Source organism: Hippocampus bargibanti, linkage group LG14 (genome assembly GCF_051943395.1).
Source record: "Hippocampus bargibanti isolate YZ-2025 linkage group LG14, ASM5194339v1, whole genome shotgun sequence".
Classification (NCBI taxonomy): domain Eukaryota; kingdom Metazoa; phylum Chordata; class Actinopteri; order Syngnathiformes; family Syngnathidae; genus Hippocampus; species Hippocampus bargibanti.
Genome location: NC_142747.1, coordinates 1369209 through 1630697, shown reverse-complemented (window position 1 = coordinate 1630697; position 261489 = coordinate 1369209). Strand labels below are relative to the sequence as shown.

Genomic DNA, 261489 nt, shown 5'->3' with positions numbered 1-261489 from the left:
ACTACACAAAGAGCACACCAAGTGAACTCAGCACATTTATGAAACAAAAATTTGCCGGCAGCACCAATGGGATGTAATTCACAGATAAATATTAAAGTATAGCACAGTCCAATACTGGATGCAGTCAAATTTTGGTTGTGACAGAACCTGGCAGACCTACATCTGGTGCTTGATTATTCTGTCAGATAATGGGAGGGGGCTTCGAGCCAGTTGTGCATGTGAGCAAAATATTTCACAATTTATGTGTTCAAAATTTAGAATTGTAAAAAAATATACGATCATGGCTCCTGCAAAACATAATTTCTGACCTTACAGGCTCTAAATATTGTCTCTTGAAAAAAAATAAGTGCCACCTGCTAGTAGTTTTGGTTTGACATGATTCGTTAAGTCCCCACGGAGTTGCGAAAAACCTGGAAAAATTAAATCAAGAATTATGCCATTTTAAAGTCATTTCTGAGTGAGCACGGACTAAAAAATGTGGGTCCTAAAATCAATTTTTGATGAGTTTCATAAATGTTTTTTTAATGTTTGCAATTGGGTTCCCACTGGCCAAAACCTTTGCACACCATGTCCCCACCATGTTGCAAAAACGTGTATGCCTGTGTGTGTGTGTGTGTGTGTGTGTGTGTGTGTGTGTGTGTTTGTGTGTGCGTGTGCGTGTGCGTGTGCGTGTGCGTGTGTGTGTGTGTGTGTGTGTGTGTGTGTGTGTGTGTGTGTGTGTGTGTGTGTGTGTGTGGCTCTCACTGAATAACGTTTCTAAATGTTTTACTTTTATGGCTCTCTTAGTCAAAAAGGTTCCCGACCCCTGATTTAGAATATGATTACACATGTTAACAACACGGCATTTTTATTAAAAATTGTGAGACAATCAGAAAAAAATGGACAACCAGGATGAGCAAAAACATTGACAGTTTAAATAGATCAATTAACAGACAAGGAATTGTTTTGATCAAAAATCGCCTGACTGGTGTTATGTAACCTGAGGTGTTTTAAATCACATGAACCCTTCTGTCATTCCCTCAAAAAATATTGCTGGGTATCGTGTTGACCAAATATGGCACAAGTGTCCCATAATCAGCAAGTCCTTAAACACACATTTTAAATTGCTCAACAGGCGTCAAGGGACTGTGATTGAATAGCAAGGTCTTATGTTCAAAATATATACACTCTAATACACAGACTTGAATAAATTAATATCATTGCATATCAATGGTTCTTAGTTATTTACAGATGTATTTGATTTGATTACATAAATAGAATAGAAACACCCTTTCTCTTGAATACAAATCACACTTGAAAACATTTAAAGGCCCGTGGCCTCGAGGTGGACCTTCTTGTTTTTGTTTTTGTTTTTGTTTTTCCGTGTTTCGTAAAGGACAACCGACACCTTTTTTGTTTCCTAATTGACATCAGAAAAACGTTTTATAGCATCTAAAATACCCAAAACACGCAGGCTGATATTTTTAGTCAAATGCAAAACACTGTTTTCCGTTGGAAATGAGCTTATTTGTCCGCTGGGAATTTGTGTCAACTTGCACCTTCTTTGCACCTCTTCTAGCTGCGACACACAACAATTCACCATTGCATTATTTATGTAGTTTTCCTTCTAATTTCACCATCAACACGATGTTTTCAGATGAAAAAAAGTACCCAAAATGCATTGTGTGTCGCTTTCTCGGTCAGGGGCGTTCCAGACGTGACGTCACGTGGGGCATCGTCATCAACTCGAAAACAAGACTTGATGAATATTCAGCGCGAGTCTTAAAAGGTAAAATATAGCTATATGCAGTGGAATCTTTGTAAAATGCGCTCTGTAGAAGTCATTTAAAGTGATTTTACAAATTATGGACGCAACTTGTAAGGACGTGTCTGTTGTCCTTTAAAATACAACCAACACCATTTTTTGTTTCCTAACTGACATCAGAAAAACGTTTCATAGCATCTAAAATACCCAAAACACGCAGGCTGATATTTTTAGTCAAATGCAAAACACCAATAAAAAATGACTTAAAGTGGCCCAAATCTACATAACTTCAATATGACCTTGGAAATGGTGAGTTTCAGAAGGTCCCACCCCCTTATCCGTGACGTCACGCCAGGACGTCTTGCCTTGCTCTAGAATCAAAACAATGGCTTCAGATTCGGAGAAGACGCTTTCGTGTTATTCATCCAGTTATGAATATGATTCAAATAGTTCTGAATAGTTCAGACGCTTTCTCGGTCAGGGGCGTTCCTGACGTGACGTCACGAATAGTAGTATTCCTGAATATTCAGCGCGAGTCTTAAAATGTAAAATATAACTATATGCCATGTAATCTTTGTAAAATACGCTCAGTAGAAGTCATTTCAAGTGATTTTACAAATTATGGACGCAACTTGTCCGAGGGTGTCGGTTGTCCTTTAAGTTGTTTAGTTTTAAATGTGGCTCCTTAACAAAATCAAATGACACAAATACTCTGTAATGTTCAAGTATAGTCAGGGAGATTCAGTTTGGGGATGGAAATTGGGAGAAAATGGTTTGGTATAAGCTTTCCATTTCAAAATTAGAGGTTGACAGGTCGAATTGTTAAAAAGTGATTATCAGTCAAATCCTCACTTGTGGGGTTTTTGGGGTTGTTTGGTTGTTGTTTTTTTTGTTCTGAAAGTAACAAAATAATCATCAGTCTGCAAAACATCCCAAACAGAGTCTGGTATCAGTTTGAAGAATTTTCTGGTGGAGATGACTCCCTCTGACCTTCCAGGCCACTCACAAGTCTCTGAATATTCTGTAGTTCATTCAGAGAGTCTTTCATTTTGGGGGATGTGCCCCTCCCGCAAGATCCCCTTTTCTTGTTGTGGCTCTGGTTTTCTAGGGCTGGGCTTGTCTCCCGACTACACAGTTTGGATGATTCCGAGCTTGTGTTGAGGTTACATTGCAAGGTGGTTGTGAGCAGGCTGGAGCTCTGAGACAAAGACAACGGCGGCTGGTACGGATTGAAGCGTAGCCGTGGTCGAGATGTGGTGAGAAAAGGGTTTCTGGAGAGTGGGTTGGAGGTGCTTGTTGCTGGGAGGGCAGAAGCTGCAGCTGCAGCAGCTGCCATGTAGGTGTAGGGGTAGGGAAAGAGACCCCCAAACTGAGGCATGGGGATGCCCTGAAATACAATAGGGTAAAATTGGATATTTGTTTTTCAACTGCACATTCAAGTCAATAGCGCAACAGGAATGTTTGTATGTTGTGTTTTTCCAAACACTTATTGAAGGAAATTAATATCATTGTAATACATCTGTGTAGGCTCTCAGTCATACAGGAGTGGTCCATCGATGAAAAGGTTTCTTCAGCCATTGTCTGTACTTAAAGTGTCGGACGTTTCGCTCCTCATCCGAAAAGCTTCGTCAGCAAACTCACTGACAAAGCTCGCCGACGAAGCTCTATTATACTACTACTACTACTACTACTAATAATAATAATAATTATTATTATTATTATTATTATTATTATTATTATTATACATTTCATTTGTAAGCGCCTTTCAAATCTCTCAAGGTCATTTTACAGGCACAGGATAAGTTTTTCTCTGAGTGAGCAGCTAGCTAGCTAGCTATTAATTTTATTCTGTTGAATATTCCCCCGATTATGACAAAATAGCAGATTGGACCACCATCAGATTAGATTGCAGTCGAAAAACTCATCGTGTGACTGTAAAGTGACATTGAACGTTTTGAAAGGCGCTTATAAATGAAATGTATTATTATTATTATTATTTTAGCATTATTATTTTAGCATTATTATTTTAGCATAATTATTTTAGCATCATTATTTTAGTATTATTAGTATTATAGCATTTCCTGTGTAGCTCTTTCTCTCGGTTATATTTATTACTGTATTTTATTTATTGTATTCTATTTTTGATTGTACTTTATTTATTATAGTACCTATGCTTGTCTGTGACTGGAAATTGTCCTTGAGAGCTTTAAGAGGCGCTTAAAATGAAATGTATTATTATTATTACTATTATTATTGGCTATCATTAGCTCTGGCTGGCTATTTGTCTGGCTGACTAGCTAAATAGCTGTCTATCCATCTATCGATCTATTCACTATCTAGCTGCCTGGCTATCTAGGTAGGTATCTGATGGCTAACGATTGCTTAGCTAGTAAGCCTTCTATCTATTTGAGTTACTTCCGGGTTGAAGAAACCTTTTCATCTATCATTGTGACAATAATTTAAATAATAATTATAATAAGAATGAATATGTTCATCCTCATCATAATATCTTTATTGAACTGCAGTCCATTCAGACTAGCATTCACATTTGTTTGATGACTGCACTCATTCACAAATTAGATTTGTGTGACATAAGCATTTACCATGCATTAATATGTCATGCTACTTTATTTTTAAAAGTACATTCTTGAGAAGTACTAAACATATTCCCTACCATATAGCAAGTCAGTGTGTTGTTATGACTAGGGATAAAGTAAAGCATCTCACAGTTAAAGGACAACCGACACAATTTTTTTGTTTCCTAACTGACATCAGAAAAAACGTTTTATAGCATCTAAAATACCCAAAACACGCAGGCTGATATTTTTAGTCAAATCCAAAACACCAATAAAAATGACTTAAAGTCTCCCAAAACTGCTACAAAATGAGCTCGGAACTGGGCAGATTCAGAAAGACCCGCCTCCTTGTTCGTGACATCACTATTGGTCACACACTGCCTTGCTCCAGAATCAAAACAATGGCTTCAGATAGTTTAGATTCAGAGAAGATGCTTTCTTGTTACTCATCCAGTTATCAATATGATTCAAATAGTTCTGAAGAGGAAAGCATATTTTTGCAATCGATTAAAGAAGTCCTTCCGTATCAATTCGAGCTGTCAGGACTCCAATGTAGTGCCCAGAAAAGGCACAAAATGGCGCACAAGCTCCATTGGAAATGGCTGATTTGTCCGCTGAGAATTTGTGTCAATTACACATTCTTTATGCATTACCACAATTAGCTGCGACACACAACGATTCACCATTAGTTATTATTTATGTAGTTTTCCTTAGAATTTCGCCATCAACACGGTGTTTTCAGACGAAAAAAAGTACCCAAAATGCATTGTGTGTCGCTTTCTCGGTCAGGGGCGTTCCCGCCGTGATGTCACTTAGGGCATCGTCATCAACTCGAAAACAAGACTTCATGAATATTCAGCGGCAGTCTTCAAAAATAGCTATATGCGGTGGCATCTTTGTCAATTGCGCTCAGTAGAAGTCATTTGAAGTGATTTTACAAAATATGGACACAACTTGTGTGGAGGTGTCGGTTGTCCTTTAAAGCCTTGAAGCAGATATAAAAACCTATTGGTGCAGGTGCTTAGGTGTGCAATATTATCTGGTCTACCTTACCTGAGAAGTAAGCATATGCTGAGATAAATGGAAAGGGAAGGTGTTGGCGGTTCCTCCTGTCCCTTGAGAAGAGAGGTTACTATTTTCCAAACCACTTGCTCCAGATACAGAGGCCAGTAAATGCCCCATACCCATTGCAGATATAGCTCCATGCGTCATGGCAAACTGCCCAGGGTGAAACAAAAGTGGCGATCCGGTGTTTAGAGGGTTAAAGAATGGTTGGCTGTGTAGGCCAGACAGTGCCAGGCTTTGTAAATGACCTGGGTTGAAATGTGGAGGGCTTTCGGCCTGGAGCATGAGTGGGGAGAAGGTGTCCTTAATAGCACTGATGTTCCCAGACTCAGCGTCTTTTATCAACATATCTGTGATGTCCTTCCGATGCCTGCTTTCAGCTTTGTTGGCTGCAATAACCAGGTTTCTTACATTTAAAATGCGGTCATCTTTCTTGTCCGTATCAGGCCTTTCCCTGACCTGCTCCTCACATTGAGAGCTACAGTGGGAAACAGGTTGAGTCTCCAGGGTGTTGGAGATTGTGTAGCGCTCGCCATGATTTTCAAGTTCCTGCTCACTGTCACTGCATGCTTTCTCATCTGAAACAAAAAAACGGCAAAAACAACTGATTAAGTGAATGGGATATGCACAATAAAGTTCCAAACGCAGTCAGCATCGGTGTTTCTGCAATATGTTTGTAGAAATCGTCTGTTAATCAATTTTCATTTGTTCATTGAAACTTTCTTTTATATAAGGGGTGTCTGTGTAAGCTCTCAGTCGTACATGAGTGGTCCATCAATGAGAAGGTTTCGTCAGCCGTCATCTGTACTTTTTTGAAGGTGTCGGACGTTTCGCTTCTTATGCGAGAGGCTTCGTCAGTGAACTAAAATATTTTGCTGGTAGTTGTTGGCCCTATATATCTATCCCGACTGTCCAGACGTGGCGGTGCCTGACTCTGCTATGATTGGTCCCTTCTCTCAGGTTGGGGGGAGCAAAGGACTACTCCCAGCTGCTACACTGATTACTTCTATTGTCCTGACTGATTACTTCTATCCTAAGTTATAAAACAGCAATACCCTTCACTAAATCACCATGGCAGGGTGAGGTTCAATTTGGATCGACTTCTTAGGCAACATAGGCTTAGTTATGCTGATGGGGTAATACCAGATCAAAGGGGGTAATCAGGGCAGTCGTAGACCCCATACTCTGTCAGGACAATAGAAGTAATCAATCAGGACAATAGAAGTAATCAGTGTGGCCGCAGGGAGTAGTCCTCTGCTCCCCCGAACCTGAGAGCAGGGACCAATCATAGCAGAGTCCGGCACCGTCACGTCCGGACAGTAGGGATATATACAGGGCCAACAACTACCAGCAAACGATTTGAGTTCGTTGACAAAGCCTCTTGGATAAGAAGCGAAACGTCTGACACCTTCAAAGAAATACAGAAGACGGCTGAATAAACATTCTCATCGATAGCAGGGGTGCTCATACTTTTTCTGCACGGGAGATACTTTTGAAATGACTACGTCAAAATTATCTACCCATTATATTTATTGAGAAATATATTAAGGATTCTTGCAATATATGTTGATGTATAACTGCATTGTTTTGCACAACACAATTATGTACATTTTTCGCCATTACCTGAGTTCACTCTGATGACTGGCAGATGAGACAAACACACTTTGAAAATGTCATCGTGAATAAAAGTCCCACTCCCATTCTGTATGAAAGTGCTACTTTTTTTTCCTTCTTACTTGGTCTCGCTCCCCCACTCTTTTTATACCCTATCCTACATTTAAGACGGGGGTAAAAACGAGGATGTATAGAAACTAGCTTGTTAAGTTTGCAACGCTCAGGTGCATTCTTTGAGCATGCCGAATAACAAGATGTCATTTGATTGGCTGTCCAGTTTATCAATCAAGTGAAGGGGTGGCTGATAGGTTGACCTCAAGTGTTTTTCAAAACAACTCAACTTTATTTGTACCTGTCAAGCATCAGTTCATTCAATGTCACATCACCCTGTCATGCGATCAACCAATAGTACACGTACCTTGGAGATCGACATATTGAGCACCCCGGTCTGAAATTTATGAAATTAGTGGTGAAGCCACGTAAGTGTAAATAGCCTCCTAGTTGACGAATGCCGTATTTTTAAAAAATGCAAAAGTGGGTCTAATTTATAAAGTGATCATCTCTAGAGGTTAACTATACAGAAACATTTTGGTAATTGACACGAAAACTGAGAAACGTGTCTCAACATTTTTAGAGTGCTTATACAGTAAAGTCTCGTTATATCAATATCGGATATATCGATAGTCCCGGTTATATCGATACTATTTCTATGCACGCACAGAGAAAATTACATGCACCAGGGTCGGATATATCGATAGTCCCGGTTATATCGATATTTTTTCGGACTCCCTTGAATATCGATATAACGAGACTTTACTGTAGTTGATTTTGACTCATTGATTTTTTTTTCAAACAGAGGGCCTCCCAAATGGATACCGTACACAAGTCCAAGGTAAATATTTAATTCCGTTCATAATATTTACAATTTAAAATTAACTGTTAATGTTACTATTAGCTTGTAATATTTTAACCTAACACTAGCTAGCTATTTGAGTCAGGAAACATATTAGCTATCTAGCTAACTAGCTATGAGCTATCTCGCTTTATATTAGCTAGATAGCTAGCTTTTTATCTTTTTGAGTTATTCCGGGTTGAGTAAACGCTGGCGCGTGTGGCTGCCACTGCTCACCCACAGAAAAACGTATCCTGTGACTGTAAAGTGACCTTTAGAGTTTTGAAAGGCAATTCTAAATGAAACGTATTTTTAATATACGTTCAAAAAGTGAATTAATTATTTTGTTTTCATTTCAGATCATTCTAAATATGTTACAGTAAAGTCTCATTATATCGATATCGGATATATCGATAGTCCCGGTTATAGCGATATTTTTTCGGACTCCCTTGAATATCGATATAACGAGACTTTACTGTACTTGAACAGGTTATTTAATTATTTAGGTAATATAGGCAACAATCCCTGAGTGGATAACCACAGTGATTTTGTTGAATGTGGGACTTCACATTCAATTATGTGGATGCATTTACAATGTTGGCAGCAATAACACATGCAGCCTTAAAATGTTTCGGTGCTCAACTTTCAAAAGAGTCACGCAACATCTTCATCAGCAAAATATTGCAACAGCAAAAGCTAAAATAAATTCGATAATAAAACAAGCAATTAATTACCTTGGACAGGCCTGTTGAACCGTTGCGGACTTGTGCCTGCTCCAATTGGGGAATGAACGGCGTCAGAAGGAGTTGGAGTTTCGCTTGAAGCGTCAGAGTCCACACCGTCCTTGCCCTGATCCTCAAACATTCGCAGCGATGGCATCGTTAGTTGTTTCCTGTCAAGTATACAAAACAATAAGAATAAAAATATCACCACCATCACCGCCACCACCACCACCAACAACAAAAACAACAACAACAACAACAACAATAATAATGATACTACTACTACTACTAATAATAATAATAATAATAATAATAATAATAATAATAATCACTATAATCATCAGCATCATCATAACAATAATGATAATGACAATGATAATCATCATATATATATATAATAATAATAAATCACCGTTTCTCCCGGCGTCCGTTCCCAGTGTCTCGAAATCCTTTGGCAAATGGATTGTTGTCTATCTTAAGTTGTGTTATCTGTCAATGACAAGAGCAACGAGAATTTTAAAATAATGTATTCTTTACTTTTGGATTTACCATGTAGTCCATATATTATGATTGTTCCGCAATGTGTTAAATGTCTTTTTTTTTAATACAATTTAGACCCGAACGTTTTTAACTGGCCAGGATTTACAATTGCATTTTTCATGAAAGCCGTTAATCTCATCGGGCCTTTGATATGTTCGCTAGAAAAAATATATATATAGATAAATACATACATAAATACATGGAAAACTCGGTTGATCTGAGGGCAATGAAAACACCCCCCATACAGAAGCTGAAATGCTTGAACAGATAACTGTGACATAAATTATTACTTTTGATGCTTCGATTCCACATAACGCATATTCGGATCAATAAAATGTCGTTGTTGGTGCTAATTACTCTAAAATGTTTCTTGAACAAATCACTTTTTGGCGTTTGCTACTTCAGCATGGTGATTTGTTTTTGCTTATCTTCCTGAGCTGCATTGTGACAATCCCTCGAAAATAGGCTTGTATATACGTAGTTCATTTCGACTCATTGAAACAATTTTAAAAAAGAGGGCCTCCCAAACGGCTATCGTGCGGCTATCGTACAGAAGAAGAAAAAAATGAAAAGTCTGCAATAAAATCATAAAACTAGTTTTGACCGACGACTGAATTTTAAGTCTTAATCTTAATGGGTGATGACGGTGAAGGTCTGACACTTCATGTGTTCGAATCCGTATTCTTGCGGAGCTTGCATGTTCTCCCGTGCCTGCGTGGATTGTCTCCGTGTTCTCCGGTTTTCCCTCACATTACGACAACATACACAACAGTGGCAGGAAAACCAGTTCTGGGTGTACCCCACGTGCTCCCAGACACCAAGGACGTGCTCGAGCGAGGAAAAGCAGTTTAAGAACGGATTGTCATGTCTGATCTGCCCAACAAATATCAAGCCACCAAAATTGATTAATATTAAACAAGATGATGAACAACAGTGTGTGTTGTAATGGAAAATGGGAGAGCTACGAAACCGTGTGTGACATAAACATAATCTAGAACAGGTATAAAAAACATGCACAGGAGTTAGCACACGAACTCACCTTGTCGTTTTGATATGCTGTCACTGCCACAAACTCGGTCTCCGGAAAAACGTACGTCCTAAATGTGCTGTAAGGGAGCTTCAGTATGTCGTTCGCCCGCACGATGTGGAATCTGGGCTGGTACTTGTGCATTGAATTTAGGATAGTCTGTGCAATAACAGTAACAATACAGAAAAACAATAAAAGACACAAACACGTTTTTTTAAGTTAATTTCCGTTTTCGCTCTCTCTCTCTCTCTCTGTGTGTGTGCGTGTGAGTGTGTGTGTGTGTGTGTGTGTGTGTGTGTGTGTGTGTGTGTGTGTGTGTGTGTGTGTGTGTGTGTGTGTGTGTGTGTGTGTGTGTGTGTGTGTGTGTGTGTGTGTGCGTGCGTGCGTGTGTGTCTGTGTGGATGTGTGTATGGGAGCACGTTGGGGCACGTTTGTAGTTATGGTAATCTCGTATAAATAATAATAATAATAATAATAATAATAATAATAATAATAATAATAATAATAATGAAGATCCATCCATCCATTTTTATCCTCATTAGGGTGCACGAGCCTATCCTAGCCGTCTTCGGGCAGGAGGCGGGGGACACCCTGAATTTCTTGCCAGCCAACATTTAAGGGTACAGATAGACAAACAACTATTTGCACACACACTCACACATAGGGACAATTTGGAGTGTTCAATCACCCTGCCATGCATGTTATTGGAATGTGGGAGGAAAACCATCCTAAACCCGGGGAGAATATGCAAACTCCTCATATGGAGGCTGGAATAAACCCTCGACCTCAGTACTGTAAAGTCTGCGTTCCAATCAATAGACTATTGAGCCGGCATAATAATAATAATAATAATAATAATAATAATAATAATAATAATAATAATAATAATAATAATAATGTATTATTATTATTATTATTATTATTATTATTATTATTAGTAGTAGTAGTAGTAGTAGTAGTAGTAGTAGTAGTAGTAGCGGTAGAAGTAGCAATAGAAATAGTAGTATAGTCGTATAATTTATTATTATTACTTCAATCGCAACATGTTGAAGGAAAAAGCAGTGTGAAAAAAAATGTGATTTGCGTCTAATTTTGAATGATGAAAACCCAAATCGTTACCAGAAGACTTTATTGGAGCATGTGTCGTGAAAAAAAAACTGCAATATGTTTTGATGGGTCTGAAGAAAACCCAAAATCCGATTCTGCTTCAAGACGTGCATTTATTGTGTGGCTCTCACTGAATAACGTTTCTAAATGTTTTACTTTTATGGCTCTCTTAGTCAAAAAGGTTCCCGACCCCTGATTTAGAATATGATTACACATGTTAACAACACGGCATTTTTATTAAAAATTGTGAGACAATCAGAAAAAAATGGACAACCAGGATGAGCAAAAACATTGACAGTTTAAATAGATCAATTAAGAGACAAGGAATTGTTTTGATCAAAAATCGCCTGACTGGTGTTATGTAACCTGAGGTGTTTTAAATCACATGAACCCTTCTGTCATTCCCTCAAAAAATATTGCTGGGTATCGTGTTGACCAAATATGGCACAAGTGTCCCATAATCAGCAAGTCCTTAAACACACATTTTAAATTGCTCAACAGGCGTCAAGGGACTGTGATTGAATAGCAAGGTCTTATGTTCAAAATATATACACTCTAATACACAGACTTGAATAAATTAATATCATTGCATATCAATGGTTCTTAGTTATTTACAGATGTATTTGATTTGATTACATAAATAGAATAGAAACACCCTTTCTCTTGAATACAAATCACACTTGAAAACATTTAAAGGCCCGTGGCCTCGAGGTGGACCTTCTTGTTTTTGTTTTTGTTTTTCCGTGTTTCGTAAAGGACAACCGACACCTTTTTTTGTTTGCTAACTGACATCAGAAAAACGTTTTAGAGCATCTAAAATACCCAAAACACGCAGGCTGATATTTTTAGTCAAATGCAAAACACTGTTTTCCGTTGGAAATGAGCTTATTTGTCCGCTGGGAATTTGTGTCAACTTGCACCTTCTTTGCACCTCTTCTAGCTGCGACACACAACAATTCACCATTGCATTATTTATGTAGTTTTCCTTCTAATTTCACCATCAACACGATGTTTTCAGATGAAAAAAAGTACCCAAAATGCATTGTGTGTCGCTTTCTCGGTCAGGGGCGTTCCAGACGTGACGTCACGTGGGGCATCGTCATCAACTCGAAAACAAGACTTGATGAATATTCAGCGCGAGTCTTAAAAGGTAAAATATAGCTATATGCAGTGGAATCTTTGTAAAATGCGCTCTGTAGAAGTCATTTCAAGTGATTTTACAAATTATGGACGCAACTTGTAAAGACGTGTCTGTTGTCCTTTAAAGTACAACCAACATCATTTTTTTGTTTCCTAACTGACATCAGAAAAACGTTTTATAGCATCTAAAATACCCAAGACACACAGGCTGATATTTTTAGTCAAATGCAAAACACCAATAAAAAATGACTTAAAGTGGCCCAAATCTACATAACTTCAATATGACCTCGGAAATGGTGAGTTTCAGAAGGTCCCGCCCCCTTATCCGTGACGTCACGCCAGGACGTCTTGCCTTGCTCTAGAATCAAAACAATGGCTTCAGATTCGGAGAAGACGCTTTCGTGTTATTCATCCAGTTATGAATATGATTCAAATAGTTCTGAATAGTTCAGACGCTTTCACGGTCAGGGGCGTTCCTGACGTGACGTCACGAATAGTAGTATTCCTGAATATTCAGCGCGAGTCCTAAAACGTAAAATATAGCTATATGCCATGTAATCTTTGTAAAATACGCTCAGTAGAAGTCATTTCAAGTGATTTTACAAATTATGGACGCAACTTGTAAAGACGTGTCTGTTGTCCTTTAAAGTACAACCAACACCATTTTTTGTTTCCTAACTGACATCAGAAAAACGTTTTATAGCATCTAAAATACCCAAGACACACAGGCTGATATTTTTAGTCAAATGCAAAACACCAATAAAAATGACTAAGTGTCCCAAAACTACTTCAAAATGACCTCAGAAAGTTTCAGTTTCAGAAGGTCCCGTCCCCTTATTCGTGACGTCACGCCAGGACGTCTTGCCTTGCTCTAGAATCAAAACAATGGCTTCAGATTCAGAGAAGACGCTTTCGTGTTATTCATCCAGTTATGAATATGATTCAAATAGTTCTGAATAGTTCAGACGCTTTCTCGGTCAGGGGCATTCCTGACGTGACGTCACGAATAGTAGTATTCCTGGATATTCAGCGCGAGTCTTAAAACGTAAAATATAGCTATATGCCATGTAATCTTTGTAAAATACGCTCAGTAGAAGTCATTTCAAGTGATTTTACAAATTATGGACGCAACTTGTCCGAGGGTGTCGGTTGTCCTTTAAGTTGTTTAGTTTTAAATGTGGCTCCTTAACAAAATCAAATGACACAAATACTGTGTAATGTTCAAGTATAGTCAGGGAGATTCAGTTTGGGGATGAAAATTGGGAGAAAATGGTTTGGTATAAGCTTTCCATTTCAAAATTAGAGGTTGACAGGTCGAATTGTTAAAAAGTGATTATCAGTCAAATCCTCACTTGTGGGGTTTTTGGGGTTGTTTGGTTGTTGTTTTTTTTGTTCTGAAAGTAACAAAATAATCATCAGTCTGCAAAACATCCCAAACAGAGTCTGGTATCAGTTTGAAGAATTTTCTGGTGGAGATGACTCCCTCTGACCTTCCAGGCCACTCACAAGTCTCTGAATATTCTGTAGTTCATTCAGAGAGTCTTTCATTTTGGGGGATGTGCCCCTCCCGCAAGATCCCCTTTTCTTGTTGTGGCTCTGGTTTTCTAGGGCTGGGCTTGTCTCCCGACTACACAGTTTGGATGATTCCGAGCTTGTGTTGAGGTTACATTGCAAGGTGGTTGTGAGCAGGCTGGAGCTCTGAGACAAAGACAACGGCGGCTGGTACGGATTGAAGCGTAGCCGTGGTCGAGATGTGGTGAGAAAAGGGTTTCTGGAGAGTGGGTTGGAGGTGCTTGTTGCTGGGAGGGCAGAAGCTGCAGCTGCAGCAGCTGCCATGTAGGTGTAGGGGTAGGGAAAGAGACCCCCAAACTGAGGCATGGGGATGCCCTGAAATACAATAGGGTAAAATTGGATATTTGTTTTTCAACTGCACATTCAAGTCAATAGTGCAACAGGAATGTTTGTATGTTGTGTTTTTCCAAACACTTATTGAAGGAAATTAATATCATTGTAAAACATCTGTGTAGGCTCCCAGTCATACAGGAGTGGTCCATCGATGAAAAGGTTTCTTCAGCCATTGTCTGTACTTAAAGTGTCGGACGTTTCGCTTCTCATCCGAAGAGCTTCGTCAGCAAACTCACTGACAAAGCTCACCGGCGAAGCTCTATTATACTACTACTACTACTACTACTGCTAATAATAATAATAATAATAATTATTATTATTATTATTATTATTAGTATTATTATTATTATTATTATTATTATTATTATTATTATTATTATTATTATTATACATTTCGTTTGTAAGCGCCTTTCAAATCTCTCAAGGTCATTTTACAGGCACAGGATAAGTTTTTCTCTGAGTGAGCAGCTAGCTAGCTAGCTATTAATTTTATTCTGTTGAATTTTCTCCCGATTATGACAAAATAGCAGATTGGACCACCATCAGATTAGATTGCAGTCGAAAAACTCATCGTGTGACTGTAAAGTGACATTGAACGTTTTGAAAGGCGCTTATAAATGAAATGTATTATTATTATTATTATTATTATTATTATTATTATTATTATTATTATTATTATTATTATTATTATTATTTTAGCATTATTATTTTAGCATTATTATTTTAGCATTATTATTTTAGCATCATTATTTTAGTATTATTAGTATTATAGCATTTCCTGTGTAGCTCTTTCTCTCGGTTATATTTATTACTGTATTTTATTTATTGTATTCTATTTGTGATTGTATTTTATTTATTATAGTACCTATGCTTGTCTGTGACTGTAAATTGTCCTTGAGAGCTTTAAGAGGCGCTTAAAATGAAATGTATTATTATTATTACTATTATTATTGGCTATCATTAGCTCTGGCTGGCTATTTGTCTGGCTGACTAGCTAAATAGCTGTCTATCCATCTATCGATCTATTCACTATCTAGCTGCCTGGCTATCTAGGTAGGTATCTGATGGCTAACGATTGCTTAGCTAGTAAGCCTTCTATCTATTTGAGTTACTTCCGGGTTGAAGAAACCTTTTCATCTATCATTGTGACAATAATTTAAATAATAATTATAATAAGAATGAATATGTTCATCCTCATCATAATATCTTTATTGAACTGCAGTCCATTCAGACTAGCATTCACATTTGTTTGATGACTGCACTCATTCACAAATTAGATTTGTGTGACATAAGCATTTACCATGCATTAATATGTCATGCTACTTTATTTTTAAAAGTACATTCTTGAGAAGTACGAAACATATTCCCTACCATATAGCAAGTCAGTGTGTTGTTATGACTAGGGATAAAGTAAAGCATCTCACAGTTAAAGGACAACCGACACAATTTTTTTGTTTCCTAACTGACATCAGAAAAAACGTTTTATAGCATCTAAAATACCCAAAACATGCAGGCTGATATTTTTAGTCCAAATCCAAAACACCAATAAAAATGACTTAAAGTCTCCCAAAACTATTACAAAATGAGCTCGGAACTGGGCAGATTCAGAAAGACCCGCCTCCTTGTTCGTGACATCACTATTGGTCACACACTGCCTTGCTCCAGAATCAAAACAATGGCTTCAGATAGTTTAGATTCAGAGAAGATGCTTTCTTGTGACTCATCCAGTTATCAATATGATTCAAATAGTTCTGAAGAGGAAAGCATATTTTTTGCAATCGATTAAAGAAGTCCTTCCGTATCAATTCGAGCTGTCAGGACTCCAATGTAGTGCCCAGAAAAGGCACAAAATGGCGCACAAGCTCCATTGGAAATGGCTGATTTGTCCGCTGAGAATTTGTGTCAATTACACATTCTTTATGCATTACCACAATTAGCTGCGACACACAACGATTCACCATTAGTTATTATTTATGTAGTTTTCCTTAGAATTTCGCCATCAACACGGTGTTTTCAGACGAAAAAAAGTACCCAAAATGCATTGTGTGTCGCTTTCTCGGTCAGGGGCGTTCCCACCGTGATGTCACTTAGGGCATCGTCATCAACTCGAAAACAAGACTTCATGAATATTCAGCGCCAGTCTTCAAAAATAGCTATATGCGGTGGCATCTTTGTCAATTGCGCTCAGTAGAAGTCATTTGAAGTGATTTTACAAAATATGGACACAACTTGTGTGGAGGTGTCGGTTGTCCTTTAAAGCCTTGAAGCAGATATAAAAACCTATTGGTGCAGGTGCTTAGGTGTGCAATATTATCTGGTCTACCTTACCTGAGAAGTAAGCATATGCTGAGATAAATGGAAAGGGAAGGTGTTGGCGGTTCCTCCTGTCCCTTGAGAAGAGAGGTTACTATTTTCCAAACCACTTGCTCCAGATACAGAGGCCAGTAAATGCCCCATACCCATTGCAGATATGGCTCCATGCGTCATGGCAAACTGCCCAGGGTGAAACAAAAGTGGCGATCCGGTGTTTAGAGGGTTAAAGAATGGTTGGCTGTGTAGGCCAGACAGTGCCAGGCTTTGTAAATGACCTGGGTTGAAATGTGGAGGGCTTTCGGCCTGGAGCATGAGTGGGGAGAAGGTGTCCTTAATAGCACTGATGTTCCCAGACTCAGCGTCTTTTATCAACATATCTGTGATGTCCTTCCGATGCCTGCTTTCAGCTTTGTTGGCTGCAATAACCAGGTTTCTTACATTTAAAATGCGGTCATCTTTCTTGTCCGTATCAGGCCTTTCCTTGACCTGCTCCTCACATTGAGAGCTACAGTGGGAAACAGGTTGAGTCTCCAGGGTGTTGGAGATTGTGTAGCGCTCGCCATGATTTTCAAGTTCCTGCTCACTGTCACTGCATGCTTTCTCATCTGAAACAAAAAAACGGCAAAAACAACTGATTAAGTGAATGGGATATGCACAATAAAGTTCCAAACGCAGTCAGCATAGGTGTTTCTGCAATATGTTTGTAGAAATCGTCTGTTAATCAATTTTCATTTGTTCATTGAAACTTTCTTTTACATAAGGGGTGTCTGTGTAAGCTCTCAGTCGTACATGAGTGGTCCATCAATGAGAAGGTTTCTTCAGCCGTCATCTGTACTTCTTTGAAGGTGTCGGACGCTTCGCTTCTTATGCGAGAGGCTTCGTCAGTGAACTAAAATATTTTGCTGGTAGTTGTTGGCCCTATATATATATATCCCGACTGTCCAGACGTGGCGGTGCCTGACTGCTATGATTGGTCCCTACTCCCAGCTGCTACACTGATTACTTCTATTGTCCTGACTGATTACTTCTATCCTAAGTTATAAAACAGCAATACCCTTCACTAAATCACCATGGCAGGGTGAGGTTCAATTTGGATCGACTTCTTAGGCAACATAGGCTTAGTTATGCTGATGGGGTAATACCAGATCAAAGGGGGCAATCAGGGCAGTCGTAGACCCCATACTCTGTCAGGACAATAGAAGTAATCAATCAGGACAATAGAAGTAATCAGTGTGGCCGCAGGGAGTAGTCCTCTGCTCCCCCCAACCTGAGAGCAGAGACCAATCATAGCAGAGTCCGGCACCGTCACGCCCGGACAGTAGGGATATATACAGGGCCAACAACTACCAGCAAACGATTTGAGTTCGTTGACAAAGCCTCTTGGATAAGAAGCGAAACGTCTGACACCTTCAAAGAAATACAGAAGACGGCTGAATAAACATTCTCATCGATAGCAGGGGCGCTCATACTTTTTCTGCACGGGAGCTACTTTTGAAATGACTACGTCAAAATTATCTACCCATTATATTTATTGAGAAATATATTAAGGATTCTTGCAATATATGTTGATGTATAACTGCATTGTTTTGCACAACACAATTATGTACATTTTTCGCCATTACCTGAGTTCACTCTGATGATTGGCAGATGAGACAAACACACTTTGAAAATGTCATCGTGAATAAAAGTCCCACTCCCATTCTGTATGAAAGTGCTACTTTTTTTTCCTTCTTACTTGGACTCGCTCCCCCACTCTTTTTATACCCTATCCTACATTTAAGAGGGGGGTAAAAACGAGGATGTATAGAAACTAGCTTGTTAAGTTTGCAACGCTCAGGTGCATTCTTTGAGCATGCACAGTGTGCCGAATAACGAGATGTCATTTGATTGGCTGTCCAGTTTATCAATCAAGTGAAGGGGTGGCTGATAGGTTGACGTCAATTGTTTTTCAAAACAACTCAACTTTATTTGTACCTGTCAAGCATCAGTTCATTCAATGTCACATCACCCTGTCATCCGATCAACCAATAGTACACGTACCTTGGAGATCGACATATTGAGCACCCCGGTATTTTTAAAAAATGCAAAAGTGGGTCTAATTTATAAAGTGATCATCTCTAGAGGTTAACTATACAGAAACATTTTGGTAATTGACACGAAAACTGAGAAACGTGTCTCAACATTTTTAGAGTGCTTATACAGTAAAGTCTCGTTATATCGATATCGGATATATCGATAGTCCCGGTTATATCGATACTATTTCTATGCACGCACAGAGAAAATTACATGCACCAGGGTCGGATATATCGATAGTCCCGGTTATATCGATATTTTTTCGGACTCCCTTGAATATCGATATAACGAAACTTTACTGTAGTTGATTTTGATTCATTGATTTTTTTTTCAAACAGAGGGCCTCCCAAATGGATACCGTACACAAGTCCAAGGTAAATATTTAATTCCGTTCATAATATTTACAATTTAAAATTAACTGTTAATGTTACTATTAGCTTGTAATATTTTAACCTAACACTAGCTAGCTATTTGAGTCAGGAAACATATTAGCTATCTAGCTAGCTAGCTATGAGCTATATCTTTATATTAGCTAGATAGCTAGCTTTTTATCTTTTTGAGTTGTTCCGGGTTGAGTAAACGCTGGCGCGTGTGGCTGCCACTGCTCACCCACAGAAAAACGTATCCTGTGACTGTAAAGTGACCTTTAGAGTTTTGAAAGGCAATTCTAAATGAAACGTATTTTTAATATACGTTCAAAAAGTGAATTAATTATTTTGTTTTCATTTCAGATCATTCTAAATATGTTACAGTAAAGTCTCATTATATCGATATCGGATATATCGATAGTCCCGGTTATATCGATACTATTTCTATGCACGCACGGAGAAAATTACATGCAAACATGGTCGGATATATCGATAGTCCCGGTTATAGCGATATTTTTTCGGACTCCCTTGAATATCGATATAACGAGACTTTACTGTACTTGAACAGGTTATTTAATTATTTAGGTAATATAGGCAACAATCCCTGAGTGGATAACCACAGTGATTTTGTTGAATGTGGGACTTCACATTCAATTATGTGGATGTATTTACAATGTTGGCAGCAATAACACATGCAGCCTTAAAATGTTTCGGTGCTCAACTTTCAAAAGAGTCACGCAACATCTTCATTAGCAAAATATTGCAACAGCAAAAGCTAAAATAAATTCGATAATAAAACAAGCAATTAATTACCTTGAACAGGCCTGTTGAACCGCTGCGGACTTGTGCCTGCTCCAATTGGGGAATGGATGGCGTCAGGAGGAGTTGGAGTTTCGCTTGAAGCGTCAGAGTCCACACCGTCCTTGCCCTGATCCTCAAACATTCGCAGCGATGGCATCGTTAGTTGTTTCCTGTCAAGTATACAAAACAATAAGAATAAAAATATCACCACCATCACCGCCACCACCACCACCAACAACAAAAACAACAACAACAACAATAATAATGATACTACTACTACTACTACTAATAATAATAATAATAATCACTATAATCATCAGCATCATCATAACAATAATGATAATGATAATGATAATCATCATATATATATATAATAATAATAAATCACCGTTTCTCCCGGCGTCCGTTCCCAGTGTCTCGAAATCCTTTGGCAAATGGATTGTTGTCTATCTTAAGTTGTGTTATCTGTCAATGACAAGAGCAACGAGAATTTTAAAATAATGTATTCTTTACTTTTGGATTTACCATGTAGTCCATATATTATGATTGTTCCGCAATGTATTAAATGTCTTTGTTTTGAATACAATTTAAACTCGAACGTTTTTAACTGGCCAGGATTTAGAATTGCATTTTTCATGAAAGCCGTTAATCTCATCGGGCCTTTGATATGTTCGCTAGAAAAAATATATATATAAATAAATACATACATAAATACATGGAAAACTCGGTTGCTCTGAGGGCAACGAAAACACCCCCCATACAGAAGCTGAAATGCTTGAACAGATAACTGTGACATAAATTATTACTTCTGATGTTTCGATTCCACATAACGCATATTCGGATCAATAAAATGTCGTTGTTGGTGCTAATTACTCTAAAATGTGTCTTGAACAAATCACTTTTTGGCGTTTGCTACTTCAGCATGGTGATTTGTTTTTGCTTGTCTTCCTGAGCTGCATTGTGACAATCCCTCGAAAATAGGCTTGTATATAGTTCATTTCGACTCATTGAAACAATTTTAAAAAAGAGGACCTCCCAAACGGCTATCGTACAGAAGAAGAAAAAATTGAAAAGTCTGCAATAAAATCATAAAACTAGTTTTGACCGACGACTGAATTTTAAGTCTTAATCTTAATGGGTGATGACGGTGAAGGTCTGACACTTCATGTGTTCGAATTCGTATTCTTGCGGAGCTTGCATGTTCTCCCGTGCCTGCGTGGATTGTCTCCGTGTTCTCCGGTTTTCCCTCACATGACGACAACATACACGACAGTGGCAGGAAAACCAGTTCTGGGTGTACCCACGTGCTCCCAGACACCAAGGACGTGCTCGAGCGAGGAAAAGCAGTTTAAGAACGGATTGTCATGTCTGATCTGCCCAACAAATATCAAGCCACCAAAATTGATTAATATTAAACAAGATGATGAACAACAGTGTGTGTTGTAATGGAAAATGGGAGAGCTACGAAACCGTGTGTGACATAAACATAATCTAGAACAGGTATAAAAAACATGCACAGGAGTTAGCACCCGAACTCACCTTGTCGTTTTGATATGCTGTCACTGCCACAAACTCGGTCTCCGGAAAAACGTACGTCCTAAATGTGCTGTAAGGGAGCTTCAGTATGTCGTTCGCCCGCACGATGTGGAATCTGGGCTGGTACTTGTGCATTGAATTTAGGATAGTCTGTGCAATAACAGTAACAATACAGAAAAACAATAAAAGACACAAACACGTTTTTTAAGTTAATTTCCGTTTTCGCTCTCTCTCTCTCTCTCTCTCTCTCTCTCTCTCTCTCTCTCTCTCTCTCTCTCTGTGTGTGTGTGTGTGTGTGTGTGTGTGTGTGTGTGTGTGTGTGTGTGTGTGTGTGTGTGTGTGTGTGTGTGTGTGTGTGTGCGTGTGTGTGTGTGTGTGTGCGTGCGTGTCTGTGTTTGTGGATGTGTGTATGGGAGCACGTTGGGGCACGTTTGTAGTTATGGTAATCTCGTATAAATAATAATAATAATAATAATAATAATAATAATGAAGATCCATCCATCCATTTTTATCCTCATTAGGGTGCACGAGCCTATCCTAGCCGTCTTCGGGCAGGAGGCGGGGGACACCCTGAATTTCTTGCCAGCCAACGTTTAAGGGTACAGATAGACAAACAACTATTTGCACACACACTCACACATAGGGACAATTTGGAGTGTTCAATCACCCTGCCATGCATGTTATTGGAATGTGGGAGGAAAACCATCCTAAACCCGGGGAGAATATGCAAACTCCTCATATGGAGGCTGGAATAAACCCTCGACCTCAGTACTGTAAAGTCTGCGTTCCAATCAATAGACTATTGAGCCGGCATAATAATAATAATAATAATAATAATAATAATAATAATAATAATAATAATAATAATAATAATAATAATAATAATAATAATAATAATAATTATTATTATTATTATTATTATTATTAGTAGTAGTAGTAGTAGTAGTAGCGGTAGAAGTAGCAATAGAAATAGTAGTATAGTCGTATAATTTATTATTATTACTTCAATCGCAACATGTTGAATGAAAAAGCAGTGTGAAAAAAAATGTGATTTGCGTCTAATTTTGAATGATGAAAACCCAAATCGTTACCAGAAGACTTTATTGGAGCATGTGTCGTGAAAAAAAAACTGCAATATGTTTCGATGGGTCTGAATAAAACCCAAAATCCGATTCTGCTTCAAGACGTGCATTTATTGGAAGTATTTTCATTCAAATTATAGTTCTCTTTGATCTAACAATCGACATTTTTGAAGCATAAAAACGACTTATCGTGAAAATCAAACGAGCAACTAACGGAAACACGATTTGCACGAGCGACGTTGGCTTCCCCAAGACAGAAATAGAACAATAAAAAAATCATTGTACTTACAAATCCGTGCTTATCCGATATGTTATTCGTCAGTTTGAGTTTATGAAAAGCAACAGGCTTGGCCATCCACTGCTCGCCAGTGGCTGGGCTGTCCGGGTGGATGTACATTCTCTTGGGCATCTCTGGGTCGGCCTTGCCTGCGACCATCCAGCGGGAGTTGTGGAACTTGTAGCGGCAGTCATCCGCAGCCACAATGTCCATGAGCAAAATGCATTTTGCTTTTTTATCAAGCCCACTTATTCGTACTTTGAACGGTGGAAACATCCTCCTAGGAAGAAAGATATTTATGTAAAATATCACACTCAAAGACAAAACGTGTCGATAAAAATATGTTTTTGATGCAATTTGTGAAAGTTAATGTTTTCTTTCTGACTCCGCTTGTACCTGCTATCTGTTTTTCTTGATTTTACAGTGAAATTGCATCTGCATCATCGCGTGTCTTTCAAGCATATTTAATGCCGCAATTCCAAAAAAAGAATATATTGCATGCTGCTGTTTAATTTAGTACAATGACATTTTCTATGCTAGTATTACATTTAACTACATTTTGTTTGAATGAATACTTTTATCAGTCATGCATAATTTTAAAGTGATGCCATTTATTGTCATTTATCTTATAATTTTACGATTGATTAACGGCTACCACTCTTCTCCCTCTTGCTGTCTTGCACACACACACACACACAAAAACACACACATGTATATATATATATATATATATATATATATATATATCATTCATTCATTAACAGAAATTATTAATACATAATACCGGTGAAAATATGTGGATAATAGTTAAATCATCGTCTTTTCAAATATAGACATCACTCCAAATCGTTTGATCTGAGACACTATTTTTTGTATTTTCCTTTTTGTATAGTAAATATATCAGAAGTGTCAGATCACGAGTCCGTTTTATTCGTACCGTCCGGATTTCGTAATAACCATTTCAGTGCCGAGTTTGTGAAACTGGTCCCAAAGATCCTTCGCTTCCAAGGTAACTTTGGGATCATCGTCCACTTCTTCTTCGGGCTCCAAGGTTTTTATGCTGCGTAATTGAGCAGCCTGATTGTGGCCCAGTGCCGGGTGGAGTCCTGTTTCAGTCCCAGCCAAACCGTGTTCCGAGAGAGACTTTGACAGTGCCGCTGGTGGAAGGCTCAGCGCTGGAAAGAAAGAGGGCTGTGCGGTCGCTAAGAAAGCGGACACTGGGAAGTCGCTCGGCCGGTGTACGTGGAAAGGGTGATACGCCATTTCAGTCCCCGTAAAAGTTGGACCTCTCATCGGGGCATCAAAACAGGTTCTTCTTGAAAAATCTTCTTTCAGAGCGGTCGATTATACCTCGATCCGTTTCAGTACAGTAGGCTCGTCATCTACACTGTATAATGCGCAAACATCCCGGAGTTCCTTCCTCTCCTTGGTTCCTTTTAGTCTTTCTCCTGTCCTTTAGTCTGATCCACGGAGCGGAACCAGATCCCGGTTGCGCACGCTCCCTTTGGAAGAAGTGAGCCGTTCGTTGCTCGTTGCGGGGATTTGACTCTCTCACATATCGTTCCTGCATAAGCCCTCATTCTAATGAACTAAGCCCAATTGATTGCTAATTTTACGCTTTCCGGATCAATTGTGGGCCTCTTCAGGCGTGGCTCTGGCAGTTCTGATCAGGCTATATAAGAAGAGTGAGGACAAGGAGGTGTCAGAGGCATTAGCAGTGACAAAACATGTCAACAGAATAAAATATTAACCAATGACAGGAAAGATCGGGGAAATCCCACCCCCATCTTCGAGTGTAATCGGGTCAGTACTCAGCTGTTGGCCGATCTAGGCGTCACCTCACGTCTCGTTCTTTGTCACCAGCGGAGAAAGAAGTGTTCGGTGTTTCATAATTGCTTTTACAAAACCTGCCAACTACTGTGCATGGATACACTGGTGATTAGTTCAAGGTGTACCCGGCGTTTCGCCTAAATTCAGTTTATAGTCTCCTGTCAGTGCATGGTTTCATTTAATGGTGAGGAAAAGCAATATTAGAAAATGTGTGAATTGTTTTTTTACGTCTGATTTTCTTTTAGTTCCTCGATGTCTGTTCGGAATACACGGGGTATTTCTTTACCCTGTCACGTTTTAAGAAAAATTCCCCCGCTCTTCTAGGTTGGCTTCATCTTTCAGATTTACCCATGAAGGTAACATTGAGTGACCCTGATCGAAAGATGAAAAGGTAGCAGCCGTGGCAGCGGAAGCCGCAGCAGCGGCTGCAACCAGTCGCTACATTTTACGATAGAGAATGTAAACGACAACCCCAGATGCAGCGTTCATTGAGATAAAAAAACGAAACAGGCGAATAAGTAATAATTGGCTGACGTTTAGTCTGGATTGTGTGCAGTAAAAATCTTGGTCTCTAAAAACCTGCCTGCAAACACTGATCGTATTATTGAATGTAAATTATTTGAATGTAAAGGGGCATGGAATCGTCGTACAAGTAACAACCTTGTTACAAAAAGGCTCTTCAAAGTAGGTCGCACGCAGTGCTTTTGAGGCGCCAGTCAACTCGCAGTTCGAACAATTGCTTGTCTCTTCATATTTATCCTGGGGTTCTGTGTGTTTGCAACGTCACACAAAAAATCAACAGCTACAGCCGTGGCTCCATATCTCATCCATCGGCCATTGCTTAATTTAAATTATTATTTAAATTATTATTTTAAATGGTCCTCCACATCAACGTCGTTACTGTTCTCATCATCGGATATCACGATAAACCCGATCAACCATGAGCATTGTAATGCTGTCATGATAGTCTTACAACTGTTGTTTTGTTTGTAATGAAGATACAAGCCAGGCTCAGCGGCGTGTAATGATTAAAAATTGCGCTTGGCATGACCTCAGTGGAGGTCATGCCATATATATATATATATATATATATATATATATATATATATATATATATATATATATATATATATATAATATATATATATATATATATATATATATATATATATATATATATATATATATACAGTAAAGTCTCGTTATATCGATAAATAAGCAGTACTATCGATATAACCGATATCGATATAACCGATATCAATATAACGAGACTTTACTGTATATATAGGGTGTCCCCCGCCTCGTATATACTATATATATATATATATATATATATATATATATATATATATATATATATATATATATATATATATACTAAGATTATTAAATTATGACGGAAGTGACGCAACGGCGCACAGTGTGGCACCAAGTCCCGCCCATAATTTTCAGATTAATTTGGACGAGATTTATGGTGAGTCGCATTTCTCTGATGGTCTGGATTAACGCGCATTTTCATGACAATATCTTATTTTGTTTCCCCTGTACTGTCTTGTGTTATCTAATTAGTTCCCTGATTCCTTTCGCGTCCAGATTACTTTTTGTGTCAAATTTTAATTCAAGTTTTGTCCAGTGGAACTATGAAGCACATTTGCTTCATAGTGCTTTTCTGTTGCGCAGTTAATCACAAAATGAAACCCATGCGACTTCACCCATCCCTTCTGCCATACTGCGTTGCAGAAATAAAATAAATAAAAAGAGACATCCATGCGTCTGGTATCATTAAGACGGCAGCGTCGTGAAGCTCAAGACAGTCACTGTTGTGACACTCGTCACATTGGTCCCGTGACCTGTCGATCACAAGTGACTCTCCACTTCGGACCGGGACCGCGATGCTGCACAGTGTCTTCATCCCATCACTCGGTGGACGGTGTGTCGATCCCGTTCTTTAAATTGTGTGTTAATTGTCTGAGCCGCCGTTTTGCAATTGGTGTCTTTTTTGTTCCCTGTAAGTTCGAGAATGAGTTCCTTACAAGGGACATTTAGCACACCTTTGAATAAGTGTGTTGGTAGAGGTAGAGGCATCCCGACCATGTTACAGTTATGGACCTCCTATCCAGGGTGATGTAGTTTGTACAGAGGGGAATGGGCAGGTTCGAGCTGAGGCCACTTATGTTAGTGGGGACAGAGTTCCTTCACAGACCCAGTGCAGTGCATCTATGACGAGCGCACAGACCACTGATACACCGACGACAGATCCCTTTCTCCAGTCACCTGACGTAGTTGGTCAGATGAGTGACGTCATAAGACATTGGCCAGCAGCTGGCAGACAGCATTGTTGCACATCTCAGCCCAACACATAACGTCCCCATGCATAACACCTCATTCCTACATGACACGCCCATTGACACACCAATACAAAGTCTTGACTCATCACAAGTTCTGATACTGCCGCACAGGAAAGTTCGCAAAACCCCAACTTTCAAGGGTGACCACACTGATCAAGTGAATGTGGATGAGTGGGAAGACCTAATGAGGAACTACATGAGGAGAGCCAAAGTAGCACCTGAGCATCAGGCAGAGGAAATAAATCCTCACGAACATCAGCGGCAGAGCTAAAGATGTTGTGAAAGTTAGCACAAGAAACAGTGGAGTTGATGTAACCCAGAACCCAAATGCCATCTATAGCCTTCTTCGCAAGCCTTTTTCTACTGCCCCTTGTTCACCTCTCCCTCCAGCAGACTTTTACACCACGCTGCCCAGGGATAAGGAGGCCCCATATGACTATTGGTTGAGGCTTAACAATGCAGCTGAAGTTGCCACTAATCATCTCAAAGAACAGGGCAGAGATTTTGACTGTTCTTCCCTGGATGTAATACGGATGTTTATTAAAAGATGCCCATCCAAGGACCTTTCCATGACATTCAGGTCAAAAACAATAGATAAGTGGTCAGCAGGTGAGGTCCAAGCCATCTTGGATGAGTACCAGACAGAAATGAATCCCAGGACTGCCACACCCATTCATGTCAATAAGGGTGAAATGCTGCAGAATACAGCGGGCCAGGACAACGGTCGAATATCCCACTCAGCCAGGCCGCCCGACTCCGCAAATCTTGAGCGTGTCATTTCCATGCTGGCAAGACTTTTGCTGCAGGGAGCTAACCAGCCCTCTGCCTCTGTTAGACGCAAGTCAAGGCTTCCTATGGTGGACAGTTTGAATAAGCTACCATGTGCTGTCTGTGCTAGCGCTGACCATTCTGCGCTTATTCACTGCCGCGAAAAGAGATTTTACTTTCTGTGCTTTTCACCCGATCACTCCAGACGCAACTGCCCCACACCACATTCTTGTGGTCGGAATATACAGTACAGTGCAGTGAAGGGGTGTTTGGCCCCCTCAAGTCAGTGTCTCCACTCCTGTAGCGCCAGGATGACCGCCAACAGTTCCCGGTTCCCTACATCATAGTTGGCTTCTGCGGGGCTGAGCCGGCGGGAGATAAAGGCGCATGGGTGAAGTTTCTGGTCGACCGGGGAGCGCTGAGACAGGACTGCCCCCACTCCGGACTCGGATGCGTCAACTTCGACCGCGAACGCGAGGTCCAGGTCAGGATGACGTAGGACTGGGGGGTTGGAAAAGGCTTGCTGGAGGCGGTGGAACGCCCCCTCGGAGTCGGGTGACCACCTGAAGGGGACTTTGGTGGAAATGAGGTTAGTGAGAAGGAGTGCCGTCTGACTATAACCGCGAATAAAGCAGCGGTAGAAATTGGCAAACCCCAGAAACCGTTGGAGCTGCTTGCGCGTCTTCGGGGTTGGCCATTCGACCACCGCTTTGGTTTTGGCGGGATCTGCCCGGATCTGCCCCTGCTCCACGACGAACCCCAGAATAGACAGAGAGCGCACATGGAACTCACACTTCTCTGCCTTCACGTAGAGCCGGTTTTGCAGGAGCCGTGCCAGGACCCGTCGGACGTGCTGCTGGTGTTGTTCTGGAGATTTAGAGAAAATGAGGATGTCATATAAATAAACAAATACAAAAACGTTGATAAAGTCCCAGAGCACATCATTAATGAGGTTCTGGAATACGGCGGGAGCGTTGGTGAGTCCGAACGGCATCACCAAGTATTCAAAATGCCCCAAGGGCGTTTTGAATGCGGTTTTCCACTCGTCCCCCTCTCTGATGCGAACCAGGTGGCAAGCACTTCACAGATCTAGTTTAGAAAAGATGGTCGCCGATTGGAGCGGCGCGAAGGCTAAATCCATGAAGGGGAGAGGGTATTTATTGCGAATGGTGATGTCGTGCAGACCCCGATAGTCGACGCACGGACGCAAGGATCTGTCTTTCTTTTCAATAACGAAGAACCCCGCGCCGAGCGAGGAACGCGAGGGTCGGATGAGTCCCGCCGCGAGGGAAGAGTCTATGTATGTGCTCAGGGCTTCTTGTTCCGGTTGTGAACTATGGTATAGTCTGGAGTCCTGTAGCGGAGCCCCTGGCTGCAGTTCAATGGCGCAGTCATACGGTCGGTGGAGTGGCAGGGATTGCGCATTGTCCTTGCCTCCCGCAGGTCATAATAGCAACGTGGCACGCCCTCGAGACAGATCGCTTCGGGCGGGCCACCGCGGGAGGGGTCTCGCCCTGCCGTCGCCGACCGTAGGCAATTGGCGTAGCAGTAGGGCCAGCCCTGTATGGTGGGACCCTCCCAAGAAATGGAAGGGTCATGGGTACTGAGCCGAGGAAGGCCCAGTACTAACGGCACGTTGAGGGAAGGCATGACTTGGCGATGTTCGGTACGGTTACCCACTAACCTGAGTTTTAGCGGTGCCGTGATGCGGGTAACCTTGGCCAGTAGTCGGCCATCCAGGTCGAGAATCTCCTTGGGGGTTAGGAGATCTATAAGTTCGCAGCCCAATGAATCGGCCAGCTGGGGATCGATGAAGCATCCATCAACCCCCGAATCCACTAGCGCCCGTATAGTTTGGGAGCTGGAAGGGCAAATTAATTCGCCGTCCAGCTCCAATCGCGTAACGGGTGCCGTGTTAGTCGCCTCCAGAGGTCGCCGCGGTCGGCGCTTAGACGGGGACCTACAGGAGCTGGAGGTCTTCGGCTGGGGGCCTTGGGTGCGACGAGTCCCGGGGTTGGTGCGATCGCTTCCCCCTCCTATCTGCATGAGTTCGGGGGACCCCTCTAGGGGCCGCGAATGCCCACTGCCGCCGGGTGTGGTCGTCCACAGCCTGCTTCCGGGTTCGTTGGACCGCTGGTTGCTCTGCTCCCGCTGCCTCTCCCGAAGGCGATGATCCAGGCTGATGACAATGTTGATAATTTCGCTGAGGGTGGTGCCAGCGTCGCGGGTGGCTAACTCGTCCTTGAGAGCGATGCTCAATCCGCGACGAAAAACTCTCCTCAGCGCTCGCTCGTTGTAGCCACTGCCAGCGGCCTGGATGCGGAAGGTGACCGAGTATTCAGCGGCCGAACGGGAACCCTGGATGGCATGCGTAGGGGCGATGGGGAACTTCCTGGAATACGCCGACAACGACGGTACAGTATGTGTGGCTTTTATAGCCAGAAGAATTAAGGGAATGGGGAACAGGTGCGTGAGCCGGGAGAGCCAGGAAGGGAGGGGCGCGCTCTAAGGAGCAGCGGAGGAGGAGACAGGAGGGGAGGGGCGCGCTCCTGACGACAACGAGGATGTGACAATGTGAAGTTTACACCAACGGACTGGACCACTGAAAGTCAAATTGCCTTTGAGACTCTGAAGCGCGATCTGTCAAACTGTGTAACGTTGGCCCATCCGGACTTTAAGAAACCTTTCATCCTTGCTGTCGATGCATCGTTTGACGGCATTGGAGCCGTCCTCTCCCAGCTACAGCCTGATGACAAGTTTGCGAGACCAGTGGCATTTGATAGTAAAACGCTGTCACGAGCCCAATTGAACTATCCTGCACCTCGGCTCAAAATTCTTGCTTTAAAGTGGGCCGTATGTGACAAGTTTTCCCACTGGCTAAAAGGCAGACATTTTACTGCCTGCTCTGACAACAATCCCCTGACATATATCCTGACGAAGCCCAAACTGGATGCCTGCGAGCGGAGGTGGGTGTTGAAGCTGGCATCCTATGACTTTGACTTGAAGTACGTCCCAGGGCCCAAGAACATAGTGGCTGATGCACTGAGTCGAGAACCCTTCGTCCAGTCTTGTGTGAGTCATCACCTGGTGAAAGAACCAATACTTGTCGTGAATGAGACTGTACAGGATGCTTTCTGTTTCACCACCAACTGTCAGGCTGTCCACATGGCTGGTAATCATGAAGGAAAAGTTGCCCAGGGGGAAAGTCCTGATCAGTCGTGTGAAAGTGCAATTGATGCGCAGGAGGTGTCTGCAGTTTTAGACATCCATCAGACTGGTGGTACCTCTCGACTCCCTGGAGCAACCCAGTTGTCACTACAGCTACCTGAAGAAGATCCTTCCATTGTCATTCCCCATAGTCAGTTACGTGACCTACAACACCAAGATTCTACAGTCAGCCAGCAGCGATCAGTTTCTGATGCAGTGCTCGCTTGTGTTCGATCAACAACCCCACGCCTACGTTAGCGATGAGGCTAAGGTAGCCTTCGTCACCAGCCTGCTCACGGGTCAGGCAAAGACCTGGGTGCTGGTCGTCCGGGAGTCCCGGCCAGAACTGTGTGCCTCGTACCCAGACTTCGTGGCCGAGCTGCGCCAGGTCTTCCACCACCCGGTGACGGAAGTCGAGGTGCAGCGACATATGAGACCCACCAAACATGAAAGAGCAGCTGAGACGAGCTGTGTGCTTTTGTTGCTGAGGCACTGGAAGAAGCTGAAAGTTTGTGACGGGACTCTTTACAGAGTAAGGAAAGATCGCCGCATGAACAGAAGAGTCTTTCAGTTCGTCATACCTGGGTCTCTGAAACACCAAGTCTCACATGGTGTTCATGACGCGGCTGGTCATCAGGGCTGTTCGAGGACACTCTCTTTGGCTAGTGAACAGTTCTTTTGGACGGGGATGGAGAAAGACATTACGAAGCATGGAAGGCAGTGCCAGAGGTAATCTTGGGTAAGACCCCCGAGCTAGACGAGCCGAACTTCCTCTCCAATGGAGCTAGTATGCATTGATTTTTGGACAGCGGAGTACGGTGACAAGAAAACCACCGATGTCCTCGTTGTCACCGACTACTTCTCAAAGTTGGCTCTCGTCTTCCCCTGCAGGAACCAATCAGCAAAGCAAGTTGCCCGCTGCCTGTGGGACAAGTTCTTCTGCATTTATGGGTTCCCCAAAAGGATCCATTCGGATCAGGGAGCCAATTTTGAGAGTAGGCTCATCAAGGATCTTCTTGAGATGGCAGCGATGCACAAGTCCCACACAACACCGTATCATCCCATGGGTAATGGCATCGCAGAAAGATTCAACCGGACCCTTGGAGGCATTATCAGAACACTTCCCCCAAAGTCTAGGTCCAAATGGCCACAGATGTTGAACATGTTGACTTTCTGCTATAACTGCACAGTACATGAGACGACGGGCTTTGCACCATTCTATTTGATGTTTGTACGTGTCCCTCGCTTGCCCATTGACATTATGTTCCATCATGTCTTGGAGAATGCCAATGTTGTCAGTCACAATCAGTTTGTGAGCACCTTGAAGAGAGACCTTTCTGAAGCCGCGCAAATTGCTCAACAGCATGCAGTCTAGGAACAGACCCGTCACACCCAGATATACAACCGCAAAGTCAAGGGGTCACCATTGGCTGTTGGTGACAAGGTGCTACTAGCCAATCGAGGCGAGAAGGGCAAGCGGAAGGTTGCAGATTGTTGGGAGTCAACCCTTTATGACGTGGTGTCTGTGAAGCCGTTGATCAATGTGTACAGGATCCGGGATGATGCCACAGGCAGAGAGAAGGTTGTACACAGGAATTTACTGCTACCTGTTTACTTCTTGACATTCCCGGGGCAGGTGCAGCCTGGATCGTGTTCAGATGGGTCAGAGATGGACGCACATTGTGCGAGTGGCAAGAGCTCAGTTGCTGAGGCATCAGCTGAGCCTCACCATGGATTGCGCAATGTCTATGCTAACTGTGCTGGCTTGCTCTGCAGTGAGACTGCATTGCTGTCCCTCTGCATATCGCTATTAAAGTGTTCAAACACTAAATTTCGACAGTTTAGCTGGTGTATATATTGTAGAGTCACTTTACATAATAAACACTTGCGCCTCCTTGGCTGCAGAGTAATATAATTAGAGAGAGCAAGCTACAGTAAACAGTGACAAGTTAAGTGCAACCATCCAGTCATTTTTTCGTGTTGCTTGGCCTTATTTTCAGAATGTAGGATTACATATCTAAATTGAAAGAAATAGAGAGACTTTTAAAACTGTTGCATCAATAACTGAAAGTTGTTGATGCCTTTCTTCAGAAGGAGCGGCGCATGGATTTCATTTATAAGTAAAAGTAACCCGAAAATCAGTTTTTTTTAATTCTTTTTTTTCTATGGTACAGTTTATACAAAAGTGCTGACATGACATTTTAAACAAAACACATTAACTGTTGCCAATCAAATGGTGAATAAGCTACTCTGTCTAGTTCATCAGTTCATATGTTTGTAAATCTGACTGTGATGACATCAGTGCCTCACCAGCCAGGAACCTCACCGCACGCCACTAATATATATATATATATATATATATATATATATAGGGCGGCCCGGTGGTTCAGTGGTTAGCACAACGGCTTCACAGTGCAGAGGTCACCGGTTCGTGTCCCGGTCCAGCCTCCCTGTGTGGAGTTTGCATGTTCACCCCGGACCCGTGGGTTTTCTCCGGGTCCTCCGGTTTCCTCCCACACTCCAAAAACATGCACGGCAGGCAGATTGACCACTCCAAATTGTCCCTAGGTGTGAGTGTGTTGGTCGTCTTTGTGTGCCCTGCGATTGGCTGGCAACCAATTCAGGGTGTCCGCCGCCTCGTGCCCGAAGACAGCTGAGATAGGCTCCAGCACCCCCCGCGACCCTAATGAGGAATGAGCGGTACGGAAAATGGATGGATGGATGGATATATATATATATATATATATATACAGTAAAGTCTCGTTATATCGATATCGGTTATATTGATAATACTGCTTATTACGATACTATATTCATTTCCCAGCCGAATTTCTAGTCTTCTTATGTATGTATTAGTTCCGTTTAGTACGATTCATGGTTATTACGATAATCCGGTTACTACGGTGCTCTTTTTCATCTCCCGTCGGCCATTTTGCTATGTTTATATCGATACACGCCATCGGTCGCGCCATTGGTCGCGCCAATGGTCGCGCCAATGGTCGACTTGGTCACGTGACTTGGTCAAATAAAGGTCAGCATGAACAAAATGTAAAACATCAAAATCATCTGAACGGAAAAAAATATGTTTTGCATGCACAACCAGTAAACAATCTGCATTGATGTTGACATCTTGTATTAGTTATCCATGTCCTTGTATGCCACATATTACCCAATTGATGCTATATTGAATGCACTGATTTGTTCGTTGGGAATTTGTGTCAACTTACACCTTCTTTATGCGTGTTACCACAATTGGCTGTGACACACAACGATTCACCATCGCGTTATTTAAGTAGTTTTCCTTATAATTTCGCGATTAACACAGTGTTTTCAGGTGAAAAAAAGTACCCAAAATGCATTGTGTGTCGCTTTCTCGGTCAGGGGCGTTCCCTCCCTGACGTCACTTTGGGCATCCTCATCAATTCGAAAACGAGACTTCCTGAATATTAGGTGCGAGTCTTAAAAAGTAAAATATGGTTATATGTGGTGGAATCTTTGTCAAATGCGCTCAGTAGAAGTCATCTGAAGTGATTTTACAAATTATGGACGCAACTTGTCCTCAGGTGTTGGTTGTCCTTTAAGCATCACCCAAATTCACATGCACATTCCTGCTAGTACGAATGTGCATGAAAATTGTGTTCGTTATCCGTCATAGTTTGGCAATGCAAAACTTTTGTAAGATCTCTATTGACAAACCTGCAGGCAGCCTGTTTGCATATATCAAGGCAGAATTTACTTTTTCATTGTGAAAGAAGTGAGGTTAGCAAAATGAAATTGTTTCTTTACCACCCAAACATGGTGCAGTGTGCCTCAAACAAGTGCTGCTACTCATGCTGACCCTGGACAGCATTGTAATAAGACTGGGCATCTTCTGCTTCTTTCTTTCCTTTTATATCTTTGCTGCTGTGAAATGTAAATTTCTCCACTGCGAGACTAATAATGGTAAATCCAATCCTATCAATTTTGGGTGAATAGGTCCTTGACAATCAGGCCTGGAGGTCACCTTGATGAACTTGTCGTGTCGCGGTGTGGCTTGTCTATAGGAATCCATTAGGTATAGAGTAGGGCAGCGGGCTGTCCACAAAAGGGTTGGAGGAACAATTTACTTCGGGTGTTGGGCCAATTGTGGTTGTTTGGAGTACGACATTTTCAGATTGGCAGTGTGAGATATAACTCAATGAAATAGAGTTCTCTGAATGAATAAACCATTCTCACCTGGATAGATTTGCAGTGATGCCTCGGTTTACGAACCTCTTGGCTTAGGAACTTTTCGTCACAGGATCAGTTTTTCTGTGGGTGAGCAGTGGCAGCCACACGTGCCAGCGTTCACTCAACCCGGAAGTAATAATAATAAAATACTGAAGATATAAATCTAGCTAGCTGGCTAATAGATAATAGCTAGCTAGGTAATAGATAGCTAAGATTGGTGACATTGATGGTGCCCAATCACTTTTTTTAGAACAGGCTACTAATGGTGTAGATGGAGGTGCTGGCTACCTGGTGCCCACAGTCCCTATCTTTGGCTCAACTAGCTAGCAAGCTAGTTAGCGAATAGACAGCTAGCCAGCTAATAGATAGCAAATAGATCGCTAGCGAGGTAGCCAGCTAGGTAACTAGCTAGATAGATAGCTGTATAGCTAAAGAAATAAAAAGAAGTGAAGAGAGGAAATAAGAATAAAGTCAAGAGAAAAGACAAATAAAGCTAAATTATTCCATCCGTTCTGCAAATATGAACTGTCGGTTACCTGGCCAGGGCGACGTAGCCTTCCTTCACCTCCTTCACTAATAACCTCAAAGCCACGTCATTCAGCAATTTCCAGTATCTCTCCGTTTGGCGCCCTTCCTTCGCACTTTTCGCATGCATATACAGTACAATGATATGAAATGGGAAGAAGGTGTTGATTGTGTCATGGCCTGAACCATTCATAAATTTAGAATGTCAAGAATAACAACACATATTTAATTCTAGCTTTTATTTTAGAATTTGGGGGAAAGACTAGTAGTGGAAATAAGTTTTACAGGTGGAAGGTTTTGAATTGGTTCAAAACATGTGGAAACGAGAGAAAACCAAACAAGACAAGAGCTCCGAGCAGCTATGAGTGCGGCCGAGACCTGGTCCCATACGGCCGTATGGGGTGCCATTCTGCGCCTGGCAGTTCGACGTCCACGCAGAGCCATGCGCCGTCACGTGAACGTGCGAGAGGGATCGCACTCACGCCCACGACGATCCGTCCCGCGTCTTCGTCCACCCCAGGCCGAGTCCCGTTCCCATCAGGCCGCCGCCCGTCGTATGCTGGAGAGGCAGCGGTTGCCCTCTCCACCGAACGTTCCCTGGCGAGTGGACCTTTTGGGAGACTGTTGGGACTTCTGGAAGCAGCCCCTTGAATGGGGGGGTACTGTCATGATCTGGTTGGCGACCAACGGGGGGCGCTGTCGGCCCCGCCTACACCTGCATAGGTGCTGGTCGTCCCGATCAGATTGGCGACCAGCGGGTAGCGATGTCAGCCCTGCCTGCAGCCTCGCAGGTGCTGGTCGTTTAATCATTGACACTTAAAAGGACACCTGGCACGACCATCCGGTGCCGGTTCATTGTTTGTTTGCTGCTTGTGTGCTGCATGCATTGTGTATGTGTTTGTTTAACCTTGGCGGACTTTTACTTTTGGTCTTCTTTTGCTACTTTGTATTTTTTCCATTCAGATGATTTTGATGTTTTACATTTTGTTCCTGCTGACTTTATTGTAATACAATTTGTCAAACAACCTCCTGCTCCCTCCTGCCTGCTTTTTGGGATCCGCACCCGCCATCACCACCTTGCAAACCGTGACATAGATAGCTAGATAGCTTATAAATGACTCTGTGTCTTTGTTTTGTCATGTTATTTGTGATTTTTTTTATTTTTTATTTTCTTGCTTCAAGATGGCGTCGCGAGAGTGGCTGCCTTTCCAGCAGCTCCTGTATTTTGTTTTTCTACTTCTTTGTTTCCTTTCCTCTTCATTTTATAACTTTGCTGCTGTGAAATGTAAATTTCTCCACTGCGAGAGGAATAAAGGTAATAAAGGGTTATAGTGTTTCATGAAAATTCATAAAGTTTGTGTTCCGGTTCGCGACCAACAGGTGGCACTCTTGTACCTTGACTCTTGTATTGTAAATAGCACAGCCACCTTATGTTGACTCAATCCAGTCACATATATCAAATAGCGGTGACATCCGACTTACGACCAGCTCGTACTTACCACCCGTACTTACGACCACGACCGCCAGACCCTATTTTTTACATTTTAATTCAACGCCTTGCAATGCAACGCATACGACAATTTTGGCCAGCCAGCCAGCATCTCACTCTTGCACAGCAATCGACCGCGTGATGGCACCAGAAGGGGGAGTGTCCACCAACGCTGGCCGAGGCAGGTCGAGCGGCAGCGCTCGGGCGTGTCGGGCTGAGGGGGCAATGAGTCAGACTCAGAGCAAATTTGTTTAACTGTGCTAATGCAAAGAGACACATTTTACACATGGGCACACATAAACATTAAACCCGCACGCACACGCACACACGCACTTATGCACAAACGCACACATGCACACACACAAATTGAGTTCAACCAAGTCCAAAAACAAAAAACTAATTTTCTCTTGCCATGCATGTTGATTAGCTTCATGGTGCAGGGACATCCAGCATTCCTTCCTGTGAACAATTCTCTTCAAATCTAGGTTGTGTCCTATTGTTGCCACTCAAAGCACGCACTGTCTGCATGAGAGCTGCATCAATTACTACTTTGGTCCGCTTGCCACTTATGGCAGACTTTTTTGACCAAAGATTGACTTTTGAAGCGACCAACCTGCTGCGATCAACCCAATCACACACGCATCTACACAGGCGTGCACACCAGCACTGAGGAAAAGCCATGCCCATATGCATGCATGCCATGATGAGCAACAGCCAGAATGGCCCCTTACATCAACGAAATTGAAACACACAGGCACCCCTCCCGAGCGCTTAGTGCCATTGTTTGTGCGTGAGCGGTGACGTAAAGGTCGTAAAGGTTAATGGGGACCGAGACCATGCTGCGAAGTGAAAAACCGTGGAGTTTGGTGCTCCTCCTGACCCCCTAAGGAATTTTTGTGTCAGGTTTTGTGGGTAACTGGATGTTGAAAATGTGTAAACCGGATGTATAATTTACATATTTCAGACAAAGACTATAGCATTACACATATTCACTGAACTCTGTAATTGTAATTGTAATTGAGAAAACATTCTAGATCATTGTTACACAGCCCTCAAAGGCGCATACCGGTCTGTTGCGCATGCAGCATTGGGTCTTTCTGACCACTATTTAATCCACTTAATTCCCACATACAAACAGAAACTCAAATGTGTAAAACCGGTAGTCAAGACAGTTAAAACATGGACAGATGAAGCAAAGCTTTCGCTACAAGAATGCTTAGACTGCACTGATTGGAGCGTCTTTGAAACTTCAACGGGCACATTGGATGAATACACAGACACTGTAACATCATACATCAGTTTCTGTGAGGACATGTGTCAATGTGTCAACAAAGTCCTTCCGCTCATTCAACAACAACAAGCCATGGTTCACTCCCAAACTCAGGCAGCTTAGGAAAGAGAAAGAATCCGCATTTAAAAGCAGCGATCGAGCAGTTTACAAACTCGCCCGAAACAGGCTGACGAAGGAAATTAACATCGCAAAGAAAAGTTATGCGGAGAGGCTTAACAAACAGTTCTTCGCTAACGACTCTGCATCGGTGTGGAATGGCCTGAAAGCAATAACAAATTATCGTTTACCTTCCCCCCAAGCAGTGTACAACAATGGTATGGCTGATGAGTTAAATACATACTTTTGCCGATTTGAAAAGGACACCCCCATTTCCCCGGTCTGCCCACCATTACCAGAAACTACCGTATCTCCGCCCTCTGCCCTACAGATCCACGAACTGGACGATGTCGTAACAGGAACCAATCATGTGCCTTGAATGAGTGCCCCCTGCATATACAGTACAAGCATGTAGCTCATGCTCATGCTTGAGTCATTCAGCCATTTTTTTGTCAATACTTTACTTTGGAAAAAAAACACAATAACTGAATCACAAAGTTGCAAGGGATCAATTGTTTTACACACGTAAACCCACACACACGCACACACGAACACAGTGACGCTCTCTCTCTCTCTCTCTCTCTCTCTCTCTCTCTCTCTCTCTCTCTCTCTCTCTCTCTCTCTCTCTCTCTCTCTCTCTCTCCTACCAACTGCTGTCAGTCATCTTAATAATGACGTGAAAAAAAACTGGACTCTTGTAAATAGCACAGCCACCTTATATTGGCTCAATATAGTTACAGTGGGACCTTGGCTTAATTGGTTCCCAGACCGAGTGCTGCGTTCTTGACCAATCACGTGGCTTTAACCGAAGACTGTGGGCGGGGAATAGAGGACAAAAACAGTGGCTACCATTTTAGGAGACCACCATTTGTTAGGAGAACGGGCTCGTTCGCGAACGACACATCACTCATTGTGGCGCTCCGTTTGTATCCCGAAAAATAGTTTGTATGCCAAGGTAAAATTTTCATAACTGTAACGTTGGTAAACCGAAAAGTTCGTAAGCCAAGGGATTCGTAAACCGAGGTTTCACTGTACATATATCAAATACAGGTAGCATCTAACTTACGACAGGCTCAACTTACGACCACCCGTACTTATGACCCTATTTTTTTAAATTTTAATTTAACGCCTGGCACCGCAACGCACTAGCAGCCCGGCAACGCGTAAGACAATTTTGGCCAGCCAGCCAACATCTCACTCTCGCACAGCAATCGACCGCGTGATGGCACCAGAGGGGGGAGTGTCCACAACGCTGTCCGTTGCGCGGCCAGACCGTTAGTCGAGGCGGGTTGGGTGTCAGCGCTCGTGCGCCCGGGATCGCCGAGACAAGAACGCCGTGTCGGGCCCACGGCCGGCGCCGCCGCCTCTTTGAGACAGTTCGTTCTGCTTCGGGGCGAGGCAGCAGGTCGGGCGCGTCCGCGCTGCTTACGGCCGTGCGTCATTGCGGAGAGCAGGGTAAGGCCAGGGAGAGGGCAACCGGTAGAACACCGCTGACCCAGACCCACGCCCGCCTGCCACCATGGCGTCCGAATCAGGTTTTTTGCAAGTCATTTAGAACAGAGTCTCTATTCAACATTTTGAATGGATTTCGACATACGACCATTTTGACTTACGACTTGTTGGTCGGAATTGAAACCCGGTCGGAAGTCGGATGTTACCTGTATGCTTTCTTTATACTTTCACAATGTACAGTTCTTTATGAAACACTTTTGGACAGTTACAGTATACATTTCAGTCCTCTGACATTTCTATTATACTGAGAATAATTAGTTTTTTATCTTTTCAACCCCACACAACTCTCTTTAAAATTGCTGCTGTGGACTGCAAATTTCCCCATTTTGGCACTATTAAAGGCTTTCTGATTCTGATTCCGATGTCAGGGGTATCCAATCCTTTCGCATAAACCATGCGGAGTCGAATGCCAAAGAGTGCAAGTGAGTTTTGAGAGGGGTTTTAAAGATGGGCAGCGAGGGGGCTTTCCGAATATTCAGTGGCAGGTCATTCCAGAGAGTGGTACCAGCAAAAGAAAAGGCTTGAATTACTTATTAAGGTGTGTAGAGGTGAATGAGCTCGGAGAGGGAAAGAGGACCGAGGCAATTTAAGGAGTTGAAGACAAATAGTAAGATCTTGAAACTCCAGCCAGTAAACAAATCGCAGAGTATGTTCTCCCTCTTACGAGTACCAGGCAGAGGTGAGCAGCAGCATTTTGGACTAGCTGGAGACGCTTCATGGAGGATTGGCTGACACCAAAGTAAAGCGTATTCCAGTAATCGAGCCGAGATGTGACAAAAGCATGAATTACTGCTTCAAGATGCTCATGAGAAACTAGAAGTTTTACTTTAGCCAGTTGCCTAAAATGAAAGAAGCACAACAACAACAGCACCAATTTGTCGGTCAAGTTTAAAGTCACTGTCCATTTTAAGACCCACGTTTGAGACTGTTGACTTCACACAAGGAGCTAGGGGAACCAAGTCAACATTATGAGATGTACATGGGCCACTGGGACCAAACAGTATCACTTTTACCTTCTTTTCATTGAAGTTCAAGAAGGTTTGTGCCATCAAGGTTTTGATTTCCTCCGGGCAGGATATAAGGGGCCGAAACGATGTTTTTTTTTTTTTTGCTCAATGGGACATAGATCTGACAGTCATCTGCATACCATTGGAAGGAAATACAGTAAAGTCTCGTTATTTCGATATCGGATATATCGATAGTCCCGGTTATATCGATACTATTTCTATGCACGCATGGAGAAAATTACATGCAAACAGGGTCGGATATATCGATAGTCCCGGTTATATCGATATTTTTTCGGACTCCCTTGAATATCGATATAACGAGACTTTACTGTACCATGTTTCCTTCGGATGGAATCTAGAGGGAGCAGGTATAATGAGAACAACATTAGTCTCAAAATTGTGCCCTACGGAACACCACATGACAGAGGGGTACTACGTGACTCAGATCAGCCAAGGCGACTACAAAAGGTTCTGTCAGAATGGTAGTATCTAAACCAGTCAACATCACTACCAGAAACGCCCACTAAGTGCTGCAAACGAGACAGTAGAATACTGTGAACCATTGGACCAAATGCTGCAGTCAGATCTAATAAAACCAGAGACATGTAATCTCCAGTGTCATTAGCCAGGACGTCATTCGAAACCCGTAACAGTGCTGACTCTGTGCTATGCATCATCTCTGAACCTGACTGGAAGACCTCCAAGATGTTATATTCATCCAAGAAAGATTTCAACTGCATGTGCACCACTTTTTGGAGCAATTTTGAAAAAAGGCAATTTGGAAATGTGTCTAAATTTTTACAGTAGATCCTGATCAAGACCAGGATTCTTGATCAATATTTGGACAACAGCATGTTTAAACTGTTGGGGCACACTGCCAGAAGACAAAGTCCTGTTGATAATGGCTAAGACCGATGTGCCAATAATCGGGAGAACTTCTTAAAGAAATGTGGACGAAGATAGTCACAGCGGAAGCCAGATGGCTTAGACTGCTCGCCACATCTTTTCAAAGGGTCACGGACACAGCTTCAAAGGAATTTAGCACAGCTGAACACGGAAAATTGACAGAAGGGTTGAATGTGGTATTTGAAGCAAGAGTCCTAGCGGTAGAAACCTTATCAATGAAAAACTGGAGGAATATATTGCACAAGTATGCAAATTGCCAGGCGAACGTTTGTTTGGCAATTTGCATACTCGGCACGGCAGCCAATCAGAAGCCTGTTTCGTGCTTTGGACTATACCGTGACTGAAAAGTGTACTTGAAAGTTTTGAAAGCGTAGAAAGAGGAGTCCACGTGGCTTGTAGCAGTTTGCTTGTAGCTTTTGCGTTATTGAATGAAGCAAACGTTTGATTTGAAAATAATTGATTTATTTTTTCTTGAAAAAGTCGTCGGCCACCCGGGCCGAGGTGTTTTGAAAGTTGTACGCCTGATGTAAAAGTTGTACGCCCGGGCCTCCGGGCAGATGTTATTTCCAAACACTGGTTATATGCGGTGGAATCTTTGTAAAATGCGCTCAGTAGAAGTCATTTGAAGTGATTTTACAAATTATGGACACAATTTTAACTTTAAACAATTTTTACTTTAAACAAATGATGTTCGTATCGGTGTGACATACTTCATCCATCTTTGCCATCTTTTCAAGAAAGTTTCTTGTTGTCATCTCAAAGCAAATGTAATCCTCTACATTTTACACATGTCATAGATAATAATAATAATAATAATAATAATAATACATTTCATTCATAAGCGGCTTTCAAAACTCTCAAGATCACTTTACAGTTACCGGATAAGCCTCGTGCCCGAAGACAGCTGAGATAGGCTCCAGCAACCCCCGCGACCCTAATGAGGAATAAGCGGTACGGAAAATGAGATGAGATGAGATATTTTTTAACATTGTCATCATACAGTATGATAAAATCACCCTCTGTGAAAGGTTTGCAATGCTTTCCGATCAGGGAAGATAACTCGTAACTAGCCTTTGTAGCATTCTTATTTGAGTCTATGTCAGAGATGTTCGGTCTGACTGTGGACAAAGGCTCTGTGGACAAAGGCTCGAACACAGGAAGATTGTCTTTTACTGCCGGCAGGGGATGTATTCTGTTTCTGCAGCCCGGTTTCGAACGACCCATGGACTGGTACCAGTCCACGGCCTGCAGGTTGGGGATCGCTGATTGAATTTGTCTGGTAGAATAAGTTGCTCTAGTATCATCATTAAAAAGGACATGTCAAATAAGTATGGACGGGTATTCCTACGGGTATAAGTAGTACCGTCCAGGAACAACTGTGAGACAATGTGCAAAGTACCAAGAAGAGCTAAAGTGGTTAGTGGGAGAATAAAATCTGGTGAAGAAAATCATTGAATCGTTTTAAAATGATTAGGCGCTGTATTTGTACAATTGTGCAATTATGGAGATGTCCTTGAGCGCCTGTCAGAGATGTTCGGTCGGACTCTGTGGACAAAGGTTCGAACACAGAAAGATTGTCTTTTACTGCCGGCAGGAGACGCAGCCATTCATGACAGACATCCACATTCTGCAGCCACCTGCCAAGCTATTTATTGAAAGTATATGCAAATTAAAGTGATAGATTAGTAAAACATAGTTTTCTTGATTAAAATACCACGCCCCTGGACGTTCTAAGCACCAACAGCTGTAAGCAATGAAACATCGATATTTTACTTGGTTGTCTTTTCCATGAACTGATAAATTTGTAACCTTGCTAATGAGCTCTTCCTGTGAGGGAGTTTCAAGTCCTAAATTACTCCTGTGGCGAATGAGTTTTCCAAGTCCTAAATTCTGTCCAAGGACAGATCTCCTAGATGGAGATGACAGTTCAAAGGGCTGAGTCTGTTTCATTCAGATTGACTGTGGCCATCTGCGCCGAGACTGTGGGGCCTATTGTTCGGTGGCCAGCTGAGCATGGGACTTTTAAATATGATAACTTCTTATTCTCCATCAGTCTATACAAAAATTGCTGCTGTGAGATCAAACTATCTTCAATATGCTCCTCTTCGGCAGCATGAATATGCCAGCACTGTTTTTGATTTGAGAGGAATGTCAGTGCCATTTCACTGTCATCGTTGGACAGCAACATCACAGCCCTGCTTTGTTCAGCGGAAAGGTCGGTGCTGGAGGACAGTCTGCGGTTGGATGGATGCATGGCTTGAGGAGCCCGCAAGAAGGAGAAAGGAGCGTCAGCGCAGAACTCTGATGCGTTGGAGGCACTGTCATGGCTTGGAGTCAAAGCAGATTTACGTGGGACAAGAGATGTGAGACAATAAAAATCTATTTTCGTCAATGGGTGCAGACACTTTGTGTTTGCTTTTAACATTTAGGTTGTAGCAGACCTGTACATTTCCCCATGATCATTGTTAAAAAGGACACTTTGATCTTCTCCTCTTTCATCTCGAACTGATTCATACAATAAAGAGGGTGCAGAAAGTGCTCAAGATTGATGACTGTCTGTGTCCTTTGTATTGTGTCACATTAATAATAATAATACATTTCATTTTCAAGCGCCTTTCAAAACTCTCAATGACACTTTACAGTCACAGGATATTTTTTTTCTGCGGGTGAGTTATTTGTTGTTTAGTTATTTCTTGTTGTTTTGACTTCGAGATGAGGCCGTGAGAGTGGCTGCCTTTACAGCAAGTCCTGTATTTTGTTTTTCTACTTCTTCCTTTACTTTCATCTTACTTTAATCACTTGGCTGCTGTGAAATGTAAATTTCTCCACTGCGAGACGAATAAAGGTTATTCCAATCCAATGCTTCATCTCGCTGTATTGATTACCCATGATCTTGTCATATACATCAGAATGTCTTGTTAGGTAATGTCGCTTCACATTGAACTTTAAAATAGCCATTTCATCATCATCCGGCGGCCTTCAAAGTCAACTTTCCTCCTCTTGTTGATTGTCACCATTTTAGAAAATTGGGGGGGGCTCATACAGTCAATTATTCATATACTAATTTGCTGTTCCTGATTGAGCCTCTAGATCAGGGGTGTCAAACTCATTTCGCATCGTGGGCCACATACGGCCTCGGGAGATGACCATTAATATTATAGCATACTCTGCCAAAAATAACAAAAATATCATGTCTTTCCTTTGTTTTGGTGTAAAGAAGCACAAGAACATTAGGAAAATATTGAAATTCAATGAACTATCCTTTTACAAAACATTTCATGAAACACCTCATATTTCCTTAGACAAATGTGCAATTTACTTTTACCACTGATTGTACAAAGGCACAAAACTTTAATTGGTACTGAAAAATATAGTAATGCACTTTAAGATGTAAATAAATGACTTTTAAAGAAAGGAATTTTTAAACCACTTACACATACGCATATGAAATCTAAATGTAATCCCTGCGTACACTTTACAAACTAAGGAGAGTGATTTTAAATGTGTAATGAAGAAAGTGTTCGCCTGTCCTGTAAATCTGTAAACTTCATACACGAAACATACATACAATACATACTGAAAATGTATGGAGTTGTATGAACAGTAGAATTCCACCACATAACTTTTGTTTTGAAGCTGCTGACTAACATTAAAGTGCACATTTTTTAAATCGCCACAGTAAGGATTCATCTTCACAGAGCTGTATTCTTTCAATGGTTCTTTCAATTCTCTTCAATTTCAAAGAGTGTCTAAGGCAGCATTTATAAGGTGTTAGTCTAGTCTGGACTTGTATTTGTTCCTGAAACTTGGCATCTTTTGGCCTGTACAAGTGCATCAACACCAGGTGTCATGTCCTGACTAGCTGTCACTTTCAGAATGTCATTTAAGTGCTTGTTTGTGAGCCTTCAACGCATTTTTGTTTTATTAATATTCATCACTGAGAAAATTTGTTCACAAAGGTAGGTTGTACCAAACATGCACAAAATTTTAGCAGCCAGGGCTGTTAGTTTGGGGTACCCTAGTAGTAGATACTGATAAAATCTGTCCAGACCTACACAGGCAAATTTTCCCTACAAATATGCATCACACTGCAAATCAATTATCTCTAGCTGAATTTCGACCGGCAGATCAGAAGCTTTAACTGTGAAAGGTGAGCGAAAAACTGAAAATTCTATCTCAAGTTCACCAAGTACCTGAAAACGTTTCTCAAACTCTGTGATGATCTGGTTGGTGACCAACGGGGGGCGCTGTCGGACCCGCCTGCACCTGCACAGGTGCTGGTCGTCCCGATCAGATTGGCGACCAGCGGGTAGCGACGTCAGCCCTGCCGGCAGCCTCGCAGGTGCTGGTCGTTAAAATCAATGACACTTAAAAGGACACCTGGCACGATCATCCGGTGCCGATTCATTGTTTGTTTGCTGCTTGGTTGCAGCATGCATTGTGTACGTGTTTGTTTAACCTTGGCGGGCTTTTACTTTTGGTCTTCTTTTGCTACTTTGTATTTTTTCCATTCAGATCATTTTGATGTTTTACATTTTGTTCCTGCTGACTTTATTTTAATACAATTTGTCAAGCAACATCCTGCTCCGTCCTGCCTGCTTTTTGGGATCCGAACCCGCCATCACCACCTTGCAAACCGTGACAAACTCCCGCAGTAGTCCTGCAATTTTGTCTTTGTACCGTTTCATGTCCGCATCAGGTCTGGTCACACACACATCTCTCCGACAGGGAAAATGAGCAGGGTTGCCATTTGCCAGTTGCATCTCCCACAAAGTCAGCTTCAACTTAAATGCATGTATGTTGTCAGAAAACTGTGTGACAACTTTCTTGTAGACTTGCAACATTTTGTTCAGATTGTTCAAGTGTTCAGTAATATCAACCAAGAATGCAAGGTCCCATAGCCATTCCTGAGATTGTAATTCCAACACTGGTTTTCCTTTTTTCTCCATGAACTGTCCGATTTCCTCTCGTAGATCAATGAAAAGCCTCAGCACAGCGCCTCGGCTTAACCATATCACTTCAGCGTGGTGCTGTGCGTAATGTTGCTGTCGCTGAGAAGTTAGTCAAACTGACGATGGTTCAGTCTTTGAACTTTGTCGCGACACCTGCTTTCTTTGCGACCATGTATGGCGCGCCGTCTGTAGCCAGGCAGACAGCGCGGGACCAGTCCACTCCAACTCTGTCCAATGCAGCAACGACACAGCTGAAAATGTCATCGGCTGTTGTGGTGTCCATCATTGGCACCAACTCAAGAAACTCTTCAGTAACAGTCAATGTCTCGTCCACTCCTCGAATAAATATGTCCAGTTGGGCCATGTCTGTGATGTGAGTGCTCTTGTCAATTGCCACGGAAAATGCAATAAATGACTTGACTCTCTGTTTCAATTGACTGTCTAAATCTGCCGATAGTTCTGAAATCCTCTCTGCTATAGTATTCCTCGTCGGGCTAATATTGGCAAAAGCTTGTCGCTTCTCGGGACATACAAGGTCAGCCGCCTTCATCATGCATCGTTTAACAAAGTCACCGTCGGAATACAGCTTTGATGCTAATGCTATTTCGCTAGCAATTAGGTAGCTGGCTTTTACAGCTGCTTCACTGACTTCTCGGCTCCGGATGAAAGTTGACTGCTGTTTCCTCAGACCCGCCAGCAATTCGTTAATCTTTTCTCTTCTCAGTTGTCCTTGCAACCCGTCATATTTTTCGCTGTGATGTGTCTCGTAGTGGCGTCGAATATTATATTCCTTCAATACCGAAACTTGTTGCAAACACACCAAACACAAAGGTTTTCCGTGCATCTCTGTAAATAAATAGCACTTGGTCCATTTTTTCTTTGAAAATTCTACACTCCTTATCTACTTTTCTCCGTTTGGATAACGCCATTTTGGCTAATGAGGGTGTGGCGGAGATGTGGAGTATTAAAAACGTCGTAACAAGCAGCAGATGGCGCATTAATACCATGTGCTGTTTTCAGTCTGCCTCAGTGATGCGGCTTGTCTTCTACTCTGATGGAAAGAGTGCGGCCCTTAGCGGATAATCCACGAATTGCAGCGAATTAAAAATATTAATTCCATGTCTTTTATGCATTTTTTTCCACTTTCAAATTATCCAGCGGGCCTGATCGAACCTCCGTGGGGTCCGGTTCCGGCCCGCGGGCCATATGTTTGACACCCCTTTTCTAGATGGAAGCATTAGCAGACACAGGTAACAGTGATTCTGCCCAATATGTATATTAATTCTGCACAAGGGCCAAACGTTATTGATTTTCTGACAGAGGCTCCGGGCCAGATAGACATTGACCACGGGCTGCATTTGGCCCCTGGCTGCATATTGGACATGCTGCTCTATGTGGTACAGATATAGCTAGATTCCGTGTTCTGCCCCCAGTAATTACGTTGCAATACAGTACAGTGCCCCCTGGTGGTGGAAATAGTTAAACCCACTCAAAAACGTTGTGGAGTAGCCATTTTGAAATCTAACTGTGAAGAAGTGTGATTACATCCATGTCCATCCTCTTTCTTTTGACGTGTTCAGGCACAATCTGTAAGTACATTTACACCATCATACATTTTTTACTGTTTGTTGTGCAAGTTATTTATAAGCCTACACCAATATTTCATCAGTTAAGCATTTCACATGCTTCCCATAGAATCGTTGAATGAGCGAGAGAATAGGCCTGTTTCATTAATGTAATTTCATATGTATAATTGGATGCTGTACAACATTCGTACTCTTTTTCTGTTTGTATGCAGTTTTGCAAGAAACACTTCCAGAAAAATACTGAACGGTGGATTCTCATCTTCATGTTTTTATTGGAAGATTGTTAAGCTCGCTGCCTACACACCAACCATTTGGTCAGGGCAGAAGATTCCGGCTGATTGAATTTTCTCCCCGTGCCTGTGTGGGTTTTCTCCTAGTACTCCCGTTTCCTCATACATTCCAAAATTATGTGTGGCAGGTAAATTGAACACTCTAATTTCTTGAACAGATCGTACACAATATTGCTCCTAATATTGAATGTGTTTAAACATTTCGAGGCTTTCCCCAAATTTCTAACGGCCCTTCAAGGGAAACTGTAACAACAATGTGGCCTGCGACAAAAAAGAGTTTGACACCCACACTCTAGGGGAAGTTACTGGAGAAGAGGCTCAGTGGTTGGTTCTCGTTGGTCGGCAGAGTGGAACGATAACCCTCAAAGTTTTGCGGGATGCTGCCACTGGTTGAGCCTGAGCTGTTGCTGAGTGTTTCGATGCTGCCTTCTCTCTGCAGTTCTGTAGAAAATGAAAGATTGATTAGTTACTTGGGGCCATGTCTCTTTCACACTGTCAAACAAAGCCTGCCCTTAAACAACTTTTTCAAATATCGCAGTAGGTTTGATTTCAGGGACACATTAATTATGTAATTTGCAGCTATTCAAGAATTTATTTGGGAATAGAAAAAATGCTGTAGAACACCATTCCCAAATTTATTTGAGTTTCGCTTTTTGACGGGAGTGTGAATATCAATTCCCGGTCTATCTTATGTGTGAATTTCAGAACTTGAGGGAATGTATTTCCCTCCCACTACAGGGCAACTATTGTGCTTTGCTCCCAAAAAAAAGCAGCCTCCGATCGCCCCATGAAGAACATGGAGCAGGTGGAGTGTTTCAGTGTTTTAATGAAATCCTGGTTTACCCATAACCTCCTCAAATTTAGCGAAAAAAACCCTGAAAATAACCTGATCTGCGTACTTCCACCTATGCAATATCAATCGTCTTCGCACGTCTCTCACCCCTCACACCACTGCTATCCTTGTATCCTCGTTCATAGTCTTGTCACCTCCCGGATTGACTATTGCAATTCACTTCTCCTTGGTTTGCCTCAGAAACCTCTCCACAAGCTTCAACTCATCCAGAATTCTTCAGCCCGGATCATCACCAGAACCTCATCCTTTCACCACATCACTCCCATCCTCCAAGAGCTCCACTGGCTCGCGGTCAAATATAGAATCAACTTTAATAAAATTCTTCTATACACATTTAAAGCTATCCATAACCTCGCCCCCCCATTCCGATCTGACCTTCTTCAAATTTCTATTCCCACTCCATCCCTCAGATCCTCTTCCTCCCTCCACCTCTGTGTGCCCCCCCTGCCCGTTTCAGCAGGATGGGGGCCAAAGCTTTCAGCTGTTCTGCCCCCAAACTCTGGAACACACTTCCTCCCAACATTCGTAACATCGATTGTCTTCCCACCTTCAAGTCACATCTCAAAACCCACCTCTTTAAAATTGGATTTTCTGTGTAGCGCTATCTCTTGTTTCTATTTATAATTGTATTTTATTTATTGTATTGTATTTGTAATTATATGTTATTTATTAGAATATCAATGCTTGTCTGTGACTGTAAAGTGTCCTTGAAAACTTTGAAAGGCGCTTAAAATAAAATGTATTATTATTATTATTATTATAATGGAAGAGAGAGCGGCGATTATGGCAAAGTTTGTTCGTTACATTTTGAAGCAGTCTAAGCTGACACAGTAATGGACTGGCACCGTAGCTGCAATACGAACTGAGGGTGACTCTAAGCCGGATTTGTCCAATGAGTGACTGCCGTCAGGCTCGACAAATCGGAAGAAACCAGACCACCCACCACGAAGTCCAGGTGCGCATTCACGTGTGTTTTTATTTTGTTTGCTCGGTGAATTCCTCCTGCAATAATCTGTTAGAGTTCAAATTCGTTATGTTCGAAAACCCCAGTTCGTTGAGTTATCTATCTATCTATCTATCTATCTATCTATCTATCTATCTATCTATCTATCTATCTATCTATCTATCTATCTATCTATCTATCTATCTATCTATCTCACTCCCTGAAGGAACAATAGCAGACATTGAATATATTTACAAGTACCTCTACCACAAGCCAATGGCAACCTTGAACCAGCAACAAGGAAAGCGGCTACGACCAAATACCTCCAGCGGGTGAGGCAAGTCCTCAATGGCAAAAACAAGACCCCAAGACAATAAACAGCTATGCCCCGCAGCGATCAGATGACCTGCAGGAATAATAAGGTGGCCAAAGTAAGATATTCAGACCATGGATGATAAGACCCAAAAGCTCTTCACCATGCATGGAGTGTTCCATCCCAAATCCAGCACCCTGAGACTGTACACAATCCGTAAGGACGGAGTGGCGTAGTGTGAGTGCCACTGTACAGGATGAAACATCCAAGCTCAATGAATAAATCAAAGAGAAGGCTCCAACGGATGATGTACTACGTACAAGATGGCGTCCCCCTGTGTGGCTGCCTCTACAGCAGCTCTTTCCCTTTTTCAGTCCCTTTCTGTTCTACTTTTTCATTTATTTACTTTTCCGTTCGTGTTTTTTTAATTTTCGATCCTGAAACCTACGGGAAGGAGATGGGAATCCTCACTTTTGCTCATCGCCGTTATTTTTTTTTTTCCACCGCTCATGTAAACAGGGAAACCACTCGCACTTGGGATCTCATTGTTTACAGTCGAGACCAGCTGCTAGCATGGCGAGCTAATAGCGGGCTAGCGGCTGCCACAACGGACATCCACGTGAGCTGAGCAGGAGAAAACGGCGATGTCGGGCCGAGAAAGATCGCCGCAAAAGGAAGAGAAAGTACCGACACATTCTCCCGTCCGTTATCGTGGGGAATGTGAGATCATTCCCGAATAAAGCTTGCGGTCCTAACGCAACACCAGAGGGAGTACCGCGAAGCCAGTTTGCTACTCGTCACGGAAACATGGCTATCGTCAATCACTCCGGACACTCACGCTGCGTAGTAGGGCTTCCAACTCGTACGAGCGGACAGAAATGCAGGGAGCGGTAAGCAGAAAGGAGGGGGGATTGCTGTGCTTGTGAATGACAAATGGTACAACCCCGAGCACATCACGGTCAAAGAAAAACTCTGCACTCGTGATACTGAGCTGCTAGCCGTTAGCCTCCGGCTGCATAACCTGCCGCGGGAATTCTCACACGTCATAGCCGTGACGGCGTACATTCCTCCAACAGCAAATGGCGGCGCTGCCTCAGATGCCCTCATGACTGTTTTAAACAAGCTGCAAACCCAGTCGCCCAACGCCCTGTTTCCCTGCACTCCTCCCTCCCAACATTCATACAATATGTAACCTATGTCACCAGAGACAATAACATCTCGGACTTATTCTCTTCAAATGCCAAGGATGCGTACAAACCTTCCCCCCTTCCCCCTCTCGGAAGAGTAGACCGCAATATGGTGTATCTCCATCCTGTGTACAAACCCCTGGTGCAGAGGCAACCAGCTGTGACCTGCACAGTCAGAAGATGTTTCACAGAAGCTGAAGAAGTTCTGCGGGACTGCTTTGACTCAACCAGGTGGGAGCTCTTCACTGAGATTCACGGCGAGGACATTGATTGACTCACCGACACCATCACAGACTACATAAACTTTTTGTGAACAAAACACCGTACCCACCAGGACCGTGCGGTGTTTTTCCAACAACAAACCGTGGATTAATCCCGACATAGAAGCCCTCCTGAAGGAAAAGAAAAGGGCTTTTGTTTCGGGCAACAGAGAGGACCAGAAGGCCGTGCAGATGCAACTGAGGAGGAAGATCAGAGAGGGAAAGAAGGCCTACAGGATGAAAATGGAGGAGCAGCTGCAAGCCAGCAATGTCGCTGGTGTCTGGAAGGGCTTGAAAAACATCTCAGGCCACAAAAGCCCAGTGACATTAAACGAAAAAGACAATGACTGGGCAGATGAACTCAACCGCTTCTTCAATCGGTTCGACAAGACGTTTGTCGCCCCCGGCCCACCGTCGCCCTCAGCCCACCGTCAACTCCACCTGTATTTGCATCTGCACCAAGTCTCTCCGTCTCTGCCCCCTCTCACGACCAGCTTCCCTCAACGAACAACTGCCCTCCCAACCGTTGCCACAACCTTAGCCGCCACTCTGCCTCCTGGCTCCTGCCTATCTATCACAACCGCACAGGTGAGGAACCAACTGAGGAGGATGAAAGTGAGGGAGGCAGCAGGTCCGGACAACATCCGCTCCCGACTCCTCAAGACCTGCTCCGACCAGCTGTGTGTCATTGTCCAACACATATTCAACCTCAGCCTGAAGCTGGGCAGAGTTCCACTGCCGTGGAAAACGTCATGCCTGATCCAAGTGCCCAAGATTGCCTACCCAAAGGAGCTCAACAGCTACAGACCGGTGGCGCTGACGTCTCACCTGATGAAGACGCTGGAGAGACTTGTCCTCAGACACCTGCGACTGCTGGCGAGCTCATCACTGGACCCACTACAGTTTGCCTACCAGCCTAACATCGGTGTGGAGGATGCCATCATCTACCTCCTCCACTTGGTGCTGCTGCACCTCGAGAATGCTGGTAGCACGGTGAGGATAACGTGATGTTCTTCTAATACTTCTACTCGGGGACAAGCTGTGGCGTGCTGGAGTGGACTACAACCTCACATTTTGGATTACAGATTACCTCACAAACAGTCCACAGTACGTGAGGGTAAAGAACTGTGAGTCGAACAGGCTTTTCTGCAGCACAGGAGCGCCACAGGGGACAGTCCTGGCTCCATTCCTGTTCACCCTCTACACCTCGGACTTCAATTACAACACCCCAACCTGCCACCTCAGAAGTTCTCTGACGACTTAGCTATTGTCGGCCTCATTACAGAGGGAGACGATTGGGAGTACAGGGGACTGACAAAGGACTTTGTGGACTGATGCCAGCAGAATCACCTCCAGATCAACACCGGGAAAACCAAGGAGTTGTTTGTGGATTTCTGCAGGAAACAATTCTCACCTGCACCGTTGAACATCCAGGGTTTGGACATCGAGAGGGTGACCTCCTACAAGTACCTGGGTGTTACTCTCAACAATAAACTGGACTGCAAACACGGATGCCCTAATCAAATAGGGACAGGCGCCTTTTCCTACTCAGGAAACTGAGGTCTTTTGGGGTTCAGGGGTCACTCCTAAAGACTTTCTATGACTCTGTGGTCACTTCAGCCATCCACTATGGAATTATCTGCTGGTCAGGCAGCATCACCACCCGGGACAGGAAAAGACTGGAGCCCCTGGTCAAGAGGGCCAGTTTTGTCCTGGGCTGCTCGCTGGACTCTCAAATTTGGAAACTAAAATCTATGATGGACAGCCCCTCCCCCCTGCCCACCCTGGAGGGGTGGAGAGGTACGTTCCTTCCGACTGCTGACAGGCTTCTCAATTCTCAATAATCACATGTGAAAAAATAAATAAATAAATAAATAAAATAAAAATAAACTGGACTCTTGTACTGTAAATATGGGTTGATGCAATACTGCTACATATATCAATTTACCTTTCTTGATACTTGCACTCAGTCCAGTTTTTTATTAAACAGTTTTGCACATTTACAGTCTACATCTCAGTCTGCTGACATTTTTATTTTACTATACTTAGAATATCTTTATATAGAATTAAATTTACATCAGGGTGTCTAACCTTATGACTGGCAATTTCACAGTCAATTTCAACAGTTGTGACTGCACCTTGAAACCACAACAAATTGTTTCATTCGGTACGATATTTGTATTTGTAAATGTGAATGTGATCTACTGACCTGTAGCAGACCCTTGTACATCTTGAGAAGGAAACTCAGACATAGCATCTGCCAATTGCTCTCTGAGGCTTTCTTCGCTTGCATCTGTGATGTTGATATTGTGCCGCGGCACACCAAAGCTTTCAGGCCAACTTCCATATACCTCTAGAAGGGTGACTTCACGGCCATCCAAAGTATCTGAAAATAAATACGGACATTAATTCCAAATTATATCAGTTACGCTTAATTTGTATATCTGCTGCATCTAGTCATGATATATACAGGTAACATCCGACTTACGACCGAGTTCCGTTCCGACCACATGGTCGGAAGTCAAAATGGTCGTAAGTCGAAATCCATCAAAATGTTGAATAGAGACTTTAGACACGCTAAATTGGATTGGATTGGATTGCATTGGATGTACCTTTTTTCGTCTCGCCATCAATGACTCGAAATCCCCCCCCACCCTCTGGTGGAATCACACGGTCAATTGCTGTGCGAGAGTGAGATGCTGGCTGGCTGGCCAAAATTGTTCTACACGTTGCCGGCCCACTCATGCGTTGTGGTGCCAGGCGTAGAATTAAAATTTTAAAAATTGGGTCTGGAGGTCATGGGCGTAAGTATGGCTGGTCGTAAGTCAAGCTGGCCGTAAGTCGATGTTGTCGGAAGTCGAATGTTACCTGTATATATATTTTGATCAAAGAACATCCATGCATTCATTTTGGAATGGATCTATGGATTTTTTTAGCCTTGTCGGCGTCTGAGTGCTGTTTCTGGGTATGATACACCCTGAACTGGTTGCCAGACAATTGCAGGGCACAAAAAAGAAGCAACCATCCATGCGTACACTCACACTTCGGGATAATTTAGAACAGAGGCAGCAAACTCCTGTTTGCTTTAGATCCTGACACCCAATATAATTTTTTTCTGATCTTTTCAGGACTCTGTAGAGCTTGATAAGTACCCAAATCATTTAAATTGAGTGTGTCGAAATCAAAGATCTAAAACAGACAAGATGTGGCTGGTACCAGCAATCTTACAATTGATGATGATTTTCTGACTATAAATGCTTGGTTTCACATTTACTCAGCGATCAATGAGGATCTTTGTTGTGCATTAACACATGCCTCAACCCTGCAGCTTTACTGACATTCCATAAGTGCAATCTGCCTTGACACTTGGGAAACAGAGTATGACACTACTCTGCTCATGTGATACAACTCATCACTCAACTTTATTTGTAGGGGACCTTACTGCACATGTACACAATTGTTTAAAAAAATGGCATTTTAAAATCACTCAATAATTCATTGCTAATCCACCACCATATTCAAAAAGCAAATACGTGCTTTAGAAACAATCTTGTAAATCAGGTTGCTCAAGTTAAATATACATACATACATCTCACCCCTCACACCACTGCTATCCTTGTTCATAGTCTTGTCACCTCCCGGAATAACTATTGCAATTCACTTCTCCGTGGTGTCCCTAAGAAACTTCTCCACAAACTTCAACTCATCCAGAATTCTTCAGCCCGGATCATCACCAGAATCTCTTCCTGTCACCACATCACCCCCGTCCTCCAAGAGCTCCACTGGCTCCTGGTCAAATATAGAATCAACTTTAAATTATCCTTTATACATTTAAAGCTATCCATAACCTTGCCCCCCATACTTATCTGACCTTCTTCAAATTTCTATTCCCTCTCGTTTCCTCAGATCCTCTTCCTCCCTCTAATCTGTGTGCCCCCCCTGCCCGTCTCAGCACGATGGGGGACATAGCTTTGAGATGCTCTGCCCCCAAACTCTGGAACTCACTTCCTCCCAACATTCGTAACATCGATTCTCTTCCCACCTTCAAATCTCATCTCAAAACCCACATAATTAAAATTGCATTTTCTGTGTAGCTCTATCTCTTGTTTCTATTTATAATTGTATTTTATTTATTATACTATCTATGCTTGTCTGTGACTGTAAAATGTCATTGACAGATTTGAAAGGTTCTTAAAATAAAATTTATTATTATTATTATTATTATTATTATTATTATTATTATTATTATTATCATTATTATTATTATTATAATAATAATAATAATATAGCCACAAGGGGGCACAAGCCAGTGTCTTATTGTGCCGGTCCCAAGCCCGGATAAATACAGAGGGTTGTGTCAGGAAGGGCATCCAACGTAAAAAAAATTGCCAAAACAAATATGCGAATCAAACCTCTGAATCCCATACCGGATCGGTTGAGACCCGGGTTAACAACGGCCGCCATTGGTACTGTTGACCTTCAGGGTGCCAGTGGAAAATGGACTACTGTTGGTCGAAGAAAGAGAGGAGCGAGGTGTGCCCGGAGGAAAAGAGAGAAATGGAACGCCAAGAGTATAGAACTAAGAGTAGGAACTTTGAATGTAGGAACAATGACAGGTAAAGGTCGAGAGCTGGTTGATATGATGCAGAGAAGGAAGGTAGACATACTGTGTGTCCAGGAGACCAGGTGGAAAGGGAGCAAGGCTAGAAGCTTAGGGTCAGGGTTTAAGTTGTTCTATCATGGTGAAGACAGAAAGAGAAATGGAGTTGGGGTTATCTTAAAAGAGGAGTTTGTTCGGAATGTCTTACAAGTAAAAAGAGTATTCAAAGTTGTTTGTGGGTATGCCCCACAAGTAGGATGTGAGCTGGCAGAGAAGGAGAAATTTTGGTTGGACTTTGATGACTTTGATGGGCAGGTTTGGACTCCAGATAAGGAACGCTGAAGGACAGATGGTGGTTGACTTTGCTAAGAGAATGGAAATGGCTATTGTGAATACTTTCTTTCAGAAGAGACAGGAACATAGGGTGACATATAAGAGTGGAGGCAGAAGTACACAGGTAGACTACAATTTGTGTCAACGGTGCCATCTAAAGGAAATCAGTGACTGCAAAGTAGTGGTTGGTGAGAGTGTAGCCAGACAGCATAGGTTGGTGGTGTGTAGGATGACGCTGGCAGTGAGGAAGATGAAGAAACCAAAGGCTGAAGTGAGGACAAAATGGTGGAAGTTGAAAAAAGAAGAGTGTTGCATGACATTTAGGAGGGAGGTAAGACAAGCACTGGGTGGGCAAGAGGTCCTTCCAGATGACTGGCAAACTACAGCGAACATAATCAGAGACAGAGGTCGGAAAGTACTTGGTGTATCGAGTGGAAGAAAGGTAGATAAGGAGACTTGGTGGTGGAATGGGGAGGTGCAGGAGTGTATACAGAGAAAGAGGTTAGCAAAGAAGAAGTGGGACACTAAGAGAACGGACGAGAGTAGACAGCAGTACAAGGAGATGCAGCGCACGGTTAAAGCAAAGGTGGCAAAGGCCAAACAAGAGGCCTATGATGACTTGTATGCTCGGCTGGGCAGCAAGGAAGGTGAGACTGATCTTTACAGGCTGGCGGGACAAAGAGACAAAGATGGTAAGGACCTGCAGCAGGTTCGGGTGATTAAGGATAGAGATTGCAATGTATTAACAGGTGCCAATAGTGTGATGGCAAGACTGAATGAGTAATTGATGAATGAGGAAAATGAGAAGGAACAAAGAGTAGAAGACGTGACTGTTGTGGACCAAGTCGTAGCAAAGATTAGCAAGCATGAAGTGAGGGGGGCGCTGAAGATGATGAAGGGGGGAAAGGCACTCGGGCCTGATGATTTACCAATCGAGGTATGGAAGTGTCTTGGAGAGGTGGCGGTGGTGTTATTCAACAAGATCTTAGATGGTGAACAGATGCCTGAAGAATGGAGATGAAGTGTACTCGTGCCCATTTTTAAGAACAAAGGAGATGTGCAGAGTTGTATTAACTTCAGAGGAATAAACTTCAGAGGAATAAAGTTGATGAGCCATACAATGAAACTCTGGGAAAGAGTAGTTGAGAGCAGAAGTGAACATTTGTGAGCAGCAGTATGGCTTCATGCCAAAAAAGAGTACAACAGATGCAGTGTTTGCTTTAAGAATGCTGATAGAGAAGTTCAGAGTAGGTCAGATGGAATTGCATTGTCTTTGTCGATCTGGAGAAAGCGTATGACAGGGAGCCCAGAGAAGAGCTGTGGCATTGCATGAGGAAGTCTGGAGTGACGGAAAAGTATGTCAGAGCGGTGCAAGACATGTATCATGACTGTAAGACAGTTGTAAGGTGTGCTGTCGGTGTGACTGAGGAGTTCAAGGTGGAGGTGGGACTCCAGCTTCCAAATTTCCTTTAGTGGTGGTGAGGTTGACACATGGTTTGTCATGTGTCAAAGGGGGAGCATGATTGTGCATGTACCCTTACAGCTCTTTGCGATGCTATGGAAGGACAGGCTGACAGACGATGTTAGACAAGAATCTCCTTGTACCATGATGTTTGCAGATGACATTGTGATCTGTAGCGAGAACAGGGAACAGGGGGCGGAGAAACTAGAGATGTGGAGATATGCCCTGGAAAGGAGAGGAATGAAGATCAGTCGCAGCAAGACGGAATATATGTGTGTGAATAAGAGGGATCCAAGTGCAAGAGTGATGCTACAGGGAGAAGAGATAAAGAAGGTGGAGGATTTTAAGTACAGTCAACTGTCCAGAGCAATGGAGAGTGTGGAAAAGAGGTGAAGAAGCGTGTCCAGGCAGGCTCGAGCGGCTGGAGAAAAATGTCAGGTGTGATGTGTGATTGAAGGGTTTCAGCTAGGATGACCAGCCATGATGTTTGGACTGGAGACAGTGCCACTGAAGAAAAGACAGGAAGCAGATCTGGAGGTAGCAGAGCTGAAGATGTTGAGGTTTTCTTTGGGAGTGACCAGGTTGGATAGGATCAGGAATGAATACATTAGAGGGACAACTCATATTAGAGGCTTTGCAGAGAAAGTCAGAGAGGCCAGACTGAGATAGTTTGGACATGTCCAGAGGAGAGAGAGTGACGATATCGGGAGAAGGATGCTGAGCCTTGAACTGCCAGGCAAGAGACCGAGAGGAAGGTTTATGGATGTGGTCAAAGAGGACATGAAGGTAGCTGGTGTTAGAAAAGGGGACGCAAATACATTACCCTAAGATGGCTTCACCCAGAGAGAGTTTTGGCACCATCTGTTGGAAGGCAGCAATTCAAACCCCACACCTGTGGCTGATCACGGCTTGATTGGCAAGCAAGGCTTTTAAGGCAGAGAGCCTCTGAATGTGGAGGCCGGGGAGACAAGCGCCATTGCTGTGCGCTGTGGAGAAACTGATTGCTGCATGGAACTCATCGCCAGTTGGGACCATACGACAGAACACTGGATTTGGACCCTTGCTAAAGGTGGCTAGGCTACCTAGGAAGGACATCAAGAGGGGTGAGACCTAGAAACACATGGAAAAGAACTACGTCTTCAGTTTCACCTCAGAAGAGACTTTATTATAACTTAAGTATTGAAAGCGACGCTATTTGCCTTTGTTGCTTGTGAATTCCCCCTGAAACCCTTTATTAAAACGTTTGTTTGCATTCAAACCTGTAACTCTCGTCACCCATTGCGCTCCTAGTCCTGTGCCGCTGAGAGCTAGCCTCTCATGACATATATATATATATATATATATATATATATATATATATATAAACTCATTTCGGGGTATGTCGTGTTATTGATTATCCTTGTTTAACAAACATTCCCTTTGCCTCTTAAATTATTCCCTAATATGACTTCCAGTGGGGATGAGCAAAACTCACCCTAATTATGACGCATAATACAATTGGAATTTAAAAATGCTGCATGGACACATTTCATTAAAATTTTAAAGCCTGAATATACAGACAATTTAGTCGTGTGGAGATTAAAATCGAGCCACATAATCACAAATATTTAATACGGGGGACCCGCATTGCATTTTAATCAGACAGAAGAGACTTGTGATAAAATGAGGTTAAATAAGAGGAAATGACTGAAATGCCTGATTGCTTTCAAACTGGCAAGATAAAGCATCTTAAAGGACTGAAGTTCTGTTTGTGATTGTAATGTAAGGAAAGAGATGCCCAGTTCACGGTAAGATCAGAGCATTGTCATCAAATGGTGAGTATAGTTTTTGCTTTTTTGAATGTTGCTGTGCCGATGACCATTTTGTGTTTCGGAGCCTTTTACTGAGCGAGTTGCTTGTTCTGTAGCCACAAAGGGACATAAGTCTTCTTGTGCTGGTCCCAAGCCCGGATAAATACAGAGGGTTGTTTCAGGAAGGGCATCCAACGTAAAAGCTTGGCCAAAACCAACATGCGGATCAAACCTTTAAAGATGGAGGACACTGATTTGTTGTGGTGACCCCTCGAAGGAAAAAGCCGAAAGGAAAAGAAGAGAAGTATCAGTCAACGATGTCATGCCAGTGTTTCTGGGTTACGTATGGTGTTAAGACAACAATGTCTGGTAGCAAGGAAGACAATTAGGCGTAAATGCACGGTAGCTAATTGAACATGTAATTTTTTTATGGGTTCTGTGTAATCGACTGTACGTGCAACTTTGTGTAATTGAGAAAAAAGATAATGCCATGAAGAAAACAAAAAGTTTTTAAATGATTGTACTGTACTAGACAATTGTGAGATCAGTTTCTCAAACTCTTTTGCACAATTGGTATATTGTTTTCATTGAAAGATGGTGAAAGTGCCCTTTGCTTTCTTAAAAAAACATGTTTTTGCAACCCTCAGAATGAAATATCTGGTTGTTTACACCCAACTACAACTTTAACATAGCTGTGGTTACTTTAGTTAACATTTGAATGATCATTTATGTCAAAATGCTACCACTTAAAAATTATTGTCATAAAAAAAAATTCACGATGGACTTCAACTGTGATTTAGTTTGGAAATGTAAGTACATTAGAAGTAAACCAGCAACACAGATCGGAATATGTTGACTTGCCGTTGTGCTTCCAGCATGGTATTAGAGAGCAGGTTTCAGCACATTATAATGATACCATTGATGTTACAGAGACAACCTCAATACATACTTTTAATGGATGTCCACATTCACAAAACAGTTCCATGACTGCACCGTGAACCCAAACTGACACATCCTTCAAGTTGTACGTCTTAAAATAGTGTGTTAGAGAGGGACATCCTGAGGTTCTCTGAGAGTCTCATATCCTCAAGGGCAAACTGAGAATGCTAGCTGAAAGGTGAAATGGGCTTGTGGCAGATCTAGTGTTAATGGAGATGTAAACTCATGGGGATAGCACCTACTGCACACTATGAGTGTGGTGATGGAGCAAGTGTGTGTTGCCTGCAGTTTTGACAGTTTCCTTTCTTTCATTACATTAAGGCCAATTCTTGGAAATCATTTATTCTATTTTGCAGTCTCAGTGGTTATACCTCAATGTTAGGAATAAAGATTTTTTTTGGTCAGGGCCTTATTAATGGATAAAATAGACTGGAAGGTTCAACTTTGGAAAGGCAGACCAATAAGATATTACTTCCAGTGGCCTAATTGATGCAATATTTGCCCATTGAGTTAAGAAGGCATATTGTTTTTATCGGAAGATGTTTTGGCCTCTAGGTGTCCACTGAGTTGGGCTGGGAAGCACAACATGCAAATGAGGAGAAATATTTGTGTTGATGGGTGAGCTAATAAACGGGAGGATCGCCAGAATAAAGTGGTATTTGCAGTGACAACGCAGAAATAAATGTTTTATTTCAAGGAACATTAAGGTCCAATTACTCAGCACAGGCAGCTGAATTATCAGCGTTAATTCAAGCATGCAAAATGTTTAAAGAGAAGGTATAAACATTTGTACTGGCAGTTAATGTTGTTTGGGATCTGTGCCTGTGTTCTGTCAATTATGGGCGTGTTTTGGATTCAAAACAACAACAGGAAGAAATGCAGACTGCAAACTATTACCTCAGCAAATGCTGGAAGCCGTGCTGCTGCCGAGTATGGTCGTAATTTTCAAATGTGAATCAGACTTGACAGCCGATTGGTGGATCACGCTGAAAAACTGGCAACTCAACAAGTGCCCCCCAATGACAGCATTAGCATAAGACATGCTTATAATAGAGTCACTAAATACAACACATGTTGAAGTCACGTCAGCAACAAGCACCTTACAGATATTGGAAAAATAAAGGACTAAAACAAGATGATATAAGAATAGAGAAACTGACAAATAGAAAGCCCTGGCTTCCAAATTTCCTTTAGTGGTGGTGAGGTTGACACATGGTTTGTCATGTGTCAAAGGGGGAGCATGATTGTGCATGTACTGTACATCTATACAGCTCTGATCCCCTTCTAATTTGCTATGGTGATGGACAGGCTGACAGACGATGTTAGACAAGAATCTCCTTGAACCATGATGTTTGCAGATGACATTGTGATCTGTAGCGAGAACAGGGAACAGGTGAAATTAGAAGTGTGGAGATATGGCCTGGAAAGGAGAGGAATGAAGATCAGTCGCAGCAAGACGGAGTATATGTGTGTGAATGAGAGGGATCCAAGTGCAAGAGTGATGCGACAGGGAGAAGAGATAAAGAAGGTGGAGGATTTTAAGTACTTGGGGTCAACTGTCCAGAGCAATGGAGAGTGTGGAAAAGAGATGAAGAAGCGTGTCCAGGCAGGCTGGAGCGGCTGGAGAAAAATGTCAGGTGTGATGTGTGATAGAAGGGTTTCAGCTAGGATGAAAGGAAAAGTGTATAAAACAGTGGTGAGACCAGCCATGATGTTTGGACTGGAGACAGTGCCACTGAAGAAAAGACAGGAAGCAAAGCTGGAGGTAGCAGAGCTGAAGGTTGAGGTTTTCTTTGGGAGTGACCAGGTTGGATAGGATCAGGAATGAATACATTAGAGGTACAACTCATATTAGAGGCTTTGGAGAGAAAGTCAGACTGAGATGGTTTGGACATGTCCAGAGGAGAGAGAGTGACTATATCGAGAGAAGGATGCTGAATCTTGAACTGCCAGGCAGGAGACCGAGAGGAAGACCCAAGAGGAGGTTTATGGATGTGGTCAAAGAGGACATGAAGGTCGCTGGTGTGAGAGGAGAGGATGCACAAAACCGGGATAGATGGAGGACATTGATTCGCTGTGGCTACCCCTGAAGGGAAAAGCCGAAAGGAAAAGAAGAAGCGATGATTCGGTAACTGTCATTAAAGCAGTATGTGAATGAAAAATTCCCAAGTTTGGTATTCCATCTGTAATCAGAAGTGACAATGAGAAACATTTTGTGAAGAAGGCTATTACAAAAATAAGTCAATTGTTGAACATTGAAGAGACTGTGTGTATATGTTAACGTTAGCATCGACATAGTTCTGTGAGAAGTAGATTGCAGATAGCAAGTGTGGAAGTTTATGAGCCGTGTGCAGGCTAGCTAGCAGTAACTTCACCTCTGGACGGGCAAGTTGAATTTCATTCTGATCGTTTGAAAGGATTTTTACCAATCACGAGGAACGGAAAACGTTCCATGTTGACGGTGAGTACTATCACAAAGTTATTTTAAATAATACATTCTGATATTTTGTTGAAAAGTGGCCGCGCGTGCACGTGTGTGTGTGCGCGACGCGAGCGTTTGTATGTGCGCGCGCGCGCGTGCGTGTGGCTCTCACTGAAAAACATTTCTAAATATTTTACTTTTATGGCTCTCTTAGTCAAAAAGGTTCCCGACCCCTGACCTACCCACATGTAAATACTATTTGAACAGAAAGAAAATCATAGACATCCCACTCGTTCTAGGTGCAGTTTTGACATATATTATTCCTCAGTGCTGAGAGTGCAGAGACCTCGATTGTATTCCTCAAAGTGCTAGTTGCAAGTGATTGCAACAACTGCCGTCAAGGATGAAGGACATGACGGCTGGATCCACCAGTCACAGTACAAGCTCCTTTTATTCTAGAATGACAGGGACTTCCATCCTAGCGATACAAGTTCCACGGGTAGGAATCAACACCTGAATTCAAGTCCACATGCTGCGCACATGGCTGAAGGACCACATTGCGAAAACAGGCTTCTTCAGCCTTCATCTGTACTTCTTGAAGGTGTCGGATGTTTCGCTCCTCTTCCGAAGAGTTTCGTCAGCGAACTGACATAAAGGGGCGAGAAAGGGTTTTCCGCGGCAAACACACCACTCTCAGAAAGATATAGAAGGCCCCAGGTAGGGCAGTCAAATGTTGCCTTTTCATCATCATCATCATCATCATCATCATGAAGGTAGAGATACTGTGAGTCCAGGAGACCAGGTGAAAAGGGAGCAAGGGTCAAAGCTTAGGGTCTGGGATCAAGTTAATCTACCATGGTGTAGACAGAAAGATAAATGGAGTTGGGGTTATCTTTAAAGAGTTTGTTAGGAATGTCTTAGATGTAAAATGAGTATCGGATAGAATGATGAGTCTCAAGCTAGAAATGTAAGGTGTGATTTTCGATGTTGTTAGTTGGTATACTATGATTTGGAGGAAAAGAAGAAATGTTGGTTTGACTTTGAAATCATACAGAACATTCCTCGAAGTGAGAGAGTTGTAATTGGTAGAGACTTCATTGGACATTTTGGCGCAGGATACAAAGATAATGAGGAGGTGATGGGCAGGTTTGGACTCCAGATGAGAAACACAGAAGGACAGATGGTGGTTGACTTTGCGAAGAGGATGTAAATGGCAATTGTGAACACTTTCTTTCAGAAGAGAAAGGAACCTGGGCTGACCTGTAAGAGTAGAGACAGGAGAACACAGATAGACTACATTTTGTATAGACTGTCCCATCTGAAGGATGTCTGGCAAATTACAGTGACTATGATCAGAGAGATAGGTCGGAAAGTACTTGGTGTATCAACTGGAAGAAAAGTAGATAATGAGACTTGGTGGTGGAATGGGGAGGTGCAGGTGTGTAATCAGAGACATACGTTAACAAAGAAGAAGTGGGACACCGAGAGGATGGAAGAGATTAGACTGGAGTACAGGGAGATGCAGCATGGTGAAAATAAAGGTGGCAAAGGCCAAACAAAAGGCCTACGATCACTTGGATGCTCGGCTGGAGAGCGAGTAAGGAGAGCCTAATCTTTACTGGTTGGCAAGACAGAAAGACAAAGACGGTAAGGGTGATTCAGGGGAGAGATGCCAATGCCATGTGAGACGCCTTGATGCATTCCTCATCAGGTGTCTCCAACGCATCCTTGGCATCACCTGGCAGGATCATGTCCCACACACTGACATCGTTCAACACACTGCCTCCACCAGTATTGAGGCTATACTAGCTAAGAGGCAACTCCTGTGGGTTGGACATGTCATCCGGACAGGTGTTTTATGGACAACGCTAGTCAGCGATTAGGAAGCCTGGTGTCCAAAGCTGTGATACAAAGACCATCTTAAACAGACTCTAAAGAAGTGCAACATCAAGCCCAGCGATCTAGAGTCTGCTGCAGCTAACAGGCCACTTTGGCGTTCCTTATGCCACGTATGGGCAACACACCATGAAGACTTCCGAATTGTGTGAACGCTGGCGCGTGTGGCTGCCGCTGCTCACCCGCAGAACAAATATCCTGTGACTGTAAAGTGTACTTGAGAGTTTTGAAAGACACTTATAAATTAAATGTATTATTATTATTACTTTTTTATGTACCAGCAATATATATATATATATATATATATATATATATATATATATATATATATATATATATATATATATATATATATATATATATATGCAGTAAAGTCTCGGTATATCGATATTCTCGGGAGTCTGAAAAAATATCGATATAACCGGACTATCGATATATCCGATCGCGTTGTATTTTTTTCTAGCTGCGAACAGTCAAATTGATAAAAGCTTGACGTGCGCGTATGCATTTCCGCTTGTGTTCGCGTTTTTTTCATCATTTCAAATAATGTACGGTGTACTACAACTTTTACACAGGAATTATAATCATTTATAAGGGCAGCTTTTAGCCAAAGTTGACAGGTATGTCACTAGCAATTACCCTTTTTTATTCACTGTTTTTTTGCAGGACAGATTGCTTCTTTGTTTTAAAAGTTGAAGGATAGTATGGCGTCTGCTGTATGTGTTTCCTGTCCTGGGCAGACACGGACACTTAAGCAGGCAACAGAGCACAGTGATGTGTTAGAAACATCTGTTAGTGCAATCACCTTACAATACATCTATCTCCAATAGCCACAGCCAGCCAGCATAAACACAGACACCAAGGAGGACAAAAAGTCATGTTCCAATTAACCTGAAATTGCAAGTATTTTTCTGGCAAGCTACCCCTCCTCAACGCCCCACTGTGAATTTTTGTGCTTGTACTCAGTCTTTGCACCAATGTCAGTAGCTCTACAGAACCGCAGGTCAGCATTGACGCATAACAGTGTGGAGAGCAGTGCTTTTAAATCAGATTCGACCAATTTTGTCTCTAAGCTTGACCAGTTATACAGTCGCGAGAGTTTAGTGCATTCCACCATGATGTCACTGATCCACTGGTGAAGAGACGCTTGGATCCTCTCCTCTTTCATCTGGAACTCAGCACCGGCAGCCAATCAGGAGCCTGTTTCGTACTTCGGACTACACCGTGACTGAAAAGTGTACTTGAGAGTTTTGAAAGCCGCTGAGAAAGAGGAGTCTACGTGACTTTAGGCAGACAATGCAACACAAACATTGCATTGTCTGCATTGCCTATCCAAGAGGCTTCCTCAGCGAAGCCTCTTGGATAGGAGGCGAAACGTCCGACACCTTCAAAAAAGTACAGATGACGGCTGAAGAAACCTCATCGATGGACCACTCCTGTCCGACTGAGAGCTTACACAGACGTTCAGCAAGGGATATTTCCCATAAATTAAGCAAGGGAGCATTTGTGGTAGATACTTCCGTAATTTAAGAAAATATCCTTGATACTTCGCAACAATGGTTTTTTTGTGATTAGTCATATTATTTTGTTTCAAGTTGTGAAAAATGGGGCAGGCAAGTTTATGGCCGGGCAGGCAAGTTTTCAGAGTTGTTGTCATGTTAATTGTTATTTAGGTTTTTTGTTCTTTTGACTTAAAGACGGTGCCGCGAGAGTGGCTGCCTTTCCAGTAGTTCCTGAATTTTGTTTTTCTACTTTCATTCCTTTCATAACTTTTCCACTGTGAAATGTAAATTTTTCCACTACGAGACTAATAAAGGCAAATACAATCCATACTTAGTTTAAAATTGACAGATTATGCATTAAAAATATATATTACTTGTTTAATGTATTGTTCACACTCAGTAAATTACCTACCGCACGTATACAAACGCACACACACACATGCACACACACACACGCACGCACGCACACACACACACACACACACACACACACACACACACACACACACACACACATACAATGCACAGGATGGAGCCTCCATTGAGGAAACCAATGAGCTGTGAATGGATCTCCCGGGACACACAAAAATACAGACCTACACACCCACACACTAACTTTACTTGGCTTGCTTGTATCGTTTGCTTTACTTTACTTTTGCTTTACTGTATTTGAAAAAAAAATATTGAAGAAGTTGTCGGTCACTCGGGCCGAGACGTTTATATATATATATATATATATATATATATATATACAGTAAAGTCTCGTTATATCGGATATATCGATAGTCCCGGTTATATCGCTACTATTTCTATGCACGCAGGGAGAAAATTAAATGGAAACAGGGTCGGATATATCGATAGTCCCGGTTATATCGATATTTTTTCGGACTCCCTTGAATATCGATATAACGAGACTTTACTGTATATATATAAGTGGCTGGATAGCTCAGTTGATAAGGCATATGGGAGAGGAGGGTTCGAATCCCACTTGGGGCAGAGAAAAATGAGCACAAAGACATCCTCCAGTGTGGGTCCATGGGCAAGACCCTTCACGCTAATGCCTACCTCATACAATGATGAGAGACAATAAATGGAATGACATGCCGGCTCAGACGTCGCCCGGCCAAGGTGTCAGGTGCTGGGGAACCATAGCACCTTGATGAAAAATGGGCTACTGGAACAAAGAGGATATGGACGAGATGCGATAACATGGCTATGTTGGAATGCTACTACTCAAGCAACCCTAGTCAGAGGAGTTACATGCGGAGAATGGGGGCTGAATGGTTACTTCGAAACCCACAGTCACGGTTGACCACGAAACAACACGAAACAGTGTTCCAATATCCACAAACGGCAATTGCTATCACAACTTGAGATTGATTGGATTGGATCGGATATGCCTTTATTAGTCTCACAGTGGAGACATTTACATTTCACAGCAGCAAAGTGATGAAAGGAATGAAAGTAGAAAAACGAAATACATGAGCTGCTGGAAAGGCAGCCACTCAACAGGTACAACAACAACACAACACACAACACAACACAACACAAATTCCGAGGTGAAGGGCCCCAGGCTGCCACATCAGAGAAAGAGGTTCAACCAGAGATTGGGAAGCCAGCCCCAATTAATAAAATGCTGAGTGAAGCAGCAACTGACCTGAGAGATAAGGTCATGGCAAGAATGAAAAATGGGCAACGAAGAAACCGATTACAACGGCTATGTGAAGTACCACCTGAAAGTCTCATGGAAACTGTGAATGCAGCACTGAGAACGATCCCGACCGGAACGATCACGGAAACCAATGAGCTGATATACGCCTCAGCATCAGTGATCCTAGAGATGCTTGGCTACAAGAGCAACCATGAGAGCAACCATTACCCACCATGGAGGCTAAGATCAAGGCGGCTCGGAAAAATGTGAGTCAATTGACGGAGACCCAGAGAGGTGTGAATAAAAGGCCAATACCCAAGAGGTACATGCAGATAACCATATCTGAAGCACTCGAAACTGCCAAACAAAGGCTCCAGGCCTTGTCCAGTCGCCTAAAGAGGTACACGAAAGAGAATGAGGCCAGAAGAATAAACAGGCTGTTCGCAACACAACCTGCGAAAGTGTACGCTCAGTGGCAGGGTTCTAACAGCAGAGCAGACCCTCCAAGGCTGGAAACTGAAAGATACTGGGAGAAGGAGGTCGCACATAACAGCAGTGCACAATGGCTGGTGACTCTGAAAGAGGAGCACAGCAACCTCCCTGAACAGAACCCAGTTACCATCACAGCGGCAGACATACAAGAAAGAGTCTCAGGTATGAAAAACTGGACGGCACCAGGCCCGGATATGGTCCACACCTACTGGCTAAAGAAACTCACAGCTCTCCACGAGCGCCTAGCAGCACAAATGAACACATAACTGCGCAGAACCCTCAAGCTTCCTGGCCTCGAGCTAAAATGGGGGACAGACACCACCCATGAGGGGTGAGACGAGGATTTTATATATATATATATATATATATGCGCGCAGGGTCGGATATATCGATAGTCCCGGTTATATCGATATTTTTCGGACTCCCGAGAATATCGATATAACGAGACTTTACTGTATATATATATATATATATATATATATATATATATATATATATATATATATATATATATATATATATATATATATATATATATATATATATATATATGCCTTTGTGTTTGACACAATATCCCAATTGAGGTTTTACTGTCATACTGTAATTACTTTATGGCTTTTGAATTCATCTTTTAGAATTAGATTTTAAATATGAGAACAGATCCCAGGGAGTCAGTTTTATTTCAGAGCACCCCTAGGGTGCATGGTGACAAAAGTTTTGATTATTATGCTTACTCTCCCTTTCAGTGCTATTTATATACTGTAAGTGTGTTCCCACAGAGTCCCAAAATATAACAAGTCGAGACTTGCCTTGTCTGTTTGATGGCAGTGAAGTCTGACTGTATGTTTATGGTATCTTCTGATCAAAGTTGTTACACAGTCCGGTAGATAATAATAGGATGAGCAAAAACTCATTGAACTTCCCATGCCTCAAAGTAATTGTTAGCAGGGTTATCATTCACATTCACAATATCACTCTCACTGCCAAACTCGTACACCATGTGCTCAGCTATCAGGGACATGCTAGCGAGAAGGACATTTAGGACAACATGCCATTTCTTTAAATTTTATTTGACACAGTTGAAAAAACCCAGATCAATAATGTCCCACGATGAATAGCAATTGGAATTGGAAAGAAAACAAGGAAAGTGGGAAGAAGGAGGAATGGACAAGTTGCTTTTGTACAGGAAATGAAAATTCACGAGAGGTTTGATGACTTGTTTATATTGTGTGATGGGTGTTTGGAGTCATTCCCATGGCCTCATGCGGTAGCACACTAAAGCTGCTATGATGCGCTAATGCTGACCAAATGGTAGATAGACATGATCACATAATAGGATACTAAAGATCCACTATGAGACTCTTGGAGCCATGTATGCTATAAAAAGGACCGCAGAGGAGAGTACCAATGTGAGATTGACCAATGTGCTTTCTTTGGCGACTGCGACCTCATTTCAGATGATTTGCTTTGGTTTTGAAAAAGGAACATTTCACCCCATTAAGACTCGGCCTTATGACTAACTATGGTGAGAGACAAAGTTCTGGAAAGTATTATATGAATTATTGAAACTATGTGTCACAAAATAAATCCAATTATTAGTTAGTAGTTAGTCATTAGCAGTTAACAGTTAGTAGTTAATTGGTTGCTTAGTAAGTTGTTGGTGAGTTAATTCGTTGAGTAATTGGTTACTTAGTTGCTTGGTTACTTAGTTACATAGTTACCTTGTTATTTAGTTGTTTAGTTAAATAGTTAGTTATTTCCTTCTTTATTTATTTTGTTACTTGGTTACTTAGTTACTTAGTCACTTAGTTATTCAGTTATATAGTTAATTCATAATTAGCCAGTCCACTGTCATTTATTTAATTAACTAGCTATTTAGTCAGTCGGTTGATTAGGTGGTTAATTCGTTCATCCGTTCATTGGTTAGTTAGTTAATTAGGTAATTTGGCAATTATTCTGTTAACAACTTAACCAGTTACTCAGTTAGTTAGTCGGTTATTTATTAAATTAGGAAGTTAGTTAGCTAGATAGTTAATCTAGTTAGTTGGTCAGAAAGTTGGTTAGTTACTCTGTTGGTCAGGTCGTAAGTAAGTTATTTAGTTAGTTTGTTCACACTTTGTTACTGCTTCAGCAATGCTGAAGCACTATATAAATCATTATATCGGATTGCATTGAATTGTTAGTTAGTTGCTTAGTTGGTCATCTCTTTAGTTAATTTGTTTGTAAGTCACCCACATAGTTGATTAGATAGTTACTTAATTAGGTAGTTACGTAATGATTTTTTACTTAGTTGGTTAGTTGGTTCGTTAGTTAGTTGGTTAGTTAGTATGTCTGTCAGTTAGTAAGTTACTTTGTTCTCGCTTTGTTACAGCTTCAGCTGTTGGTAAAGCACAATATCAATCAATGTGTATTGTACTGAATTAATAGCTACTTTGTTGGTCATCTATTTGGTTCATTTGTTAATTAGTCATTCCATCCCTCTACGCGTAGCACGTGAGTCTACCTCTGCATAGAAGCGAGCGAATCTAACCCTATTGCATTCACACAACCCATTCTATGTTGGTGCTGCTCCGTGAACTAGCATTTAGCCTGGAGTAAATTTTGAAAACACCTCCCTGAGCAGGGTTAAATTTCCTCCAGATTAATCTTTTTTAGGGGCAACACCAGTGTACACCCTTTTGAAAATTAACTGCACCACTTTGTGATCTTGACTGTTTGCTGGTTTAAATCATACTAAAGCTTGTGAAAAGTTCAGAACAATGTTTGCCACAATAGGGGTGGAGTCTGTCTGATATACTTGACCAACCACAGATCTGATTGGATAATTAATGGATTGCCATGTCCTAATCCCCTTTCCGTCGGGTATAAAAACAAGGGGTTTTTGGCTTATAAATCGGTTCTTCTTTAACGAGATGGATACAACATTACAGATTTCTTTGCACAGAAGGACATTATCGTGACGGATTGGCCTGGCAATTCACTGGACTTGAACCCGATTGAGAATTCATGGTTAATAATCAAGATTTGTCTGCGTGACAAAGATTGCACAAAAAGCCCTAATTTGTGTTATAATTAAGACCTGGTACAGGGACCCTTCCGTCATCAACAACTGTCAAGGTGCGTGTGAAGGTGATAAAGAACAAGGGAAGATAAACTTCTTACTAAAATATAAATTTGAATCATTTGAGTTGTCAAAAAATGTAAACAATCAATGTTATACCAAAATAATAGGACGGTGAAATTGATTTGCACGTGTGGACGCTCTACAGGTGCGGCCCCAGTGCTACACTGGAGTAAAAGTCACCAGGGAACCCCCATTACCTGTCTTGGGGCTGTAGGCAGGTTATACTGACACTCACGAGCTTACGGACATTCGCGTTACAAAAAACGGGACATACAGTACAAACATTTTTGCGGGTACTGTATGTTGAAAAATGTTTGGACGGAGATGCTGTAAGTTAGATTTTGATTTCCGCGCCTTTTTCCGGCCAAGCTCACTTATGATTTGCTGCGTACTTTGCTTCACACGCACACACACACACACACACACACACACACACACACACACACACACACACACACACACACACACACACACACACACACACACACTAACACACATTCAAGGTTTCAAAGGCTGGATGTTTACGCGACGGAAAACAAGAATCAGCGCCCGGCTATGCTGAAATGTTGCCAATGAGTTCAGGCCCCGATATCGCTGAATTCGCCTCAAGGATAACCGAGGGCACACATGGTACGTCCATAATTTGTAAAATCACTTCAAATGACTTCTATTGAGTGTATTTTACAAAGATTCCACCACATATAGCTATGTTTTACTTTTTAAAAATCGCGCTGAATATTCAGGAAGTCTTGTTTTCGATTTGGTGACAATTCCTGAATTGACGTCACATTTGGAACGCCCCTGACCGAGAAAGCGACACACAATGCAATTTGGGTACTTTTTTTTATCTGAAAACACCGTGTTTTTCACGAAATTAGAAGGAAAACTACATAAATAATGCGATGGTGAATCGTGTGTCGCAGGCAATTGCGGTACCACGCATAAAGAACGTGTACGTTTACACAAATTCCCAACAAACAAATCAGTCCATTTCAAATGGAGCTTGTGCACCATCTTGTGCATTTTCTGGGCGCTACATTGGAGTCCAGATGATTCAAAATGAGATGGAAGGACTTCTTTAATCGATTGCAAACATTTAGGCTATCCTCTTCAGAACTATTTTAAACATATTCATAACTGGATGACTAAAAAGAAAGCATCTTCTCCAAATCTGAACTCTGAAGCCATTGTTTTGATTCTGGATCAAGGCAGTTTGTATCCTGCCGTGACGTCACGAACAAGGGGGCAGGACTTTCTGAATATCTTCAGTTCCGGGCTCATTTTGTGGCAGTTTTGGGACACTTTAAGTCAATTTTATTGGTGTTTTGCATTTCACTAAAAATATCAGCCTGCGTGTTTTTGGTATTTTAGATGTTATAACACGTTTTCCGATGTCAGTTAGGAAAGAAAAAAATGGTGTTGGTTGTCTTTAAAGGACAACCGAGGTCTCCGGACAAGATGTGTCCATAATTTGTAAAATGGCTTTAATTGACTTCTACTGAGCGTATTTTACAAAGATTCCACCGCATATAGCTACATTTTAAGTTTTAAGACTTGTGCTGAATATTCCGGAAGTCTTGTTTTTGAGTTGGTGACGAGTCCGTACGTGACGTCACTGAAGGAACGCCCCTGACCGAAAAAAAGCACACATTGTAGCAGTCCTTCCATCATGTCAATGCTTGTTTGGTCTGAAGACCTCGTGTTGCACCAGAAAGAGCCAGAAGAGGGCGTCCAAGCTCCATGTAAGGAACTTATCAGCCTGTGGAAATGGGCTGATTCATTCCTCACAACAGCTCGGTGGCCATTTTCTGCCTCTTTTTGGGTGAGACATTTCCCCCCAATGTTGCCTCAAAATGGCACGGAATAAATTCTTTAATTGATTGCAAACATGTATGCTTTCCTCTTAAGAACTATTTGAATCATATTCATAACTGCATGTGTAACAAAAAAGCATATTCTCCGAATCTGAAGCCATTGTTTTGATTCTCCAACAATGCAAGACGTCTTGGCGTGACATCACGAACTGGGGGCGGGACTTTCTGAAAATGCCCAATTCGCAGCTCAATTTTTTGCAGATTTTGGACACTTTAAGTCATTTTTATTGGTGTTTTGCATTTGAATAAAAATATCATACTGCGTGTTTTGGGTATTTTGGATGCTATAAAACGTTTTTCTGATGTCAGTTAGGAAATAAAAAAGTGACGTCGGTTGTCCTTTAAGCATACATCTATACAAAATATATATCGCGACCAAATTCACCTTAAGAACGACCACTCGGAACGTATCTCGTTCGTAAGGCGGGGAGCGTCTGCACCCTGAATTGGCCAATTGCAGGGCACACGCTGTCATTCACACTCACAACCATTAACACCGATGGATAAGTGTTCAATTAAACGACCATGCATGTTACTGGAATGTGGGAGAAAAACGCAAAACACACCAAAAACATCCTCACAGGCAAAGGAAGACACATGGAAAGGCTGGCGCCCACATTTAAATGATTGACCTCTGCAATGTGAGGTGTGTGCTAACCAGTGAGCTACTGGGTTTTGTTTATTCCATGTGAACATTTTCAACCAAATATATTGAAAATGCACAGCCAATCTGTAATGAGTTACCACTTTATACAAACCTGTCCACATACCTTTGCCTCAGAGACAGAATGGGTTTCCTCAGCATTGTTGAGCCACATTACACTTTTCAACTACCAAGTTATCAAGTTGCTACTCAAGACTATTGACTGCGAGCAGTGGTGCTTCACGAATACTGTTTACATAGCAAAGTAAGTACTGTCTTAATAATTGGTGCCACCAATGCATTTTATGTGCTTCACTGAACTCTGAGGTCTGGAAATGGGTCTGCTTTGCAGACCACTGATTACCTTGCAGTGGGTAAGCATGTACAATACTTGTGTGCAGCATTATAAATTGTCAAATTACTCAGAAACATTCTACAGAAGCTGAACGATGAGATTCCTATTTTGCATGCAGGTTTAGAGAAGGTCAAGGGAAAAGGTAATTATAGCAGGACATTGGGGACTCTCTTCCCAGCAGTGCTTAACACTCTCATCCTCAAGTTCAATCCTTTCCCTGATGGGTCAATGCTTGCGCCTCTGGGGTGAGTCTATTCCCCAGGCTATACCAGTCAAGTATTCTCCCATTCTCATTGCCAAACGACGAGAATGTGGTTTGAAGATCCTTTATGCTCTCACGGGGGGGGGGGGGGGCTTTGTAACTTTACTGTATGTCCTTTATCAACCTAATTTCCATATCGAAAGTCACAATTTGAAACAAATGTATCAATAATTTCAATCTATGATGTAAGAAGTAATATGATTGAGGTATTTAATTTTGGTTCAAACCACACAAGAACAGCTAAAGGAAAATAACTCAAACATAGATGGGTTGTCACGTTTTGCGAGGTGGTGGTGGCGGGTGCGGATCCCAAAAAGCAGGCAGGAGGGAGCAGGAGGTTGTGTTTGACAAATTGTATTAAAATAAAGTCAGCAGGAACAAAATGTAAAACATCAAAATCAACTGAACAGAAAAAATACAAAGTATCAAAAGAAAACCAAGTGTAAAAGTCCGCCAGTGTTAAACAAACACATGCACAGCATACAATGCATGCGATTGCAGACAAAGCATGTAACAAACAATGAACCGACACCGGATGGTCGTGTCTGGAGTCCTTTTAAGTGTCACTGATTAAAACGACCAGCACCTGCGAGGCTGCAGGCAGGGCTGACGTCGCTACCCATATGTCGCCAATCCGAACGTGGCAGTACGCCACGGATCGGGATGACCAGCACCTGTGCAGGTGCCGGCGGGGCTGACAGCGCCACCCGTTGGTCGCCAACCAGATCACCCCCTTGAAGGGGGGGTACTGTTTCCAGGACTGCTTCCAGAAGTCCCAACAGTCTCCCAAAAGGTCAACTCGCCAGGGAACAATGGTGGAGACGGCAACCGCTGCCTCTCCAGCATACGACGGGTGGCGGCCTGATGGGAACGGGACTCGGCCTGGGGTGGACGAAGACGCGGCACGGATCATCGTGGCCGTGAGTGCGATCCCTCTCGCACGTTCACGTGACGACGCATGGCTCAACGCGGACGTCGAAATGCCAGGCGCAGAGTGGCACCCCGGACGGCCGTATGGGACCAGGTCTCGGCCGGACGCCGACGTGGGCATGAACTGCCCGGCACCGGGGAAACGAGACCAGTCCTGAGCCGCTCCGGGATCCAGCGGTGAGTGGGGTCTCGGACTGACGTTGCACGGCTCGTCGTGGATGCGACTCAATTCGTCATGCACGACGACACCGTGTCTGGACGTGGGCGTGCACTGCCAGACAGCCAGTGTCACCCTGGACGGCCAGCTGGAAGGAGGTCTCGGCCAGACATTGACGTGGACGTTACGGCTCGTCGAGTGAAGCAATTCAAACTCGACGAGGCGTGGGCTAACGTGGACGTAGCATTGCCAGGCACAAGGTGGAAATGAGACGGGTCCGTTGTACCTGCGGGATCCGATGGTTCGTCGGTTCATTCTGTCACGTTTTGCAAGGTGGTGATGGCGGGTGCAGATCCCAGAAAGCAGGCAGGAGGTTGTTTGACAAATTGTATTAAAATAAAGGTCAGCAGGAACAAAATGTAAAACATCAAAATGATCTGAAAAGAAAAAAGTATCAAAAGAAAACCAAGTGTAAAAGTCCGCCAAGGTTAAACAAACACATGCACAGCATACAATGCATGCAATTGCAGACAACGCAAGGAACAAACAATAAACCGACACCGGATGGTCGTGCCGGGAGTCCTTTTAAGTGTCACTGATAAAACGACCAGCACCTGCGAGGCTGCCGGCAGGGCTGACGTCGCTACCCGTTGGTCGCCAATCCGAACGTGGCAGTCCGCCACTGATCGGGACGACCAGCACCTGTGCAGATCATGACATGGGTTTAGTGCATTGAACCTTAGCCCACTGATCAAGCAATTTGATACAAACAAAAAAACTACATAACTGACCTGGACAAGAATCATAGTACAGTGATTCCGAGGCTTACAAACTTAATTGGTTCCCAGACAAAGTGTGTAAGGCGAAAAAGTGTGTATTCCAAAAATTAATTTCCCATAGCAAACCATTAAAATGAGAATAATCCGTCCCAGGTCCCCATAAAACATAATTTTCTACTTACTAAATTTCTAAGCCTTAAAACTACACAAAATATACCTTATTTCATGTATAATAAATGTGCTATGGTATTATAATTAAAGAAATACACTGTACAGTATAATAAAATCGTTTTAGTTACCTTTCCTTTGTGATGGTCATTGATGGCTTGATGGAATGGAGTGGCCGGTTTCATCAACATTAAACTCATGATGAGGAACGTAACCTTCTTCTTTCACCATCTTGAGGAATGATCCCCTGTAGGTGCTTTCTCTGTGATAATTGTATCTACTTCCTCATCAATTGTGTTCTGTTTAGCTGGGTTGTTAGCTTTTTGCATCAAGTGTACAGATGGCTTGTGCGGGTTGCTTGTGGAGCCTGATTGATGGGATATTTTAACCTTGCAGTCTACACTCTGCCTTTGAACTATCAAAGTTGAAACACTCTCACTGTTGTCTGCCTGTCTCTTAATGTTTAAATCACCTCAGTCCCGCGTTCTTGACCAATCACATGGCTTTAACCGAAGACTGGGGGCGGGGAATAGAAGACAAAAACAGTCCGATCCCATTTTGTTGTTAGAAGAATGGGCTCGTTCGCGATCGACACATCACTCATTGAGGCAGCTCCGTGGATGAAAAAAGTTCGTATGCCAAGATAAAGTTTGTATGCCAAGGTAAAATTTTCATAAATGTAACGTTCATAATCTGAAAAGTTCGTAAGCCAAGGGGTTCGTAAACCGAACTGTACCCTTATTTTGGATTTTGTTGAAGCAGAAAAAGTCAATTTGCATGTACTCCCGTGCCGGCATGGGTTTCCCGGATCCAAAAACTTGCATGGCAGGCTGACACTCTACACTCAAAAACTGTCCCTAGGTGTGAGTGTGACCACAAACGGTTGTTTTCTTATGTGCTACCTGCGACTGGTAGGCTCAGGGTGTCCCCCACCTCCTGCCCTAAGATGTCTGGGATAGCTTCCAGCACCCCACGCCCCTCTTGAGGATCAGGCGATTTGGAAAATGAATGAATGAATGAATTAATATATTGAAGTGTATTAATTGTGGTTGAGAACACGACAGACTATACCTTATTTATGTGTGTTAATTATATGTTGTACATCAATGAACGATGGTATGCTTTTCATCATTTGAAGAGATACTGTATGATACCAATGAGTCAGTTGAGTTCATGTTGGTGGCATAGCTCAACGAGGGAAATTCTCATGGTAGCTCATGTTTACCCAGTGCTATTTTTGCACACTGCCAGATAAACAAAGTTTGCCCTGTCACACCCTTTTTTTGCAATTTGTCAAGTCTCCTGGCTCTCCATCTTTTATTTCCTTCCCACATGCAGTCTTTCGGGGTTATGAGAAGATCTAGGAAGGAGGGCTGAGAAAGAGATGAAATGCGTTTGATAAAGTCAAGTCAAGTGGTGTAGTGCGTGCAGATTCAGTTTTGAATCACATTGCCGAGTTAGGGCTTCTTTTGGGCAATGTAAATGCAGTTCTACGCTCAGTTGTGTTGGAGCAGGCATATGAAAAGGAAAGGTGGCATAACAGAGTCGTAAATATTCCTCTCATCCAAGTATTTCGGAATGTGTTGAGGGTTATCCAATTTCACGTTAGTTCATAATTGCCAAATAATACAAAAGTGAAGGTTTCGGACGTTTCGCCTCCTATCCAATAGGAGACGAAACGTCCGAAACCTTCATTTTTGTACAGATGACGGCTGAAGAAACCTTCTCATCGATGGACCACTCCTGTACGACTGAGAGCTTACACAGACAAATAATACAAAGTAAAATAAAGTTTATGAGTTTGAATATTAAATAGCTTGTCTTTATAGTGGTTTCAATGTCATCGAGGTTTCACAACATCATAACTTACTGTAATATGAAATGGTGTTTTAATTCTTATTATTTATGCTATGAATTTATTTATTCATGATTTTATTTATTTATTTATTTATTTATTTTTATTTTTTTTATTTATGAATTTATTTATGCTATGAATGGTTTTAGTGGTCAAAGGACAACATTCATTGCACATTGCTTCCTTGAATTCTTGGTTCATACTCCTGCACATTATATATATATATATATATATATATTGCTTTTTAAGATGTGGCCCATGTGACCTTATGCAAGATAGGTGAAGAAAAGGCAGGGATGGAGCAAGGGTATCTTTTCAGGGTGGTTATCATATAGCTTCAACTATTACTCCATCAACTATTTGCAAAATCCGTGAAAACCAGCCTTTTTTTTAAATTCATATTAACGAATAAAAAAATGAAAAAACATACATGATAAATCCTTTTTAAAGTATGTCAATGCATCATATATTATACTGCAATAAAAGTATGATTAAATCGAGGATATTCTCTTTAAGGACATATTTACCACCTGTTTAGAATCAGTACTGAGTTTTGAGTTTCATAAAAAGACGATCTGAAGAATGTCGTGAATGAAGAACCAGACAGCCGATGTGTAAACCCGGAAGAAAAAAATCTCAGGAGAGATATAAAAAGCACCCCGTCTTGCGAGAGATGGCGAGGAAGGAAGAAAAAAAGGAAGAAAAGATGAGACAACAGTGTTCGTTACATATTGGGTTAGTGTCTGAAGGCTTTTATAATATTTTAGACAGACTGGTTTTTCAAGGTCCACATGCAGCTGCCTGCCCATCTGTTTTCACATTCATTTTAAGCCTCATATGAGTTTTTTTTTTTTTTTTTTTGCTACCACTGAGCAAATTACTACCAGAGTGGAACAGATTATGCCCGGGAAAGAACATACAACAAAAAGTAAAAATAAAAACATGGCTGAAAGATTCAGACGAAGAAGAAAGGCACGGATTCAGTCCCAGCCATGCCCTTCTCCTTAGTGAAGGCACAAAAACCATCTATTCACCAACAAGTTTTCTTTTTTACATATTGTTCCTGTTTATTTGAGTGATGAGAATCAGAATCAAAAAGCCTTTAATAGTCCCACAATGGGGACATTTGCTGTCCACAGCTGCAATTTGAAATTGAGTGGGAGGACGAAAAGATATAGAACAAGATATTCTAAGCATAATAAAAAAAGTGATGAAGTCTTTCTCAGCTAACTTTTGTTGGGAGGTGGGGTATATTAGAAGTATTTTATATGCACATCGTTAAAGGACAACCGACGCCCCCGGATAAGTTGTGTCCATAATTTGTAAAATCACTTCAAATTACTATTTTTACAAATATTCCACCACATAAAGCTATATTTTACGTTTTAAGACTCGCACTGAATATTCAGGAAGTCTTGTTTTAAGTTGGTGACGACACCTACCGTCACGTCACGGTAGGTATTGTCACTGACCGAGAAAGCGACACACAATGCATTTTGGGTTACTTTGTTTGGTCTGAAAACTTCGTGTTGATCCGTGTTGATGGCGAAATTAGAAGGAAAACACATAAATAATGCGATTGTGAAACATTGTGTGTTGCACCAAGACTACAATTTGAGACGAGCTGACACAAATTCTCAGCAGACAAATCAGCCCATTTCAAACGAAGATTCTACGCCATCTTGTGCCTTTTCTGGGACGCTACATTTCAGTCACGACCCCTGAAAATGATATGGAAGGACTTCTTTAATCGATTGCATTTATGCTTTCCTCTTCAAAACTATTTGAAACATATTCATAACTGGATGAGAAACAAGAAAGCATCTTCTCCGAATCTGAAATCTCTGAAGCCATTATTTTGATTCTCAAGCAAGGCAAGACGTCTTGGCGTGACGTCACAAACAAGGGCGGGACCTTCTGAAACTGGCCATTTCCGGGTTCATTTTGAAGTACAGTGAGATCTCGGCTTACGAACACCTTACCTTACGAACTTTTCGGTTTACGAACGTCAAATTTATGAAAATGAAACCTTGGAATACTCACTACTTTTCGCACTACACACTCACCACGGCTGGCGGAGTGATCTTCGGATCTGGCAGAGTGATCTTCGGATCTTCGGCAGAAGCACACGACCAAACAGCGCTCCAGCCGGCGCACCTTTCCACACCGCTTCTCTCTGAATTCACACGTTGATCGCCTCCGAGGAGCTTTGTCGATAATTTTACCATTATGGGACGGAAAAAAACCACCACAGGCTCGTGTTCAGCCGAAGAAGACACAAAACAAAATCACCGTCGAGGAGAAGAAGGAGATCATTAAGAAAGACGAACGAGGTGTGCGTTTGTGGCGTCACATGTGCACACCGCGGCTGTCATGTGAATCTCAGCCTGACACATCTCTCACGCTGTGTGTCACTTCCCTGAGAGTAACTTTCTACGACCATTCTACAAATAAAGAGCCCGGTACCGTCCACCATTGCGACCATCCTTCGCCTAAAATCTTTACACAAATGCGTTATTTAGTCGATGCTTTCACGTGACTAATGACACCGAAATTGTCACATGCGAGTTGACAGCTGGGGCGGGGCCGCCGCTCCCGACCTCCACCAGCCGTAGAAGACACTTCAATTTCATTTCATTTCAACGAGTCGCTGTCACCTCACCAGTGACATGATTACGATGCCTCGCTCCTCGCTGCGTCTTGTGCTGGCAAGTCCAAGAGTTTGCTTTGCCCAAGGTGATTGTTAGCCGCGGTCGCGTAAGTTTATTGCTTTCCGGGATCGCGAGTGTGCGTGGTGTGTGTTGATCCCCTAATCACCGATACTGGGACATTTCAACGAGTCGCTCTCACCTCACCAGTGACATGATTACTACTACTCAGTTTCGTAATACCTTACAAGTCAGAAAGCAACAGGTGTAAATTAAGAGCCATCAACGACGATCACAAATGTAAATAAAGTTACTTTATTATAAGTGCAGTGTATTTCTTTCATTACAATATGTTGTGTGTATTTTCAAGGCTTATTTAGTTGAAAATTAAATTTTATGGAGACCTGGGAACGGATTATTCTCATTTTAATGTTTTTCTATGGGAAAAAAAATGGGATACACACTTCGCCTTAGACACTCTGTCTGGGAACCAATTAGGTTCGTAAGCCAAGGTCTCACTGTGGTTTTTGTTTTTTTTATTGGTGTTTTTCATTTGACTAAATATATCCGCCTGCGTGTTTTGGGTAATTAGATGCTATAAAACGTTTTTTTTCTGATGTCAGGTAGGTTTCCTGACATTTGTTTCAAAAAAATGGTGTCGGTTGTCCTTTCAACTTCCAATGTTACTTATTTTCTACTTATTTGTATTTGTTTAGTTTAGTCTAAGTTGTTTCTCTCTCTCTCTCTCTCTCTCTCTCTCTCTCTCTCTCTCTCTCTCTCTCTCTCTCTCTCTCTCTCTCTATATATATATATATATATATATATATATATATATATATATATATATATATATATACATATGTGTGTAGTTTATCTTATAACCTTACGTATTTGTAGTGTGTACCATATTCAACCATCTTATTTCAGTGTAATATCATATTTCACCCTTCTATCTCGTAGCTGATAGGCCCCTTTCGAAGTGATGTCATTCCCGCCCTCTGTATAAATAACATCTCAGATGGGGGAGAGCAGAAGCTTCTCCCACAATGGCCTGCCTACTTCTACCTCACAATGTCTCTCCTGTCCAAGATTAAAATAATCTTTCTGTTCATCACCTTTTGATTCTTGCTGATTTACTACCATCTTCTAACACCGTGAATAGCCATGAACCAGAGAAAAAAACCTATCAGGGTAGATTAGTAGATTATTAGATTCCCAGTCAAGCGAAAGGATCTTTGAATGGGAATATTTATTAGGGAATGCAATGATTAAGCATGGTCTGTTTATCTTTCAATTTCAAAAACCCAGTGTTTATCTATATGGCGACACATTTTAAGGACAACGGACACCATTTTTTTGTTTCTGAACTGACACCAGAAAAACGTTTTATAGCATCTAAAACATCCAAAACACGCAGGTCGATATTTTTAGTCAAATGCAAAACACCAATAAAAATGACTTAAAAAGTGTCCCAAAACTTCCACAAAATGAGGTCGGAACTGGGCAGATTCAGAAAGTCCCGCCCCCTTGTTTGTGACGCCAGGATACTCCTTCACAAACTGCCTTGCTGCAGAATCAAAACAATGGCTTCAGAGAGTTCAGATTCTGAGAAGATGCTTTCTTGTTACTCATCCAGTTATCAATATGATTCAAATAGTTTTGAAGAGGAAAGCATAAATGTCTGCAATCAATTAAAGAAGTCCTTCTGTATCAATTCGAGCCGTCTAGACTCCAATGTAGAACCCAGAAAATGCACAAGATGGCGCACAAGCTCCATTTGAAATGGGCTGATTTGTCTGCTGGAAATCTGTGTAAACTTACACGTTCTTTATGCACGGTACCGCAATTGGCTACGACACACAACTATTCACCATTGCGCGTTTTTGGAATGTCGGATGAAACTGGAATACCCAGGCAGTCACTGGGAGAACATGCAAACTCCACACAGGAAGCACAGAACCCACACACCACTCATATCTCACGACTTATCAGTCAATGACACACACCAAAACCACTTCCATACACAGCGCTTCCGTTTCAAGACAAATGAAAGATCAAAGCACGGTCACTGTGGTCAAAGCACACTGGCAAAGGTACTCATGATAACGTGTGTATAATCTCTCCTGCACACACACTAAAGACAGCAGCTCCGACCACACACGCCTGGCATAGATCAAAGGAAGGAGCTGTGATTAAAGAAAATCACTGTACAGACAAAGAGTGGAACAAGGAAGTGAGGGAATGACAGAGCTTGGGAAAAAAGGTGGATGTGGTTGCCTCACTTCAGTAATCAGCAACTGTCATCTTTGAATGTCATCTATGCCTTTTCTTTGATTTTTGCACTATGTATAGTTTTTTTATGAAACAATGTTGCACAGTTATAGTATACACCTCAGTCTTCTGACATTTTTTTATTCTGCTTAGAATATCTTGTTTTTGTTGAGCAGCATTTACACAGCCCCACTTTGTTGAGGACCGCACCACGAGAAGAAAGGCAGAGCGCCGAACAGTCGAGGCTTGGAATTGAAGTGGATGTAGGTGGGATAGGAGATGTGAGACAATCTTTTCTTTTTGGGAATTTACAATCAATTAAAAATCAAAAAGAGTTAATAGACAGATCCATCGATTAATCCATTTTATAATTGGCTTATCCTCATGAATGTCGCAGGCGTGCTGGAGCCTATACAGCTGTCTTTATGCAGTTGTTTGGGTACACCTTGAACTTGTTGTCAGCCAAATGCAGGGAACACAAAGATTGACAACAATCCGCGCTCACGGTCAGACCTCGGCAAACTATAGAGTTCCCATCAGCCTGCCTTGCATGTTTTTGGAACATGGGAGGAAACCTCAGTACCCGGAGAATGCAGGGTATGTACCAAAAAGTGGACACACTATTATTATTATTTCTTTTTTTTTTTCAACGCAAAGAAATTGCTGTGTCTCTCATTCATCAAGATGTGGTGGCGGTATTCAAAGAATAAAATCTCAGGAGACATTATAAATCCCGTCATGACTACAAATACGTGATCTTGCAAGGCCAAATGCAAGCAAACTGTCAAAACAAGTGGAATGTTAGCTCAGCAAAATGCATTCGTATGCCAAGCTCAGCTGGACTAGTCATCCTTTCGAGTAAGCTTTTGTGTTGCTCAAATGATAGAAAGCAGTGTCAAACCTTTTACGGATGTAGAGTTTGTCATGAAATGCATGAATGTTGCAGAGGTGGTGTGTCCCGAGAAGAAAGACGTCTTCAATTGCGTGAGTCTATCAGCGAGTACAATCACCAAATGTAGTGCATCCAAAAGATAGGCTGCCAAATGAAAAACAAAGTCATGTAGTTTATTCAATACATTGTAAATATGAAAATTGTAAAGAGCAATACATTGGGGAGACTAAACAAATTCGGAAAAAACGAGTATCAACATCGCAGGGATAATACTAGTGGGCCTCAATCTGCAGTACATATGCACCTAAAGGCTAGCAACCACTCATTTGATGACAATAAGGTTAAAATCTTACTGAAAGAAAATAGTAGGTTTGAAAGGGGAGTAAAAGAAGCTATCTTCATAAAACAGCAAAACCCTTAACTAAATCGCCATGGTGGGGTGAGGTTTAATTTGGGTCGTTCTTACAACAGGTTCTTAGGCAATATAGGCTTAGATATGCTGATGGGGTGATACCAGACTAAAGGGGGCAATCAGGCCAGTCGTAGACCCCATAATCAGGCAGGACAATAGAAGTAATCAGTGAAGCCTCAGGGAATAGTCCTCTGCTCCCCCCAACCGAGAGCACAGCAGAGTCTGGCACCGCCACATCTGGACAGTAGGGATATATATATAGGGGAAAACTACCAGCAAAAAAAATAGTTCGCTGACGAACCCTCTTGGATAAGAAGCGAAACGTCCGACACCTTCGAAGAAGTACAGATGGCGGCTGAAGAAACCTTCTTATCGATGGACCACTCCTGTACGACTGAGTGCTTACAAAGACCAAATGTACTGGAGAAATCACTGTATTGCCCAGCTGCAGCAGAAGACGAAAGAATTATTTTCATTTGTTTGATGAGATTACGGACATGCAGGACACAGCACAACTGTCAATTTTTATTTGTGGGTTTAGTGCAAACTTTGAGATATGCGATGAGATGTCAGCCCTCCAAAATCTCAAAGGTACTAGGACAGGATAAGATATTTTCGGCGAAGTGCACAGAACAAAGGAAGAGTTAGAACTTGACTGGTCAAAGATGACCAGGGACACAACAAGGTTCCGAGTGTGCTGGGTCTATTAGGATGCATGAACTGGGAGAGAGAAAGCGGGGGTTTAAAATTCACTGTCTAATACACCAGAAAACATGCACTGTGTTGCAAAGTATTGATTTAGGATTTTGTCATGTAGGTTGTGATGTTATGTACAGTATATCCTTCATCAGAGCAAAGTTGATGAGTATTTCTTTCATAAATGGTGTAATTTCTTTCATGACATTTTTTACTGTGAAGAAGGAGGGTTATTTAGTTATCGTTTGCATACATGCTTATATCTTTGTTTAAAATTTATATGCAGTTGCATATATGCTCTGTTTGTTGCTATTTTAGACTGTGTACAGTGCGGGTTAAGTGAACATTGTTGCGTCTGGCTGCCGCTGCTTACCCGCAGAAAAACTTATCCTGTGACTGTTAAGCGTCCTTAAGAGTTTTGAGTTTATTGTTAGTTATTGTTAATGTTATTGTTATTCTTATTATTCTTATTCTTATTCTCATCAAAACATTATGTTGTCAATGAAATACTTTGTTTTTCCTTGACTTTCAGCCCCTTTCCCTATTTCTGCTGCTGTAGAATGCAAATGTCGTCGTTTGTCGCCGACAAAACAGGTGTTCTTATCTCATCTCATCCCCTCCCCTCCCCTCGCCTCCCCAGGTTGGAAAGTACTTGGGGTATCGAGTGGAAGAAAGGTAGATAAGGAGACTTGGTGGTAGAATGGGGAGGTGCAGGAGTGTATACAGAGAAAGAGGTTAGCAAAGAAGAAGTGGGACACAGAGAGGACAGAAGAGAGGTTAAAGTAAAGGTGTCAAAGGCCAAACAAGAGGCCTATGATGACTTGTATGCTCGGCTGGACAGCAAGGAAGGTGAGACTGATCTTTACAGGCTTGCGAGACAGAGAGACAAAGCTGGTAAGTACCTGCAGCAGGTTACGGTGATTAAGGATAGAGATGGCAATGTATTAACAGGTGCCAGTAGTGTAATGGCAAGATGGAAAGAGTACTTTGAAGAATTGACGAATGAGGAAAATGAGAAGGACCAAAGAGTAAAAGATGTGACTGTTGAAGACCAAGACATAGCAAACATTAGCAAGGGTGAAGTGAGGAGGGCGCTGAAGAGGATGATGGGTGGAAAGGCACTCGGGCCTGATGGTTTACCAATCAAGGTATGGAAGTGTCTTGGAGAGGTGGCGGTGGTGTTCCTGACTGGGTTATTCAACAAGATCTTAGATGGTGAACAGATGCCTGAAGAATGGAGACGAAGTGTACTGGTGCCATTTTTAAGAACAAAGGAGATGTGCAAAGTTGTACTAACTACAGAGGAATAAAGTTGATTAGCCATACAATGAAACTATGGGAAAGAGCAGTTGAAGCTACATTTTTCAGCATCAGTATGGCTTCATGCCAAAAAAAAAAAGAGTACGACAGATGCAGTGTTTGCTTTACGAATGCTGATAGAGAAGTACAGAGAAAGTCAGAAGGAAGTGCATTGTGTCTTTGTAGGTCTGGAGAAAGCAAAATATTATATATAAATATACTTTCTACACCAAAAACCTACAGGTTGACAGGTATGTATTTTCTACTGCCAAAACAATAAAAACCATTATGCACCCATTCATTTTTTTTATTTTGCCTGTCCTCACAGGGTTCGGCGCCCAAAACAAACCTGACAATTTAAAAGATAAATAATATGTGCCGAACTGTGATGTAGAGATGCAACTAAACTGTACATTCGTAAAGGTGGCCATATTATCAGAAAAAAACTATTGATATGAAAAATGTGTGAACAGAAAGACCAATGCAGCATGATCAATCATAACATTTATCCAGATGTGAAGCGAGAAAATAATACAAGCAATCTTTATTTTCTCTTTTTTCCAGTTCAAGACGACATTCACTCCGAGCAAGCTATTTCTGACCAATGGTGTGAGTGTGTCTGCGTTTGAGTGAGAGCATGCTGGAGGTGAGGTTTGGGGCAGAGGCCATTAAAGCTCTGTTAAAACACTTAGAATCCTGCTGGCTGCTTTTTGAGCAAAAGGACAATGAAAAATAAGGAGAGACCAAGATTGTGAAGGCGTGACTGGATACTCAGTGGCTATTCTGGCCCATCCTTGCATTCCACTGGCAGGTTGTCAATACTATGAGCATAGAGGTGCAAGATGAGTCAACAACCTAATTCTAACATCAAACTTTCATGGGCAGCAGAGGGAAAGTGCACCTGCATTGAAAAGATGGGACGAGAGAGCTTTGCTGTTAATGCTTTCTCCATCACCCGACCTTCACTCCTCCAAATCTTAAAAAGAAAACCTTTTAAAAAGCTGACCCCTTTTCCACTTTCTTGCACACACATAGTGCAATAATAAACATGCCAACACACAACAACAGTGACACTTTTAAAATTCTGACCTGTGGCTGTATTGCATTTTTAGCATTTTTAACAAGATATAATTGCCGTCTCGCACAAGCTCTAGTCACAGCAGAAAGTGCCAAAGGCTTTATTTATTAAATAAAGAAAATATGCAGCACAGATGACCAAAGAAACCATTTTAAAAGGGTGGTTAGCAATGGATTTCTGTCATGCCTCTAAGTGCACAACAGCATGCATTTTGACACTGGGCCTTTTACTTTGATACTATCCAAACTAAGTGGCACAATCTCTTTAAAGTCAAAGTCAGCTTTATTGTCAAATATGCTAATATGCATGACATACAGCGCAGATGAAATTACTGTCCTCTCGGACCCAGCGTGCAAGGCACTTATAATGTGGCTAAAAAAGACAGACAATTGACAACAGACAATACATGTAATTTGTGAATGTAAAGTGACGTAGTGTCGTTAGTAAAGTGAGGTAGTGTCGTATGTAAAGTAACGTAGTGTAGTATTGCAAAAACAAAACAAAAAACGTTGAAGTGAGGTCTTGCAGAACAAAAGAAAACAATAGTATAATAGAGTTCATGGTGATAGTACAGCATGTAGTGTGTACTCAGTGTGTAGTGTGCTCACGCCGGGCGTCGGACGGACATCGGGGGCACGACTTGCTCAACTCCACGCCACGATCAAGCTCTGCGCGTCACCTGCCTGGGAGATCTGACAACGAACCTACTTACAAATAAAGAGAAACATCAAACTCTTTATTGTATTTTTCCCTCCTCCTCAGCCCAATCAACTCTCCAAATGGAAAGAACCAGATTTCCCAGCCGCCTGTGAACCCGGCATCTTCACAGCAAGACCCCTCGAGCCGAGCTCCCGATGGGCCGCCACCACCCGTGGGCGCCCCGACCCCACCGTGAAACCTGCCGCACCCTGATGGCCAACATCGTCCAATTCGCCTGGCGACTCTGCAACTAGCTGCATCGTATATGTCCACGATCGCACATCGTCGGACATCGCTTATGTCCACGATCGGACTTCGTATATGTCCACGATCGGACATCGTCGGACATCGCTTATGTCCACGATCGGACTTCGGGAAGACGCTTCATGGCCGACACGGCCGCCGACGTCAGCGTGCTTCCTCAGCGTCCTGCAGAGCGCCATGGCAGCGCGATCATCGCCACCGTCGCCGATGACCGGCCTGTCCGTGCCCGACAGCATGGCCAACCCCACGCACCTTCGTCCTCACAATCCCTCATCGATTGTCCGACAACTCACGGTGAGAAGACCTTCCGGCATCGACTCGACGGCCGCGAGGAAAGTTTCCATCGATCGACTCAAACTGGCAGTCGTAGAGCACTCTTTGCCGTGCTCCCGTACAACGACTTCAGGCACCACGAAACCTCCTCGGCAACCTCCCAACCGACGCCTGCCATGCCCGGTGACCGTCATCTTGCCTGGCCTCACCATGTCGCAGAATGACTTTTGTTTTTATTTCTTTTTCCTTCATCGCTTTCACCGACTTCGGATCCAGGAGGGGAGCCCTGTTGCGTCACACGTGTGTATGATTTTGAAGTGCGCTTTTCAACCCTTTCATGTCTTTCAATTCCTTGATCTCCTTGATGTGCGTCTCACCCTGACGCATAGCACACGCTTGAAAATAGTATAAAAGGAGCTGTCGCGGGAAAGAGAGATCGGGCGAACCACGGGGCAGAATCATCTCAGACTCACGCCCGGCTAACGCCGGGCGTCGGACGGACATCGGGGGCACGACTTGCTCAACTCCACGCCACGATCAAGCTCTGAGCGTCACCTCCCTGGGAGATCTGACAACGAACCTACTTACAAATAAAGAGAAACATCAAACTCTTTATACTATATCTTGGACTGACCAAATGATTTTGTTAATTTTGTGAATGTATCTGTCAGGGGCGGCCCGGTGGTCACAGTTTGAATCCGGCCCCGGCTTCCCTATAATGTGATTGCGTGGGCTCCACGGACCTGTGTGGATTTTCTCTTGTTTTTTTTTTTTTTGTTTCCTCCCAGATTCCCAAAAAATGTGCCCGACTGTGCCGATGCTCAGAGGAGTGTGCAGAGTAAACAGGTTCACATTCATTCACATCACAACTCCCTGCAACACAAAGAGTGAGCAAAGAAGACATAAAAAGAAAGTTTCATGATTCAGAATCAGAATCATATTAAGAATCTTCTTTATTGCCAAATATGTAGAACACACAAGGAATTTGTCTACGGTTGAACACGCAGCTCTAGTATCATCATAAGAAAAATTGAGGCACTATACAGTTCTATTTGGGTTACTGTTTAGAGAGTTAATGGCTTGGGGGAAGAGGCTGTTTAAATGTCTGATGGATTTGGTGTGCATGGATTCTCAGTTTTATGTCAGAAGTCTGACTTAGTTTTGAAAGACGCTTCTAAATGAAATATATTATTATTATTATTATTATTATTATTATTATTATTATTATTATTATGACTTCATTCTCAAAATATAGACTTTAAAGTGAAACATCAATGTTTAAATTGGTGAATCGATCATTGGCATATATCAGAAGTCTGACTTAGTTTTGAAAGACGCTTCTAAATGAAATATATTATTATAATTATTATTATTATCTCTCATCTCGCTCATCTCATTTTCCGTACCGCTTATTCCTCATTAGGGTCGCAGAGGTTGCTGGAGCCTATCTCAGCTGTCTTCGGGCACGAGTCGGGGGACACCCTGAATTGGTTGCCAGCCAATCGCAGGGCACACAAAGACATACAACAGTCACTCTCACACTCACACCTAGGGACAATTTGGAGTGGTCAATCTGCCTGCCATGCATGTTTTTGGAGTGTGGGAGGAAACCGGAGGACCCGGAGAAAACCCACACGAGTCCGGGGAGAACATGCAAACTCCTATTATTATTATTATTATTATTATTATTATTATTATTATCATCATCTTTATTATGTTTGTTAAAGTTAAAGGACAGTAATTTCTTCTGTGCTGTATGTCATGCATATTAGCATATTTGACAATAAAGCTGACTTTGACTTCAATCTCAAAATATAGACTTTAAAGTGAAACATAATGTTTAAATTGGTGAATCGATCATTGTCATTTTAAGTATTGACAGCTGAATCAGTATCGATGCCCCCCCAACACCATTCCTAGTTGGTGTAAATACCATTTAGTCACAGCACACGTGGCACTCTTTTTGTTTTCTTTCTGTGTATTGACATTTTAAAACACCATACACGTTTGGGAAAAAAAATAATGTATCATGAGTGATAGGAAGCAAACCAAAGTTGAAGCATTGCATTTTCTGCAATGGTGCAGTTTCAATGTCATCTTTACGGCACAGTTGGCATTTTTTCTTATGATATATGCACATCTGACATTTTTTCTTCAAGTGTTCTGGTGAAGAACGTTTTGATCCAATTCTTGATGGAGACACGAGACAACTTTAAACAGCAAAGTTTCAAAGACCAGCTGAGAATTTTGGCTAACAAGAAGACATCGGTGAGAAGGTTTCTTCAGCCGTCCTCTGTACTTCTTTGAAGGTGTCGGACATTTCGCTTCCTATCCCAGAGGCTTCGTCAACGAATTAAAATCTTTTGCTGGTAGATTTGGCCCTATATATATATCCCTACTATCCAGACGTGTCGGTGCCAGACTCTGCTATGATTGGTCCCGGCTCTCAGGTTGGGGGGAGCAGAGGACTACTCCCTGCAGCTACATTGATTATCCTGACTGATTACTACTACAGTAGTCCACTGCTTCACACCTTCAAAGAAGTAAGATGACGGCTGAAGAAACCTTCTCATCGATGGAGCAGTCCTGTACGACTGATAGTTTACACAGACATAACAAAGCGACACAAACAGCTATTCATTTGTCTGAGTTGATCTTTGGATGACATAAAGCTGTATGCTCCCTGATCCCTGATCCACACAACCAGGATCTACAGCAGCGACATCGGGATGTCATTGGGGCTGGAGAAATGTAGTCGGATGGTGACTAAGAGGGGCAAAGTAGTCCACACTGAAGGGGTCTCACTCCCTGAAGGAACAATAGCAGACATTGAAAACAGCTACAAGTACCTCGGTATACCACAGGCCAATGGCAACCTCGAACTCGCAACAAGGAAAGTGGCTACGACCAAATACCTCCAGAGGGTGAGGCAAGTCCTGAGAAGCCAGCTCAATGGCAAGAACAAGACCCAGGCAATAAACAGCTATGCCCTGCCAAGTTGGCCAAAGGAAGAGATTCAGATCATGGATGTTAAGAACCGAAAACTCCTCACCATGCATGCAGGGCTCCATCCCAAGTACAGCACCCTGAGACTGTACACAAGCCGTAAGGAAGGAGGCCGGGGACTAGTGAGTGTGAGATCCACTGTCCAGGATGAAACATCCAAGCTCAATAAATGCATCAAAGAGAAGGCTCCAACGGATGATGTACTCAGAGAATGTCTCAGACAATGGGAAACAGAGGATGAGGTTCTGGAAGAGGGACAATCGTGGGAGGAAAAGCCCCTGCACGGGATGTATCACCGAACCATAACTGAAGTGGCTGATCTCAAGAAGTCCTATCAGTGGCTAGAGAGGGCTGGCCTAAAGGAGAGCACAGAGGCACTCATCCTGGCTGCTCAAGAGCAGGCCCTGAACACCAGAGCCATAGAGGCAGGGATATACCACACCAGGCAAAACCCAAGATGTAGGTTGTGCAAAGAGGCACCTGAGACAATCCAACACATAACTGCAGGGTGTAAGATGCTGGCAGGGAAAGCCTACATGGAGCGCCATAACCAGGTGGCTGGCATAGTCTACCGAAACATCTGTGCGGAGTATGGACTGGAAACCCCAAGGTCAAAATGGGAAACACCTCCCAAGGTAGTAGAGAATGACCGATGGGACTTCCAGATACAGACTGACAAGATGGTAATGGCGAACCAACCAGATATGGTGGTAATAGATAAAGGGCAAAGGAAAGCCGTTGGTGTGGATGTAGCGGTCCCTCGTGATGGAAACATCAGAAAGAAGGAACATGAGAAAATCGAGAAATACCAAGGACTCAGAGAGGAGCTGGAGAGAGCCTGGAAGGTAAAGGTGACAGTCGTGTCTGTGGTGGTCGGAGCACTCGGGGCAGAAAAATGGGGGACAGACACCACCCATGGTAGGTGAGACAAGGATTTTATATATATATATATATATATATATATATATATATATATATATATATATATATATATATATATATATATATATATATATATGTGTGTATATATATATATACGACAGGATAGTATACGATGTCAATCTGTTGTCGTTTTAACGTTTTCTATTGAATACACCCGAGCCGTACCTACTCCCGTGAGGTTCTGCTCGACATCGGCAGTTCATTTTTAAAACCAAAACCAGCTGAAGCAGAAGGGCACTCAAAGACTCCTTCTCCAACACCGACTGGAACATATTCAGACAAGCGGCCACCTACAACAACACCACTGACCTCCAAGAGTACACAGACTCTGTTATCTCCTACATGAGGAAGTGCATGGTTGACGTGACTGTCACCAGATATGTCACCATCCGGGCCAACCAGAAGCCATGGCTGACGGGTGAAGTCCACAGGCTCCTTAAGGCTCGGAACGCTGCCTACAAAGCTGGCGATGAGCTGGGCCTGAGGACAGCCAGGGCCAACCTGTCACGTGGCATCAGGATGGCGAAGAGACAGCACTCCAGGAGGATCGCAACCACTTCAGGGAGAGCAGAGACACCAGGAACCTGTGGCGTGGGATACAGACGATCACAGACTACAAGCCCTCTCCACGGACCTGCGAGAACTCCACCACTCTGCTGAACCAGCTGAACGACTTCTTCGCCCGCGTCGAGGCAGACAACAGCACTCCAGCACAGAAGACCCCACCACCTCCCGGCGAACAGGTGCTGACACTGTCCCAGGACAGCGTGAGGCGATCCCTCGGAGGGACCAACGCACGAAAAGCCCCGGGTCCCGACGGCATTCCTGGCCGTGTTCTGAGAGACTGCGCTGAGGAGCTCACAGATGTCTTCACGGACATTTTCAACACCTCTCTGAGCCAGGCTGTTGTGCCCACGTGCCTCAAAGCCGCCACCATTATCCCGGTCCCTAAGAAGTCGTCCCCCATCTGCCACAATGACTACCGCCCAGTCGCACTCACTCCCATCCTCATGAAGTGCTTCAAGCGGCTAGTTATGAACCACATAAAGGCTGCCCTCCCCCCCAACCATGACCCTTTCCAGTTTGCATATCGGCCCAACCACTCGACCGATGATGCCATCTCTACTGCTCTCCACACAGCGCTCACCCACCTGGAGACCAGAGACTCCTACGTCAGAATGCTGTTCATCGACTTCAGCTCAGCATTCAACACAATCATCCCCCACCAGCTCACCGACAAACTGAGCAAACTGGGGATCAGCACCTCCCTGTGCAACTGGGTGCTGACGGGGAGACCACAGGCAGTCAGAGTTGGAGACAACACTTACAGCACCATGACGCTGAACACAGGGGCCCCCCAGGGGTGTGTGCTGAGCCCCCTCCTCTTCACTCTGCTCACGCATGACTGCTCACCATCATCACCCAGCTCCAATCTCTTCATAAAGTTTGCGGATGACACGACTGTTGTGTGCCTCATCAACAACGACGAGGAGACAGCCTACAGGGACGAGGTCAGCCGCCTGGCCACGTGGTGCAAGGACAACAATCTCCGTCTGAATGTAGAGAAGACGAAGGAGATTGTTGTGGACTTCAGGAGAGTGCGCCCCCAGCATGCTCCACTAACCATCGACGGTGCTGCAGTGGAGAGAGTGAGCAGCACCAAGTTCCTGGGAGTCCACATATCCGAAGACCTGTCCTGGAGCCACAACACGGCATCACTGGCCAAGAGATCCCACCAGCGCCTGTACTTCCTCCGCAAGCTCAAAAGAGTTGGAGCCCCGACCCCCATCACGACCTCCTTCTACCGCGGTACCATCGAGAGCATCCTGACCAGCTGTATCACCGTGTGGTACGGCGCCTGCACCGTGTCCTGCCGTAAGACTCTGCAGCGCATCGTGAGGACAGCTGAGAAGATCATCGGTGTCTCTCTCCCCCCCCCCTTCAGGATATTTACAACACCCGCATCACCCGCAGAGCCATCAGGATCGCTGGCAATTCCACACACCCCTCCCACAGCCTCTTCAGCCTGCTGCCATCGGGTAGGAGGAGTCTCCGAGCCAAGACCAGCAGGCTCAAGGACAGTTTCTGCCACCAGGCAGTCCGGAGACTCAACTCCCTCCCAGCCCTGCCCAGCCTGTCCCTTCCCACTGCCACACTCACCGAACTCTGAGTACACGCTACATGCTATACTATCATTCTGAACATTATTTTTTTTGTTCTTTTTCATTTTTTTCCGCAAGACCTCACTTCAACCCTTTCTTGTTTGTTTTTGCATTACTACATTATGTCACTGCCTCACTTTCCAGACGACACTACCTCACTTTACATTCAGAAATTACATGTATTGTCTGTTATCAATTGTATGTCTTTTTAGCCACGTTATAAGTGCCTTGCATGCCTTGCACGCTGGGTCCGAGAGGACATTAATTTCATCTGTGCTGTATGTCATGCATATTAGCATATTTGACAATGAAGCAGACTTTGACTTTTGAATGCTATTATATACCAAAATGTTGACAGTTCATTTATAAATCTTCGAACTTTTACTGTCATTTTAATAATTTTATATTTCGTATTATCGATCTTTATGACTGTGTCAGGGAACACGCTTTTTGCAGACTCAAATCCGCACGGATTCCCACGCATGCAGTTGTCCAAAAAATCACTGTCACGTTCTGGTTGGCGACCAACGGGTGGCGATGTCGGCCCCGTCTGCAGCTGCACAGGTGTTGTTCGTTTCAATCAGTGGCAGTGAAAAGGACTCCTGGCACCACCATTCTGTGTATGGTCATTGTGTTAGTTTCACCTTGTCAGGTTGGTTTCATTTTGTCATAGTTTTACTCATGATTTCGTTTGCTACTTTGTTCTTTTTATATTATGTTCCTGCTGACTTTATTTAATACAATATGTCAAATACACCCTGCTGCTCCCTCCTGGTTGCTTCTTTTTGGGATCCACCACCACCCACCACCTCATAAACCGTGACACAGACAGATGGATAGATAGATAGATGTGTGTGTGTGTGTGTGTGTGTGTGTGTGTGTGTGTGCGTGTGTGTGGTTATGCGTGCGTGTGTATGTGTGTGTGAAAGTGTGTTTGCACAACTATTTGCTGCTCATCTCAGGCCCAGTGCCCCTGTGCCCTGGACTCTCTTTCTCCCCCACTGTGTGTGGGTTTATTCACAGGAAATGCAGGGGAGCCTCACGGGTGGCTGGCCTGATGTAAAGCGACGTGGCGTCTCCAGCGAGCCGGGAACTTAGCATGTCAGGCAGGTCAGCAAGGGGCATGGAGACAGTCAATAAAATATTCAATACAACTTTGCCAGTCCATGGATCTAATATCTCAGGAAAACCTTCCATTTTGAAAATGGAAAAAAAAAGCCATGCCAATTTTTACAGCGACTTGTTTAAAGTTGTTAAAGTCAACATCAATGATTTTGACTGCATACTTTCCAGTTAGAAGTTATAGTTCAAAACAATGGTTTGACCTTGCTCACCTCATGGTTACTTGATCACTTTTGGTCGAACAAAATGTTCTTCGGAGAAACAACTGCCATCCCAGTTTTGGTATTGAAGTGGACAGGTTGAGAGGTTGAAAATACTGTTCGAGTTTGACAGTGACGCCTTGACAGTTTAGTCTAAATGCACTGACATATAATATGCCTCTTTAATGCCATGAGTTCTAGTATTCATACTTCAGTATTAGCAACATGCAACTGCTGGGTAGACCCATCACATCTAGTCAGAGTCTGCTGAGACAGGTGCCCTCACTGGACCTGGTTGGTATGGCGAGCTACAGGCTGCTATTGTCCTGTTTTGCTGATTAATTTAGACACTAAGATGTTTTTGCGATATCCTCTGACTCCCTGGCAATCGCTGCCTCCTTCTTTGTGTTCTTTTGGTCTACTTACATTTTTAACAAGCTTCTCCTTTGTCGTCATGTCGCTTATTGTGTCGTCTTGAGCATTGGCTTTTTTTACACTGCATAGGTTGGTTGAATATGTGAGATCAGTGTTACACCCTAAAATGGTTTTCCTTTTGTCACGTGAATAATTAATGGGGTGTTGACTTCATTATCCGAGTTGTTACCTCTAACAGTATAAGAAATATGATTCTAGCAATGTATATATAATAAGCTGCCTCGATAGATTTGAGAGAATCAATTGTTTTTTCCTTTTTAAAGATAAGGGTATGCCACTTAACTGATTGACTAGCTACAATCTTTAACTTTATCGCGTTTCAGCTCGTGGTGAATTAATCGACAGCAAATGTGATAATCAACAGACGTGTCTGCAGCGAATTAGTCTGATGCCATTGAATCTAACTACAGTCAAACCTGAATGACTCATACCTGTCAACATCCACGGCTCCATGCCCTTACAAATTGTCGTATTTTCCCTTATAAAATACAAAATAATCATACACCATATTTTTTCAAACGTGTTTATTTATGTAGTTTAATATGTTAAATTGTACATGTGTTTTGTTATATCATTCTGTACATATTCTTAATAAATGATGAAATTACAAGTGTTGCTTTATTACTACAGTGTTCTCTATTGTATGCTATTGTATGATCGAGATGTTTTGTAGGCCTGGCTCTTAATGCGTCTTTAAAGGACAACCGACGCCTTCGGACAAGTTGTGTCCATAATTTGTAAAATCGCTTCAAATGACTTCGACTGAGCGTATTTTACAAAGATTCCACCGCATATAGCTATATGTTACGTTTTAAGACTCACGCTGAATATTCAGGAAGTCTTGTTTTTGAGTTGGTGACGATTCCTGACGTCACGTCAAGGAAGGAACGCCCCTGATCGAGAAAAGGACACACAAGGCATTTTGCGGTACTTTGTTTGGTCTGAAAACTTTGTGTTGATCCGTGTTGATGGTGAAATTAGAAGGAAAGCACATAAATAATGTGATGGTGAATTGTTGTGTGTTGCACCAAGACAGCTATTTGATATTCGCTGACACAAATTTCCAGGATACAAATCAGCCCCTTTCCAACGGAGCTTTGGCGCCATCTTTTGCATTTTCTGGATGCCACATTTCTGTACAGATGCCTCAAAATGAGAGGGAATAACTTATTATTATTAATTATTAAGTGCAAACATTTATGCTTTCCTCTTCAGAACAATTTGAATCATATTCATAAGTGGATGAGTAACAAGAAAGCTACTTCTCCAAATCTGAAGCCATTGTTTTGATTCTCGAGCAAGGCAAGACGTCTTGGCGTGACATCACAAACAAAGGGGGTGGGACCTTCTTAAACGGGCCACTTCCGGGTTCAATTTGAGTTTTTGGACCCTTTAAGTCATTTTTGGTGTTTTGCATTTGACTAAAAATATCAGCCTGCGTGTTTTAGGTATTTTAGATGCTATAAAACGTTTTTCTGATGTCGTTAGGAAACAAAAAAGTCTTTTTATGCAAGCAACACAATACGAATATTCCACACCTTTCTTCGAAGCTTGCATCAATCCCTCGTATCGTCCTGACTTTCGCTTTGTTCACGTATGATAGGAATGACACATTGGGAAATCCCCAGGAGGCAGACACATGCGCACAGTAGTATCAAACCGCTCTGCAACAATGCAACAAAAAAAAACGATCCCGAGATAGAGGCTACCGCGGCGAACTCGTTTGACTTGATTGATTTACCGTTTCGTGATAGTCGGTGCATACCGGATTGTTGGGGTAATTCGCTATACGTACATCTTTTTGCATCGTTTTGTTTTTCTTGGACTTCCTGACATGTCATATCCTGCCTGCCTTTACAGGATGTTACATCCTATTACGTCACATCCTATTATGTCACATCCTGTCCATCTTATAAAAATGCTCTCCCAGCGCGTCTATCTCTCTCTTTAATAAAAATAACAATAATACATTTAATTTACAAGCGCCTTTCTGAACACCCAAGGACACTTTACAACAAAGACAATACACAAAACAGTAAAATCATGAATAAAACAATAAATAATAAAACAGCAGATTAAACTAGACAATGAAGGCAAGTTTAAAGTGGGTTTTCAGGTGAGATTTGAAAGTAGGAAGGGAGTCAATGTTACGGTGGAAGTGAGTTCCAGAGTTTGGGAGCAGAGCGGCTGAAAGCTCTGCACCCCATCGTTGTGAGATGGGCAGAAGGCATATAGAGGTGGAGGGAGGAAGAGGATCTGAGGGCCCGAGAGGGAACGGAGATTTGAATTAGGTCAGACAGATAGGGTGCATTCCCAGTGTTAGCGTCAATCAGTCCAAAATAGTATTGTGATTTTGCACGTGTGATAGAGTCCTTGTAATGGGTGAGGTGAGCTGTGTTCATGTCCATGTGGGTAGTGAGGCCGGTATTCCTGTAAAGTCTTTCCAGTTGCCGAGTTTTCTCCTTGGTGGAGCGGAGATGGGCGGTGAACCAAGGGGCGGATCGGGTGAATTGGACTGGCCGGGACTTTACAGGAGCAAGGGCGTTGAGCATGTTTGCAAGGCTCGTGTTGTACCGGGAAACAAGTTCATCAGGGTGGGAGTTGTAGTCCTGATAGAGTGTTTTTATACACATCCGTGAATATCCTGTGTTATTTCATGTTTAGTTTAGTCTATATGGATGTATGTAGCTTATTAGTTAATTCGTTGCATATGTAGGGTGTAACTACAGATGTTCCTCAGTCTAATGTTCTCCCAACCCCCTGCCCGTAGCTGATTGCACAACAGATCGCTGCTGTGTGAGTTAAACTAGGTTGAAGGGGCGGGCTTTGCGCTCTCCGCTTCCCGCTCCGACGAGAGATGTTCTTCTATTGTTTTACTAGAATAAAGTAGTCTTTTCTGTTCACCATCTATCGTCAGGGAGAATCAGGAATTAGATTCCAACAGTCCGGATTGAGGGTGGCAGCCATTGCAGTGAGGGTGACGGTGTCGATGTGTTTGATGTTCCGATAAGTGATGATGCGGGGTGGCTTGGAGAGAGGGAGTGTGATGGGAACATGAAATGAGACAAGGAAATGGTCCGTTACAGGTAGTTCATTTGCTGGGCAGTTGGCGGGGGTAAAACCACAGCAGCATATCAAGTCCAGGGTATGCCCTTTTATATGCGTGGGAAAATCAGAGAATTGATGCAAGCCCAAACTCTCCAGTGAGGAAATTAAGTCTTTGGTGAGGGGATGGGTGGAATTGCCAATGTGTATGTTGAAGTCCCCCAGGATAATAATATTTGGTGACAGAGTGGAGAGGTGTGTGAGGACAGCAGAGAAGTCTTTTAAAAAGTCACGATGTGGTTTCGGGGGACGATATACATTGGCTATAATTGTGGGAGATGGTCCAGAAATTTGACACGCAAGGCATTCAAAAGAGAGAGTTTCCGGGACTGGCACTTGAATAACTTTCTAGTTCTCGCGGTAGAATATCGCGAGACCGCCTCTGCGGCCCGAGAGGCGGAGTTTTGAAAGGTAAACAAACCCTGGTGGCATCGTGTCGTTCAACTCGGAAAAGTCTCCCGCCGTTTGTCAGGTCTCATTCTCTCAGCAGAAGAAGTCCAACTTATGGTCACTAAGGACGTCCTGGATAAGACAACCCTTTCCCGCAAGCGAGCGGATGTTCAGGAGGCCAAAGTTGACGCTGGTGGTGTCGTCATTTTGAGGGGCATTGGCCGACCTAGCCAGGCCGGCCAACACACGGTGTTCCACGAAGCGGCTGTACCTTCTGCGTGGCCGGCGTAAAGATGACCACAGGGAGGTGATACCTTGGAATAATCGAGGTGAAAGTCTCGACGTGATCCGCGGTGGAGATACCTCCGGGAAGGGCCACGAGCGATTACCAGGAATTGGAAATCGGGAGCCGAGTTTGAGCAGCTCTGCCGCCGAATACTGCAGCCGTGCAACGGGTCGATGGAGGAGCGACATGATATCAACCAGTAAGGTCCAGAGACAGGCAGCGTTCAGGTTAGCCCTCAACAGCAGGTACAGGTGGGTGAGGATGGTACGTGTTCTCGTCTGTGATCCGGATAAATGACCAGAATCACAAGACGATCCGATAGCCAAAACGGATTGGAATTCGCCCATAAGTTCCTCTGGTGGCTGTCGAGTATTTCCAGTGGTTACAGGAATCGTAAAAACTAAAAAGAAGCCAAAATGTTTGCGGGCGAATAGCGGCAGCCAAGAGCGCGCCAGCGTACACTCGACTCGGAAGTGATAATAGGTGGCCCTTTCCTCTCTGTCTCCCCTCAACTGACCTCACAATGTCCCTGCTGTCTACAAGATTAAAATAACTAATTCTGTTCAACACCTGGCTGGATGAACCAGGAACGAACGATCACTTTTAACCCATCATTATTGGTGCCGAAAAAACTCCGCGGCCTAGCGGATCGGCGTCGAGAGGGAGGAGTGGACCCCACTTCTTCCAGAGGACAAAGCCTCTTTCCTTCGAGTGGGTTCGAGTGGGGCCGCCTCTCTTCTTGATGCTCCTCGCTAAGGATTGCTTTAACGGGTGAGTGCCACCGGCATGCAGCTATGTTGAATGAATGGATTGCATAATAATTTTTTTGGGCCAAGGAATTCTGATGACGGTTGATCTGCGATCAGTGCGATCTTTCTCACTGCTGGTTCTATGGTCTTGATATCCCCTGCTATGAATCTTTTATGGATAGTGGCAATCAGACTAGCTAAAGCTAGCAATATGAGCCGAAAGGTGATGATACCCATTCATGCATTTGAAATACCGCTTATCTCGAGGGTACTCGAACCTATCTCAGCCGACTTGGGGCGGAAGGCATACTATACACTGAACTGCGGGGTCTCCGGCCAGTGGGGCATGCTCGGAACACCTCACCAGGGAAGCGCCCTGGGGGCATCCGAATCAGATGCCCGAGCCACCTCATTTGGCTCCTCTCGATGTGGAGGAGAACCGGCTCGACTTTGAGCCCCTCCCGGATGACTGAGCTTCTCACCTTATCTCCAAGGGAGAGCCCGGAAACCCTACGGAGAAAGCTCATTTCGGCCGCTTGTATCCGGGATCTCGTTCTTTCGCACACAAACCACAGCTCGTGACCATAGATGGGGGTTGGAACGTAGATCGACCGGTAGATTGAGAGCTTTTTGGCTCAGCTCCTTCTTCACCACGACAGATCGGTACAAAGTCCGCATCACAGCAGACACCGCAGCGATCCACCTGTCGACCTCTCGCTCCCTTCCACCCTCATTCGTGAGCAAGACTCCCAGATACTTAAACTGTGCACTAGTGGTGCACTGCTTTCCCCTCCTAAGACGCCGGATGGTGGACCAGAATTTCCTCGAAGCGGCCCGGAAGTCGGCTTCCATGGACTCACCGAACTCTTCCCATGCCCGTGTTTTCCCTCGGCGACCACTTGGCTAATCGATACCTGTCAGCTGTCTTAAGGGTCCCACAGGCTATATAGGCCCGGCAGGACTCCTTCTTCAGCTTTACGGCATCCCTCACTACTGGTGTCCACCAGCGAGTACGGGGGTTGCCGCCACGATAGGCACCAACCACCTTACGGCCACAACTCCGATTTGCCGCCTCAGCAAGGGAGGTACGGAACATGGTCCATTCTGACTCAATGTCCCCCACCGGCCCCAGGACATGTGTAAAGTTCTGTCGGAGGTGGGAGTTGAAACTCCTTCTGACAGGGGATTCCGCCAGACGTTTCCAACAAACCCTCACAAAACGTTTGGGTCTTCCAGGTCAGACTGGCATCTTCCCCCACCAACGGAGCCTACTCACCACCAGGTGGTGATCAGTTGACAGCTCAGCCCCTCTCTTCACTCGAGTGTCCAAAACATGAGGCAGCAAATCTGATGATACAACTAAAAAGGCAATCAGCGATTTGCGACCACGTGCACATATGGATATCCTTATGTTTGAATGAAGTGTTTGTTATAGGCAATCCGTTTCGAGCACAGAAGTCCAATAACAAAACACCACTCCTGTTCTGATCGGGGGGGGGGGGGGGGGGGGTGGGGTGTTCCGCCCAATCACGCCCCTCCGGGTCTCACTGTCATTGCCCACATGAGCATTGAAATTGCCCAGCAGAACAAGGGAGTCCCCAGGGGGAGTGCTCTCCAGCACACCCCCTCAGGTCTACAAAAAGGATGGGTACACTGAACTGCTGTTTGGTGCATACGCACAGACAACAGTCAGAACCCATCCCCCCACCCAAAGGCGGAGGGAAGCAACCCTTTCGTCTACCGGGGTGAATTCCAACGTATAGGCGGCAGGCCGGGGGGCAATAAGCATGCCGACACCTGCTCTACACCTCTCACCATGGGCAACTCCAGAGTGGAAGACAGTCCAACCCTTTTCGAGAGGGCTGGTACCGGAACCCAGGCTGCGTGTGGAGGCAAGCCCAACTATGTCTAGTCAGAACTTTTCGACCTCGTGCACCAGCTCCGGCTCCTTCCCTGTAAGCCCGACCGGGCCCCATGGGTGTAGGCCCGGCCACCAGGTGGTCGCCAACGAGCCCCATCTCCAGGCCTGGTTCCAGAGAGGGGCCCCGGTGACCCGCGTCCGGGTAAGGGAAAACCAAATCCATTTGTGTTTTTCTTCATATGAGGTCTTCTGAGTCGTACTTCGTCTGGCCCCTCACCCAGGACCTGTTTGCCATGGTTGACCCTACCATGGGCATAAAGCCCCAGACAACCTAGCTCCTAGGATCATTGGGACACACAAACCCCTCCACCACGGTAAGGTGATGACTCATGGAGATGTACAGTGTTTATTTCATCAAATACTTAACAATATATTACCAACATTCCAACACCACGGATCCACCGTGATTCCACCATGGATTAGGGACACCGTGTCCCTGATCCACTGGTGGAAAGACGCTTTGACCCTCTCCTTTTTCATCTAAAACTGCTTCATGTAACAAAGAGGGTACAGAAAGTGTTTAAGATTGAATGACTCTCTGTGTCTTTGTGGTGTCATATTGTCTTTGTGCTGTCATATTATTTGTTAATTCATTTTTTTCTGTTCTTTTGACTTCAAGACAGCGCCGCGAGAGTGGCTGCCTTTCCAGCAGCTCATGTATTTTGTTTTTCTACTTTTATTCCTTTCATCACTTTGCTGCTGTGAAATGTAAATTTTTCCACTGTGAGACGAATAAAGGCATATCCAATCCAATCCACTTTATTCAAATGAGTCAGATTTTTTTTTCTTTCTGAGTGGTTTCCATACTTCAAACCACATTATTATTATTATTATTTCTAAGTGTTCTTGGGCAAGATACTGACGCCTTAGTGGCTCCTGATGATGTGTCATCAGGAGGTAAAATGAAGAAACAAGGTCAAGGAGCTTTGAGAACCAAATGGGCTCTTTGAATGAAAAATACCATATTTCCTTCACAGTGATCTGTATTCTTTAAATTATTCCAATAAAACAGTTGGCTGGCTGGCTGGCTATCTCGCTAACTATCTATTAGCTATATGGCTATCTATTAGCTATATGGCTATCTAGCTGGCTATCTATTAGGTAGCTTGCTAGCTCTCTATTAGCTATATGGCTGTCTAGATGGCCAGCTATCTAGCTAGCTATCTACTTGCGATCTATTTGCTATGTATTGGCTATCTGGCTGCCTGGCTATCACGCTAGCTATCTATTAGCTATATGGCTATCTAGCTGGCTAGCTCGCTTTCTATTTTTTTGAGTTACTTCCGGGTTGAGTGAACGCTGGCGCGTGTGCCTGCCGCTGCTCACCCACAGAAAAACTATAAAGTGAGGTTGAGAGTTTTGAAAGGCGGTAATAAATAAAATGTATTATTATTATTATCCCAGTCCCCTTCGGTACACCTGAATCGGTTGCCAGCCAATCACAGGGTACACAAAAATTAAAAACCACTCGGACTCACAACTTGGGGACAATTTGGAGTGCTCAATCAGCCAACCATGCATGTTTTGGAATGTGGGAGGAAACTGGATGAACCACACAAAATCCACACAGGCCATGGGAGAACACACAAACTCAACACAGAAGATTAAGCTGGTAGCTATGTGCCAACCACTCGACTCCAGAGCCACCCAGGCCCTGAATATGTTATTCAAAATTTTAAACAAAAACACCCAGCAGATTTGGAGAACTGTTCCCTTTTTTTGCAACTCAAAGGAATACAAGGACATCACATGAGGAAACATGGGGGAAATGCAGCTCTCATTAAAAGTAATCAGGAATGCAAAATGTAGAAAATGCCACAATCGAGCCAAGACGTACAACCTTGAATGATAAATAAAACAAAAACTAATCCAGACGCAAAGGTGGGGGGGGGACAAAAGAGCAAGTTTAACCAACAGACATAAAAAGGACTTTGACAATGGAGAATGCAGCAACAAACCGTCTTCATTTTGACTGTCCTCACAACAGCCAGGCCACACACAGCATGTACTGATGAAAAATAGATTTTCAGCTTGTGAGCGAAGGCGAATCCAGGCGCCAATGCAGTATGTATATCATGCAATGGCATGTTTGTGCTAATACACTATGCATGAGTTGTCCAAGCATCATCTAACATTCAGCAGGTTAGGGAGGCTGGAGGTGAGGCCAACACAGCCTGCAGCCAAAGATGCCTGCTTTTCAAAGTGAGCTTTATCACAGCTTGCTGGTGCCACACAGAAACATAACGAGGGAACACGCACATTCTTTGCAGTCAGCCTCAAATGCATTGTTACACGTACAAATACTTATCTCAGTATGCTGCATTCAACAAAAATTCCCTGTTCACGCTACAGGCACAAAATGCACTAAAGAGTGGGAAACAAACACATACACACGCACGCACGCGCGCACACACACACACACACACACACACACACACACACACACACACACACACACACACACACACACACACACACACACACACGGATTCAGTTATTTAATATCCATCCATCCATTTTCCGTACCGCTTATTCCTCATTAGGGTCACGGGGGGTGCTGGAACCAATCCCAGCTGTCTTTGGGCACGAGGCGGGGGACACACTGAATTGGTTGCCAGCCAATCGCAGGGCACACAAGGAAAAACAACAGTCACTCTCACATTCACACCGAGGGACAATTTGGAGTCTTCAATCTGCCTGCCATGCATGTTTTTGGAATGTGGGAGGAAACCAGAGGACCCGGAGAAAACCCACGCGTCCCCGGGGAAAACATGCAAACTCCCCACAGGAAGGCCGAAGCGGGACATGAACCGGCGACCTCTGCACTGTGAAGCCACTTGACTACCGGGCGGCCCCTATTTAATATGATTCCGAATAAAATATACAAATCCACCTATGATCCGAGACACTTCATTTCAGTTTATGTCATGCAAATTCACTATCTTCGTTTCCTTTTGGCTGTTCAATTCAGGGCTCGCCACAGCGAGTCAGTGTCCTCCACCTAACCCGGTTTTGTGCATCCTCTTCTCCCACACCAGCTACCATCATGTCCTCTTTAACAACATCCATAAACCTCCTCTTTGGTCTTCCTTTCGGTCTCCTGCCTGGCAGTTCAAGTCTCAGCATACTTCTTCCAATATAGTCACACTCACTCCTCTGGACATATCCATACCATCTCAGTCTGGCCTCTCTGACTTTCTCTCCAAAGTCTCTAACATTCATGACAGACGCCTGAATTCTGCAGCCCTCTGCCAAGCTATTTATTGAGAGTATATGCGACTTTAAGTGATACATTAGTAAAACATAGTTTTCTTAATTAGAATGCCATGCCCCTAGAACGTTTCTAAGCACGAACAGCTGTAAGCAATAAAACATTGTCTTTTCTATGAACTGAATACATTTGTAACTCGGCTATTGAGCTCTTCCTGTGAAGGAGTTTCAAGTCGTTGTCACGTTCTGCAAGGGGGTGATGGCGGGTTCGGATCCCAAAAAGCAGGCAGGAGGGAGCAGGAGGTTGTTTGACAAATTGTATTAAAATAAAGTCAGCAGGAACAAAATGTAAAACATCAAAATGATCTGAATGGAAAAAATACAAAGTAGCAAAAGAAGACCAAAAGTAAAAGCCCGCCAAGGTTAAACAAACACGTACACAATGCATGCAGCAAACAAGCAGCAAACAAACAATGAATCGGCACCGGATGGTCGTGCCGGGTGTTCTTTTAAATGTCAATGATTAAACGACCAACACCTGCGAGGCTGCAGGCAGGGCTGACGTCGCTACCCGCTGGTCGCCAATCTGATCGGGACGACCAGCACCTGTGAGGTGTAGGCGGGGGCGACAGCGCCCCCCGTTGGTCGTCAACCAGATCATGACAGTCGTGAATTACTCAGGTGGTAAAAGAGTTTGCCAAGTCCCAAATTCTGTCCAAGGCCAGATCTCCTAGATGAAGATCACAGTTTAACTTGTTGTGTCTGTTAAACTTAGATTGACCTAAGCCCATCTGCGCCTTTTGTTTGGTTGGCCAGCTAAGCATGAAACTTTTAAATATGATAACTTCTTATTATGTCTAATCTCTGTCAAGTTGGCTGCAAATTCACTATCAACTATTTAATTCAGAATTATTCACAATTAGTTTTGGGAGCTAAATATTTCACCCCACATGTCAAAACTAACTTAAGAAAATCAAATGTTTATTTTTACTGATCTTTCATTGGTAATGGCACTTACAAAGTGTATGTGGTTTTAATGTGACTGTATCAAATTATGATTATCATAATAAACAGGTTTTAACACTATTGTTTTTGAAGTTTATAAAACCAATTGTTCAAATATGGCTCATGAAAAAGTGGCTTAGTTAAGGTTGAATGAAGGCTGACTTCAGGATCCTGCTCTGGCCCAGCGTACATATGATTATAGAATGTGGCTCAGATATGGGCCTGATGCGGCCCACGTTGGGGATGCCAGATGTGAAACATTTCAGTGAGGTACATTAAATAATAATAATACTACTACTACTACTACTACTACTACTACTACTACTACTACTACTACTAATAATAATAATAATAATAATAATGTCGATGAAAAGGTTTCTTCAGCCGTCATCTGTACTTCTTTGAAGGTGTCGGACATTTCGCTTCTTATCCAAGAGGCTTCGTCAACTAAAGTCTTTGCTAGTATCCTGGTTTGCTAATAATAATAATAATAATAATAATAATTTCATTTCTAAGCATAGAATGCCAAACACAGACTACGGGCCTTGTGCAGTCGCCTAAAGAGGTACATGAAAGAGAATGAGGCCAGAAGTTCGCAACACAACCTGCGAAAGCGTACGCTCAGTGGCAGGGTTCTCACACCAGAGCAGACCCTCCAAGGCTGGAAACTGAAAGATACTGGAAAGGCATATGGGAGGAGGTCGCACATAATAGCAGTGCACAATGGCTGGTGAATCTGAAAGAGGAGCACAGCAACCTCCCTGAACAGAACCCAGTCACCATCACAGCGGCAGATATCCAAGAAAAAGTCTCAGGTATGAAAAACTGGACAGCACCAGGCTATGGTCCACACCTACTGGCTAAGGAAACTCACAGCACTCCATGAGCGCCGAGCAGCACAAATGAACCAGTTGCTGATGGATGGGACTCACCCAGGATGGCTAACCAAAGGGCGAACAATCCTGATCATGAAGGATTCCTCAAAGGGTGCAGTTCCTTCCAGCTATCAGCCAATAACCTGTCTCTCCACAACATGGAAGCTCATGTCAGGCATCATTGCGGCTAAGATAAGTGGACACATGGATCAATACATGAGCAAAGCACAGAAAGGCATTGGTAGAGATACTAGAGATGCCAAAAATCAGCTGCTGGTTGACAGAACAGTCGCACAAGACTGCAGGTCCCGACATACCAACCTGTGCACAGCCTGGATTGATTACAAGAAAGCATATGACTCGATGCCACACACATGGATCACTGAATGATTGGAGTTGTATAAGGTCAACAGGACCCTGAGAGCCTTCGTTGCAAACTCGATGAGGATGTGGAAAACCACACTTGAAGCCAATGGCAAGCCACTAACGCAAGTGTCCATCAAATGTGGCATATACCAAGGTAATGCACTCTCGCCACTGCTATTCTGCATAGGACTGAACCCCCTCAGCCAGATAATCGCCAAGACAGGCTATGGATACCGCCTCAGAAATGGAGCTACGATCAGTCACCTCCTCTACATGGATGACATAAAGCTGTATGCTAAGAGCGAAACGGACATAGACTCCCTGATCCACACAACCAGAATCTACAGCAGTGACATCGGGATGTCATTCGGGCTGGAGAAATGTAGTCGGATGGTGACTAAGAGGGGCAAGGTAGTCCACACCAAAGGGATCTCACTCCCTGAACGAAGAATAGCAGACATTGAAAACAGCTACAAGTACCTCGGTATAACACAGGCCAATGTTAACCTCGAGCTAGCAACAAGGAAAGTGGCTACGACCAAATACCTCCAGCGGGTGAGGCAAGTCCTCAGAAGCCAGCTCAATGGCAAGAACAAGACCCGGGCAATAAACAGCTATGCCCTGCCAGTGATCAGATACCCTGCAGGAATAATAAGGTGGCCAAAGGGAGAGATTCAGACCACGGATGTTAAGAACCGAAAACTCCTCACCATGCATGGAGGGTTCCATCCCAAGTCCAGCACCCTGAGACTGTACACAAGCCGTAAGGAAGGAGGCCGGGGACTAGTGAGTGTGAGAGCCACTGTCCAGTATGAAACATCCAAGCTCCATGAATACATCAAAGAGAAGGCTCCAACAGATGGTGTACTCAGAGAATCTCTCAGACAATGGGGAACAGAGGATGAGGTGCTGGAGGAGGGACAATCATGGGAGGAAAAGCCCCTACACGGGATGTACACCGAACCATAGCAGAAGTGGCTGATCTCAAGAAGTCCTATCAGTGGCTAGAGAGGGCTGGCCTAAAGGAGAGCACAGAGGCACCCATCCTGGCTGCTCAAGAGCAGGCCCTGAACACCAGAGCCATAGAGGCAGGGATATACCACACCGGGCAAGACGGACAGACAGACAGACAGACAGACAGAGATAGATAGATAGATAGATAGATAGATAGATAGATAGATAGATAGATAGATAGATAGATAGATAGATAGATAGATATTTCCCGCACGGAATAGGGTCATTTTGGTCTATCATTTTACATCAGTGTGAATCATATTAGCCTTCTTCCTCATCTTTCCTTTGGATCCCGTACTAATTTAAATGGTCACTGTGTTCCGTTAGTTTTATAGATGGGAATAAACATTGCATTTTGTTGGTCAATTTCATGTACTGTACACATTATTGCAAACAGAAGACAGTGAATCACTGCATGTGCGCATGTGCACCTCTCTCTCTTTCTCCCCCTCTCTTCCTTTATCCCACAGTCTTGCACAAACACAGTCGCACTGTCACATAATCACTCCCACACATGTACACACACACACACAGACACACACACACACACACACACACACGCACACACACACACACACACACACGCACACACGCGCACACACACACGCGCACACACAAACACGCACAAACGCACACACAAACAAACACACACACACTCGCACAAACAAAGTGTGATATTCTGCATGCATGAGTTCATTTTCTCGTTAATGTGACCCTCCTTAGCATCTCTCATTGAGCTTAATGTTTAATACATGTTTTATTCTCTGCCTAAAGGCCAAAAGCTGTGTCGGGTTTCTTTGTGTGAGCAACTCTGTAAATCACAAAAGCGGAACATGATATACTGAAGGCCAGACATATGATTTTACTCATATTCAAATGTCCATCATAGACTTAGGATGACTCCCAGTTCTTGGTTAAATTATATATACAATACAAATACAATATTACAGAGAGCAACCATTTCTCTCAGCATTGAATAAGAACTCTTTTTTTTTATCGCCGTCATAGCGTTGTGGCTGGTTTGCCCGATCCGCTTAACACTCAGCATTATGCCACATTTATCTTTAAATAGAATATTACAGCATTGCACAAACTGAGGATACAAAATAACTGTTTCTTAACAAATGCTTAACAAACAATTTTGGCCAGTCAGCCAGCATCGCACTCGCACAGCAATGGCGTCCGTATCAGGTCGTTTGCATGTCATTAAGCACAGAGTCTCTATTCAATACAGTATTTTGAATGGATTTTGACTTCCCACCATTTTGACTTATGACGGTTTTGTCTGAACGAAACCCGGTCGTAAGTCGGATGTTACCTGTGTCTCCATTTAGTCTTATCATATACTGATACACTCAGACTCAAACAGAAATAACTCACGATTATTTTAAATGCTTCACTTTGGTTTCCTAAAGAACACTTTGTTACAACTACCATAACGTGAGCACCTTTCTCACTAATATTTTGCTAAAATTAATACAATTTTACAATTTACAATACAATAATACAATATTTTTTATTTTTGACCCCACTGACCCCCACTCCCACCCTTTTCAATTTCGCTGCTGTAGATTGCAAATTTCCCCAATGTGGGACTATTAAAGGCTTTCTGATTCTGATTCTGACCTCAATTTATGAACGTATCTTCATATGAATTTTAAACTTATGAATATATTGCGAGGAAAATTCAAAGCGTGAAAGGTAAAAATGGTCTGCTACTCCCAGCTCCAGGTTTCCTGAACGCAACATATGCATAGCTGCTCTGCCATTGGCTATAATCAAGCACCATCCTGACAGGCATCTCATTGGCTGAGAGGGACTTTGACCATATAAGTCAATGGGTGTAGATAGATTTGTTTAAATATAAATGACCCAGTTGGACGATCACTCACTATGTTGATGTCTGCCTGGGACATTTGCAACGGACTGTTAAAAGCTGAAAAAAAAAAACACAAATGCCTTTGGATGCGTTCTTGACTGGTCGAAAGAGGGCAAAAATCGAAAAGGAAGCAGTTAAAAATTCAAACTCATTTTTACTCATTATTCTTTGATTTTTACTTGATACACAGCCCTCATTTTCGATGCAATAATCTAACTGTAACATGTATTTGTTCGATACTTTCATTGACTTTTGTTGTTACATTGTAACATTCATGTCTGAATTTGGGCGCTGGGGGTGCTTGGAATGGGTGAGTGCATTTATTATGAACACGATATTCCAGTAAAGACATTTCTTTCAGATACAGTCTAACCTCGGTTTTAGAACGTTTAGGTTATTGACCAATTCGGTTTTCGACCATGTCATTTTTTTATGCCTCGGTTTACGACCGAAAATTGTTATTGTTCAAAAATTATAATAAAAAGAACAGACTTGTATGATGTGACGCTTTCTCGTTTAGCGTCCATTGTGAGCTGATGAGTTTTTATTGTTCAATAAAGATTTAAAAAAAAAGTTGACGTGTTTGGTGAGAACTAGTAATGTCTGCATCAAAGAAAGCAAGCGGACATTGTAAACATGGTGAAGAAAAAGGAAAATAACACCATTTTCCTTTTTGTGTGTTAAAATTAAGAAAGATTTGATCATGAAATATGACTCAGGTATGCACGTGCCTTTGTTCGTTCAAGAATTTAAGATGCTAAAAAAGAAAGACAAAGAATCTCATATATTCAGCAAACAAAGGCCACAAATGTTAGAAGTAGAGAAACTTATTTTCATCAATGAGTGATGGCTGGACGGACATAGTCGAGCCAAGATGTGATTTTTTGGCAAAGCAAAGCAAATGCAGAAACATAAAAAAAAAATAAAATATATATATATATATATATATATATATATATATATATATATATATATATATACACAGTAAAGTCTCGTTATATCGATATTCAAGGGAGTCCGAAAAAATATCGATATAACCGGGACTATCGATATATCAGACCCTGTTTGCATGTAATTTTCTCCGTGCTTGCATAGAAATAGTATTGATATAACAGGGACTATCGATATATCCGATATCGATATAACGAGACTTTACTGTATATATATTCTAGCATTGGTCCTGAAGAGTATAATTTTAAAGCAAGCAGAGGATGGTTTGCAAAGATGGTGTATCCTGCGATTGGCGACCTAGTCATCAATGGCATCTGGCCTGGATTTGGCATGAAGCTGGCACAGCTGGCCTTGTGTCGGCACTGGCTTAATGCACGGCTGAACATGGCCTGGAAGTGGCAAAGGAGGCACTGGCTTGACTCTGACAAATCAGATGTGGACCATTTGTGGTGTGAAGTATGTGAGCCAAAAATCAATGGACAATGCTGGTCCATTTATGGCCAGCCTGTATTGAGCCACCCTGAAATTCACTTTATTTTAGTTTCTCTTCACACGGCTGATGTGTTTTTTACAGGAATTAAATTCCAACAACGGCCTTCTTTTACATTGAAGACCCATGCGGAATTATATTCGGCTCACATATACACACACACACACACACACACACACTCCTGTTTCAATGGTTTTGTGAGGCCCAGATAACTCCAGATAAGGAGTGAGGACCACAATTGCTGATCAGTTCAGAAATAACTACTTTTATATTTGAACACTAAATGTCACCCCATTTCCCACTTCAACCTCTTTAAAAACAAAGAAATAACACGTGGACTTGAACCTGAAATAACAGCAGGAGTGAGGTTTCTGAAGGGCTAAATTCAAAGTCCTCACCCATGTAGTGAATTTGGTTAAAATATCATTTTACTTTTTGTGGGATTTACTTTTTCCGCTCATTAACCACACACACACACACACACACGCACACACACACACACACACACACACACACACACACACACACACACACACACACACACACACACACACACACACACACACACACACACACACACACACACACACACACACACACAAATACACATAAACAAACACAGTAAGTAAAAGGTGTGTGTATCCAAGTGAAATGAAAATACACACAAAAATCATTTTGGCCGAATTTGTGAGGACCTCTCTGAAACTTTAACAGATGCATATATACACCCCCTAGAAGCCCGGAGAATGAAAAACTTGTGAGGACCGGCCAAAAGGTCCTCACTTGTCCTAAATAGTGGTCATCACAAGAGTAGTCATACAAACGCACACGCACACACACACTTATACACACGCAAACACACACGCACACGCACACACACGCATACACACACACATTGTTGTGCATGCTTGTTAGTGTGTGCACACAAATGAAAATGTGGGAGAGGAGGATTGTGTTGAATTGTTGCGTTTTGAATGTTTTTGTTTTTTTCCTCATACGTACAAAAAACAGTCAAGGATTGTATTGGATTGGATTTACCTTTATTAGTCTCGCAATGGAAAAATGTACATTTCACAGCAGCAAAGTGATGAAAGGAAGATGAAAGGAAAGAAAGAAGTAGAAAAACAACATAGGAGCTGTTGGAAAGGCAGCCACTCCCGCGGTGCCATCTTAAAGTCAAAAGAACAAAAACACTATAATATGACAACACAAAGACACAGACATTCATTCTTTCTGTACCCTCTTTGTTACATGAAGCAGTTCTAAATGAAAGAAGAGAGGATCAAAGAGTCCATTTCATCAGTGGATCAGGGACGTCATCGCGGAATGTGCACGTATTGCTAAATTCTGACACAGTGGGTTATGATGCACCGCGAACGTTAGTTGCTACCCACCAATTAAGAAGAAGTAGAATGAAGGACACCGCTCGCAGTTAACTATGATGCTCTGTGAGACATCCAGAAAAGACAATCGAGGGCATTTATTTCATGGGTTTCAGACACTGGTATGTCGGTTGTCGGAGAAAGCCTCGTAACAATGTTCTTGAAATCCCACAGCTCAATTCTATCGCGAGAACACTCGTTGCACATGTAAAATGGCTCACAAAGGCTTATAGTCGATGAGGATATACCAATGTAGCTGGTTTTTGAAGGTAAATTTTTAGACGATTATACTCATCCACGACTGAACAACTGAAGCATTTTATGAACATGTGTATACTCATTTCTGCCGGGGAAGGGGTTAAGGTTGAATTAATAATAATAATAATAATAATAATAATAATAATAATAATAATAATAATAATAATAATAATAATAACAGACTTCATTTCTAAGCGCCTTTCAAAACTGTCAAGGTCACTTTACAGTCACAGGATCAATTTTTCTGTGGGTGAGCAGCGGCAGCCACACGCACCAGCGTTCACTCAACTCAGAAGTAACTCAAAAAAATAGAAAGCTAGCCAGCTAGCTTAAGAGTTAGCTAATAATCACTCAACCCGGAAGTAATTAAGATAGATAGAACGCTAAGATTTAGCTAATATTGATATAGATATATATAGATAGAGAGATAGATAGTTACTGATAGTTACCGCATTTTTCAAGAATAGATGGACATCATGAAGAAAGGTTAGACAGGTCCGAAGCTAGCAAAAATAGCAAATAATATTGCAATTTTATGAGGTTATCATGAATCCACACATTCATAGTAAAAATTCTAACAGTTCAATGACAGTATTTCTTAAGTTTCTTCATGTCAGAAGTTATTTCCTCGCAAACGACATCCTCTAGTGCAGGGGTCGGGAACCTTTTTGAATAAGAGAACCATAAAAGTAAAATACTTTGAAATGTTTTTCAGTGAGAGCCACAAACAGAGATAGAAAGCTAAGAGCTTAGCATAAGAGTTAGCTAATAATCACTGAACCCAGAAGTAACTCAAATAGATAGAAAGCTAGCTAGCTAAGAGTTAGCTAATAATCACTCAACCCGGAAGTAACTCAATCAAAGGTGAAAAGGAAGTGCAAGTGTGTTAATGTGCTTTGGTATATATATATATATATATATATATATATATCAGAATCAGAATCAGAATCATCTTTATTGATATATATATATATATATATATATATACACAGTGAGACCTCGGTTTACGAACCCCTTGGCTTACGAACTTTTCGGTTTACGAACGATGCATTTATGAAAATTTTACCTTGGCAGACGAACTATTTTTCAGGATACACACGGAGCTGCCACAATGAGTGTTGTGTCGTTCGCGAACGAGCCCATTCTCCTAACAAGAAAATGGTGGCCACCGTGTTTGTCCTCTATTCCTCGGCCCAGTCTTTGATTAAAGCCACGTGATTGGTCAAGAACCCAGCAGTGGGAGGGGGTTAAACATTAAAGAGACAGGCAGACAGGGAGAGAGTGTAAAAACACACACACACACACGAAAGGTAGATGACAGAGCTTGAAACAATAAAACAAAAGTGTGAGAGTGTGAGAATAGTGAGAAAATGGATAGAAAACAGTTAAAATAGATGGGATATTTTAACTTTTCTTTCCATTTTCTCACTATTCTCACACACATTTGTTCAGGCTCAACAAATAACCCGCACAAGTCATCTGTACACTTGATTAATGCTGAGGAAACCGGACACTCCATTCCATCAAGCCATTAACGACCATCACAAAGGTGAATAAAATGAATTTATTGTACAGTACAGTTTATTTCTTTAATTATAATACTATAGCACATTTATTATACAGTAAAGTCTCGTTATATCGATATTCAAGGGAGTCCTAAAAAATATCGATATAACCGGGACTATCGATATATCCGACCCTGTTTGCATGTAATTTTCTCCGTGCGTGCATAGAAATAGTATCGATATAACCGGGACTATCGATATATCCGATATCGATATAACGAGACTTTACTGTACATAAAATAAGGTATATTTTGTGTAGTTTTAAGGCTTAGAAAATTATTCTCACACTCTCACACTTTTGTATCAACGTATTATTCTCATTTTAATGGTTTCCTATGGGAAATTAATTTATACACACACGGGATACAGACTTTTCGCCTTACACACTGTCTAGGAACCATTTAAGTTCATAAGCCAAGGTCCCACAATATATATATACATATATATATATATCAGTGACGTGCAGTCAGGGGAGACAGGTGAGGCACGGCCTCACCTGTCATCATGGAAATATCAAATGAAAAAAATACATTAAACAGTTATATTTATTTAGTGATTTCTACTTTAAACTTCTTTTCCATTTAACTTCACTGTTGAATTGTTTTTTCAAAATCGCTGAATTTTTACATTTACCGTTCAAATACTGAGTAGAGACGAGTGGGGAGGCACCAGCCGGCTGAGCCTCACCATGGATTACGCAATCACTATGCTAACTGTGCTGGCTTGCTCTGCAGTGAGACCGCATTGCTCTCACTCTGCATATCGCTATTAAAGTGTTCAAACACTAAATTTCTACAGTTTAGCTGGTGTATATAATGTAGAGTCACTTTACATAATAAACACTGTACTACAGTGTTTATTTTATTTTATTTTTAATCAAAACTGTGTGCATTGGTGAGGCACACAGTTCTCCTGCCTCATGACAGGAGGCGCTGGTGATTACAGATTCTTCTTGCGCCTCCTTGGCTGCAGAATAATATAATTAGTGAGAGCAAGCTACAGTAAACAGTGACAAGTTAAGTGCAACCATCCAGTCCTTTTTTCGTGTTGCTAGGCCTTATTTTCAGAATGTAGCATTACATATCTAAATTGAAAGAAATAGAGAGACTTTTAAAACTACTGCATCAATAACTTTCAGTTATTGATGCCTTTCTTCAGAAGGAGCGGCACATGGACTTCATTTATAAGCTACTCTGTAGGGTTCATGTTTGTAAATCTGACTGTGATGACGTCAGTGCCTCACATAGCCATGAACCTCACCGCACGTCACTGATATATATATATATATATATATATATATATATATATCAAGAGTAGTGCCAGATCTGTTTATTCAATGTGGCTCACATATGAGCCTGATGTGGGCCACTTCTGGACAATCATTCATTGAGTTATGTGGGCCGAGTGCGCTGCCATGTGTGGAACAGAGCCAGGCCAGACAAATTCTACTGTGCAATTAGCAAATGGTTCCTGGTGTCATCCGCCTACTGCCCTAAGAGAGCTGGCGTAGGTGCCAACACAACCGTGACAGACAGAGATAGAAATATGTGTTTTTATGTTCCAGTGATGTTAAGATTGGTGAAAATAAAATATACAGTAAAGTCTCGTTATATTGATATCGGATATATCGATAGTCCCGGTTATATCGATACTATTTCTATGCACGCACGGAGAAAATTACATGCAAACAGGGTCGGATATATCGATAGTCCCGGTTATATCGATATTTTTTCGGACTCCCTTGAATATCGATATAACGAGACTTTACTGTATATCAGTTTTCTTTTTTTTTAAGTATTTTACAAATGACTTGCTCTATTATAACGTGTGTAGAGAGTTCATGGTGTTAACTGCCGGTAGTTAAAAATGCTTTTAAAAAGTTGTTTTCTGTATGTGCAACTGATTTTTTTTTTTTTTTTTGATTTTATAAACGCAGTTTCGGTTTTCGAACGGGTTTATGGAATGGATTATTCTCAAAAACCGTTGTTTGACTGTCCAATTAATTTTTGTAAGTACAGGTGCAGTTGCCGTTGCAGCTAGAATGTAAAGAGCAAAAGCAAATGTATTATTATTATTATTATTAACATCTGACTCAATCTCAACACAACCATTTATTTGCAACAATATGGAGTGCTCGAGACATTTATCCGCGTAATATTTGAACAAACAACACATGACAGATAAAATGGTAGCTTTGTAAAGTCAGTCATCTTCTTGCCTTTGCTCCTGGCTGCCCATCCTCTTCTCTCACGCATATCAATTGCAAACAATGATTGGGTAGTGAGTGACAGAGGGAAGTGTCCGTGCAGTGAAGATGGAAAAGGGTTCTAATTAGGTTGAAAAGCAAAATGAAAACAGATCAAAATGATCATGAGAAGTGAAGAGCTCCATTTTCAGGTATAACCTGCAGAAGACAGACAAGGAATATAAAGCAGAGTCTCAAATGTCTGCTGCCTCCATGTATCCTTCTGTGTGTGTTTTAATATTTTGTTTTGTTTTGTTAACAATTATTTATGATAAGAAGCTGCCAGATCAAGTATTAGCAATGGAAGTTGACATTTTAATTAGATGAGCATTTTTGGCCTAGAAATGAATTGCAACATCAAAATGTCCGAGTAGTTTGAAATAATTTTCTGGCATTTGCTTGAACAAGCATGTGACCCATTGCCATACAACAATTTCTTTATTATTTTAGTCTATGTTCTAAGCTTTTGCCAGGGCTTTGGTCAGTTGTTGTTTTGATCTGATACATTATAATGCAATACGATACAATACAATACAATACAATACAATACAATACAATACAATACATGTTAATTTAGTTGGCGCTTTAAAGGACAACCAACACCATTTTTTTTGTTTCCTGACTGACATCAGAAAAATTTTTTTTATAGCATCTAAAAACCTAAAACACTCAGGCTGATATTTTTACTCAAATGCAAAACACCAATAAAAATGACTTAAAGTGTCCCAAAACTGCCACAAAATGAGCTGGTAACTGGGCAGATTCAGAGAGTCCTGCCCCCTTATTCGTGACATCACTATTGGTCACACACTGCCTTGCTCCAGAATAAAAACAATGGCTTCAGAAAGTTCCGATTCGGAGAAGAGGCTTTCTTGTTACTATGAATATGATTCAAACAGTTCTGAAGAGGAAAGCATAAATGTTTGCAATCGATTAAAGAAGTCTTTCCGTATCAATTCGAGCCGTCCAGACTTCAATGTAGCACCCAGAAAATGCACAAGCTCTGTTGGAAATGGGCTGATTTGTCCACTGGGAATTTGTGTAAACTTACACCTTTATGCGTGTTACCGCAATTGGCTGCGACACACAACGATTCACCATCACATTATTTATTTAGTTTTCCTTATAATTTCACGATCAACACTGTGTTTTCAGACCAAATAAAGTACCCAAAACACACTGTGTGTCGCTTTCTCTGTCAGGGGTGATCCCTCCGTGACGTCATCAACTCGAAAACAAGAATTCCTGAATATTCAGCGCGAGTCTTAAAAGGTAAAATATAGCTATATGCGGTGAAATCTTTGGAAAATGCGGTCAGTAGAAGTCATTTGAAGTGATTTTACAAATTATGGACACAGCTTGTCCGGATTTGTCGGTTGAAGCTGTAACAAAGCGCTCAACATGGACAACTATCATATACAGGAAATAAAGCAGTCACAAAGATAGAGAGCACCAGGGAGTAAAACTAAGACAGGGTCTAAATCATGCTTAGCCGAGTCTCCTCTTTTGTAGGAATTGTGATGTCTTGACCCGTGGATTTTGGACTCCAGTCATTGGGGCAGGTATTCCTTTTCACTGTTCGACTGCGTAGGTTATGAGTGACAACAGGTAACCCACTTTTAGATCCATCCCACCTGCGCACCTTCAACACGTCTCCCTAAACAATTTGGTCCAAAAAATGGCCTCTGTTTGGGTTGGGATGTGGCGGATACTGTTAAGAATTTGCTCTCGACCGCTTATCATTTTGGTCAGTCCATAATTATTCATAAGACCTCCTTCTTCATATAAACAAACATTGAATTTCAATCAATCAATTATTCAATCAGTCAATCAATCAATTAATCCATCAATCCATCTATCGCAATGGGAGTGACAAATGTATGCTTTTAAGGTATAAATACACGAAGCAGCTGCCATGTCAGCCACGGATGGTGTTTGCCATTCGGAATATCTGGAATGTATGTTCAATTCCCCCACTGCCGTCCGCCAATTTAGTGTCTGATGGCAACATTCCATCGCCACCTGTGCTTTAGACCGGACTTGGGCAAACTACGGCCCGCGGGCCACATACTGTTACATACACCCAACTCTACCTCTCCAGCAAACCCGACGCCTCTCTTCCACCTTCATCCCTCTCACTTTGCCTCTCAGAAATGAAATCCTGGCTTTCCCATAACTTTCTCAAGCTTAACAGTGACAAAACTGAACTTCTCCTTGTCGGTACCAAATCCACCCTCCACAAAACTAACAGTTTCTCTCTCACCATTGACAGTTCTACCGTGTCCCCCTCCCCTCAGGTCAAGAGCCTGGGTGTCATCCTCGATCGCTCACTATCTCTTCACTTTCAAATCTCTGTTCCCTCTCTATGTGCCCTCTGCCCGTCTCACCACGATGGGATGCAGAGCTTTCAGCCGCTCTGCTCCCAAACTCTGGAACTCACTTCCACCCAACATCCGTAATATTGACTCCCTCCCTATTTTCAAGTCCCACCTCAAAACCCATTTGTTTAAAAATTGCTTTCAATGTCTAGTTCAATCTGCTATTTTATTATGTATCATTTTACTTATGGTTTTATTGTTATGTGCTTTGTTTTATTGTTTTTATTGTAAAGTGTCCTTGGGTGTTTTGAAAGGCGCTTGAAATTAAATGTATTATTATTATTATACACACTCATACTGTCTGTTAGGGACAAAATCCGACTTCAACGGACAGTTAGGACGGCGGAAAAAATCATTGGCACCGCCCTACCCACTCTCGAGGACTTGCACACTGCAAGAATCCAAACTAGGGCGCGGAAAATCCTACTGGACCCTCCGCACCCTGCCCACCACCTTTTCCAGCTACTCCCCTCAGGCAGGCGCTACCGATCCATGCGCACCAAATCCAGCAGACATTTAAACAGCTTCTTCCCCCAAGCCATTAACTCTTTGAACTCTTTCAACAGTAGCCAAAATGGAACTGTATAGTGCCACTTAGCAGTTTTTTTGACAACGATACTAGTGCAGCGTGTTCTACCGGAAACATATTCCTTGTGTGTTCTACATACTTGGCAATAAAGATGATTCTGATTCTGATTCTGATTCTGATTTAATCCGGACCACCGAATTTGTCCAAATTATAGTAAAAACAATGGAAATTTGAAAACTCATGGAAATCTGAAACTCATGACCAAAACCTAGCGGACACCAGGGGAGACAACTCTGACAAGTTGCCTGCCCGGCCATAAAGTTGCTTGCTCCATTTTTCACAACATGAAACACAATAAGACGACTAATTGCAAAAAACACCCTTGTTGCAAAGAATTTTTTTTAAATTAAGGATGTACCTACCACAAATGCTCCTTTGCTTAATTTACAGTAAATATCCCTTGCTGAAGATGTTGCTCCAGTTGTCGTTTGTCCGCAATGCAATGTTTGCGTTGCATTGTCTGCTACAAGCTGACTAAGCCCCTTTCATAGCTCTCAAGTACACTTTACAGTCACGGGATAATGTACGTTTACGTTTTGTCGCGTCCTAAATTTTGTTAGCTTCTTTTGAATCATTCTTCTGGCGCTGAGGTTCTCTGCATCTACTTTGGAAAATGATATGCAAACGCACGACCTTATAAAGTCCAAAGCACGAAGCAGGCTTCTGATTGGCAGCCGTGCCAAGTATGCAAATTTCAACTGCACGTGGCCTCTGTCTGTGTGCTTGGCAATGATACGCGTGTACTCTTTGCAGTGTGAAGACAATGGCATCCGTGGTGAGTTTTGCGGAGTTTAACACATGTAGATATTATTGAGCCTTGAGTATTTCGTTGTGTAATAATATGTTTTGAATGTTGAAAGTTATTCCATTTTTCAAATAAATGTTGATTTCTTTAACTTTGCACCTTCAATAGAAACTTGTCAAAAGGCGAAACTTGTATGGCGAAATGACCGGCGGTTGTGAACGTGATACGTCAACCCCACAAATCGAAATGAGAATGAATGGTGTTTATTTTATGTTTGCATGGCTGTTAGAGAAAGTGCAAATTAAAGTAGTGAAACCGGGTGAGATATTTCCTGTATCGAGTGACAAATGTCTGCTCTGTGAAACATGCAGAGTTAAAGTTGTAAGTGAATTTTAAGATTGGAAAATAAGGACTAAATGGAAGCTCGACTTCTTGAAGCGACACATTCATCAGAAAAGTCATTTGAATGTTGATGGAATAATAGAATCAGAATCAGAATCAGAATACTCAAGATCAGTGACATGCAGTAAGGGAAGGCAGGTGAAGCCGTGCCTCACCTGTCATCATGGAAATAACAAATGAAAAAATAAATTAAACAGTTATATTTTACTTTATTTATTTAGTTATATTGTACTTTAAAGTTCTTTTCTATTTAACTTCACCATTTTTTATTTCTTTTCAAAATCAAGGCCAAGGCTGCCTTTGTCACCGATTCTGTTCATAACCTTTATAGACAGAATTTCTAGGCGCAGCCGAAGCATTAATGGCAGGGTTCCATTTTGTTGGCCTCAGTCTAGCATCTCTGCTTTTTGCAGATGATGTGGTACTGTTGGAGCCTTCAAGCGGAGTTCTCCAACTCTCCCTGGAGCATTTCGCACCCCTCTCCAGGTTGGGGAGGAGAGCTTGCCTCAAGTGGAGGAGTTTAAGTAAAGCAGCGCTGACCGATCTGCGAACCAGCCTCTACAGCTGAGAGCTGTCTCCACAGAAGCATGCAAGCTGACACACACAGGCACGCACACACACACGCACACACACACACACGCACACACACACGTAATAATGTGAGAGCGAGATAAGAACAGCGACAATCAACCCCATGTCTTGTCATGTTCCAGTTACTTCTCACTATATCCAAGGATACATACGGACTAATCAAGCAGGCAAATACAAAGTTATCATTCAGTCATTCATTTTTGTAAGCCCTCTCTCCACAGGGGGTTGGGTGGAACCTATCCCAGTTTACTTCGGGCAGTAGCGGGGGAACTACCTCAGTGAGCAAATCGCAAGGTACACAGAGATGAAGTACCATGCGGGCTTACACTCACAGCTAGGGACAATTTAAAGTGCCCAATCAGCTTTGCTCTCCAAGTTTTTGGAATGTGGGAGGGAACCAAAGTGCGGAAAGGAAATCCATCCAGCCACGGGGAGAACATGCAAACTCCACACAAAAAAAGTGATAGCCAGAATCGAACAGAGACCCTCTGCGCTTTGAGGCAGACATGCAAATTTGATATTATTATGCTATTTTATTCTTCCTCTTATTTTCCTTTCGGCTTTTCCCGTCAGAGGTCGCCACAGAGAATCAGTGTCCTCCCCCTAACCCGGTTTTGTGCATCCTCTTCTCTCACACCAGCTACCTTCCTGTCGTCTTTGAGAACATCCATAAACCTCCTCTTTGGTTTTCCTATCTGTTTCCTGCCTGGTAGTTCAAGGCTCAGCATCCTTCTCCCGATATAGTCACTCTCTCTCCTCTGGACATGTCCAAACCATCTCAGTCTGGCCTCTCTGATTTTCTCTCCAAAGCCTCTAATATGAGTTGTCCCTTTGATATAGAGTGATACCTCGGCTTACGAACGCTTTAGCTCACGAACTATTCGCCTTACGAACGTTAAATTTGCGAGAATATAATCTTGCCATACAAACTATTTTTCGGGAAACACACGGAGCGCCACAATGAGTGATGTGTCGTTCGCGAACGAGCCGGTTCTTGGAGCTGGATCTCTGAAGTGAACGAAGAGAGCCGTCTCGTAACAAGGAGCTGTAAATGGCAGCCGCCTATTATTTTCGTCCTCTTTTCCCCACTCCCATTATTCAGTAAAAGCCGCACGTGATTGGTTAAGAGCCGTGGTAGAGGAGCGAGGGGACACACGCAGCAAGACACACGCAGCAGTGAGGAGGGGAGGGGTTCGAGAAACAAGCACGCTGCGAGCACATGAACAAAGTAAAAACAAAAGTGGAAATGTGAGAAAATGGATAGAAAACACAGTGAAATTTAGACTTGTTTGCACTTTATTGATAGTTCAACGGCAGAGTGTCGACCGCAATGTTACAATATCTCATCAATCAGGCACAAGCTATCTGTCCAATTTGTATAGAAAAGAAGAGCAAGGGCACCAGCTATTAAAGAAGTTTCGAGTGTGTCTGCCTGCATCTGTTGCCGTTGCAATATCATAACTTCCAAGATGTACCACCCAGAGCTCCTTGAGACACTTTATGCAACCCAGATAAACAGAACACAATTGATGAGGAACTAGGTAAAATTATCGCAGAGAAAGCACGGCAACTACACTCGTTTATTGTCAAGAGGCAACCTGGAAGTTCGTCGTCCATTGATGATTTCAAGGCTAGCCACGGATGGTTCAAGAACTTTAATCATCGTACAAGGATTCATAGTGTCATTCGTCACGGTGAGGCAGCCAATTCTGGCGATAAAGCTGCCAAAGCTTACAAGGAATCATTCCTCAAGATGGTGGAAGAAGAAGGCTACATTCCTCATCAAGTGTTTAATGCTGATGAAAACAGCTTTGTTTGGAAAAAGATGCCTAACCGGACTTTCATTACACAGGAAGAGAAGTCTGTCCCTGGGAATAAGCCTATGAGAGATAGGCTAACCCTCCTTCCTACAGTCCTTATGGAATGTGACTTTCCCTCCCACCTCCTCCCACTACATTCCATCAAGCCATCAACAACAATCAGAAAGGTAAATAAAATGACTTTATTATACAGTGCAGTTCATTCCTTTCATTACAATACAAGAGCACATGTATTATACATAAAATAAGGTATATTTTGTGTAGTTTTAAGGCTTATTTAGTCGAAAATTATGTTTTATGGGGACATGGGAACAGATTGTTCTCATTTTAATGGTTTCCTACGGGAAATTAATGTTTGGAATACACACTGTTCGCCTTACACATACTTTCTGGGAACCAATTACGTTCGTAAGCCAATGTATCACTGTGCTCATTTCTGATCCTAGCCAACCTGGTCACTGCCAAATAAACCTTCAACATCTTCATCTCTGCTACTTCCAGCTTTGCTTCCTGTCTTTTCTTCAGTGGCACTGTAGAAAAGTCCAAACATCATGGCTGGTCTCGCCACCGTTTTATACACCTTTCCTTTCATCCTAGCTTAAACCCTTCTATCACACATCACACCTGACATTTTTCTCCAGCCGTTCCAGACTGCCTGGACACGCTTCTTCACCTCTTTTCCACACTCTCCATTGCTCTGGACAGTTGACCCTAAGTATTTAAAATCCTCCACCTTTTTTATATCTTCTCCCTGTAGCATCACTCTTGTACGTTGCTCTCATTCACACACACATATTCAGTCTTGCTGCGACTGAACTTCATTCCTCTCCTTTCCAGGGCATACCTCCACCTCTCTTGGGTCTCCCCCACCTGTTCCCTGCTCTTGCTACAGATCACAATGTCATCTGCAAACATCATTGTCCAAGAAGATTTTGTCTAACATTGTCTGTCAACCTGTCCATCACCATATCGAATAAGAAGGGGCTCAGAGCTGACCCCTGGTGGAGTCCCACCTCCACCTTGAATTCCTGCGTCACACCGACACCACGCCTCAAACCTGTCTTACAGTCATGATACATGTACTTCCTCATGCAATACCACAGCTCTTCTCCGGGCACCCTGTCATACGCTCTCTCCAGATCTACAAAGACACAATGCAATTCCATCTGACCTTCTCTGTACTTCTCTCTCCGCATTCTTAAAGCAAACACTGCATCTATCGTACTCTTTTTTTTACATGAATCCATACTGCTCCTCACAAATGTTCACTTCTGCTCTTAGTCTTGCTTCAACTACTCTTTACCATAGTTTCATTATATGGCTCATCAACTTTATTCCTCTGTAATTACTACAACTCTGCACATCTCCCTTGTTCTAAAAATGGGCACAAATACACTTCGTCTCCATTCTTCAGACATCTGTTCACCATCTAAGACCTTGTTGAATAACCCAGTCAGTAACACCACCGCCACCTCTCCAAGACACTTCCATACCCCGATCGCTCAACCATCAGGCCCGAGTGCCTTTCCACCCTTCATCCTCTTCAGCACCCTCTTCACTTCATCCTTGCTAATATTTGCTACGTCTTGGTCCACAACATTTACATCTTTTAATTTTTGTTCCTTATTTCCATCATTCATCAATTCTTCAAAGTACTCTTTCCATCTTGCCACCACACTACTGGTACCTGTTAATACATTGCCATCTCTATCCTTAATCACCCTAACCTGCAGCAGTTCCTTACCATCTTGTTTGGCCTTTGCCACCTTTACTTTAACCGTGCGCTGCATCTCCTTGTACTGCTGGCTACTCTCTTCCATCCTCTCACTGTCCCGTTTCTTGTTTGCTCACCTCTTTCTCTGTATACACTCTTGCACCTCCCCTTTCCATTCAATTATTATGCTATTTTATTGAAATGAATTAAAAAAAATATGTTGTGGAACCTAAAAATTGAGTGTGTCTTTGAAATCCAAAATCAATGTACCCTTGAGATAAAGGGTAGGAATTGGGTCGTTGATACTGTTTAGGATTTATCAGAGCAAAAAAAATGTTGAAAATTTGACATTTCTGCCACAGTTTTGAATTAGCCACAGGTGCTCCTACTCAACCAGCAGGTGAATGAAGTCAATTACTTGCTGGTTAAGCAGAAGCACCTGTGATTAATTCAAAAGTGTGGCAGCCTTTTTACTTTCTGGACCTGGATTTATTGCCTCTACTAAATGTTTTCAGTTATCTTTGACCAAAATTAGATAACGCAGACATCAGTTTTCGTTCACTGAAAGTCGATTTAAATAGTCAGGGTTAATTCGAACGAAAATGCTGATAATTTTACTCCACTACAACTTTACAAGATTCAAATTAGAAAGACAAGACTGAAATTAAAAGCTGACAAAAATTACAATATTCTTAGTTGTGAATCTGATGCAGATGTACAGTATGTGCTGCAATAGATAATTAAAAAGGGCCAGGATTTAAGGGCTAAGACTATACTTTTGAATCAAAGAAACCTAATGACCTAAAAATTCTTTGCGTAAAGCTTGAAATAGGGTAAATTGTGACAAAACCTTTCCTCAAATACAGAACAACCCTGTTGGATTAGCTGGCAACAAAATTTGAAATTCCCTTTCTTTGTCCAAATTCATCCTAAGGGAAATTTAGTTCCTAAAAAGGTTTGTTTCCCAGCATTGTCCCAGTTTGTCCCCAAAAACCCAAACCTTTAAATTGCCCAAACAACACATCAAATCTTTCAATACAATTTGTTTAAACTGGCCCAGTCCATGGAAAAAACAAGTGCTCACAACCCACAACCAAACCGGGGTTGTAAACCCTTTTCCTCTTCAACTATCATGACTTGTTGTTAGTGACAAAGATCACGGTCCGTCTCCCTTTTTAATCAACAAACCTCTGGAAACAATAGTGACTCGTCTACTTCATCGCAAAGCTCATTTCTCATGCACATCAACACATGCTTACTCCTACACTTAGTTAGAGTTGACCTATCTTGGACTACCTGACGACGACACTGAACTGTAATATGCACAATCAAAATTAACGCCTAAAGACTGGCCTCCCAGGTCTCCACTCGCGCTTCAATCTCTCCGTCAGACAGAATTCGCGGACACACTCTCGAACGACGCGAGAAGTAGGCAAAGAAATGTGCCGTCTTCTTTGAGCACACTAAGAAGCGCAGCAAAGCGCTATCTTGTCCATGCCAATCAAGATTAAGAGGTTAGTACGACAATTTATGAGAGATGAGAACAATCCTGTGAGTCAGAGCAATGAGGTGTAATGGACGACTAAGGTTATTTTGAGTCTGAAGATCTTGTCTCAGCACTAGTGGATCAAAAAGAGAAGTAGAGTTAAGTATGACAGGTCAAGATTTGGTGAGTAAGTTGTCAGTGTAAGAACAATGAGTGTAGCAGAGAGTATGAGCACAAGAGGCTGATGCACAGTTGAAGTTCGTACAGATGCTGCCGCTGAATGGAAATGTATGGTCTAATTGTCACATAGGCTATGTGAAGCCAGTGTCATATATAGAGATTGGCGTATCGAACAAATTAGACAAGGAGTTAGGTCTACTTAAGGCAATAAGTAGCTGAGTGAATAGATGTTGCTCATCAGGGTTAAATTTCTTGCACTATAGAGTCACTGAAAATTGATAGTCCATCAGTAGATTTGCTGGAATAGATGTTGCATTCAGTACTTTGAGATGGTCAGCATGCACTTCGAGACAGATATGTCAGTTAGTCTAAGATGATCTGCTATTCATTTGAACTATTGCGTAATCATTGATCTACAGATTGAGCGACTCTGAGATATTCAATATATGCTAGTAATGTCGTTGATTGATAACATTTGATACTGATTCTAAAGCTAACATGATTCTATGCTAGATTCATTGATGCTTAAATCGTCAAAGTCCAAAGAATCTAGATATCGATACTTTCGACGCTTGTATGCCTGGACATGACATGTCTGTTGACGCTAGCTGGAAACTTTATCATCTACTGACACAGACCATCTCTTGAATCATCTAGATAGTATCTTGCTACATGCACTGACTTAAGACATCACTGAGCTCATTGACCACTTCATCAGATACTCGTCAGAACTCTATCAGCTCGCACAGTTCTGCTGACGTTCAAGCAAAGTGGGTACTATCGTTCTCACCTCTGAACCAGACATACGAGTCGTCGACATCTGCTTCCATTCTACTCAACTTCACTGACTTCACCAACGACGCTTACAATTCAATTCAGTCGTCCGACGATGCACGTACGTCTAAGAGCCGAATCAGTCTGTAACGCAAGATGATCTAGCTTCATGCTGTCAGCGTACAACTGACGAACTAGCAAGACGTGACACTGTCTAAAAACATCACACGTCCCACGAGAGCTTACGGCCTGCAACCTAGCAAGTTGAATAATTCAGAATAACTGATGTCACACTCCAATCACTTGAAGACCTGACTTCAAACGACAAGGGACATGCTGAAGTGCAATCCTAAGACCTCTGCACAACGATGTCTCGGACTACTAGTGAAGATCCATCACATGAGTCCACATTTATACAGCGCACAATTCCTCTGGTTCATCGTTCAAGACTGAAAGGCTTCGACTTCAGACATTGGACACTGCAACTGAGGCGTAAATCTACGATCCATCTGCGTCACATGACAGCACACATTCTACTCACAAGCCATTCAGCTAATCCTAATGCAGTTAATCTCTACCAATACTCCAGCAATCGAACACTCTACATATACTTGACTCATGTTACCAAAATGACTAGTAAACTTATCACTGATTCTTGACTGGTCTATGCAGTGTTCACTGACAATGTTTATGTGTCTTGGATGTTGATGAGTGTTGATGGATCTGAGATGATTTGTTTGGGTCGGAATAAGGGATCTGTTTAGGAATAATGCGATCGAATCATTGATCATAAATTGGTTTACAGTATGCACTCCTGACTGCTAATTCAAGGTAATTTATGATGAACTGAAGCTCGATGTCATTGCCTCTGTTTTAAACTCGACTTGTCTCTTCTATTTGCTTCTCTGCTACATCCTTCGACGGGCACAACTGATGTACATTCAGCAATTCACGAGCATCACGCAACTTATGACTATCATGTTCTAGGACAATATTACATACTACATGCATCTACACTTTCCTGTGCGAACTACTCAATCACGAAGTACAGTCAGGTTTACTAAGGCATGATAGGATCATGCAGCTTGAAACAGCTGATTATCTACTGATCCAGACAGCTGAGTCAGCATTATAATTGCCGAGCACATTCGACCATGATTCGCAACTTGGCATTCATTTGAATTTATGCAGATTTTTGCTGATCATGAATTTGATTGTTAGCATTGTAACTTGATGATGAAGTTGAAGTTATATTAGAACATTAGTTTATGCTGGATATCTGAGCAGGACATACTTTAACTAATCATGATTTCATTTAATAGACAATAGTTATTTCTAAGATTATCAATATGGTCTATTATGACTTATTTCTTATGTATCAAAGTTATTAGTGAACCTGTATCGTAAATGGTTATAGTCTATCTACTTATGTATATGTATGATTGTAATCGATTACGAAATAGTAAGTATTTATCTGAAATACAGTAATTAGATGACTTCGGCTAACTGAAATGAGGGACATGACAAGGGATCATGTTATAGAATCATACTGTACCTAACTAACATCACACGCACCCACGCACGATAGACTAGTACACAACAAACAACCCAATGACCACAATATACAACGCCAGCACCACACCAACACATACGCAGCAACACCTAATACCTCTCTGACTCAACGCCATTCACAACTACGACACAGAAAACATAAGCGCACATATCCAAATCAGCATACATTGTTAATGACTATCACTGCAGACTCTATGACACAAGTGATTACCTAAATTAGTACGTTCAATGTTGAACAGTATCAGCGAGCGCTGAGATTAGCTATATGCATGTGGAATTGCTGGAAGCATCTAGAAATTGGATCCTAGGACAAATCAATTCGTAAATGATAAGGTCAGTGCAGGAGCTCAACTAGCTAGAGTAAGCCATCAGAAATGTTATCATCAGGCTAAAGGTATGGCATTGGAATGAGGATTCAAATGATAGCTTGTACAGTAACAGCAATGTACTGATAGTGACATGATACATGTTGATAGCTTCAGAGCTGAATTACATCGAAAAACTGATTCTGACCTAGCAGTGCTAAGTATCTGTCTTGTGTAATAACATAACGATTCTGTAAGTTAAATCGTCAAACATAGTAAATCCGTATGAGGCATGTAATTACAGTCTGCTACATACAGATAACGATCTACATCATAGACGTCAGCAGCATTAGACGACTGTCAAACTTAAGCATAACACATAGACAATGAAATAGTCGGAGAATATAACATCTGGAGGACTAACTGTATCACTGAAGCAAAGATGCATTAATACTGCAGGCTTAAATGTAATTTCTGTAAATCCTCACATTGATCTAAGTACTCTCAATTACAATATGAATAATGTATGTTCACATTCCGTATCTTGCACATGTACATTATCACGTGTTACAGTAATCTATAATGCTAATTGCAAGTCTTGCTGTAAATTTCGTAATACAGTTCAGATTAAGATTATTAAGCTGTCCTGGAGTATAACATTTGTTACAGAATCTACTATATGACTCTTAATGTAACGAATTTACTGTTGACGTTAAACCGATTCATGAATTGTAAGCTAAACTCTGTCTGTACAGTTACCCTATCATTAATACTCAGAATAGTTTCAGTTACATTGTATTGTCTCTACTAATTATCGATATGTAATTGAATTTACTAAACTTATGATCAGCGGACACAATTGTATTTCTTCTTCTACAATTAACATGAACTAAGTTAGAATTATACCCTGCCTTACTGCTTAAACGTTTTTACCAGCAACGTGTGTATTCATGATATGGGGTCAGAAGTCATTCTTTCACACCGGGTCAGAAGTTGCTCTTTCAAACCACCGAGAAGATGGTTGGCAAAGGATGGCGAAGCATCAATAAGAACCTCTTAAAATTGCAATATTATGTGCTATTTTTGCTAGTCCAACCTTCCTAATGACTTTTCTTGAGACGGACTTTTCTTGAAAAGTGCCAGCTCTGGCCAGTCTGCTCTTGTCACTTGCGCCGAGTGATAAAAGCAGTTTTCTAGTAAACTATGACTTACTAATGACTAGCCAAAGACACAGTAATTTGCGAAAACACTGATGTTGACCAGCGCCTGCAAGAAGGTACCCCTTTTGGGTTGGCAACAAGAAATTTGATTGGTTAAGGCAACAGTCTAATCTATGTTTATTTTTATGCTTCAGGTCCTACAGAACTGATTGTGAAGGCGTTCAGGTTAGACCCTGGTAACACATGATGGCTGAAATGTCCAATTTTCGCCCGCACTACAATTATATTTGGCCCGCGAGATGATTTCAAATATGTATTACAACTGGCCCGCCGGCCCATTATACAGCGCACGTGCCATTAAAGGTGGCTGCATATTGAAGGCATCAAGCGCTGCCATTCATTGTGTATGTGCAACGTTAGCGACAGAGTGCAAGTCCGCGCTGAGGCACAGAGCGTCGAGCAATGGTTGCATTTGACGTGTTGTCGCCAGATTTCAAACATTTTTAATTTGAGCATCAAAACGCTGTGACGACATTTATGCGCGGCCAATAAGAGCGCAGCCGGTTCATCATGGAGCAGGAAGCTTAGCTAAGGTGCTGCTAAGCGATAGAAAGGGCACTGCCATTTACGACACTTTATTAAAGATGAGCGAAATGATGTGAATAACTATTTCCAAATGGAGCTTATTGAGCTGCAATGTGATGACACACTAAAGTCAAAATAACATTGTCGGTGCTGCGCAATTTCCACCTTACCTCCCTGACACGCTTCCCGAACTCCGTGCCCAAGCTGCGCAAATGCTCTCTATGTTCGGGAGCAACTACCTGTGTGGGGAACTGTTTTCGTTCATGAAGTAAACAAACCACCACATAGGAGTCAGCTCACCGATGAACACCTTCAGACAGTCCTGAGGATTTCCTCTGCAAAGAGCCTGACTCCAGAAATGGATGCACTCGCATGTAAAAAGCGATGCCAATGAACAGTGGAAAAAAAAATTAAATGGATACATATTATTTTATTTACTGATGTCATGGTCTGTTCAAATTTGAAAGAAACATTTTTTTAGGTGATGGCCTTGATGGTCTGTGATGAAAAGATTTAGGTTACAATTAAAATGGATAAAGATATAGAAGCCTGATATATTTGTCAGTTTTTGTTTTATTATTTTCTTAAACCTGTTCTGGTTTCAGTATTTAAGCACAAATTCAATTATAATATATTCGGATTGGTTAATACAGTAGTTTACTGTATATTAAAGTTAATAAAAGCATCAACAAATTCGTTTAAAAATAGGTCTGGCCCTCAACAATGTTCTTTTTTTTTAATTTTGGCCCTCTGTGAATTTGAGTTTGACACCGCTGGGTTAAATGCTTAAATATAAAAACATGTTTCCGTATTCGCAGCGCAACGGGGGAAAAGTAATGAAAGGAAGAAAAAAGACAATTTGGAATTACAGTACTTAATAAGAATTCATAGACAACATAAAATTAACACCAGTCTGTGATTCAGATATTTTTAGGCCAGCAGAGAAGGCTTGGTGGGCCTTGACAGTCCACCACCACTTTTCATGGCCAAACAAATGTCTGTACCACTTTTCAGAATCAGATTCAGAAAGCCTTTAATAGTCCCATAAAGGGGAAATTTGCAGTCCACAGAAGCAATTTGAAAGGAGGGGGGGGGGGTTTGAAAACATTAAAAAAGTATTCTAAGCATAATAAAAATGTCAGAGGACTGAAATGTATACTGTAAGTGTGCAAACATGTTTCATAAAGAACTGTACTTAGTGCAAGTATAAAAAAAGCATATTTGATATATGTAACTGTACTGAATGTAAACTCTAGAACAGTTCTTTTGCCTGTTCAAATTGAAAGTAAGCATTATATGAGGTGATTGTGTATGTGTGTGTGTGCATGTGCGCATATGTGTGTGCAAACAAAAAAGGGACAGTTCCATCAGATGCATTTAAACACAGCCTTCTTGAATAACACTATTCACACAGAGGTGACTATTGGACGGAGACTTATTTATAAGGCCTACTATATATTAGGTCTTTATTAAATTGTTAGTCATGCTCCACATGTCCTCTTCTGTGGGTGTACATGCGTTTGGTGTACCATACTAAATGTCCACAGTGGGTGTGACCGAATGACCCCACCGACCGTCTTTTAATGCCTCTGAAATATGACTGATGTACACACAATAACGAAGGCTGACATGCCTGTCAAACAAAGAACAACAGACACAGAGAATGAGTCTGAGCAAGCAGTCTATTCTTACAAGTAGGGTCAGATGAACAATAAGGTCTGACCATAAATAGGTCAGTTTGCCTTATGGTTGCACGCACTATGCCACTGTCAATGGAGTATTGAAAAGACCATGAGTCAATTCAAATCTAAATGGTTTTCCCGGCGTAGAAAGATAGGCAGTCCGCTATATAAATAAATAAATAAATAAATAAATAAATAAATAAATAAAAATAAAACAATATGTAAATATAATAACAATAATAATAATACTAATACTACTACTAATACTACTACTACTACTACTACTACTACTACTACTAATAATAATAATAATAATAATTATTATATTTATAACAGGAACTGTTAAAAGTTAATGATCACAAATCATGTAGCAACAATAAATCGCTGCCTTTACAGCAGCTCCGATTATTGTTTTTTTTTCCCTTGCTATTCCTTTCATAAATTTGCCGCTGTAAATTGTGAATTTCTCCATTGTGAGATCAATAAAGGTTATCTAATCTAATCTGATCTAACCTAATCTAATCTCATCAAATCTAATTGAATCTAATCTAATAAATGAATGGCTAGTGTTAGCGACTGGTGCAAGAAGCTCATTTCTATTAATCGACTGGGGTTGGGTAGGTTGTGCGGGCGGTCTGTCGGTTGGATCGCCCGCATCCCCCGCCAAAACCTGACCCAAAAGCCGCGCTGGCCCATCCTTCCATTGATACATCTGTCTAGTTAAAATGTTGTGCTTTTATACAATCAATGAAAAAAATAATAATATAACCATACAGTGCCTCTTTGCAATTCTTAAAGGAAATTTAAACAGCTAAGGCTGCATACAATGTGCCGTACATGGAGCAACTATCACATATCACATCAACATTTTTGTCAAGGATTCACCATCGCATTATTTATGTTTTCCTTCTAATTTCGCCATCAACACGGATCAATATGAAGTTTTCAGACCAAACAAAGTACCGCAAAATGTATTGACGTGATCAAATGACGGCTACAGTGTGTCCTTTCTCGGTCAGGGGAGTTCCTTCAGTGAGTGCCACCAACCCCAGCAGACTATCCAGTGCAGACGGCCCCATCCCTGACACCTCTCCACGAACGATTGTATGGGAATGCTGCTCACTCCGAGACTCCTCAGCTCGCCCCACATCGTCTCGAATAGGTCACCCGATTGGAATCCCCACCTTCAATCTCATCTGAGGCTAACTCCAACCATAGCTATCATCTGCCTCAAGCAATCAAAGCAATGCAGGAGGAGAATGAAAAAGTTGCGGCAGTCACAACAGTGGATCCAGTCGGGCATAAAGGAAATGCATGAAGCTCAAAGTTAAATCAAACAACTAACAGAAGTTACCCTTTCGTTGAGAACCGGAATGACCCAAACCTCCTGTCCTGCGTCAAAACTCCAAAACTACAAAATTCCATCCAAGTGTCAGAGCTCCTTCCTCTCCCCTCCAAGCAATCTACTTCCAACTAATGCCGCTGAGCTGTTTCGCTATCAGATACTGGTAGTTCACCTCAAATTGGAAGAAGCCAGGCTGATTGCTGATGCTTATCTGAATTCTTCCACATCATACTTATGGCACAATTGCAGCTCTCAGTGATACATTTGGTCAACCACATCAACTTGCACTATAGCGAGCCTCATGGAGGCCCCTGAAGTTTAAGCATGGCGACACTGCATTATTCCAGAGGTTTACAGGAGGTACAGGAGTGGTCCATCGATGAAAAGGTTTCTTCAGCCGTCATCTGTACTTCTCTAAAGAAGTACAGATGTACTTTTCATCATTTATTTGGGATATTCTAAGGAAGGTACATGTCATCAAAACAAACAACAAGCACAGTGCAGATACAATAAAGTCTCGTTATATCGATATTCAAGGGAGTCCGAAAAAAATATCGATATAACCGGGACTATCGATATATCCAACCCTGTTTGCATGTAATTTTCTCCGTGCGTGCATAGAAATAGTATCGATATAACCGGGACTATCGATATATCCGATATCGATATAACGAGACTTTACTGTACATACCACTGTTGAGAGGTGAGTCCTTCATTCTTGCATGCAAAAACCTTAATCTTTTCACACACTTGCTTCATGTTAAAACTCATCATACACATAGAATGTGCAGAAGGCTGGCGGGGACACGTACAGTACAACACACACACACAATAACTATGGCAAAGGTGTGGACAGACACATGTGCTGAGTTCCTCAAGGGAGCATGAGTAAAGGCGACAAAGCTTTCACAAAGGGTCCAGCTGGTTTCGGATGTGCCAAAGCTGAATGCTTATTTGGATGTGAAGGTGTCAAACCAGCTCGACTATGGAGCAAATGTTGAGATGCTTACTCGCGCACACCTGGGTCTCTGGCAAAAATCAGCGGTCCAGAAAATCATTTGCATTAAATGTAATAAATGATGGGTGGCCCGGTAGTCCAGTGGTTAGTACGTTGACCTCACAGTGCAGAAGTTGTGAGTTTAATCCCGGCTCAAACCTCCCTGTGTGGAGTACGCATGGTCTTCGTGGGCCGCAATGGGTTTTCTTTGGGTCCTCCAGTTTCCTCCCACATTCTAAAACCATGTATGGCAGGCTGTTTGAACACTTTAAATTGGAAAATGAATGAATGAATGAATGAATGAATGTGCAGGCATGCACATTACACCATGACGTCCCAGATCCACTGGTGAAAATGACGCTTTGATCGTCTCCTCTTTCATCTCCTACTGTTTTGTACAACAAAGAGGGTGCTGAGACTGCTTAAAATTGAATGACTGTGTGATTTTTTGTGTTGTGTCACACCATGTATGATGTATTTATTTATTTATTTTTTTGTTTTGACTTCAAGATGGCGCCGTGAGATTGACTTCCTTTACCGCAGGTCCTGCATTTTGTTTTTCTACTTCTTTCTTTCCTTTCCTTTTACTTTCATCACATTGCTGCTGTGAAATGTATTTTTCTCCACTGTGAGACTAAAATAGGCCAATCCAATCTAATAATAAATGTTGTCTATTCATACACACACTGTCCATACCTTCACATATTACAGTGGCACCTCGGTTTACGAACCCCTGGGCTTACGAACTTTTCAAAATTTATGAAAATTTTACCTTGCCATATGAACTATTTTTCGGGATAAACACGGAGCTGCCACAATGAGTGATGTGTCGTTCATGAATGAGCCCGTTCTTCGAACAAGGAAATGGGAGCACACTTTTTGTTTTGTCCTCTATTCCCCGCCCCCAGTCGTCGGTTAAAGCCACGTGATTGGTCAAGAATGCAGCAGTGGGGGATGGGGTTACAGACAGAGAGAGAGTCAGGCTGTTCTAAAAAAAAAACAAAATGGCGTCTGCGGTTAAAGCCACGTGATTGGTCAAGAACCGGCAGTGTGGGGGGAGGGTTAAACATTAAAGAGACAGACAGACAGAGAGAGAGAGAAAACACACACACACGAAAGGTAGAGTACAGAGCTTGAAACAAAAAAAGAAAAGGGGGAAAAAACAAGTAAAATGGTGAGAAAATTGATGGAAAACAGTGAAATTTGGACCCATTTCAACTTTGATAGTTCAAAAGCAGAGTGTAGACTGGAAGTTTAAATATCCCATCAACCAGGCTCCACAAATAACCCGCACAAGTCATCTGTACACTTGATGCAAAAAGCTATCAACCCAGCTAAACAGATCACAATTGATGCAGAACTAGATATAATTATCACAGAGAAAGCAGCTACAAGGGACCATTGCTCAAGATGGTGAAAGAAGCCTATGTTCCTCATCATGTGTTTAATGCTGAAGAAACCGAACACTACATTCCATCAAGCCATTAACGACCATCACTAAGGTAAATAAAATGACTTTATTCTACAGTACAGTTTATTTCTTTAATCATAATACTATAGCACATTTATTATACGTAAAATAAGGTATATTTTGTGTAGTTTTAAGGCTTAGAAAATTAGAAAGTAGAAAATTATGTTTTAGGATGACCTGGGAATGCATTATTCTCATTTTAATGGTTTCCTATGGGAAATTAATTTTTGGGATACACACTTTTCGCGTCGACACACTCTGTCTGGGAACCAATTAAGTTCGCAAGCCAAAGTCCCACTGTACTTGACGTTACACATTGTGTGAATATAAAAACAACAGAAGAGGAAATCCAAAAACAGGTGTGCAGTGTCTTAAATTGGATTTGAAGTACCGTATTTTCTGGTGTATAATGCCAATGAATGATGTATTTTTAAACTTTTCGATTATAGTGAGCACCACACTATAATGTGCACCTTCAATGTATTTTTTTCATGTATTTTGTTTTTCTACTTTCATTCCTTTCATCACTTTGCTGCTGTGAAATGTAAATTTCTCTACTGCAAGGCTAATAAATGCAAATCCAATCCAATGAATTAAAAATGCTTTCCAAATGTAATACATAAATATATAAATGTTTTCCAAATACTTATAAGGCGCACCAGAGTACTATAAGCCACTGATTATTATTATTATACTTCACATATAAGACGCACTAGCGTATCCGGTGCAAGGTCATCTTTTGAAGAAAATCAATGCTTTGGGTCTGCATTATACACAGGAAAATATGGCAATTCTGTTTCATAACATGTACTGCTTGTGTGACAAAAAGACTTGCTTTTACTTAAAGCTGCTTCACGAAATGAAAAGTGAAATAGGGCATGCAAATGTATGAACACACATAGACTGACTCAACACCAGGTGTGTGAGGCGAATGTAAGCAAAGACACATTTGGCTTAGATTCCCAGCGGTATCCTCTCTGTGCTCTCGGCAAAAGCTCACAACACCGTGACTCTTTTCCCGTTCACAGTACAGTACATTCGGCTATTATTGAATGGCTACAAATGACTGCTATTGGCCTGAAACATTTCCATTCTTTTTTTTTACATAATAAAGATGGGTGGAAGGGAATTGATACAGTGTGCCTGTCCTCCTCCGCTCCAATTGTGCTCTTAGGTCACAGCACCAAAATACAGCATCAAAAGTTGAATGGATCTTGACTTTGAGAATCAAGATGATTATCAAGTTTGCATACAGATCACTGGATGTAATAAACCATTCCATCCATTATCCAAACTAATGACCCTCAGATGGGTCAAGAAGCTGCTGGAGGCAATCCCAGCTGTCTTCAGGCAGTAGGCAGAGAACACCCTGAACCGGCTGTTAGCCAATGGCACAACAACTCACAATTGCAATCACATTAAGGGAAAATACTGTAGAGTGTTTGACATTCCGGCCTTGAATATTTTTGGAATGTGGGACGAAACCAGAGAAAACACACAATGGAAGGCCAGAACCCGTAACCAAACGATGTCCTCATACTGTGATGCTAACCAGTCAAGTATCGTGCTGCCTCCATTTGAATTATTCATCTTTAAATATGCAAATAACATTAAAAAGGGTGCTCAATGGCATCAAATGGGCTAACAATAATGTATGCATGTGAAAATAGATGAACAATCACCTATGTCCAAATTTTCCCAGCGGTGGAGCGTCAACCTTGGCCACCGTGTAGCTCTGCCTAGGATGTCCACAAGCTAGAGTAAATTAGCAGCAACAGTAAAACGGTAAAACAGCTATGCTTCTTGTTGTTTATATACAGTAAAGTCTCGTTATATCGATATTCAAGGGAGTCCGAAAAAATATCGATATAACCGGGACTATCGATATATCCGACCCTGTTTACATGTAATTTTATCCGTGCGTGCATAGAAATAGTATCGATATAACCGGAACTATCGATATATCCAATATCGATATAACGAGACTTTACTGTAATTGTGTTCCACGGGAGAATTTGGTAGCCCTCTGTACAAGATAAAGGAAAAAATACTGTAAATACAACACACAAAACTAGTGGTCCACGACTCACCCAAAACCAAGTTAACACATTTTTTTGCGTGTTCTACCGGAAACAAATTCCTTGTGTGTTCTACATACTTGGCAATAAAGATGATTCTGATATTCCAAGCATCATCTCACATCGTTGCTCCACAAGTACTCCATATACAGCACTATGTATACGGCAATAGTTGTTTAAAGGTGCTCTATAAATACAGCTGAGTTGACTTGTATGTTTCAATGAGAAATTGTTGTTGTCATGAGGTCAAAGCTATCAAGGTTTCAGTTATTTTAATGATTTATTTTAACTGTATCACATTCCCGTGTGCAGGAATCTGTATCAAACGACATGCACTCATTTTCCTTAATCCTCTCATCTTCTTGAAATTAAATGATCCTTTCATTTCCTGATGGGCAGTCAAAATCCATGTGTCTTGGATAGCATGCGTGGGTGTGTGAGTGTGAACGTGCACTTGGCTTCTGGGAGTATTGACAGCCGTGACTGACTACTGCGTTTGAAAAGCATTTGCTATGGATTGTGTTTACTCACCAATTTTGCTACTGAAGCGTTGCTCCTTAAACTGATATTTTGAACTATTTGGCATATTCATTTTCCTTACATCGATTAATCAATAAGGTCAATAAGGATTCTGGGGAAATGTCGGTGCTGTTGGACAGTCTGCGGCTGGATGGATGCATGGCTTGAGGAGCCCGCGATAAGAAGAAAGGAGCGTCAGCGCAGAGCGCCGATGCGTATGTGGAATTGAAGCAGATTTATGTGGGACAGGAGATGTGAGACAATGTCTTTTAGTCAATGGATGCTACAGCTGCGTGTTTGCTTTCAACATTTAGGTTGTAGTCGACGTGCACGTTCCACCATGATGTCCCTGATCCACTGGTGGCAAGACGCTTTGATCCTCTCCTCTTTCATCGAGAACTGCTTCATGTCACCATAAAGAGGGTACAGCAAGTCCTGAAGAATGAATGACTCTCTGTGTATTGTCTTTGTGCTGTCATATTATGTTATGTAGTTTTTTTTTTGTTCTTTTGATTTCAAGACGGTGCCGCGAGAGTGGCTGCCTTTCCTGCAGCTCATGTATTTTGTTTTTCTACTTTCATTCCTTTCATCACTTTGCTGCTGTGAAATGTAAATTTCTCTACTGTGAGACTAATGAAGGCAAATCCAATCCAATGTCAGTGATTTTCCGGATGCCTCATCCGATCATACTCTACCTATCATTTGTCAATCAATTATGCAGTTACACAATCTACTCTCATGGCCTACACTCAGACGGATGATAATATCTCTCCTTTCTAAGCCAATGATGCCTTATATCCTGATGCATCTTCGGATATAATGACATGAAACCGATTTTGTGCTCTTCCATTTCACACTTCTATAGGAACCCATTTGATCAGCTGACCTTAAGGCTGGTCTCCAATCGACTACAAGGAGAATAATTTTCTTCTTCATGTCGTGTTGAACATCAACACGACTATTATCCCTTTATCGATAGGAACTTTGAACGTTCAACTCAACTAAATAAAGGAGGAGTTGGTGCCAGCCGTGGGCCCGACGCAGCGTTCTTGTCGCGGCGGTCCCACGCGCCCAAGCGCCGACGGCCACCCGCCTTGGCTCTAGTCCTGGCCACCCCTCGGCTGGCGTCACGCGGTCAATTGCTGTGCGAAAGTCAGATGCTGGTTGACTGTCCAGAATTAAAATAAATCAAATAGGGTCAGACGGTCGTGAGTATGGGTGGTTGTAAGTCCAGGTGGTCGTAAGTCACTCCGGTCGTAAGTCGGATGTTACCTGGATAGCACTTTGTTGCTTGTGTTGTAACATAAGTACGGGTAACATCCGCCTTACGACCGGGTTCCGTTCTGACAAAACAGTCGTAAGTCAAACGGTCGTCAGTAGAAATCCCTTCAAAATGGCCGATGCGAGGTTTATACGACAGGATAGCATACTATGTCGATCTGTTGCAACATTTTCTATTGTATACCATTTTCTATTATATACCATTATATACCAAACTTTTACAGTTCATTGATAAATGTGATAACTTATAGTGTTATTTTTATCATTTTATATTTTGTATTATCATTTTTTTATTACTGTATACCTCTACCTCTTATGTATACCAAACTTTAATGTACAGTTAATTTATAAATTTTAAACTTACATTTTAGTGCACATGCGTACGCACGTATTCCCACGCACGCGCGCTGTTGAAAAATCACTCTCCCTGCTTACGGAGAAGCCAGAAGAGGTCGCCCGACACACACGCTCGTCCATAGGCGGACGCCGAAGGAAAAAAGTAGTGTACAGTACTACAGGAGATGTTGCCGAGACGGTATCTGTACTGTATAAGTACTGTACTGAGTGTAGTCACGCAACAAAGAAGGTGTAGGATTTTAAGTACTTGGGGTCCACTGTCCAGAGCAATGGAGAGTGTGTAAAAGAGGTGATCAAGTGTGACCAGCAATGATGTTTGGACTGGAGACAGTGCCACTGAAGGAAAAAAACGGAAGCAGAGCTGGAGGTAACAGAGATCAAGATGTTGAGGTTTTCTTTGGGAGTGACCAGGTTGGATAGGATCAGAAATTAGTATTTCAGAGGGACAACTCATATTAGAAGCTTTGGAGATGATTTGGATATTTCGAAAGGCGAGAGAGTGATTATATCGGAAGAAGGATGCTGAGCCTTGAACTGCCAGGCAGGAGACAAAAAGGAAGACCAAAGGATAGGTTTATGGATGTTGTCAAAGAGGACATGAAGGTAGCTGGTGTGAGACAAGAGGTTGCACAAAACAGGGTTAGATGATTCGCTGATTCCCGTTGGCGACCCCTGAAGGGAAAAGCACTGAGTGTAGTCACGCAGTAGATTGCTGTGCGAGAGTGAGATGCTGGCTGGCCAAAATTGTTGTACAAATTGCTATGGTGTGGGGGTCATCAAAATTGTCATATGAAAGTATCCAATTTAGCTTAAGTTGTCACAGAGTTAGATTTACTTGAAACAATGTATTTTGAGATCTGTAACTTCAACAACATTTATAGTCACAGGTATTTTCAAGTGCCCTGAAAAGCACGCACAAATATGAATTTGCTCTTTCACAAGAGGGCAGAAAGTACAGTACATATTAAAATTGTATTTCTACTTTTTTGTAACATATTTGCTTGATAATGTTCTGACAGATTCTGAACAATTTTCAGCGAATTCATGTTAGAATGGCATTAAACAAACAGTCTACTATCGTCCCAGTTCCAAAGAAACCAGCACCCTCGGGATTGAACGATTATAGACCTGTTGCTCTGACGTCTGTGGTCATGAAGTCCTTTGAACGCCTCGTGCTGAACCACCTAAAGAACATCACCGGTACTCTGCTAGATCCTCTTCAGTTTGCCTACCGGGCAAACAGGTCTGTGGAGGATGCAGTCAACATCGGACTGCACCACATCCTCGACCACCTTGACAACACAGGAACCTACGCAAGGATCCTGTTTGTGGACTACAGCTCTGCGTTCAATACCATCATCCCAGAACTCCTCATCCCCAAACTTCTCCAGCTTGGTGTGTCCCCTACGATCTGCCAGTGGACCCTCAGCTTCCTGACAGGACGGACACAACAGGTCAGACTGGGAAATATATCATCCACAACACGAACCACGAGCACTGGAGCCCCGCAGGGATGCGTCCTCTCTCCATTGCTCTTCTCTCTCTACACGAACGACTGCACCTCAACGCACCCAGCTGTCAAATTCATAAAGTTCGCAGACGACACCACGGTCATCGGTCTCATCAAAGACGGCGACGAGTCTGCGTACCGACAACAAGTGGAGCAGCTGGAGCTCTGGTGCAGCCGTCACAACCTGGAGCTGAACACGCTCAAGACAGTTGAGATGATCGTAGAAACATCCATCACCACAGCTACCCCTCACACTATCCAACTGCCTTGTGTCAACCGTTGAGACCTTCAAGTTCCTGGGAATCACAGTCTCCCAGGACATGAAGTGGGAGGTCAACACCAACTCTATCCTGAAAAAGGCCCAACAGACAATGTACTTCCTGAGGCTGCTAAAGAAGCATGGCCTGCCACAGGAGGTGCTGCAACATTTCTACACGGCTGTCATCAAATCCATCCTGTGTTCTTCCATCACCGTTTGGTTCGGGGCCGCCACAAAAATGGACAAAATCCGACTTCAACGGACAGTTAGGACGGCGGAAAAAATCATTGGCACCGCCCTACCCACTCTCGAGGACTTGCACACTGCAAGAATCCGAACAAGGGCGCGGAAATCCTACTGGACCCTCCGCACCCTGCCCACCACCTTTTCCAGCTACTCCCCTCAGGCAGGCGCTACCGATCCATGCGCACCAAATCCAGCAGACATTTAAACAGCTTCTTCCCCCAAGCCATTAACTCTTTGAACTCTTTCAATAGTAGCCAAAATGGAACTGTATAGTGCCACTTAGCAGTTTTTTTTTTTGACGACGATACTAGTGCAGCGTGTTCTACCGGAAACAAATTCCTTGTGTGTTCTACATACTTGGCAATAAAGATGATTCTGATTCTGATTCTGATGGTCATTGATGGCTTGATGGAATGGTGTTGGAGGTCGAAGGTCAAAGGGAATTGCTGTTTGGAAAGAGAGGCACATTACATGAGGACTGTAATTAAAGAAATAAACTGTGCTGTAAAATAAAGTTGTATTTACTTTTTTGATGGTCGTTGATGGCTTATGGAAGGAGAGTCACCTTCCATAAGGACTGTTTGTAATTTAACCTCTGGTGTGGCTTCTCTTCTTTTTTGTTTTGCTTTCTGACTTGTTTTTTTCTTTTGCTTTCTGACTTGTAAGGTCTTACGAAGCTGAGGCATCACATTATTGTTCATCACGATGATGATTGTCATAGCCACAGTCTTTTCTATGGATTATTCTCATTTTAATGGTTTCCTATGGGAAATTAATTTACATACACACTCTGGATACACACTTTTCGCCTTACACACTCTGTCTGGAAACCAATTAAGTTCGTAAGCCAAGGTCCCACTGTATAAGGATTTTATCAGCCTGTGGAAACGGGCTGATTAATTCCTCACATGATTCTCAGAATCTGAAGCCATTGTTTTGATTCTCCAGCAAGGCAAGACGCATTGGCGTGACGTCACGAACTGGGGGCGGGACTTTCTGAAAATGCCCAATTCGCAGCTCAATTTTTTTTGCAAACTTTGGACACTTTAAGTCATTTTTATTGGTGTTTTGCATTTGAATATAAATATCATACTGCGTGTTTTGGGTATTTTAGATGCTATAAAACGTTTTTCTGATGTTAGTTAGGAAACAAAAAAAGTGACGTCGGTTGTCCTTTATGTTCCATGGCTTTTTTTTTCTATGAAGAACAAAGAGAGTTATTTATTATTATTATTTATTTCATAAATAGTGTTAGTTATTTCCTGTTTTTCTATGAGGAACCCACGGAGTTATTTAGTTATGATTTATTTCATAAATAGTGTTATTTATTTCCTGATTTTTTTTCTGTGAAAAACTCAGAGAGGGTTATTTAGTTATTATTTATTTCATTAATAGTGTTATTATTTGTTTCCTGACTTTTTTTCTGTAAAGAACCTGGAAAGGGTTATTTGGTTATGTGTGGCTTTCTGGAAAAAAATAAGCTCCCCTACGATCGTAACACTTTTTCTGTTACAAACTGACACCGGCCCCCCATCACAGAAGGGAAAAGTTATGTGGCCCTCACAGGAAAATATTTGGGGATCCCTGATGTAAACGGATGCACTCACACGCACACACACACACACACACACACACACACGCACACGCACACGCACGCACGCACACACACACACACACACACACACACACACACACACACACACACACACGCACACACACGCACGCACGCACACACACACACACACACACACACACGCACACACGCACACACACGCGCACACACACACACACAGACACTCAAGCACACACGAGGCATGCGGCACAAATACCAAAACAAATGTAGGCATTACTAACAGTTTTAAACAAAAAGATGAAATCACAGAGTCCTGCCTATTCTCATTCTGCTATTTGTCTGTTGGGGAATGAGTCTTAAACTGTGAGATACTTGCCCTGACGTTGAGCTCATTTATTGAATTAGTGCATGAATGAGCAGTGAGAATAGGGCTGGCTGGGTGGAAGGCCCTTCTCTGAGGCTTCTTCGCCTAGTTGGTAATTATGCCGCGCAAACATCTCTGTGCAATTCAGAGGAAATAAGGATATAATGGGCCACAGGTTTGGGGGCATGCTTAAAACTAGGGCTAAGGTACCAATGCTACCATGCTTTTAGGCTCACGGAGGGCAATGGAGCTGGGTTAGGGCATTGGAATTATAAGCGAAGGGCCCAATTACAAGAGGAAGACAGCGATTGGGGGGAGACCGGAGGAAAAAATGGAAATGCTCTAGTGGAAACCAGGCATGGAAATGTCATGACTAGCTGCCAGTGACAATACACCCATCACACCCTCTCCCTGCCCTTTACACACACAACAAGGCAACACACCAAACTGCTTTGAGAGCGCTTCACATGTTTGTGTATTTTCTTGTTTTGTTAACTTGTTAAAAAGTAAAGCCTGTGCAACACTGTATGTAAGCTAAACATTTGTGTTGTACAGTCCTGTGCATGATTATGGACAAGATTACACTAAAAATCCCTTCATGTTTGACGAACCCAGGCATGGCAGCATAGAGAACGGGCTCCTGGCAAGTTAAGTCAATTAAACCACTGAAACACAAATATTCAAAAATATATCGTCAGAGATATTCGATCGGGGACTGTAGACAAAGGCTCGGACACAGGAAGATATTTTACTTCTGGCAGGGGACGCAGCCATTCAAGACAGACGCTCAAAATCTGAAGCCCTCTGCCAAGCTATTGAGAGCATATGCAAATTTAAGTGATACATGAGTAAAACATAGTCTTCTTGATTTGAATACCACACACCTGGACGTCTCAATCACCAACAGCTATAAACAATTGAGCATAAAAATGTTAATTGTTTGTCTTTCCGTGAAACAATATACAGTAAAGTCTCGTTATATCGATATCGGATATATCGATAGTTCCGGTTATATCGATACTATTTCTATGCACGCAAGGAGAAAATTACATGCAAACAGGGTCGGATATATCGATAGTCCCGGTTATATCGATATTTTTTCGGACTCCCTTGAATATCGATATAACGAGACTTTACTGTATTTGTAACCCGGCTAATAAACTCTTCCTGTGAGGGAGTTTCAAGTCCTAAATTCTGTTTAAGGCCAGATCTCGTAGATGAAGCTGACAGGTTAACAGTCTGTGTCTGTTTACCTCAGATTGACCCCAGGTTTCTCTGTGCTTCAATTGTGTATTCTAGTATAACTTCTATTCTGTCTAATCTCTATCATATACATCATGTACAGTTTGTTTTTAAACGTACACTTAGTGACACCGTGACACAAGTTTTGTTATTTCATCTGTTCACTTAAACACATTCCAGAATAAGGATTTAGGAATTATAGCCCTTTGCATCCTTTTTCAAGGGACCAAAAGTAATTGGACAATTGACTCAGAGGGCTCTAATTGACTCAGAAAGCCCCCCTGTTTGTTAACCTGTCATCAATTAAAGGACAACCGACGATTCCGGATAAGTTACGTCCACAATTTGTGAAATCACTTCAAATGACTTCTACTGAGCACATAAAATTCCACGGCATATAGCTATATTTTACATGTTAAGACTTGCGCTGAATATTCAGGAAGTCAGAACGGAAGAACCAAAAATTGGTGTCGGTTGTTTTTTAACAGTTTCTCCCTCACTATTGACAGTTGAACCATGTCCCCCTCCCTGGGTGTCATCCTCGATCGCTCACTATCTTCCCACTCCCACATAAATAATATAATTCGATCCGCTTTTTTTCCACCTACACAATATCAATCATCTCCATCCGTCTCTCACCCCTCAATCCACTGCTATCCTTGTCCACAGTATCATCACCTCCTGTATTGATTATTGGAATTTACTTCTCTTTGGTGTTCCTCACAAATTTCTCCACAAACTACAACTATTCCAAAATTCCGCAGGCCGAATCATCACCAGAACCCCCTCCTTTCACCATATCACCCCAGTCTTCCAACATCTCCACTGGCTCCCGGTCAAACTTACAATTGTCTCAAACATTCTTCTTTATACATGTAACGCCATCCATAACCTCGCCATCCCATACCTCTCTGACCTTCCTCAAATTTCTGTTCCCTCAGATTCTCTCCCTCCACCTCTGTGTGCTGCTCTGTCCGCAAACTCTGGAACTCTCCTCCTCCCAACATCCGTAATATTGATTCGCTTCCCACCTTGATATCCCATTTCAAAACCCACCTATTTAAAATCACATTCTTTGTGTAGTTGTATCTCTTGCTCTTATTACATATAGCTCTTCACAACAGCTGAAGCTGTAACAAAGCGCTTAACAGATCAGTTTTCATAACGTATAAAACAAAATAACATAAAAATAAAATATATCCAACTTGTTTTCTTTGGTATAAAACTGACAGTCAATTGCCAGACATAATAATTTAAAAAATAATTAAAAAAATGATGAATGTGCGTTGAAATATGTTTTCAAGGCACTCCAAAAACAATATGACCAAAACTGTTGATTGTCTAAATGTGCCACAGAGAAAAATTCATCGCAGACCTCCATTTTGTTAATGTGCATGACCAATGTTGGCAGGTTCTAAAACAGTAACTTACCTGTAAACCTGTACGTTTTTGCCATACAAAGTACGTTTATGATGCATTTTAAGACGTGTACGACATACAAGAGAATATGTACGGAAAAACGTACATTTGTCAATTATGGGTACCATCCGGTATACACCGACTATCACAAAACAGAAATTCAATCAAGTCAAATGAGTTCGCCGCGGTAGTGTAGCGCTCTCCACTATGGTAAGTGATAGAGTGTTTTTATACACATCTGTAAACATCCTATGTTATTTCATGTTTAGTTTAGTCTATATGGATATATGTAGCTGATTAGTTAACTCGTTGCATATGCATAAAACTCCGTTGAACTCCGAACCAGAAGAGAAACATGAATTAGATTTCAAACAGTAAGGGAGATACAATGTTGTGGGATTCAGAAGAAAACCACAAGACAAGCGGTGGTGTACGTCTTGACTCAACCGTGGTTTATTTCGAATGCAAACGTATGCGCACAACAACTTCCTGTACAACAATTTAAATCGGTCCGACACGAAACACTAAAAAACACAGGTGTTCCCTGTTTAAATAAACATTTTAGATGTTTACCATTTGCAATTTGCTTTACCTGTAACCAAAATATTAAATAGGGTACTTTTTAACCTGTCACATAAGCCTCTATCTCGGTATTGTTTTTTTCGTTGCAAATGAAGCGAGTGTTTTGATGCTACTGTGCGGATGCGTCTGCCGCCTGCTGATTTCCCATTGCATCATTCATCATGTAATTTCATCTATTAAGAATAAGTACAGAATGATATAATGAAACACATGTACAATATAACATGTTAAAGTACATAAACACGTTTGAAAAAAAAATAAGGCGTACAATTATTTTTTATTCTGTAAGGGAAAATACGACAGTTTGTAAGGGCATGGAGCCGTGGAGGTTGACAGGTATGCAGTAAGAAACTTTCAAAAATAAAAGTGAAAGATAAATTAAGGTTTAGCATGTCATCACAACGTTTCTAGAAAATAACAAATATCAATATCAAAACGTTGCACACAAACTGCAGTCTGCCACACTGGCAAAACTGTCAGTTTCATTCTTGGGCTGTGCAAAATATATGACAATTCCTAGAAGCAGGAAGGGAACGGGCATCTGTGTCTGAGAATGCTGCCGCTGCTGATCCACAGCACCTGTGGCAAAGATGCAAGGCTTTGCAGCAACAACATGCAGATGTGTGCTTGGGATGCCACTCCTATTTTATCTCAGTGAGTCATCAACCAACAAGGGACGAAAGACACTGAAGTGACAATGACAAGGACCATAACATTCACAATTGTTTTGTGAACATTTTATTGAAGTGAGAGAACAAACAATCATTCGCATTCAGATTCAATTTCAATCAACAATTTTCAGTTTTAAATCGAGGTAAACATGCTTTTTTGTCGATCAATTTTTAGATCACTGGTAGTTTCTATGTGATCGATAACGGGTTTTAGACCATTTGCCAAATATTAAACATTTTGTTTCTATGAATTATAAATACCAAATGAGGTATTTACTTGCACACCACTTTACCTTTATTTTCTAAGAGCTGCTCCAAGTTGTCATCATGGCTGTGGAAGTTTGTGTCTTCAGCAAACAGTGTAGCTTATCAAAGCCGTAAAGTCACCCGTGATTGGTTAAAATCCATGGTAGAAGACTGAGGGGTGGGTTTTACGCACACACACAAAGGGGAACGCCACAATTAGAACAAGCACACGAACATCAGATGTTGAGACGAGAGAGAAAGCTCCGACAGAGCTACAGAGTAAAAAATGACACGGTGGAAAGTGGATGTTTGTCTGATCAGTTTGCTCCACTAATATGGCAATTGCTCTCTTTCACCAGGTGAGCTCACAGTTAGCAAGTGGTGAGACTAAATGAGTTAACATGCATCAAACTTCTGCTATCCAAGCGGCGAATCGCTAACTCTTGTTAGCTTCCTCGTTCGCCTCCGCAGGTGCTCGCCTGCTCTGCTCCGTTGGAAATGGGCTGATTTGCTAGGAGTTTGTGTAAACTTATGCCTTCGTTATGCGTGCTACCGCAATTGGCTGCGACAATGATTCACCATTGCGTTATTTATATAGTTTTCCTTCTAATTTCGCCATCAACGCCCGTGTTTTCAGACAAAAAAAAAGTACCCAAAATGGATTGTGTGTCGCTTTCTTGGTTAGTGGTGTACCAAATGTGACGTCACTTTGGGCATCGTCATCAGCTCGAAAACAAGACTTCATGAATATTCAGCGCAAGTCTTCAAAGGTAAAATATAGCTATATGCGGTGGAATATTTGTAACATGCGGGCATCAGAAGCCATTTGAAATGATTTTACAAATTATGGACGCAACTTGTCGGGAGGTGTCAGTTGTCCTTTAAACTTGTGGACAATGCTGAAGAAACAAGACCATGTCAGAAAGCCATCAAATTTAACTGAACTGCACCAATTCTGTCAAGAGGAGTGGTCAAAGATTCAAACAGAAGCTTGCCAGAAGCTTGTGGATGGCTACAAAAAGCGCCTAATTGAAGTGAAAATGGATAAGGGACATGTTACCAAATATTAGCGCTGCTGAATGTATACTTTTGACCCAACAGATGTGATCACAAAATAGGGACCGGCAGACCTTATTTTTTAATTTTAATTCTACGCTTGGCACTGTGTCGTGTATTAACCACAATTGTGTTACCAGTTAATTGTGGGTTGTTTGGATACTGTACCTTGCATTTGCTATCGACACACAAGACACCACACACTGCAACGCACCCGGCAACAAGTACGACAATTTTGGCCAGCCAGCCGTCTCACCGAAGGGGGGAGTGTCCACACTGTAGCTGTCCACAGCTGGTGTGTGTGTGTGTGTGTGTGTGTGTGTGTGTGTGTGTGCATGTGTGTGTGTGTGTGGGGGGTATATACGTGTCTGCGTGTGTGTGCGTGTGGACAATACTCCGAGACATTTAAACTCCTCCACTTGGAGCAAGATCTCCTCGACCCGGAAAGAGCACTGCACTCTTTTCTGACTGATAACCATAGTCTCAAATTTGGACATGCTGATTTTCATCCCAACTGCAAAACGCTCCAGTGACAGTCAGAGAGCCCCACTTTATGGCCCCAACAGTACTCCATCATCTGCAAAATCCATCGACGGTTTTCTCTCGTGAACATTCAGCTCGATTAATTGAACCCCCAGAAATATAAATGCAAAACTGTACGCAACCAAAACTGCCAAAAAAGCTAAAATTGCAAACACTCCACAAGGTTGATAAAAAGGCGAACGCGTAGCAGATGCCTAACACGTCGGTGTCTGCTCAGGCACTCAACAGAGCATCTGCTCAGGCTTCACTGCTTCTGGCATCGTGTTCACACGCACACAACACACACACACACACACACACACACACACACACACACACACACACACACACACACACACACACACACACACACACACACACACACACACACACTCCTGTTTCAATAGTTTTGTGAGGTCCTAATAACTCCATATTGTCACGTTCCGAGCGAGAGTGACGGCAGCTGACTCGTCGGAACGAAGTGGAATGTTTGGGATCCCAAAGCAGGCGACAGAGACATACTAACCAAGCAGGATGTTATTCACAAATATAAAAAAACACAGAGAGTAAGAAGGCAGGGGGTGATCCGACCTGTTTACTACGGCAAAAAGCAAATGGCACACGAGGGTGCAAAATTACGCAATCCCGGCAGAAGACATAAGCTTACGGGACGCAGGGAGAATAACTCGGACCGGATACACTCGCGCATCGAAGGAAGAGTCCAGGTACGGTGGCGAGTTGAGTCAATCATCCGGCATTGGCGAGGTGATCGCGAACCATATAAATGCCCATGTCCATGATTAGAGAATTGACAGCAGGTGGAGGGCGGCCGGGAGAAGTAACCCCGCCCCCTGCTGTCAACTCGCACGTGACACATATAAGGAGTGAGGACCACCGTTGCTGATAAGTTTAGATAAGAACTAGTGTTACATTTGAACACTAAATGTCATCCCATTTCCCACCTCAACTTCTTTAAAAACAAATAAATAAAAAGTGGAATTGAAACTGAAATAACAGTGAGGTTTCTTAATGGGTACATTCAAAGTCCATTCAAAGTCCACACCCCTGAAGTGAATTTGATTAAAATATCATTTTACTTTTTGTGGTATGGATTTTTTCCTCTCATTGACCACGCACACACAAATAAACACACACAGTGAGTAAAAAGTGTGTGTATCCAAGTGAAATGAAAATACACACTAAAAAATCAATTTGGGTGAATTTGTGAGGACCTCCCTGAATCTTCAACAGGTGCATATATAGACCCCCTAGAAACCTTTAGAATGAAAAACTTGTGAGGACCAAAAGTTTTTCATCTTGCGTATTTCATTTTGTTTAACTCATTCAATTTTTCAAATTTAATAGGGCCTGAGAATGTGCAAGGTCCCTATTGTTTTTGTAAAACATAATAATAATAATAATAATAATAATAATAATAGTAATAATAATAATAATAATAATAATAATAATAATAATAATAATAATAATAATAATAAAATGAACAATATCAGTGCATGAGCAGTGACTGCTATATTATTCCTCTTTTGTTGAATTAATTGTTTTTATAAGAATACTAATACTATTATTATTATAATTATTCAGTCTGCAGTCGTGACTCTTACAAAGCCCCTAATGTTTTTGTCGAAAATATTATTTTGGACAATGTATGTGCGTATGTATTTGTAAAATGTATTTTTCAAGACAATAAATCACATTTTTGAAGAGATAAACTTGCACAGAATTAGTATTTTGAAGTCATCAATCAAAGAAAATAAGTTGGCCTGTCAAGTGGGCACGTCACAGTGGAAAAAAGATGATAAATGCTGCTATCTAGAGGCTCAATTAGGAAGAGCAAATTAGTATTTGAGTGATTGGCGGAATGAGCACCCCATTCTTCTAAAATGGCAACAATCAACAGAAGGAGGAACGTTCACTGTGAGGGTCAACAGTTCAAGGATGGGTGGAAATTGGAGTATTTTAGTCACTGAAATATGTAACAACAGAATGGTTCACTGAAATCTATTTAAATTAATTGCTCTTATATGTAAAGAACACACACAAGGCACAGACATGTGACGTGCATAGGATGAGATAAAATGGTAATAGGCAATAGATACTGATTTACTCTAAATGAGTCACTCAGGGGACTTTTCAGCCTTGGTGGCTATTGAAAAGAAAAACAAATAATATAGTGTGGGCTTTCACACATCGTGAAAGATAAAAGTAAAAATGCTAATGTTTACACACACACACACACACACACACACGCACGCACGCACGCACGCACGCACGCACGCACGCACACACACACACACACACACACACACACACACACACACACACACACACACACACACACACACACACACACACACACACACACACACACACACACACACACACATATATGCGTTTTTATGCTTTCTGGGGACCACGTTCCAGATCATCACTTCTGGGGACTACCCTTTCTGAAACATGTTTTCTTTATGGGGACCAGGTTTTTTGTCCCCACACGTCAAATGGTCCCCAGGACGTGACTGTGTAAACAGGTTTTTGTCGACATAACCACATATAAACGAGAGCACGCACACACACACACACACACACAAACACACATCTGATCATGGGGGTATCGTATTTTCCGCATGAGAAGGCACACGTAAAAGCCTTCCATTCAGCCTTAAAATCCGATGCATCTTACTTTCTGCTGTATATGAGACTTGTCAAAGTATTTCCTGCACCATTCGTTTCAACCATGTGAGTGGGGAATATCAGTGTTTTGTTTGTTTTTGAGTTCCTTGCATTGGCTGGAAACAGGTTCAGGGTGTCCACGCCTACTGCCCTAAGACAGCTGTTTTTTTTTTAAAAATCTTTAAAAATTACAAACTAAAAATGAAACAGAATACTGGATCGTAAGAAAGTGCTTCAGTGAACAAAAACAGTATGAACCATTTCCTGAGCAAAACAAGTATTCAACAACTTGCTATAGATAAGCAACAATGAACAAAACAGACCCTTAAATCACAGTGCTGTATGTCAGTAATTCAGAAATAACACTGTCCTCATAATGAGAAATTAAAAGTGCATAAATAAATGTCAATCACTTCTCGTAGTCTTCAGAGGACACATCAACGATGCCTCATACGTGGGGGTGTTCTCGAGTTCAGTTTGCCAAAGAGCTATCTTCTTTTCCTTTCGGCTTTTCCCTCCAGGGGTCGCCACAGCGAATCAGTGTCCTCCATCTTACCTGTTTTGTGCATCCTCTTCTCTCACACCAGCTACCGTCATTTCCTCTTTGACAACATCCATAAACCTCCTCTTAGTTCTTCCTTTCTGTCTCGTTCAAACCATCTCAGTCTGGCCTCTCCGACTTTCTCTCCAAAGCCTCTAATATGAGTTGTCCCTCTAATATACTAATTCCTGATCCTATCCAACATGGTCACTCCCAAAAATCTCAGAATATATCACAAAAAGAAAAATAAACTTTCCATAGAACAAGGATGAATTTGTGTGGAACAAGAGTTGTAGTGACAGAATAAGGAGGGGAGCAGTGTTGAAAGAGGTCCACGACGGACACCCTGCTACAGTTAAAATGAAGACACAACAATATGACTGCCGGTGAAATATTGACAAGGACACAGAGAAGGTCTGCAGACAATGGGAGACCTGTCAGATTTAACATCGCATACCACACCATGGTTCGCTGCACATGAGAGTTTCCTGAAGGAGTGTAAAGAACGATTCACATAGATTTTGCAGCTCCATTCATGAGTCACATGTTTATGATAGTGGTTGATGCTTACTCCAAGTGGCTAGACGTCTTCAAAACGTCACAGATAACTTCAGCAGCCACCATCACAAGGCTCAAAAGATTGTTTGCAGCACAAGTTGAACCGGAGCAAATCGTCACTGACAACATTCATGTCGCATGAGTTCCAACTCTTCATGAAAAGGAATGGAATCCTTCACACAACTGGAGCACTGAAGCATCCTGCATGCTTCGAGATGCATGGCAACCATCAAGGAAGGCATGAAGAAGCTTGCAGGAGAGATCCCAAGTATTGAGGATAAGATCTCACACTTCTTGGTGCATTATCGTACAACACAGAACAGGACAACTGGAGAGTCACCAGCAGATATGTACGAACACGGCTGGATTTCCTCAAACTGCATCTTTGAGATGGTGAGGAAGACACAGTCTAGGCAGAAGGAGGAACATGATCATCAAGCTGCCAAAAGACATTTTGACGTGGATGACTCTGTCTGTCGACACAACACGGCTGGAGAACACCCCAAATGGATCTTGGGGGTTGTGACACAACAGACTGGACAGGTGTCATACCATATATAAGGTGAGACTGACCTGATATACAGGCGGCATGGAGACTAACTGCCCCATCGATACCCATCGGACATCATAGATACCGGACATAAAAAAAAGCATCTCAGTCAGCTGAGCAGGAGAGAGACCTTAGTGAACCGGAATGCACAGCACCTGCACCACCAGCTTTTGCACCTGACCTGCCAGAGCCACTCGTGCCGAAGACAGTGGTTTTGAGACATTCAGGACATAAAGCACAACGTCCTTCACGTTATAGAGATTGAATGTGATTTTGTAATTTGAAAGATGTTCAGATTGAATTTATAATTGACAAATTGTTCTGCAGTGTGATAGGTAAGGTAATGTGAATGTAGTATGCTAAGTTAATGCTAATGCCAATTTAATTTCAGCAAAGATGTATTGGATTGCCATCCATTGCGCATGTGTGAAAATGTTCAACGCCCTTTCCCACGCTGCTGGTGCATGAAACTCACAGTCAAATATACAATAAGGAAAACACGTGTGTCTGCTTCGTTATTCAAGACACCACCGAAGGCTCACATAGTTTTCAAAAAACAATTAAACTTAAAGTCTCAATTCAGAAAGAGGAAACCAAAGAATAGGAACAATTTAGTAAAGTAAAATGTGCTCCAAATAAAGTAAAAGTAAACAATAATACACATGGTTTCCTACCTGGACCCGCATCCATACTGTTAGCTTGTCCGTGATGATCAGCTAACAGCCTTGATGACCCAGGCATGCTGACTGGATCCGAACGCAATGGCTGCATCCTGAAAATGTGCACATGGTTGCAAACGAATTAATTCAGGTGTACGTATAAAGTGCAGACTAAAATAATTGTACAGTAACCACATTTTTAATTCGAATGATTTAATGACCAGCATCTTCTGGCTATAAATTACACACTTAAGTAGCAGGCATCATTTTAATGTATGTTAGGGATGATACATTCACACATTCTTGGTCCACCCCTGTTAATAAAATACAAATAGAAAATGGTCAGAGAAATGGTTTGACGGTAATACGCACACACGCACGAATGAGTGGCCACTTTTCAACAAAATGTCAGATTGTATTCTTTAAAATATCTTTGTGATAGTACTCACCATTACCATGAATGGTTTTCCATTCCTCATGATTGGTAAAAATCCAGCCAAACGATCAGAATTAAAGACAACTTGCCGGGTCCATACGTGAAGTTACTGCTAGCTAGTCTCCACAAAGCTCATTAGCTTTCTGCTGTCTCTCGCAGCAGAATTGATGCTAACGGTAGCATGGGGCTTGTCAAAGTGCCATTGACATTCGACTGTTTCATTGCAAATTAGAATATCGTCATAACATTTTCTCTCCACAAAGGTGAATCGTTCAGTCCATTCAACATGAATGTACGATATTCGTCACCTGTTTTACTCGTCGGGCCTATTCAAAAAGGGGCGTTTACCTGTTTCGACATAAATGGCTACCATCCAATCCAAATTGCTCATTGAACATCAACAGCTACCTTAGGTCAGTATCATCCAATCAAAATTGCGCTTTCCGCCAACTGCAACCAAAAAAGGAAATAAACAGCGAAAAACCGAGAATATGTATTTTGTATTATCTGCGAGCCAAATGCAATTATGAAAAGAGCCATATATTACTCACGAGCCTTAGGGTCCTGGCACCTGCTATATACCTTCAGAGAAAACTGTTTTTGTCCATTTGTACCAAGATCTTGTTATTTGAGTCACGACCCATAGCTCATGATCATAGGTGAGCGGTGAAAGGTGGATCGAGTGGTAAATTAAGAGCTTTGCCTTTTGGCTCAGCTCCTTCTGTACCACGAAAGACCAATTTAGAGTCTGCATCACAGCAGTTAAAACAAAAACAATGCATCATGGTGGCATAATTCAAGTGAATCAAAAATGCTAAAAATGAAAAGAATCAGAATGTAAACCAAAAGACCACTTTGCTGTCAGCATGTCAAATACAGTACATGGCTTGATCACATATTCACCTTCTACAAATGTTCGCCTTGTTCGGCCCAACACAGATGTTCGAAGTGTCATGCTAAATCTGTGAAACAATCGATTCATGTGTATTAATTTGAGAAATACTTCAACATAAACCGGTTTAGGTTGACCCATTTCTGAAATTAATATTACTATATTGTCTCATAGAACAGATTAACATTTGTAAAAATCGTGTCCTTGAATGGAAGGCAGAATTTGACTTCAAAGCGTTTTGGTACAACCGCATTCTAATCAACTATACACACGTTTTACTATTTTTATTTTTAAACAATACCTCAGGCTCTGTAGGTCCAGGTCATCTGTGTCAAAGTCCAGGAGAGGCTGGTGTGCATAAGATGGACCGTGAGACTGAAGCACTGAAGAGGAAGATGAGATGACTGTAGTCTGGCCTGGGGGATGAATGGTCTTAAACTGAAATTGGGGTCCCATCCATAGCCGACGATGTGGACCTGTATGTGTTACAATCTCCACCTGTGTATAGAAATGCAAAAAAATGTAAGAACACAGGACAAAATCATCATGCATGATGTTAGGGGGAAATTATTTTATTGGGCAAAACAAAGATTATTAGAAGTTCGAACACAAAAAATGCATCAAAGTTCGAATAAGGACGGAGAACGAGGAACAAAGTGGTGTACAGTGTATACTTCATCAAATGCCCCCTAACTAGCATCACTCCGAACTAAATTAGTAAATCACCTCCAGAGAAGTGTAACATTTTCTCTGGTTTAAGCTGCTTTCAGAGGCTACATGGTATATGTGTGAACAATCTACAGTAGGGGTGTCAAACATACGGCCGCAGGCCGGAGGCCCCCAATTGTCATGATCTGGTTGGCGACCAACGGGTGGCGCTGTCGGCCCCGACTGCACCTGCACGGGTGCTGGTCGTCCCGATCAGTGGCAGCCTGCCACGTTCGGATTGGCGACCAACGGGTAGCGCTGTCAGTCCTGCCTGCAGCCTCGCAGGTGCTGGTCGTTCCAATCATTGGCAGTCAAAAGGACTGCCGGCACGACCATTCGGCGTCAGGTCATTGTATGCCATTGTATGCGTTGTGCATTGTGTATGCATTGTATGCTGTGCTTGTGTTTGTTTCATCTTGGCGGACTTTTACTCTTGGTTTTCTTTTGATACTTTGTATTTTTTCTGTTCATATGATTTTGATGTTTTAGATTTTGTTCCTGCTGACTTTATTTTAACACAATTTGTCAAACACAACCTCCTGCTCCCTCCTTCCTGTTTTTTGGGTTCCACAACCGCCATCACCACCTTGCAAACCGTGACACCAATGAGGTTTGATCAGGCCCACAGCATGATTTATAAGTGGAAAAAATGCACAAATACAGAATTCATATTTTTAATGAGTTCAAATTAAAGGATTGTCCACGCGTGGGCAGATTGGTGCTTTTTCAACCGCGCTTTCAACACCCTCATGAGCCAAAATGTCTTTATCCAAACGTAGAAAAGTAGATAAAGAGTGTAGAATGTTCAATGAAAAATGGATCACGTCATACTTTTCTTACAGAGGAGCGTGGGAAACCTTTGTCCTTGGTCTGTGTAAGCTCATAGTCGAACAGTAATGGTCCATCGATGAAAAGGTTTCTTCAGCCGTCATCTGTACTTCTTTGAAGGTGTCGGACGTTTCGCCTCTTATCCAAGAAGCTTCGTTGGCAAACTAAAGTCTTTCTGGTAGTTTCGGCCCTAGATATCCCTACTGGGGGGAGGACCAATCCCTGCGGCTCCACTGATTGCTTCGAATGTCCTGACTGACGACTGGCCTGATTGCCCAATTTGCCTCGGTAACACGTCATCAGCATAACTAAGCCTATGTTGCTTAAGCAGTCTATTGTACGAACGATCCAAATTGAACTTTACCCCACCATTATTAAGGGAAGGATTTTGCTGTTTTATGAAAATAGCATCTTTTACTCCCCTTTCAAACCATCTATTTTCTTTCGCGAAGATTTTCACCTCATGGTCATCAAATGAGTGGTTGATAGCTTTTAGGTGCATATGTACTGCCGATTGAGGCCCACTAGTAGTATCCCTGCGATGTTGATAAAGTTTTTTTTGAGAATTTGTTTAGTCTCCCCAATGTATTGCCCTTCACAATTTTAATTTTTACAATGTATTGAATAGACTACATTACTTTGTTTTTAATTTGGCAGCCTTTCTTTTGGGAATGAAACCAGCAATTCTGAAGATAATAAAAGGAGCAGTACCTTACATTGCAGGAGTTTCTGAAAAACTACAGAGTCCTTTGGCAACACAAAATTCCTACTTATTAGAAACCGATAAACACTTTAAGGAAAAATAGTGCATATAATCCTCATCTCACTCCCCTTGGATGGAGTCCGTCCCCCATTTTAGCTGGGGTCCTCTACCAGAGGCCCGGAAGCTTGAGGGTTCTGCGCAGTATCCGTGCTGTTCCCAGCACTACGCTTTTCTGGAAAGAGATATCCGATGTTGTTCCCAGGATCTGTTGCAATCACTCGTCTGGTTTGGGCGTCACTGCCCCGAGTGCTCCGACCACCACAGGCACGACTGTCACCTTTACTTTCCAGGCTCTCTCCAGCTCCTCTCTGAGCCCTTGGCATTTCTCGAGTTTCTCATGTTCCCATCACCCAGGACCGCTACATCCACGACAACGGCTTTCCTTTGCCCTTTATCTATGACCACGATATCTGGTTGGTTGGCCATTACCATCTTGTTAGTCTGTATCTGGAAGTCCCACAGGATATTTGCTTGGTCATTCTCTACCACCTTGGGAGGTGTATACCTTGGTGTGGTATATCAGAGCCTCTTTGGATCTAGAACTCAGGGCCTGCTCCTGAACAGTCGGAATGAGGGCCTCTGTGGTGAGCGATCAACGTGTTGGTCGCCTTAACACAAACAAGAACTCATACGATTTTGGCAGTCATTTTTTTCTGTTACTTGGATAAATAATAAGAAAAAAATATTGATGATCAAGGTCCTAAGAATGACCAATTAACAACTACAAATATCACTTCATTCCATCATTTTTGCTACACAACTGTTTAATTGACCTTGTTTTTGTATACTACAGACTTACAATTGAATCATGTTTACATATCAACTTCAGCCATGTCACAACTCGGTTTATTGTATGAAATGGTTACTGGAATAAATTGTTGTCTCATTTAAAATACATGGCCTCTTCAAACAAATCACATAAGAGCAACAACAGAATGGTAAATGTGCTCAAGCATGCAATAAAATGCCCATAAAATATTTGTAGAACAAAGAGCAAGGAGATAAGAACAAGGCATTATGTCTGTTTGATTATATCACAATGTCAAAGCTCAGTTTGTAACCACAGGGGCTTACCTGAGAGAGCCACTCATCATCATGCTGCCCATTGTGATCAGATGGAAGGCTGTCTGGTAAGTCATGATGGTATCTTTTAGTACCTGAGTACATCCCTGAAATAATCAATTTGCATTAGACAAATTAAAATGAACCATGATAGGGAACATAATGCGAAATTGGTGTATGGACAATGCGATCCTGAAAAAACAAAAAATAGATGCAAGGCAAAAACAGGATTTGCCAGAAGCCCTACATTAACAGGTAACGTGAAAAAAAATATAACATTCCTCGCATCCTTTGCAAACTAATGTTGTTTTTTTCCCTGCAAGGGGAATGCATATTTTTTATACGCAATTATGTAGCTTGGGGTCAGTTTGGCGATTGTAGACTGTCATACATTCGCTTCAGTTGTCTTTCGCTTATGTGTAAACCATATTTATGATAAAGAACAGATTTAATTGTATTTTAAATTAATTTCAAATGTTATCTAAGTAAAGGAGTCCAAGATGGCGCCCGAGTAGGCAGCCGTCAGCAAATGCTCTCATGAGCCTTTTTTTTTTGTTGTTTTGGTCTTTTTTTGTCTTTTCTTTTGTCACCTTGTGCTGTTGTGCGTCGTGGGGAATGGATACAGATTGTTTTTCAGCATTTTTGGCCACGACATTCATCATGGAGGAGACTGTGCTGAGTGGTTGCGCCTTTTCGGCAGCATTAATATGCCAGTACTGTTTTTGAATGGGAGGAATGTTGGTGTCATTCGACTGGAGCCATTGTGCTTTTTTTGCGCCTGTAATGGGCAGCATCTTCACAGCCCCGCAGAACAGTCTGCGGCTGGATGGATGCATGGCTTGAGGAGCCCACGATAAGAAGAAAGGAGCGTCAGCGCAGAGCGCCGATGCGGATGTGGAAATGTCGCGGCTGAGAGTTGAAGCAGATTTATGTGGGACAGGAAATGTGAGACAATCTCTTTTTGTCAATGGATCCTACAGCTGCGTGTTTGCTTTCAATATTTAGCTTGTAGTCGACGTGCACATTCCACTATGATGTCCCTGATCCATTGGTGAAAAGATACTTTGATACTCTCCTCTTTCATCTAGAACTGCTTTATGTAACAAAGAGGGTACAGAAAGTGTTAAAGAATGAATGCCTCTCTGTGTCTTTGTGTTGTAATATTGTCTTTGTTTTGTCATATTTTTTTTTTTTTTTTTTTGTTCTTTTGACTTCAAGACGGCGCCGCGAGAGTGGCTGCCTTTCCAGCAGCTCATGTATTTTGTTCTTCTACTTTCATTCCTTTTATCGCTTTGCTGCTGTGGAATGTAAATTTCTCCACTGCGAGACTAATAAAGGCAAATCCAATCCAATCCAATTTCTTTTTTTCTTCTTCTTTCAGAACACATGAATGCGCACCTGGAGGGGTGGGTTGTCTAGCAAGCTCGATGGCAGCCACTCATCAGAGGAATCCGGATCCGAGTCACCCAAAAGATCTCCCTCAGTGTTGCAGCTACACTGCCAGTCCAATAGGTGTCAGCGTTGACTGGTTATAATCGTGACAAACACGCTTCGCTATAATGGCCGCTCTCTCATCCATGCAAACATGGAACGGATGGCTCGGCTCCTCCGTGTTCTTCACAGGGTGATTGAAGGCTGCATTTTTTTTTTGCAATGCGCAACTGTTGCCCCCTCATGGGGGATAAATACATTACTCACAGTTCTAAAATTCACACACAAGATGGAATTGAGCTTCACTCTCTCCCGCAAAAAAAAAATGCAAAACCTGTAGAAACTCAGGAATGGTGTTCTACGGCATATTTTCAATTCCCGAGTAAATTCGTGAATGACAGCGAATGAGTTCATTCATTTTATTTGATCAGACATTTTTTTGCTCTTGTGGCCAGCAACATATAGCGTTGTGAGCAGAATTAACAAATGTTATATGTTGTGGCTGCACTCATACATATGAGGCATGCGTTTAATGTGTAAAGCAAATGTGTGACTAAACTGTGACAAGGTAATGGGCAGCATCTTCACAGCCCCGCTTTGTTCAGCGGAAAGGTCGGTCCTGCTGGACAGTCTGCGGTTGAGGAGCCCGCAATAAGAAGAAAGCAGCGTCAGCGCAGAGCGCCGATGCGTATGTGGAACTGTCACGACTTGGAATTGAAGCGGATTTATGTGGGACAGGAGATGTAAGACAATCTCTTTTCGTCAATGGATGCTACAACTGCGTGTTCGTTTTCAACATTTAGCTTGGAGTGGACGTGCACGTTCCACCATGACGTCCCTGATCCACTGCTGAAAAGGATGCTTTGATCCTCTATTATTTCATCTAGAACTGCTTCATGTCACAAAGTGGGTACAGCAAGTGCTGAAGAATGGAATGACTCTCTGTGTATTTGTGTTGTCATATTATTTGCTATTTAGTTTTTTTTTTTTTTTTGGGAATGCTGGCGCGTGTGGCTGCCGCTGCTCACCCGCAGAAAAAAATATCCTGTGACTGCAAAGTGTCCTTGAGAGTTTTGAAAGGCGCTCATGAATTAAATGCATTATTATTGTTTGTTTTAAGTTTTCCATGGTATTGTTAATATCTGATGTCATCGTTCATCTTTGAGGTCAAAACCAACTGATTATGTTGACTTCATCATTCCAGTAATTTTGGAGTGAAGTGTATAAACAAAGTAACAACGCCATCTCTAAATTTTTACGATAATAACATGCCACCATAATCCCTATTACCTGCCAAAATGGACTGAAAGTATTGCACTTTAGTGCAGGCCACAAGTAATGGATGGTTGGAGTTGAAGGGTGGCTGCAACTCATGCCACTGTAGGGTTCTGTTTGGAAGGAAAAAATGAACATGAGTGTTTTATTTTATATTTTCTTAAGACTAATAAATAAATACATTGATAGCTTAATAGTGTCACCTTGATAAGGTCCAGCATGCCCTCGGGGAAGTATAAAGTTCCAAAGCGGTGACATCGCTTATCTTTTGAGCGGTGCTAATTGGCCGAGGTTCGAGAACATGCTCTACTAAGTTACCATAGCAGCTGATGATGTACAGTGAGTCGCCAATGCCTTGCCTTGACTGACCTGAAAACAAGATGAAAAACAACAGATTAAAAGCAAAGTCTTTTTTTTTTTTTTGCACTTGGAGCATAAGACGTTCCCTCCAGCGATGCAGCTGTTTTGTATTGTCATCAACTTCTGGGACAACTTAAGTAATATTTGCTGTCAAGTCGCTGTCTGATTATTCACCTTGCTCTTCTGCCACATACCGAGTGGAATTCCCTCAACGCTCAAGTCCTAGACCTTCATTTTTGCCACAGGGCGTTAGTTTGTACTTACGCTTAAAGGACAACCAACACCATTTTTTGTTTCCTAACTGACATCAGAAAAACGTTTTATAGCATCTAAAATACCCAAAACACGCAGGCTGATATTTTTAGTCAAATGCAAAACACCAATAAAAATGACTTAAAGTGTCCCAAAACTGCCACAAAATGAACTCGGATTAATCGATAAAACAAGTTGTAAGTCATGACTGAGTCTATCAGTACATAAATCTTAAACTCAAATGACATAACGTAAACGTAAGCATGTTCATCATTGCTAATTCAACAAATACAACGGCTGTCGAAACTTGCAACGCTGACAGCTGCAATTGCTAATCAGTGTATCAAAATATGTAAGATGTTATGGACACAATTGACCAGATATCTAGCTAAAGCTAAGACGATAATGCACTTGACAGTGAATGAATGTCAAACATACATTATGTGAATTTCTGACAGACAAATCATCATTCAGTCATGTCAATCATTGAGTACAGATTCAGTATCAAAGGATTAAACTTGATTCGATATTTTAATGTTGAGTTCAAAATCTGTCATAGATTATTGACATGCCAATACATATTATGTCAAAATATGCTATTTCGTATTATCCTTGTAATAGCTAGTTCATTGGTCAGCTCATATTTCTATGCATGAACATTCTGGTAGAAACTTGTCTTCGATGACTTAATGCGAAATGATCAGTGTTTTACTGCAACACATAGTAATTAAATAGCTGTTCAATAACACAGAGCAAATGAGGCTGAGTTTACAACATCAATGTGGCTTACAGATTGTAATACATGAGATAGTCAAAGAGTGTAATGCTAAATGTTAGTCGAACATGAGTAATGGCTCATTTGCATGCAGGTGCAATCTTTGCAACTTAAGTGAACAGAGTAAGAGTATAAATCTACTGCATGTAGATTGTAATCTAATGTACTTGTCTACCTATGAATTGACTCTCTAACGTGCTTCGCATGCTGTGATCTACAAGGTAGACAGTTTGTAATAGCTTCGTTATCGTCTTACGTGCTCGAAATTCACATTGTCATTGATTTGCATTACTGAATGACTGTACTAGATCATGCAACAACTTGAACATATTAGTTTCTAGATGCTAAGGCATTCACATGGTCATGAGTGCAATATTACAATTGATCGCATTGCGAAGGTCAGTATCGCTATACTGGACAATCTGATGTGTCATGCTAGTAAGTCATTACTGAATCGAAATTTCGATGATGCAATCAGGTACATGTAGCATGCAAGACTAATGAAGGTCAGAATGCAATGTATGAACTAATTTTCAATGTGGTCACATGTATCAAATTGCAGCGTTAAACTTGAAATTGCAATAATCAACTGTGACTATTTGCTACAGTAAGTGTTACAATGTAGCTTGCTCGTTCCGATCACGATGCTTACAATGCAACTGCAAGAACTATTGCAAATTAACAATTCGCACACTGCTACCAATGTCAATCGTTACGTTATGTTGTTGAAGTATGTCCTTGCTGTAGCAATAGTCCTCTATGCAGCGTGGACTAATGCGATGATCTACAGTGTTCAGAGTGAATTAGTGTCCAATGTGCTGCATTTGTCAACGGATAAGGATTGCTGTGTAGATATGAACGAATTGGCATCAGTGTTGCAGTGACAATACTCCAGAACATCGAACATAGTCTGTGAAGCAAGATGATATCGATGCGATTATGACTGACATACTCGATGGTCATTCTGACAGTCGAATTTACAGATGAATGTCATGACGTCAAGATCAGTGATCCGAACAGTTACCGATCTGCGATCAGTCTTCAAGTCCGACAATCAACGTAGACCTCAGACTATAACATGCATAAAGCACATTCACAGTCTTCAAAAGTATCAACACCAATGGTTCAAAGAGCACCATATGCGACACTCAACGTATTTGATCAAAACAGTATTACATGCTGGAATCGTTGCCATCGCCGTGAAAACAAGCTGACCAAATAATGCAGGCAAAATAATCCAACGTAGCAACATTGACGCAACTAAAACTGCAAACTGTATAGAAGGAGAAACGATGTCACTCATCAGAGTAGCCAGCAAGATACATGGAGTTACTAAGCGGAAATGGACATACGCATGAGCAACTATCATACATATCATACAATAACATAGCAATCACGTACACTGTTTCAACATGTAACTAGGAGTTGATGACCGACATGAATAATGCAATGACGCAGGACATAACATCTGAAGTGACCGCTAAATCACATTTGAGAACTGATCAATGACGTATAAGAGGACTGCACAACTTGAAAATGACAAGTAGGATTAAGCATTGGTATGGAGTGAATGAGATGTATCAGTTCGCATGTACTCGTAACATATACATGAATACAATAGTATTGTACTCTGCATGATCTAACATAGTACAGAAAAATAACTCGCATACCATATAGTCATTTGTGACGAGGCCATATAATAAATCAACATGTAGAGTACGAATTTAATGTTCTCAATCTGATAAAAAGCCCAATAACAGGCAATAGTGAGACCAGTTTAACGCTTCTTATATTAACTCATCACAAATCATTGAAGCAAGTACTAAATGTTTCATGAGAATTATCTTAGTATAATATCATTTGTAATAGATCATATATTGATAACGTGCAAAGTAATAAACATTACGAATATATGAAACAATTGTAAAGTTACTATGCGATAATCATTATACACCAATAATACTGAACAATCAATATTCATTTTGACAATCATGCAACATCTGAACACAACATCAGACAATAACGTAATCATAATATGACATCTATGATCAACATTATATTTAGACATTTCTAGAAATTACAGATCATACAGACTGACACTGATCTAAGCAAGTGACAACATTACAGGTAGATTTAGTATATATTGTAAGATTGTTCAATGAACATAAAAGCATCCATGTAGAATCTACTATGCAAGATATATAAAGTATAATGAATAGAGTAATGCATGAATAGTTAATCGAACATGACAACATATAAGCGCATGAATGCAAAAGAATTGGTCATCTAAAGTATAGGAATAAGAACATATCAAATAGACACAGTGATAATCAAATCAGGCACTGACATCTAGAAGACAATAAACCACTGAGTTCAACGAGTACAAGTCAAATGAAATCTATCTCAATAAGTCAATTAACACACCCAAATACATAGTATGGACCAACAATCGAGAAAATGTTCATGGCAGTTACAAGTCTCCAGATAACTGACTGGACCATTGACACACTTCAGTAATGAAAAACAATTAAACAATAAGTGCATCACTGACACATAAGAACGATTTCATTTAACACATAAAGACACAGTAATGACTTAGCGACAAAACGTATCAAGTATCCAATCGGAAACTTTACAACAATACACAAACAATGCATAACCAATAGAAAGCACGACATTTATCATGTTTAATTAAACTGTCCTTAGTGACTCATTTCAAAATCGTAACCATAAAATAATAAACGTTAAGACATTTAATTAGATAACCAGATGTAGTCGCATAGTGATTTTTCTATGTATTCAAGTCGATAATTAACAAGTTAATCAAAAACACAGATTGATGTATTCAAGTAAACATCTAGAATAAACAAGTAAACACGCATAATTAGTATTATCGAATATAGTCTGTATATTGAAATACAGTAAAGTCTCGTTATATCGATATTCAAGGGAGTCCAAAAAATATCGATATAACCGGGACTATCGATATATCCGACCCTGTTTGCATGTAATTTTCTCCGTGCGTGCATAGAAATAGTATCGATATAACCGGGACTATCGATATATCCGATATCGATATAACGAGACTTTACTGTATATTGAAAAACATTTTATTATTTATGGTACTATTGAGGAAATTCTGAGGTATGACATCACTATTGGTAAGTGTGCTTGTGAGTAAAACAAACCCTTTTCTCTTTTCATGTTGGGGTTTGTGATGAACCATGATCGAGAAGAGGCGAAGATGGCAGCGACACGGAACTCCCCTCCACTGGACTTGCTTGGTGACATCTGTGGGGGTGGCTTACTTTTGCTTTGGGAGGAGCACAAAAAATCATATACAGAAATTAATAACATATATAAGTAAGTAAATATTCTATTTTTATTGCGAAACATTTGAACACATTTGAAATTTGTTTTCAAGTATGGATTATCAGTGTGCAAGTCATTTCAAGGTATTATTATTATTATTATTATTATTATTATTATTATTATTATTATGCTTTCGGCTTTTCCCTTCAGGGGTCGCCACAACAAATCAATGTCCTCCATCTAACCCGGTTTTGTGCATCCTCTTCTCTCAAACCAGCTACCTCCATGTCCTTTTTTGACAACATCCATAAACCTCCTCTTCGGGCTTCTTCTCGGTCTCCTGCCTGGCAGTTAAAGGCTCAACATCCTTCTCCCGATATAGTCACTCCCTCTCCTCTGGACATGTCCAAACCATCTCAGTCTGGCCTCTCTGACTTTCTCTGCAAAGCCTCTAACATGAGTTGTCCCTATACACTTTTCCTTTCATCCTTGCTGAAACCCTTCTATCACACATCACACCTGACATTTTTCTCCAGCTGTTCCAGCCTGCTTGGACATGCTTCTTCATCTGTTTTCCACACTTTCCATTGCTCTGTACTTTGGACCCCAAGTACTTAAAATCATCCACCTTCTTCATCTCTTCTCCGTGTAGCATCACTCTTGCACTTGGATCCCTCTCGTTCACACACATATATTCCGTCTTGTTGCAACTGATCGTCATTCCTTTCTAGCGCATACCTCCATATCTCTCGTCCATATCTGGGGTTTGCCTCCCAATCTCTGGTGTAACCACTTACTCTGAACAGTAACATGTTCCCTGTTCTCGCTACAGATCACAATGTCATCTGCAAACATCATGGTGCAAGGAGATTCTTGTCTAACATGTCTGTCTGCCTGGCCATCACCATAGCGAATAAGAAGGGGCTCAGAGTCGACCCCTGGTTGAGTCCCACCTCCACCTTGAATTCCTCCGTCACACCAACAGCACACCTCACAACTGTCTTACAGTCATGATACATGTCTTGCACCACTCTGAGATACTTTTCTGTCACTCCAGACTTCCTCATGCAATATCACAGCTCTTCTCTGGGCACCGTGTCATACGCTTTCTCCAGATCTACAAAGACACAATGCAATTCCTTCTGACCTTCTCTGTACTTCTCTAGCAGCATTCTTAAAGCAAACACTGCATCTGTCGTACTATTTTTGGCATGAAGCCATACAGCTTCAACTGCTCTTTCCCATAGTTTCATTGTATGGCTCATCAACTTTATTCCTTTGTCGTTACTACAACTCTGCACATCTCCCTTGTTCTTTAAAATGGGCACAAATACACTTTGTCTCGATTCTTCAGACATATGGTCACCATCTAAGACCTTGTTGAATAACCCAGTCAGGAACACCACCGCCACCTCTCCAAGACACTTCCATACGTCAATTGGTAAATCATTAGGCCCGAGTGCCTTTCCCCTCTTCATCCTCTTCAGCGCCCCCTCACTTCATCTTTGCTAATGTTTGCTAGGTCTTGGTCCAGTCACATCTTCGACTCTTTGTTCCTTCTCATTTTCCTCATTCATGAATTCTTCAAAGTACTCTTTCCATCACACTATTGGCACCTGTTAATACATTGCCATCTCTATCCTCAAGCGCCCTAACCATCTGCAGGTCCTTACCATCTTTGTCTCTCTGTCTCGCCAGTCTGTAAAGATCAGTCTCGCCTTCCCTGCTATCCAGCCTAGCATACAAGTCATCATAGGCCTCTTGTCTGGCCTTTGCCACCTTTACTTTCACCCTGCGCTGCATTTCCTTGTACTGCTGTCTACTCTCGTCCGTCCTCTCAGTGTCCCACTTCTTCTTTGCTAACCTCTTTTTCTGTATACACTCCTGCACCTCCCCATTCCACCACCAAGTCTCCTTATCGACCTTTCTTCCTCTCGATACACCAAGTACTTTCCGACCTGTCTCTGATTATGTTCGCTGTAGTTTGCCAGTAATCTGGAAGGACCTCTTGCACACCCAGTGCTTGTCTTACATCCTTCCTAAATGTCATGCAACACTCTTCCTTTTTCAACTTCCACCATTTTGTCCTCACTCCATCCTTTGGTTTCTTCATGTTCCTCACTGCCAGCATCATCCTACACACCACCAATCTATGCAGTCTGGCTACACTCTCATCAACCACTACTTTGCAGTCACTGATTTCCTTCAGATGGTGTTGTTAACACAAAATGTCTCTCAGGTCAGTTGCTGCCCCGCTCAGCATTTCATTCATTGGAGCTGGCCTCGCAATCTCATCATTTGCATTCATTGGGGTTTGCCTCCCAATCTCTGGTGTAACGACTTACTCTGATCTGGCAGCTTGGGGCCCTTCACCTTAGAATTTGTGTTATATCTCATAAAACGCAAGTTTTGATCACAATTCCCGTTTGTAGATATTGGAACACTGAGCTGTTTTGTGGTTAACCATGACTGTAGGATTCCAAGTAACCATTCAGCCCGCATTCCCTGCATGTAACCTCTCTGACTTGGGTTGCTTGAGCAATAGCATTCCAACAGAGCCATGTTATCGCATCTTGTAATCTCCGCTTTTTTTCCAGTAGTCCATTTTTCATCAAGGTGCTCTGGTTCCCCAGCACCCGACACAGACCTTGTTTAGCTGGGCGACGTCATGTCATCCGATTTATTGTATCTCATCATTGTATGAGGTAGGCATTAGCGTGAAGGGTCTTGCCCAAGGACCCACACTGGATGATGTTATGTGCTCATTTTTTCGCCCTAAGCGGGATTCGAACCCCAAACTCCCGAATTCCAAACCCATGCCTTCCCAACTGAGCTATCCGCCAGCATTTTATTTATTTATTTTAATTCTACGTCTGCCACTGCGATGGCAGTCCGGAAACACTGTTGAGATCTGCAGCGTGTTTGCGATGCATTAGGTAGAATAAAGACTCGATATGGTCCTTCTTGTTGAGATCTGTCACGTTCTAAACGAGGCAGAGAGGAGCTGACTTGTCGGTACAAAATTCAAACTCTGGATCCCCAACCAAGCGACAGAGACAGAGGTCCGTGCAGGATAATTTATGAAAAGCCATGATGTTTGGACTGGAGACAGTGCCACTGAAGAAAAGACAGGAAGCAGAGCTGGAGGTAGCAGAGCTGAAGATGTTGAGGTTTTCTTTGAGAGTGACCAGGTTGGATAGGATCAGGAATGAGTACATTAGAGGGACAACTCATGTTCGAGGCTTTGCAGAGAAAGTCAGAGAGGCCAGACTGAGGTGGTTCGGACATGTCCAGAGAAGAGAGAGTGACTAAATCCGAAGAAGGATGCTGAATCTTGAACTGCCAGGCAGGAGACCGAGAGGAAGACCGAAGAGGAGGTTTATGGATGTGGTCAAAGAGGACATGAAGGTAGCTGGTGTGAGAGAAGAGGATGCACAAAACCGGGATAGATGGAGGACATTGATTCGCTGTGGCGACCCGTGAGGGGAAAAGCCGAAAGGAAAAGAAGACAACACCCAACGTCCCAAAAAGAGGACGTTTTTTATTATTTATTCTGTTTTTACATGATATACAACTATCATATAATGGGTAAAACAAGTAATATGATTGTACCATGTATTTGTTAGATATTTTGATGCATTTTAATGGTTTAAAAATCATCTTTGTCTGAATTTTGTGGGCTTGAAAATGATTAGGGCATTTACATATAAAACAAATTAGAGATCAGACTTTTCTTCTAAAAGTAATTGATTTCGTCAGTAGAGGTATTTTGTTTGTTCAATGTCTATTCAACACAATTTTCCAACACACAAGTGCGTTCCTGTGTTTATTGTGCATATCCAGATACAATATAGTCATAGTGCTCTGTATACGATCAAGAGTTAATGGAACTTTTTCACAGCAGCAATAATGGTCCACTGGGAGTGAACTCCATCCCTCAAAGCCTTGCAAAGAAAAACACTCAGCAAGACTACTTAATTTGACAATTTTATCGCATTTCACTGAGCATTTCAATGACGGTGCATCGATTGGTCTTGTTACATATCATTTAAAAAAAAACTATCCGTCTGGTGGTAGGGAACAACATTTTATCATGAAATAGTTCAACCCTGCAGTGCAAGTTGACAAATGAACACAACGGTCAATGTGATGGATGCATTTAGTAAATGCCCACTTGTAGAAATGGCAACCCCTAAGAGTAACCCTCGGCTTTATCGAGCCTGTTGAAACTGAAGCCTGCCAGGACCCCGGCTGAGTAAATGGACAGACAGATGTATAAAAAGTCAAAAGGTTCGGTTGGATCTCAGAGGTTTTGAAATTTGACAAGATGTCACATTTGCTCATCAGTGTGCTGTTAAAAAAATGTTTGGATGACTTTGGAAAGTCATGGGAATGATTGGCAATTAAAATTGTTATCACTCTTAGGGATGGGAATTGGTAAGGATTTCCATATTCCAATCCCTTTACTGACATTGATTATCGATAAAATTCCTCATATTTTTATTGGGTGAGGGCCCTTACGAAAGAAAACTATATTGCAATATGTGTATTGGAAGATATCATGCAATCATGTAGCAATATATTTTCATATATGGATTTTTTATGAACATTTTCTAATAGAGTGTACTTAAATGTATGTGTTTTTATCGGTAAATATATTTTAAAAAAGTGTTGCAATTGACACTAAAATGGGGCAATGTATTGTTCACATGTAATATTATGTCTTTATATGTAACAACATACAGTAAAGTCTCGTTATATCGATATTCAAGGGTTTCCGAAAAAATATCGATATAACCGGGACTATCGATATATCCGACCCTGTTTGCATGTAATTTTCTCCGTGCGTGCAAAGAAATAGTATCGATATAACCAGGACTATCGATATATCCGATATCGATATAACGAGACTTTACTGTATTACAATGTCAGTGGTGAATCTCTGCTGGTCGAAGAATATCTGAATCACAGACTGATGTTAATCATATTTTGTCTATGAATTCTTATTAAATAATTCCAAGTTGCTGCTTCCAGAAGTGTCTTTTTGTATTTCACTCAACTCAACTGTATTCATACAGCGCTTTCAAACAGCTTGCCTGCCAACAAAGTGCGGTACATGGACAACTATCATATAAAGAAAATAAAGCAATCACAAAGATAGTAGACAGCACAGAGTATTTAAGTATTTAACCAAGAGGGCGGGAACCTATAGCTCTCTAGCCATATATGGCTCTTTTGATGATTGCATCTGGCTCACAGATATAACGTAATATTCTCGCTTTTACGCTGTTCATTTCCTGTTAGGGCGGCAGTTGCCTGAAAGCACAATTTTGATTGGATGATACTGACCTAGGTGGCCGTTGATGTCAAAACAGGTAAATGCATCCTTTTGAATATGCCCGACGAGTAAAAAAGATGACAGAAGGATTCACCTTTGTGGAGAAAGCACATTCTGGCGTGATTCTAATTTCCAATGAAACAATCTCATTGATGAAACAGTCAAATGTCAGTGGCACTTTGACACGCCCCATGCTACCAGTGCCAGGGTTTTTGTCATCCATCCGTCAATCATTTGTCCAGACCGCTTTATTTTCATTAGGGTGCTGGAGCTTATCCCAGCCGTCTTCGGGCACGAGGTGGGGGACACCCTGGATAGGTTGCCAGCCAATCAATGAGCACACAGAGACAAACAACCATTCACTCTCACACCCAGGGGCAATTTGGCGTGTTCAATCAGCCTGCCATGCATGATCTTGGAATGTGCGAGGAAACCGGAGTACCTGGAGAAAACCCACACGGGCCCGGGGAGAACATGACGGGTCTTGAACTTATGATCTATGCACTGTGAGGCCGGCGTGCTAACCACTCGTCCACCGGGCAACCCTGGTCTTTGCCATTTTTACTCAAATTGTTGGATCCACAGAATATTGAGTTATAGGACTATACAAACATTCAATGCTGCGTAAGAAACCTTATACTCTCTTCTTTCGCCAGACAGAAAATAGCTTATGTGACTTTTATATGCCTCTCGAGTTGTGATGTGATATATGTGATTGATGTGTGACAGAAGGGTTTCAGCTAGGATGAAAGGAATGTGTATTAAATGGTGGTGAGACCAGCCATGATGTTTGGACTGGAGACAGTGCCACTGAAGAAAGGACAGGAAGCAGAGATGAATCAGAATCAGAATCATCTTTATTGCCAAGTATGTAGAACACACAAGGAATTTGTTTCTGGTAGAACACGCTGCACTAGTATCGTTGTAAAAAAAAACTGCTAAGTGGCACTATACAGTTCCATTTTGGCTACTGTTGAAAGAGTTCAAAGAGTTAATGGCTTGGGGGAAGAAGCTGTTTAAATGTCTGCTGGATTTGGTGCGCATGGATCGGTAGCGCCTCCCTGAGGGGAGTAGCTGGAAAAGGTGGTGGGCAGGGTGCGAAGGGTCCAGTAGGATTTTCCGCGCCCTAGTTTGGATTCTTGCAGTGTGCAAGTCCTCGAGAGTGGGTAGGGCGGTGCCAATGATTTTTTCCTCCGTCCTAACTGTCCGTTGAAGTCGGATTTTGTCCATTTTTGTTGCGGCCCCGAACCAAACGGTGATGGAAGAACACAGGATGGATTTGATGACAGCCGTGTAGAAATGTTGCAGCACCTCCTGTGGCATGCCATTCTTCTTTAGCAGCCTCAGGAAGTACATTCTCTGTTGGGCCTTTTTCAGGATAGAGTTGGTGTTGACCTCCCACTTCATGTCCTGGGAGACTGTGATTCCCAGAAACTTGAAGGTCTCAACGGTTGACACCAGGCAGTTGGATAGTGTGAGGGGTAGCTGTGGTGATGGATGTTTCCACGATCATCTCAACTGTCTTGAGCGTGTTCAGCTCCAGGTTGTGACAGCTGCACCAGAGCTCCAGCTGCTCCACTTGTTGTCGGTACGCAGACTCGTCGCCGTCTTTGATGAGACCGATGACCGTGGTGTCGTCTGCGAACTTTATGAATTTGACAGCTGGGTGCGTTGAGGTGCAGTCGTTCGTGTAGAGAGAGAAGAGCAATGGAGAGAGGACGCATCCCTGCGGGGCTCCAGTGCTCGTGGTTCGTGTTGAGGATGATATATTTCCCAGTCTGACCTGTTGTGTCCGTCCTGTCAGGAAGCTGAGGGTCCACTGGCAGATCGTGGGGGACACACCAAGCTGGAGAAGTTTGGGGATGAGGAGTTCTGGGATGATGGTATTGAACGCAGAGCTGTAGTCCACAAACAGGATCCTTGCGTAGGTTCCTGTGTTGTCAAGGTGGTCGAGGATGTGATGCAGTCCGATGTTGACTGCATCCTCCACAGACCTGTTTGCCCGGTAGGCAAACTGAAGAGGATCTAGCAGAGGTCCGGTGATGTTCTTTAGGTGGTTACTCATATTCAAGATGGCGCCGCGGATGGCAGCCTCGGTCACACGCTCCCTATGAAGGTAGCAGAGCTGAAGCTATTGAGGTTTTCTTTGGGAGTGACCAGGTTGGATAGGATCAGGACTGAGTACATTAGAGGGACAACTCATATTAGAGGCTTTGGAGAGAAAGTCAGAGAGGCCGGACTGAGATGGTTTGGACCTGTCCAGAGGAGAGAGAGTGACAATCTGAAGAAGGATGGTGAGCCTTGAACTGCCAGGCAGGAGACCGAAAGGAAGACCGAAGAGGAGGTTCTGTCTCACTATTGACAATTCAACCGTCTGTCCCTCCCATCAGGTCAAAAGCCGAGGTGTCATCCTTGACAGCGCTCCCATCTAAATAACTTAACCCGATCTGCGTACATCCACCACATCTCTCACCCCTCACACCACTGCTATCCTTGTTCATAGTCTTGTCACCCCCCAGATTGACTATTACAATTCACTTCTCCTTGGTGTCCTTCAGAAACTTCTCCACAAACTTAACTCGTCCAGAATTCTTCAGCCCGGATCATCACCAGAACCTCATCCTTTCACCACATGACAGCCGTCCTCCAAGAGCTCCACTGGCTCCCGGTAAAATATTGAATCAACTTTAAAATTATTCTTTATACATTTAAAGCTATCCATAACTTTGCCACCCAATACCTATCTGACCTTCTTTAAATTTCTATTACATCTCGTTCCCTCAGATCCTCTTCCTCCCTCCACCTCTGTGTGCGCCCCCCTGCCCGTCTCAGCAAGACGGGGGACAGGGCTTTCAGCTGCTCTGCCCCCAAAATCTGGAACTAACTTCCTCCCACCATTCGTAACATCGATTCTCTTCCCACCTTCAAATCCCATCTCAAAACCAATCTATTTAGAATGCCATTTTCTGTGTGGCTCTTTCTCTTGTTTGTTTTTATAACTGTATTTTATTTATTGTATTCTATTTGTGATTGTATTTTATTTATTATACTATCTATGCTTGTCTGTGACTGTAAAGTGTCCTTGAGAGCATTGAAAAGTGCTTAAAATGAAATGTTTATTTATAAATTATTATTATTATTATTGTTGAGGCTGTCAAAGTGGACAAGAAGGTAGCTGGTGTGAGAGAAGAGGATGCACAAAACCGGGTTCGATGGAGGACACTGATTTGCTGTGGCGACCCCAGAAGGGAAAAGCCGAAAGGAAAATGAGATTTGTCTCTAGAGTTGTCTGCATTGGAATTGGCGGTGGCTGTACAAAAGGCCAATGCTGCCCCCTTCTGGGAGGGAAAAAACATTGCTGGAGGTCTGTCCGCAGCTTGATTCTCACCCCTTCCAAGAAAATGAAATCATTGTTTCCCTGTTCATGGTTTTATATTGCCTTCATTTAGATGAAGTGAAAATCGGAACAAAGGTGTCACTTTTTCATCACATTGCTGGGAGACGTAAAAACCTGTATCACAGCCAATGGTATGGCACGGGTACAACTAATGGGGCTCTTTTATCTATTTTTTTTCAAGTCCAACTTTAAAGGCGGCTTCAGCAAGTTGGATCCCAGCGCTGAGCGGTGGCAAGCTTTTGTTTGAAAAGTATGACTATTGAAGACACCTGTTTTTCCAGCAGATTGTGTGGAATCTCCGAAATGCACAGTTTGGACATTTCAATCAATGTCTACTCGGTTACTTTGTGATGGGTGTTAGTGATGCAAAAGGTGTATGACCTTTATTAATAAAACAGGCATTTTATAAACAGTTTTATCATGGCACAATAAAGAACCATTAAAGAACCATTAAAGAAGAAAAGTGAGGTGATTAAAAAAATCAGTTTTGCTTTCAGCCATTTGTTGTGACACCAGTGTTAAAGCCCCTTTGCAGCCAAGGCATTTGCTGCTCTGCAATTGCACTTGTACTTGTTTGGCTGTCATATATGTATTAAAGTAATCTCAGGGCACATCTGCATGAGGTCAAAAGGTCTCATTCATCCTCTCGCTGTTGTCTTTCTCATTAACATGGCTGGTCTATTTATGCATTTGTGTCAAAATGTCTCCAACTGGATTTAGTGGGGAGTGCATTTTGTTTTTGTGCCTGACAGTTTTCCCATTTGGATGTTCATTTGTGTTAACATCATTCCTGAGTGCAGATGGGATGAGTGTCTAGTTGTTTATCTGCTTGCAAAATCCCCAATTTGACACAGTCAGACAGTTTGGCATGTTAAATGAAAAAGTAGATTTTTATGAGATGAAATGGCCATTGCAACTCGTCAAAAACAAATATCGGTATCAAGTTGTGACAATGTCCACTATTGTCACCTGTGAGTTTTCATCATCAGCTCTATTCGGCTCAGAAGAATACTGCCAAATTTTGCAAACACCATGTTTTATTGCCAACATTCATCCAACTCCTTGACAATGATGTTCGACTAAAAAGAGCAAAGCATTAGATATTGTATTGTGTGGGGTTGAGAACACAGCACAGGGTACAAGTACATTTGGTCCAAAATGTAGGTTAAGCAGCTGTCATGTTCTTCTGCTGCCCCGCCAAAAGGCTGAGCTCATACAGATTTAACTACAGATGCTGGATGCTTTTTCTGTCTGTCACATACTCTCATCCACAGAGTCAATCAGGCTGTTAATGTTTGGATTACTTGAGTGCCAGAATGCACAGCTGGACATATGGTTTCTTTTCTGCCAGTGTGGTGGGAATTGAAATCTGTGACATGAAAAATAATTAAATCTCAAATTGCTGCCTCACACTTAATTTAAGATTTATGTTTGACTTAATTTAAGACTTATGTTTGATTGTATAAATACATCAATAGACATCAATAGACATACACTTGCATGAGAAATTGCTTTTCCCGAGGCAATTGTTAGCCGCGATCGCATAAATTTGGTGCTTTCCAGGATCGCAAATCTGCTGGATGGACCCCCTCCCCCCCCGCCTTCTTTTGTCGCGTTTTATTCCGCTTCCGTAGAATCATCGGACCCGCGCCTTTTGTAGTAATAAAATCTCTGCCAGCACCTACGGGACTCGAAGTGGATGCAGATGACATCGAGGAGCTTGTCGCTGACCATAATGAGGTCCTCAACACAGAGGATTTGATTTGTGCAGGCTTTTATTGAACAGTTCCATCCAGAAAAGGCTATGAGAATCATCAACATGATGAATGATAATGCGATGCCTCAGTTTCGTAAGACCTTACAAGTCAGAAAGCAACAGGTGTCAATTAAGAGCCATCAACGACCATCACAAATGTAAATAACGTGACTTTATTATACAGTGCAGTGTATTTCTTTCATTACATTACAATAGCACATTTATTATACATAGAATAAGGTACTGTATGTTGTGTGTAGTTTTAAGGCTTATTTATTTGAAAATTATATTTTATGGAGACCTTGGAACGGATTATTCTCGAAAAGGCTTGTCCTGTTTGTGTGTATGTGTGCATGTGTGTGTGCGTGTCTGTGTGTGTGTTTTACATACCCAGTGCGTTTGGTGATAGTGCCAAGGGACATTGGCTGTTTGATCTGAGCCAGCGGTAGGACAACGGTGAGGTTAGGCAAAGGATACAATCGTGGATTTGCCATGTTGTTATTGGGGAAGTTGTTGTACAATTCTCGGTTGCTTATCTTGGCTGAGAAAAAGAAGAAGAAAAATAAGTCATATAATACCAGCTGTTCTGCGATGACTGCATCGAAAAGATTCAAATAAAGTCAAGCTACACAAAACAAAAAAATGACAGAAGATCTAAAAAAATAAGTGGTTTCCTATTGCGGAATGATGGATGCTACTGTTAGTAGTGTTAATTTGTCGACATGGAATAATTTGGACAAAAAGAAAAACACACAGATTAGCAAAAAAATAAAATATAAACAACAAAAAAACAACATATCCATCCAACCTCAAGGATCGTGTTGTCAATTGCAGGGCACACAGAGACAAACAACCATTCAAACATAGTCACACCTCGGGACAATTTGGAGTGTTCAATCAGACTGCCCTGCATGTTTTTGGAATGTAGGAGGAAACCGGAGGACCCTAAGAAAACCCACACAGGTCCAGGGAGAACATACAAACTCCACACAGGGAGGCCGTACCGGATCTTGAACTCACCACCTCTCCACTGCGAAGTTTGTGTGCTAACCACTCGACTACGGGGCCACCCTCTATTCTGGATATAATTCTTTATTCGGTGAGTTTGCAGCTTTCCAAAGATCGCAGAAAACATGACAGCCTTCCTCCGGAATTCTGAAGGATCGCTGCAAGATGCTTGATGCTTTTGTTTCTAGTGTTTGGCCATGTGTTAATCAAGGTCAATCAGAGTGCTATAGTGTTGATTTATTACACACATAGTTGTCCTGAAGAAGCACATTGAAATTCCTTCACAAAAATAATTCTAGTCAATATCCTCAACGATTGTGCCTAACCAACAAGCCAACTGTGATAGTTAGCTTGCACATTGGACTTTTCAATTATCTGGTCATTCCACTGTCAACACCAATTTCATCCATCCATTATACAAACATCCATATGAAATGCTTGTACATTTAAACGTTATGGTCTACTTTTTGACTAACTCAAATATATTTGACAATGTGGGTGCATAGTAGAATGCACAAATAAAATTTGCAATGTGTAAAAAATTTGACTCTTTAGTCTCAACTGTGCCGAGTTTTTGGTTAATCTATGCCCTTTGCTTAGACTACCTCAAATACAGGAGAAACACAGTCAGAATTCATCAGCTTGGGAGTTAAGTGGAAACTGGAAAACAATTTTTAGCATGTACATAAAGATCTAAAGGCAGATCAATTTTTCCACGGTGCCTGGTTTGATATCAGCTTGAATTATGTTTATCACATTATGCCAGAGGGGATCCAAGAGGTTTTGTAAGGCATATACTCAACTCAATTGTATTTATAGAGCACTTTCAAACAGCCAATGCTGAATACAAAGTGCTGTAAATGGAGCGACTATTATATACAAAACAATAAAGCAATAAAACATTCACAAAAAAACGTAAAAAATGTACAGTAGAGTGATATGCAGTGTAATGTATTGAGACAAGTATGACTAGAAATTCCCCACTCCCCACCCATCTTTCACCAGTTTAAAATACACACACTCAAGACCTTTTAAGCGCCACACTTAAAGGACAACCGACGCCTCTGGACAAGTTGTGTGCATAATTTGTAAAATCAATTCAAATGACTTCTACTGAGCGTATTTTGCAAAGATTCCACGGCATATAGCTTACGTTTTAAGACTCGCGCTGAATTTTCAGGAAGTCTTGTTTTTGAGTTGGTGACGATTCCTTACGTGACGTCACGCTAGGAACGCCCTGACCGAGAAAGCGACACACAATGCATTTTGGGTACTTTGTTTGGTCTGAAAACTTTGTGTCGATCCGTGTTGGTGGCGAAATTAGAAGGAAAACATAAATAACGCGATGGTGAATTGTTGTGTGTTGCACCAAGACTACTATTTGATACTAGCTGACACAAATTCCCAGCAGACAAATCAGACCATTTCCAATGGGCGCCATCTAGTGCATTTTCTGCCACGCTACATTGCAGTCCAGGCGCCTCAAAATGACACGGAAGGACTTATTTAATTGATTGCAAACATCTATGCTTTCCTCCAGAATTATTTGAATCATATTAATAACTGGATGAGTAACAAGAAAGCATCTTCTCCAAATCTTAAGCCATTGTTTTGATCTCAAGCAAGGCAAGACGTATTGGCGTAACGTCACGAACAAGGAGGCGGGACCTTCTGAAACTGAAACTTTCTGAGGTCATTTTGAAGTAGTTTTAGGACATATGTATTTTATTTTAGGACACTCTGACGAAGGCGGAAGTACACGGCGAAACATGTCAGGTGATTTAACACCTAAAATACACTGTCTGTAAGAAAATGTTTTTAATTAGATATCAAGTAGACAGGATGACCTTAATACAACTAGTTTTGGGACACTTTAAGTCATTTTTATTTGTGTTTTTCATTTGACTAAAAATATCAGCCTGTGTGTTTTGGGTATTTTAGATGCTATAAAACGTTTTTCTGATGTCAGTTAGGAAACAAAAAAATGGTATTGGTTGTCCTTTAAGGGTTAGGTGTGGTGGTGGAATGGGGAGGTGCAGGAGTGTATACAGAGAAAGAGCTTAGCAAAGAAGAAGTGGGACACTGAGAGGACGGACGAGAGTAGACAGCAGTACAAGGAGATGCAGTGCACGGTTAAAGAAAAGGCCAAACAAGAGGCCTATGATGACTTGTATGCTAGGCTGGGCAGCAAGGAAGGCGAGACTGATCTTTACAGGCTGGCGAGACAGAGATACAAAGATGGTAAGGACCTGCAGCAGGTTAGGGTGGTTAAGGAAACAGATGGCGATGGATTAACAGGTGCCAGTAGCGCGATGGCAAGATGGAAAGAGTATTATGAAGAATTTATGAATAAGGAAAATGAGAAGGAACACAGAGTAGAAGAACTAAGCGCACCTGAATATGCCACTTGACTAACCTTTGCTTCCTTGTTCTGCAGGTCACTTCCTCGTGTCATAACTCATTGTGACCGAGGCATTCATATTTTTGAAGTTATTTATTTATTTATTTATTTTTACGAAGAAACAGTAAGAGATTTCCGCAACTCCAATCAATCAGGCCAGTCGTTAGTCAGAACGATAGGAACTAGTAGTGGAGCAGCTGCAGGGAGTAGTCCTCTGCTCCCCCCAACCTGAGAGCAGGGACCTATCATAGCAGAGTCTGGCACCGCCATGTCTGGACAGTAGGGATATATATATATATAGGGCCTAAAGTACTAGTAAGACTTTAGTTCGCTGACGAAGTTTCTTGAATACGAAGAGAAACAACAAAGAAGTACAGATGACGGCTGAAGAAACCTTTTCATCGAAGAATAAATTATGTTCCAATTATATAATGAATCATTTAAAAGAAATATGAAATATGGTTCATGTAATTGTTCAACTCAGAATGGAAACTGTACAAACAATGTTTTAAGAAACACTAAAATGTAATACAGTATTGTCACTATCATGAGGTAGAAGAGTGATGGTTTCAGGGCTCATTAGTTGGTTGATTTAAACACTGGAAAGCAAAATGAAGAAATCACCACCAGCCAGCACCATCCCAATTGCACTCCTCCAAAACAACGAAAACACAGCCCTCATCGTCATAAGCTTCTCACCGTGATGTGGAGACCCAGATGGGCTACTGGAAAGGCCAGGTATGGGGCTGGAGCGGCCCCCAATGACTCCTGCTCCGCCGAGGACAGCCACACCGCCTCCAATACTGCCGCCGCCTAAGGCTCCGCATGTCATCGTTTTGTTCAGATCCTGTTCGATTTCCTCCAGGCCAGCACTCTTCTCGAAGCGTGACATCCGGTTGACAACCCTTGGAGACAAATGCGTCCGAGAACATGGAGCACCGCCATATGGGTTGATTGGAAAGACGTGGGTAGTACCACGAAAGGTGCTGATTGCAACCCAACGACTGTCCTGGCTGAAACATATATCCTGGACCTACAGGAAGACAAGAAATAGCTGTCACCAAAATAAGTCGGGACTTTGAATATGCAGAAAAATGATAATTGCATCATCATCAAATTGTGCCGATTATATAATAATAATAATAATAATAATAATAATAATAATAATAATGGGTGGCCTGGTATTCAACTGGTTAGCAGGCAGACTTCACATTGCAGAAGTTGTGGGTTCGGGTCTGCATGTGTTTTCTGTTGGTTTTCTCCAACAGTCCAAAAACATGCATGGAAGAAGCTGATTGAACACTCCAAAATTGCTCCTAGGTGTGACTGTGAGTCTGAGTGTGAATGGTTGTTTGTTTCAGTGTGCCTTGTGATTGGCCGGCAACCGGTCCAGAGTGTCACCCGCCAACTACCCAAAGACAGCTGGTTTTGGAGGACAGGAGATGACTGTTCGAATCCCGCTTGGGGCAAAAAAATGAGCACACAATACCATCCGGTGTGGGTCCTTGGGCAAGACACTTCATGCAAATGCCAACCTCATAGAGAGATGAGGGAAAATAAAACGGATAACATGACGACTCAGACATCACACGACCAAAAATGATGAAAAATGGGCTACTGGAACAAAGATATGGGTGAGATGCGATAACATGGCTCTGTTGGAAATCGTCTATACCAGCAACGCGGGTCAAAGGGGTAACATGCAGAGAATGTGGGCTGAATGGTTACTTTGATACCCACAGTCACGGTTGACCACGCAACAGCTAGTAGCTTAGTGTTCCAAAATTTACAAATGGCAATTGCTATCACAACTTGAGATTGATGAAGTACTCCACAAATTCCATGGTTAAGGGCCCCAGGCTTCCAGATCAGAAGAGGTGTTTAAACCATAGATGAGATTGGGAGGTAAACCCGAATAAATGCAAATGATTCCCCCCCCCCCTTTTGTTCAGTGGAAAGGTCTAGGCTTTTGGGTAGTCTGTGGCTGGATGTATGCTCGAGGAGCCCGCGATGAAAGGAAGGAGCATCCGCCAGAGGGCCGATGCATATGTGAAACTGTTGCGGCTGAAAATTGAAGCAGATTTACATGGAACAGGAGATGTAAGACAATTTCTTTTCGTCAAATGGATGCTACAGCTTTGTGTTTGCTTGCAACATTTAGCTTGTAGTAGACGTGCACATTTCACACTTTGATCCTCTCCTCTGAAAGATGGAGGCCGAGAAAGGTGTGAATAAAAGGTCAATGCTAAAGAGGTCCATCCAGATGGCCATACAACTCAAAGCACTCAAAACTTCCAAACAAAGCCTCCAGGCCTTGTCCATTTGGCTAAAGAGGTATATGAAAGAGAACGAGGCCAGACTAATAAACAGACTGTTCGTAACACATGCTGCCAGTGTGCACTCAGTGTCAAGGTTCTAAGAGCAGAACAGACCCTCCAAGGCTGGAAACTGAAAGATACTGGAAAGACATATGGGAGAACGAGGTTGCACATAACAGCATTGCACAATGGCTGGTGACTCTGAAGAAGGAGCGCAGCAACCTCCCTTATCAGAACCCATTTAACATAACAGTGGCAGAGATACAGAAAAGAGTCTCAGATATGAAAAAGCGAACAGCACCAGGCCCAGATATGGTCCACACCTGCTGGTGAAAGAAACTAACAGCACTCTATGAGCGCTGAGCTGCAAAAACGAACCAGTGGCTGATGGATGGGACTCACACACGATGGCTAACCAAAGTGCGAACAATCCTGATCGTGAAGGATCCCTCAAAGGGTGCAGTTCCATACAAGTATCAGACAACAACCTGTCTCTCCACAATGTGGAAGCTTATGTCGGGCATCATTGCGGCTAAGACAAGTGGACGCATGGATAAATATATAAGCGAGGCACAGAAGGGCACTGGTAGAGAACATCAGCTACTGGTTGACAGAACAGCCGCACAGACTTCAGGTTCCAACATACCAACTTGTGCACGGCCTGGGTTGATTACAATGATTCGATGCCACACACACAACGTAATGCTTGCAGTTGTATAAGGTCAACAGGACCCTAAGAGCTTTTTGTTGCAAACTCGATGAGGATTTGGAAAACAACAATTGAAGCCAATGGCAATGGCAAGTGTCCATCAAATGTGGCATATAACAAGGTGATGCACTCTATTCCCCCCTCTCGGAAGAGCAGACCACAATATGGTTTATCTCAAGCCTGTGTACAAACCCCTTGTCCAGAGGCAACCAGCTGTGACCCGCACGATCAAAAGATGGTCCACAGAAGCTGAAGAAGCTCTGCGGGACTGTTTTGATTCAACCAGGTGGGAGCTCTTTACTGAGATTCATGGGGAAGACATTGACTCACTCACCAACACCATCACAGACTACATTAACTTTTGTGAACAAAACACCGTACCCACCAGGACTGTGCGGTGTTTTGCCAACAACCATGGATTAATCCCGACATAAAAGTCCTCCTGAAGGAGAAGAAAAGGGCTTTTGTGTCGGGCAACAGAGAGGAACTGAAGGCCGTGCAGATCCAACTGAGGAGGAAGATCAGAGAGGGGAAGAAGGCCTACAGGATGAAAATGGAGGAGCAGCTGCAAGCCAGCAATGTCGCTGGTGTCTGGAAGGGCCTGAAAAACATCTCAGGCCACAAAAGCCCAGTGACATTGAACGAAAAAGACAAGGACTGGGCAGATGAACTCAACCGCTTTTTCAATCGGTTTGACAAGACGCCAGCCGCCCCCGGCCCACCGTCAACTTCACCTGTAGCTGCACCTGCACCAACTCTCACTGTGGCCTTACCCTCCCTGCCCCCTCTCACGACCAGCTTTCCACAACCAACATCTGCCCTCCCAACCGTTGCCACACCCTCAGCCGCCACTCTGCCTCCTGGTTCCTGCCTGTCTGTCACAACTGCGCAGGTGAGGAACCAACTGAGGAGGATGAAGGTGAGGAAGGCAGCAGGTCCGGATGACATCAGTTCCCGACTCCTCAAGACCTGCTCCGACCAGCTGTGTGACATTGTCCAGCACTTGTTCAACCTGAGCCTGAAGCTGGGCAGAGTTCCACAGCTGTGGAAAACGTCATGCCTGGTCCCAGTGCCCAAGATTGCCAACCCCAAAGAGCTCAACAGCTACAGACCGGTGGCGCTGACGTCTCACCTGATGAAGACGCTGGAGAGACTCGTCCTCACCCACCTGCGACCGCTGGCAAGCTCATCGCTGGACCCGCTGCAGTTTGCCTACCAGCCCAGCATCGGTGTGGAGGATGCCATCATCTACCTCCTCCATACGGCGTTGCTGCACCTGGAGAATGCTGGGAGCACGGTGAGGATCACATTCTTCGATTTCTCCAGTGCCTTCAACACCATCCAGCCCAGTCTACTGGGGGACAAGCTGCAGCATGCCGGAGTCGACCATCACCTCACATCCTGGATTACAGACTACCTCACAAACAGGCCACAGTACGTGAGGGTAAAAGACAGCTGGTTTTGGAGGACAGGAGATGACTGTTCGAATCCCGCTTGGGGCAAAAAAATGAGCACACAATACCATCCGGTGTGGGTCCTTGGGCAAGACACTTCATGCAAATGCCAACCTCATAGAGAGATGAGGGAAAATAAAACGGATAACATGACGACTCAGACATCACACGACCAAAAATGATGAAAAATGGGCTACTGGAACAAAGATATGGGTGAGAGTGCAGCGTGTTCTACCGGAAACAAATTCCTTGTGTGTTCTACATACTTGGAAATAAAGATGATTCTGACTCTGATTCTGATTCTGATTCTGATTCTGATGGCTCTGTTGGAAATCGTCTATACCAGCAACGCGGGTCAAAGGGGTAACATGCAGAGAATGTGGGCTGAATGGTTACTTTGATACCCACAGTCACGGTTGACCACGCAACAGCTAGTAGCTTAGTGTTCCAAAATTTACAAATGGCAATTGCTATCACAACTTGAGATTGATGAAGTACTCCACAAATTCCATGGTTAAGGGCCCCAGGCTTCCAGATCAGAAGAGGTGTTTAAACCATAGATGAGATTGGGAGGTAAACCCGAATAAATGCAAATGATTCCCCCCCCCCCCTTTTGTTCAGTGGAAAGGTCTAGGCTTTTGGGTAGTCTGTGGCTGGATGTATGCTCGAGGAGCCCGCGATGAAAGGAAGGAGCATCCGCCAGAGGGCCGATGCATATGTGAAACTGTTGCGGCTGAAAATTGAAGCAGATTTACATGGAACAGGAGATGTAAGACAATTTCTTTTCGTCAAATGGATGCTACAGCTTTGTGTTTGCTTGCAACATTTAGCTTGTAGTAGACGTGCACATTTCACACTTTGATCCTCTCCTCTGAAAGATGGAGGCCGAGAAAGGTGTGAATAAAAGGTCAATGCTAAAGAGGTCCATCCAGATGGCCATACAACTCAAAGCACTCAAAACTTCCAAACAAAGCCTCCAGGCCTTGTCCATTTGGCTAAAGAGGTATATGAAAGAGAACGAGGCCAGACTAATAAACAGACTGTTCGTAACACATGCTGCCAGTGTGCACTCAGTGTCAAGGTTCTAAGAGCAGAACAGACCCTCCAAGGCTGGAAACTGAAAGATACTGGAAAGACATATGGGAGAACGAGGTTGCACATAACAGCATTGCACAATGGCTGGTGACTCTGAAGAAGGAGCGCAGCAACCTCCCTTATCAGAACCCATTTAACATAACAGTGGCAGAGATACAGAAAAGAGTCTCAGATATGAAAAACCGAAGAGCACCAGGCCCAGATATGGTCCACACCTATTGGTGAAAGAAACTAACAGCACTCTATGAGCGCTGAGCTGCAAAAACGAACCAGTGGCTGATGGATGGGACTCACACAGGATGGCTAACCAAAGTGCGAACAATCCTGATCGTGAAGGATCCCTCAAAGGGTGCAGTTCCATACAAGTATCAGACAACAACCTGTCTCTCCACAATGTGGAAGCTTATGTCGGGCATCATTGCGGCTAAGACAAGTGGACGCATGGATAAATATATAAGCGAGGCACAGAAGGGCACTGGTAGAGAACATCAGCTACTGGTTGACAGAACAGCCGCACAGACTTCAGGTTCCAACATACCAACTTGTGCACGGCCTGGATTGATTACAATGATTCGATGCCACACACATAACGTAATGCTTGCAGTTGTATAAGGTCAACAGGACCCTAAGAGCTTTTTGTTGCAAACTCGATGAGGATTTGGAAAACAACAATTGAAGCCAATGGCAATGGCAAGTGTCCATCAAATGTGGCATATAACAAGGTGATGCACTCTATTCACTGCTGTTCTGCATGTTACCCCCTCAGCCAAGTAACTGCCAAGACAGGCTATAGATACCGCCTCAGAAATGGAGCTACGATCAGTCACCTTCTCTACATGGATGATATAAAACTCTATTCCAAGAGCGAAAGGGACATAGACTCCCTAATCCAATGGATGATGTACTCAGAGAATGTATAACTGAAGTGGCCGATCTCAAGAAGTCCGATCAGTGGCTAGAGATGGCTGGCTTTCAGGACAGCACAGAGGCACTCATTCTGGCTGCTTAAAAGCAGGCCCTAAGCACCAGAGCCATAGAGGCACAGATATACCACACTAGACAAGACCCAATGTGTAGGTTGTGCTAAGAGGTACCTGAGACAATCCAACACATTACTGCAGGCAAAGTCTACATGGAACTATGACTGAAAACCCCAAAGTCAAAATGTGGCATTATAAAGTATTTTCCTGTTTTTCAGAGGATGTGGACAGATACAGTCCAAGCCATTTACTTTCTGCTGTATTTGAAATGTATTTGAGACAAGTAAAACTTTTGTTTTACCATAAAGTGAATGATCACTGTTTTGTTTTTGTAAATCTCCAAATAGTTACAAAATAACAATAGAAGAGAGTATCAGGCCTGATGAAGTGCTTAGGTTAACACACCAAAAACAATAAGAAACATTTTCTGAGCAATGCCAGTACTCAACACTAAACTTTCAGTACAATACAATACATACAGTACATGTTGTTTTATATTGCGCTTTTACAACAGCTGGAGCTGGAAGAAAGCGCATAACATGGACAGCTATCATATTCAGGACATGAAGTTGATAAGCTGCGTCGGGGTGGATGAGCCCGGAGAAGGAAGGAGGAGCAAGGCCATTTAAAGATTTAAAGACAAATAATAAGATCTTGAGAATAATAAAGCGGCCCGGTGAGCACGGCGGCTTCACAGCGCAGACGTTGTGAGTTCAAGACCTGGTGCGGCCTCTGTGTGTGGAATTGGCATGTTCTCCCTGGGCCTAAAGAGTTTGATGGTTCTCTTTATTTGTAAGTAGGTTCGTTGTAAGATCTCCCAGGCAGGTGACGCGCAGAGCTTGATCGCGGCGTGGAGTCGAGCAAGTCGTGCCGTGATATCCGTCCGACGCCCGGCGTGAGTCCGAGATGAGTCTGATATGATTCTGCCCCGTGGTTCGCCCAATCTCTCTGTCCCGCGACAGCTTCTTTTATACAATTTGCAAGCGTGTGCTATGCGTCAGGGTGATACGCACATCAAGGAGATCAAGGAATTGAAAGACATGAAAGTGTTGAAAGGCGCACTTCAAAATCATACACTCGTGTGACGCAACAGGGCTCCCCTCCTGGATCCGAAGTCGGTGAAAACGATGAAGGAAAAAGAAATAAAAACAAAAGTCATTCTGCGACATGGTGAGGCCAGGCAAGATGACGGTCACCGGGCATGGCAGGCGTCGGTTGGGAGGTTGCCGAGGAGGTTTCGTGGTGCCTGAAGTCGTTGTACGGGAGCACGGCAAAGAGTGCCCTACGACTGCCAGTTTGAGTCGATCGATGGAAACTTTCCTCGCGGCCGTTGAGTCGATGCCGGAAGGTCTTCTCACCGTGAGTTGTTCGGCTGGGATCGGTCAAGTCGGAGAATCGATGAGGGATTGTGAGGACGAAGGTGCGTGGGGTTGGCCATGCTGCCGGGCTCGGACAGGCCGGTCATCGGCGACGGTGGCGATGATCGCGCTGCCATGGCGCTCTGCAGGACGCTGAGGAAGAACGCTGACGTCGGCGGCCGTGTCGGCAATGAAGCGTCTTCCCGAAGTCCGATCGTGGACATAAGCGATGTCCGACGATGTCCGATCGTGGACATATATGATGTCCGATCGTGGACATAAGCGATGTCCGACGATGTGCGATCGTGGACATATACGATGCAGCTAGTTGCAGAGTCGCCAGGCGAATTGGACGATGTTGGCCATCAGGGTGCGGCAGGTTTCACGGTGGGGTCGGGGCGCCCACGGGTGGTGGCGGCCCATCGGGAGCTCGGCTTGAGGGGTCTTGCTGTGAAGATGCCGGGTTCACGGGCGGCTGGGAAATCTGGGTGTTTCCATTTGGAGAGTTGATTGGGCTGAGGAGGAGGGAAAAAATGCTCCTGGCTAGCTCGCCAATAAAGAGTTTGATGGTTCTCTTTATTTGTAAGTAGGTTCGTTGTCAGATCTCCCAGGCAGGTGACGCGCAGAGCTTGATCGCGGCGTGGAGTCGAGCAAGTCGTGCCGTGATATCCGTCCGACGCCCGGCGTGAGTCCGAGATGAGTCTGATATGATTCTGCCCCGTGGTTCGCCCAATCTCTCTGTCCCGCGACAGCTTCTTTTATACAATTTGCAAGCGTGTGCTATGCGTCAGGGTGATACGCACATCAAGGAGATCAAGGAATTGAAAGACATGAAAGTGTTGAAAGGCGCACTTCAAAATCATACACTCGTGTGACGCAACAGGCCCGCGTGTGTTTTCTCCGGGGACTCCATTTTCCTCCCATATTCCAAAGACATGAATGTCAGGCTCATTGAACACCCTAAATTGTCCCTAGGTGTGAGTATGAGCGTGAATGGTTGTTTGTCTCTGTGTGCCCTGCGATCGGCTGGCGACCAACTCAGGGAGGGTGTCCCCTGCTTAGTGCCCAAAGACGGCTGGGATAGGCTCCAGCACCCCCCGCGGCCCTAATGAGGATAAAGCGGGACGAAAAATGGATGGATAATGAGATATTGAAAAGAACTCTAAAATATAAAGAGAGCTAGGGAAGGGATGCCAGAGTAGGAATAATGTGCTCCGTTTTATGAGTACCAGTCAAAAAGCGAGCAGCAGCATTCTGGACCAGCTGGAGATGCTTCATGGAGGATTGGCTGACTCAAAAGTAAAGCGCTTCACAGAGTAAACATTAAAATAGAGAAAAACCTGCAATCACAATGCTGTAAGTTAGTACTTCAGACATAACACTGTTCACCATGACAAACAGTGGTGAAATAAGCATCAATTACTTCTAGTAGTCTAAAACTAAACTAGAGAGGTGGAGGCATGCCCTGGAAAGGAGAGGAATGAAGATCAGTCGCAGCAAGACGGAATATACGTGTGTGAATGAGAGGGATCCAAGTGTAAGGGTGATGCTATAGGGAGAAGAGATAAGGAAGGTGGAGGATTTGAAGTACTTGGGGTCCACTGTCCAGAGCAATGGAGAGTGTGGAAAAGAGGTGAAGAAGCGTGTCCAGGCAGGATGGAACAGCTGGAGAAAAATATCAGGTGTGAGGTGTGATACAATGGTTTCAGCTCGGATGAAAGGAAAGGTGTATAAAACGGTGGTGCGACCAGCCATGATGTTTGGACTGGAGACGGTGCCACTGAAGAAAAGACAGGAGGCAGAAGCTGCAGGTAGCAGAGATGAAGATGTTGAGGTTTTCTTTAGGAGTGACCAGGTTGGATAGGCTCAAGAGTGAGTATATTAGAGGGACAACTCAGATGAGAGGCTTTGGAGAGAAAGTCAGAGAAGCCAGACTGAGATGGTTTGGACATGTCCAGAGGAGAGAGAGTGACTATACTGGAAGAAGGATGCTGAGCCATGAACTGTCAGGCAGGAGACCGAGAGGAAGACCAAAGAGGAGGTTTCTGGAGGTTGTCAAAGAGGACATGAAGGTAGCTGGTGTGAGAGAAGAGGATGCACAAAACCGGGTTAGATGGAGGACGTGGATTCGCTGTGGCGACCCCTGAAGGGAAAAGCCGAAAGGAAAAGAAGAAGGGTTGTGAAATCTTTTTAGCATCTTTCGGTGCTAACGTTAGCTGTGGTTGCAATCACAACTGGCTGCTTTACATTGATGTTGAAGGCATAATCAGAGCTACTTTGGTGGTAAGCAAAGTCCTTACAAACTGCTTACTATCCCCGCCCAACTCCTATGGGGCTTCAGCTAAACAAGCAGCCAAGCTTCAGGCTGTGACTGATAGTTGCTTCTCCACCCTCAACAACACGAACAACACAGCAAGCCAACACATAAATTGGGATATCAGAAAAAACAGAAAAAGTAAAATGTTGATGAGCACCATTCTAAAATAAATAATAATAATGTACTAAAGCAATAACCATGATCCTTTCACAGCTATAATGTAAACATATATAAATTTAGTTTCAGACCCTTGCTTCAGTCTCCCCACGGTGTAATGTATATAGATGGTGAACAGCACTCTGTGAAGATGTCCATGGGTGGGTGAGGATCTGGAAGACGTGAAAATCATGACCAAGGGTGTCAGCAGTCAGGAGGAGCATTCCTAAAAGAGAAATATCATAGTAAATTCAATATTCTCTCTCTCTCTCTCTCTCTCTCTCTCTCTCTCTCTCTCTCTCTCTCTCTCTCTCTCTCTCTCTCTCTCTCTCTCTCTCTCTCTCTCTCTCTCTCTCTCTCTCTCATGACTTTATTAGGAGTTAATTGAAAAAGTGATCACATCTGCTGAGTCAAAAATATACATACAGCAACACAAATTAGCAATTTTGGTGACTTAGAAAGTTTTGTCAGCGAAATGAGCTTCATAGCATGGTCTCTTAGCTTCTTGAGAGTGATAATGAGTGACTACAGCTGGTGACTTTTCTGAGGAATCGTAAATAGGGCTAATTTGATGCAAACGCGAAAATGGGAAAGTCAAATGAGCTCAGCATGGATCGGAAAAGCGAATCACTGACTTGAACAAGTCAGAAAAGTCACTTGGAGACAATCCAAAGTAGCTGCAGGTCCCAAGAGCAGCAGTGCAAACAATTGTTTGGAAGTACAGTAAAGTCTCGTTATATCGATATTCAAGGGAGTCCGAAAAAATATCGATATAACCGGGACTATCGATGTATCCGACCCTGTTTGCATGTAATTTTCTCAGTGCGTGCATAGAAATAGTATCGATATAACCGGTACTATCGATATAACCGATATCGATATAACGAGACTTTACTGTATAAAGTGCAGGGCACTATTTTGTCACTGCCACGATCAGGAAAAAAATGCAAGCTACAAACTGCTGTTGAGAGAAAATTGTATGTGTAAGCTCGGATGTGAGCTTACACACCCTGCAACAGAAACTAAACATATGCTTTTGGGTGTGGCTTACCACTTGGATTGAACTGCATGCAGGATATGGGTTTGTCATGAGCTATAAAATGAGCCACCAATCCTTTGCATTCCGAGTCCTCGCTCACCAAGACCTGCACCAAGAAGACACAAATATTAAAATAACGAGATGAAACAAAATTGGCCCAGTTGTCAAGTGGTTAGCACATCAACTTCATAGTGCTGCGGTCACTAGCTAGTGCTGAGATTGAATCCTCGCTTTGCCGCAGGCTCTCCCCTGGCCTTCTTGTGTTTTCTCCGGGTCCTCTGGTTTCCTCTCTCATTTCAAAAACATGCATCACAGGCTGATTGAACACTCCAAATTAACCCTCGGTGTGCATGTGGGCAAGAATGGTTGCTCTTTTCTGTGTGCCCTTCGATTGGCTGGCAACCAGTTCAGGGTGTACCCCGTGGACTGCCCAAAGACAGGTGGGATAGGCTCCAGCATCCCCCGCGACCCTTATGGGAAATGAGCCAATCGGAAGATGAATGAATGAGATGAACCAACAGATAATCACACAGACAAAATTATGTTCTGTAAATCAAACAATGTTTGACGTTGCCATTGGAAGAGGACAAGTCTAACCAGCCGCGGCTGAGATATCATTTTTATGCAACTTTTTCACCTTTCATTCATTCATTGTGTTGTATTATTGTGTTGTTTGACTTCAAGATGGCGCCACAAGAGTAGCTGCCTTTACAGAAGCTCCTATATTTTGTCATTCTACTTCCTTTGACAACTGTGAATGCTGTTGTGAATTGGGAATTTTCCATTGTTTGACTAATAAAGGTTTTCTTATCGTATACATTTATTCATTTTCCGAACCACCTTATCCTCACTAGGATTGCGAGGGATGCTTGAGCCGATCTCAGCCGTCTTTGTATACTGGTCAGGGGACACCCCGAATCAGTTGCCAGCCAATAAAAGGTGCACACAGAGACAAATAACCATCCGCACTCACACCTTGGGATAATTCAGTGTTCAATCACCCTGCCACGCATGTTTTTGGAATGTGGGTGGAAACCGGAGGATCCCGGAAAAACCGACGCAGGGCCCAAACAAAGGCCAGAGGTGAGATTGAACGTACAGCCTCTGCAATGTGAGGTGGACGCGCTAGCAAGAGGAGCCCCGGGCCGCTCCCTATAAATCATTCAATCAAGTACATCATTAACTCATTCACTGCCAGGCATGTGCAAACATTTGTCCAATCTAGTGCCAGGGTTTTTGTCATCGTCACTCGCATTCCAGGACCCACAGAATATTGACTTTTAGGACTACATAAACATTCAATGCAGCGTAAGTAACCTTAGACTCTCTTCTTTCATCAGAAATAAAGAGTTCATCCCTAAATTAAATGTCTCTGTAGTTATCTGAGCTTGAATTGAGGGTGGCTGTCCAAAATACAATGCGATACTGTGATATTGTGATACAATACTGTAAAATATCCGCTGCAAGACTAATAAAGGCTAATCTAATCCGATACATACATATTGGTTCAAAAAGCACTTAAAAGACAACCGACACCATTTTTTTTGTTTTCTAACTGACATCAGAAAAACGTTTTATAGCATCTAAAATACCCAAAACACGCAGGCTATTATTTTCAGTCAAATGCAAAACACCAATAAAAATGACTTAAAGCGTCCCAAAATGACCTCAGAAATTGGGAGTTTCAGAATGTCCCGCCCCCTTGTTCGTGACGTCACGCCAGGACGTCTTGCCTCGCTCGAGAATCAAAACAATGGTTTCAGATTTGGAGAAGATGCTTTCTTGTCATTCCCTATCTCGTCACAATTATTTCTCGTCAGGGGCGTTCCAGACGTGACGTCACGTCAGGCATTGTCATCAACTCGAAAACAATATTCAGCGCCAGTCTTAAAACATAGTCATTTGATGTGATTTTACAAATTATGGACACCATTTGCCGTCGGTTGTCCTTTAATAACAGATGAAGCTGGAACAAAGCGCTAACATAGAAAAAAGGGAAATGCTTCTCCCTTGTGGAAGGGTTAAACATTGCCAGAGGTCTGGCTAGCGCTTTTTCGGCACCCAAACAAGAAAAACATTGTGAAAGGCGCTGTATGTCATATTGTCAATTAATGAATACATCTGTGAATGGCAGTGAATGAGTTAAACAGAAGGAAAAAAAGAATTGAATCAAGCCTTTCATAATTACCAGACACAAAAGAAAAAAAATGGACGGACCTGTCCTTCGCCAACTTTATCACTGTCAATGACTGTGACGACACCAGCGTTATGGAGGCTACGACGACTCATGTTGTGAAGTGACCCTTCTTCGTCTGAAGTACATGTTGGCAGACTACCAGTCAACTGGGTCACAACCTTCCCAACCATGCTGAGACCTGTCTTCAGAGTCTAAAGAGAGAAGCAATCAACAGTTGTTAGTTTACAAGAAGCTTAACTTCAGTTTGAAAATATACAATGATGTCTTCAGTTGAAAAAAAAAAAAAAACTTTCAGCATTTTCGGCAATTATTTTTCTGAAATTCAGAGCTCCTGCACTGGAGGTCTTAGAGGCATGGTGACTAACTGTGTACTACAGAATGTATAGTCACTCAATGTGTGCCTTATGTTCCCTGAGTCCGTTACAAGCCCAGCCATGGTGTCAGGCTCAAAAACACCTCTGTGGTTTTATTAATGGATGGTGCTACTTAAAAGACAACCGACACCATTTTTTTGTTTCTAAAATACCCAAAACACGCAGGCTGATATTTTTCGTCAAATGCAAAACACCAATAAAAATGACTTAAAGTGTCCCAAAACTACTTCAAAATGACCTCAGAAAGTTTCAGTTCCAGAAGGTCGCGCCCCCTCATTATTCGTAAACGTCACACCAGGACGTCTTGCCTTGCTCAAGAATCAAAACAATGGCTTAAGATTTGGAGAAGATGCTTTCTTGTTACTCATCCAGTTATGAATGATATTTCTGAAGAGGAAAGCATAAATCGTTGCAATCGATTAAAGAAGTCCTTCCGTCTCATTTTGAGACATCTGGACTCCAATGTAGCGCCCAGAAAACCACAAGATGGCGCCCAAGCTCCATTGGAAATGAGCTGATTTGTCTGCTGGGAATTTGTGTCAACTAGTATCAAATAGTAGTCCAGTAGTGTATGTATATATATATATATATATATATATATATATATATATATATATATATATATATATATACACACACACACACACACAGTAAAGTCTTGTTATATCGATATCGGTTATATGGATAGTACTGCTTATTACAATATTATTTCTATGAACGCAAGGAGAAAATTTACATGCCGCAGGATCGGATATATCGATAGTCCGGTTATATCGATATTTTTTCCGACTCCCGAGAATACCGATATAATGAGACTTTACTGTATATATATATATATATATATATATATATATATATATATATATATATATATATATATATATATCGGTAAAATCCGATTTACGGCTGGTGCGATTTACGACCACCCAAGCTTCCGACCACGACCGCAGACCCTTTTTCTTTTTTTTTTTAATTCTACGCAACAGTGGGAGCCCGGCAACGCTGTTGAGATCTGCAGCGTGTTCGCGATGCATTTGGTAGAATAAAGACTCGAGATGGTACTTCTTGTTTAGATTGAACAAGTAAGATGTTTATTTGCCGGAGCACAGAGAGCAACCGCTTCTCTTAGCATTGTATAAGAACTTTTTTTTTTTTTTTAAATCGCTGTCAAAGGACCATATGTAGCGTTGTGGCTGCGTTGCCATATCCGCTCAACATTAAGCATGCCTCATTATCTTGTGTGTGTGTGTGGTTTGGTGTTCTTCCGCCGAAAATTAGTCTGCCAGCCATTGTGGTGCTCCATTTGTTTCCCGAAAAATAGCTAGTATGCCAAGATTATATTCTCGCAAATTTAACGTTCGTAAGGCAAAAAGTTCGATAGCTAAAGCGTTTGAAAGCCGAGGTATCCCGGTATATTGGGAGAAGGATGCTGAGTCTCGAACTGCCATGCAGGAGACCGAGAGGAAAATCAAATAGAAGGTTTATGGAAGTTGTTAAAAAGGACCAGGTAGATATTGTGAGAGTAGAGGATGCAGAAAATAGGGTTAGATGGAGGACACTGATACGTTGAGGCGACTCCGGAAGCCGAAAGGAAAAAAAAACACATAAATGCAGATGAGCATGGCGAAGTAAGGGTCTGACAGAACATAATAAGCACAGTAAACTAAATGTTTCAGTCAATATTGCTGTACAGTATATGCAAATGTTTTTTTTTTTTTTTTTTGATGTGTGTGAATTTGTTTTTGAAACATGGTTTCCGAAAGAAATACAGGTAACATCCGAGTTACAACCGGGCTCCGGTCCGACAAAACGGTCATAAGTCAAACGGTTGTAAATTGAAAAGCATCAAAATGGCTGAAGCGAGTATCACGTGATCATAACAAATGACGACACGCTGGCATCTCCTATACGACAGGATAGGATACGATGTTTCTATTGAATACTATTATATACCAAAATGTTGAGAGTTCATTTATAACTCTTATAACTTTTAGTGTCATTTTAATCATTTTATATTTCGTATTATCAATCTTTATTACTGTGTCGGTGCACACGCTTTCTGCTGACTCAAATCCGCACGGCTTCCCACGCATGCCAGCTGTCAAAAAAACAAAAAAAAAACAGCTGTCCAACATCACTCTCCCTGAGAACGGCGAAGTCAGAAGAGGTCACCTGTCTCAAAGAGGCGGCGGCGTGGACCGTAAGCCCGGCGCGGCATTTGCGTCGGGCCGATCCCACCCGCTCCGCCTCGGTGGACACCCATCCCTCCCCCCGATTGCTGTGCTGTCATGCGGAATAAAATTGTCCAAGGCATTTGTTACGAAACAGTTATTTTGTATCGTCATTTTGTGCAACGCTGCTCCGGCAAATATACATCCTACTTGCTCGATATTGTCACGTGCGGATTGACAGCTAGGGGTGGGGCCACGCCTCCCCGCTTCCTTCTTGAGGACAGTCAGTACGAAAACGCCCCCCCCCCACACATCCCGTAATCTTTTTGGGATTGTTCCATGTGCGAGTTGCTTCTCGCCATTGTCGGGGTACCCAATGCGCCCCCCCCCCACACACACACACAGATCGTTTTTGGTATTCTTTATTTTTTATTATTCCCCTGGTCCTCTTTTTGGGACAAGTGCTTTATGTTTGTTGAGTGTGCGTGTGTAAATGTGTGTGTGAGGCAAAGACTCGATTGGGGAAATTTCATGATTGATATCACCTGTGAAACGAGCTGATCATGTGATACCCGGAAATTGTGAAGCCTTTTTAAGAGCATGCGCAGAATAAAATGTTTGTCGAGTTCCCAGACGAATGAGTGACACGGCTGTGCATCATTTTTCTCTCGTACTGTCAATCGCTACGAAAAATTATATTTTTGGTTACTGTTAAAACGTTAGGACTGCTGCAAGAATGACCCGCGCAACAGGTTATGGGACCAGTACCACAGGCAAAGATGGCAAAGATGATTTAGACTTTTGTTCGATGGCGATGAGAAAAACTACGAGCTTTGGGAGACGAGGTTCCTGGCGCACATGGAGTTGCGAGGCCTCAGAGACGTTATTTTGGGCCTCGCGAGGAAGACAGCGAAGAACCTCTCGCCGAAGACAAGGCTTAGAATGGAGAGGCATATGCAGAGTTGGTGCAATGTCTGGACAATAAGAGCCTATCGCTGGTCATGAGAGACGCAAAACGGGACGGGAGAAGAGCACTGGAGATTTTCAGTGAGCATTATGCTGGAAAGGACAAACCACGGGTTTGTATTGCGAACTTTCCTCACTCCGAAAAGGCAGCTATGAGACAGTCACAGACTATGTTATCCGAGCAGAGGCTGTATTCACCTCATTAAGAAGAGCAGAAGAGCACATTATTGATGGGCTTCAGACAGCCATGGTGCTAAAAGGGCTTCCTGACTCTTACAAACCGTTCGTTGTGCACGTCACCCAATCTAATGACAGAATGACTTTCGGCGAATTCAAAACTAAGCTAAGAAGTTCTGAGAATACCGAAAAGTATGGAAAAGGTGACCAGAGTGCCAACGAAGACAATGTCATGAAAACCAGCGGTACTACAAAACCACATGGGAGAGGGAGAGGAAAGAACATGGACCTGCCTGATATCGAGTGCTACACCTGCGGTAAAAGAGGGCACATGACCAGGACATGTCCTCGCACTTCCCAGCCGAGAAGAGACGAAAGAAGGTGGGACACGCCACATCAAGGCCGACGCGGTCGAGGACGAAGCCGCGATGACATGAAGGGAGCTGCTGACGAGATTGAGTCAAAGCACACATCCTTCTTCTTCAATCTAAATGAAACATCCGACAAGTGGAAACAAGAGAGGCTTTACAGTCGACAGTGGCGCCACAGCACATATGGTCAACGACGCCATGAGGTTCAAAACAGTCGACAAGAGCTTCAAACCCGAGGACCACATCATTGAACTCACAGACGGAACCAAGGTGAGCGGAATGGCAATGATGAGAGGAGAGGCTGAGGTCTACTTGCTGGGCAGCGAGGGACGACGCGTGAAGACGAGACTCAATCAAGCACTCTACATCCCAGCATTTCCGCAGAACATCTTCTCCGTCAAAGCAGCAACAGCGAGTGGATCAGAGGTCCGCTTCAAAGACGGTGATGACTGGTTAGTCCACAGGGATGGGACAAAACTCAAAATGGAGGTGTTTGGTAGAATGTACTACCTAAACACAATAGAAGAGAATAATGTCGATGAAGCATATGGTTGTTATGATATCCAAACTTGGCACAAAATACTAGTATTGTAACTTCGAAGATGTTGCTAAATCAGAAAAAGTGGTTAAAGGAATGTCGGTTAGAGGGAAACACGAGCCTAATCAAAACTGTGAAATATGCACACAGGGCAAGCTGACACAGAGCAGGAACAGACATGTAGATGCTAAAGCTGCAACTGTGCTACAGCTAGTGCACACAAACCTGTGCGGTCCTATAGAACCGACAGATAGAAATGACTACAGGTACTCAATAGCATTCACTGATGACCACAGTGGGATGATTTTTCCATGTTTTATTAAGGCAAAGGCTGACACGACAAAGGCTACAGAATCAATCTTTCCTAAGAAATAATGTGATAAGGCATGAGACAAGTGCATCCTACTCGCCCCATCAAAACGGTACTGCCGAGAGAGGTTGGCGAAGACTATTTGAGATGTCTAGATGCATGCTGTTGGAAGGTAATCTTCCCAAGCAATTATGGACATATGTTGTACAAACGGCCGGTCAAATTCGCAACAGATGCTACAATAAGCGGCTACAGCAGACACCTTACCAGGCTTTTACAGGAAAGGCACCCAACCTTTCTAAAATGCAAATATTTGGCTGTGAATGTTACGTTTATAAACAGGACAAAAAGAAGTTAGATTCACGATGTGAGAAGGGGATTTTCGTAGGCTATGATAAGTATAGTCCAGCCTATGATGTGTACTACCCCGAGACAAGAAAAGTCCTGAGACATAGACTGGTGAATGTTTTCATGAAAAACAACACAGATGGTCAAACTCAAACGGGTGGTGACTTGTGGGATATCCAGAGTTACAGTAAAGTATACCTAAAGGAAATCAAACCGAGTCAAGATCAATTTGGGAAAAGTCAAGAACAGAGTGCGGAAGAGACAGTAGAAACAGGCATTATTCAGACAGAACAGGGAAGGAGGTATCCTCAAAGGCAAAGAAAGGCTCCAGAATATTTAAAGGAGTACATATGTAAAACTGTGTGATGATGACAAAACCGACCTGACTAACTTATGGTGTCCCTATGAATTTTAAAGAGGCTATGCAATCTGAAAAGTCTAAAATGTGGGCTACTGCAATGGAAGAGAAGATGGAATCCCTCACAGAAAATGAGACTTTCCACTCTGACCCCGCTACTGAAGGGCAAACAAGCAGTGGGAGGTCGCTGGGTGTATACGGTGAAAGAAAATCCAGATGGATCTGAGACTTGTAAAGCCAGATTTGTGGCAAAAGGATTTTGTCAAGTGAAAGGAATTGACTACAGAGAGACATTTTCGCAGACAGCTAATATGACTTCCATTCGAGCACTGATGCGGGTGGCTGTGCAAGAAGATCTCACCCTACACCAAATGGACGTGAAGACTGCATATCTCCATGCCCCAATGGACTGTGAATTATATGTGGATCAACCTGAAGGTTTTGAGGCCAGGTCACAAACAGGAGAACGTTTGGTATGTAAGCTCAACAAATCACTGTATGGCTTCAAGCAGTGAGGGCGTAACTGGAACATGTTACTAAATAATCACCTCATAAAGAATGGTTTTATACAAAATGATGCAGATCACTGTGTTTACTGCAGAGAATCCGAAAAAGAAAAAGTCATTTTGTTAGTGTGGGTGGATGACTTAATCATTGCGGCAAGTCACGATACCCTACTCAGTGACGTAAAAGAAATGTTAAAAAAAGGTTCTTAAGAATGAATGAGTGAAGAATGAATGTCTCTGTGTCTTTGTGGTGTCTTTGTGTTGTCATGTTATTTGTTATTTAGTTTTTTTTTTGTTCTTTTGACTTCAAGACGGCGCCGCGAGAGTGGCTGCCATTCCAGCAGCTCCTGTGTTTTGCTTTTCTACTTTCATTTCTTTCATAACTTTGTTGCTGTGAAATGTAAATTTCTCCACTGCGAGACTAATAAAGGCAAATCCAATCCAATCCAATCCAAAATGAAAGGTATGGGTCCACTTAGACACTTCCTAGGTATCCATTTCAAACAAAGTAAAGGAGAGATCAAAATAACTCAAAAGAAACATTGAGAGAATGTTGAGATGTTTGGAATGGCTGAGTGCAAAGTAAGAAGCACCCCTTGTGAACAGAAATTGGACTTTAACAGTGAGGGTGAAATTATCAACTCATCAGGGTACAGAGAGATAGTGGGCAGCCTAATGGTGTTCGTCCTCTTTGGAAAGAGATGACCATCTTCACTGGAGTGGGGGGTGGTGAAGATGACTTGGGCGTGAGTTTGATTAAAGTGAAGGAGAGTAGCGCAATGTCGTCTGCCTCACTCTCTCGTCCCAGCCCATCAGAATTCAGTGGCAAGACGACTGGGGATGGGTCGGGATGCAGTGGTTGACCACAGTGTTCTACGTGTCTCACTGTGCCCTACTTGCGCTCCACAACGCTTTGCTGGGCCCACCTTCATGCCTGTTGAACCAGTCTAGTGGTTTCCTCCACGCAATCTGCTGGGTCCAGGCTTTACATGCGTAGGTAGACAAGCCCCTAACCTACTGTATATGTGGCATGCTCACTTAGACGGGGAGACTCCTGGTGGCTGGGACTCCTAACCCCATCACAGATCAAACAGACCGGCCCACTGCCTGCCTGATTTAAACTGGGTTGTTAGCAAACTCTCACAACACCTAGCTGAACCAAAACAGCAGCATTGCACTACAGTTAAACACTTAGTAAAATATTTAAAAGGTACTCCAGATCAAAACCTTAATTTCAGAAAATGTGAAGAAAAGTTAAAACTAGAGGTGCTTTAGCCTAACTAAGGAAGGTCCAGCTATATCGTGGAAAAGTAGAAAACAGCCAACTGTGGCGTTATCAACCTGTGAAGCTCAGTATATGGCACTGGCGGCCACAACTCAGGAAAGTATGTACCTTGTCCAATTATTAAAAGGGATAGACATCAGTTACTGCCACGTACTAGTAAAAATATATGAGGACAATCAGGGGGCAATAGCTTTGTCCAAAGACCCAGTGTGTAGACAAAGAAGTAAACAGTAGATATTAAATATCATTTTGTACGGTCTGCGCACACTAAGGGGAAAATATATGTAAAGTATTGTCCGATAGAAAACATGGTTGCGGATGTTTTTACTTAAGCGGTGACAAAAGTGAAACTTGAAAGATTCATGAGATATTTGTTTGGAGAAATGTGAATATTTTGAAGCTTGCAGAGTGTTGCAAATGTGTAGGATGTTTTTATTTTTCCAACAATGTATTTTTTGTTTCAATATTTTTCGTGTTTTTCTTTTTGTTTGTTGCATGAAATTGTGAACATGTCTTTGAGTGGGAGTGTTGAGCGTGCGTGTGTCAATGTGTGTGTGAGGCAAAGACATGATTGGGGAAATTTCATGATTGATATCACCTGCGAAACGAGCTGGTCATGTGATACCCGAAAATTGTGAAGTCTTTTTAAGAGCATGCGAAGAATAAAATGTTTGTCGAGTTGCCAGACCAATGATTGAAACGGCTGTGCATCATTTTTCTCTCGTACTTTCAATCGCTACGAAAAATTATAATTTTGGTTACTGTTAAAACATTAGGACTGCTGCAAGAATGACTAGCGCAACATAATCAATTTATTTTATTATTAATAAATGATCCTGCACGGACCTCTGTCTCTGTAGCGTTGCTGGCTGTAGCGGTGGCAGCCATAGAATGAAAAAAAAAAGTCTGGCGGTCGTGGTCATAAGTACGGGTGGCCGTAACTCACGCCGGTCGTAAATCGGATGTTACCTGTATTGCTGCCTCCATTTACCTCAACAATATATATGTATATATTGACACATGCTCAACATGCAATATTATACTTTTTAATTTATTTTATTCATTAAAAAAAAGCAAGTTGAAAAAATAACCCTGTGCAAACAAAATGTAGAAAGCCATTTTCACATACCTTGGCTGCATTGATCATTGTTGCTGTATAAGATTGTGCATTATCATCGCAAGCTCCACCACGAGACTGGTGGCATCTGATTAACTGCAAAAATAAGGCAAGTAGTGGCTTCATGATTATCTGTTTTTTAACTGTATTCTGCTCTTAAGATAATTTATGGAGTTGACATTGAGGACTGAGGTGGCGATGAGATCATGTACAGTAAGAGAATATGCTTCTGCATTTAGAAACTACAGTAAAGTCTCGTTATATCGATATTCAAGGGAGTCCGAAAAAATATCGATATAACCGGGACTATCGATATATCCGACCCTATTTGCATGTAATTTTCTCCGTGCGTGCATAGAAATAGTATCGATATAACCGGGACTATCGATATATCCGATATCGATATAACGAGACTTTACTGTATATTGGTGGCACTTTCTCCCAAATTTATTTTGTCCTCTACTGTGGAATACATCACTGAACTTTTATCAATTTAAAGTCAATTCATTGGGTTACTTGGTGTTGGGGGTAAAATTTTTTTTGACAAAACATAAATTCGGTTATTTATGTTTTAGTCATGTATGTCACCATGTCAGATTACCTTGTTCTCAGCATACGCGAGCCAGTGACTTCCCAGGGCTACTGGATTGAGATTTGGTCCAGGACATGGGTAGCAACCTGAAAGATCCAAGTCAATTGCATTAATATCCATCTATTCACCTACCCACCTACGAGCCTGCCCGTCTATCCATCCATTCACCCCTCCCTCCCTCCAACAGAGAAGGAATATGATTCCTGCTCAGTAAATACAATATTAAATCTGAAGCGTCCATTGGGGTAACCGATGGTTGTTCGTTTGTGACATACCAAAAAATTTGGATTTTTACTGTGCCGTCTTGTTGGTAATGAAAAAGAATAGTAGGCAGTCCACCAATGTTGCTTGCCATAAAAGAGGGACAGTAGAGCAGTTTAAATAAAATAGTAATAATAAATCCAAACAATAGTCCCTAAAAATCTGTCTTCTCAGACCCCTACTGCCGACTTTTAGATTCAGTGTCATAGTATTTGTATACATTTCCGTCAGTAAATCGATTAATATCCAAGGATGGACTTTGTCATTAATTTTGTTCAGAAACTTTATGGTCTTAATTTCTTGGTGCAGTCGAGGTTTTCAAGGTATCCTGTTTGGTGGTGAAAAATCACAGTTTTTTTTTTGCAGATGATGTTTGCTTCTTCAATCGGTTATCAATGGAGTGTGTAGCAGATTAGATGAAAAACAAATTTGAGGCCATGTTCTACAGTAAGAGAATTGTGGGGTGCCTACTCTGGGTCGGGGATATTATTGTGCTCCAAGTCCAGGATTCAAAGTATATTGGGGTCTTGTTCACAAGTGCCGGCAGGATTGATCAACAGGCAGGTTCTTGCAGTGTCTCCAGAAATGTGGACTCTGGATCAGTCTGATGTGGTGAAGAGGAAGTTCCTGGAGGATTTACCGGTCAATATATATCTTACCCTCACCCATGGTCACTAGCTATGGGTCGTGACAGAAAGAACAAGATCACAAATACAAGCAGACGGAATGAGTGGTACGGTCTCTCCCCTCGAAAAAGGGTGGGGAGTCACAGTTGAGCCGCTACTACTCCACATTGAAAGTGGCTAAATCTGGTGGTTCGGGCATCTTATACGGTTGACCAGGGTGAGGACGAGCTGGACGACGTAGCTAGGAAGAGGGGCTTCCTTGCTCAAGCTAACGCTCCGCCCCCACCCCCCAAGACCCAAAGGAATGATGATGATGACTACGATGGTAGTGTGTGTGTGTGTGTGTGTGTGTGTGTGTGTATGCAGTATGTCTTTTGAATTCAAGATTAAGTTTAAATGTTTCTTACTTGTTACAAAAAACTTCTTGGTTAAGTTGCAGCTGTCAAACGCAGCAATCTTCTCTTGCAGGCTAATGACTAAAATACTGCAAAAGACAGTTTATTTATGAAGTGGCTAACAAGTTCAAAACTGAAATGAATAAAATAAAGTGATTCAACATACTGCTCGTTGCACTGAAGATCATAAATCTGGGTCTTGAACTGGATTGATTTGACGAGTTCCCCTGTCCGGAGCGAATACAGATCAGCACAACAGTAAGGAAGGCTGGTTCTGAAAATACAGGAGGAAAGCAACTGGTTTTTTTTAGGCTTAGAATATCTTGTTTTCTATCCTTTCACCCCACATCCCCCTTTCAAATTGCTGCTGCGGACTGCAAATGTTCCCATTGTGGGACGAAAAAAGGTTTTCTGGTTCTGATTCTAATTTAATCTGAAAATCAAATACAGTGAATCTTTTTATTCTTTTTCACAATGGTAAATATCAATAAAATTGTTGTACATAATATAAATGCACTATATTTGTACGTACATATTAAGTAACACAGAATCAATCTGAAGTTAAAATAAGAATTAGAAAGAAGAAAATACATATACATGTGATTGACTGTTTTACTAACCCTGAGGATCCTGTGCTCTTGCAAACTCCGAGCAAAGGTCTCTTGTCAGAAAAAATGTCCACCTTCAGAGGACCTGAAAGAGAAGATGAATTTGAATTTGTTTGCCACACATGTACACATCAAAATTACATGTTATGTGAAAATCATATGCAGAACAGGCAGGAGGTTTTCAGTTTAAAGGACAACCGACACCTCAGGACAAGTTGTGTCTATAATTTGTAAAATCACTTCAAATGACTTCTACTGAGCGCATTTTACACCACATATAGCTATATTTTACAGTTTAAGATTCACGCTGAATATTCAGGAAGTCCTGTTTTCGAGTTGATGACGATGCCCTAAGTGACGTCACGGAGGGAACGCCCATGACCGAGAAAGCGACACACAATGCATTTGGGGTACTTTTTTTCATCTGAAAACACTGTGTTGATCGCGAAATTACAAGGAAAACGACATAAGTAAGGTGATGGTGAATGGTTGTGTGTCGCAGTACCGCATTGCGGTAACACGCATAAAGAAGGTGTAAGTTTACACAAATTCCCAGCGGACAAATCAGCCTATTTCCAACGGAGCTTGTGCGCCATATTGTGCATTTTCTGCGCGCTACATTGGAGTCCACACGGCTCGAATTAATACGGAAGGACTTCTTTAATTGATGGCAAACATTTATGCTTTCCTCTACAGAACTATTTGAATCATATTCATAACTGGATGAGTAACAAGAAAGCATCTTCTCCGAATCTGAACTCTCTGAAGCCATTGTTTTGATTCTGGAGGAAGGCAGTTTGTGACGTCACAAACAAGGGGGCGGTTATTTCTGAATCGCCCCATTTCCGAGCTCATTTTGTGGCAGTTTTGGGACACTTTAAGTCATTTTTTATGGGTGTTTTGCATTTGACTAAAAATATCAGCCTGCATGTTTTGGGTATTTTAGATGCTATAAAACGTTTTTCTGATGTCAGTTAGGAAACAAAAAAATTGTGTCGGTTGTCCTTTAAATGGCACAACATAAAGAGTTTTACATTCCGGACATCGTCCAACGGATACTATTGACAGCTCCTTAAAATTATGAAACAAGTCGAATTTTGACAGTGTATATTTTTGCCTTAATATCTCAGGATCCGGGACACCTCTTCTAAAATTGGCTGTACTCTTAGTTGAAGAAATCATTCAATTCTAGGCATAAAAATGAATTAGTCATTAAAAAAATGACAGGCAATCATCTTAAATTGACCGGATGTTTCAATGAAACACTCTCTGCCACCATAAATACTGTTAGAAAAAAGCAACTCACTGACAGAAACAATAAAGGCAGAGATTAAAAGAAATACAATTAAATTAACACACTAAAACACGAGTAATTAATTAATTAATCGTTAATTAATAAGTACAGTAAAGTCTCGTTATATCGATATCGGATATATCGATAGTTCCGGTTATATCGATACTATTTCTATGCACGCACGGAGAAAATTACATGCAAACAGGGTCGGATATATCGATAGTCCCGGTTATATCGATATTTTTTCGGACTCCCTTGAATATCGATATAACGAGACTTTACTGTAATTGATGATTCACCACAATGCTGAACGATTGTAAGTGATCAAAATGATATTCTACGTAGTTTTGCACATGTAGAAAAAAATCTGTCTTAATTAATTGAATCAGTCATAGATTAAATATATTTAAATAAAAAAGAACATCCTTGGTTAAATGTTAAATCAAGGTTACTTCTGTCTCTGTCTGTCTCTCCCTACCTCTCGATATATATATATATATATATATATATATAGTAAAGTCTCATTATATCGATATCGATTATATCGATAGTACTGCTTATTACGATATTATTTCTATGAACGCAAGGAGAAAATTTACATGCCGCAGGATCGGATATATCGATAGTCCGGTTATATCGATAGTTTTTCCGATTCCCGAGAATATTGATATAACGAGACTTTACTGTATATATATATATATATATATATATATGTGTGTGTGTGTGTGTGTGTGTGTTGTCAAGCTCTCAGCGGGGCAGGGCAAACAGTGCAATGGGTTTGAATACAAACAAAGATTTTAATAAAGGGTCTCAGGGGGAATTCACAAGCAAAAGAGGCAAGAATAGCGTTCCTAAAGTATAACAAAGTCTCTTTTGAGGTGAAACTGAATATGGGGTTCTCTCCCATGTATTTCCAGGCCACACCCCTCTTGACGTCCTTCCTAGGTAGCCTAGCCACCATTAGCAAGGTTCCGTGCTATGGTGTTCCATGCAGCAATCAGTTTCTCTGTGTTTCTCCACAGAGGAAAACAATGGAGCTTGTCTCCCCCAGCCACCACACTCAGAGGCTCTCTGCCTTTAAAGCCTTGCATGCCAATCAAGCCATGATCAGCCACAGGTGTGGGGTTTGGATTGCTGCCTTCCACCAGATGGGGCCAAAACTCTCTGTGCGTCTAGCCACCTTAGGGGACTATATTTCCCCTCCAGGACCCAGCCTCTCGTGACATCACAATATATATATATATATATATATATATATATATATATATATATATATATATATATATATATATATATATATATATATATAGTGATGTGTTATATGTGTTTTTTTCCCTGTCCCATCTTTCTCTATTTTCAAACATTTTTGAAAAAAATTGCGATAATAATGGCGATAAAAAGCCGCATGTGGCAACAGAGCCGCGTGTTGCTGACCCTTATGGAAACAGTCGACCGCTGCGCCACCTGCTATTGACGAATTTTGTTGTTTTATATGACCTTCAAAGTTGTTTGGGTCATTTTCCAGACAAAAAAAGGTTATGAGGAAGATACTCACTGATATGTGGAGCTGGTAAAATGCGAGCAGTTTTCACTGGGCCATGACGCACTGAGAACAGCTCTTGGGCCTCCCCTGCTATCTGGAAGATAACATCAGTGTTTACACCAAGCAGATGTATGTCTTGATGTATTGGAATGCATTTATTTTACAAGTTGATATCAGACTGAACTAAGAATGTTTAAGTAACGGTTCATACTACAAATACGCAAGTTCACACTCAACTACATATCTGTAAAGCTATAACTAACAGTTCATACTCAAGAAATACAAAAGAGTAGAAATTAAAAGTAACATCAGTTGAAGAATGTGTATATAAAATCGTTCTATCAGTCCTGTTCTTTTCTTTTGAAACATTTTGGTGTACCGTATTTTCGGTTTTTAAGGCGCTACAGTACAGGCTGAGGTTACGTCATGCATCCAGTGTAAGACGTGAAAGGGAATGACAACAAAACAGTCAGAGAGGTCAGTCAAACTTTATTAATAGATTACAAATCAGCTACAGGAGGACTCGGAGAAAACCCACGCGGGCCCGGGGAGAACATGCAAACTCCACACAGGGAGGCCGGACCGGGACGCGAACCGACGACCTCTGCACGGTGAAGCCGGTGTGCTAGCCACTTGAAGACCGGGCCGCATCTCCATTCAGTAAACACGTAAAAACATTCTGATGTTGTTACGGTAAATTAAACACAAGTGCTATCACAATATACTATAACACTCTTAATAGTGCAAAGCAAACCCAATAACAATAATAATTCTAAAGCAATAGCATAATAACTGTTGTTCACGCGTTAATGTCCATATTCACAATATGATCAACTGTAAACACACAAAGAAAACACGTAAAGCTCACTTTATCAGTTCATTCCTCATCTACAAATCCTAGTAGATCCCATCTTCTTCTTCGGTGTCCGAATTGAACAGCGAATGCATCCAACACATCGGGCTCCGTCTCATCCAAGTCGTCATTCATGGAGTCAGTATCGCTGTTGTTGTCTGGCAGTGCAGTGACAATTCCTGCCTTCCTGAAAGCTCGGACCACAGTTGACAATGATATATCAGCCCAGGGATTTACGATCCACTGGCAGATAGTGGCCTTATGTCGTCCGACACTGTCTACCGGTCTTGGTGAACGTGTGTTCGCCTTCTGTAATCAAGTGTATTTCGACCCGCGTTGAAACGAGCTTATGTGTCTACAATTTTGCCTCCTGAAAACACAAATTCCGGTAACAGCAGGAAAAGCCCCGTTTTCATGGTGTATTTGAGAAGTGGTACAGGCAAGGTATGTGGCATTGGGATTAATAATTAAACCATTGAAAAGAACACATGTACTTATTTTGCCTACATGGCAAGCTGCCTGACACGGCAAAATCTTTTCTGCAAGGACCTGATCTAAACAACTCTATCAAACATTCCGGGCTATTTTTTTACCATACAAATTGCACAGATCACCATTTGTTATGCATAGACAATTCATTCCCGCAATGTAACGTTTCATGTACAGCCGACGCATCATTAACTCATTCGCTTCCATTAGAGGGGTCGCGAGCCATATATTGCTCTTTTGATGATTGCATATGGCTCGCCAATAAAATTAAATACCTATTTTCGCTTTTTTGACGTTCATTTCCTCTTGGGGCTGCAGTTGGCGGAAAGCGCAATTTTGATTGGATGACACTGACCTAGGTTGGCGGAAAGTGCAATTTTGATTGGATGATACTGGCCGTCATGTTGAAACAGGTAAACGGCCCTTTAAATGAGCCCAACGAGTAAAACAATGACGAGTGCACTCCAGCTTGAATGCACCGGAGGATTCGTGATTCTAATTTGCAATTAAACAATAACGTCGATGAAACAGTCGAATGTCAGTGATATTTTAACACGCCCCATGTTAACGTTAGCATCAATATACTTCTGCGAGAAGTATATTGCAGATAGCAAGTGTGGAAGCTAATGAGCCGTGTGCAGGCTAGCTAGCAGTAACTTCGCCTCTGGACCGGCAAATTGACTTTCATTCCTATCTGGACTTTTACCAATCACGAGGAACGGAAAAACATTCATGTTAAGGGTGAGTACTGTCGCAAAGTTATTTTAAATATTACATTCTGCCATTTTGTTGAAAAGTGGCCGCGGGTGCATGCCTGTTTTCGTGCGCGCGCGTGTTGTGTGTGTGTGCGCACGCGCTCACGTGTGTGTGGCTCTCACTGAAAAACATTTCTAAATATTTTACTTTTATGGCTCTCTTAGTGAAAAAGATTCCCGACCCCTGCATTAGAGAATGTATTCTGTTATTGAAAAGTGTGATGTTGAGCGCCATTCCAGATCTTCTTCGGGTTTTTGTTTTTCTTCCTGAGGGTGCCGATAAAGCGCTGGTCAGACCTCTGGCAATTCGACTAGGGAGCAGCATTTGCCTTTTATCCATCTTAGCGCTTTGTTGCAGCTTCAGCTGTCGTTAGAGCGCTATATATATCAATATGTATGCTTTGTGGTGTATTTTGTTCAGCCGCCCACTGTTTCAAGTTCAGATAACTCCAGGACCAGATAACTTAGGAATTAACTCTTTTTTCTGTGTGCCCCCTGCCCTTCTCAGCACGATGGGGGCGAGAGCTTTCACCCGCTCTGCCCCCTAACGCTGGAACTCACTTCCTCCCAACATTCGGAACATTGATTCTCTTCCCACCTTCAACTCTTCTTTTCCTTTCGGCTTTTCCCCTCAGGGGTCGCCACGGCGAACCAATGTTCTCCATCTATCCCGGTTTTGTGCATGCTCTTCCCTCACACCAGCTACCTTCATGTCCTCTTTGACCACATCCATATACCTCCCCTTCGGTATTCCTCTCGGTCTCCTGCCTGGCAGTTCAAGGCTCAGCAACCTTCTCCCGATATAGCCACTCTCTTTCCTCTGGACATGTCCAAACCATCTCAGTCTGGCCTCTCTGACTTTCTCTCCAAAGCCTCTAATACGAGTTGTCCCTCTAATGTACTCATTTCTGATCCTATCCAACCTGGTCACTCCCAAAGAAAACCGCAACAAGTTCAGCTCTGCTACCTCCAGCTCTGCTTCCTGTCTTTTCTTCAGTGGCACCGTCTCCAGTCCAAACATCATGGCTGGTCTCACCACTGTTTTATACACTTTTCCTTTCATCCTAGCTGAAACCCTTCTATCACACATCACACCTGACATTTTTCGCCAGCCGCTCGAGCCTGCTTAGACACGCTTCTTCACCTCTTTTCCACACTCTCCATTGGTCTGGACAGTTGACCCCAAGTACTTAAAATCCTCCACCTTCTTTATCTCTTCTCCCTGTGCACTTGGATCCCTCTTATTCACACACATATATTTGTCTTGCTGCGACTGATCTTCATTCCTCTGCTTTCCAGGGCATATCTCCACATCTCTAGTTTCTCCGCCACATATTCCCTGTTCTCGCTACAGATAACAATGTCATCTGCAAACATCATGGTCCAAGGAGATTCTTGTCTAACATCGTCTGTCAGCCTGTCCATCACCATAGCAAACAAGAAGGGGCTCAGAGCTGACCCCTGGTGGAGTCCCACCTCCACCTTGAATTCCTCAGTCATACCGACCGCACAACTGTCTTACAGTCATGATACATGTCTTGTACCGCTCTGACATACTTTTCCGTCACTCCAGACTTCCTCATGCAATGCCACAGCTCTTCTCTGGGCACCCTGTCATACGCTTTCTCCAGATCTACAAAGACACAATGCAATTCCTTCTGACCTTCTCTGTACTTCTCTATCAGCATTCTTAAAGCAAAGACTGCATCTGTTGTACTCTTTTTTCGGCATGAAGCCATACTGTTGCTCACAAATGTTCCCTTCTGCTCTTAGTCTAGCTTCAACTACTCTTTCCCAGAGTTTCGTTGTATGGCTCAACTTTATTCCTCTGTAGTTAGTACAACTCTGCACATGTCCTTTGTTCTTAAAAATGGGCACAAGTACACTTCGTCTCCATTCTTCAGGCATCTGTTCACCATCTAAGATCTTGTTGAATAACCCAGTCGGGAACACCACCGCCATCTCTCCAAGACACTTCCATACCTCGATTGGTAAATCATCAGGCCCGAGTGCCTTTCCCCCCTTCATCCTCTTCAGCGCCCTCCTCACTTCATCCTTGCTAATGTTTGCTACGTCTTGGTCCACAACAGTTACGTCTTCTACTCTTTGTTCCTTCTCATTTTCCTCATTCATCAATTCTTCAAAGTACTCTTTCCATCTTGCCATCACACTACTGGCACCTGTTAATACATTGCCATCTCTATCCTTAATCACCCGAACCTGCTGCAGGTCCTTACCAGCTTTGTCTCTGTGTCTCGCCAGCCTGTAAAGATCAGTCTCACCTTCCTTGCTGTCCAGCCGCGCATACAAGTCATCATAGGCCTCTTGTTTGGACTTTGCCACCTTTACTTTTACCGTGCGCTGCATCTTCTTGTACTGCTGTCTACTCTCATCCGTCCTCTCAGTATCCCACATCTTCTTTGCTAACCTCTTTCTCTGTATACACTCCTGCACCTCCCCATTCCACCACCAAGTCTCCTTATCTACCTTTCTTCCACTCGATACACCAAGTACTTTCCGACCTGTGTCTCTGATTATGTTCGCTGTAGTTTACCAGTCATCTGGAAGGACCTCTTGCCCGCCCAGTGCTTGTCTTACCTCCTTCCTAAATGTCATGCAACACTCTTCCTTTTTCAACTTCCACTATTTTGCCCTCACTTCAGCCTTTGGTTTCGTCATCTTCCACACTGCCAGTGTCATCCTACACACCACCAACCTATGCTGTCTGGCTACACTCTCACCAACCACTACTTTGCAGTCACTGATTTCCTTTAGATGGCGCCGTTGACACAAAATGGAGTCTATCTGTGTACTTCTGCCTCCACTCTTGTAGGTCACCCTATGTTCCTGTCTCTTCTGAAAGAAAGTATTCACAATAGCCATTTCCATTCTCTTAGCAAAGTCAACCACCATCTGTCCTTCAGCGTTCCTCATCTGAACTCCTTTTTCTTTGTTTCCTGCGCCAACATGTCCATTGAAGTCTCCACCAATTACAACCCTCTCACTTCTCGGGATGTTCTGTATGACTTCATCAAAGTCCAACCAAAATTTCTCCTTCTCCGCCAGTTCACATCCTACTTGTGGGGCATACCCACAAACGACATTGAACATCACACCTTCAATTTCTAGCTTCAGACTCATCATTCTATCTGATACTCTTTTTACTTGTAAGACATTCCTAACAAACTCATCTTTTAAGATAACCCCAACTTCATTTCTCTTTCTGTCTTCACCATGATAGAACAACTTAAACCCTGACCCTAAGCTTCTAGCCTTGCTCCCTTTCCGCCTGGTCTCCTGGACATCTATGTATGTCTACCTTCCTTCTCTGCATCATGTCAACCAGCTCTCTACATTTACCTGTCATTGTTCCTACATTCAAAGTGCCTACTCTTAGTTGTATACTCTTGGCGTTCCATTTCTCTCTTTTCCTCCGGGCACACCTCCCTCCTCTCCTTCTTCGACCAATAGTAGTCCATTTTCCACTGGCACCCTGAAGGTCAACAGTACCAATGGCGGCCGTTGTTAACCCGGGCCACGACCGATCCGGTATGGGATTCATAGGTTTGATTCGCATATTTGTTTTGGCAAAAACTTTTACGTCGGATGCCATTCCTGACCACCTTCAAATAACATCTTAAAACCCACCTATTTAAAATTGCGTTTTCTGTGTAGCTTTATCTCGTTTCTATTTATAATTGTATTTTATTTATTATTGTATGTATCGTTGTCTGTGACTGTAAAGAGAGCTTTGAAAGGTGCTTGAAATAAAATGTATTATTGTTTCTGATGAAAGAAAAGTCTAAAGTCTAAAGTTTCTAATGCTGTATTTAATGTTGATCTCGTCCTAGAACTCCCTGCAAAAATGACAAGAACCCTGGCACTGGAGTGGACACATTTTTGCACATCGTCTGGCAGTGAATGAGTTAATGCATCAGGCGCCTTAGTAGCATTGTCAAAGCCATCACTTTCACATTCTATTCCACTGACTGTTTTCAATGTCCTGATCGGCTCAAATATGTAAGCTTTTACAATGCTCACTCATGTGTGTAAAAATCATCTTCCTCAAATTCCCAAATATTGCTTGCCATTGAATGTACAGTGTTGTGTGGTGTTTTGGAGATGTACAGCTCCTGGTCGGCTATCAAAAAAAAAAAAATAATAACTGCATACATGATTTTGCTTCCATTCGAAACAGAGGACTCCGGTTCTGTGTACTGATGGTTAATTATTTCATGTGATTTCACACCACTGTAGAACTACAAACAAGTATAAAAATATAGGTATTATTTACACATAAACATTTTGGACTTTTCATCTATTAAAACGTATGCAATAAAATCGTACAAGCCAATTTGCCCGCTTTCCGTCCGAAATGGAAGTATTGATCTTCGTCCTTTTGATATTTTCCTTGCTAAACAGTACAGCGATAAAGCATGTACATTTTCGCCGTGATCTCAGTGAAAATGAAACTTAAAGTATCGCGGGTTTCTGTACTGAAAGCGACAACAACCCAACCTAATGTCAAGAAAAATAAAGCATAGCCATCTGCTGGTCAACTATGGGATAGTAGTTATAGACAAATGTGTCAACAGCATTTACAATGATACCTCAAGTTTCTGGTAGTTCAAAAACACAGAGAGAGAAAAAAGAGAAAAAACACCCCATTTTTCAAAAAAAAAAAACTGTGGCTTGCAACTTGCAGGTACCTTTATGGACAGTATTACAAACAATATGTGAAATGTAAATTTCTCCACTGTGAGACTAATAAAGGCATATCCAATCCAATCCAATCCAATATGAATGTTCATACTTTGAAACGAGCAGTGAAAGACCACTAATCTGGTCTTTCATGATACAAACTGAGTAGTGCATGTTTGAAAACAAACTATTTTATAGCTTTAGTGTTAGTTTTGGAAAAAAATATAAACAATATAACCCATTCTGAAGACCATCTACCATCATGCAATATATTATTATGAAGATTATTGTGTTGTGTTACGTTTTGAGCGTGTTATCAATAACACTTTTAGTGAAAGTGACTATAAGCGGACAAATGCTCCCCATTTGAGATTGGTTGAGAAGATATGTCATCGGAGACACCACTAGTTCAACAAATGTTGAAGAGCCATATGAGGTTGCTCAGGTGAGTCATCTATTAAAGAGGCTTCCTGGAAACCTCCCCAATGGAGGTGCCCTCTTTAGTTTCTGTTTGCTTGTTATGTTTTGTTTAAAAAAAAAATCAATACGGCCCTCAATGTGGTTGTCATGCATGGATGAACAACTGTAAGTAAATCAATGAGAAGGTTTCTACAGGCGCCATCTGTACTTCTTTGAAGGTGTCGGACATTTCGCTTCTTATCCCAGAAGCTTCGTCAGCGAACTAAAATATTTTGCTGGTAGTTTTTGCCCTATATATATATCCCTACTGTCCTGACGTGGCGGTGCCAGACTCTGCTATGATTGGTCCCTGCTCTCAGGAGCAGAGGACTACTCCCTGAGGCTACTCTGATTACTTCTATTGTCCTGACTGATTACTTCTATTGTCTTGCCCGAGAATGGCGTCCACGACTGGCCTGATTGACCCATTTGATCTGGTATCACCTCATCAGCATAACTAAGCATATGTTGCCTAAGAAGTCGGTTGTAGGAACAATCCAAATTGAACCTTGCCCCACCATGGTGATTTAGTGAAGGGTTTTGCTGTTTTATGAAAATTGCTTCTTTTACTCCCAGTTCAAACCATCTATTTTCTTTCACTAAGATTTTAACCTCATTGGATGGACCACTCATGCAGGACTGAGAGCTTACACAGATGTATAACTAAGAAAATAATCTTTATAGGTTCATTTGAAAATAGCGGAGTGAATCAATTATAATACTGCAAAAGAGAAAGTTTGTTTAATGTTTAGATGTTCAGATAAAATTCCTAGATATTTCTGAAAACATCGAGAGAGGAATGTTAAATATCAGAAACTGGAATAATCACTTCTTCAGATAAAGGGGGCGTAAGTTAAAATTGTATGACCTATAAAGTTATATGTTCTCGCCACCAGTGTGCTACTCATCATCTTGTGGCTGTTGACAGTTCTCCAGTGGGAGGCAAGGCAAGTCTCCTATCACCTCTGCCAGCAGCGACACAATAAGTTACATTTTTCATCTCAGAGTGCATCAAAGTGTGAATAAGTGGATGTCCGTACTCTGCTGGGCCATTAATAAGGTGTGAGCTCAGCAACTTTGATAAATATTTCACAAAGTCCCGACAGTCACCACACATGGAACCATGAAAACAAACTATAAGTGGGTAATTTTCACTGAAATTCTAAGGAACATGACCCAGATGTGTGGTATGTGTGGTAAGCAGAGGAAGAGTCTTCTACTGTACCATAACACAACAGTAAAGGAAATAATAATAATAATAATAATAATAATAATAATAATAATAATAATAATAATAATAATGTCATATTATAGCACTGAAGAAAATATAGTGATGCTTTGACTTACGAACTTAATTGGTTCCCAGACAGAGTGTGCAAGGCAAAGTGTGTATCCTAAACATTAATTTCCCATAGAAAACCATTAAAATGGACGAGCGGACGCTGGCGCGCTTTGGCTGCCGCTGCTTTCCCGCGTAATGTTTTTTACCTGTTTTTTACCTTCTTTTAGCCTTTTAAACCTCTTTTTAGCTTTTTTATGGTTCACGAACCTCTGGAATTACCAGACAGTCACCAAACGAACGTTGGCTATCGATCCATCGCATGATTCCGGTCGCTTATCCGGATCACTGACGAAGCCGCGTTATCATCTCCACCCACCTGTTCCCGCTGTCGAGGGCTACCTGGCCGCTGCCTCCCTCTGTGTGTTGCTGGTGAATATCATGGCGCTTCTCCATCGACCTGTTGGGCGGCTACAGTACTCGGCGGCGGAGCTGCTGAAGTTCCGCTCCCGATGGACGAGCGTGCCACCGGCGATTCTCCGGTTTCCGGAAATCGCTCGTCGCCCTTCACGGAGGTATATCCACCGCGGATCACGTCGAGGCTTTCACCTCGATGGCTCCAAGGATATCACCTCCCTGTGGTCATCCGTCCGCCAGCCGCGCAGAGGGAGTAGCCGCAAGATCGACCACCGTATGTTAGCCGGCCTGGCTAGGTCGGCTAATGCGCCTCGTCGTGGGGACGCCACCAGCGTCAACTTCGGCCTCCTCAACGTCCGCTCGCTTACGGGAAAGGGGTGTCTTATCCAAGACATCCTAATTGACCGTAAGCTTGACTTTTTTTGTATAACTGAGACTTGGCAAACGGCGGGAGACTTCTCCGAGCTCAATGGCGCAACTCCACCAGGCTTTGTTTACATTGCTAAGCCCCGCCTCTCAGGCCGCGGAGGTGGACTTGCGATACGTTACCGCAAGAACTGGAGAATCCTTCAAGTTTCTATCCAGGAAACCCAATCCTTTGAATGTCTTGCGTGTAAAATTTCTGGACCCTCACCCACCATCATAGCCACTGTATACCGTGCACCAAAACCACATTGTGACTTTCTAAAAGAATTCTCTGAGGTCCTCACACACCTCTCCACCCTGTCACCGAATATAATTATTCTCGGAGACTTCAACATCCACATGGACAATTCCACTCTTCCCCTCACTAAAGACTTCACCTCCTCACTCGACAGCCTTGGTCTGCACCAATTCTCGGATTTTCCCACCCACATAAAAGGCCACACCCTGGACCTCATCTGCATGTCTGGCCTTACCCCTAAGAATTGCACAGCTGATGAAATCCCTATAACAGACCATTTCCTGGTTTTATTCAATGTTTCCATCACTCTCTCTCTCCCCAAACCACCCCGTGTCATCACATATCGCAACATCAAGGACATCAACGTTGCCACCCTTGCTGAGATGATTGCCACCCTGACTCTGGACCACAACTCTTCTCCTGATGAACTTGTCTCCCGGTACAACGCGGACCTCACGAACACCCTCAACGCCCTTGCTCCTCTAAAGTCCCGGTCTGTTCAATTTACCCGACCTGCACCCTGGTTCACCCCCCATCTCCGCTCCATCAAGACAAAGACTCGCCAACTTGAAAGACTTTACAGAAAGTCCGGGCTCACTATCCACAAGGACATGTATGCAACTCACCTTACCCTTTATAAGGACTCTATCTCACGCGCAAAATCGCTTTATTACTCTGGACTCATTGATTCAAATTCTGGTAACTCTCGGGCCCTCTTTTCCCTCTATCACAAAATCACACAATCTCCTATCTCTCTCCCCTCACACTTTTATTCCTCTGAGACATGCAACACTCTGCTGATGTTTTTTAGCGAAAAGATCAACAAAATCCATCAGCACCTCGGGTCCTCTGTCCGTCCCCCTTCTCCCAGCCTTTCTACTCCTTCCAAACTTTTTTCCGCTTTTGCACTCCCACATCCCTCTATAATCTCAGACATTATCACTAAATCCAAGAACTCCTCCTGTCAACTCGATCCCCTCCCCACTATCCTTATCAAGTCCTGCCTACCCTCTCTTCTCCCATTTATTTCTACTATTATTCACTCCTCATTATCAACTGGAATTGTTCCTATCCCACTCAAAACCGCAGCTGTCACTCCAATCTTGAAAAAACCTGGCTCAGACCCAAACGATTTCAATAACCTACGTCCAATTTCCCACCTTCCATTCATCGCCAAAATTCTTGAAAAGACAGTTGTTTCCCAGCTTCACTCACACCTCACTCACAATAACCTCTACGAACAATTCCAGTCTGGTTTCCGCCCCCGCCACAGTACTGAATCGGCTCTCATAAAAATCACGAATGATCTTTTTATGGCAGCCGATGCCGGTTCACTCTCCATCCTCATTCTTCTCGACCTGACCTCAGCTTTTGACACCATTTCCCACCCTATCCTTCTCGACAGACTTTCCACCCTAGGCATCAGCCACACCCCACTCCGCTGGTTTCACTCCTATCTCTCTGATCGCGCACAATTCATCCAAATCAACTCGTTCACCTCACGGTCCTCTCCGGTGTCCTCTGGTGTGCCTCAAGGGTCTGTCCTGGGGCCACTTCTCTTTATTATCTACCTACTTCCTCTTGGCAATATTTTCCGTAAGTTTGGCATTCACTTTCACTGCTTCGCGGATGACACCCAACTCTACCTCTCCAGCAAACCCGACGCTTCTCTTCCACCTTCATCCCTCTCATGTTGCCTCTCAGAAATTAAATCCTGGCTTTCCCATAACTTTCTCAAGCTCAACAGTGAAAAAACTGAACTTCTTCTTGTCGGTACCAAATCCACCCTCCACAAAACTAACAGTTTCTCCCTCACCATTGACAGTTCTACCGTGTCCCCCTCCCCTCAGGTCAAGAGTCTGGGTGTCATCCTCGATAGCTCACTTTCCTTTCACTCCCATATTAATAACATTACTCGGTCTGCTTATTTCCACCTCCGTAATATTAACCGTCTCCGTCCCTCGCTCACCCCTCACTCCGCTGCTATCCTTATCCACAGTCTTGTCACCTCCCGCATCGATTATTGCAACGCACTCCTCTTCGGTGTCAATCAGAAATTTATCCATAAACTCCAACTCGTCCAAAATTCTTCAGCCCGGATCATCACCAAAACACCCTCCTTTCACCACATCACCCCTGTACTCCAGCAACTCCACTGGCTACCGGTTAAACATCGTATCGAATTCAAAATACTTCTGTTTACTTTCAAAGCCATCCATAACCTTGCTCCTCCCTATCTTTCTGACCTGCTTCAAATCTCTGTTCCCTCTCGGTCCCTCAGATCCTCATCCTCCCTTCACCTCTATGTGCCCTCTGCCCGTCTCACCACGATGGGATGCAGAGCTTTCAGCCGCTCTGCTCCCAAACTCTGGAATTCACTCCCACCCAACATCCGTAATATTGACTCCCTCCCTATTTTCAAGGCTCATCTCAAAACCCATTTGTTTAAAATTGCTTTCAATGTCTAATTCTCTCTATTTTATTATTTATCATTTTACTTATGGTTTTATTGTTATGTGCTGTGTTCTATTGTTTTTATTGTGAAGTGTCCTTGGGTGTTTTGAAAGGCGCTTGAAATAAAATGTATTATTATTATAAAATGAGAATAATCCGTCCCCAGGTCTCCATAAAACATAATGCTCTACTTTCTAATTTTCTAAACCTTAAAACTACACAAGATATACCTTATTTTAAGTATCATTAATGTGATATGCTATTATAATTAAAGAAATAAACTGTACTTTATAATAAAGTCGTTTTATTTACCTTTGTGATGGTCGTTGATGGCTTGATGGAATGGAGTGGCCATCTTGAGGAATGATTCCTTGTAAGCTTTGGCAGCTTTATCGTCAGAACTGGCTGCCTCACCATGACAAATGACACCATGAATCGCTGTACGACGCTTAAAGTTCTCGAACCATCCGTGGCTAGCCTTGAAATCATCAATGGACGACGAACTTCCAGGTTGCCACTTGACGATATCCGAGTGAAGTTGCCATGCTTTCTCTGCGATAATTTTACCTAGTTCATCATCAATTGTGTTCTGTTTAGCTGGGTTGATAGCTTTTTGCATCAAGTGTACAGATGGCTTGTGCGGGTTATTTGTGGAGGCTGATTGATGGGATATTTTACCTTGCAGTCTACACACTGCCTTTGATCGATCAATAAAGTTGAAACAAGTCCAAATTTCACCGTGTTTTCTATCCATTCACTCACTCTCTCTCGTCTGCCTATCTATTTTTATTTGCAGCTCTGTGTTTCTGTAAGTGCCCCCCCTCACTGCCTCATTCTTGACCAATCACGTGGGGCTTTAATATATTTTTATTTGCAGCCCTGTGTTTCTCGTACCCCCCCACCCGCCTGCTGCGTTCTTGACCAATCACATGCGGCTTTAATCTATTTTTATTTGCAGCTCTGTGTTTCTGTAACCCTCCCTTCACTGCTGCATTCTTGACCAATCACATGTGGTTTTAACTAGAGGACAACAAATAGTCAGCAGCCATTTCCTTTTTAGGAGAACGGGCTCGTTCGCAAATGACATATCACTCATTGTGGCGCTCCGTGTGTATTCCAAAAAATAGTTCATATGTCAAGATTAAATTGCCGTAAATTTAACGTTCGTAAGACGAAAGGTTCGTTAGCCAAGGCGTTCCTAAGCCGAGGTATCACTATATGCCTCAAACGACAACAGACACCTCCCGACATAATTCCGTCCATAATTTGAAAAATCACTTCAAATGACTTCTACTGGCCACATTTTCCAAAGATTCCATCACATATAGTTATAGATATACTTCCACGCTGAATATTCAAGGAGTCTCGTTTTCGAGTTGATAACGATGCCGGAAGTGACGTATATTTAGGAACCCCATCAGCGAGAAAAGGATAAACAGGTGAGTTTGAATGCATTTTTGCGAGTGAAATATGAGGAATCCATGCTAACGTAATATACTTCGGCGAGAGACAGCAGAAAGCCAGTGTGGAAGCTACTGAGCCGTGTGCAGGCTAGCAGTAACTTTGCGCATGGATCCAGCAAGTTGACCTTCATTCCGATCGTTTGGCTGGATTTTTACCAATCACGAGGAATGGAAAACCATTCATTTTAATGGTGAGTACTACATCAATGTGATTTTAAATAAAACATTCTGACATTTTGTTGAAAAGTAGCCACGTGTGTGTGCGTTTTTGCGTGTGTGCATGCGTATGTGGCTCTCACTGAAAAAAAAAAAAAATAAATACGTATTTTACTTTGATGGCTCTCTTGGACAAAATGGTTCCCGACCCCTGATCTGGACACTGCGAGATGCATGCCCGATTCAATTCAATTGCGATTCAAGGTCCATGATTAAATTATCGATTTAATGTGACTTGCGATTAACTACAATTTTATTATTATGAACTCCATTGTATAGAAGACCATTCATACGTAAGTTCGTAACTTTTCATCTTGAAAGTTTAAACAAGTTTTTGCATGCACAACCATTAAACAATCTACATTGATGTTGACATCTTGTAGGTTCTTATTTGTTATGTGTGTCCTTATATGCCACATATCATCGAAGTTGATACTATATAGCTAATCCACGGAGCTTCATATACATCACAGAAAAGCAGGGTTCTCCAACGTCGATCTGGTAAGAGTCTACCACCAGATCCCTGTCGCAAAAGAGGATGTTTCAAAGACGGCCATCACCCCATTTGGCTTGTTCGAGTTCCTCCGCATGCCGTTCGGCCTCCGAAACGCCTCACAGATTTTCCAACACCTAATCGACTCTGTCCTGCGCGGTCTTGACTCCTGCTGTGCCTACATCGACGACATCCTCATCACCAGCGACTCCCAAGAAGAGCACCTGGAAACAGTCTTCAAACGTCTGGACGAGCACGGCCTGGTCGTCAACTCCGACAAGTGCGTTTTTGGCCAACCCGAGATCAAGTCCCTTGGCCACCTGGTCGACGGCAAAGGAGTACGCCCCATCAAGGTGCAGGCCATCCCTGACTTTCCAAAACCCGAGACGGTAACCCAATCACGATTCCTCGGGATGGAAAACTTTTAGCCCTGTTTCATCTCGAACTGTGCTGAAGCTGCTCTGCCACTAAACTTTCCCATCGACCTCTCCTCCGAGCAACTGAAGGCTTTTCAACGACTGAAAGATCTATTTGCCGATGCAACACTCCTCGCTCACCCAAGCCCCGATGGTCAGATGTATCTAATGGTCGACGCCTCCAAAGTTGCGATCAGTACGGTTCTCCATGACGGCCTCAACGGTGACTCTTAACCCATCGCCTTCTTCTCCAAGGCCCTCCAGCCGGCCGAACGCCGGTACTCCACCTTTGGCCGGGAACTTATTGGCGCCTACCTCAGCGTGAAGCGCTACCGGCACTTCATTGAGGGTGGCCACGTCATCATCTACACTGACCACAAGCCACTCCTCTTCAACATCTCCTCGGCCTCGACGAAGTACCTGGAGCGTTCACCACCAACAATGCCCCCCATGCCCGGTGATTGACCTCTCCGTGTGACCGAACGACCCGGAGCGGCAGACATATGCACTTCCCAGAATGGCTCACCTCCTACCGGCTCTTCTGAGCGAGTCCGGCTCGTTTTTTTTCGTGCGTCGCCTACCCAGACTTCACATCCAGGAGGGGAGCCCTGTGGCGTCACAGGTGCGCACCGCAGTTTTGATGTCTTTGAAGCCCTTTGATGTCTTTGAAGTGCGCATTTTCCCACACATGAACATGGCTATAAAAGCAGCCTCCGCGATAACATTCATTCGGACTCAGATTAAGCCACATGCACCTCACAGAGACCCCACACAGCGTTGGACGGAGTTTCACAGCACGACTTGCTCGACTCCACACCACGATCAACCTATGGGATACATCGTGTCACTTGGGAGAACTACCAATTTACAAAATAAAGAACAACATCAAACTCTTTAACATCACGAACATGGGGGCAGGACTTTCTGAATATCTCGAGTTTCGAGCTCAATAGTGGCAGTTTTGGCCAACTTTATGTAATTGGTGTTTTGCGTTCGACTAAAAATATCAGCCTGCGTGTTTTGAGTATTTTAGATGCTGTAAAATGTTTGTTCTGATGTCAGTTAGGCACGCAAAAATGGTGTCTGTTGTCCTTTAAACAGTGTTTGATAAAATAAGGCCACTATAAAAAAAACAAAAATTAAGCAACATTTGAAAGGAAATTAAATAGAAATCAATAGAATAAACCGTTTTTTTAAAAAAGCCCCTGCAGAACCCATGTTGTCAAAGAAGCAGATAAACCACATAGGAAGATGCAGAGTCCCTATAATTTCATATTCTAATCTCTAAAATGGCAGTCGATTGTTTTCATAATTTTCATTTTATATCTTGAATGTCTTTAATTCCTGACGGTCCAATGTGCAAAATGCATACAATGCATATCAACATATATTGGAATGGGGAGGTGTAGGAGTGTATACAGATTAAGAGGTTAGCAAAGAAGAAGTGGGACACTGAGAGGACGGACGACAGTAGACAGCAGTACAAGGAGATGCAGCGCACGGTTAAAGTGAAGGTGTCAAAGGCCAAACAAGAGGCCTATAATGACTTGTATGCTGGACAGCAAGGAAGGTGAGACTGATCTTTACAGGCTGGCGAGACAGAGCGACAAAGCTGGTAAGGACCTGCAGCAGGTTCGGGTGATTAAGGATAGAGATGGCAATGTATTAACAAGTGCCAGTAGTGTGATGGCAAGATGGAAAGAGTACTTTGAAGAATTGATGAATGAGGAAAATGAGAAGGAACAAAGAGTAGAAGACGTAACTGTTGTGGACCAAGACGTAGCAAGCATTAGCAAGGATGAAGTGAGGAGGGCGCTGAAGAGGATGAAGGGGGGAAAGGCACTCGGGCCTGATGATTTACCAATCGAGGTATGGAAGTGTCTTGGAGAGGTGGCGGTGGTGTTCCTGACTGGGTTATTCAACAAGATCTTAGATGGTGAAAAGACGCCTGAAGAATGGAGACGAAGTGTACTCGTGCCCATTTTTAAGAACAAAAGAGATATGCAGAGTTGTACTATCGACAGAGGAATAAAGTTGATGAGCCATACAATGAAACTCTGGGAAAGAGTAGTTGAAGCTAGACTAAGAGCAGAAGTGAACATTTGTGAGCAGCAGTATGGATTCATGCCAAAAAAGAGTACGACAGATGCAGTGTTTGCTTTAAGAATGCTGATAGAGAAGTACAGAGAAGGTCAGAAGGAATTGCATTGTGTCTTTGTATATCTGCAGCAGCTCCTGTGTTTTGCTTTTCTACTTTCATTTCTTTCATAACTTTGCTCCTGTGAAATGTAAATTTATCCACTGCGAGACTAATAAAGGCAAATCCAATCCAATCCAATCTGGAGAAGAGCTGTGGTATTGCATGAGGAAGTCTGGAGTGACAGAAAAGTATGTCAGAGCGGTGCATGTATCATGACTGTAAGACAGTCGTGAGGTGTGATGTCTGTGTGACAGAGGAATTCAAGGTGGAGGAGGGACTCCACCAGTGGTCAGCTCTGAGCCCCTTATTTGCTTTGGTGATGGACAGGCTGACAGACGATGTTAGACAAGAATCTCCTTGGACCATGATGTTTGCAGATGACATTGTGATCTGTAGCAAGAACGGGGAACAGGTGGCGGAGAAACTAGAGATGTGGAGATATGCCCTGGACAGGAGAGGAATGAAGATCAGTCGCAGCAAGACGGAATATATGTGTGTGAATGAGAGGGATCCAAGTGCAAGAGTGATGCTACAGGGAGAAGAGATAAAGAAGGTGGAGGATTTTAAGTACTTGGGGTCAACTGTCCAGAGCAATGGAGAGTGTGGGAAAGAGGTGAAGAAGCGTGTCCAGACAGGCTGGAGCGGCTGGAGAAAAATGTCAGGTGTGATGTGTGATTGAAGGGTTTCAGCTAGGATGAAAGGAAACGTGTATAAAACAGTGGTGAGACCAGCCATGATGTTTGGACTGGAGACAGTGCCACTGAAGAAAAGACAGAATATGTTGAGGTTTTCTTTGAGCGTGATCAGGTTGGATAGGATCAGGAATGAGTACATTAGAGGGACAACTCATATTCGAGGCTTTGGAGAGAAAGTCAGAGAGGCCAAACTGAGATGGTTTGGACATGTCCAGGGGAGAGAGACCGACTATATCGGGAGAAGGATGCTGGCAGAAGACCGAGAGTAAGACCGAAGAGGAGGTTTATGGATGTGGTCAAAGAGGACATGAAGGTAGCTGGTGTGTGAGAAGAGGATGCACAAAACCGGGATAGATGGAGGACATTGATTCGCTGTGGCGACCCCTGAAGGGAAAAGCCGAAAGGAAAAGAAGGTGAATTATAATTCTTCAACATTCATGATAAAGAACTGTCAGCAATATTGTGCCAATTATTTCTGTAGCATAATTTTATTATATTGATTATTAAACAAAACCATATGCAACATCTGTTGTTTTTTTTGTTCTTATCTTATTCAGATCAGATTTTTTTTCCTCATTCCATCTTTGTATTGCTTGTTCAGGAGCTTATGTTGCCATCTACTGGAGAAAACTCAAATCTGCATGATATTCTTTTTTTTAAGCATTGAATGTGGAGTGTCCACGATTAAAGTGTGATTGAGTCAATTACATTCGAACGCTGCAATAAAGTTGAGATGTACATAATTTGTTTTTTACACAGTCCAGAACATCTTATATATCCGGTCAGTTTGAGTATCAAGACGTGGTACCTCTGCTCTCCCATATCTGGGAAGAGAAACAGTTTCAATGAAGTTAAACTTTTCAAACACCCTCCCAGAGAACAAATGTTTATGTACATCATCAAATCAATGTCAATAATTATGGAGGCTAAAAATGACTGCATCCACTATTGCGAGTCTCACAGCACATCTACTCAGCGACCTTGACGAAAAGTGTACACACAATCGAAAAGATTACAAAAAATGTCAAATGGGAAACATTGAAGTGAAATTCCCTTTTTGCATTTGCATGGATTTGATATTGAAGGCAACATCAACAACAGGGCCTTATTTAGGGTTTTTTTCTGAGAACAATACCAATGCTAATTTTTAGGAAAAAAATGATCAGCTGATTAATTTTAAAGAGCTATATGAAGAATAAAATACAGTATGCCTTCTTTGCTTGTGAATGACTGAGGAGGTCTGGGAAGATTCTTTTATATCCAATCATGGCACCCAGTTTCCCAGTTATCCTGTTTCCCCGTGAAATGTCTCAAACAAATGTTTGATAAGCTTTCTTTTTGCCGTCTGTCCCAGCTTTATTGGAGCATTTTGCAGTCAGAAAATTCTAAGTTCTTGAATATATGCCTCAAACAGCTTCTCAGTTTGAATCTAAGTATTGTAGTCTATTCAATTACAGATAAATGAAATGACATTTTCAAAACATTGTATTGTTTTTAATTATGTTTAACACACATCCACCTCATAGTACAGAGGTCACGGCCTTGGCCTTCCGATGTGGAGTTTGCATGTTCTTCCCATGCCTGCGTGGGTTTTGTTCAGATGTTGTGATTTCCTCCCGCATTTCAAAAACATGCATTGAATGTGCTTTCTATATTGTCCCTTGGTCAATTGCCTGTCTATGTGTCATTTACGATTGGTTGGCAACCAGTTCAGGGTGTACCCCCTCCTGCACTAAGATGACCCTCGAGAGGATAAACAGATCTGATAATAGAAGGATAGATGGATGGATACTCAATTAAATAATGTGTAGACCCGCAGCTATTACTCCAAAGTAGCTAATCTCTGTACACATTACTTTTTATGGCTAAAAGTAGATGTTGTGGTTTTTAATCCAGTGTGCTCTATCGTAATTACGGTTCTAACAAACCATATCAAATTATTGTACAATTTAATTGCTCACCTAATCATTGCTGATAGAATTTAAGATTCATAGTGTTGAAAAACAGCTCCTCAGAATAACACCATAAACACATTTCATGAGATACAGGGTACATAAATAAATAGATAAATAAATACATACGTCGAGTCAGTTCGGAAAGTATTCAGAATGGTTCACTTTTCTTCAGAATTCGATACAAAACACCCCATGATGACAACATGAAAGAAGTAGGATGGTGCAAAACAGGGGGGGCGAGTGAAGACCAGTTTAAACTCGCGGAACGCCATGTCTGCGTCTGGATCTTACTTAAAGGGAACCATGTAGAAGTGGATCGGGTTAATGGATTGGATTGGATTGGATTGGATATGCCTTTATTAGTCTCACAGTGGAGAAATTTACATTTCACAGCAGCAAAGTGATGAAAGGAATGAAATAATGGAAGCGCTCTTTGGCTATAGTTGCGAATGAATCGCCGGTAAAAGTTGGGAAACCCCAAAAAGCGCTGCAATTACTTACGGGTAGTAGGTGTCGACCACTCTACCACCGACTTCATCTTGGCAGGGTCTGCTCTAAGCAGACCCTGCCAAGATGAAACCCAGGAAGGACAGGGACTTGGAATTCACACTTTTACGGCATGATGAAGAGGCTGTTCTGCTGTAGCCGCTGTAAAATCAGTCTAACATGCTGTTTATGGTCTTCCAGAATCTGTGAAAAAAATGAAGATCTCCTCGAGATAAACACAACAGAATCAGTTCAGGAAGTCCCTCAACACAAATTAATAAGGCAGGGGCATTAGTTCACTGCATGACTAGATATTTTAAATGCCCTAAAGGTTTTAAAAGTGGTTTTCCATCATCTCACTCTCTAATCTCACTCAAATGATACGTACTACGGAGGTCCAACTTAAAAAAGATGGTAGCTGATTAAAGGGGGCAAAAGCCGAATCTATCGGGGGAAGAGAATATTTATTCTTTCGGGTGATCTGGTTGAGTCCCCTATAGTCCCCACACGGGCGCAACGACATGTCCTTCTCTATTAAAAAAAACGGCGCCCAATGGGGATCAGGAGGGTCTATTAGAACTGCTGAGAGTTTGATATACTCCCTACTCCCTCAGTGCTTCCTGTTCAGGATGAGAGACCTGATATAACTACGAGTTTGGCAGTGGGACGTTAACCTGTAGGTCGATGGCACAGTCATATTGGCGATGCAGTGGCAGACATTGGGCGCTGTCCTTACTAAAAAAAACCTGTGGCAAATCATGATAGCAGTGTGGTAGTCCGTCCACACAAATGGATTCGGGTGACTCTCTACGAGTGAGGCTACGTCCACCTGCAGCCGACCTCAACAATCTACAATGTGCAAAACAGACTTCAACTCTGTAAAGCGGGATGCTCCCACAAAATGACTTGATTACAGGTCTTTAATTAAGGCAAATCAAGAATCGGGGATGGCACGGGACTCCATAATGTGGAACCTTCGGTATTCGACATGATTGCCTGCTATTTTAAGTTGGAAGGGTTTGATCTCCGCCAGGAGTCACCTAGCGAGATCATTAACCCGTTTAGCAACGTCTACTCTTCTATTGAACAGCCTGTTGTCTGCCCCCGAATCCAACATTCTCAATGGAGAGAACCTGTGCGAGTCCATAAATCCCTCCATCCAATTCAAGTCGCTGGAGCGTGGCCCCAGTCTCGAAGTTCCCCGGTGCCGGTGACTTAAAAGAGCCGGGGGGGGGGATGAGATGGTCACTTCTTCGTAAGGCACTCCGCGACACGATGTTCCTGTTGCCCGCAGTAGAAGCAGGCCTGGTCGTGGATCCGACAATATCTCTCCTCTGGACTCAAATATCCACCTCCCAGCTGAATTAGTTTGTCTTCCGAGCCAGTGTGCCATTTACTGTTGGGGCCCTCCAAGCCCGCTTGCATTGTCTCTTGGCGTTCACAACTCCTCTCCCGCACAGCGTTGTTCAGCATAAGGGCGAGATCCACAAGCTCATTCCAGTTAGAGCTGTCATATCGGATGGCCAGTTCATCCGAAAAAGTCCACAAAGTGCTCGGTCATCATAACCACACTGGTTTAGATATGTGGACGATACTTTTGTCATAATTAAAAAACAAGAAATTCAATCCTTCACAGATCACCTTAACTCGGTAGACATCAACATTAAATTTACTCGTGAGGACATTAAAGAGAACCAACTAGCCATTTTGGGTTATAAAGTAATTATAAAAGAGGACAGAGCGCTAAAAACAGAAGTCTTTAGGAAGGCGACGCACGCTGACAAATACTTTTCGATTCGAACCACCAATCACAACGCAAACTAGGAGTTATCAGAACCCTCCAGCATAGGGCTAAACTAATACCAACAAGCGTCGAAGGTAGAGAAAAGGAGTCAAAAGATATCAGGAGAGCACTCACTAACTGTGGGTACCCTCAGTGGTCATTTAACAAATGTCAGAAAGAAAGAATAGGGAATGAAACCAAAAATTATGAAGATACAAAAAGGGGAGGAGGAGCAGTACCTTACATTGCAGGAGTTTCGGAAAAATTACAGAGTCCTTTGGCAACATAAAATTCCTACTTATTTCAAACCGATAAACACGTTCAGGCAAAAATTAGTGCATCCAAAAGATAGGCTGCCAAATGAAAAACAAAGTAATGTAGTTTATTCAATACATAGTAAGACTGAAAATTGTAAAGAGCAGTACATTGGGGAAACTAAACAAATTCTCAAAAAAAATACTTTATCAACATCGCAGGGATAATATTAGTGGGCCTCAATCGGCAGTACATATGCACCTAAGGGCTAATAACCACTAATTTGACGAGAATGAGGTTAAAATCTTGGCAAAAGAACATAGATGGTTTGAAAAGGGAGTAAACGAAGCGATTTTCATAAAACAGATAAATCCTTCATTAAACCGATATGGTGGGGTGAAGTTCAATTTGGATCCTTCATATATATATATATATATATATATATATATATATATATATATATATATGGGAGCCCTTTACTGATACAGTCTATATATATATATATATATATATATATATATATATATATATATATATATATATATATATAGGGCCTCAACTACCAGTAAGACTTTAGTTTTCTGACGAAGTTTCTTGGATAAGAAGTGAAACGTCCGACACCTTCAAAGAAGTACAGATGACGGCTGAAGAAACCTTTTCATCGATGGACCAGTCCTGTACGACTGAGATCTTACACAGACGTATTCATTCACATCACAACTCCCTGCCATTTTTATGCAAGAGGATTAGGGTGAACAAAGATAAAAAATACAGTTGGCCAGATTCTCAGTTTTATCTCAGAATTTTGACTTTTTAGTCAGAATTCTGACTTTATTCTCAGAATCCTGAATTTGATCTCAAAATTATGACTTCGATCTCAAAATTATGACTTTAAAGTGAGGATTCTCACTTTAAAGTCTGTTGTCACTTTAAAGTGAGAATCATGCCAACATTTTTTTCTTCATTGGCCCTTTCGTACATTTTGACCCCGTCAAATCCACTGTATCATTTTAATCACTCTCTATCGTGACTTTTATTTTCCCTATGATGGCATAGTAGAGCAAATGAGGCCTTGTGATGCTTTGGCCCAGGAGCGAACCATCTAAATAGAAAGCCTCATTGCTTCATGATGTCTCATTTTACCATCGCTACCAAATACAGTGTGTTACTCACTGATACACTCCAAATCTGCATCCCATCGGCATAACCAATTAAGAGACACAGAGAAGGTTCAGTCGTGTCACTGTTCATCTCCATAAATTCAAGGTTGCGAGCAGAGTCTGCACAAAAAAAAAAGTGAAAGTTTCAATGCAGAAGCTGAAATGTTTGAAATTCAGTTGACTTCACGTGATCATTATTAATTAACACAATTATCTCATAAGCATTGTCATCAAATGGTGAGTACAATTTTGCTTTTTTGAAAGTTGCTGTGCCGACGACCATGTTGTATTTGGAAGCCTTTTACTGAGCACCTTCATCTTTATTAAGTTCATAGAGTTGCTTGTTCTGTAGCCAGAAGGGGACATAAGCCAGTGTCCTCTTGTGTCGGTCCCAAATAAATAAAGAGGGTGTGTCAGGAAGGGCATCCGACGTAAAAGCTTGGCCAAAACAAACATGCAAATTAAACTCTGAAGATGGAGGACACGGATTCGCTGTGCCGACACCTTGAACGGAAAACCCAAAGGAAAATAAGATCCCATAACACATTTATTGAAGTAGCTGAACATGCACACTAAAAACAGCTGGGTCAACCAGAACATGAAATGACTTATTTTCAACAAGGCTGCTGTATTATTTTATTATTATTTATTATTATATTAGGATCGTACCAAACCCACAGTAGTTAATTTGACCCAACAGGGTTGGTTTGGTTGACTTTCACCCAGCAGGAGAGTTCAATATTTACCCAAGTATTATAACCAAATGTGAAGTTGCAACAGGGTTTGTAATCCATTCTCCCCAAATACGTCTGTGTAAGCTCTCAGTCGTACAGGAGTGGTCCAACGACAAAAAGGTTTCTTCAGCTGTCGTCTGTACTTCTGTGAAGGTGTCGGACGTTTCGCTTCTTCTAATTTAATTTCGCTGAAGAAGCATCTTGGATAAGAAGCGAAACGTCCGACACCTTCAAAGAAGTACAGATGATGGCTGAAGAAACCTTTTCATCGATGTTCTCCCCAAATACCGGATCAATTCTAGGTTGTTTCAATTAGCGGATTTTCCGGTGTATGAGGCGCACCCAAACGCGTTCATTTTCTTTAAAAGATGAGTTTGCGCTTTATACGCAGGTGCGCCTTATACGTGAAGTAATATTGAACCACAACAGGTCTTGCAGCTACTGTCTTCAGTCACCAACTCCATTCCCCCCCATTGTAGTAGAAGTAGTTGGTAACCCCATCATCTACTGTAGCACCATATGTGGTCTGCTTTATATTTGGAAATGTATTATATATATACAGTAAAGTCTCGTTATATCGATATTCAAGGGAGTCCGAAAAAATATCGATATAACCGGGACTATATCGATATATCAGACCCTGTTTGCATGTAATTTTCTCAGTGCGTACATAGAAATAGTATCGATATAACCGGGACTATCGATATATCCGATATCGATATAACGAGACTTTACTGTATATATATTATTATAAATATTATATTTGGAGAACTTTTTTCATTCATTGAAAGTGCGCCTTATAGTCCAGTTTGCCTTATCTATGCAAAGTTTGAAAATACACCATCCATTGGGGGTGCACCTTGTACCCCAGTGCGCCTTATAGACCGGAAAATACGGTAAATGTGTTTCTTATATATTGTTATTAAAAGTGGGATCAAATTGACTTCATTTTACTATTTTTTTTTGTTCAGTACTCAATTCAAATATTCGGCCACATTAATTGTCTGCAAAATGGATTCATTCATTCATGAAATACATTACTATACAATCTGGAAGTATTTGTTGCATTAGATGAAAATGTTACCTTTTCATCGATGGACCACTCCTGTCCGACTGAGCGTTTACACGGACGTTTTGTTGCCTTAGATTGCTAATACCGGTACAATTATTAAAACTGCAAACCCTAAATATATGCTTGATTTGGTAACTCAGTGCGTGTAATTTGCAAGAAATAACACTAGAATAGTTGAGTTTCAATGCAAAATATTTATAAAATCAAATCATGGTCAAGAACAAGAAATGGCAAAAAATTAACAGTAACAGTGCAAAAAACAAAGCAGGTAACAGGTTCATAAGATAAGAAAAACTTTATTTGTCCCACAATTTTGGATACATTTGCAATCTACAGCAGCAAAAATGATAAAGGGTTTTTTGGGGGGTGGAAGTTAAAGAAATACGACATACATATGTACTGTATTGCATGCACAACATACAGTTTAAGACAAAAACGCACTGCAGAAAACATGTATAAACATATATGCAGCTGCACAGACACTGTATAAAGTGGCTGTGCTATTTATAGAACAGGTAAAACATCAGCGGGCGGCCCGGTGGTCCAGTGGTTAGTGCATTGACCTAACAGTGCAGAAGAATCACATTACAGAATGCCTTCCATACATATTTGTCAAGTCCTTGTTTATGATTGGATTGGATTAGACTTTAGTAGTCTCACAGTGGAGAAATTTACATTTGCCCAATCTACTGGGGGACCACCACCTCACACATTGGATTACAGTACGTGAGGGCATAGAACTGTGAGTCGGAATGGCTTCTCTGCAGAACTGGAGCACCGCAGCGGACAGTCCTGGCTCCATTCCTGTTCACTCTCTCCACCTCGGATTTCAATTACAATGCTCCAACCTGCCACCTTCAGAAATTCTCTGATGACTCAGCTATTGTCGGCCTCATTACAGAGCGAGATGATCAGGAGTACAGGGGACTGACTTCGTTGACTGGTGCCAGCAGAATCATCTCCAGATCGACATCGCGAAAACCAGGGAGTTGATACGGACATAGAGAGGGTGACCTCCTACAGTACAAGTACCTGGGTGTTACTCTCAACATTAAACTGGACTGGACTACAAACATTGATGCCCTAATCAACACTGGGTAGCTCCTTCAGCCAGAGACCGTTACACCCGCTCTGCAAGATGGAGAGGTACCGCCACTCGTTCTTACCGACTGCTGTCAGGCTTCTTAATAATCACACGTGTCCGCTGCGGTGCTCCAGTTCTGCGGAGAAGCCATTCCGACTCACAGTTCTATGCCCTCACGTACTGTAATCCAAAGTGTGAGGTGGTGGTCCCCCGGTAGATTGGGCAAATGTAAATGTATCCACTGTGAGACTACTAAAGTCGCATCCAATCCAATCAATCCAATGTGAAAAAAATACATAAAATAAACTGGACTTTTGTACTATAAATAGCACCGTCACCTTATGTTGATGCAATAAAGCTGCATATATTAATATGCTTTTTCTTTTATACTTGCACGATGTAGTTTTTTTGTGAAACATTCTTGCAGTTACAGCAAGTCACCTCAGTCTTCTGACATATTTTATTATGCTTACAATATATTGTTTTTATCTTTTCACACACCCCCACCAAACCCCTTTCAAATTGCTGCTGTGGACTGCAAATTTCCACATTGTGGGACGAATAAAGGCTTTCTGATTTTGATTCTGAAGAAAGAAGTAGAAAAACAAAATACAGGAGCTGCTGGAAAGGCAGCCACTCTTGTGGCATCATCCTGAAATCAAAACAACAAAAAAGCTAAATAACCGATATGACAACACAAAGACACAGAGAGAGACTCATTCAATCTCAAGCATTTTCTGCACCCTCTTTGTTGCATGAAGCAGTTCCAGATGAAAAAGGAGAGGATCAAAGCGTCGTTTTCACCTGTGGATCAGGGGCGTCATGATGTAATGTGCATGTCTACTAAAAGCTAAATGTTGAGAGCAAACACAAAGCTAGAGCATCCATTGCCGAAAAGATACTGTCTCACATCTCCTGTGCCACATAAATCTGCTTCAATTCCAAGCCATGACAATTACACAGACGCATTGGCGCTCTTTGATGACGCTCCTTTCTTCTCATCTTGGGCTCAAGCCCTGCATCCAACCAGCCGCAGACAGTCCAATAACACCGACCTTTCCGCTGAACATGGCGGGGCTGTGAAAATGATGCCCATTACGGCCGCAAAAAAAGCACAATCGCCCCAGACCAGTGTTGGCATATTCGTGCTGCCGAAAAGGCGCAACTACTCAGCATAGTCTCCTTCTTGATGGATGTTGTGGTGATGATGATACTAGTGCATCATGTTCTCCAAGACACAAGTTCCTTCTGTGTTCTACATACTTGCCCAACAAAGATGATGCTGATTCTGATGTTCTCCCCAGCCTTATGTGTTTTTTCTCTGCGTCCTCATGTTTCGTCCCACATTCCAAAAACGTGCATGGCGGGCTAATTGAACACTCCATATGTGTGATTGCGAGCATGAATGTTTGATTGTTTCTGACCGTGCCCTGCGATCGGCTAGCAACCAGTTCATGGTGTCCCTCGCCGACTGCCCGAAGACAGCTGGGATTGTCTCCACTACCCCCTGGCGACACACTATCATGACAAAATAAACTGCTGAAATAAACATCAATCACTTCCAGTAGGCTACAGAGGACACAGTCGCTATGCTGACTTTATGCCTCGACCACAGGGTCTTATCCTTGAGTTCAGTTTGCTGAAGAGCTTTGCTATGACAACCTAAATTGCCAATGCCTTAGGCCAGGGGTCAGGCACCTTTGGCTCGCGAGCCTTATATGGCTCTTTTGATGATTGCATCTGGCTCGCCGATAAAACTAAATACATATTCTGGCCTTTTTGCTGTTCATTTCCCCTTTGGGCTGCAGTTGGCGGAAAGCGCAATTTTGATTGAATAATACATTTTTTTAAAAAGCCAGACGAGTAAAAAAAATTAACGTGTATCGTACATTTCAGGTTGAATGGACCGAAGGTTTCGCCTTTGTGGAGAGAAAATGTTCTGATTCGAATTTGTAATGAAACAATACCATCAATGAAACAGTTGTCAGTCGCTGAAGAAGCATCTTGGATAAGAAGCGAAACGTCAGACACCTTCAAAAAAGTACAGATGACGGCTGAAGAAACCTTTTTATCGATGCACCACTCCTGTACGACTGAGAGCTTACACAGATGTATGGCTGTCACTGAAAAACATTTCAAAATAATTTACTTTTATGGCTCTCTTAGTCAAAAAGGTTCCCGACCCCTGACTTAGGCGCTAACATTAGCTGTGGTAGCACTCACGACGGGATGCTTTGCGTTGATGTGTTAGGTTAAATTTGAGCTGCATTGGTGGTAAGCCAACTCCTTACAACTTGGACACAACACTCTACCTTTATCTTGTAGTGCCATCCGGCGTTTTTGGAATGAGGATTGTCCATTCATTGTGCCAACAACATGCTGTTCCATGCCCCAACTCCAATGGGAGCCATTCATCTTATGCTCAACAAGCCCAAACATAATGACAGCTGATCAATAAAAGGAGATACGAGAAAAAGGCAACCAGCCTATAGAAACAAAAAGGTATTACAGTAAAGTCTCGTTATATCGATATTCAAGGGAGTCCGAAAAAATATCGATATAACCGGGACTATCGATATATCCGATATCGATATAACGAGACTTTACTGTATATTGATTAACATGATTGAAACTCATTGCACTCATCATAATGTAATTAATTGCAATTAGTGTGCTACTTTGACATCTCTCATGTATGTATCCCCAGACTCATACATAGAGGTCTCTCTTAGCCAATGGGATGCCAGGATGATGCTTCTTATGAAATGTTTCATAACTTGAATATTTTGTATGAAGAGAGGGCAAAAACTCCAAGCAAATCAGGTGAGCACAGCTTCAGACACATAAAAAATAAGAATTAAATTAAATAAATGCATTTTTTAAGTGCTACAGGATAATTGTGCTAATTATTGATTATTGTGTGAAGCCTAAACAATAACAAAGGAAGCAAATTGTGAATGCAATGAAGTTTGTTTCTTACCATTGATGTCAGCCTTCTCAAAACTAACCCACATGACTTTCTCCTTCTGATCAGGTTGCAGACCTCCGGAATATGGCTACAGGTGAAAGAACCATCTTTTACACACAACAACATGAATTATGTGCCTAAAATAAATTAAATTCCATGTTATTATCCCAAAATGCGTTTGATCTGCCAACCAATACGCTTTGGCATCCCTCACTCTTCAACGATATAAAAAATAAAAATAAAATGACCTTGTGTGAGATTATTATGATATTTAAACTCCAAGAGAAGTTTCTTTTGACCTTGAACAGGATCAATGTCTTTATAATTCTTTTATCAGTTTGAGGACTAGAAAAGGTCATTGTTTCAATTAGTTATTTATAGCGTTTCTTGCTTGACGCTTTGAAACATTGAACGCAAACCCATAAATTGTTCTCACATTGCCATATGTCTGATAAATTCTCTGCAGTGGTCCGACAGCTCTACGATGGTGACATATAAAAATTGTCTTTTATTAGAAGGCCCGTAAATGACACATGACTTCAAATTAGCTAGTTAGAATCTACTGTATGTTTTGTCATTCATTAGGTTTTTTGTCTGTTTTTTCTTGTCTTTGCCGAATGTAATGTTATTTAAAATGATATTCTGTAGTTTTATCTCTTGTTCTTATTTAGAATTTCATCTGTGATTTTATTTACTGTATGTACCTGTTTTGTGGTTGTAAAGTGTCCTTGAGAGCTATGAAAGGTGCTCACAAATAATTGTATTATTATTATTATTATTATTATTATTATAGTAAAGTCTCGTTATATCGATATTCTCGGGAGTCGGAAAAAATATCGATATAACCGGACTATCAATATATCCGATCCTGCGGCATGTAAATGTTCTCCTTGCGTTCATAGAAATAGTATCGTAATAAGCAGTACTATCGATATAACGAGACTTTACTGTATTATCATCCATCTATTTTCCATACCGCTTATTCCTCTGCTGGGAGTGCTGGAGCCTATCCCAGCTGTCTTCGGGCACCAGGCGGGGGACACCCTGAATTGGTTGCCAGCCAATCGCAGGACACACAAAGATGAACTACCAAATCACTCTCACACCTAAGGATAATTTAGAGTGTTCAATCTGACTGTTATGCAAGTTTTTGGAATGTGGGAGTAAACCGGAGGACCCGGAGAAAACCCACGCGAGCCCGGGGAGAACATACAGACTCCACACAGGGAGGCCGGAGCGGGACGCGAGCCGATGACCTCTGCACTGTGAGGCCGGGGTGCCAACCACTCGACTACCGGGACGCCATTATTATTATTGTCATTGTCATTATTATTATTAATGTACTATTTGGCGCAGTACTTAATAACAAAAAGACACTAACCGTCGTTACTACACTCAACCTACTACGTTTCTCACGTTTGCAGCTAGCTATAAAACACCTTCTCGGCGCCTCAGGTCTGCTGAACAGAGGGTCAGAGGGGATCAAGCCTTTTCCGTTGCTGGTCCCTCTCTCTGGAATGACCCCCAGTGAACATTCGGATACCCCTCGCTGCCCATTTATAAAACCCGCATCACAACTCAATTGTACTCAGCAAGACTCATACTTGGTCGGAGTTTGACTCCTTGGTGTTTTCTACCGTCTTTTTGACTGATGTATTGCTTTATTGTTGTGTAGTATAGTTGCTCCATGTCCAGCACTCTGAATGCCAGGGTTTCTGTTTGAAAGTGCTCTATAAATACAGTTGAGTTGACTTAAGAGAATAATTAAGCTGATACTTTCTCAAATGCATTTGGCGAAATAAAGAAAATTTACTATAGTTTTCATGGTTCTTCAAGATTTTTCAGGTTAAGTCCTTCCATTCAGTTATTTTCCACTCATTCAAAACACGTGTATGCATTGCGTGAGTTGTTGATGGGTGTACTTGGGATAGAGCCAATCTCAATGAAAATTTGGGAAACGTATCAGCAGAAGCTGAACATTTATGATGACAGAAATACCGTATTTTTTCTATGTACAAGGCGCACCCACAATGAATGGTGTATTTTCACACATTTTCCATATACAGTGATACCTTGGCTTACAAACATAATTCGTTCCCAGAAAGTGTGTGTAAGGCGAAAAGTGTGTATTCTAAACATTGATTTCCCATAGGAAACCATTAAAATGAGAATGATCCGTTCCCAATAAAACATAATTTTCACCTAAATAAGCCTTAAAACTACACGGGTAGAGTGAACACTGGTGCGAATGGCTGCCGCTGCTCACCCGCACAAAAAAAAATAATGTGACTGTAAAGTGTCCTTGAGAGTTTTGAAAGGCGCTTATAAATGAAATGTATTATTCTGATTATTATTACAATATGCCTTATTTTATGTATAATAAATGTGCTATGGTACAGTGAGACCTCAACTTCTTACGAACTTTCATCTTACGAACCTTTCATCTTACGAACGTCAAATGTATGAAAACTAAACCTTATAATACGCACTATTTTCATAATACACACCCACCACGGCTGGTGGAGTAATCTTCGGCAGAAGAACACCAAAGCACACGACCTTCGGATCTGGCGGAGTGATCTTCGGCGGAAGCATACGACCGAACAGCGCTCCAGCCGGCGCTACTTTCCACACCCCCTCTCATTGAATGCACACGTCGATCGCCTACTTGGAGCTTTTTGCTGATAATTTTACTATGATGGGACTGAAAAAAAACCACCACAGGCTCGTGTTCAGCCCAAGAAGACACAAAATAAAATCACCGTCGCTGAGAAGGAGATAATTGAAAAACACGAACGAGGTGTGCTTTTTGTGATTTAGTGGCCAGCACGGCTATGCTAAGTCAACCATTGCTACCATTCTCCGGAACAGAAAAGCCATCAAGGTGCGTCTGTTGCAAAAGGTGTTTCCGTGCTCTAAAGCGACGGTCTCGGGCAATCGAAGAACTTGAAAAACTTCTGTTAATTTGGATTAACAAAAAGCAGCTATCCGGCGACAGCGTGAGTAAATCTATTTTATGCGAGAAAGCACGGCTAATTCACGCCGATATCGCCATGCGCCAACCTGAAAGTTCGGCGCTTATTGATGATTTTAAAGCCAGCAACGGATGGTTTGAGAACATCTGAGGGCGAGGAGGAGATGGCTGCAGCATCAAGTGAGCTCATAAAGGAAACGTTGGCAAAGTGGAATGATGTGCAGGCTTTTACCGAACAGTTCCATCCAAAAAAGACTGGCTATGACAATCATCAACATGATGAACGATAATGTGATGCTTCAGCTTCGTAAGACCTTACAAGTCAGAAAGCAACAGATGTCAAGAGGTTTTTAATCAGTAAAAATCATGAGGAGTCTCCAAAGAAAAAAGAAGAGAAGCCACACAAGAGGTTAAGTTACCAACAGTCCTTATGGAAGGTGACTCTCCTTCCATAAGCCATCAACGACGATCAAAACGGTAAATAAAACTTTATTATACAGCACAGTTTATTTCTTTAATTACAGTCCCCATGTAATGTGCCTCTCTCTCCAAACAGCAATTCCCTTTGACCTTCGACTTCCAACGCCATTCCATCAAGCCATCAATGACCATCACAAATGTAAATACAATGACGTTATGATACAATGCAGTGTATTTCTCTCATTACAATACAATAAGACATTTATTATCCATGGAATAAGGCTTATTTAGTTGAAAAGTATATTTTATGGAAACCCGGGAATGGATTATTCCCATTTTAATGGTTTCCTATGGGAAAAAGAAATTGAGATACACACTTTTCGCCTTACACACTCGGTCTGGGAAGCAATTAATTTCGTAAGTTGAGGTCTCGCTCTATTGTAATTAAATAAATTAACTGTACTATATAATAAAGTTGTTTTATTTACCTTTGTGATGGTCGTTGATGGCTTGAAGGAATGGATAGCTTTTTGCATAAAGTGTCTCAAGGAGCTCTGGGTTGTACACCTTAGAAATTGTGATATTGCAACAGCAACAGATGCAGGCAGACACACGAAACTTCATTAATAGCTGGTGCCCTTGCTTGTATGTTCCCTTCAAATTGTACAGATGGCTTGTGCGAGTTATTTGTGGAACCTGATTGATGGGATATTTTAACCTTGCAGTCTACACTCTGCCTTTGAACTATCAATAAAGTTGAAACGAGTCAAAATGTCACTGTTTTCTATCATTTTTCTCACCATTTCACTTGTTTTTCTGTGTTTCAAGCTCTGTCGTCTCCCTTGTGTGTGTGTGTGTGTGTGTGTGTGTGTGTGTGTGTGTGTGTGTGTGTGTGTGTGTGTGTGTGTGTGTGTTTCTATTACTGTAACCTCTCCCACGGCTCAGTGCTGGGTGTGTCCTGCTGCGTGTGTCGCCTCCCTCCTCTACCACGGATCTTGACCAATCACGTGCGAGCGAACGAGGTGGTGGCGAGTCATTGTGGCGCTCCGTGTGTTTCCCGAAAAATAGTTTGTATGCCAAGATTATATTCTCGCGAATTTAACGTTCGCCGTGGTATCACTGTATAAGGTATACTGGACTACAAGGTGCCTCTTCAATGAATGAAAAAAAGTTTTCCAAATATAATATACAAAGATTTAAAAGATTTTCAAATATAAGGCACACCACATTATAAAGCAATACAGTAGAGGCTGGGGTTGCACACTACTTCGACACGGGAAAATGCTGACAGTCGTTGCGAGACCTGTTGTGGCTCAATATTACTTCAGATATAAGGTGCACCTGCGTATAAGGCACATGGTCATCTTTTAAAGAAATTCAGGCTGTTGGGTGTGCCTTGTACACAGGTAATTCTGATAAGCAAACTATGCATAGTGACATGCACCAATGACATATCATCTTCAGCAGACATCTCAATCAAATAATCACATTGGGCAGTATTTGTCTGATTACCCCAAAACGTTTAGACCACCTCCCACCTCTTTGACAATCTCCTCCCTCCTCATTAAAATTTCTGGTGGGATGTGCAACCATGTAAAAAGAGGAGCGAGGAGGAACATGCAATGAAAATGAGATGAGCCCTTTGAAAACTATTGTTTGTCATATGGAAGTTCTTTGACTACAAAATGGAAAATGTGCACCCTCCAACAAAGGTCTATTGCAGAATACACAGAAAATTCAAATTGTTCTTTATTATGTGGACATTTTTATTGTGGTGTGTGTTCACACTCCTTGTGATTTTGACATTAATGGCTAAAATATTAATAGATATTCAAGTCACGAGAATATATCACTTTCTAGACATAATGAAACAAACAAAGGTGGCCCGGTAATCTAATGGTTAGCACATCGACCCCAATTGCAGCTCCGGCCTCCCTGTGTGGAGTTTGCATGTTCTCTCCGGGCCTGTGTGGGTTTTCCCAGAGTACTCTGGTTTCTTCACACATTTCAAAAACATGACTGAACACTCTAAATTGTCACTCGATGTGAGCCTGAGTGTGGATGGTTGTCCGTCCGCGTGTGCCCTGCGATTGGCTGGCAACCGGTTCAGGGTGCACCCCGCCTACTGCCTGAAGACAGCCGGGATAGGCTCCAGCACCCTCCGCGATCCTTATGATTGCATTATGAGGGATTGCATTAAAAAACGGGCCAAAGAGAGCTCATTAAAGGCAAACAATAGTTACCTGAGGGACAACATCTTGCAAGAAATGTCACCACACTTTCCATGTAAGACTGCTCCCTGTGACAAAAAAAACATCATCGTCATTAAAAAGGGCAAATTTTTGAAGCCTTCCAAATACTGAGCTATTCAAGGAAAGGAATGGACTCTGCATGCAGCACAAATTGGTATAAGATGGCTTGCGGTTCGTATGTTAACTTGTAGTAGGCGTAATAACGCAAGGACAGGCATGTCAGGACTCTCCATGTGAAGAGTCATATACATGGGCGAGAAGGGAACAGAGGAATAGTACTAGGCGACAACGCACACAAATTAAAAACAGATGCTCCCCAATTTACGAACATTCGAGTAAAGACATACGGTACATACGAACATTTTTGCGGGTACAGTATGTCGAAAAATGTTCGCGCAGAGATGCTGTAAGTTAGATTTTGTATTGCGCGTCTTTTTCCGGCCGAACTCACTTGCGATTGGCTGCGTACTGTGCTTCACGCATACACACACAGATGCATTACAGGTATAAAGGGCTGGATATTTACGCAACCGACACCAAGGCTGACCAATCAGCGGCCGGCTATGTGTTGCCAACGAGTTCAGGCCGGATCCGCCAAGCTTGTTTACGATTGGCTATGTAGAATATGTGGGCGGGGAGGAAATCCCTCTTCCCAGTTGAGGTTCCCGAGGAGGAGGCGAGTGGTGATCCATAACAAAAAGTATTTTTCTTTTCCTTTCGGCATTTCCCTTCACAGCAAATCAGTGTCCTCCGTCTTTAGAGGACACTTTAGAGTGCTGGCACGTAATTTGGTAATTATGTGCCAGCAGCTTTCACTAATGGCTTACTGAAGACCCAAGGGTATGTCGTCGTACTAAAGTAGGTGTGAATTTATTTTACGACTGTTAGAGCATCTGTGTTTTATACTTCCCCGTTCAGTGTTTGACTTAAAGGACAACCGACATCATTTTTTTGTTTCCTAACTGACATCAGAAAAACGTTTTATAGGATCTAAAATGCAAAACCCCAATAAAAATGAGTTAAAGTGTCCCAAAACTACTTCAAAATGACCCCGGAGATGCCGAGTTTCAGAAGGTCCCGCCCCCTTGTTTGTGACGTCACGCCAGGACATCTTGCCTTGCTCTAGAATCAAAACAATGGCTTCAGATTCGGAGAAGATGCTTTCTTGTTACTCATCCAGTTATGAATATGAAATAGTTCTGAAGAGGAAAGCATAAATGTTTTCAATCCAATGTACCATCCCAGAAAATGCACCAGATGGCGCCCAAGCTCCGTTGGAAATTGGCTGATTTGTCTGCTGAGAATGTGTGTCAACTAGTATCAAATAGTAGTCTTGGTGCAATACACAACGATTCACCATCACATTATTTATGTTTTCACACCAAACAAAGTACCCAAAATGCATTGAGTGTCGCATTCTCGGTCAAGGGCGTTCCAGACTTGAATCTTTGTAAAATACGCTCATTAGAAGTCATTTGAAGCCATTTTACAAATTATGGACGCAACTTGTCCGGATGTGTTGGTTATCCTTTAAACATACATTCCATACAAAATATAGCACTGAAGCAACTTACAATCAAATTCACCATACGAATGACCGCTCGGAACGTATCTCGTTCGTAAGGTGGGGAGCGTCTGTACTGATACAGGCAGTTCGTGAACACTAATACTCGCTGCAACCTGTTTTTTGTTTCACAGTGTCTTTGCTTTGGGTGTGGTTTTTTTTCAATCACTTATAGCAGAGTTAGGGAAGTAATTCATCACATCAGAAAAACTCCCTAACGCAGACTTAAATGCATACATTTCCCCAGTCATGTAGTTTTTGTTTTTTTTCCCCCAAAAGTCTATCGTGAAGCGAATGGTTGGCAAAGAGAACAGTCAAAAAAAGTCAAAAAGATGTATTGTTGTTGTTTTTGAAGACATGGTCTTCAATGCGGTTTCAGTGATCAAGAAATCAGACGTCAAGACTCAGATAGATATGGTGAGGCGTAGGGTTGATCAATTATGAAAAAAAATATGAACCTTGACCATTTTGGTAAGTATTTAAACTTTGTTGAAACAATCATTTTTTTCAGGACAAAATTTTTGGAAACACTAAACACCTAACTAAATTTTGAGAAAGTGCACATGTATTAAATCAGATATGTTTGCTTGTGCAGACAAACAGTGCCTTTGAGTTTACTTCCTTTAAATTTGTGAATTGCCGTAGTACGGTTTAATATTTAAATAAACAATTTCAACAGAGCTACCACGTGCAAATTAGAGAGGCTCGTGAGCTTTGAAAGAAGTACGTGATGGAGTAACTCATGGGTGCATGCCTCAAAACAATTCAATATCAGTATCATTTTTTACCAATGTGTACATTTTGTAGCTGTGGACTGCAACGATCAAAATTGTAATTTATTAATCTTCTTATTTTCCTTTCGGCTTTTCCCCTCAGGGGTCGCCACAGCGAATCAATGTCCTCCATCAATCCCGGTTTTGTGCATCCTCTTCTCTCACACCAGCTACCTTCATGTCCTCTTTGACCACATCCATAAACCTCCTCTTCGGTATTCCTCTCGGTCTCCTGCCTGGCAGTTCAAGGCTCAGCATCCTTCTCCCGATATAGTCACTCTCTCTCCTCTGGACATGTCCAAACCATCTCAGTCTGGCCTGTCTGACTTTCTCTCCAAAGCCTCTAATATGAGTTGTCCCTCTAATGTACTCATTCCTGATCCTATCCAACCTGGTCACTCCCAAAGAAAACCTCAACATCTTCAGCTCTGCTACCTCCAGCTCTGCTTCCTGTCTTTTCTTCAGTGGCACTGTCTCCAGTCCAAACATCATAGCTGGTCTCACCACGGTTTTATACACTTTTCCTTTCATCCTAGCTGAAACCCTTCTATCACACATCACACCTGACATTTTTCTCCAGCCGCTCCAGCCTGCCTGGACACGCCTCTTCACCTCTTTTCGACACTCTCCATTGCTCTGGACAGTTGACCCCAAAGTACTTAAAATCCTACACCTTCTTTATCTCTTCTCCCTGTAGCATCACTCTTGCACTTGGATCCCTCTCATTCACACACATATATTCCGTCTTGCTGCGACTGATCTTCATTCCTCTGCTTTCCAGGGCATATCTCCACGTCTTTAGTTTCTCCGCCACATATTCCCTGTTCTCGCTACAGATCACAATGTCATCTGCAAACATCATGGTCCAAGGAGATTCTTGTCTCACATCGTTTGTCAGCCTGTCCATCACCATAGCAAACAAGAAGTGGCTCAGAGCTGACCCCTGGTGGAGTCCCACCTCCACCTTGAATTGCTCAGTTATACCGACAGCGCACCTCACAACTGTCTTACAGTCATGATACATGTCTTGCACCGCTCTGACATACTTTTCCGTCACTCCAGACTTCCTCATGCAATGCCACAGCTCTTCTCTGGGCACCCTGTCATACGCTTTCTCCAGATCTACAAAGACACAATGCAATTCCTTCTGACCTTCTCTGTACTTCTCTATCAGCATTCTTAAAGCAAACACTGCATCTATCGTACTCTTTTTTTGGCATGAAGCCATACTGCTGCTCACAAATGTTCACTTCTGCTCTTAGTCTTGCTTCAACTACTCTTTCCCAGAGTTTCATTGTATGGCTCATCAACTTTATTCCTCTGTAGTTAGTACAACTCTGCACATCTCCTTTGTTCTTGAAAATGGGCACAAGTACACTTCGTCTCCATTCTTCAGGCATCTGTTCACCATCTAAGATCTTGTTGAATAACCCAGTCAGGAACACCACCGCCACCTCTCCAAGACACTTCCATACCTCGATTCGTAAATCATCAGGCCCGAGTGCCTTTCCCCCCTTCATCCTCTTCAGCGCCCTCCTCACTTCATCCTTGCTAATGCTTGCTACGTCTTGGTCCACAACAGTCACGTCTTCTACTCTTTGTTCTTCTCATTTTCCTCATTCATCAATTCTTCAAAGTACTCTTTCCATCTTGCCATCACACTACTGGCACCTGTTAATACATTGCAATCTCTATCCTTAATCACCCGAACCTGCTGCAGGTCCTTACTATCTTTGTCTCTCTGTCTTGCCAGCCTGTAAAGATCAGTCTCACCTTCCTTGCTGTCGAGCCGAGCATACACGTCATCATAGGCCTCTTGTTTGGCCTTTGCCACCTTTGCTTTAACTGTGCGCTGCATCTCCTTGTACTGCTGTCTACTCTCGTCCGTCCTCTCAGTGTCCCACGTCTTCTTTGCTAACCTCTTTCTCTGTATACACTCCTGCACCTCCCCATTCCACCACCAAGTCCCTTATCTACCTTTCTTCCACTCGATACACCAAGTACTTTCCGACCTGTGTCTCTGATTATGTTTGCTGTAGTTTGCCAGTCATCTGGAGGGACCTCTTGCCCACCCAGTGCTTGTCTTACCACCTTCCTAAATGTCATGCAATACTCTTCCTTTTTCAACTTCCACCATTTTGTCCTCACTTCAGCCTTTGGTTTCTTCATCTTCCTCACTGCCAGCGTGATCCTACAAACCACCAACTTATGCTGTCTGGCATAAGTTGCACTCTCACCAACCACTACTTTGCAGTCACTGATTTCCTTTAGATGGCGCCGTTGACACAAAATGTAGTCTACCTGTGTACTTCTGCCTCCACTCTTATAGGTCACCCTATGTTCCTGTCTCTTCTGAAAGAAAGTATTCACAATAGCCATTTCCATTCTCTTAGCAAATTCCACCACCATTTGTCCTTCAGCGTTCCTCATCTGGAGTCCAAACTTGCCCATGACCTCCTCATCATCTTTGTTTCCTGCGCCAACATGTCCATTGAAGTCTCCACCAATTACAACCCTCTCAGTTTTCGGGATGTTCTGTATGACTTCATCAAAGTCCAACCAAAATTTCTCCTTCTCCGCCAGCTCACATCCTACTTGTGGGGCATACCCACAAACGACATTGAACATCACGCCTTCAATTTCTAGCTTCAGACTCATCATTCTATCTGATACTCTTTTTACTTCTAAGACATTCCTAACAAACTCCTCTTTTAAGATAACCCCAACTCCATTTCTCTTTCTGTCTTCTCCATGGTAGAACAACTTAAACCCTGACCCTCTCTGCATCATGTCAACCAGCTCTCTACCTTTACCTGTCATTGTTCCTACATTCAAAGTTCCTACTCTTAGTTGTATACTCTTGGCGTTCCATTTCTCTCCGTTCCTCCGGGCACACCTCCCTCCTCTCCTTCTTCGACCAACAGTAGTCAATTTTCCACTGGCACCCTGAAGGTCAACAGTACCAATGGCGGCCGTTGTTAACCTGGGCCTCGTCCGATCCGGTATGGGATTCATAGGTTTGATTCGCATATTTGTTTTGGCAAAAAATTTTACGTCGGATGCCCTTCCTGACACAACCCTCTGTATTAATCCGGGCTTGGGACCGGCACAATAAGACACTGGCTTGTGCCCCCTTGTGGCTACATTAAAATTGTAATTTATTAATCTCCCGCTTTATCCTCACGAGGGTCCAGGGGGATGCTGCAGCTGTCTTTGGTGCCCAGCTGTCTTTGGGCACGAGGTGGATACCCTGAATTGTTTGCCAGCCAATTGCAGTACATACTGAGAAAAACAACCATTTGCTTTCACACTCACACCTAGAGACAATTTCTCTTCCCACCTTCAAATCCCATCTCGAAAACCACCTATTTAAAATTGCATTTTCTGTGTAGCTCTATCTCTTGTTTCTATTGTATTGATGGCCTTCCATAAACTGAATAATGTGTGGTTGTAATTTGAAATAATAGCTTTTTAATCAAAGCCACAATTGAAATTTTCGTGGGTATGCATCTTTTTGGGTCACCTTGTATCTTTTTGTACCTTACATAACATGTTATATGTTAATGCTGCAATGATGAATGAGAGTCATACAGATAGTAAAGCTATAAAAGCACAATTAAAACAAAGATTTCTGGTGCATTTTTTTATGGACTTACGTTACAGCATGTGCCCTCACCACTGCCCCTGCAGGACAGCGACTCAGTCTGCGAGGAGAATCTGAAGCCATGTACCTGCCTTTTCAAATGGAAAAAAACATCTATTACCTTATGACTGTCAAGACCAGCAAAATAACATTAAAACTTTATGAGGATAGATCGCAGTTGCTTACATACCGGTTGTAACTGGCGCCAATATTGTCATTGGTTGCCATGACAAAAAAAAAAATATTTTGTGTTGTTTTGTAAAAGTGTTTAACGTTTTAATGTGAACCTTCATATACAGTAAAGTCTCGTTATATCGATATCGGATATATCGATAGTCCCGGTTATATCGATACTATTTCTATGCACGCACGGAGAAAATTACATGCAAACAGGGTCGGATATATCGATAGTCCTAGTTATATCGATATTTTTTCGGTCTCCCTTGAATATCGATATAACGAGACTTTACTGTATATGTTTTATCTTAAAATCGTCTTCAATACTTGATTGATAATATTTTGTCTTGATCACTTCCGGTTCCGTGTCACGTGTTTCGATGTGCAAGAAAAATCGCTAGAGACAGAAAGATAGAGACAAATTGTGAGAGAAATCGCCGGAGATGCGAACGATAAAGTCTACGTCATTAAAGTTTGTCTACCTGCGTTTTTTTTTTTTTTTTCCCAAGATGGCGGCGCGTGAACACGCAGCGGGTCACCTCTCCCGGCAAATTGCCGTTTTCATCTTTATTATGTTTGTTAAAGTCATTTTAAGTGCCTTGCATGCTGGGTCCGAGAGGACAGTAATTTCATCTGTCCTGTATGTCATGCATATTAGCATATTTGACAAGAAAGCTGACTTTGACTTTACAAGGTCCACACAGTACAATATTAATTTGCTTATTTATGTCTTGTCGAACATATTGTACGAATGGCAATTGTTGTTTTAAATGTCTCTTAGTTTTCACATTGTTCCATATTAAATGTTTTTTGCGATATATGGCTCTTTCGATGATTGCAGCTGGCTCGCCGATAAAACTAAATACATATTTTCGCTTTTTCGCTGTTGGCGGAGCGCACAATTTTTATTGAATGATACTGGCCATTCATTTGAAACAGGTAAATGCCCCTTTTAAATAAGCCGTATAAAAATGTGTCAAAAAAAGATGAATGTGAATGAAAAAATGATGAGTATGGTACACTACTTCAGGTTGGAATGGACCAAAGGATTTGCCTTTTGTGGAGAGAAAAGGTTCGGATTCTAATTTGCAATGAAACAATGCCATCAATGAAACGGTCGAATGCCAGTCGCACTTTGACAAGCCCCATGCTAATGTTAGCATCAATATTCATGCGAAAGACAGCAGAAAGCAAGTGTAGAAGCTACTGAGCTGTGTGCAGGCTAGCAGTAACTTTGCGTATGGACCCGGCAAGTAGACTTTCATTCCGATCGTTTTGCTGGATTTTTTACCAATCATGAGGAACGGAAAACCATTCATGTTCATGGTGAGTACTATCACAAACTTATTTTAAATAATACATTCTGATATTTTGTTGAAAAGCGGCCGCGCACAAGTGTTTGCGTGGGCATTTGTGTGTGTGCGTGCGTGGCTCTCACTGAAAAACTTTTCTAAACAATTTTAGGGCTCTCGTAGTCAAAGAGGTTCCCGACCCCTGCACGAGATAGCTCTGCGTGAAAGAGAACATCAACAGAACACTACGATTTCACCATAATTTTCCTTTTTTGATGTCTAACACGAAAATAGAAATTACAGAATAGTGTGGTATTGTTTAAATGTTTACGAGTTCAAAAATATTCCAGGGTTGTATCAGAGTTTATCACAATATAATAACAAATATAATTTTCAGAGATTACCAATCTTTCTTTTTTAAAAAATGTTCCTTCAATGTTTTCATTGACTATTTTGGCCTTCCTTACATTTTCAGAAATAAATTGATTTTGTTTTTCTTGCGACAGTAAATACAAAAATAAGCAAAAAAACACCAAATGTTCACATCCCAGCTTGGACTGCGCACAACTTCTTCTACAGGGGGAAATTGAGTCAGTGGCTGCGGACAGTATTTGCCAGATTTGTTGTTGCTCAATATTACTTCGCATATTAGGTGCACATGCGTATAAGGCACGGGGTCATCTTTTGAAGAAAATGAAGGTTTTTAGGTGCGCTTTATACACCGGAAAATAGGGTAGCTTGTCAAAAATGAGCAGAGCCCAACAAAAATAAAGGGTTGTATGAGTATGAGTATGAGCTTAATAATAAAACTATGTTAAATGAAATGAAACTATGTTAAATAAAACTAAAAATAGTTGAGCATTAAAAATTAAAAGTGTAAGAGTTGAAACCCTTTTTGAAGCAAGTGTGGGTATGATGAAGCTAAGGAGATGCAATATATGCAAAATGTTTGTGATTGAAATTGACAATGTGGCTACAGCTGAAATGGGGAGCCAGTAAACGTGGTAACAAATTGAACAGGAACGACAGCATTCACATTAAAATAATATATTCAAATCCAATTTAGTGTCATCACAGCAAAACAGCGGATTCGCAGTTGGCCCCAAAATAACTGCCTTTAATTTATTTAACAACACAATTTTTTTCAGTGAATCTAGAAGACCGTCAATATTTCAAATTAAGGAAATTGTTTTAACACAATATAACAACCGTAGGATGAATACGTCGCAATTCCATTGCATCAACTCATCTTCTCATTCAGTTAGTGTTCGAAATGTTTTCTTATCCCATTCATAATTATTAAGATCCATTTGAGTGTCAACAAACTCGTTCTTTGTTCCTTCTAAACAGAAACGCAATAATTTGCAGATAGCCATCACACTGACCAAAGGCTTATGCAACTGTGGGATTCGAAGCTACATGAAGCCACGAGCGACACAGCGACGAGAACAAGGATACCATTAAAACACACCAATATTGACATTTGGCTGTTGCATAACGAGCTAAGATTACACCTAATGTCATTTTTTATGAATCGATCAGGTTGAAAGAAATTATCCCCACGTTGGAATAACATCTGCATTTATGAGAGTCGATTCCCAAAAAACATCGCAAATATCTCATATCTCAAATAATGTATTAGAGAAGGAATATAGCGATATATAATGTATTGTATGTTGTTATAAGTGTACTACCGTAGATCGATGCGACGTCTCCGAAAATTGAGGTTTTACGTTGCGGAGCTCTTCTCAGAAAGAAATCCAAACAAAACAGAGTGGAGATGCGGAAGTGTGTTGTTCAATTGGAAGCCAATCAAATATCCCAACTACCTTTTTGCCCAATCGTCTTTGTTCTAAGGCGGGCCCAGAAATAAAATCATACAGTCAATTAAGCTAATGTTTTCCAACGTCTCTTTCGTCGATAAAAAGGCAACCCAAAGTACTGTGCAAAATAAAATAAAATAACACCCACAAGCAACATAAAAAAGACCTTCCCACTCCATGTGTACCTAAAAGCTAGCAACCACTCATTTGACGACAATGAGGTTAAAATCTTAGTGAAAGAACATAGATGGTGACTAAAAGAAGTGATTCTTATAAAACAACTAAATCCTTCATTAAACCGGTCTGGTGGGGTGAGGTTCAATATGAATCAGAATCAGAATCAGAATACCTTTATTCGTCCCGCAATGGGGAAATTTGCAGTCCACAGCAGCAATTGAAGAGGGATGGGGTTGGGGTGGAAGTGAAAGGATAGAAAACAAGATATTCTAAGCATAACAAAATAAAAAATATGGATCGTTCATACAATATCCTGCTTAGGCAACACAGGTTAGGCAACATTAGTAATGCTGATAGGGTGATACCAGAGGGAGTGGGGCCAACAGGCCAGTCGTTAGTCAGGAATGTAGGAACAATCGATGGGGCCGCAGAGAGTGGTCCTCTGCTCCCACCAACCTGAGAGTAGGGACTTATCATAGCTGCGTCCGGCGCCGCCATGTCTGGACATTAGGGATATATATATAGGGCCGATACTACCAGCAAGACTTTAGTTTACTGACAAAATTTCTTGGATAAGAAGCGAAACGTCCGACACCTTCAAAGAAGTACAGATGACGGCTGAAGAAATCTTTTCATCGATGGACCAATCCTGTACGACTGAGAGCTTACACAGACGTACAGAGTACAAAAGTTGATGAGTCATACAATGAAACTGTGGGAAAGAGTAGTAGGAAAATGTATGACAGGGTGGACGGAGAAGAACTGTGGTATTGCATGAGAATGATGACTGTAAGACAGTTGTGGTGTGTGCTGTCGGTGTGACGGAGGAATTCAAGGTGGAGAAAGAACTTCACCAGGGGTCAGATTTAACTATTGGGAGAAGGATGCTGAGTATTCTTTTCCTTTCGGCTTTTACCTGCTGGGTCCGCCAGAGTGAATCATTGTCCTCCATCTCCTCCTGTTTTGTTCATCATCTTCTCTCACACCAGCTACCTTCATGTCCTCTTTCACAACATCCATAAACCACCTCTGGATCTCCTACCTGGCAGTTCAAGAGTCAGTATACTTCTCCCAATATATTTGCTCTTTCTCCTCTCGACGTATCCAAACCATCTCAATCTGGCCTCTCTGATTTTCTCTCGAAAACCTTATATAAGTTGTCCTTCGGAAAGGCTTATTCCTGATTCTATCCAACCTGGGCACTCGCAAAGAAAACCTCAACATCTTCATCTCGGCTACCTCCAGCTGTGCTTCCTGTCTTTTCCTCAGTGGCCATGCCTCCAGTCCAAACATCATGGCTGGTCTCACCATAGTCGGATACACCTTTCATTTCATCTTAATTGAAACTTTTCCATCACACATCACACCCGACATGTTTCTCCAGCAACTTTTCTTTGTACATGCCATATCTTCTTGATATATCTATTCATCCATTATCCGTACCGGTTATTCCTTACTAGGGTCCTGGGGGTGCTGGAGACTATCCCAACCATCTTCGGGCACAAGAATTGGTTGCCAGCCAATCACAGGGTACGCATTTCTTTCAATGTAACCACACAAATTTTGGACATTTTGGTCTCCAAATATTTTTTCTGTGAAATTTAAGAAATATTGGGTCCTAATTTGGACTCAGATACAACCATCAAGACCAAACAGAAATCTACAAAATATGTGACAGCCTGCTTGCATTATCTGACAAGATGGACTTACTTGGAGTCAGTCAAGAAGAAACAACGTTGTCATTGATGAAATAGAGGAAACACTAGGAGAAACGAGGACTGAAGCAGAGGAAAAAGGATAAAAATCTTCAAGGAGAAGCTGCAGATACATGGGTGAAGAGATCTCACTGCAGAACAACCATCCTACAAATAATTATTGTACATGAATAAATACATAAATAAATAAATACATAAATAAATACATACATAAACACTGCCCCTGATGTTCAAAGGTAAATGTTGCCTGTGTGGGTATCGTTTCAAATACGACCGAAGGTAAATAACAAGGACAGCGTCTGCTCAAATGTCTTTTAAAACAATTAAATACATTATAATGGCATTTTTTGTTATGTCAATCTTTTTTCTGCCTCAATAATGTACTGAATGTAAAATGAAAATAGTGGTTTTCTCAGCAATCAAAGTCAAAGTCAGCTTTCTTGTGAAATATGCTAATATGCATGACATACAGCACAGATAGAATTCCTCAATGGAATGAAAATATAGATTAATTATATCAAATTATTTCAGATCATAATTAATTATTGCTATACTTTTTAAATCTCCTGACAGCACAAAATTCTGAGAATACAGTAAGTGTTGCACAGAAGATGCAACTCTGCGTTTGTCCAACTGATGGCAGTGTCACTCCAGCTCTGAAACTAATATTTTCTCCTTATCCTTTCCTATTGTTTCAATTTAATTTGGTTAAAATAAACAGTCTTGTACAGTTAATTTAATACACTAACATTGTTGTGAATATAAGTAATTCTGCCTTGACTGGTAAAACTGAACAGCCTTACCAGGAAGATCATCCACCTGAGACGGAATGAGCACCTTGGCACTTTTTGAGCTTTCATCACGGAGAGCCCCTGGCTGGACACTAAAAAATGTCAGTCATTTAGCATTTACAAAGAACATGTATTGTTTTGGATACATTTTATTGAGTTTTTTTGTCTGGGTGGACCTTGTCCTTCACACTAAGTGTATGTGTGTCCTGTCTCATTCAGCGGACTGTATATCACAAGTGTTGCTTCTCTCGGATGTCCTACTCCCTCCAGCTGCCCTGTGTACAGACCCACCACACGCTGAATGAGGCTACCTCATGCTGGTGTGTTTAATTGTCAACCAACCTCGAGGTTGGCCGATGACCGTGTGCTCAATCATGTGGCTCTTCAGAGAACAACATGCACACGTAAGCATGTTTGTAAAATGGAATGAAAATATTGCTTCTGGGGTGGCCCATTAATTGAGTGGTTAGCACGTTGGATTCCCAGTGCAGAGGTTCAAGAGCAGCTCTGGCCTCCCTGCAGCTCCGGCTTCTCTGTGTCGAGTTTGCCTGTTTTTCCCAGGACTGATGGGTTTTCTCAGAGTCCGGCGGTTTCCTCCCACATTCCAAAAATATCCAAGGCAGGCTAACTGAACATTCCAAATATTCTCTAGAGGTGACCGTGTGTGCGAATGGTTGTTCTTTTCTGTGTGCACTGTAATTGGCTTGCAACAGGTTCAGGATGTCCCCTGCCGACTGTCTGAAGACAGCGGGGATAGGCTGCAGCACCTGCCGCGATCCTAGTGAGCATAAAGCAGCCCGTACAATAAATGAATGAAAGGAAAATATATTGCTTCTGCGTGAGTCTGGGTGTTTTGTAAGGGCATATGCACTGTATCAAAGATACGTCTGTGTAAGCTCTCAGTCGTACAGGAGTGGTCCATCGATGAGAAGGTTTCTTCAGCCGTCATCTGTACAAATTTGAAGGTTTCGGATGTTTCGTCTCCTATCCAAGAGGCTTCGTCAGCGAACTAAAGTCTGACTGGTCGTATCGGTCCTAATTATATATCCCTAATATCCAGCCATGGCGGTGCCGGACACAGCTATGATAGGTCCCTACTCTCAGGTTGGGGGGAGCAGAGGATCACTCCCTGTGGCCCCACTGATTGTTCCTACATTCCTGATTAACGACTGGCCCATTTCCCCCACAATGTTGCCTAACCTGTGTTGCCTACGCAGGCTATTATATGAACGATCCAAATTGAACCTCACCCTAACAGAGCGGTTTAATGAAGGATTTAGTTGTTTTATGAGAATCGCTTCTTTTACTCCCCTTTCAAACCATCTATGTTCTTTCGCTAAGATTTTAACCTCATTGTCGTCAAATGAGTGGTTGCTAGCTTTTCGGTGCAAATGTACTGCCGATTGAGGTCCACTATTATTATCCCTGCGATGTTGACAAAGTATTTTTTGAGAATTTGTTGAGTGTCCCCAATGTACTGCTCTTTACAATTTTAATTCTTACATTGTAAGAATGAACATTTTACTGCTCTTTACAATTTTCAAGACTTTATCATGACATGGAGAGATCTGAGAAGACTCAACCACAAATGTCAACCAAGGTATAATGACCGCATTTGACTGAATGCAACGTTCACTGAACTATAGTCTGCCACAAATGAAATGAAGTTAAACTTAACTTGATCAACACTGTTTTAAAAAACTTTCGACTTCAGTTACAGTGTCAAATCCTTAGACTTCTGTCACCTGCACATTGTGACACATAATATCTGAAGAGAGTAACCCATTTATGCAGTAACCAAACATTCTTTCATTAACAGTTGATTTGATGTTTTTTTTTTGTTTGTTTTTCAGATGAATCACAAAGAGAGCTCCAATGATGCCAACAGCCACGATCACACTTCGAGTGATGTTGGTCATAGTGCAAGTGTCCCTGAGCTCCAGAGTCCGGTCAGTATCATCATAAGAATCTATCGTGCTCAATCTATTGCAAATTCCCCCATTGTGGGACTATTAAAGGCTTTCTGATTCTTATTCTATTAATCATAGATATGGGGGAAAACATATTTTTTGAAAACCTGGATTTAACTCTTCACTCTCATATTATTATGAGAATAATAAAGGATACCATGAAATCACTGGACTGTATCATACATACATACAGTGAGAGAGGGAAAATGCTTTTCAACAGTAATTAAAGCAATACTTCGATAGGCTGCATCGCTTATGGTCCAACTAGCATCTCTTCAAAACAATTGTCTTCCTATTACAATGTCTAATACGAGAATGAGCATGCTGAAGTAAAAAATTTGCACCAGAGAGATCTTTTGAAATGGTTTATTTCAATGTTTCAACAGTTCTATGGCAATTCGCAAAAGTGTGTAGCAAATAAACTGCTATTTATATATATATATATATATATCATCTCATCTCATTTTCCGTACCGCTTATTCCTCATTAGGGTCGCGGGGGTTGCTGGAGCCTATCTCAGCTGTCTTCGGGCACGAGGCGGGGGACACCCTGAATTGGTTGCCAGCCAATCGCGGGGCACACAAAGACATACAACAGTCACTCTCACACTCACACCTAGGGACAATTTGGAATGGTCAATTTGCCTGCCATGCATGTTTATATATACAGTAAAGTCTCGTTATATCGATATTCAAGGGAGTCCGAAAAAATATCGATATAACCGGGACTATCGATATATCCGACCCTGTTTGCATGTAATTTTCTCCCTGCGTGCATAGAAATAGTATCGATATAACCGGGACTATCGATATATCCGATATCGATATAACGAGACTTTACTGTATATATATATATATATATATATATATATATATATATATATATATATATATATATATATGTATATATATATATACAAACATGCGGATCAAACCTCTCAAGATGGAGGACCCTGATTTGCTGTGGCGACCCCTTGAAGGGAAAAGCCGAAAGGAAAAGAAGAGACATTGAA

The 261489-nt window shown here is 42.2% G+C and overlaps 3 protein-coding genes across 3 annotated transcripts; all 3 read right to left on the bottom strand.

Annotated features, from left to right (window-relative positions):
• Positions 1 to 809: 809 nt before the first annotated feature.
• LOC148887981 (T-box transcription factor TBX2b-like) lies at positions 810 to 10682 on the bottom strand. Its single transcript, XM_089014370.1, has 5 exons — positions 10193 to 10682; positions 9026 to 9102; positions 8626 to 8783; positions 5374 to 5963; positions 810 to 3131 (listed from the first exon to the last, which is right to left on the bottom strand). Exons 1-5 carry the CDS (start codon positions 10322 to 10324, stop codon positions 2694 to 2696), a joined length of 1395 nt encoding a protein of 464 aa, XP_088870496.1. The 5' UTR covers positions 10325 to 10682; the 3' UTR covers positions 810 to 2693.
• Positions 10683 to 11510: 828 nt separating this feature from the next.
• LOC148887980 (T-box transcription factor TBX2b-like) lies at positions 11511 to 31365 on the bottom strand. Its single transcript, XM_089014302.1, has 9 exons — positions 31221 to 31365; positions 29413 to 30157; positions 28521 to 28595; positions 22795 to 23062; positions 21427 to 21573; positions 20276 to 20352; positions 19900 to 20057; positions 16661 to 17250; positions 11511 to 14314 (listed from the first exon to the last, which is right to left on the bottom strand). Exons 1-9 carry the CDS (start codon positions 31363 to 31365, stop codon positions 13877 to 13879), a joined length of 2643 nt encoding a protein of 880 aa, XP_088870428.1. The 3' UTR covers positions 11511 to 13876.
• Positions 31366 to 48756: 17391 nt separating this feature from the next.
• Positions 48757 to 255788, bottom strand: bcas3 (BCAS3 microtubule associated cell migration factor). The gene is given in 25 exon segments (XM_089014628.1): positions 48757 to 49239; positions 54564 to 54740; positions 158414 to 158511; positions 160028 to 160224; positions 163100 to 163194; positions 165809 to 165906; positions 165997 to 166162; positions 170369 to 170493; positions 181374 to 181524; positions 185092 to 185425; positions 194872 to 195005; positions 195831 to 195924; positions 198036 to 198206; positions 206549 to 206632; positions 207138 to 207214; positions 208423 to 208499; positions 208577 to 208684; positions 209031 to 209103; positions 211868 to 211949; positions 235062 to 235168; positions 240919 to 240994; positions 246544 to 246567; positions 246569 to 246599; positions 252546 to 252624; positions 255696 to 255788. Coding segments are annotated over 24 exon segments (2799 nt in total). The 5' UTR covers positions 252617 to 252624; positions 255696 to 255788; the 3' UTR covers positions 48757 to 49090.
• Positions 255789 to 261489: the final 5701 nt, after the last annotated feature.

Excerpts from the sequence above, each read along its gene's own strand:
- LOC148887981 (XM_089014370.1), bottom strand. The coding sequence starts at position 10,324 with ATGCACAAGTACCAGCCCAGATTCCACATCGTGCGGGCGAACGACATA. Across the intron at positions 9,103-10,192 it reads CAGCATATCAAAACGACAAG|ATAACACAACTTAAGATAGA; the intron begins GTGAGTTCGTGT and ends TGTCATTGACAG. Across the intron at positions 8,784-9,025 it reads AACGGACGCCGGGAGAAACG|GAAACAACTAACGATGCCAT; the intron begins GTGATTTATTAT and ends TATACTTGACAG.
- LOC148887980 (XM_089014302.1), bottom strand. The coding sequence starts at position 31,365 with ATGTCGCTGCACCTCGACTTCCGTCACCGGGTGGTGGAAGACCTGGCG. Across the intron at positions 23,063-28,520 it reads CTACGTGAAGGCAGAGAAGT|GAGGATGTTTCCACCGTTCA; the intron begins GTGAGTTCCATG and ends CTTTCTTCCTAG. Across the intron at positions 20,058-20,275 it reads AACGGACGCCGGGAGAAACG|GAAACAACTAACGATGCCAT; the intron begins GTGATTTATTAT and ends TATACTTGACAG.